The sequence below is a fragment of the Corvus cornix genome, chromosome 9 (genome assembly GCF_000738735.6).
Source record: "Corvus cornix cornix isolate S_Up_H32 chromosome 9, ASM73873v5, whole genome shotgun sequence".
Classification (NCBI taxonomy): Eukaryota; Metazoa; Chordata; class Aves; order Passeriformes; family Corvidae; genus Corvus; species Corvus cornix.
Genome location: NC_046339.1, coordinates 11,920,350 through 12,177,338, shown reverse-complemented (window position 1 = coordinate 12,177,338; position 256,989 = coordinate 11,920,350). Strand labels below are relative to the sequence as shown.

General features: G+C 43.9%; 5 protein-coding genes and 1 long non-coding RNA gene across 7 annotated transcripts; 1 reads left to right on the top strand and 5 right to left on the bottom strand.

Annotated features, from left to right (window-relative positions):
- Positions 1 to 74,702: 74,702 nt before the first annotated feature.
- OPA1 (OPA1 mitochondrial dynamin like GTPase) lies at positions 74,703 to 125,474 on the bottom strand. The gene is given in 32 exon segments (XM_010406175.3): positions 74,703 to 76,642; positions 77,163 to 77,240; positions 93,821 to 93,931; positions 94,250 to 94,343; positions 95,610 to 95,726; positions 97,049 to 97,189; positions 98,322 to 98,401; positions 99,027 to 99,135; positions 99,737 to 99,889; positions 100,415 to 100,580; positions 100,806 to 100,882; positions 101,495 to 101,559; positions 102,160 to 102,275; positions 103,040 to 103,112; positions 103,198 to 103,270; positions 103,798 to 103,928; positions 104,415 to 104,514; positions 104,655 to 104,726; positions 105,052 to 105,126; positions 105,539 to 105,619; positions 105,946 to 106,059; positions 106,909 to 106,995; positions 107,968 to 108,072; positions 109,136 to 109,189; positions 113,313 to 113,411; positions 118,056 to 118,123; positions 118,984 to 119,037; positions 120,263 to 120,370; positions 121,636 to 121,732; positions 122,037 to 122,237; positions 122,239 to 122,356; positions 125,344 to 125,474. Coding segments are annotated over 31 exon segments (3,033 nt in total). The 5' UTR covers positions 125,373 to 125,474; the 3' UTR covers positions 74,703 to 76,642; positions 77,163 to 77,175.
- Positions 125,475 to 125,544: 70 nt separating this feature from the next.
- Positions 125,545 to 170,604, top strand: ATP13A4 (ATPase 13A4). 2 transcript variants are annotated; one of them, XM_039556594.1, is made up of 31 exons: positions 125,545 to 126,697; positions 127,145 to 129,178; positions 136,784 to 136,957; positions 139,428 to 139,562; positions 141,753 to 141,823; positions 141,915 to 141,995; positions 142,847 to 142,916; positions 143,727 to 143,861; positions 144,278 to 144,350; positions 144,982 to 145,113; positions 146,281 to 146,451; positions 146,886 to 147,043; positions 150,031 to 150,219; positions 150,535 to 150,596; positions 151,328 to 151,478; positions 152,077 to 152,163; positions 152,829 to 152,982; positions 153,577 to 153,688; positions 155,266 to 155,390; positions 156,205 to 156,368; positions 157,381 to 157,503; positions 158,138 to 158,217; positions 158,968 to 159,010; positions 159,598 to 159,707; positions 160,509 to 160,605; positions 161,311 to 161,383; positions 162,637 to 162,811; positions 163,238 to 163,446; positions 164,391 to 164,479; positions 166,548 to 166,628; positions 167,123 to 170,604. In XM_039556594.1, the coding sequence occupies exons 2-31, from the start codon at positions 129,116 to 129,118 to the stop codon at positions 167,342 to 167,344; spliced, it is 3,609 nt and encodes a 1,202-aa protein (XP_039412528.1). In that variant the 5' UTR covers positions 125,545 to 126,697; positions 127,145 to 129,115; the 3' UTR covers positions 167,345 to 170,604. The 2 variants fall into 2 exon arrangements, with proteins under 2 accessions (XP_039412528.1, XP_010404481.1); XM_010406179.3 differs by having other exon boundaries at positions 125,566 to 129,178.
- Positions 170,605 to 176,408: 5,804 nt separating this feature from the next.
- On the bottom strand, positions 176,409 to 182,553 carry LOC104693487. Its single transcript, XR_752550.4, has 2 exons — positions 180,043 to 182,553; positions 176,409 to 176,930 (listed from the first exon to the last, which is right to left on the bottom strand). It is a non-coding gene; the product is annotated as an uncharacterized LOC104693487 (long non-coding RNA).
- A 3,052-nt stretch (positions 182,554 to 185,605) lies between these two features.
- Positions 185,606 to 187,519, bottom strand: PLAAT1 (phospholipase A and acyltransferase 1). Its single transcript, XM_039557127.1, has 4 exons — positions 187,417 to 187,519; positions 186,748 to 186,956; positions 186,281 to 186,549; positions 185,606 to 185,892 (listed from the first exon to the last, which is right to left on the bottom strand). Exons 2-4 carry the CDS (start codon positions 186,863 to 186,865, stop codon positions 185,770 to 185,772), a joined length of 510 nt encoding a protein of 169 aa, XP_039413061.1. The 5' UTR covers positions 186,866 to 186,956; positions 187,417 to 187,519; the 3' UTR covers positions 185,606 to 185,769.
- A 2,278-nt stretch (positions 187,520 to 189,797) lies between these two features.
- Positions 189,798 to 191,750, bottom strand: LOC120410478 (phospholipase A and acyltransferase 1-like). The gene is made up of 4 exons (XM_039557126.1): positions 191,609 to 191,750; positions 190,940 to 191,148; positions 190,473 to 190,741; positions 189,798 to 190,084 (listed from the first exon to the last, which is right to left on the bottom strand). The coding sequence occupies exons 2-4, from the start codon at positions 191,055 to 191,057 to the stop codon at positions 189,962 to 189,964; spliced, it is 510 nt and encodes a 169-aa protein (XP_039413060.1). The 5' UTR covers positions 191,058 to 191,148; positions 191,609 to 191,750; the 3' UTR covers positions 189,798 to 189,961.
- Positions 191,751 to 194,696: 2,946 nt separating this feature from the next.
- Positions 194,697 to 253,201, bottom strand: LOC104693490 (IgGFc-binding protein-like). Its single transcript, XM_039557053.1, is given in 84 exon segments — positions 194,697 to 194,927; positions 195,277 to 195,634; positions 195,742 to 195,870; positions 196,170 to 196,308; positions 197,232 to 197,431; positions 198,329 to 198,453; positions 199,957 to 200,133; positions 201,465 to 201,630; positions 202,671 to 202,800; positions 203,402 to 203,652; positions 204,957 to 205,098; positions 205,562 to 205,770; positions 206,931 to 207,199; positions 207,925 to 208,049; positions 208,486 to 208,650; positions 209,288 to 209,532; positions 210,293 to 210,437; positions 210,734 to 210,936; positions 213,048 to 213,224; positions 213,826 to 213,920; positions 214,423 to 214,531; positions 215,036 to 215,213; positions 215,487 to 215,734; positions 217,046 to 217,138; positions 217,563 to 217,647; positions 217,751 to 218,010; positions 218,605 to 218,754; positions 218,942 to 219,025; positions 219,304 to 219,575; positions 219,994 to 220,280; positions 220,640 to 221,020; positions 221,122 to 221,321; positions 221,473 to 222,037; positions 222,387 to 222,985; positions 223,280 to 223,394; positions 223,426 to 223,558; positions 223,669 to 223,952; positions 224,048 to 224,289; positions 224,661 to 224,753; positions 225,546 to 225,630; positions 225,734 to 225,993; positions 226,588 to 226,737; positions 226,925 to 227,008; positions 227,287 to 227,558; positions 227,977 to 228,263; positions 228,623 to 229,003; positions 229,105 to 229,304; positions 229,456 to 230,020; positions 230,370 to 230,647; positions 230,768 to 230,968; positions 231,263 to 231,540; positions 231,651 to 231,934; positions 232,030 to 232,271; positions 232,643 to 232,735; positions 233,528 to 233,612; positions 233,716 to 233,975; positions 234,570 to 234,719; positions 234,907 to 234,990; positions 235,269 to 235,333; positions 235,336 to 235,539; positions 235,950 to 236,236; positions 236,596 to 236,976; positions 237,078 to 237,276; positions 237,391 to 237,992; positions 238,342 to 238,940; positions 239,235 to 239,512; positions 239,623 to 239,906; positions 240,002 to 240,243; positions 240,615 to 240,707; positions 241,500 to 241,584; positions 241,688 to 241,947; positions 242,542 to 242,691; positions 242,879 to 242,962; positions 243,241 to 243,512; positions 243,921 to 244,207; positions 244,567 to 244,651; positions 244,684 to 244,946; positions 245,048 to 245,247; positions 245,399 to 245,963; positions 246,313 to 246,911; positions 248,788 to 249,065; positions 250,884 to 251,167; positions 252,240 to 252,484; positions 253,189 to 253,201. Coding segments are annotated over 84 exon segments (19,128 nt in total). The 3' UTR covers positions 194,697 to 194,770.
- Positions 253,202 to 256,989: the final 3,788 nt, after the last annotated feature.

The following is a 256,989-nucleotide window of genomic DNA, read 5'->3' as shown; positions in this document are numbered from 1 at the left end:
CAAGACTCAAAACCAGGAAAGGGAATCAGGGCACATTTAACAGGAAATCAGGCATTTATCTTTAAGGGATAGGGTCAGAAACCAGTGTAACAAGCCAGGAAAAGGAGAAACACATGCTCACTCCAAGGAGTGATGACTTCCCATCCCTTCCTGGGGTCAGCTTAGGCATTTCTGGGGAAAATGTGACGCCTGTGAAATACAGACCTTCCATACTGAATAAGTCCCACCAGCTCCTGCAGCTGTAGGCAATATACGCTCATAGAACCAGGGAGAAAATCAGGGAAATGACATCCAGGAGCAGAGTGGGTGGGTGACAGGTGCTGCTCCTGAGCCTCTTGAAGCAGCTGAGGATGAAGTAAACCAGCATGAGGGTGTAACTGCAGTGGGCATGTGACCCTGTGGAGGGCAGGCAGTTTTCTTGGTGCCAGGCTCTTACCTCCCACCCCCCTGGAAGTGTCACCCCTTCAGCTGACCAGGCACACACATGGCCCTCGCTTGCCCTGGGATGTGTGGCCTGGCTGCTCCCTGTCCCCTTTGCAAGCACTGTAAAGCAGAGGGGGGATGCTGTTTCTGCAGCTCTGCGTCTGCTCATTAGCTAATGTGAATTAAATCCCTTTTATCTTCACACTCATTTTCTAAGGATAATAATCCTTTTTTTGTGTGCACCCACTTTAACTGTTCCCAAACTGAGCTGTAATTGCTGATAGTAATTAAGTTAATACATATTTATAGCCATGTAGAGTTATAGAAGGTCTCCCGTAGTTTTATTTGAGGCATTTTCTTTAACCTGCTATAAAATCATCAACAAGTTGTTCAGTGTTAATTGCCTCCAATGCCGATCTTGTCCCCTTGCCTCCAGACAAGGCAGGGCAGCAGATGGCTTCCCCGGACAGCCACTTTCTCCCTGCTCCCACCCTGGCTCTACTGCAAGGCAGAAGTGACCACCCCCTGCCTTTCCTACCAGTTTTGATCCAGTTTTGGCAAGTTTATCTCAAGCCATTTGCAAAAAGAGCCTTGCAAGGGTTTACGTGCCCACGTCCACGCATGCCATGAGGATGGGGGCCTGCGACCCTGGGAGAGCAGGAGTCTGGCAGCACGCAGCCTCGGCCCCTGCCTGCAGCTCTGCCAAGCTCCATGGCAGCAACCCCCCATGCCAGATTTTCTCCTGCTTGCATGTGTGCTTTTGTGCTTGCCAAGAGCCCCAAACCACTCGGCAAACAGTGTGTGTGGTGAGCGATCACCTCGTGTAATCTCTGGGCGAATCCCCCCATTATACAGTTGGCTAATTAACTCCGGCTACAGGGTCAGGATGAGCTGTCGGCTCCAGGAATGTCCTCCCCAAAGGGAAGTAAATATCATTGCAAGAGCGGGGAGCTCCTTTCTATGGCAGTGAATCCTGATAAAGAGCTTCACTCCATTCTCCTGCTGTTGGCTCCAGCTTAGCGTTTTTAAAGCTGATTCTCCCTGTGCTAATCTGGAGGGTCCATTCAGCCCAAAGCTCAACATCTGAGTCTATTTGCAAAGTGTGCAGCTGTGTCAATTTGCAAAGACAAAGGAAAGCTCCTCTGTCAACAGGTCGGGGAGCTCAGGTAGCACGAGCGAATTGAGGGCAAGAAGTCAAAGTGGTTTCACAAACCATCAAACCATGTTTAAATCCCATCCAGCCTGAGAGGCCAGGGCAGTGCAAGGGATAAAGGGAGCGCAGAGGAGTGGACTGAAGGGCCAGGGCTATGAGGCCGCCAATTAGTGCTATTAAAGAAAGATAATTAGATCTGCTCCATGGAAACCCCAGAGGAAGCAGAATGCAATTTCCATTTGGGCTTATTTTAATAAAGGTTAGAAGTGCCAGGAGGTGCCAAGATTGCACTGCTGGCAATATGAGCAGGGCCCTCAATGTTGGGTAGAGGAGTTACAGGGCAGCAGGAGAGGACCACAGCCCTCCCAGGACACAGGTGATGGTCTGCTCAGTATTTGTGCCCAAGGGATGGTAGTTGAAAATTTTGGAAGTGAACACTTCTGGATAAAGAAATCCAGCTTCTTTTAGAGGCTTAACTTCTCTGGCACCTTTTCTCTGTAGGAATTACTCTGTGCATGGGCAGAAGCCATGGAGATGCTTAGTGATGATATGCTCTGAGCTGAGGGCAGGGCTGGAAGCAGTCATTCCCAGGGTGCCCAGGATAGAGTTGTGAGGAAGGCAGGAGGCATCCTGATGTCCTCTGAGAGAGCATGAAGAAAGTAATCCTGGGGATGAAATTGAACTTCTCACTTAGACCCTTAATCTCAGTGCCATCAGGTCAGGGAAATTCTTATCCCTAGTTCACACAGGAGAAAGAGAATCTTGGGAAGTCAAGTCTAACATTTCTGAAGTCAGCCTGTGGTTTAGCCCAGCCTGGGCACTCCTTAGCAATTGGCAATTGAGTGGCCATGGCACTGCAGAGCCCCTTAGACTGGTGGCAGGGACCAGCCAGTGTTTGAATGGACCACAGGAATGTCTATGGGATTTGTAGCCTTCAGAGAATTAATGAGAAAAGGGAGCAAGGAGTCATCACACAGTCCGTGTGGGAGAAGGTCCTAAGCCTCTTCATTCGTAATAATCTAAAATACTTTCCTGTGATTCAGAGATCTACAAAATAAACTGTGTTTGAGCAAATCCATTTTGCCACTGAAAGCTTCCCCATCAGAAAAACTTCCACTGGAAATAAAGGCAGCTTCAGTCTTTCTTTGGATTTTTAAGACAAAAAGTAGGACACTGGTTCAGGATTTTGCTGAAACTATAGCTTTGCCTTCAGGTTGACACTACATGTGGGAAGAGGAATTTCAAATATGAACAGCTGGAAGGCTGAAACAGCCGACCATGGTTGATTTTGGTATCAGTCGTGCTGCTCTCACCTCCAGCAGCTGGCCCTCCCTGTGCCTGTGGGGCAAGTTTAACTTCAACAAGTCCCATTGGGAGGAGATTTAGATATTGTCCATTAGATAAATATTCACAGATGTGCAATAATAAACACCATTAAATAGCATTAGTGGATGGACTTAGCAAAATATACATCACATATAGGTGTATCTCCAGTGAGCAGGGAAAACAGGTGAACTCTTGTGTTATTTCATGACACAAGGTCCAAAATGATATTCTGCCCACCTGTTTCTTCCTTCTAACACAAATTGCTAGGGCATGTATACAGAGATGTATAAAATTTTACTAGATACTACATTTTCCTCTTACAGGTGAGCATATTTATTTTGATAATGTCTGGCAATAAAAACCTATAACATTAATAAACACTGTCATCCCTTTCAAATATATTTCATACCTACTGAATTTTTTTTCTTGGAGATAATAAATCACATGAATAAACCTTATTAATCATTTAAGCAGACCCTTAAAACACTGTTGAAAAGATTTTCCAACTCAAACACCTTTTAAGACGCAATGACATCATGTCTGTCGGGACATTGTTATGCAGTGAAGATTGTGAGACATTTTCTCCCCATAAAGTTGCTGTAATAAAGTTTGTTACTGCAGTCATTAAATTCATGTTTTCTTCTCTTACCTTCTTCCTTTCTCTGGTGCTACCCATTGTTAGGGAGAAAGAGAAAACATGCTACAGTGAAAAATTTGTGGATCTAATCATGGAGCCTTCCACAAAGCAAAATACCCATTGATTTCAGCAAGAGTTGTAGTCTGACATTCTGTCTTACATTGACTCCTGGTGTACTTGGATCTTCTTGAGCAGGTAGAACAAGCATGGAGAGAAAGAGGAAGGGAAGACCCCAAATTCTACTTGTAAATGAAGAAAAACTGAGGAAATTATATTGTTTCATGGAACTGAACATCCTGGGAGGAACCAATCCTCACTGGAAGTCTTTACTTGTGCATCTCCTGAACTAGACAAAGGTGCTGCACCAGCTGACAGGTCAGGCAGAGGCTTTGCCTGCTGAACATAATGAAGGTTTGTTTGACTAAGCTAAAAGAGCACAAGATAAGGTGATGCGGCTGCAGATGCTTGGGTGGTAGCAGCTTCTGAGTGAGCTGAAAGCCATGATAAAGATGATATCTGGTGTCTCTTCCTCCTATTCCAGGAGATGCTGAGCTCTGTGCTGCTTTGAACAGACCCTGGAGGGTGCTGCAAGCCCTGTCCCAGCAGCTCCCCACAAGCTCACCCAGCTGTGGTGATGGCCCTTTGGTGGTCTGTGAAACCAAAACCTCAGACGTGCCATCGGTGCCTGTGACTCAGATCTGCTGTGTGCCTCCTCCCTCACCCTGCCCAGAGGAAGAGAAGCATATGTGAAAAAGAGTTTTGGGTTTGGCTGCTTCCAGAAGTGCCTCTCTGGGCAGATGGTCCCTTCTGGGAAGGAAATGCTGTGGAGTGTGTCGTGTCCTGCAAGCAGGGACGTGCGTCTGGCAGCACAATGAGCAATTTCATCCTCAGGGTCTCAGAGGTGAAGGCTGGAAGAGACTCCTGAATGCACACACAAAAATCCAGCTGAATTCAAACCTGTTGGTTGGCAGAAGACAGTTCTGTGTGGCACAGAGCTGTGCCTGCTGCTGGGTGGCCCCAGTGGGGACCAGAGTGGAGCTAAATTTGTCTGATGCCCAGCTTCCTAACTGCCCTCCCAAATTAGTACACACAGAAAAGCCTAATCCAAGCTCTGACCTAGCCCTGCTGCAGTCCCTGCAGCAGGTTTCCTTCCCAAAAGATGCCCTGTCCAACTTTAAGACAATTCCCAGGGGCACACCTGCCTGATGCTGATTAGAAGCTGTCTCAGATGCCCCGTGCCCCTGCTGTGCTCCTACTCCTGTGCCACTGCACTGCCCATGATTCCAGCAGTCTGCCTCTGGGGACAGTGGCACCTCCTGCTTAGGAACCTGCATTCCTGGCTGTCTTCCTTCTTGCCTGAAAACTAGTCAGAGTGCACAACCCTCTCTAACTGAACAATTAAGCTATTAAGTAACTCAGTTAATAAATTCAGATTTTTCCCTAATACATTTCTAATGACCTTGTCTAATAAATTCAAGGCAATCTGGGAAGAATGCTTGTTCCTATATTTTAAAGGCAAAAGTGATTTATATTTGCTGAGAGAACAAAGACAGCCACATGTGATTTATTACTATCAGTCACTGTATCTTTCATCTCTTTAATTATTTTCTCTACAGGCAGCTTCAAAAGTGCTCTTGAAGGCCGAATGGTGAGTGCCTTTCAAATTCAGATACTGCTTCGGTCTGAACTGCTGATTTTCCTTTGTATCTGTAGCTTCAAGTATTAATCATGGAAGCTGCAATTTAGTTTGCTTAGGTTGGACTTAATGCAAGAAATTATTTTGCATGCTTGGTACCCTACTAGAGCCAAATGCCTGAAACCTCTAAGGCTTTTGTCCATCAGTGATATTTTCCAGTGTGAAAGCCAGCAACAACTACCAACATCCATAGGCTGACTGCGTTTATAACAAGGTTTAGGTTTTGTTGTCAGACTATAGGCAGGAGGTTTGGGACCAAGTCTGAAGGCTGCTCTGGTTTTATTGGACAAAAAGACTAACTTTTCCATCCTTCCCAGAGGGGGATCTTGCTTGGCATTTGCTGTGCAGACAAAGGGGAAGATGAACTAAGTGTTGGAAAGCCTGAAGCCAAGACAGGACAAACACAATTACATGAAGAAATCAATCTTGTTTCCAGAGGGAAAAAGGTAGGAATCACCACTTAAAAGCCCCCCTTCTGTCCAGGAATGTGGCGAGATTTCCAGAGGAGCCACATGGAGTTTGGATCCCACATCCCAGAAAGGTAGGGGAGCCAAGTTCATCTGTCACTCATGTCCTTCAGAAAGCTCAGCTTAGAGCAGCAAGGGAAATGATTTATATCCTTGCTCTCTTATATACCCCAGGACTTCCTAAGATTTGAGAACACTGGATTTAGTCTTTGTCCAGCTTCCAGTCCCTGATCAGGGCTCAAACTGTGGGAATTTTTTCCACCAAGCCTGTCTTCCAGCTATTTCCAGGTAGTCCTCAAAACAGGCCTGGCTGGGATTCAGACAGGAAAAACCATTTCTACAAGATTTTCTGTCTGGCTTTACAAGTCCTAAAGGTCTGGAGAATACTGATGAATCATCCAAAACCTCGATAAGTGCCTGCATGACTCACGGACAGAATGGACATTGGGGATGTAAGATGACACATGGCTTGGTCCTTGCAGGGGACCCAAAACTGCCTGTCCTGAACAGCCTGGGCTCCCATTGTAGGCACTGAGGAAGGAGCAGTTCCAGCCCATCCAGGTCTGCGTGGCCTGGAAAAATGTTTGTCTCCCAGAGCTCCCCGTGGGCAGTGTTGCAATCTCAGGCTCGCACACGCTGTTTACGTGACACGGTCCCGGCCGCCGGCGTCTTGCTTGGTTCGAGTGCTCTGTGCTAAACAAAACAGTAAGAAACAAGGAGCTTCCAAGGTTCCTTCTTCTTCAAATCTCTCCAGTCCCCACTCTGCTCAAGCATACATCTTCTCAAATGACATGCCCCGGGTTGAGTCTCTGCAGTCAGAGGAAACTTGTTGCAGCATTTTTTGGGGTCAGTTTTTCATGACTGAGACCTAGTCATGCAAACAAAGATTTATTTTTCCTTCTGACCAAAACAACTTTAAGGAGAAAATTCTTTCCCATGACTAAAGCCAGGCTGGAATTTTTTAACAGAATGTCAAAGCAGAAAGTTTCAGGGAAGGGGTGAATTTGGGGCGATTTTACATGTAATTTTTCTTTTAATTCTTAAAATGTGAAAAAGCCCACATCTGCTATTTAGTGATTGTCATGCAAATAAGTATCATGGTCTTTACCAAGACAAGAGTCCTTGCCCATTCTCACTGCTACCTAGAACCACTCCTAGCACTGGTTGGGATTGTTTCTGGCAGCGCTCACTGCCTTATGTGCTAGTTTTCACCATGAATGAGGTGAGCTGCCCAATCACGACAGCCAGTTGAAACTCAGCCATCCTGTACCAAATGCCTCAAAGCTCTAAAGGTATTTAAAAATTGAATATCATCACCACCCAAGGGCCCAGATGCACTAACACCAGGACCTTGGCTTTATCTTTGATTCAAAAGGCAGTAAGTTACTACCGGGGCACAGCATCGCCTCAAAGGAGTGTGTGAAGGGTTTTGTTCATCAGCCCAGCTTCTGCCCTTGCACGTCCCTCTCCCAAAGCCATGGGAACTCAGATGGAGGGGCTGTTTCTTCTGTGCAGCAGTGAAGGGTGTGGCACCACAGGCAGCAAGGGGCAATACCTTCTCTCAAAACCAGAGACCTCTGCTCTGTTTATTCCCATTATTTCAGGGGATACAGAAAGCAATAATGTGGTATTTAGCCAAGTTACCACCAACAAAGATTTGAACAGCCAAGCTTGGAAGGGTGCAGAACATTGCTCTTACCATTTTCTGCCATGATGTTATAGCCCAGAGGCTGGCAGAGCTACTGCAGGGAAGTGCAACCCTCCCAAAAGCTGCTCCAAAGCCTGGCTATCCATCTGGCTGCCCAAATAAAATGCAGCAAAAATGGAAACAGAATTCATTAGACTAAAAGAGACATGATTTTATCCTTGTTGGCCTAACCTCAGTTCCTTGTACATAGAAACCTTCCATTTGTGAGCCTGGACATTAACAGATGAGTTATTAACTAGCCATGGCTAATTATAGATAGCTGCATCACCTTCTTAAAAGGGAGACATTGTCAAGGCCAGCTAGGGCCAAGGCTGAGGTCTCGTGGAGTTAATCTTATTCTAAAAAACACTCAATAGAAGATATTTTGTTTTACCTTCAGCTTCCACTGAAAATCAATTTTATGGTAATTTGAACAGTTTCCTAAAGTGTTTGCAAAACAACCATCAAAGCAGGGCAGAGGTAAAACAGGTTAGTCTGTCTTCATTGTCTGAGCTGGCGCTGACAGCATGTATCGGTGAGAAGGAAATCATTAAGCCTTTAAACTTCCTTCCATTTAGATGATATACAATATTGTTAATGAACACAGTTACAGGCATTTGCCTTCCCCAGCTGTATGACTTTTTATTTAGTACCACACTTTTAATCTTCCCACAGACTTACAGAATTGTTATCCCTGAAAGGAAGTGAGACCTCCCTCACTGATGAAGATTTACTTTGCTAATGCTTTTTGATGAGGCAGGAACACAGCATGGAGGAATTAAAGGAATAATAAAATAAACATTTCTACCCACAGAAAGAGGAGCCCACCCTCCCAAAGCACCCCTTGTTCATGGGGGGGTGTCCTGCCTCAGGGCCACACCAGAGCCTGGGGTCCTCCTAAAAATATGTAGCAGGGAGGGCAGAGCAGGATTTGAATGGTGTAAATGGAGGGAGGGGGGTAAGTTCTGAGGTGGTGGAAGCCGGTGTTGGTGCCTGGACTCCGAGCCAGTGCTGATTTAGCAGTGAGAATCAGGACCTCTCCTGAAAATCTCCAGATGAAGACATGTGTGACATTAGCTAAGGCTTTCTAATTAATGGAGAAAACAAATCTGCTCCACCCCAGGCAGCTGCAGCTCCAGCCAGCATGTTACTTATTAGCTCAAATTATTATTATTATAAAAAACACTTGACTTTCTTGTTCAAAAAGTAAAAAGGGATTAGTGGGGTCTCTCAGACAGCTCTCCTCAGACTAACCTTCAACATCTCAGACAAAGCCTCAACCAGAACAGAGACTTTCTCAGGGCATGGACAAAACAGATCCCAAACGGCTGCAATAGAAAGTCAAAGGCAATACTTGACATGGCACTCAGCTCTGTTTGCTGACTTTTCCTAATACATACAATAAAATTCAGCCCAAATATATCACTGCTGCCAATTACCCAGGGCAACAGCCGGACCCTGGAGCTAGTAAATCAATGGAGATGCCAGGGAAAGCTGCTTTCCCCAAACGTGAAGTAGGTGGAAGACCATGAATGTGAGAAGCACACCAGGAAGGATTAGGGGCTGCAGAACAAAACGTGCTGGGAAGGCTCCAAGTGAGTGGGTCCACTGTGGCCACCACCCCTCCTGGCTTGGGCTCAACCCAGGGCTGCACAAACCTGTCCCTGGGGAGGCTGCACCCCAGCCCACTCCCACCCTGAGACCAGAGAAAAGGGGGATGACTCACCAACCAAATGAGGATGCCAGGAAACCCCCATAGGAAGTCTGGGCTTCAACAGTGAGGGGATGGGGCTGGGGCTGGCTGGAATGTCAAAGCCAGCTTTCCCCAAGGCAGCAAAGCCCCAGGCTGCGTGGGAGGGGGCAACTAGGGATGGTGTTGGCATTTGATTAAAAATTATTTGATTGGCAAATCCAAGCTGCCTGGGACTTGGTAGATAACAAGCCACAGCTTAGGTGTGAAGAGTGCTCTTTAACCTGAAAGTATTTTCCTGTTAAGCAAACGGCATCATACACATCCCCATCTCTGCCAGCTCTGCTCACAGATTGAAGCTGTTCCCAGTTTTGATGGCTGAAGCACTGAAATAAGTGGAATCCAGTAACTCGTGTGGAAATGCTGAACAGTAGTTGGTGGTTTTCATCAGCCAGGTTTCATCAGGCCCACCACACGTGGCTGGGTGCTGTGCAAATGCACTCCTGGGGGTAGCAACACCTTTTGGGATACAGCCTGAGTTTGGAAAACAGCTGAGCCTTTTCCACAGTGGCTTCCTCACCTGTTCTTCAGTCTTATGGAGAAAAGCTGTGCCTGTCCTATTGTGTGCAAAGGACTGCAGTGTTTGTGTCAGGAGGATTTTGAGGAGCGTGATGTTCCACCACTCCCCTTCTGGGCTTTGCGGCCCTGCGTGGTGTGTAATGGTCCAGAGAAAATCAATTGGACACTGCGTTTGAGAGATAAGGGTTGGGATATTATCCTGAATAACCTGGTGACCCCAATCAATCTCTGTCTCCAAACCTTCTGAAAGTTTGATACTCTAGTCTGCAATTAAGCCTCCACAACCAAGAACTGTAGCAGATGTTCCAGTTAAAACGTCTTTATTAACTATTTATTTTTGATGAATATCATGAGATACCAGCCAGTGCATTTAAAGGCAGACCACAGGTTTTGCCTGACTGGTGCATGGTCCAAATAAGATTTTTAGTTATTTTCACCTGCTTTTTAAGTTTTCAGGGTTTTTGTAAGCTGGTAAAACTAAAATAAACTGTGAAATCCCTCAGACTTCTCTTGTGGTAGTGACTCTGGGAAAAGAACTTAAGCCAAACTGTCACAGTGGAAAGAAGAGAGCTTGAAATGTGAAGGGGTATGAGCCTCACTCTCCTAAGAGGGAGCAGGGCTGGGATGATGCTGGGTGCTGCTCTGGGTGCACGTGTTCCATTTGAATCAAGCAAGAAGTCATACCTGGTGGGAATGGCTGCTGCTCAGGGCAAAGCAGATGCTGGAGACAAAGACAAGTCTGGAGAACAAGTATTGAATACAAAGGTTAATTCCTCAGATAATAACATTTCTGCTGAGCCAAACCTAAGCTTGCTTCCTGCTCTGTGATGCCTCTGGGACAGATGTTCCCTGCAGTATACGCTGCTGCTGCAGATAGTGCATGCCCTCCTTGTGTGCTTTTGGACTTGGTTAGCAAAGGACAAGAGAGGAATAAATCCTGTGCTCATCAGGCAGTGCAAGGGTGCACAAGGAAGATGCTGTCCAGGAGATGCACAGAAAAACCCTTTCCCACAGCCTGTGCCTTCAGATATGGCCGGGCCACTCCCTGGTGCAACAAATTCATGCACATAGGGTCATCCTACCATGCAGCAGAGCACTCGAAAGCCTTTCCCTGTCTGCTGGGCAGTTCAGCCCAGAGTCCCCCCCATAACTCCTGCCACAGGGTTGGCCATGCAGGGCCTGACCCTGAAGTCCCCAGGGCACTTTTTCCTGGTGGATATTAATGTTGGTGAGTGATGCCCATTTATGCACCCTGCACAGCTGGCTCTGCCCACACCAAATCCCCCCGCACTGGCCTGCCCAGGGCAGGGGGAGAAGGGGCCTTTGGCGGGAAGGTGTTTTTCATCACCCCAAGAGCTGTGTCTGATGGCATTGTCAAAAACAGCAGGTAGCAGTGACAGGCAGGGTCATTCCCCTGCCCAGCCCCAGCCCCTATTGTGCTGCCTTTCAGTGCGAGCGAAAGGTCAGCCCGCAGCCCCGGCTCCCAGCCTTCGCTTTTTTGTTACAATTGTCACAAGGTAAATTAATCAGATTTACGGCATTAAGCCTTGCCGTATCTTGAGCCTTTCAGTCCTTTCTGCCCCCAAAACTTCTCTCGTATGAACAGGCTCTTTGTTTATCCTTGCCCATACAATCTTCATTTGGTGATGGGGGAGTGGTAGAGGGACAAAGACTGGAGGAGAGGGCTGCTGCCCGCAGGTACCCCATGTCACAGTGCTCACCACCCGAAACACTGGCAGATCCATTGCTTCAAATATTTCTCCTGGCTAGCCAGCTGGGGAAGATCCAGTTGTCAGAGCTGCAGTGCCACTAACACATCTCTTGGGAAGAGTTGCTGCCCCTCCAATCAATAAAAGGCAAGAGCAATTCTGCAGCAGGGGCAAGACGCCACCACCATGAGCACAAAGCACAATTTATATCCCTCTAATGTACCTACAGCATATGGGACCACTTACACAGTTGTTTGCCATGCTCAATGGGGCTGCTGAGCCATTGGGGAGCTGGGTCTTATTTCACTTTCTGACGGGGATTTGGAAATGACCGGCCCTGCAGCCAGCACAGGGCTCCCCAGCCACGCTCCCAGCGTGAGCCAACAGCGAGGCCGGGTGGAGGTGACAGGTATCTTTATCCCACCACCCGGGAGAGCTCCAACATCCTGCTGGCAGGAATTTGTCTGCAAATTTTCCCCCATTGAAAGGAACAAGGTGGCCAATACGATCACTTGATTAAGGAGCAGGCGAGAGACACTTCAAAGGACTGTGCTCCAAGGAATTCCCTTCCCTTTGGGAGACTGTGATCCACTTCTCCCCTCTATTTCTCACTCATAGGATCTCACATCTCCAACTGCCAGTTTTGTCAGTAAGTCTCATTTCTGCAGAGTATACAGCTTAAAAAGACCTATACCTGATCCATCCATATGGAAAAGCAATCTTTAAAGAAACAGCAATGAAACTCAGAGAGAGTAATAAATGCAACTGCAGTGAAACTCACAGCCAGAGTGGGAATGGGTGGGAAACAGTATCAGTGACCTTATCTTCTGTAGGTGCATTTGATTTTGATTATCCTCGGGGCAGTTCATAACCGTGAAACATAAAATACATTAATGCATTTGTTTTGGGCAATGGCATGCAGATAAGAGGAAGATTATATACCACCTTTGGATGCTGGGTTTGTCTTGACTTTTCTGCTTCAAGTTTTTTTACTTTTGCACAAAAAAATGCAAGATGATGGTACATAGAGTGTACATTCAAATGACCTCTCCATAATCAGAAAACTTCTGGTGTATATTTAAATTTAAAAAGGAGAACCAGATTGATATCCTAAATTCTCATCATCCATCATTCCTTGCAAAAAGACCTCTTCCCAGAGACAGCTGGCAGGCTGAGTGCCTTCCCTCCAAAAATAAGCAGCGTGGGTGAGTTCGTACATACTCTTTTGGCCTGGTGCTGATACACAACCAAAGACGTCTGTAACTTTTGGAGTGTGACTGGTGTCACATTGAGCGAAAAATGAAACCTTGTGGTGAGCTAAGAATCCTCTGTGCCCCAGAGCTGGTCTGTGAATAAAGCCAGCAGCACTGCTTCCTTCCCCTGCATGGGGGCTAGCCCCCCACAACTCCTGGCCATGCTCCTCCTCCTGCAACCCCGAGCCCGTGACTCATTAAAACTGGGAGGACTTCAAATATCTGGGCTGGGTCTTCCCAAAAAATGGGAGGGTGAGCCTGGCATGAAACTGTACCTCTGCTGAGTGTCCTGGGTGTTGGCACCAGCAATTCAACCCTAGATAAAATTCTGTTGAGAGAAATTAATGTATTTTCAATGAAAAACATGGTCCAGCTTTGAAGAGGAAACTGATTTGTTTTATTGTCACTCCCTATTGACACTCTCCCACAGGGAAAGCTGTTGGAACTCTCTACCTCAGCCCATCCAGCACACGAACTCTACCTGCATCACAGGGATGAGGTGTTTGCAACATTTTCAGACGAAGATTTTTTGCATTTTCAGATGAAAAAGCCTTAATCAGTGTAACATATTTCCTAAAAGAAGAAGAAAATAGATGTGAGTCATGCTTTCAGGCACACATCTACTTAAATGTTTTGCCAGCATACATCAGCTACAATCATCATGGTGATTTCCTCAAGACTAAAAAAAAGAAGAGGAGGGGAAAACAGGCACTCCCAACTGTGCCTGAATTTAAAAAATTGTGTCATTTTTTTGGCTTTGTCATTATTTTCATTTCCCTCTTCTCCCTCTCCCCTAGAAATTATTAAATCATTAAAATGATTTTAAAAATAGCGAAGCAGATGTCTGGCCTGTTTGATCTCAAGCCTGAATATGAAAGAAAAAGGAGTCAAGACTCTGATTATGGAAAAAAAAATGTAGAAGAGAGGAAAAAAATTTTAACAGGAAAGCCATGAAGGAGAAGACTTGGCTTTGATCTCCACACTGCACTGGCTTCGCTGGGCGGGGGGCTTTGCTGAGCAAAGCTGGGCTGTTGTGTGGCTGCTTCGTGGGATCATAGGGGCAACACTTCACATCATCTGCTCAAAGGCAAGCAAGTCACTCTGAGTGAGCTTTCCATCCTTTGGCTATGAGAAAGCAAGCAAAATATGTATTTGATGTTTGCAGAATGAAGCTAAACCTCAAATCACGGGTGCTGTTTTGACTCCTACATGACTGGCCTCCTCCAGCTGAAGGAGACTGATTAACAGGCTGCAGCCTTGGTTTGCTTAATCATTTTAGTTCCTTATTTGGATACCCTCCTCTTCCCCTGCTGCAGGGAATCCAGAGGGTAGGAAACAACCATTAGAAATCAGAGCAATGACAGCAAAGAAGGTTAGCAGGCATGCAAAGCTGACCTGCTCACGCTGCTCCTGGTGATTTTCAACAGTAGAAAGTATGCTGGGAACAACAAAGGGTCATTTCTCATGGACTCACTGCTAACAGAGTCTCTAGGTATGTTGGACAGAGACTGAGATTTTAGCCACTTATATTTTCACCAGGTCTCCATTGGTCTTTTACCTTTGAGGACATGTCATTTAAATCAGTCTCTGAAGGCTGCTTGAACTGCTTTCTATCTTGAAGGAAAATTATAAAATTATGAAGATGGCCTGAGAGCATGACATATTACTCAAATCCATCCAGAATTTGGCAGCTCTGATAAAAATGTAAGTGGTGCCATGGTGTTTGAGATTGCAAGTTCCTCCAGCCTCAAAGCCCCACCAACACACTCCAGCCCTTTCCACAGTGAGATGGGAGAAACAGGACCGGAACTGTCTCCTGGACCTGATTTTGTTTGTCTGAGAAGCAGTCATAATCAGAAAAGATTCCAGTGAAAATAGTCCAGTCTTGCTTACCACACCTACTCCTTCCTGAGCTATGGGTTTTACCTGCTGCTTGCACAGCCCCTCTCAGAGAGTCCATCTCAGATGTTTCAGAAGGAGAAAGAAGCCCCACAAGATGTGGAGTTGGGGAAATCTGTGCCACACAGATCCCATCTGGATGACTGGCAGTGATGGACTCATGGTGTAAGGCATCGGTCTCCCTATTTCTTCCAGGCATATTTTAGGATTCAGCATCTTAAAGTCTACGCGGCTGAAAACAATAGATTCCTTCTTTTTGTCAGTGCAGTTCCAGAGGACAGAAGAGGCTGCTGGGATGTCTTGGACACCAACACCCAATGCAGCTTTTTTCTGCCAGCAAATCCTCTGCAGGTGGTGGCTGTAGACTAAAGACCTGCAGGTGCATCCATGTAGGGCCGAGAAGCTCTTCTTCTCAAACATTTGTGTGGAGCCAGTTTCCAGGAGATGATGCTAGGGGAGAGCGATCCTCCTGCAGGATCCATGTTATCCAAACTTTTCTGCCCTTCAGGTGTTGTATGCAAACAGCTTCTCACCAGCCGTGGCTGCCTCTGCCTGTTGGAAAATTTGCCAATAGCAGTTTGAATGAGAGCAGACCAGTCTTGACAATCTGCTGCTTGGAGTATACCAGGCATCTCATTTTCCAACTGGAAAACTCTTAAACTCTTTTACCTTAGCCCCGCTGATGAAAATTAATTGAAGACACATGTTCACAAGACCCAGAGGACATCTGTGTAAGCATTCAGTAAGAAGATCAAGACTAACTCACACCAAGCAGCCATGTGCTTAACCAGCATCACCTGTACTGCTGACTACAGACATGCAGGAGGTGGCTTCGGGGTGCCAGGACACCCAGCTTTCATATTAGCCACATCAGGAACCGCCCTGACTGTCCCTGCATATGTTTTCAGTCATCACCTCCGTGGAGATGCAGCCACCCCAGAGCAGACAGTGGTGTTTGCTGAACAACAGGAGCAGCCTCTGATCAGAGAGGGAGCCCAGATCTACTGGGACAGGCAACAGTGTGAGCAGAGTCCAATAGCAGGCAGCTAACACAGAAGATGAGCAAAGCAGACAGTAACTGCAGCTGCACAGAGCTCTATCAGCTGGGAGGTGTTTCCAGGCTCGGTGTGGGCTGTGGTGAAACTTTCAGAGGGATGACACCTGGCAGCTTGCTCCCTCTCTTTGGACTCTCTGTCCCAGCCACGTGCCCTGAGAAGTTGGCTACAGCTGGGAGGGTGCTATGGCCCTGTGTCAGCTGAGGAGTGCAGACACCCTCTGCGAGGTGCCAGCCACAGAAAGGGCCCTTCCAGAAGGTCAGAGCAGGGACAGATGGAAAATGGTCTTTATTTAGCTTGGAAGGCTTTCCTTTTGGGCGGATCTAGCATAAAGGTGGGGTTCCCCCCGGCACCCTTTCCAAAACAAGGCAGCAAACAGAGCAAAACTAAAATAAGAAAACCTCAATCACACCCGATCAAACAGAACATTTAACTCAGTCTAAGAGAAAAGATTTTGTTTCCTTTTCATGTGTTTCACTTACAGGTTTTTTTTGTTGTTTTTTTTTTAAGTTCTAAGCTCATGTATTCATTCAAAAATAGTAAATTCAACATTTCACAGTGGGACAGCAGATCAGCACAATACACATAACTTTCTCAATTCAAAGTATGTCTGTTATATTCTTTTTTAATGTTTATTCTCCATCTTTTTTTCCTCCCAAATTGTCCATTGAATGTGATCCTAATTCATAAACAGCCCCACCCACTGTGAGCTTGGCCACACTGCCTTTCCACTGGACCAGAGACCAACTCATGATGTCCACCAGTGTTATTGGTGCCCCCACTGAGAAAAGGGATCTTTTGATAATTCACCAGCATTTCTGAGACTGTCTGGGAAGTTTGCTCACTGGCCTGCCTTAAATAAGAGCAAATTTTTAACACCTGAAGGTCACAATTTGGACTTTTCGGCAGCTGAAAAGAATGTCCTAGGCTGTGAGGGTGGATGAACCAGCACTGATATACTGCTGCACTGGTCCTGCCGGTGGATGCTTCCCACAAAGGGACAGAGTAAGTAGAAAATATGGATTTTGCCTCATAAAGGCTCACCAGAGCTCATCTGGAGGCCTCCTTGAGCAGTCCAAGGGAGACCCATCTACTTCGAGCTTGTTTGCACATGAAGTTGAAGCAAGTTAAGTCCAAGTGTCAATTTAAGCACGGTTGATCAAAGCACACAAACACAAGCCAGCATTGCTCCAAGCTAAGAATTCACCCTGCTGTCAAGTGTCTCCTCAGCACCTCTCCCAGGCACTGTGATTTTTCTGTGGCTGTCACCAGCTGAGAGCCAGAGCACAGAGGGGATCTTCCACAATGGTGCCTTCAACACACACCGATGAGCACAAATGAGTCTAAAACTGGGGAAGGCTGGGAGGAAGCACTGGTTCCTTGCCCCTTGGGCAGCAGGAACAGCAATCCCTCCACTTGCTGCTATGGGGAACATGTGCTGCACAGACATGGCTGAAAAATGTGATGAGTACTCATCCAAAAACCCAGTGCAGAATGAACTGCTTTAAAACAGAGATTTTAAGAAAATAGTTTCATTTCTTGAAAAGCTCCTAGTCCCAAAATAAGAATTATTGCTCTTTTTCTGTAAAAAAAAAGCAATAAAAGCATCAAATCCCAAATGTAGGCTTTATTCAACTATGTTTCTATAGAAAATACTTCCCATTTTCCTGTCTGGTTTGATGCTGAAAACACCTGGTCTTGCTCACTGACAAAAGTGCACCTCGTGGACCACCTCTCACTTCCAAGGAAAACAGCATTGGATACTCAGCCAGCAGCATCTTTGCACCTCTGGCTCCTATGGATTTTACCACTGGCTTTAAGGGGAGCAAGGCCCAGCACAGCACCCCCAACACAAGCATTTGGAACCAGTTTGCTCTGCATCCTGCTCCTCACTTGTCAGGGATTAAGAAGGAGAGGCGTTAAAGCTGTGGACTGGTGGGATGAGCTGGGGCTGTCTCTGGGGTGCAGGAGTGGCTGGAAGCAGCCCCAGGGAGAGAACTTAGAGACAGAAGCACTGCCCCTGCCATCAATGTGTCCCACAGCACAACACTGTCACCTTCTCCCAGGGGTTTGTACTCCAGCTTCATCTGGATTGCAGGAGGCACCTCTGCCCTGGGCCATGGGCAGCACAGCCCCTACTTTGGAAAGGAAAATCCTTACACTGCCATCTGGTCTAAGGCACAAGAGCCTGCATATCATGCCACAAAGCTGCTGCTTGAGGCCTGTTTAATACCCTTACATCAGCAGCTTCCTCCTGGTTCTCACAGCATGAGTGATGTCAATGCAGTCCAGCCCACAGCACAGGAGTGTGTTCTTGGCCAGAGCAGCTGCAAGTGGTCTCCCAAAGCATAGATAAAGCCTGAACCACTTGGACCTCATAGATGGATCAAAGCCATGAGCAGCTTTGGGAAGTCCTCAATATTGATGCTTGCAGCTGGGCCAAAAGTATCCTGGCAACATTATGCTCCTGGCCCTGCCCCAAGCAGCACCCTCCCCAGGCAGGTCCAAGGGGCCTGGGATGACATCTCTGCTGAGCTTTGATGGGTGTCTGGAGGCACATCACAGGCTGCACAGGAAGAAGTGCTCAGGCCTGCCAGGGTGACTTCTCCCCTCCACACTGCGGGCCTCCCTTTGGGACTGTAGAGTGAAAACCTGTTCCATCTATCCATCTGCTTCTGCTCCTTCCTCACATGCTAGCAGCCATTCTGCTGCTCAAGGTGGCATCTGAGCCTGCTTCAGAGCTGAAGCAGAGGCATATGAAAGCTGAGTTATGGAGAGACTCCTGACAGGCTGGCAGCAGTCTCAGTGACTCACTAACTTGTGATTTCCTCTGTGGTGGTTTTCCAGCACAGCTGCTCCCGGCCGCAGCACATGGCGAGTGCTGGCAGAGTGAGCACCGTGTCATTTCTCAGAAGGCCGGGCTATGTGGGCAACCTGTGCATTGCTCATGCAGATCCCCACAACAAACTCTAGTAATTGCCTCAGAGGATAACAGGCCATAAATCTGGGCAGCTGCACATGTGAGGCACGCATGGTCTGGCTCCTGGAATCAAGGCGCGTGTGTTTTTGCTGTTTGCAGTGGCTGAATGTGTTTCTCATTCTGGATTCCCCTTTCCAGAGGAAACTCCCTCCATCCCCTCACTTCTCTCATCGTCTTTACAAGAGGACCTCAGGCACTCTGGGAACACGGGAGAGGTTTACGCCACTCCTGTGAGACATCTCACAACTTCTTTGTGCCGTTCGACACACAAGGAAGCTGCACACAGTAATTTTTTACACAGAGCTTGCAGAAGATGCTGAATGAAGTAAATTATAATTTTCTGGCTTCCTGGCCCCATATTTTTTTCTCTAGGTTTGAAATCATAGCATTTTTGTTGTCCACAAATTTGATTACGAAACACCCAGACTGCTTGGGTTACAAGCTTATTTGCAAACCTGAAACTTAGTTCTAGGGTCACAGACCTATTTTGTGCAAACTCAAGGCTAAGGTTTGAGGGAAAGAAGAAAGAAATCTTTTTCCTCACAACTCCATGGAAGAAAAAAAAATGAAATTTAAAGAGGCTTTGTCAAACAAAACCTAACCTGGCCGGTCCAGGAACCCTACACAAAGGGGCATTGTGCTCTGCTTAAGAAACAGCAAGTCCAGTCTGTCAAGACTGTGTCCTGTACTGCCAGTGCTCAAGAAAGTTTGACTCAGGTAGCCAAATAACCTGATGACTTCATGTCTGAGAGCTGGGTAAGAAGTATCTTCTTGCCTCCTTTCCCTTCCCACTTATTTACAGAAGGGACTCTGCAGGACAGATCAGACTCAAACACAGCTGATGGGAGCAAGAGGGGACAGAGTCAGGGGAGCAGGGTCAAGCACAAACCCAGCCAGTGGGACTGATCAGCAGTGGAACTGCAGCAGGGGACCTGCTCACCCACAGGGTGAGCCACACGGGGAGCAAGAGCAAGAGCAAGCAGAAAAACCAGCATGGTTGTTGAGATCAACAGCTGGAAGCACAACTGCACTGGGATGGCTCTGCCCTGTGGCAGAGCAACCCAACACTGCAACACACTGTAAAGCTCCCAGGAGCCTGGGGGTGGCACTTGGAGGTGTCCAGCATCCTGCTGCTCCTGGGGGCATGGGCAGAGGAGAGCTGAGTGCGACTCCCTGGGCTGTGCCCCACAGCTGCTCAGGGAATACCCCCTGTGCTCTCTGAAGAATGCCACCCTTATTTCTCCAGGACAGCTGGAGTTTCCTGGCCTGACATGCTATTGCATGTCCCTCTCTCCTCAACATCTAGCAGTGCACTCTCATATATTTAATTTGCTGCCCAAGAGTAGAGGGCACTAGAGCTCCAACAAAACACTGAGCAGGTATCTTAGCAAGGGTTTGCAAGTCAGTGCCACAGTAAGGAGCCCTAGGAATGGACTCTGCCCCTTGGAACCAAATCAGTGCCTGTTCCCATCTGACAGTGAAACCAACCCCATGCAAACAAAAGCAGCAGCTCAGATCCCTATGCAGCACGTGTGCCTATCACCTGTATGGCATTCATACAGTCTTTTACGAGCACCCTGGGAACCTGCAGCATTCCAAGGGCTTCCAGCATCAAGATTTCTGTCCAGCCCATTGCAAAGACCTTCAGGCTAAACAAGTGACCTCCCAGAGTTGCACGTGGCCTGGCCTCTCCCTAATTTGCTGTTTTCCCGTAATATACCTGAGACTTCAAGCCATGCTTTAAATAAAACAGCTGTTCTGACCACTTACAAGAAGGCAGGGAATGCAGCCACACTTTTCCAGCCATGGAAACCACATGAAAAGTTCTACAGGCAACTTTCCCCAGCATTCCCACTCTCGTTCATACAGGCTAATCCCAAGAAAAGCTTGGCCAGAAAAAGATTTGCAGAGCTGCATGTCATAAATCCAGGGTTTCACTAACATTTGCCAAAGGGTTTTCCCTCTTCTAGGAGGGTGTCTAAATCATCCTTGATGTGAAGTTAGGGAACAAAAACCACCAGGTCTCTATAGTCAACAGTATTTCTTTACTGTTTCTTCCTGATGAAACTGTTAGTTGGATTTCCAAATTCCTCAGAGGAGGATCCTTCCTATCCCTTACTTTTCATTTTTTCTGGTATTCTTCCCTTTTGTTTTCAGCTTTTGGTTTGCATTTTACTGCTGTCAAGCACAGCAGAAATACTGATTCATTTGTAGCTCTAATTACCTCTCTGGTGTTGATACAAGACTGTTGATCCAGTCTAGTTTGTAGTCTGTGAAAAGTCCCCTAGAACACAGCAGGATGAAACCTGCACGTCATACAGGAACAATTTTAACTGTCTAAACAGCCAAGCAGAAAACAAAGCCTTTTCTACCAGGTTTCAGGAAAAAGCTACAGTTTTAACAGGGAATTCCATCTCCATGGGTGAATTTATAGGTCATTTTAAAAATATAGAAAAATAAGCACTTCCTGCCTAGAGATCCCTGAAATTGAAAGCACTCCCACCACAAGCACTGCTTTTTCAACTGAGATAACATTGTGCTATGTAAGTGAAAATAGAGGATGTGGGACATTTAACAGAACTAAGGTTTGGGGCTGCAGCAAAACCTGCTGAGAGGTCCCTGTATCATAGCTCAAGAGTGCTGGCTACATAACATAGACCTGTGGTGCCAAAATAACCTCCAGAAGTTTTGGGGAAAGGACTGGGAGCACATACAGGATAGATACGGACTTTCTGGGCTTGACAGAGTGAGGGCACTAGTCACCCATTCACCTGAGCAGCAGCATGGCTTGAGGAGAGTGGCTTGATCCTGGGGGTTTGTCCCATGGCCTTGGAGGACCCTGGGATTTCCTCCAGAATGGAGCACAGAATGGGGGGTGGCTGTTAAACTTTTGCTGTGCCCTGGCCCACACTCTGGCCATTTCCACCTTTTGTAAAGGACCTGGATGGGCCCACAAAGCCTTGGGGACTTCATTTCCTACTGTGCAAGAGGTGAGAAGGATGGGGTTTGTTCAGCAGCTGGGCTGACTAGGGATGTGGGGCACACTGAGAATGGTGAGCTGCAGGCTGCTGTGCCCTCCCAGGTACCAGTCACCTCTCCCACGTCAGTCTCTTTTCTACCTGTGTAAAAACCCCATAAAATCCACATGGAAAAAACATAATTTTCTACTTTAATAAGGCCATTACCAAATGGTTTGTTTACTTCATTATGCACTACTTGCTTTCTCCCTTGCTTTTGGGCTCCATGAGTCATTTTTCTCTCTCTGGATTAATAAGATTTTTTTTTCTGGTAGATGCAGTAAAATAGCATTTTGTTCCTGCTCTATTATCTGGGCTTCCTACTTGCCATTAAGCCTGTTCATCACTTTTAATGGCTGCTCCTTTCTCTCCTCACAACAGGATGGATGAGGAGTACAGCCATATCCTGAGCGACCAGAGACCTTCCTCTCACAGTTGTTCCAGAACAGGGGCTCATCAGTAGCTGCCACACTGTGATTACTGCTCTGTGTCAGCTCATTTACCCCCTCTTGCCCCTTCCCCACAGCAATGCTCTTGTCATCTCATCTCTAGTAACAGAACCAGGCCTAAAACTCTTCTTTTTTTTTGCCCCAAACTGGTATTATACAAAGCTGATTTCATGTTTGGTGGCAAAACTCAAACTCTTCTCCTTGTATTTAAGCTCAGCTGTGAGAAAAACCCGAAGAAGGTGGGAATGTGTGTGACATGGGAAAGTGTGACAGCAGTCAGAGTTATGTCCCCTGCAGCAAACCTGGCTCCAGTGTGGTCTCAAGCAGCGCTCAGCCCCCTGCAGTGAGCTGCTCTGCCAGGGCTGGCTTAAAGGATAGACCAAGCAGGCGTCTACCCACCCCCAGGAAAAGCCTGGGCTGCTACAAAGCAAGCTTGCTGAAGCAAAAATATTTATTCTCAATTTCCTGTTTAATTTGGCAGGAACAATGAATTTTTTCTTGTAGTATTTTATTAGGAGATAGGGATTTAATGGGAAACCCCAGCAAAACATAATCTGCCTCCCCAGGAAACAGGGTAAGTCCAGGGCGACGTTTCTTTCTCACAGTTTTAACAAGGACATATCCCTCGGCTTTACCCTTGGACACTGTGGAGAAACCTCTGATCTGGTGGCTGGAGACATGACTTCACAGCCAGAGGGACCTTAAAACAAGCCCTCAAAAATACCATGAAGAATGGCATTTAGGGAAATTAACTGCCTCTGGCCAGAGCAGCTGAAGCACTAAGGTCACCATGTAAGCCCACTTGCCTGGCACTACCCTGGTCTTTCCAAGCTAGTCAGACTCGCAGCCAAGCTTTTAGACAGCAGCATAAATGCAATCCTGAAATGGCCCTGGCTTGCAGCAGGCTATGAGGGCAAAACACAGTGGCTTCTTTTCTAGTTGGGAAAAAAAAGCTAACGTGAAATACCTTCATGTTGCTTTGACAAAATTGCTAAGTTATTTCTTTTCCCTACTTTCCATTAAATCACCAGAATCAAGTTAAAATAGGAATGTGCATCAGTGACCTGAATGTGACAAGAGACACTGGGGACCTCCCACTTAGGCTGGTTTTAAACCTAGTGCTTTGTATGAAATATTACAGTGTGATTCATCATAGAGTCAATTAGGCTTTAATCCAGCTTCAGATTTATCCACTCAACGGTTAAACCTGTCCTGGTTGCTAATGACCTCCTAATAAGACAGGTACTGGTGTTTTGTTCTAATTTAGAACATTTAAGTCCTACCTCAAGCTATTAACATGAAGTGAAGGTTGGTTTGTAACACAGGGAAACAATATAAAACTATCAGCATTCATATTGCATTGGGCAGTATGAAAACTGTCACACTTGCCATGCCACCACCCTGCAGGATGGGTCAGATAAGCAGGTACTGCATATACCCCTCAAAATACAGTTCATCTCAGAAACACTTTTGATAGCTCCCTGCCATCTCTTTTCACCCAAGCACTTCACCTTCCCCAAACTTTACTCCTCGGAGCCTAGGATTATTTGCAGTAAGAGAGGGCAGTGAGCTAGAGGCTCCATATCTCCAGAGACACCCATGAGTCAGTCCTGGATCAGATGCCACCCACAGAGGTTTATCACCATTTTCTATTTGGAGCCTCTCATTAAAGTCAATCACTTTTCTGCTGCCCTGAGAATGATCTCAGAGACTCTCCTCTCACCTCCCTTTCTTCTCATCCCTAACACAGAAGCTTCTGGACTGTTGTAGCTCCCATTCCCACAAGACCTCCTTATCTCAGAGCACCCCATCTTTCTCCAGGGCAGCAAGCCAGACTACTTCCCCCCCTGCCCCAGCACCTTTGTAGCCAGTACAGCAGTAACTCACCTTTCTCAGGTGGGACCAACTACTCTTAATGCAACACACCCATGGGCCTTATTCTCTACTTTTGCAGTCCCTCCTCTTCGTTTAAACACAGCTGTTCACACCAGGCACATCTTGGTCCAGCACCAAGTGAACCCAGAGCACTGCGTGTGTCACCATGTAGGAGCTCACCCTGCTCACACCGTGCAAGCACTCTTCCTGCACTAGGAGCAAGCTTGTTACTGCCCTCCTCGAAGATCGATCCCTTTTAGTTCAGCATGCAGAGGATGAATGCACTGACTCAGAGGCCTTCTAGCAAACAGCTGTATGAATACTGTGGATCCTGCAGGAAATTTGGGGAACGTTAGCAAATGCCCAGCATGGGGGGCGAAAAGGGACTTGCAAGGAACCAGGATTCACTTGGGAAATACACACCCATCCGTCTGGCAACTCGAGCTGCCAAATAGCTCACTCTGTTACCAGGAAAGCAGCTGGCTTGTGCACAAGGGGGGAAATCCTGCTGCTACCTGGGAGCTTTCCACTGCCCACTGGGGAGAGCAGTCAGGGCTTTGCGCACAGCAGGTGAGACCGTCAGTGGGCTCTCTCCTGAATTTCCAGCTGGCATGGCCTGAGCCAACATAACCCCACTCCCAAGAGCAACGTGTCTCTGTGGGTAGACTTGCAAGGTCAGGCTGTGCCACCCCTTTCTGGCAGAACTCCTGCCCCTGGGGCCTGGCTCCAGGGAAGCTGTCTGTGCCCCGGGCTGCCACTGCCATGCAGTCAGGGAGGAATTTTTCACCTTTACTTAGTTTGCTGGAAACCAATTGTGAATACAATGGAAAGTTTCATGCTGTGCAAAAAAACTCCTTCCCATAAAGCAAACATCGACAGATGGAAAGTTTTCATCCTGTCTAATGCCAGCACTGGGAAAGCAGGGCTGCACAGCTACACCAGGAAAGAAAACCCTGCAAATTACTGTGCCCAGGACACTAGGGAGAGAAGACAGGGAAGCAAGTGTGGTGGACAGAGACCACCCTGTGAAAGTCCCATTTACACCTGTGGCCCAGTACACCCCCGTGTGCAGTCCAAAGTGCAGGTCTTGGTCTGTGTGACCTGCATTTAAAAGGGTCCCCCCTTTTCAACTTCATTGATTTAGTGTATTTAATGGCTTCAAAGACGCTTGTGCTAAGGGCTGACTCTTACCTGGCGAGCAAGATAACCATCACTGTGCACCAAAGCCTGCAGCAAAGTCAATATTGACCGAGCTGCCCTGGCTGCATCCTGCCTGGCCGGGACTCCCAGGTGTGCAGCAAGGTTCTCCTCCAGGAAGCGCTCAGGTGGGGACCAGCGGAGATTAAAACCAGGAGCCACAGAGCGTGTTAGACAGGAACAGTGAGAGCAGCGTGGGGTTTCACAGTTCTCCAGACACAAGCAGCTCTGCTGTCTACCAACAAATAGGAAAAGCTGTGCATGCAAATCACTGTCAGACCAATGTATGCATTATTGATTTTAATAATCAGACACAAATGGAGACAGCCATCGAGTAATTATTGCCATATTACAAGAAAACACACATAAGCCATGGGACACGACAACTCTGCTGATGGAAATGATCTGTAGCTTTACTTTCTGCCTCATGCTATTTTTCACTTGTTCCTCTATCCCAAACACATGTTCATGTTCTGAGTGCTCTGAGGCTTTCTGTGGAGAACTCTGAGGCAGAAGGGCCGGTCCTAGGGGTGCAGACAGTCCCACTGGACCCAGTATCAGCCCCCAAACCAAACATCACAACTGGCTGTGGTTCACCTCTCCCTAAACATTCACAGCACACTGTTCAGAGGGGTCCTGCAGCACACTGGAAACACTCCCCCAGGGTCAGACAAGAAACAGAGGCAGGAGGTCAGATGAACCCCAGCTCTCTCAGAAGCATATTTTGTGGTGCAGGGATCTCGTGCACAGATGAAAAGGAAAGACAATGTCGGGTAGTTTAAGTGAGGGATCAAGCACTGCAAACAGCAAACTTCCAAAAAAGCAGCTGCTACAAATAGTTTGCAAGCGGCTTCTACACTGGAACGGCACTTGAGCAGTCCTGAATGATAAATGTTGAAAGGAAAAGTCAGTTTAAAGAGAAACACTCCTCCCACAGGAAAAAGCCCTTGGAGGGAAAGAGAGATAAAGATCATAAACAATTAAAGAGCAATGGTTATTGAGTATACTACCCCTGTGATTAGAGCTCCTGAATTTGTTTATCAGGAATGGGATGGGTGCAATGAATAGTGCATAGCCAGAAGCACCCAAATTGTTGATGAATCATGAAGGGCTCTGTCAAAACAGAGCTTGCCTACAAATGGAAATTCTAGTGTCCCTAGCACTACTGGCTGCTCCAAACAGGAAACCTGTACTGTGAATTTCATGGTAAACATCCATCTCCAGCATTTAGCTCTGCCCTTCAGATTTAAGACAGGAGAAGTGAGTTTGTTCAGCCAGAGCCTTTTCAAAGTCCACTACAGAGAACAGGATTCATGATGAGATCTGTTTTTAGGCTGGACTGAATGGTTAACCAGTCTGATTAATAAATACCAGAAGGAGGAAATAACAGGCAAGTTAAACAGAGGAGAAAAATGTCCCCCTACATGGCTAGATAGCAAACATTTACAAGAATTCTGTGCCTTGTGGATAATTCTCCCCAGCTCTTATTTAACATTGTTTTAGAAGACATGATTGCAGCACCTCTAAAGTACAGAGGTAGTGGGATTTTCCATGTCAGTGTGTTCCTGGAGGTTCCCAGCCATTTCCTTCTCTCTTCTCACTTCCTGGAGGAAATGAAAGATGGGACACATGCCAGTTGGCAGGAGTCCTTACTTCAGCAGTATTATCTGATGAAGGATGGTTGGTCATAAAACATTTCTTTTGTTTCCTGGGAAAGTATTATATTTTTATCCATTTACTGTTAAAATTTATGATTTTTAAAAATTAAAAATTATTTCAAAACTTCTCATAGGAAGCACCTGCCATTTTTCCAGCTGTGGCAGAACAGAGACACCCAAGCACTTGTCTGGGTTTGTAAGGAGCTGAAGAGCTGTGTGCTGCAGAAAAGAGAGGTGATTTTAGGTATATGCAAAAAAAAAAATCCCAAGCCAACCAAAATGGTGGAACATCTAGCGGATGGAGGTTTGAGGGAAGATTTTAATGCCTGTGATCCACACTAACCCATCTATGTGAGCATGTTTTTGAGCGTTTAGAAAGTAGAACCTCCGTTCTTCATGCTTGGGAACAGAGTTCCAGAGTGCTACACAGAGCTGACTGCAGGACTATGTGGAGATGCAGGGACAGTCAATAATGCTGTCAAACTCTCTAGCTCAGATACCATCAGGGGCAGAGGAAGGCCCTCCTGGGCCATCTTCCCTGTCATTACCTTGCATTTTGGGAGCTCTGGGCCACAGTGACAAGCACAGAGGAAGCAGTTCCCAATTTCAAGTGACCCAGTGTTTTCACACACACGGCCATCACAGCACTGCCTGCAGCACAGATCTGTGATGCTGTTAATCAGGTTAAAGTCATGTAGGTAAGTGGTGACTTAGTCCTTACACATATATACTGGCTTTCAATTTTGTTGCAAGGATCTCTGTATAAAAAGCTGGAAAAGGAATAGGATAACATGAAACTGAGCCTGTTCCTGCTAGAATTCCTGGTGAGTTTAGACTAATGGGAATGTGAAAATATGCTCCATAAAATGGAAAAACATTCTGCTATTTCTAGAGACTTTTCTCCCCACACTGCCTACTTAAGCCTCCTCTCCCAGGCCAGACTAACAGATGGCTTCTGGCTGATTCTACCCGCTGAGCTACTGAAACTGATGAACCAAAGGAAAGCCAGTGGGAAGTAATTTTGGGACTCTGTGGTCTATTTCTGCTACACAAAAGCCTATTGCTCCAGCTCCATCCTTAACACAAACGCAGCATGCCCCATCCCTGCATCCAGCAGCTGCCACGTGCTCTCCCCACACAGAGGATGATGGCTTGTGCCCGGCGGGCACTGGGGGGGACAGGCTCCTAGCTGGGACAGGCTCAATAAGGCTCTTGTCTTATTCAGGCTTGTGTTCAGTTGCATCCTGGAGCTCTGGAGCCCTCTGCTCATTCTGACACAAACCTGGGAATGAAAAAGATGACAAGGCACAGGAAATTTTTCTGTGTGAGCAGAAAGGATGTGGAGATTTTTACTGTGCTCTTCCAGCTCAGAGAATTCTGCTAGAAAGGAAAGGTTAGACATTGTTTAAGAATAATTGTTTACTGAGGTCCCAAATATCTAACAATAAACTCAACATTAAAGTCAAAAAGGCAAAACTCAAGGTATTTAATTGCACTGCCAACTGCTGCAGCAGATGGAGAGCCAAAGCTGGGTGTCTAACAGGGAGATTGACACTGACCTTTAATGCTGCTGAAAAAAGTTAGTAAGAAAGCTGCTGAATAATATGTTCAGGGATTTTTTTCTTCAGGTATGTGAACAGCTATTAATTTATTTTTGTTTATCTATTTGAAATATTTCTGTAGTTTGGTTGAGCCTTGGTTTGGAAGCAGTTTTTCAAGCTCAATGCAAACATTTGATATTCAAAATTGGAGTAGTGTGGGTATGTTGGATTAGACACATAAACCAGGTGTCATGATTTCTTTGGCCAAATGAATGCAAATCTTGGAAACACTTCAAATGGTCTTTTTCATAGGTTTCAAACTCTAGATAAACATTTGCTAATGACCTCAAATTGACCATGCCAGTAAGCTCATTTGATAAAAAGGCAACAGAAAATGCATACAAAAGGATTGCAAGTACTGCGATCAGTTCAAACACAGATCCAAGCAGAGTATGACACTAAGGAGAGCTCTGTCTGGCAGCACAAAAGTTCAGAGAGTCCTTTCAACAGCACTCATCATTTCCTTAGCCTGCCATGGCTACAACGTGCTGAAATCTGTGGCATGTCTGGGACTCACACGGCCCTGGACACTGTGCAGCTCTATCATCACAGGCTGTTATCACTGTGGATGTACTAAGTAACACTGCAAACGCACAGGGCCTGCCACAGGAAGGTAGTTCTGCATCAGAGTGTGCTCATGAATTCATCTGTTCTTCCAAACAAATTAATCCAAAGTATTATTCACTCTGCCAAAGGATTGATCTGCCCTGCTGCTGGGAACACACACGTGCCTGGGCAGTACCAACTCCAGTCCTGCAGCAGTGCCTGGATGTCTCCTTGCAGGCTGCAGCACTTCCACATCATCCAGAAATTTTGCTGCCTGTAGTTTTAAGCACTTTGCCTGGCTTTCACTTCTGTGCAAAGCACCCACCCCACTAATGCACTCACTGCACGCCTCAGTCCTATGGCTGAACAGGACCTACAACAGAAATGAGCCAGGGGTTACAGAGATACTCATACAGTGAATGAACATTTTACATTTTCAGCCTAAAAATATATTTGTGCCAAAGTCTTTTTGACGCTCTTTTCCATAAGCTCTGTTTGCTCCCCATTGTCTGGCTGCAAGGGAAGGTGGAGAAGCTCATGCAAACATGAGACAACAGGACCTACTACTCTCATACAGTGCCGTAGCTCTTCCACAAACACCAAAAAACACGCAGACAACTATAGGAACTTTCCAATGTCAGAAAATAAAAAAGCAAAGCCTCACGAACAATGAAAGTTTGTAAAATCTCTGAATGAAAAAAGCCTGTCCTCCTCAGAGCCTTCACCCTAAACTGCCCATGCCCTCTGCAACCCCTCAGTCCCCAGCCCTGGCTACTGAGCACAGCACTGCCAGGGAAGACAGTCCCTGTAAGACAGGGGCTGTAGCCTGACTGCAAGCAGTCACCCCTCATCCAAAAGGTGATGCTCAGAGCCCAGATGGCTCTGTTCATACAGCCCCTGGCTGGCCCTTAGTGACACACAGGGCCAGACACACCAGGGAGAGGAGCTGTAGGGGCAGGCCACATTCACAATAAAATCTCCCAAGCGCACATTTTATCTCTCAATCATAACATCAAGCTCCTTTCATTGGACACCTACTTTTTTATTTTCAGTCTATCTGTAAAAACATGAAGTCTTTTTTTTGTGGCATGGTGGAAATGAAAGCACACAGAACCTGATATTTAAAGTGTAAGACATGTTGGTTTAATCCTGTCAGGACTTTAATGTAGATTATATAGGGACAGGCAATGACCAGAGGGAGGGAGAGAGGTGTAAATAATCCAGAGGAGTGTGGACTTGTTGGCAGGGTGGATTTATGTCCTGTCTTAATAAAGTGTCCTTTCATCTCTGGAACCTGGGCTCAGAAGCCAGTCTAGACAGGAATTAATGGGGCTCCTTCTCCACTTACAGATCTCAAGGTTTCCCAACACTGAGAGCTCAATCAGCCATGGATACTGTTTTTTCCAGTGAGCTTTTAAACACAAGTTCTGACCATTCACCGAAAAGGGTCTGCTGCTAGGCCAGGAGATAAATTAAACTCACTTTCTACAGCAATTTTTATGTGATTACCCACCCTAAGATGAAGCCAAGCAATTGTAAGCCTGTTGTAAGGAGATAGAGTAGTGCATGCCAAGAAGATATTAGTGTGCATTGGTATGGACCAGGACTTGGTTCTGCCTGGAAACCATGCCCAGGAACATGAGTTACTCAGGGTGATCCAGCACTAGGGCCTGCAGATGCTGACTTGTGTGAAACCTCCTGCAGTGAAGGAAAATTGTTGACTTCTTTTCTGCTTGCAGTAAACCTTCCCTTCTGTTTATTTGTCTCCCTGAGGGGTCCAAAAGAGTAGGTGGGGATGGAGCATTCAAACGCATTTCCTGGTAAAGGATCTGGGATTTCACTGGAGTGTGCTGTAAGCAAAAATGTACATGACCAGTGGGATTTAAAGCATTTAAAGCAAAATTCTTTGGAGAAAGGTTTGTTAAGGATTATAATTTATTGAACTCTTTAATTGCTTTTCCTGGGAAAAGGTCACATCTTAATCTCTCATCTCCAGCTATACACAAGGACCCCCAGATGCAGAGAAATTCAGCTCCTAATTTTACATCTGTTTAATTTTCAACAATAGGAGACAGGGAGCAGCAGGATGCACTGCCAGCTATTAGGGAGCCCTTTTATTATGCAAAATTTGGATCTTGTCTAAGTACAAGGCCTCCAATGAGTAAAGACAGAGCCAGTTAAAGGACAGGAATAGGAGAACAAAGTGGTCTCCAAAGGCACAGCAAGAGGTAAGAGCCCACTGTATGCGGTGATGGACAATGTGACAGGTTCTCTTCCCAGGGTATTTCTTCTACAGACATTTGGACAGTACAGACAGAAGTGGCCAAAGAACTTCCTTCTGGGAGCTCAGTAGCTGCTGGCTAGGCAGAAGGACTGTAATTTGTAAACTCTTAAATTAAGATATACAAAAGTCACAGGCAATATGTAAGCAGTCCTCTGCATGATATTTTATTCTGTTTATATAGCTTAGCACTCAGAATGAAAAAACAGTGACGTCTCTTAATGATATTTGCCCTGGGCTGCCTGCACCATGCCCAGGGCAGCAGGAGCCCTCTCCTTCCTTCTCCTCTTCCCTGCAGGGTCAGTTTGTTACACAAGCTCACAGCTCTGCTCCATGAGGATCCTGTGCCTAGGGAAGGAAGGGTGGCAGAACCTTTGTGTTTGAGGAATGATGGCTGCAGGAGCATGGGTGATATGCCCAGCTCCATTCATTAAATAGCAATTGCCCTCTTTGCCCCAACCCAGGAATCTCCTGGGACTTCCTCACAAAGCAGGAGCCACTGCCAGAGGATGTGATTTAAATGAGCTCCAGACCAAAATGCAAGATAGCTCCTGGCCTGGTGAAAACCAAGGTTCCCTCTGTGTGCAAGAACCAGCAGTGAGACCCCAGGAGAGGAAGCACCCAGGCTCAGTTAGCTCACTTCAGGATTATACACTTCTTAGCACCTGCTGAGCTGTGCTGCCTGTCCCAAGAGGAACTCCTCAGCTACAGCAGGAAGCCTTACAGGGGTTGGAAGTAAGGGTGTGGAAGAAGATCAAGGGCTGCTTTGTCATGCAGGGTTTTGTGCATTAGTGGAATTCATTAGTGGAGGCTGATAATAAAGAGCAGTAATAAAGTGTGTCAGACCACCCTGCGCCTGCAGAGCTGTGCTGAGCCAGGCTGTGGCAGGGCGCAGCTTCGGGCTCTCCTAGCTCATATCTCAATCTGCAGCCAGAGCACAGCAGCAGTCGTGGAGATCCAAACCAGATGCCACCTCTCAGCCTCAAGCAGAGCTAATATCAACCAGTGCAGCCCTGTGGTCCCAGATGTGTTCTCCCAAGCCACTCCCCTGGGCCAGCCATGACTAGGTTGGAGCACGAAGCAGTGCAGGCAGTGAAGGGATGTGCAGAGTGAACTTTACCCCTCACTGCTTCAGTCCCAAGCATGTGTCATCTCCATGAAGGCAGGCTGTGCTTCCTTCTGCCAGGTCCCACTCCACAGACAATTTATAAGATGGCACAGGCTCTTCTGAGATTGTATTGTGGATGCCCTGGTGTGTTTTGGGCTCTGTGCTAGCCAGCTTTTGGTTCACAGCTTCAGTCTTGCCCAGGGCTGGGTGTTGCAGTGTCAAAAGAGTAGAGCCAGGGTGGCAACAGAGCTCTGTGGAACAGAGGAGAAATCCCCCATTATACACCCCCTCCTAAGAGCTCACATGGCAATCTAAAACTTCCCACTCCCTGTTAGGTAAGAAGACACAGAGAAGTGGATGGGAGGTGGATGGCATTTCATGTGTTGGGACAGCTGGGCCCAGTTCCCTGTGGGTGGCACAACCAACCACGCTGTGTGCAACTGATGAGGGTCTTGCTGCTACCCCTACACCACCTCACTGCCCTGCAGCCCCTTCCGTCCTCTCAGGAAAACTCGATGCTCTCTTAGGGATGTGTCAGTAAAGGACCAGCCTGCAAGGCCTGTATTCACAACCCTTTTAGCATAGCATCTGCATCTGTTGTCTGCCAGGCAGGTGAAGGTGTCAGGGACAAGCCCTGAGACACTTTTTCACAGCGCTATCTTTGCAGTTGTTGAGCCCAGTAGCATGCCAGTAGCATGCACACAAGGCAGCCTTTTCCCCTGTCAATGCCTTGGGAAGCTGTCACCTGGTACTCCAGCATCACTGACACCTGTCCCCTTCTGCCCCTGCTGCCTGCAGCTCTGCCACTGCCTGGGCACAGGGCTGAGGGGGGGCACGAGGGGCGGGGCTGGGCTTTCAAAGGAGTGGTATGGGTTTATGGCCCCCCAGATTGCACGAGCAATTTGCACAACTGAGCAAGAGGCCGTCCATTGAGGACCAAAAGGGACTGGCCTGAGCTCTTCCTCCCACCTGCACCGTCCCCTCCAGTGTCTTGCAGATGCTAATGGGCTGTGGGGGAGGCTGCCTCCAGACTCAGGGATGCCTGTGGTGAATTTTCCTGGCTTCCTTAGCTTTTACAAGCATTCATTAAACAAATCTCAGAGCTATGTGTCCACAGCAGCTGCAGGTGTTTGGACCCCAGGTCCAGTGTTGGACCCAGCACTGCTGGGCTCATGGTGTACTTGTAGGGAGGACAAGGGAAGATAGCGAGTGAGGAAATGTGAAGACATCTCAAAAGTGTGAGCTGGATTGGATGGACTCTACACCGTAATGAGACAAACATGGCCTGTGCCCTGGGAGGAAACTAGCCCAGCAGAGGGCTCTTGTCTAGGTTGGTCAGGATCAGAAATGAGAGGAGCTGTAAAAGCCATGATACTCCATAAACCATGCATACTCACAGACCTCTACCCTATCAAAGTGAAGGACCTGGGAGCAGAGGAGTCCCACGTCCACTTTCTTTAGTCTCCCTTAATACTTGGCACTTCAGTCCCACTGCGAACTACCTGCTCACCTTTGAGGACAGTCGCCACTAACTCTCACTTTCAATCAAATGAGAGGTGTCAGAGTGTGCCAGTGAAGGATGGGTCCTCTCTGGGGGTGTCCTTCAGGCTCCACAGAGTGCCATTCCAGTGCTGGCCTGCTGCCTTGAGCACAACATAATGACAAGGGAGAATCCCAGCTCAGGGGAAGGGGATCTTGGTTATCTTCATAGGGACAGACATGGGAGACCAGTGTGAGAAAAAGGAGTGGGGAGCGATGGATCCACAGTCCATGGGCAGCAGTGAAGTCTCCCCAGATGGACCTGCATTCAGCCAGTGACAATTGAACCTTTGGTCCCAAAGGAACAACTGTTTCGGGAGTTTGAACCAAAGTGAGTTGAAAATTGTCGTTAATCACTGACCCCTGTGATGTTGAAAGAGCTGCATTAGGGAGGAGGTGCGCCCATGAAACAAAAGCCTACAATTCCATTCCAACGGTGATTAAATGGACAGAGGCTGTGTCCTGCAATGCAGCATTATGGAAGACAAGGCAAACAAGATTAACCCACATTGACAAGGCATTTATCCATGGCTAAGAAGAGACCCACGCCACAGCATCTCTGTCCCACAAGTTTACACCAGCCCACAAGAGTCTAATCCCTCATGGCCTGTCAAGCTATTAGGCAAATCTCTGGCTCTCATTTGCCTAATCCAATAGCTCCCAGCTTCATAAGAAAGACCTCCTAGGGGGCCTTAACAACCATGTTTGTTAGGCCTTATATAAGTAAACAAAGCTCTTAAAGCCGAACAGCTTCCTCTTCCATCTGGGATCCCAACACTAGCTTAACCTGGAGATAAAACCAACCACACTCAGGGAAGGAGGATGTGTTTATAACAGGTTGAGTTCTGCCTCCACAATAAGCAGCACCTGAAGGATTTTGCCATCACTAGCTCTACACTTAACACTCACTGCAGAGTTGCCAGGTGCCTTCATATCATCAAGGATTTATTGCATAGTGAGATCACAGTGCTCATTCCCTGTTCTGCCAGCTTCAGTGGAGGAATAAGCAGTGGTAAAGCATCCTTTCAAGACCAAGATGTTTTGTGTCCATGTGTGAACATCACCAGGAGACCAAACACTTTCATGGGTTTGTACACCTGGATCTACAAATGCTTTATTGGAAAACCTCTAAATTTAATTTTTCTGAATCCTACCACTGGAAGAGATACCTCTGACATTACACAGGGTGCGGGTATTAGCTAGTCCTTGAATTTGAGGTCACCACTACCACTGCTCTAGAGATATACCCCTCCCAGGTGCTTTGGCCAAAGATCCAAACTGTCTTCAAGCTCTCTGGATCTCCTGGGGCTGAGAGCTACTCCTATCTCTGACACATCATTAATAATGTCCTTGACAATGTGGTTTGCTCCACAGACAGGTGAATCTTTAGAGAGGGTTCAGGCAGATGAATAGTTACTTAAGGCTTGGCTGCCTAGTCTTAGCCAGGCTTCTGGGGATTTGCAAACTAAACTGGAAATAACACAGAAACAGGTTTCCTAAGGGGCCTTCCCATACAGCTCAGGTGAGGTTGGGGTCAGGAAGCCATAATCTCATTTTCTGCCACTTTCTCCACCAAGTGCATTTGCAAAGGCAGAGCTGAGAGAGCACACTTTAAGGAGAAACACACAGCAAACAACAGGTCCAGTGAACAGGAGCACTAGGACAAACACCTCAATGAAAGAAAACCCATGGGCAGTTCACTGCCTGCCCCGACCTTAGGCAATTTGGAGATGACCAGGTTGTGGAAGTAGCAGAAGAGCTCTGTGGAGAGACCACAGGCAACACCTGAAGATGCAGGATGAGCCTTTGTCATGCTGTCAGGACTATCCATCTCCACCTTCACTCTTCCACCATGTGCACAATAATTTCAAGGGACAGGGCAAGACTGAAAAATGAGCATTTTCACTTTAAAATATAAAAAGGCTTCAAGATGTTTTTGGCCATTTGAACTGCCAGCCTTTGCACTTGCCCAACCTCCAGGGATGCAAGTATGAAATATTACATGTTTTCCATCAGTCTGGAGTGGACTACCCTCAGAGATTGGTGGTGAGCAGGGACCTGATCTGGAACTGTAAATCCTTCACACCCACCAGCTGAACAGCTGTTCAGGTTAGGTCTCATTTATATGCAAAGCAGTTCAGCCATCAGCAAAGATCTCTAATGATGCAAATCAGTCGTGTGTCATCCTAGCAATGAAAGTCAAGGGAGCCCTTACTTGCTTGAATCCAGCACATTTCAGCAAAAGTGCCATTTAATAAAAGAATGGGAATTTTTACTGTGGAGTATGGCCCACCACCCTCAGTCACTTTCCAGCTGAGATCACAGCTAAATCACTTATCTCTACATTTTCATACAAATCTGATTATCCTGGAACAGCTAATTGTTTCGTAAGTGCCACTTGGAAGCTATCCATTTCTAACACAAGTAAAGAAATGGCACTATAAAACTGTCTGCCTTTGCCATGAGTCACTTTAGCACATAGGATGAATATTTGGCACTCTTCACTTTTTCAGATTAACTCGCATATTTATTTTGGAAGATAAAAAATTGACTGCTTTAATTCCTTCCCATCAGAATTCCTCATATTTGCTTAGCTTATTGAAACTTTTTAAATAGACCTTACAGTATGTATGTTATATAGTGACTGCTGATGGAGGAGACATTCACATCTCCTTTCATGTAAAGAAAAAGCTGAAAAATATCTATGAGAGCATTTGATATTTCATTAAGAGAGTCAGTAAACCCTACAGATTATGTCACCTGCCATGAAGAAGAGTTTCATCCCTTTGGCTGAGGCCGCAGAAACATCCAGCAGGGACATAAATTCAGTGTCTTCTGGATGCAGTATGTGTTTCTCTTACAAAGAAAAATTTTAGCATGTTGCAATTAAATTTCTTAAAGACCCATTCTGAGCTAGGTGAGGAAAACCCCTGAGAAAGAAAAGAGGGTTCTGGGCTTCAGAAAGCAAGATTTCCTCAGCTGTTCACTCAGTCTCATGAAAAAGTAGTTATACACCTTTGCAAAAGGATGTTGCTTAGCCTGAGTAAAAGAATTCTATGTATTGTCCCATGTGACCACATACATAAGCTAAAGTCTAAAAGACCAGCCAAATTTAGCTCAGCATCAGTTATAGTTTATTAACATCTTTGGACTACCATCTAAAACAAAAAAGTAATGTTCTAGGTGGGCCTGATCTAAATGTCATATCCAGGAGCTGAAACAAAGAGTCTGACTTCTGAAACAAAAAGTTTTGCATTTTGCCATATAGAATCCTGCAGGGTGGAGAGACTGCAGGAAAAAGAAACTACGAAAGTCCTGGGCATCTCCCAAAGTACCATCAGAGATCTAGGACAAGGGATGTGTCTCTATGCTATGTATTCTGGGTCAAGCCACTTATCCCAGTCTTCAAAATGTGGCATTAATTAATGAATAGCCGGGGAAGAAATTGCAGAGCAATGTAAACAAGTGGTGTATCATTACAAGAAAGGCTTGTATCAAAGCTTAATATTTTTGTAAATGTAGGCTAAATTGCTCTATACAGTGACCTAACAAAAGACTTAAAAGCTATAGGAAATCAGAGGTACTTCATGCAGACAGGAGCCTTCCATTCTAAAAGACTCTGCCTCTGCAAGGATCTACGTGCCCTCCATTCCTATGAACTGCAATGAGAGCTGTGGGTGCTCCTCCCTCCCTAGATCGAAGCCTAAAATTGTCAATTAGGAAAACAAATGTGGGTACTAGACATCTTTTTGTGAGTGTCAGTTCGGCAATCACTTTATTACAAGTAATTTTAGTATTGAATGTAGTGCAATTTAGGTAATTTAGCAAAGTACAATGATGGATTGAAGTGCCTGGTGATAGACATTTATTTCACCTTCTGAAACACAATTATTATGCACTTTACTCAATAATCGTATCTTATTCCAACTCAAATACACGTTGTGTAGTTCTTTAAGCTGTAGAATCATAGAAATTAGAGAGGGAAATGGCTGATTAGGTCACTGATTCCAGGATCTTGCCAGCCCACGAATTTTCCCTGCCCTATATCAGCTAGAGTTTTCCCCAAACTCCTTTCTTTTACATGTTTTAGTGATGATGATATTCATAAAAAAAAAAAAAAAAAAAAGAAGGGAAAAAAAAGGAGACTTTAACCACAGTCAAAAGATTCAGCCTTTTACTGCAGAAAATCCTGAATTTTCACAGTGGGAAGGGTCTGAGGGGTTTTTACTTTCTTCTTATGGCAGATGGCTGAAATGCTTTCAGCCAGAATGCTCCTCAATGACCTTTTTTCATGGAAGCAGCTTTGCTGAAAAAATTGCCCAGTTTCCCATCTAAGTCAAAAGTATAAGTCCTGCTTTTCAGGCTGAAATTCCTCTTATTCCTTTTTGCCTAATCATAGCTTAATATTTAGCATTTGCTAAAACAGAAATAGAAAGAAAAATGAGCCTGACTGAAATTTTACTCAAGAAAAGCCACCATTCCTGACCTATACTGGCAGAGGGGTGGTTGGAATGTGGTTTCCACTGGTCATTTTAGAAAGCTCACCTGCCCAAGCCATCTCACTGCTTGAAGACCAGGGACCATTCTGCTGTCAAATGCTGGGTGTCTCTCACCACATCCCAGCACAGGGGAACTGAGCAGACACCCAGAACCTCTCATTTTATTACATGGACAGACATACCTGCTGGAATGTCCTATGGAAACGGGACTTGTGGTGCTGGCTTTGTGCCCTCTCTGCGTTTATCTGTGGGTAGTATCCTTAAGAGCAGGTGCAACCTATGGAAACAGCACATCTTAAATAAAAAAAAGAATTTCTTGAGAAAGCAGGCTTTCAACATGAACTCACGGAAACAGGTGGGCAGAAAAATCTGTGCTGTGGAGTTGTGCTCTTCCGAACACTGAAGAGACAGACCAGTGGGGAGCTGCACATGCAGCCGACACCCTCATGGGGTGGCCACCCCTGACAAGTGTGGCCCAGCTGTGGATGGGCCAGTGAGGCATTGCCCAGGCTTGGCAGGGCCAGCAGTGCCCTCAGGGTTTGCCATGCAGCCAGCACCAGCAGAGGACACCACGCTCAGACACAGGATATGACAGGCTCTCCTATCACGGATAAGCTCAATTGATGATTAAAAAGGAAAGAAATGTGTGATTTTTCCAGACAACTCAGCCAAGCAAGTAGAGCCACAGCTTCTGTCATCTATCCATAAGCCCAGTTCTCACTCAATTGTCCAGCTCAAGAAGCAGCTTCAGCTACATGCTTTTGGAGTCAACAGACGTCTCCTGGGGTAAAATACTTTCTGTGTATTAAACTCAGCCTCATGATGTCCTTTTCCCCTGCATCTCACCAGCTCCCTGAGCCTTCTTGCCTGGTTATCCTCTGTTAAGGTTATCCTGTGACTGAGCTGCACACAGGGACCTGAGTACAAAGATGCACTGGTACAACTGACCCAAAATTAAGCATCAAACTTCTTCTGTTGAATTTCAGAGTTTTCTGAGGCTTTAGCCACAGAGTGAATGCCTGTGAATCTGGATACTGGGGGGAAAATTCCCCTGGTGCAACTGTCGGGTGCCATTCAACTCCAGCCATGAAATCACAACATTTACTTTGTAGGGCTGTGCCTGTGTCTTGTCAGAGGCACAGCCTCTCACAGCACAGGAACAGGCTCTGTTCCCAGCTCTACCACAGACTTCCCACATCTGTCTGGAAAAAAATCACTGAGAAGCACATCTGAAAAAATGTTACACGCTCAGCTCCAGACATTTGATCTAACACCTGGCCTAGCTCTCAGCAGCACTGGACACTGCAAACACTGTTGGGCTCGACTGGGGCACTTGTAAAATCCAGACCTGATGGATGCAGTGGGGATGGAGGGAACATCTGCTTCTTCACTGCACTACACAGACTTCACACTAAGGTACATTTTCAGTGGAGCTGTGTACAAGTCAAACCAGTTAAACCAGCGAACAGTTGCTCTTTGTTCTGCACACATGCCAGAAATTAAAAACTCTCACAGTTTGGCACCAAGAAGACAGAGACCCAAAGCTAGTGACTGTATTTGGAAACAGGAGACATAAACTCTTTTAGTTCTGTTTAGCCACGTGTAAACAGAGGATGTGAATTCCTGCCTGGTACTTAGGACGCCCAGGCATTTGGAAAGCACTGAGGGCATCCCATAGATGACATAAAAAGCTGCTTGCAATTCTTCTGTTTTAAAAAAGTCAGTGAGGTGCTGGCTGGACACTAGTAATGTTTTCTCTGTCAAGCACAAAATAAGATACTGTTGCTCACGCTATAAAACAAATTACTGTTGAGCATACTGAATACAGGGGCTGCTTTTTGACATTTCATCTGGTGTGCTCTATCCTGTCCTAGACAAAGGAGAAGTATGTGGAAACAGTTGAAAACTGGAGATAGCTTTAAAAGAAGAGAAATACAAAGTTTCAAAAACGTTTTTCTGCCTTGCCGGGTTTATTTGCACATAGCTCTCCCTGTAGAAGTTTTGAGGAGGAATTGTGACAGTGTTTGCATTTGACAGGTGCCTTGTTGGGGCAGCACACCTGTGTCGCACGATCACTGCACACAGCAGAGCTGAGCAGCTCTGCAGTGATGGTCTGTGAGAAAGGAGCACAGGACCTCACGCTTCAGCAGGTATCCATGGTCTGGATGTGGCATCTCAGCCGAGGAGGCAGAAAGATGCTGGTTGTTCACTGTCCATCAGTCCTGATGCTGTAATTTTGCTGGTGTCCCAGGAGCTGTGTCTTCCACTGCAAGAGACCTGGGGATGGGTTTGATGGGTGATGTTTGCTGCCATGGGGAGAAGAGCAACATCAGACCTCCTCCTGCATGAGGGTGATCACAGGTAGCAAGGGTGCTACATGCAAGCAAGGGTGCCTGTTGCTCCCCATCTCTCAGGGGCCAGTCAGGCAGTACATGGCCCTCACTGTCACACTCCACCAAGTCTGCTGGGACATGCCATGACCAAGGATCACTCCTCATCAGCGCTTTTTCAAATAAGCAAAAAAGATTGAAATGTCAAATAAAATAGAGTAAGGAAAGAAAAGAGGCATCTTGTCTTCCTCTTATCTCCTTCATTCCCAGGAGTCTCTGATGCCTTAAAAGAGTGGTAACCTTTCTGAAAGCAAACATTTTTGATAAATGATACAGTTATTTATTTTGCAGAAAGCTGAAATAAGTCATGAGGCCGTTTTCAAAGTAACACAGCATCTAACAAAGAGAATCATTGGCAATTTACTGCACGACACTCCATTTATCTCAGAGGAAGAAAGACCTTGTTAGAACCTCTCAGGATTTGAACATGTAATTCCACCAAACCAAAGGCTTTGAAACCTGAAGTTCAGCAGTTTTCTCCCTGAAGATAAAGCTAGGTTTTCCTGTTCCCCATGAATCAGCACAGCCCTTCAGGCTGCTGTGGAACATGACCTGCCCACTACGCAAGAAACACCAGCATCCATACATCCCATCAGCAAGAGGTGACCAATGCAATTGTGCAGCCATCCATGCCACCAACTGCTCCTGCTGGTGCTCTCCGGTTGGATGGTGAGGATAAGGGAATGATATCTGGCATGTGAGATGCCTGCTGCACACTTCCTAGTTACTCCACTGTTTGTGATCACTTCAGCTTCTCCTAAGGCATCTGACAAGCAATCAGAGTTATTTTCCTTGCCTAAACTCCCAGCTTTGCCTCTTGCTGCCCCTGCTAGGGTATGCTTTAATGATACACCAGAAGAAATACATGTGCACCCAGAAGCAATTGCAGGGGCCACCAGTGCCATCACATTGCAAGATTTTAAGCAGAAGATGATAAACTTGGAGCTGATCTGTTCAACCTACATCCCCTCTGCCCACCCCAGGACCCTGGCATTTGTCCTGCAGCTGAAAATGCAAATGCAAATGCAATCAGACAAATGCAGTCTTTACAGCTTGGATCAGCACTTGCCTCCTCCAGGAAGTGTGACCCCATCGCTCTGACTGTAGGTTCTGATGCAACAGCCAGCCATTGCACCAGCAAGGACCTCAGAGACAGCCCAGGGCTACACTATCATGATGAGATAAACACCCTGAATTGCTCAATAGATCCTATGATGATCTGAGGGTGGAAGGACTGTGCTTTCATATTCTGCTCTGCTGACTATCACACCCATGACCAGCAAACCCACAGTGACCCTAAAGGACTGCAGTCCCTTGGGGCATGGCAGCCATCCTTGAGGGAGTGACCCTGAGCCAGGCTGCGTGCAAACATCCCCATGCTGCCAGGAAGGGCTGGCTGTGGACACGCAGCTGCTCCCCCAGCCACTGGCAGTACTGAATTGTGGCAGCAAGCTGAGCACAGAAAAACACTGGGGTTTCCAAGGAGAGAAGCATGCAGTTGGTGACAGCATTTTCCCCAGTGTTACCCAAATCTGGAACGAGTTGTAAGAGGCTTGTCATAAATCTGCACTGCCAAGCTCTCCCTGAAAGAATCTCTCCTGACACCCAGGAGGGCAGACCTCCCTCGCCAGAAAGGAGGGGAAGGAGGTGGCTGAGATGGGCAACCAGACACTTCTTCACTGTCTTTTCTCTTTGCTATATGCTCAAAGCAGCCTGCCATGGGCACATTTTTGGAGGTCAGACACCTTGGGGGGATGGCTGCTCGCCAGGCAGGCTGTGGGAGCTGGGCTCTCTGCCCAAGACAAGGCCAGGAGGAAGAAGAGGCTGTCTCCTGCCCTGGGTGATAAACCCCCAGCTTTTCTCCAGCTCCCTTGGAGAACAGCTCAGGTGTACCACCCGTGCTGTGGTCCACAGGCCCTCTCTGTAGGCTCAGAAAACCCATGTTTCATCCCCAGGGAGAAGTGCTGCCCTCACACACAATTAGAGAGCAACTCCCTTCATCCTGCATGTAGTTGTTTTGAAGATCACACGTTGACACCAAACGGCCGTGGAAGTGGGGAAGGGGGACCAGGCAGGTTGTACGAGGCTTTCCTGTACAAGAGAAGGAGGGGGTCATGGTCAGAGCACAGGACAGGGAATTAGGACATCCAGGGTAGGATCCATGCTAACAGACTGAGCAGCCCAGCAGGCATGGTGACATCCCACGTCTGTGTGAGCCCAATCATGCTCAGCTCAAAGCCTTTCTGCTGAGGTCTCCTGTGCTGTGCTGGTGCTGTCACACTTGGCATAACATGTCTGTAGGAGATATGGAAAACAGCTCTGAGAAAGACTTATCTTTCCCTCCAATTGCTTCACTTTTTACCACCAAGCTGAAGTAAAACATTTCCTGGCATTCTGTCATGGGGAAATTACATTCTTCTTCCCATTTTAGTGTCAAAAGCACAGGAATAACCAAAGAAACAGTTAACTTCTGGGAGATTTTTGGCTGGAGGAGAAGTGGCAAGGTCTGGGGGCAAGAAGAAGGGATTCAGGCCAAGCAGGGTTGCCCGAACAGCTCCCAGATGCTCCAGAGAAGAGCATCCAAACCAGACCTGAACTGCAGTGTGGAAGCAATTGGTAAAACAAAATCAGTGACCGACTAGCCCATGCACACATCCTGCCAGGCAGGTGCCAGCAGCATCACTCCCCTCTCCCCTCGCTGTTAGCATCATCTGCCAAGCAGGAGATCAAGAATGTGAACACCTGCATCTGCCAGCCCATGAACCTGGAGTCAGAATGAGCTGCTGTGACATACCTGTGACATACCTGTGCCTGCCTGACCCCCTGCCCCCAGCACTGCTGCCCACAGCAGAGCCAAACCAGAGTGCACTGCTTACTGGCAGGGCTTTAGCAGCAGGAAGAATTAGCAGAGAATCTTTTGTGGCCTTAGATCTTAATGAAATTCATTTCCAAAAAAGCCCAGGGTGTCATTGCAGTTTCCAAGCAGAACGAGATCACCTGAGGACTTTGAAAGAGAAAGGAGAGGTACTTCATTAGTGCTACAAGAGCAGAGCTCGGCAGGAAGGGAGAGCAGAGAGTTGAGGCCAGGCCATGCACATGGCAGGGCAGCATTTTGCTCCATCTGTGGCATGGACATCCAAGTATGCTGGATTCCAGGTTAAAAGGATACACACTTGTGCATATTCTTCTATAGGCAAGTGAGATGCCTCTTAAAGGTCACCCTGAAGCTGGCTTCCCTGTGATTCCCTAGGAGTAAAATCAGATTTGAGGCTATAATAATTTAAGAAAAAAATACCAGAATTGCTTTTTCAGCTTCACATAGCCTGGGATCTGGTTTAAGGGCCTTTGCAGAGACAGGCCCTTAAACAAGTAAAGTTTTAACTTTACTTGTTAAAAAATACTTCATACCAGCAGAGTTTGGAGGGATTTTTTTCTTGCTAGTCCTGCAGGCTACCATGGGGAAATTCACTAGCAGGATCTCTGTAGGACTCTGACTCACACAGGAACTTTTATTACTGCTTTAAAATATTTGACTGCCTTTTGGCTGCTGGCAGAAAAGTTATTAAATGTTTTACCAGACAAGGCCAAAAATGCTTTATAAAAGCATCTTGGCCTGGCATAAAGCATATGTCTCTACTTATCTCTGTAGCATGTGCTCAAAGCTTTCACATGCCCCTGGCAGTGGAAGAAACTTGGGACCTTCATGTTTCTAGGCTATGGATAAACAGAGCATCCAATGTCCTGTGCTCGTGTGAGTAAATCTTCTGGTATGGAAATAGTCCTGCTGCAATAGGCAAGATATATAAAATTTGCAGGACTGAAGAGGGTGAGGTCCTGGTACAAACTCTAGATTATGGTTCACATGCAGAACAGCTCTTATTCTTGCAAGTAGTTAATGTCACTCGGTTGGGTGGTATTTTCAGTACTGTGCGACATGTTGCTTCTTTGCTTGAAGCCCTTTCCCCTCCATCGTTGTTTTTATTCCCTTCATCTTCCTCATGTAAGTTAAGATGAATCAAAGAAAGCGTCCCACAAACCAGAGCAGAGATGAACTCTGTCCCAGTGCTGCATGGAAGAAAGCAGGAATAAAATCACTGCCTCCTTCTGTTTTCACAGCAGCAGTAAATCAGGATGTTCTGCGAAACGGGCTGTTCAACAGAAGGACTTGTGCTTGTATTTTGTTGCTCTACTCCCTGAATATTTTGTCGTGTGATACAATGATCAAAAGCAGTGGGGTTATCACTAAAAGTGACTGCTGCTTACCTGCTCAGATAACTGTGCTGCAGGAAAGTAACAAATGCTTCAACTTCTCAGCATCCCTCCGTGGGCATCCTGTAGCTGAACACACGTGCAGCAGGGAAAACACAGTGGGTCAGCAGAAGGAGAGAGGATCTGCACGCCAGGGGCCGAGCAGACTGGGAGCAGCCCCATTCCTACCGCACGGAGCAGGGGTATGCCTCGACTGGCCCCCACTGCGCAGGGGTTACCCCTGAAAGGAGCAGCTCTGGGGCTGCTGGCCACCCAGCCTCAGCAGCTCAGGCTTGCTGGGGAGTTCATGCTCCAGGAGCCAGGCTGCTCCAGGCTCCTTCCCACGCTGGCAGCAGCGCTGGAGTGCAGCAGCTTGGAGCTAGCTCAGGGCTGTCCCTGCGGGCTTCGCTGGAGGCAGAGCTCACGCGTTACGCTGCTGTCAGCGAGGCTGAACTCCGCTGCAGCGCAGGGGAGGCTCGGGCCCAGCCTCTGACCTGCACCATTTCACTGCAGATTAACCTCAAATTCCACGTTTCAGTGACTTCTGTCGGGGTGCAGATGACAGGGTCGGGCCCCGCCAGGCAGGAGGCGCAGAGTGAGGAATGGAAAGGCTGACGGTGTGAGCCCTCCCTGCACCCCGCTTCCCCCCACACCTCCACCGCTCCATCCCTAGCACCGCCGTGCGCGCTGAGCGCTCCCAGCAGCGCCCACGGGCGAGCAGCCAAGCCCCGAACGGGCGGAGCGGGCTGCGTTTGGCTCGCAGGCTCCTTCCTCGCACGGGTCCGCAGCGCCGGGAGCAGCCCCGCGCGTCCCGGGCAGGGCACAGCCGCGGTAGCAAGGGCCGCTGGTGCCCTCTGTTGTCACAAGAACGCATTGGAGCTGCCGGGAGCACGAGTGGGACGCGCCACCCGCGACGGGCGCCCGGCTCCCGCTGCTTTGGGCTGCGGGTGTTGGGACAGGGCTGAGCCTGGCAGCGCCCAGGGCTCACTGCAGGGAGGGCTCGGTGGGTTTGCGCCCGCACAGGGCAAGAACGGCTGCAGCTCACTCAGCTCTTTCACCTTCTGGCTGCATCAGCCAGGGGGGATCTCAGTGCATGCCAGGATGCCTTCCTAAAGAGTTAGAGATGAGTCTGAAACAGTCCTTTGGAAATCACATCCAGGTTTCCCAACTGAACAGTGCATGTGCAATGGAATTTGCTTTTTCTTTAAAAAAAAGGAGTGCAGCTTTGCAGTGGGCGAGGGCTGATGGCTCAACACACGCAGTGGCACCAAGGCATCTCTGCAGAGAGCAGGGTTCAGCCCTTGCTGCCCAGCTCAGGGGAAAGCTGTTCACACATCGCTTTTCTCAACACGACGTGCCAGCGTGTTCCAACACCGACTGCTCTGAGCATTTCCCTGATTTGGGCACAGGATCGCACCAATTACTTGCAGGGCTGCAAGTGCTGCTACAAGTGACACGGTCACCTGTGATTTTCTTACAGTCTTAGCCCAGAGACCCACAGTACAGACCCCTGCAGGCTGTGGCCCCAAAAGACCCATCTGACAATCCAGCCTGTAGCACAACTTTCCTCCCTCCTCCTGAGGGGCAAGCATGCCTCGCACCAGCTTCCAAGCAACAGCAGAGACTCAAGCACAAGGTTTTGTGCTCTGTGAAGCCAGCCTGCAGTCTCCCACCTCATTCCCAGGTATAGCAGGGTGCTTACATTCCCTACTCACCCACTAATAGAAGCCCAGCCCTGCTGAACAGGCATCTGTGTGTCCTGCAGAGTCCTCAGGCTCAGACACATTTCAAGGCTTGCAGATGATATGATCATACAGCCATCACCTTAAAAATTATTATATGAAAACAGGGTCTTAACTGGAGCAGACAGGTTTGACTCTATTCAGAACAGAACAGACATCAGCAAGAAGTGGCCGGGTTCCATGTACACAGAAATGGTCAGCTGTAAATTGGGTGCACATCACAAGGCAGCAGTAGTTACTTATTATTTTAGTACTGTTTTTTTTTTTAGTACCTATCACAAACAAATCCCCCTCCTTATGGTCTGTATGTTTTTGTGTAACTAAGTCTTAGCATTAATTGTTACTGGAGATGAAAGAAAAATTGCTATCTGGTCAAAGTAGAAATTTTACTCTTTGTGAATTGTCTCTGGAAAGATGCAATTTCTCCATGTATTATTAAAAACAGCTGCAACAATTGCAGCCTGTGATTCCTGTTAACTCCTTGCTAATGTAGCAGCTCAGGAGTTTCAGATGTAGCAATTATGTGCTGTATTTCTGCTGTTTGGGAATAGTAGTAACGACATACAGGAAATCTCTCCTAAAACATTGCACTGCTTCCTTCAAATGCCACAAACACACCTGTCTCCAAAGACCTCATTGTGAATATCTGTGGGAATTACAGGCTAAGGAGGGACAGCCACAGCTGGGGCAACTCACACAGCCCTGAGAATGAATATCAATCAAATACTGGGCAGTGCTGTGCCTTCAGCACAGATGACCCTCCCTAGAAGTCAGTCTTCTCTGAGAGGGCAGCAGGACTCTGTTTTTCACCAAAGGAAAGTTTTTCACACAGGCAGTCTTAAACTCCGTGCTGTTGCTGGAGCAATCAGGCACAGAGCAGACATGCAAGGTAATAGAGGGATCTGGCCTGTTCCCTGGGTTGTCACAGGCATGACTCAGAGCAGACCTTACACTTGTCATGCCAGACCGGACCCCAGCCCTGCATGGTGCTCTCTACAGACAGAGCCTCTCTGCATGGGCAGCTCTGCTCGCAGTGGAGGCAAGCACTGCCAGCCTTTGCAGCCTGCCCTTAGGAGCTCCCAGATCAGTGCTGTCTATTTTATTTAACAATCCCATTTCCTTTTCCTGAATTTCTGGGAAGAGTATGGCATAGAACCAGGTTTTTCTCTCTAAAGTGCAGCCTACATATGGAAATAAAAATATTGAGAAAAGTATTGGGCACGCTAATTGACTGAACACCTCCAGCGGCCCTGAGATGCTCAAGGAGCGGAAAGAGGTGTGGAGAGTCACACCTTCTCCTGTAACCACAGAGAGTGTTTCCAGTGCCAGGAATGTTTGTTTGTGCATTGTCTCTCTCAGCTGCCTCTATCACTCTGTATTGATCTGCTGCAGGCAGGGACTGCCAGGCCAGACCTGGCAGGGCTCCTGCATGCAGAGGGATAACGAGCTTTAGGAAGGATTGATTTCATGACAAAACCCATGTAGGAGCACAGCACACACAGTGCTCTGCCTGCTGGAGACCACACAGAGATGCAGAACTCCTTGCAGTGGCCTCAGTATTATTTAGACCAAGTCAATATTAATATAATAAATAACAAGTAGCCTAACTGCATTTTGAAGATGGGTCTGATCTTGTGAAAAAGCCTTTGTGGACACCCCCACGCATCTGTATAAACCAGGTAGGATCAGGCAAACTGCTACAAGGATCCTGTTGTGGTGTTACAATAACATCTTCAGGATGTTTGTGGTTCCATCTGGATCTACATCCCCTGAAAGTGCATTGGAAATGTTCCCTCCAAAGGGCTCACCCATTGTAATAATTTACAGAGGGGAGATGACAGAGGAGAGCAAACCCCTGGCTAGAACAGTGCAAAGAAGCACCCAAGTTGCTCTTTCATGGCCAAGAGCGCTGTCCAGTTCATTAGAACTTATGTGGTCCGAGGGAGTTTGGAAGTGTTCAGCCTGAAAAAGAGATTTATCAGTGTGTATAAATATCTGCAGGGAGGGTGTAAAGACACCAGAGCTGGGCTCTTCTCAGTAATGCTCAGGGGAAGGACAACAGGCAATGGCACAAACTGAAATACAGGTTCTACTTAGACAGAAGAAAATATATATTTACTGTGAGAGTGGTCATAAACCAAATAGTGACCAAAGGGAAGCAAAAAAGAAGGAAGGTGGTAGTCACATCAAGCTGAGTGCTTTCACTACTCAGGCTGCTTTCTTTCTGAATAGGACAGCCAGGCTAAGCTATTGCTAAAAATACAATTTTAGGATTATAATCTTTTAATTTATTTTTTAAAACAGTTTTATTTATTTATTTATTTTTTTAATATAGCCTTTGGTCATTATTCAGTTTGACCCTGTATTTCTTCAGGAAAGTAGGATTTATATCCAAACTCAGCATTTTTCTAGGCTTTTAGATTCACAAGTTAAACATAATAAAACCAGGTATCTTGCCTCATTGCAGGTAGAGAAAAGCACAGTTTTCTTGGCATTTTAATCACCCCATGAAGATCAATGGATGGTTTTATACGTTTTTGTGGAGAAAGACAGGGGGAAAAAATCACATATATTGATTCTCAGGCATCAGTGAAATGAATAATAGGGTGAAACATCCTACGTAAGTTCTTTGCAGGTCTTGTGAAATCTGCCTGCCAAGGAAATGTAGCTGTGCATGTAGGTTGTGATTATGCTAAAGAGGCACTAAATTAGTACATTACATGCCCCATTTAGCACTACTGTGCAAAATCTGAGAGTGCTAATACATTTTGTTTCTAGGGTCAAGAATCATTAAAGAATGGATTCATGGTCATTCATTAGCCAGGAAATTAAAGTTTGACAGCTGCTTTTCAGTTCTGGTTTCTCTTAAATGACAGTGTTATATTAGAAGCCTTTTTTTTTTCTTTTTTTTTCTTTTTATAAACCTTTGAGGCTGTAGAATGGTGGTTATCAACCCTAAAGTACAGTATCCCCAAACCATCCAGCCAGACTTTCTTCATAAAGTGCTGTGTGGCTTTGGGGATTATTTACAGGAGCAGAAAATGCTGCTGTGTGCTACTGAGAGTGGTTTCTTACTTGGCTATATGGTTATGAGTGATCTTTACATTACAAAGGCATCCTACATTGTGCAAGCAGAAACAGGGCCCTGCAGTCCTCTGTGGGCCACCAGTCCCAGGAGGGCAAGTGGCGGGTGTCCATGTGTGTTTGGAGAGAATGAACCTCTTCATTAAAACAAGAGGAGCAAGTAAACAACAGCCCTCTCAACTCCTGGCCTGGCTCAAGGTAGCAGAAACCTTCTTGGCCACTAAAGCAGGCACATAACATGGGGAAAGTCCTCGGTAACCCCAGCAAAATTCCTGGGATTAGGGTCTCCGTTCTGCAAAAGCCTCTGCACGTGAGACGAGTCTGTGAGCCCCGTGGCACAGCTCACGTGAATGCACAGCACAGCACAGCCACAAGTGTTTGCCAAAGCGCCAGCCGGCCCTTGGGACGTGCAGGCCAAGGGACAGCTTAGCTGACACTTGAGATGGCTTTGATCCCTGCTCTGCATCAGCACCCACTGCAAATATATAGGCAGGCATTCCCCTTTACTGTTTTCCAGCTTGCTCCTATGAAATTTGTATCAACAACGGGAAGGATCTTGCTTGCTCCACACAACAGACATCCTAATGAGAGCCCTGCTTTATGCCTGCACAGCCTTGTTCTTCCTGACATCCCTAAAAGCATCTTGTACATTCCAGCCAACATCTAAGCATCTTCACTGTCCCATGGAGTTAACCTGATTTTCTGTGTGAATGCAACTAGTTTTGTGCTCATCTTTCTGAAGAACTAGTACTTCTCTCTGTAAAAAAGCAGCTCTGAAAGGGCAGCTTTGCATGGGAGAAAAGGAGCAAAAAAAAATTATTCTCAGAAAACACACCCCCCCCCGATCAAAAAACAACTGAGCAGCCTGGAGCCTTCTATTGATCAGAGCCCATGGGCTGCCTTTGACTAATAATCTCTGCATCAATACAGCAACTGATGTAATACTCAAATACATTGCATTAAAAATGCCAACATCCAATTGGATTGATCTGGTTATTTATACTACAAGAGACACTCAGTTCCAGTAAGAGCAATAGTGATATGATCAACTGTATGCCTGAAGAGGAAAACTTAGAAAAAACAGTTATTTCACCTTCCACTCACCACAAAACACTGTCCCTTCCAGGCAGGCCATCAAATAATGCCAAAAAAATTACAAAGTACATCTGAAAAACTAGGACTCTTAAACAGCAGAAACAGACTAAATGAAATAATTCATTCATTATAAATGATTTCCTACTTTATAAATTGGTAGACTTGAAAGGCCACTTTTTAATGATAAAGCATTGCTTAGTTCTAAAGATCCTGTGTTCTTTGATAAATTTATGCTGAATGCACTTCCCTTTTACTGAAATGTTGCAATCCCCAGAGAGCAGTTCAGGAGCCATGGAGCACTACCAGCCTGATTCCAGATTTAAGTGCTTTACCCAGTCCTGTCTTGGAGGTCTTCTGCCACTATCCTTGAGGATTATTCCGATGCCCTAATGCCGCTTGCTATTCCCGTGTTTCCTGCCCCAGGGTGACATGATTCTGAAGCTGGGTCTCAAGCTTGGTCTGGTTAGAAGGAGCTCAGTGGAGAGATCCTGTCTCTGCATGATGTGATCCCAGGCTACCTTCAGTGGGCACTTCAGAGCTTTCATGGTGTGCAATGTTTCTTGGACCCATGAAGTTTTTCCACAAAGTGCAGCTGGTGGTCTGCCATAACCAAGTAACTTCAGGAGCTGTAGCTCTCCTGAGCACAAACAAGTACCCAGAAAACACTCAAATACCCAGATCCTCAAACCAAACCACAGACAGCTGCTGACACACAGCTTTGGTGCTGGCAGCCTAGACTGTGCTTTTTCAGTCCCAGCTCAACTCCCTGTTGTGTTTGCTGGTACAATCACAACTGAGCAGAAATGGGGACCCAAACAGCCCTGTTGTGCTGGGACCAGCCTGCACAGGTCCACAATCAGGTACAACCATGTCATGCCCTTTCCTGTTGCTGCTTTCTGTTGCTGGCCCCATCACAGCCATCCCACTCCAGCAGCATCTCTGGGCCATGTCTCACAATGCTGGTAATTATTCTCTTGCCAGGCTGTGAAAAAACAACTCTAATTAGTGTCTTCTGGAGAAGCCCCTTCCCTGCCACCCAGAAAAGATGCTGCAGGAGGCAGATGTGCAAGCACCAGGCAGCGGGACAGAGAGGAGGGTGCTTGAAAATACTCCATGAGACTCCTGGGCCAAGCGTTATCTCCTGTTTCCTTTGAGAGCCCACAAGAGACAGCCTTCCCAAAGCAACCTCTGAGGTGGCCTGTTCAGCTTTTGTCTCTCTCAGCAAAAAAATTTCTGCCCCAGCGGCTCTGAACAAGGCTTCCATTAACTCCGTCCCCGTGAGGGCAGCACGTGGGACAAAAAGCCCAACACTGCGTCCCAGCCCTCAGACAAGCCTGGAAACAAACGTTGCAGGAATTTGTCAGAATAAAATCACCCGCTCGGTGTCACCGCATAAATTTACCTACCTCAGCGCCTATTCAGGGCCCTTCCAAAGGGGCAATATTAACAGAGAGAGATCGGACACCATCTCTATAGCAACACCAACCCAGAAAAGTTATGGTTTCCCCAGCAAAGGGAATCCCTGTTTTAGGCACACCACCAAGTCTAGGGGTTAGTCCTGATTTTAAAAACAATTGCCCTTCAACTTACTTTTGTTCCTTGCAATAAAACTTATTTAAGCAACAAGAGCACAGCAACCTGAGTGGAAGGAGGGCAACCAGAGGATGGCCAGCACAGAAGGGGTGCAGCAGAGGGATGGTGTGAAGTGCTGCAACACACACGTCTGTCAGCAATGTAAATCACCAGTCCACTGCTGTGGGGAGAGCTTTTCTGGTGCTATTAAACTCACAGCAAATCCCAAGATACAAAAGTTATCTGATGTCACGCCTGAAAACTAGGATGAAAAGCATAGGTCAGAGCTCCAGTTTTCATCGAATTAATAATCACCAATTTCCCATTTAAAAAAGTTCTTGAAATTCAATAAAGTGCCTTTAAATTGTGGGTAAAAGAAAGGCAAGAAAGCAAAGAAAGCTGTTAGAGAGCATGAACTGGCAGAGGAAAGTGGGACTCATTGAAATGAGAGCTTGATCCTGCAGAGGATATTAAAGCCAATCTAGCCAAGGATCCTTTAAATCACAGAGGCAGGTCTGCTCTATGTCTGCTCTGCGTGGGGTAGAAATGAATGAGAATTTAGTTATGCCCCAAACTGGATGAGTGCAATGTCCCAGTTTGTGCATATGGGGAAGTGAGCCTGAGAGCACAGACTGGGTGACTGATAGGAACAAGCACGAGAAACAGTGTCATTTGGGGAAAATCAGCCCACGCAGGGTTATCCACTGCACAGCCAGCAGCAGCTCCATCTGCATGCTTTTTATGCTAGTGGCATGATCCAGTCTTTAGCCTCTGATACTGCTTTCCAGGTTGGAAAGCATTCCAAATGCTTGGAAGTTTGGGTCTCAGGCGATGAATTTCTAAATTTGATATGCAACAAGCAGTTTTGGAAGGCAGGTGATCCAGCAGCATTGCAGAGACTCTTACTTCATGATTCTTGACAGTTTACGACATTGATCTGCATTAAAACCGAATGAGAAAGTTTGAAATAGCCCCACAATTATGCTGCAGAGAAGCCTTGGATGACCTTCCATTAACACCTGCTCTGCACTAAATGCTGAGCATCAATTCACACCAAGTGAAAACCGGGCTTGTAGCTGAGTTTAACAAGTGCTCAGCACACCATGGCTACCCTGGCTGCAGATTTGTCCTCCTGCACACTCATATCTTAGTGAAGGTATCCCGAATAATGGGAAATGCTCAACAAGCTCTGCTAGTGGGGGCTTTGGATGGACAGCTGGAGGAAAGACCCTGAAGTGCATAGCTGAGCTGTGGCTTCACACAACTGTTTCCCACTGAAGTAAAGGCTTCTAGATCTGGAACTATCATAACTTACTTGAGGCTAATCTGCCTGTCCAAACTCCAGCTGCAAAGCTGAAATACCACTGGAAAGATTAATGCTTAGCTAATGCATTAAGTGCTGGGAAGGCAGGAGCTGAGGCAGTTGAGATAAATAAGGGGAAATCTACTTCTAAGACACATTTGTGAAGTTACATTTCAAGTATGCTTGCCAATAATATGTACTGTGGAATGACTTCAACACGTAGAAAAGATGAATTGCAGTATATTTGCACATGATGGTTTCACTAATAACATCATGCAGAGATGCCTTCCCTTCTCCATGGCTCCTTCTCTCACAGATACACCAGATTCCTCCCTCTGCTTGCTCCTCCACCCTTCCCAGAGCTCTGGGCTTTCTCAGTTCTATAGCACCAGGCCCAGCATCAGCAAGCCCTTGTGCTCTTCAACATCTTCATAAATGACTTGGACACAGGACAGGTATTGGTAAATATATTCCTTGGACAGGAAGGTATACTGAGCAAGTTCACAGACAATACAAAACTGGGAGGAGCTGTTGACTCTCTCAAAGGCAGGGAGCCCTGCAGAGAGACCTCAAAAAGTCAGAGGGCTATGCAATCACCAACCACAAGAAATTCAACAGGGGAAAGTGACAGGTTCTGCACGGCAGAACCTGGATGCACAGACAGACTGGGGAATGAGAGGCTGGAGAGCAGTGCCACAGAAAGGGACCTGGGGGTCCTGAACAATGGAAAGTTGAATGTGAGTCAGCAGTGCCCTGCAGCCAGGAGGAACAATCCTGTCCTGGGGTGCCTCAGGCACAGCATCGCCAGCTGGGCAAGGGAGGGCATTGTCCCCCTCTGCTCTGCACTGGGGTGGCCTCACCTCGAGTGCTGGGGGCAGCTTTGGGCACCACAATGTAAGAAAGACATGAAACTATTAGAGAGCATCCAAAGGAGGGCAATGAATGGTGAAGGACCTTGAGGGGAAGCTGAATGAGGAGCAGCTGAGGGCACAGGGTCTGTTCAGCCTGGAGGAGACTGAGGAGATTCAGTGCAGTTTCAGCTTCCTCCTGAGGGGAAGAGAAGGGGCAGGCACTGATCTCTTCTCTCTGGTGACCAGTGACAGGACCCAAGGAGTGGCCTGAAGTTGTGTCAGGGGAGGTTTATGTTGGATATTAGAAAACGGTTCTTCCCCCAGAGAGTGGTTGGGCACTGGAACAGGCTCCCCAGGGAAGTGGTCACAGCACCAAACCTGGCAGAGCTCAAGAAGAGTTTGGGCAATACTCTCAGGCACATGGTGTGACTCTTGGGGATGGTGGTGTGCGGGGCCAGGAGTTGAACTTGATGATTCTTGTGGGTCCCTTCCAACTCAGCATATTCTGTGATTCTGTGAAGCTTCTTGCCTGGAGCTCTGAGATTCCCCAAGGAGAGATAGTGAAACAGGTAGGAAAACACAGCAATAGAAAACGCCACTGCTTGGTTCATAAGACCTCATATCCATGGCCAATACACAATCACAGTTTATAACAAGAAACATCCCTCTCCAAATACCTGCTAAAAGCTTTTAGACACCAGTACTGTCATAAGAGAGGCTCCCTTCTTGGTCTCTTGTTTCTGCCCTGCCAGATTTACTGGATAACCTTCTCTGCAAAGTGATTCTCTAAGTCCCAATGGGAAGAAATATTTAGAGGCTGATGCTGCATGTGATAAACAGCACAACCCTTGGCAGCAGTAAGCCAGACCCTTCTCCTCAGCTGTGACCACAGCTTCTCCTTGTTAAGCTCTTTATGTCATTAAGTGGCCCCACTGGGAACAGCAGAAAGCACAACCGGGAACATTAATGAAGATCTACAGCATTACAAGAAAAAGCTCAATGAATCAATGCCTCGTGCCTTATTCCCATGGCTGTGACCTGTCCCCATTAGTAAGAGGAGAGGGTTTGAAATGGGAGAGATCTCCCCTTCTCTTTGTCCCTTGAGAGGTTTGTACTGCTCTGCACTGATAGATGTTTGCAGCCAACAGAGGTGACTCGTTGCACTCATGCATCCCCTGTGTCAGTCCTCACACCCAAATGGTGCAGACACCAGCAGCTGGGACCAGCACTGGCTCTGTCACACAGCTCTTCTGTCAGCTGGTGGCAGCTATGTTCACTGCAAAAGCAAACACCCACCTTCTCTTGTGACAAAAATGTGCACAAGGGCTCAAAAGTGCAACCAGCAGGAAATACGAGGCAGAAAGGGAGGATTAGGAGATTTTTAGGCTGCTTTAGGAAAACCCAAAAAGCATGCCTAAGACAGAGGCTTGCTCAGAGCAGAAGCAGTTCTTATGTCCCGAAATGAAGATCTGAGGCACATGTTCAAAGTGTAGCACAGGAACCCAGGTGCATGGTCAGGGGATTAGGAAAGGGTTTTTACACCTGCCCACATTCACTCACAGCTGAGTTCATGCTCTGATCAAAGGGCTCAAACAGCAGGGGGGGCTTGGGTGAAGGAAGGGGTCAGGGGGATGGAGCTTCGTGACTGTTTCAAAGTGATTAAGACAGACCCAGATCAGACACAGCCACGAGCTGTTGTGTTCTGTGAATGCCACCAGTATCTCTTGTCCAGGTCCCCTCTCTGCTGCGCAACCCTGTGGAATGAGGAGTGCTTTAAGGGTTCCTGCACCCACAAGGACTTTCTGCAGGCAGGAACAGATCTATACTGGGTCACACCATAGGAACATATGGGCATCTACCTGCAGGAATGAAGATCAGTGAAAAACTTGGAAACTTTTATTGGATATTTCTTGCACAATCTTGGCAAATAAACCAGTAACCCAGAATCGCTCAACTATATTAAATTCCATACTTAGAGTAATCCAGTCACAGGATAGGGAGATATATGCACGTACCTATCCATGGCACAAAAGCGGCTCCAAGGCTGTCTGCACGGAGTTATTCTGCTAACAGACCCTGGTTTTCCCTTGTTGCTCTTAGTACCTAGTACCGTATTTTTTGTCAAGAGTAGTAGCAAGGACTATATGAAATGAAATGAATTTTGCATTTCTTTGCAAGGGATTTTTTGGTAGAGGCAGGAGTCCTCTTTCCAGCAATGGTAATAGGAGACCTCGGTGTTCATGCAGAACAGCACTGAGGGCATAAGGCTTATACTGAGGGTAGATCAAAGGGTCTCTGGACATTTAGAGCTTCCTAGCAGTCTTGGCAGGAATCTTCACAGTGCATTCAACATAGGTTCGGGACATTGATCATAATGCTCACACTCAACCCCATCAACCTTTCCCTGAGACACTGCTTTCTTGCAAAAAGGATTAGCAGTAACAGTTTTCTGTGGAAAGGAAGAAACAAAAATTTTGGATTTGTCTGCGATCCCTGTGTATATGTCAGGAAGTCACAGCCATCCCCTCTTAGGTCTGCTTTGCTCCTGATAGAAAAAAAAAAAGAGGTTCTGTGGTGGCCATGTGAACCTGCTTAGCCCTTCCAGTATGGTAACAATTCATCTGTGAAAAGAATTAACACGTCCCCACCTTGCTGTAGCTTCCTTAGGCACAAACCGCAGCGCCTGCTCTCTCCAAACCCTTTTCCACCTCACCAGCCCATCAGTGCCTCTTCTTTCTCTAGGCTGCTCTCCTTGGCCCTCATGGGTAACCAGCACCACAGAGTGAGGCTCGATAAGGGCCGGGTGTGCTCCTGCCACTTGACCCAGTGTTACTGACACGGTGGCCATGTCTGTTCCTTGCAGGACAGCTTTCCCCAGGTCACTGCCCGGTGACTTGCACAGACAGGATCAGGCAGCTGCAGTTAGGGACTGGCTGGTACCACACAGACATTTATCCAAGCCTTTGTGATGGTCTTTTTCTGACCTTGCCACCAGGCAATTTAACCCCAGGGATTTAAAATCTTAGAGAAAGTCAGCCAGACAGTAACTTTCCCTCAGACTGGAAAATCCTGGAACAGGACAGTGCAAAGCAACCCCTTTCAGCAGACAGCAGCTCCCAGTCCAAGAGGGCCACAAATCTCCTTAGAAAGAGAGGACATAGAAAGGACATTATCTGTTTTGGCCTCTCTGCTGAAAAGCACAACGAGAGAGCAGGCTAGCAACAGCTTACACTGAAGCCTGCCTTTCACAGCACAGCAGTGACCAGTGGTGTTAGCTGTGGTTCCTCTGCCCTTCAGTAACACCTTGAGACCAAAGTGCAATGCCAGGTCTGGGAGGCCAGCTCCAGCTCATGCTGCCTCATTATCTTCTCAGCCTTGTTGAGTCTTTGTCTCTAGTGTAGATGGTAAACTCTCAGGGGCAGTGACCATGACTCAGTTCACTGAGTGCCAGACAACTGCTGGAGCTCGGTTAATGACGGGACAACTCCCATGGGTCTATTGTCTTAAGTGGGAGTTTTGGCTAAGTGAAGACTTCGGGGATTTGCCCAATAATAAGTCAGTAATTCAGGATGCACTTAAAGACATATTCAGTGTGCCTTTGCAGCAACATCCTCGGGAAGTGAGCATTTGTACTCCAGAGCACAACTGCAAGGAAGTCTAATATTAATTAGGAAGCAAACTCAAGGGCCCTGAATAAGCCCTTATAACAAAAGATCTTTTATTGAATAACTGTAGAGGAGTGCAATGCCAAAGTTTTCGTGCCAAAGTAACAATAAATGAACTGCAATTAATGCCTTTAAGGCCAGTCTGTAAATCCAATCTTAGCTTAAACAAAACAAGGAGCTTCTAAAAACATCTTTTAAAAACAGTAAGGGGAAAAAAAGAATGAATATAAACTTAAATAAAATACACAGGTTGATTCAACCTGTTTCAGCTGATAAATGGCATGGTACTTGTTCTGTGCCAAAGTGACACTTGACCTCTATATATCTTCTTAATGAAGTCAGCAGAGAAAGACACCCAGTGAGCCTTTGTAACACTGCAAGCAAGTTGCAAGCTGGGCTTCGCTAATGGGAGCTGTCACTTGGTTTTTTCCAGGTCACAAACTAAGAAGAGCAATTAAATCAAATTGGAGGCTGTACAGATTGGAGCAAGCCTCAATAGACCAGGTACCTAAATCATTAAAGACATAGTTCTTTTCCATGATAAATTGTTGAAGAGAGTGAAACATGCTGCTGGTCATTAATCTAGGCTAATCAGCTTGAAAGCTAGGTTGTTTTATTTAGTAATTAACTGGTTATTTGAAAAAAATGATACATGGCCTATAGAGCTGCCATCCAGCAGATAATAATGCAGAGCAGTGGGGAATCTCTTGAGGGCAATTCATGCCTTTTCAATTATAGCCATTGGCAAACTCTGAAAAATGGCTCTGGGTTTGTATTGACACATAGTAAAGAAAAACACACCAAGCAACATAGCAGGCATCTTGTGCATGCTGGTAATTGCTCTGGCCTGCCCCTTACAGACTGCACTAAAGCAAACCAAATATTTTGGAGGAATCATTCTTCCCATCTCTTGGATTTAGTGTTTGTTAGACCCTTCTGCTGGAACTGGGGGAAAAGAGCTGCTGCATGTCGATGGCCAGCTCTGCAATAAAGGGGCCCTTTTACAGGTAGGGGCTGAATCTGCCCACACCAATGCACAGTAACCACTCTGGACTTCTCCAAAACTGCACCATGGGTCCCCACTTGGCTGAGAGCACATACAGGCTAAGCAAAGAAGCTGAAGTTGAATGTCTGGGGAACCTGCTGAGCAGGGGCACCAGCTGATCAATCCTGCTGTCCCACCTGTTCATTGACGGGCAAAACACACAGGACTGGCTGTGCAGCAGTGAGAAAGCATCTTTGCAAGAACACACTGTTCCTCTGAGAGGAACCAGCCAGCCCCTCCTGCTACGGCAGTGAAAGGTCAGTGTCTCCCAGAGCCAGCCACAGCTATGACAAAGTTTTTTCACACTCAGCCCTTCCACTCATTTTGCACAGGGGCATCCAACACCTTTGCTCCAGCTGTGGATGTATAGATAGTTTTCCTTCGGTGACTGTGACAGGTCTTTTTAGCATCATCAGTAATTGCTTCCAGGTGTCCACAAAAAGCCATTCAAATGCAGGGATCATGTAAGTGAACCACATGTCCCCAGAATATTTTTTGTCCTCTGTTAAGTTATATTGAATACATAGACAACAGCTCTGGCTCAAAAAGCTCCTAACCACAAGTTGCTGGGAGACCACAGTGGAGTATCATGCATGCTTGTCCTGTTTTTCACTATACCCTGGGCATGTGCTGCTGGCTAAAGTTGGAGACAGGGTACTGGGCTACCACACCAGTGGTCTGATGCAGCAGGACTGCTCTTTTGTTAGGCAAGTTCTCTCCCTAAGATTCAGAGGAAAAGAAATGTATGGCTGACACAGCAGCAATAAGGGTCTGGGCTGGATGGAAGGGCAATACCCTTAGCAGGTGGGTAACCACTGTGCAGATGGATGGGCTTGTTGCTCAGTCACTGTATCTAACCAACTGTACTTCAAACATATTTCTTCTTTTGAGAGTCTTTGATGGAGATTTCAGAGACAGGAGGAGAAAAGAAAGAGCCTGATCAATGGGGCAGGAAGCAGCATCCACTGTGCAGAAGCAGCATCCACCATACACACAATGCTTGAAAATACAGGCCATGCAGGGTTATTAAATCTGGTTGTGGGGGTCAGGAGAGCCTCCAAGCCAGTAACATCCCACAGAGCAAGCAAAGCAAGTTCCAACCAGCTTAAAAAAGCACCCGCTAATGAAAAACTTTACCAGGAAAGCAGATCACATCAAGGCCACACAGAAGCCTCAGATCCTTTAAGCTGCACTTTGAAGACCAGTGGTGACAGACTGACAGATAAAGGCAAGGTCACAGGCCATCGAGACCCCCTCCAACACACCGTGCAGCTGAGTTGAAAAAAAGAAGAAAAATCATTGTTGCTATTTGACTAAACATTATGAACTAAAAATAGCTGAATATCTCTGATTAGGAGAATTCCAAGAGCTTACAATCCTTGCCACTTGGGGTCCAATTTTACTCTCTTTTATGATGGGCATTAAGTTTTGGACAATACCAGGGCTACAGAGGGCATATGTTAAGTTGGTCTAAGCCAGCACCACGCGAACCTTTGCACCCTGTAGGCTATTTTGCTGAATATTTCTGTCTCCAAATGAGCTGTAAAGGTTGCAGTTTTTCTGGCAACAGCCAGCACAGTTCCCATTAACACGTTTCATGAGTATAATTTTCAACAATATTAATAATTGTCCTCATAAAAGTCCATGAGAGGAGCTTAATAGACTAGACTGTTTTATTTCCATAAAATTCCTGCCTTTTTAAAAGCTCTCCATGCCTGGAATTAATATTTTCTACTTTTAGATCTTGACCAACTCTTTCCAGGCATAAACTTTCCTACTTCAAGTGGGCTAATGCCAAATGAAAAGCAAAGTGATCTAAAGTTCTGCCAGACCCGCAAGCTGGGTTAAAAAAGTCAAGGATGAAAGGGGCTGAACTGCCAGTCAGCCTCAGATGACCAGGGTGGGACTTTGGGGAATCATTAGCTCTAAGAAAGGGTTTTTTGACTGCTCTGAAGACCTCATCAGCCTTTGGGAACGCTCACTGCAAGGCCTATCCCACAAGGGATGGCAACCAGCCAGATATGGCCACACAGATGTAAAACCATGATCCAGTTCCACACCAGGATCTTGGGCCTGGGGTCAGGTAGTGGAGGAGCAGCAGCCTGGATTGCTGAGCTGGTTTTGCATGTTTGGCTCATTCAGCAACCCTTAGTTTCCATCAGCAAAGCAGGGTACCAATCTCTGCAGGGACAGAACACTCTGAGCATTGAAAAGAATTCTGGCTGAAGCTGGGAGAGTCTGCTTAGAAACCCAGTTTGAATACCTTTGCTTAGGCTAGTAGGGAACAGAGTTACTAACCTCCAACTTCAACATCCAGTCATAATTAACACTCTGTGAAAACATGTCCAATTCAAGACAACTCTTAATGCATCAGATGAAAGACAGAATGAGATCTCAGTGCTCGAAACTACAGCATAAACTTAGTCAAAGTAAGGTGGTGTTGGTCACCAATGACTGTAATAAGCTTAGCAAACTTATCTGGTGACAAGATCCATCACAGAGGATTGTTACATCAGCCCTTGATGCTTCTTTATGGCAAGTCTCCTTTAGCCCAGAAGTTTGGTGCAGATGATCACAGCGACCCATTCTGGTCTTACCACCCAGAAATACCAAGGAGTACGAATTGAAACACTGGTGGTAACAAACTGCTTACAAGCAGGTAATTGATTTTTATTCGCTCCCTGACATGTCTACATTCCCCAAGACAATCTGTTATAAGAAAATAAGGAAAAAATCTCAGATTTCTTTATGAAATATTTATCTTGCACTGGAAAATCACCTTGTAAAAACAAAAAATCAACCATGAAAAAGCACAAAAGCTGGGTCTGTCTCAAATATTTCATGGCAAGGATTGCTGAACTCCCTTGGTTTCCAGGGTAAGTGGAAACAAATAGCAGGAAAAACTTCATTTAAGTCGGTGGACCCCCACCCAAGCAATATCAAATGACCTGGAAAATCCAAGATTAATGTAGACAGAAAGAGACCTGATGATCACTGGTGTGCATTATACCTCAGAATCTCCTTTTGGCTGAGCAAACTCACCTTACCTCTGTATCTTAGACCTAACAGGTCTGTTTCCAGCTTTTTATAAATGAAACTGTGTTATCTTGAAAATGTTTTCTTCATATGTTATACCTCTCACTACCTAACCCCGTTGTCTTCATTGTCACCTAAAGCCCTCAGTTTTGCATGGGGGTGTTTGACTGGGACAATCTTTTCTGAGTTAATTCTGCTCTTGTTCCTCATTAGAGTAATTGCAAGCAAAGTTCACAGCACTGTCCCAGTCATGACTGAGCAAAACATAAGTAACAGAAATGACATTCTGGGGGACCTGAAAACTGGAATACTGGCAAAATTACTGAAAAGAAAAGGAAATATACGAACTTTTGGGAATTTATGCCATAGTTCTCCCTAAAGGTTCTGACTCAGACTGTGCACACCCTATCAGTCCTCTATCATCTAACCTGATGTGATTCCAAGGTGATCCTTCTGTCTCTTGGCTACAAATTAAGCCCTACATACATTGGAAATGGGGGATTTCAGACACAGCATGTTTCAACCATGAGGCATTTCCAGAGAAAAAGTATCTAGCAAAGCACTAGTTTTAGAATTCTGACAAGCAGCCACCCTTGTACTTCTCATCAGCCACGTGGGTTTGCACAATTAAAACACAATAGTTTCTTCCAGGGCTTTGTTGAGCCTGGAATAGCCCTATGTGAGTGTGCAGTGTGGCATACCATGCCCATTCTCTTCTCTCTGCAGGTCTGTCTGCCCAAGGTAGCTCCTCTGCTCCATGCAAACCTCTTTCTCCCTAAATGCTGGAAAGGACTTGTAGTTTGCTGAGTGTGAGTAGCATTTCTGATAATGTTTAGGACCAGGTGTTGGTAAACTCCAGGAAATACTCAGTTCAGGTCACACTGAAGCCTTTGTTCAAATGAGTATTTCCTTAAATCAGAATGCAATTTTCACATTAGCATTTATTCAAAAATTATCAGCCCCAATGAACCTGACAAATTCTGGGAAAACTCTCCTACCATACATGAATGAACATTTTGAGAGATTAAATGTCTTATTCAGGGATTTCTAGGTCTTATTCAGGGATTATTTTAATCCTAAAATCAACTGTGCAGGTAAAAACCAGTGCAGCCAACAGTTCCAAGCTGAACTCTTACAATACACTCTGAATATGGCTTAATGCATATTTCCACTTTTTCTGAGGTGGAGTTGATGGAGGCTACTTATAGACTGCTTGGCTCTTTTCCATTATAAATTTTGATTATCAGTGGCTGAAAGAACCATTACTAACATGTAACCGTTCACAATAAAATTTCTTCTGCTGGTTGGTTGGTTCCAGTTGATTTCTATGGTGCTGTTGAATATAGAGTGAAAAGGCTGAGAATCTCTGGAGCTTCTCTACTTCGGAACTGGACTTCAGATTTATTAGAAGTCTAGTTCTCAAATATCTTCTTAACTAAAAATTTGTCTTTTTGGGGTTAAGGCACGGTTTTGGATCATCTTGAAGAATATATTTGAAGACAACAGTTTCTGAAGGAGCAGAGCTAATGAACTGACACCAGTCCATAGGGGTACTCCCAGGTTGTCATACACATATATGCAGTTTTCAAGGCAGCCACAATCAAACCTGTGAAATAAATAGACAAGTGTTTTAAAAGGCAATGTAAAATGTTCTCGTCTTTGTTGAATACAGAACCAGCTGTCCATCTGTACAGAAATGGTAGTTTGTTACCATGTGGTAAATCCTACTCCAAAGCCTCAGCAGGGTGGAGAGCTGCTGCCAGCTGTATGTAGCCTGATGAGCCCCTGCTGGGAGGGAAGCTGGAAGATGCTGCCTCACACAGAATCCAACTTATTCATCAGAAGGCTGCCATTCCCCTTCCCACATGAACTCACTACTGTCTTTACTGAAGTACCAGGCTGTCCCTTTCTCCTCTGGTTCCTTCACCCAAATATCCCACAAGCTCTGGCCGAGCCTTTCTGGGAACTGCTTCCTTCAGAAGGGAAGCCAGGATCTGCAAGTTAGTTGCAAGCCCCATTCCTAACACGGAGTGCATATAGATGTATGTCATCTAAAAGCAAAATTCAAAATGAGCTGAGCTTATTGTATAAAAATGAACTTTAAGCTTGTGAAAAACACAGACATCAGAACTGGGTAGCAGCTGGGAAATCAGCTTCTGCTGTACCCAGCTTTGGCTGGCTCGGCCAGAACAGCAGCAACTTCTGCCATTCACATTTGCAGGTGGCCAAAAAAGTACTGCAGCTTTATGGGATGGTCAGGCTCATCTCTCTCACAGGGCTGATGGCTGCTTTCTTTGTCTACTTCACAGCTATTGCCAGGGGAAAAAAATAGTACTTGTTTTTGCAAAAGCAAGAAACAGGTCTGACTTCTCCCTCCTGGCTGGGATTTCAGTCAAGGCCAGCACAGTGAAGGCCTTGTTCTCCCCTGAAAGTTCAAGACAGTTTTGTTTAAGAGAAATAGAGGCTTCACCAGCTGCTTTTTGGTAAAAGGAGCCTTATAGACAATAGGTGAATCATACCCAAAAGCAGTCACTTGACATCAGCCACAAAAGCTTCCAGCCTCATGATCAATGAACCTCTGAACTAATATAGGAAGAATTACGATGGCATTTTCCTGAAGCGTGCAGCTTTGCCTCTTTCTTTTTTGCTGGGAAGACGATCTCAATCCCATCTCTCATTCCCTTCAGCTCTGAGTGACCCAAGACAAGTCTGAAATGCAAAATGGTCACAGGACTTGTCCCATCTCAGCACTTGCTAGTGAAATCCATGCTGGCCTCTTTCTTTTTTTCTAGGGCCTTAGATTTCTTTTTAGCATGTGGCTGCATTAACCTCAAAGGCAAAGCTGTTGGTTTTCTTCTGAGACACAAAGGAAAAGGAAGCACCAGTAGTTCAACCCAAAAAGGCAACAAACAGCACAGGCTGTTGCTATCTGTGTCTCCATCAAGGATATAAAAAACTGTGGATTCATTTTCTAGTACTTGTGTGGAGGGGACCAATCCTGGAAGCTGGTGGGCACCAGTCTAGAGCAGCAGGATCCAACTGGCTGCAAATGCTCTTCCTTGCAGATTCACCTCCAATCAGTGTCCAGGCTAATGTTTCATATGTAATTTCGTAACTACGTATGTGCAGCTACACACTCTTCAAACAGATTCAGTGTGATACAGGTTATCATTATAGCTTGCAAGCAGGTCTAAATAAAGATTCCATGCACTTCACATCCAAAACAAACTGTAGGTGAAAGTGAAGATGTGAAGCAAAGGAAGGGCAGATCTGTTTTAATCTTCACCCTTGGCCTAAATATGAATCAAATAACAAAGCTGTAGTGAAAAAAGGCCAAAGGTAGCAGGGAACAAAATCACTGTGAATGACACCATTCTTCTGGGGCACGACCCCACTGGATTGCACACAGCTGAATGGCTCCAGTCTGATCCAGAGGGGTTACTCACAGCAGTGAACGAGTGATCCTGAGATGCTGGAAAAGCAGAAGGGTGAGACCATGGATTGAAGCTATGGGCGCTGGGACACAAATGACCCTGGACCTTCACAGTAGTCAGGGAGAGGTTTAATTTTGGAGAGAAGGAAGAGGCAAGGAGCAGTGCTCTGCTCAGGTAACAGGATGCATGTGACAGAATTTTTTCAGCTGCATTTTGGCTTATTACTCTTTTGTCCCTTCTCTTCCATGCTCTCCTGGAAAAGAAAGAATTAACAGTGGACTTGCAGCACAGCATTTCCTTTCCAGTGGGGTTAGTGTTAACTGTACTAATCCAGAGTGATTTCTTTCTGTCAAGTATTATTTTTCAGACTCTTGAAGTCCGGGCTCCTCAACGTAGACCTGCAACAAAATAAAGGAGGGTGGTACCGATAGCTTTCAAAAAGAGAAAGGAGCTCCTTCAACAGCAGTCATGCTGTCACCCTCCAGTGTTTTCAGGAAGAGAGTGGATTGTTTCAATATCAGTTTGAAGTAACCATGGCAGAGACAGATGTTTGGTTTTAGAGAGCACGCAGTAAGTTTATATTGTCAGAGCAAACACTTGGGACTCCAGAGCACAACATCCCTTGTTGTTTACCAAGTGTGTTATGCCAGAATCAGATGTGAAGATGCACTTCATAGTAACAAAAGAGGACAATGCTTTTATCCTGCAATTGTCAACAGTGTTACAGTGCTGAAGACTTTAGTTCAATATTTGCCAAGCAGTAAAATGAGCAATGCCTGTCAGTTTGTTGACCTAGATGCATCAGTTACTAGCAAAACTATATTGAGTAGACAGCAGCTCAGTTTCAATTGTTGGGGACCAAATTCCAGCCACAGAACTAAGTGTTATTAGTTACATTCAGATTAACAGAAAAACTGCTGAAGTATTGTTTGGATGTTGTCACTGGGATACAACAAACACCCTTATGCTGAGACACTTTGAAAGCAAGTTTGTAATAACAGTTTTGTCAGAGCCAGGCACTACAGCTCCTGCAGACTGAAATTCCAAGGGGGATTTAAAACGCTGTAACCATCCTTCCTGGAAAGGCTGAAAACCTTAAAAAAAATGTTACCTTTGCCTTAATGCAGAATAATCACTATGGCTTCATTGACAGATGTCCTACAAGCATTAGGCTACAGCAAATGTTGGCATGAGGGTACATTTTTACCAAACCATAATTCTGCAATCACCTGCCTCAGCACAGCCAGGAAGGCTTGAGCTGGCTATCTGTCCCTGCTGGGAAGGCTGATGGGCCTAGAAAAGTGCCTGCCCTTGTCATATATCAGGGCATGTATAGGGAGGATTAGTATTCCAGTTTCACCAAGTCCTGGGTAAGTGGCACAGGCCTGAGGCTGACAGCAAACTAAATGTCCTGTGCTTGCACTCAGTGTGACACCTCCCACTGCCAAATCACTGATCTATAGCTGCAATCCATGTACAAGAGAGTCACAAACCAGCAGAATGGGCTGACACATTCCTGCAGAGAAAAAGCAAGCAACAACACTGAATTAAAGCAAAGATCTGGCATCCTCTCCTCTGTCTACTGCAGGCACTGTTTCAGGCTTCAAAGGAATGACAACACTTAGACTTCAGCTAAAGAGCTGACAGTCATCACTACCCCACCAGGCCGAACATGCAACTTCATGCCTGCAGGTAAAAGCTGCTAGAATCAGGACAGGATCAGCATTTGTGAGAATCCCTCTTCACCTACATCACAGTGAGACAACTTTACAAAAAACTTAATTGGTGAGATCTGCTAGAGAATATGCCTTTGTGCTGCACTGGAGAAAAACTGGCAAAATACTTTTGCCCATCTTGCCCAAGGAATCTCCCTTTCACAGAGCATCCCCTGCCACTCACTGGCCTGGAACAGTGTCCTGCATCAATCACATACTGCAGCTCCTTCCAACTGCATGGACTCTGCACATGGGGTGTTTACTGACTAGCAAGCACACCAAAACAGGCATGACAAATACCCAGTATATTAAAGGCAGAGGCCCACAGTTGGCTCAAGCCCATGCTTTTCTAAGACAATGCACATATGTCACAGAGATTCCTCTCCAGCTTATCCAAGCTCTCAGAAAGGCTTTTCATTAAGTTTTAAAAGAGGCCTTGGATGCTAAGATACCATTCTGCTTTCTTAAGTAATGTCACAAGACTTCTGCTTTGGCCACACAGTTGCTTTTTAGAAATGAAAAGGAGATTCCGTGCTTCTGCTTGGGACAAGTGGCAAAACCACTACAATCTTTTTTATAAAGAATGGAGGCAAAAAAAAAGAGGGGAAAAAAAAGGATCAGGAACTGAGTTCAGTCACTCTGGGAACCCAGCCTTTATGTACTGTTTACCAAAAGGATGAGCCGGGGAAAGGGGTGAGGGGCAATAGTGTGCATTAGGTCTCACCTGCTGATTCTCAGGAGTCATGAATATTCTCATAATCCCCATCTCTTGGCCCAACAGGCTACAGGCCTTTTCATCACAGAGTTTGATTTCAGTGAGGATCTGGGAGTTGCTCTAAGCTTCAGCAAGTGGTATAATATTCCCTTGTTTCCACATGAAAACAGCCTCTTGCCATGAACCACTCTCCACTGTTTCTTCTCTGTTACTCATCTACTTAGTGGCATTTGTCTTTCAGACTAGATTAGATAAATTCTGCTTTGGGCTATGCAGACATCAGTCAGCAAGTCACGATTTCTGAGGCAGTCAGCATGTTTTTTCTTGCATAGTTACGCATACACAATATAAATGTTGAGACACAGGTATATTTATAAAATGTGATACACGCCTGTAGCTAAAACCAAGACAGCAAAAACAAAACTGAAAAGGGATATAAGCAGTAGCAGACAGAGAAATTTTACCATATATTTTCAAGGCAGATTATTGTAAGCATCTGATCTTTAAGCACCTCACAGGCCAGAGAGTGTCACCTGGTGAGGGTGTAATTTGCATGCTCATAGGGCAGAGGAGGACAGGGAAGGAGGTTGTGCTGGTAGGGAAAGCAAACAGGATGTGCAAAAACATGCAACAAAGCAGTGTCCAGAAATGAACCTTCACCAGATAACCTATAGCTAGCTGTACTTCCATAAACTTTATGGAATTCCAATTTTCAGGCACTAGGCAACGGAAAATTATTTTTTCTGACAAGGGATGTGTTATTTCCTCCAGCTGAAGGGATGGACTTTGCATAAACTGACAGGAGGGAAAAAGGACTTTTTAAAAGGGAAGCTCTCATTCTGCTTACAGCAATACTATCCAATGATAAAGAGTCTTGGGTCATAAAAGAAACATTCAATAGCTTTAAAAATGCTTTCTTGCAAAAAGATCTAATTGATCAGAGATTCCAGATAAAAAAGAATCTTCTGACCACTGGTGAGAGCAGAGGTACTATACAATAAAAACAAAAAGGGTAACACTGCCTTCCTGGTTATTGTTGGAAGATTAAAAAAATTTTTTTAGTTATTCATATGTATTTTTGAAGGGCCTTATACAGATAATATTCCTGCTGGTCTTGCTCGTGAGATAGTAGGCAAGGCCTACACGACTATACATGTGCAGTACTGGAATCTTGTGAAAGCATGAAGTGTTTTAGCAAGTAATCCAGGAAGTGGGGGGGGAGAAGCTATTCCATTTGGATTAAAAATTTAGTCCATAATTAGACCTAAATTACAAAATAGTTTGCATATGCAAATAACTTTCAGTTTAGGTGGGTTTGAGATTACAACTGTTAGATGAATCATCGTCCCCCTGAGGTATATAAACATAGCACAGAGGAATCACAAATGAAGCATGAGCACAGCTTGTTTTGGGGATGTCCTGAACCTGTGCAGGATGTGGAAGTTTGCTTTTCAAGCTTAATACTACTTACTCCATAACATGTCATTATTGTTAGTCTATAAGCGTATGCAGAAAATATGTTAATATGCACAGGCATCAATGTGATAGGTAACATCCCTTATGCTTGCACTTTCAAGCTACAGTCCACCAACAGAAAATCATTAATATCTACGTTTTTTAAGGCAACATGGGGTATGACCATCCTCATTCATCCCCTTTATGCCTGTGTCTTTTGAATCAACTCTTAGGCCTGATGTTCTTACAGATTTGTCCCAATGTCTGTTTTGGCTTGTGGAAGGTTTTAGTAAAGGATACCTGCAACGCAAAATGATGGGCTCAAACAGGCCTCGCAGTGGGTTTGTGCTGGGCTAAGCAGAGGCGGATTGTTGAACTGAACACTTCAGACATGGCAAACTTACTGTGTACAATTAAGACTTGGAGGGAGCAGTACTTTTGCAGGGCCAGGAGCTGTACTTCAGTGATCCTTCTGGGTCCCTTCCAACTCAGGATATTCTATGATTCTATAATTTGTGTGCTGTTTGAGACTTTCAGAATCCGTTACTCAGGAGGTATGAACAGTTTCCCAAATGTCATGGCACTCACAGTGCAGAGGGCAAATTTATGACTCTGCAGGACAGCTACAGTGATACTCCCACCTCATGTTTTGCTGCTGGCCACATTCCTCCAGCCTTCTTTCTATAAAAGTATCTTCAAGGATAAAGAGTTCAGGCAACTCTGGTGTGAAAAGTCTCATTGCTCCCAAGATTCAGTCCAGGCATGCAGGAAAGCTTTGCCTTCCTTACCATCAAACACATGATCCAAGATCAATCCCTAAAACAAACCTGACTCTCTTCAAGAAGTGCTGTACCAATTTCAGACACCAGTCTGAAATACTCCTTTGAAACCCACTGGTGTTTGGTGTATGCAGTACTCAGCTTTTGCCTCAGCCTCACCTCCTTCCCAACTAAAACATGTAACACTGGGGCTGTTCAAAGGTCATTCTTTGTTTGCTTCTTGACTGCTCTTAAGACAGATGTTTCAAGGCATGACAGAGGATATAAGCACGTGCACACTGGGGGAAAAAAAAGGTGTCCAGGTGTTTAAGCAATGCCAAATGTGAAAGAATTCCAATTCACTGCCTTCTCCTTTAATCTGGCAATACCAAGGGACCAAGCATGTCACGACTTGTACCCAGAACACTTTCCGCTCGGGTGAGTTCAGACAAGGTCTGCATTAACTCCCCAACCTGCAAGAAAATTATTTGAAACAAAAGGTTCAGATATGTCCTTTTCCCTCCAACAAGCCTGGAAACAAATGGTACAGGAACAAGGTCAGAAAGGAATCATCCGCCTACCATACCACTGAATTCATTTACCTACCTCAGAGCCCATTCAAGGAAAGGGGTGGGATGGGGAACAAGGAATGATATAAAGCAGAATGAAGCTCTGGCGTCGCTCGCTACATTACAAGATTTGACAGGCCTTTGCCAGCCTTCAGCTTCTTTGTGTCTTTCACATAATAGAGAAACACAAACTGAGCAGCCTGTGATCTGGAGGTTGCACTATTAGATGGAGCAAACCCTTTGCAAATGCTAATAGTATTGTAGCATCCTGTCAGGCAGCAACAGAAAAAAGGATGTTGATTTTCACATGAACCAGAACAGACTCATTGTAAGGAAGACTGCAATGAATGTTCCATCTCTAAACATCAAAAGCTAATGGCAATTGGCTTGTGGACATGAGGCAAAATGCTGCTTCAAATGTTCCTAAATACAGGGGCCATACTGTTACCTTAATACTTATTTCATGGGGCTGGCAAAGACAGGGCAGTTGCTTGAAACAGAAGTGAAAATGGTCTTCAGTTATGATTTCTGTAGTGAAATAATATCTAGATTTAAAGAGGCTTTTGTTGTGCAATTTACTGTTTTCCAGCAGTCTGGAAGAGATGATCCTTTATGAAACATGAATGTGCAGATTCAGTCCAAGGTAGAGTTTATGTCACTTCCAAATCATAAAGTTGGTAGTAACAGAGCACAAACATGCTTGTCCTTTGCTGTTCTAAGGATGTGGCAGCTGTCAGTCCTGTCCAGTAATGCTTACCCAGGTGTTTCCTGAAAAAGTCTCTAAAATGTTATAGAGTACGTAACACTCAAGCTATTTCTGTTCTAAAACTTACTATAAAATACCCTTTTAATTCAAACTTCACATCTCCTCCTGTATTAGGAATGGTATAAGGCAAGGTGTTACTGCATCACGATGACTAACCTTCAAAAAGCTTGTTGTTGTCCTTTGCGTGAAAAACCTGAACAAAGCTCACCTTGCTGATTGTCACTACCAAGGATAGTTCAGAAAGCTGTTTTAAAGTCATACTGGGAAACCATCACCGCTCTGTAAGTCCTCTTGGAGCCTACAGACTCCCAAGAGCAGCAAATAAAGTCTTCTATCAGTGTTCTGCAACACAAACATAGAAGCATTTGCAGCTATGCACAGTAAACAGCTTTTCAGCAGATTGGAGACCGGAAATATTTCTGGAATTGGCACTGGAACAGCACCTAAAGCAAATCCCAAGAAACTTAAGAGTCAATTTCAGAAATGTTTCCAGAACAGTTTGTGAGGTTGCCTCTAGAACTGTTTCACCACTACTTTCAGAACTACTTCCTGAATCACTGCTAGTCAAAACTAAAATAATGTCTCTGACCTTCAGCACTTCTTACAGAACAAGAGCCTGGATAATTTCACCTTTTCATGTGCTGAAGCACTGAGGTGATGGCAGATGCAAGCAAGATCTGTATACACAGAAATATGCATGGGCTTTCCATTCCAGCATCACGGTATAAACAACCATTACAATCTCTGTACCATTTCAGCCTCTTCCCATCCTTTCTATACAGTATTTTATACTGAAAAATTCACAGCCATATGCTGTGAAAGGTCTCTGATTACAGCCATCTAGAACTTATAGCACTGGTGAAACTACAGCTTTAGGAGTTATCTGACTATGTAGGACCGATCTTGCAAGGGTTTTACAATCCATTTCATTTATCTTACTGAACAAAAACTAGCAAGTGATTGATCATGGTCTGTAAAGATTACTGCAAGGGAAGATGGATTACTGAACTAATTAAAAAATAGAACAGGATCCAAGAGCTTTAAACTGACATTTAAAAAAAAAAGATTCCTTGGATATGGTAAGTTTTTTCAGATAGCCTTAAATGCTGAGTTCTTGTGAGGATATTCCCAGTATCTGAGTGAACTTCACCACTGTATATCCCATCTGTGCAATGAAGCATTGCTGGAAGATTTCCCTAAAGCACCTCAGGACTCAGAAACACATTTCAAACAGTCAAAAAACATCTTATGCTGCAACTCTTTAAGAACACAGACAGTTCATATGGCAACACCTTCCCTGACATAAGAACATCACACAGACATCTCCAGTACCAAACCCCACCAAGAACAAAGAGTTCTAGCTGACTCAAGGGGTCCTGGGTCAGGTTTAGAGATCCCAATATTTCAACAGCTCAAGTGATGAAATCTCTTGCATCTTTGTTAATACAATTAAGAATTATTAAGCTACATTTAAGATACATGAAAATTCACTAAAACTTTAGCTTAGGTTCAAAAATATACTCAGATTAATGCGGCCTTGATGGGTGAAATAGAGCAAACCAGTACATTTGAAATAACCAAGAACTTCACTTGATGTATTCACCCTCTATCTTTACACTTGGTTTTTACACTTCTAAACATTTCCAAGATTTTAATTTCTCTCATAGTCTGATAACTTAGGATGAGGTTACTAGTAACAACTGAGAAGGAATAATTCCTGACATTTGAAAAGACACCATTTGTATCTTTTCCATGAAGAAGTGTTGGAATACCTCTTGGCCATTAGTGTTTAAACCTTGGCTCATAAATGGTTCATTTCATAAAAACCAGAAATACCTTAGCATATCTGCATGATAGCAATTAACATACTTTGGAAATGAAGAACATCAATTTATGGAACAACAGTGTTTACATTTGGTGATTCCCCTCCCTAAGCTCAAAACGATACTGAAATTACAGATTAGTCATTGCTCCTTACAATAAACTGCTTTATGCAGAATCTGAAGGTAGCCTACAAAATACAGAAAAATATAATGAACCAGTTTGTGCAAACCAGTTTGGAATAATATATTCTTCAATACCACATGAATTTTAGGCAGTTCAAATAATTGTGTTTTCTATCTCAAAACTGTTGTAATATTCAGCACATCCTTCTTATGCTGCCTCCAGCTACTCATCTAGTAAGATACTCCTTGCAAGGAGCAATTTTAAAGTAGCCAACTAATAGCACTGTAATCCATTTTTAGTAACTTCCTAGTAAGGTAAGCACAACTTGCTGTAACCCTTTTTTCCCCTAACCTTAACATAAAGTCCTATTAAAATCAGCATAAATTTACCTGTTGCTTATTTGTAAAGATGATTTTCGGTTAGTTTAACCATGAAAGCAACTAAATGTAGAGCTGTAATTCTACACTGAACCTAACATGTCCATGTCTGCAATTCAAGCTTTGTGGAGCAAATCGGCTGCACCTTCAATGTCACAGTTTCCAGTGAATAGGGGTTTTTTTCCAATTGATTTTGTAAAACTTTTCTTCATCTAAAAGAAAGAAAGAAAAAAAATATTCCTGAATTCACAGGTCTGTAAGCTGACTGCTCTTGAACTCTCACACCCATTGCCCCAGTCTGCATGTTTATTTTAAATGCAGCTAAAACTAATGCCCTGTAACAGTCTTCATTTATACGCTGGGTATCACTTCATTATCTCAACTTGCAGAGAGAGAAGCTTTCACCATAATGATTTTCCATACAAGATCTTTGTCTAAATGTATTACATAAACGGTACATTAATTTATATAGTAAAGATAACACTTGGTACAGTCACCACTAACCTGGTGCTGACACAGCACTTCTGAATCAGACATCTTGATATCATTAACATATACTGAAATCATTATACTTGTTCACAACTTAACAAATGAGAAAAAGAAGGTCAAAGTGACTTCTTAGATAGGTGCAATAGCACCATGTTCAAAACCCACATTTTATTATTCCTTCAGTTACATTTTTATTCAATAATAAATACCTAGTTTCCATGGATTACATCATGCTGTAAGTCTTAGATGAGCAGCACAGACAAGTTGGAACTAAACCCATAGGAACATCGCATTAAAAGAAATGAACATTGGGCCACTGGACGCGATATTTTGCAACATTTACATTACACAGAAGTTTCAAACAGTGATGTCTAGGTAAATGCAAAAGTTTTTGTTTGTTTCTTCGTTTGGTTTGTTTACAAAGTACAGACTTATTTCACTTGCTATACACAAAGGTGTCTGCTTTCAAAACTGTGCAAACTTACATTTCTGAAGTTATCTTCAGAGAATGGTGATGACACAAGCCATTTTTTCATTTTTCGGTTCTCAAACACACATTTTCAGGAATTTTAATCAGAAAATCTCCAAAACGGAAAAAACTCCATTCAGTTAGATCATCCTGAAATATTTAACCTTTCAACATAATTTTAATCTCTATGTTAGCTTTTTGTCCACATGGCTGAATATTTTACATCCAAACATTTGGGGAACATCTTACCAAACTTTGTATTGTTTCCCCTGAGAGTAACCAAAACAATATCTGTTGGAAAACATTCAGATTCCTCTCTTTTCATTTCTACATATCAAAATCAATTGCCTTTTCAAAAGGGAAAATAAATCTAGGTCAGTTTTAAAATGTACATAATCAGACAACTGCAACTCAAACTGTTTCAGGCCTAACACCTTCTTCCACACAAGTACTCAGAAGTGTATACAGATCCTTTGTGGCAAAGCGTGGGCAGAGAAATGTGGTGGTGATTAACCACCAGGCACCTATGATAGAGAGCTTATATCATGCTTAAATTTATCAGAAGCAACATTTCTATGGCAAAACTGAAAGGCAGGTTTCAGTGCCTTACTAATTTTACTGAATGATAGACATCAAGTGGGTGTGGAAGGATCATGTGCACAACATTCTTATAGAAGTGATTTTGGTCTTAAGAGTAGCTATTAGTAAAAATGAAATTACTGACATTTTCCCTTTTTTTTAAAATTTGGAAGTCGGACAAGTTGGAATTGTATTCTATCTTTTTACATTTCACACATACTCCAACAGGTTACTCTGTACCTATGGAAACAAGGAAATCTGAGTCTGTGCAATCCCAGAAATGAAATGTAATCGGCTGACATTCAAGAGTAACAACACATATCAGGAAAGAACAGGTAAAAGGAGCAGCTGCTGACATTATTTCCTGAGTCTAAACCTTTTAGGGTTTCACTGAATAGCAGTCTGTGCTTTCAGGTGAAAGAACTACAAGAATTGCTTGGCTGACATCTCTCAATAGTTTAAGAGTTTAACAAAATCCACCACTTCCTCTCAGGATCTCAATACTGTGCTTTCAAATCTGTACCACAGTGACCAGCAAATGCTTCAACACAGAGCATAACAAATACAAGTGGCATTACTTAGAAGGGCATTTTAATGTACATACAAAGACTAAAACGTTATGTCAAACTCTCAGGATCATCTGCAGGCAAGAAAATGAGAGCAGATAAAATCATTTTATGAATCTGATCCAGCTCTACCATACAAGACACATACTAAAAATAAAAAGCTTTTTTCCCTTTCAGGAAAAAAAACCTTAAATATACAACTTCAGCAAGCTCCCAAGCTATCTCATTGATACACAAATCAGATTCTTCTGTGCATGTAGCTTCGAAAATTAAATGAGCAGGTGGATTTTAACTGAACTTCTCAATCCCATGAGACATTATTTTCTTTCTCCTTCAACATTTCAGGATGCTCCCCAAAAGATAGGAAAGAGAATGGGACACAAAAGCCATTTCAATTCAGTCTTTGTGCAAGGTATCCTGGAGAAGGCTGCATTCTTGTGTAAAGTTGCTGTTGAAACAGAATGACAATTATTTTAAAATATGTACAAATGCAGCACTTGGGTTTATGGATTTGAGAACTAACAGAAATGAAATTTGGAAAATACCTGCATGCAAACATTTTTGCTAACAATATACAGTGTCTTTAAGAAAAAACAAAATAACCAAAATGCTTCCACAGAAAAGTGTTCTGTTAATTTTTATTCCAGCTAGTAATGCTTTCTTCTCTTAATACAGATAAAAATATTGAACTGAGAGTAATAAATAGCCTACAGTGATTCACAATACTTAAATAACTGGTCAGTAAATATATTTTCTATTAAGTTTAATATCTGCTTGTAGTATAAAAGCAGCAAGTATCGTTCTGCAGATTAGAAGCTAGAAGCAGCAACAGCCAGACAATGGAATAAAACAAAGAAGAATTTTCATGAAGTCTGTATGAAAACATGCATTTAAATGAGATGGATAATAATTTTATACAGAACAATGAGATAACTGCAGCAATATCTTTATGATCTAAACACGATTACCTGCTTGAACAATCTACTTTTCTTGATGGAGGGCTTCTATGAAGGCTTCAAGTTTCTCCTGGATTTCCCGAACTTTTTCTGGTGGAAATAAAAGGATCACTGTTCAAATACCTATTACTATTAAGTACTTGAGGACAGGTACAGAAAGAAAAATAAATCCCACATAAAACCCAAGAACAAAAACATGCAAACACAAACAAAAATTAATGCTGTCATCAATATTACCCTAAGCATTTTGTTTCGCAATTACATAGGTTTATAACATTTTTTACATCAGAAAAAAAGAAACCCAATCCTCTTCGAAGAGCTACTACAGATATATGTTATGATTACCCTGCTAATTTTATAATTTAAAAATTTACTGAAGGAATCCTGGAAACATACTTCAAAAAACTGAATTTTCCACCAGATCATGCACAGCAGAACTATTGTACACTTGTTCCATGCAGGGAGTTGTTAGCTTTTAAATAATGCCCACTAGCCCCTTTCTTCTTTAACCAAATATCCTCATTCTCCAAATTAAGTGTAACAAACACCACTAATCATTCTAAATAGAGTTGAAAGCTCATGCCCTTTCACCCACGAGAATTTCAGGGAACCATATGTCAGTATTCAAGACACCTCCTCCAAAGGGCACCTACAATGTTAAGAATGTTTAAAACTTGCATTTTATTTTCTTGCATTTCAGTAGTAACCAGATGGATGTGGGCAGAATCTAATTTTTTATAAAAACTAAATCTGGGAGTTTACTTCCCTACCAAAACACAACTTGACCACAACTACAAATAGTTACTAAGAATGAAAAGGCAAAATTGATTTCAAGAAATCCAGGGGTTTAAGCATTTTTCCACTCTTTTCTCAATTCCATACAACAGTTGTCATCATATAACCTTTTTGATTTATTAAATTGCTTATGAAGCAAGATTTAGAACATAGTTGGAATCCAAAGCCTGTGAAATTTCCTGCTTCTCTCTCACCACATCCTCATTTGAAGCTCCTTCTGTGTGTGATTATAGGCATGAAAAACACACACTTCAGAAATATGAAGGAACAGGGGAGAGCAATAGGACAGACAAAAATAAGTTAGATGAGCATAAACACAGACAAATATTTTTTTCCAAGCTAAAAATACTATTGGATTAAAGCCACATGTTCCCTTGTATGAGATACAGGGTTTGAGCATTTTTAAAAAACCCTTTTATTAATGGTTTCTTCTCTTTATCAATACCATATGTTATCAACTTGCTTTGCTGAGCTAAGTAACAGCAAAACAAAAAGAAAAACAAAACAACCAGCTTTAAATGGGGTATGTAAGCACAAGTGGAAAAAAAAGACCTCCAAAGAGAACACTAACATAGCTACAGGAACTGAAAGTTTAATCTAACAAAATGACAAGCCCATAAACAAACACAAAATCCATTTTAGAGTAATAGTAATAATAATAACTCAACAAATTCCTGCAGTCCTGTTCTAGCACAAGTAGAGAACTTGAGTTAGCATTTGAAGTATGGAAAATAGCCTGTATGAGTATGAAGGAACCTCAAGCTTCTATCTTTATCTTGCAATTCCTAGGTGATGAAGGGTAAGCCACTGACACTTTCAACACTTCAGCCTGCCCTTCCCCAGTAGTGCTTATCTAGAAACACAGAAGTACAGTGAAGCTGAATCACACTCTAAGTCCTAAAGGAAACACCAAAGAAGCTTCTTGAATTTCAGCTGATTTTTTTCTTTTAAGGTATTTTGATATTAAATGAAGATTGCAGTCAGTGTGAGGGCAAAATCTATACCTTGGAAGTTAAGACACAGCAGTAGCTGATTTTTACCAGGTTAAAAAAAGAGAAATTCTGATTCAGTTCAGCAGAATCTTTGAAAGCTGTCAATGAAAAAAAAAAGGTAGTCCCATGATCACTTTTCCTTCCTGAGCACATGCAAAGTGTTTTCATTACTATCTTTTTAAAAGAAAAAAAAGAATATGTACTGCATCCCAGTATATAAACCTCTAGTGTAAGGAAAATGGTATTTCTGTGGCATTTATTTAGGCAACTACTCCGCTCTGCTTCCAATACTGTTGCTCTATGAATGTTTACAAAATCAGCCTTTGAAATAATGTTCTACTATTTTGGACAGCATTAACATAGTTTTTGACCACACCATGCTGGATGGTGCTTTGACCAACCTGGTCAAGTGGAAGGTGTCCCTGACTGTGGCAGGGGGGTTGGAACGAGATGACCTTTACAGTCTCTTCCAACTCAAAATATTCTATAATGATTCTGGGTTTGGAAATTATTAATCCTGGACCCTGCCCTCCAAAATGAACAGCAGTTGTCAGTGATAACTGGGGATTAGATCTCATGACCCAGAAGATCTCTTTATGTTGTGCTTTCAGTGGCTTTCTGTAGCACTTTTTCTTCCCAATTGCAACATGTTTTCCCAAGTGTGTTCTTTGTATTGATCAAGCCATTAGACCCAGTGAAAGCAGGCAGATAAAACAGTATTAAATGCAAATATTTTCCTTTCTCAACTTCTTGCTAATGAAGTATTCTGGCCCTGAAAACTAATAGCATCAGCAAAACCCTGTAATTATTATTTCATCCTTAAAAAAAGGTTTGTGCCAACAAATATATTCTAATTCTCTGATTAAGGCATATTAAAATAACAAGATAGCAAATATGTATTCCACCAGAATATACTGAATCAGCTGTGTTTGCTCAGAGAACAGGCATACTAAAATTGACTGCATACTATGAGCACTTTATTAGTTTTTATACTTGGACTGAATTGAAATGATTACTTAACTGTAATAATTATGAGGTCTTGAGGTAATTTAATACTTTGAAATAATATGTTGGCTATTCTTAAAAAAGAACAGTTACAATGAGTGCCAAATAGCTGCAATTATTCATGCTATGCCCTGTATTTTTAGCCATAGTAAAGCTTTTTGCAGCAGCAGAGCCCAGGCAACCTGTAACACTCTCCTGCAAGTCCATTCTGTAGCAGAGAAGCAGTCAGCTGAATTGGTTTACTTTTGAAATAGGCTGAGGGCAGAGTTATGCATTTATACAATGCTAATCTTAATAAACTAGTAAATATAAGTGCTTGGATAGAATTCCAATAGAGGAGTCTGCAGTTCTGGGGTAACTGTCTACAGTTTCATGAGCACCATGTGACTTTGTGTGTGGAACAACAATTCATTCTCACAATTCAAGGAGCAGATGTTACCCAGCTTTAGGGAAGTTCTTGCCTCTATGAAATGCACAAGCTCGGTATCCACATTTGTAGGGTTTTGTCTGACACTTAGATCAAACTATTGGTGATTCACACTTGTAAATTACAGTACATTCTGTTTTGAGGAAGTTTATCAACATGCCAAACAGAAAATCATCTGATTTCAGGTCAGACCACTTATTGCAGAAGCAAATTTAGGGGTAGACAAAAAGTGACCTGTTGCTCTATGTCTTCTGATACTGTGTTTTTCCAAGGACAAGTAAACCACAGATTAAAAGCATTCAGTTTGCTAGCAAATTACTTCTGTAGCTGGTTGAATTACCCAAGTTCTTTTATATACTGCTCCCATGTCACAAAAGGGACTTTAGCAAAAGTGCTACGCTCTTATTACAAGGTACTGCTTAAGTTTAAATACACATATTGCTTACACTGGATTCTAGAAAGATGATGTGCTCTTTGGTACCTCTAATGCAGACCTGAAGTTACAAATATGCAATTCTTCCAGCACCTGTTAAACACTGATTAAAAATCAAATTAAATCAATGAAGAATAACTGTAACTAAACCCTTGTTTCCATCTTAGAACAGTAAAATTCACAGGCCTAGGGGCCATGAATGGTTATTCTATTTCCCATTTACCCCATGTTTACCTAAAAGATAAGCTGGTTCATACATCAACTCATTATACCTCTTGATCTGGTCATGAATATTCCCACAATCCTCCCTCCGTATCCCATAAAACTTCACTGACAGAATGAGGAAATTCTTTATTCAGATGTCTTGAGATCCTCATTCATGCTCAGTCTCTCCTTATCTCCATATGAAATGATAGTGCTACCCGCTCATTTTTTTTTCATTAATCCTGTGATCCTAAATCTAAAAGGCTCAAACCCAGACTAATTGAACTGTAATGAGGATTTGGATACACTGTGAATGCAGAAAGACGCAGGCACAGAAAAAGTCTGCTTTTCCTAATATCATAAGCTGGTCAGAAGGGAACCCCCTGAAATATTCAGTCTTACAAGGAGGGTTTGCTTTCTGATTGCTGCCTGACATAACCAAGCTTAGCTACCAATGAACAGTGCTAAAATGAAACAGCTGACCAAGTTATCAAGCAAATCTCCGAAGGTAAGGCCAAATAATCTAAAATAATATTAAACACAAATTACAAAAGCAAAGTACATTACTGATTTATTTCAAACACACTCCTAGAGGCAAGAAAAGGTTTTCTTGTATTTTCCAGCTGCATTAACTGGTTTAATAAGAGACGTGGCCTTTGTCCACAAAACCTGTCTTGCTTATGGTTCTGAAGTTAAATTTATTTTGAGACATTCAAATACATATTTACATCTATAAAACCAATAGTTTTAGCACAGAATTTTAAAGGTGTTCACGTCTATCTGTGCCAGAACAGGAATAAAACCACACGAGTACTTTGAGCAAATCAAAAAGCTTTCCCTTCCCATTTACAAATGTGCACATATGATATCAAATTTCAACTGCAGCCACAAAACAAATTCTAAAATCTTTCTGGACAGAGATCCATTTTATTTTGTACTTTGATGACACTTACAGCATGAAACGACCACGAAAAAAATGTGTTAATAGCTTATTATAAATCCTCCTGTTCTACATTAAAGTGATTTCCATCTCCAACTAATGTTTACATGGCTTTGATATTTGAAAGCTCATGGTTGTTACTCCTTTTGCTCTGGATTGTGTTTAGACTTGAGTTCTCCCCTTCCTATTTTTTTTTTTTCATCTTCCTTCCTTTCTTAATTCCTTCCTTGCCGATAAACATTCTCACTGCTTGCTGTGCTACTTCTATGTTATGGTTAGTTAACCACAGAGGCAGAAATTTGGAATTTAGTGCTGTGAATGCATCATCTTTCCTCTAGTAAAAAGGAAAGCCCTGTCAGTCAGAATCCATCACAATGCCCAGAAACACACAATTAAAAACTAGTGATGTCAATCCGAAGTTTTCTATTGAAAGATGATTTTTACCTTAGGGCTACCTAAGACACAAACTCCATAGTTGTATACAACCCCTGTGAACAGTCAGGTGGAGAAGAGGGGAGGGGGGAATCATCTCTCTGGAGTTCAGCCTTTTGTGCCACATTCCTTGATTTTCTAAGGGCCATGCAAAAGTTTTACTTCTTGTTAAAATGGTGAGAGACAGCACACTCCCAGCCACTCCAAAAAATGCCTCAGAAAGCAGACTTCCCAGCCACAGTTACCTGCAGCAACACGCTTACTCATGCCTCGTGTAAACACTGCCATCATTCCCTGATCATTCCAAGGTCATGTCCTGCTGAATTTTAGAAAATCCTTTGAAACTACCTATCACATTTTTTGCCAGTTTCCTCTTGTTCACGTACCATATTTTCCTCTGGATAAGGCTGAGAGGAAAGCTGAAGTTTTAAGGGGGGGGGGGAAAAAAAAGGCAAAACCACCCAGGCTGCCCTTAAAGAGACAGAACATCATTTGTCAGCTGCAAAGACAGATTTATAAGTAGAGGGCCCCCTCTGTTCCTTTAAGGCTGCAAAACAGATGGGAAGTGAATGGACAGTCAAAGGGTCAAGAAAACACATGGGAGGTGCTGCTTGTATGCTGTATGTATGTTCCCAGCAAAAGAAAGAGGTCAAGATTGTAACTGCATGGCTGGGTGCTGGAAAGGCCTTTTCTTTAAGCTGTTACAAAGACAAACGCTGTTCTTCATCCTGCTGTCAAACTGCTATAAATATTGTTTGTCAAGAGAATTTCAGCAGTTACAAGTTTTTTTAAAAAAAGGCTGAGCAGGAGGATGAATCATGTGAATGATTCTTAAACAATTAGCTCATTAGTGTAATAAAAGCACTGCAGAATCCTGAAAACTTTAAATGGAATTTATAGTAGTTCATATAGTAAATCCATGAATCATTAAGAATATACAGCCTTTAAAATGCAAGCTTGCAGAACATAGCTGGCACGGTCATAAGTTACCAGTAGTTAAGACTGAAAGAAGATGCCAACTGATGCTACATTGTAGTAGCTGTCCTTTAATGTTATGTTTCTTATATGTGTTCCAATCTATCATGAGATTTGAATTTGCATCCAGTTTGATCTCCTTTTGCATGGCTGTAACAGGAGAAAACATCAAGAAACATAGTATCCTATGAAGGTACCGTTTTGTTTTCCATTTTGTAGGCAAATCCACCTCTAAAACAGGAACAGATCACTGCCAAATTGTATATTTAGCCTGATGCAGGAACATAATAAAATTAAGAGGTCATTTTAGACAGAAAAAACCCCCAAGTCATGGCTGCCATCACTGAAGTTACTTTGTTGCAAGTATTAATTATTAAGCCCTTCATTGCACACCTGAGCAAAGCTACCAGCTCCCTGTAGGAAACAATATTACCTTTACTTCACACGAAAGACAACCAGGCAGCAGCAGAAGACAGCTTGTCTGAAAACACTTCAGTCATTTTTGCAAGCTACTGAGCACTGGAACAATATTTTAGCATTACTAACAATCATCTTTAGCACCGGAAATGGGAATTGTGTATTGTGCTGTTGAAATAGTAGATCACTAATCAATGCCTTGATCTACAGCTGCTCCAGATTCACTGGCAAGAGCTCTCAGTTTAACAAAACAGTTTTGGCCACACATTTGCCCCCTCCTTGGTGGAACAGAACAGATGCTGGCTGTGCTTCTTGGGGCAGTCCCTGGGACTCCTCAGGCTGGTAAGCATGAAATCCTTCTGTCTCTGACAGAGCATTTCAGAACTGAGCGGCTGGGCTGAAGCAAAACGGACAATTATGTAGACTACTGACTTTATACAACAGACATTTCCATGAGCTATATTACACATCAGTCCTGCTCGTCTACAGAATGGAAACGAAGTATAACCAAACTGGGATGTGAGTTCACAAACTATTTCTACTCTGTCACTGAGGTTAGCCTAATGTACCAGTGATCATTACCCTGTATTAAGTTGCAAGTTTATGAGAGTCACAAGGTCTGCAATATCAAGGTAGGACTTGGGCATCTTTCAGTCCTCTGTCTCCATCTCAGATTTTTTAATTAAAACTGCTCTAATAACTCAGTCTTTCAACAGAACTTAGGTGTGTTGCTTACTGGACAGCTGGAAGGAGCTTAGTACCAGAACGACAAGGCAACCTTATAAAACAATCTCAGACCTTGAATCAGACTTACAGATACAGGAAGACTGAACTTCTAATCAAAACTGTTAAACTAGAATGAATCAGAATGTGGTGATGCTCATTATTTTGTGTGGAAATAGTGAAAAGCATAGAAGCAAACCAGAAATACTACCCAATGATTCATCCAGTGATGTAACAAAAGATTAGCTTTTCCTTATTCAGAAAGGACATACACAGCTATGAAGATAAACTACTTATGTAAAGGCTACTGTAACCTTAATGCTATAACACTGTAAAGACTTTAATGTAAAAAATAATTGATATATGTTGTTTCTCCACCCAAAAAAAAGCATACTCAGATAATGAAGTAATATGCTGTCAGGACTACTTAAGTTAAAGTCTCTCTAGAACATGGCAGAAAATGAAATGGTGATTAGATGAATTTTTAGATCATAATAATTTTTAATAGTCAGAAACTTAAGTCACCATATCCTGAAGAAAAAACAAATGGTTCTATTATTTTTTCTTTGCTGTCATTCCTATGGGCAAAGTGAAGTCTGCTACAATTGACAATGTGCAACATACATGACAGTGACCTCTCCAGCCTTTGGAAATGGGAATGTTACGTTCCACAGCTCCACACTACTTTAGAACAAAAGCATATATTGGTCCATTTACAAGCCTGTAATTTATACCAATAGTAAACGTCTCCATGATAAGTAAATCTCTCCATGATAAGTACTTAAATTTTGATTAATACATACCCTCATAAGCAACCAGTACTAAAGAGAAAATAGCATCCAATCAGATGTTTTGATCCTTGCACAATTCAGAAAATTTTAGAAAAAAAATAAATTCAGCAGACAACACCACAATGACCCTCAAGTACAAGAGACATGGGTCTAGAGTAAGATTAATAGGCATTAAACATGTCATTATTCATGTAGCAGTTTATCACTATTTTTCAATGTCAACTTTAAGTGATAGGCTTCTTTTAGTCAGTGACAAATGTGGTGAACTTTGTAAGGATCCGTTTTAGGACCTGGACATCAGTGCCTAACTCTTCATCAATAACTAAGAAATCACAGCAGACAGGCTTTGGTCATCTGGGATTCTTAAGTTAAGTAAACCATCACTCCATCACAGGATGTCTACAAGTGATGTATGTTCCCCCTTGAGGATTACTTCCCTCTCTGAGAAGACGCAGCTTTCTAAAGCACTTTCTGCCATGACACTAAGCAGGAACTACATTATCTGCACTTTGACACACAGACCATCCTACACATTCTTCTGGTTTTAATTCATTAGTTTCATGCTGCTGCCCCAAAACTCAAGAGAAAAAAATAAAAAAGAACTTGAACATTTAACTAGTGTCTTTCATATCAAAGCACACTTGCTTGGGTCAATTTCTTAAATTATCTACATGGAATTAAAAACATGATAGTCGTGCAAAAACAATTAATTTGCGTTCTAACAGGAAGTTTGCAAATCTGTTGTGAGATATTGCTTTGGTTCAAAATCAGGGGAAACTGAAGACACAACTGTACAGACTGATTCCAAGCACACTGTCCCCAACTTCCTGCGTCACGGAGCACCAGGACCTCTACAGAGCTCAAAGGGAGCACAGGAGTCATGCTGCCACCAGCACACTGGTGACACCAGCACAAGCTTGAACTCATTAAGAAACAGACAGCCCACATTTTGTAACTGATTGAGACTGGGGCAGAAATAAATGTGCTCTCAATGACAAGCAGCCTCTGATAAGATACAGGCCATATTAATGTCCTCAGGGAAGCTGCTGGCAGGGGACTGTGAAGAGAGCAGCTACCCTGCACATGCTTAGCAGAAGTTGGAGATCTGTTTGGTGATTCCCAGAGGGAAATGGCAGCTCTGCTTCTGTCTGGGTAGAAGGCCACACCATCCCCTGGTGTAATATTCTGCCAGCTAAGGATGAGATGAGTGAGTGCTTCTCACTGCTATGACCAGGTGAAAGGAGAATGAGATGAAAGCAAGACTGCTGACACTTCTGGAATTTTCTTACAACTATGAAGTAACTGTATTTTTACTTAAGTGGCTTCTAAAACTCCAATATTTAGGCACTGTGAAAGAAATAAGAGCACAAAATAACCCCAATTCTTCAGATTCTAATAAAATTACTCTTCCATTTGCATGTCCTAAGATGCTTCCCTCTTTCCTCTGTATCTGTCTTTGGGCGGCAGGGGTGACATTTGGGCATTACCTTCAAATATCTTGAAAATGATACCTTTTTTCTGTATCTTGTAAACACTGAAAACCACACTGGTTCTGATTTAAGGACTTCTAACCACTGCCTTTTGAGCTGTTTCATCCGCCTCTAGTTTCTAGGGGAAAATTACCTATGATCTGCTTATTTGAGAGATCCTTCCCCCTACAGCTGAGCTTTGCCCCTATGAAACACTGTGACCTTTTAAAAAGAAGTTAAAGCTCATAATAGAAGAGCAAAGGGAAGCAAAGGCTTCAGAAAGCCAAGTCAAAGCCTGATTTTAAGGAGCACTTGTAATCAACAATGTCATGAATGATAGAGGTCAAATCAAAACACGATTGGCAGTCATCTCAAGGAACTGAAATTTAATTAGGCCACAGTAATGATCACAGTATAGGATTATTTTTACACAACATTTTTGTTCTGCAGCTAACAGCAATGAAAGAAAAAATGTAACCACGGAGCAAGTAATTACATGCAAAGTACTCTTCACAGACTTTATCCCCAACTTTGCATAAATGCATAACAAAAAAGGGGACTCACTTGGATTAAAACCAGTTTGTTACATAGAACAGACACAACAGAATCCACTCAGCTTAGCCAAATCACAGGAACTTCAGGTCCTGAGTCAGCAACTTACATATGAAGTGCCAACCTTAGCATTCTAACTCCATTAAACTGGCAAGTTTATTATATGCCTATATGATATTAAATCATTCATGCTCCCAGTTGGCAAATGGTTTACATTCAACAAGAGAAAAAGTAAATTAAAAATTTAATGCTGTGACTTCAAAGCAATGACTTTAGATATAAAACTTGAAAGTACTTTACTGTAACTCTGGTTTGTTTAGTTTTTATATGTTTTAGTCTTTACAAGAAAATAATTAAGTTCTGCAAACTATTACATTTCATAGCTTACAAACGTATGACAGAATTGAAACAAATGGCCCTAAGCTGTCTTTTCTTCATGTGAGGGCTTACTCCTCAAATGTTTCAAAAAGCTTTTGTGCAGAATAAAGCCTCAGCTAGCCCACGACACCTGTACAGGTGTCAACATTACTGACAAATGAACTTGGAGGCTGATCTATTCACATCCATAGCTAGCAGTTTCAGGATCAAGTTTCCACAGGCATTCCCACCTCCTGCCAATGACTCTCCCATGCACATGGTTTTACTTATAATTTGGTGAAGAACTGGGTTTTCTTCTCCAACTTGTGAGGACACAGGATATTGGATGAATAGTATGCTGACCTAGGAAAGATGCTTTGTATGTACCATATTTTGTTTATCCAGTGGCTTTGCAACATTCATAGTTTTGCTGTACAAAAAGAGTAGAAGAAGAAGAAATAGGACATGTGTATTTCTTTGGGTCTGCGAGATTTCCGTTCTAGTGAAGTGAATGGCAAAGCTCCAGCTGCCTGCCTGAAGCTTGGATTCACCTGAAGCATTCATCATCTATGTGCACCACCTAGCATGCTTTAGATGCTACTGCAATAGGGAGAGATGACACAGCTTTAGGATAAGACACTGGAATATCCACTTCCTTTCTGAAATGATTAAAGGATTCAGTTCCTAACAGTTTTTTCTTAATAAAGTGTACTAAACTAGTATTTTCCATGCAGTTGCTAACCAGAAATGTGCAGCTGAGAAAAAAAAAAAAAAGACCATCCTTTACGATCTTCATAAATTACACACCATACAAAAAACCAAAACAATCCCCGAGAGGGAATCGAAAACAAGAGGGACAAGGACAGTCAAGTGCATATTCCCCCGAGAGGCGGAGGGGAGCCCCGGTACACGCGGTGCCGCCGCTCCGCCCCGCGCCCCCTCCGCGGCCGCTCAGCGCCACCGCGCGCTCGGCACCGGCGCCGCAGCTGCTGAGCTCCCCACCGCCGCGGCCGCGTGGAGGAAACTCAGCGCGGCGGCACATAAATGCTGGAAACACGGAGCTAGTTCTAGGACGCGTTTTACTGGGAACTCAACGTTTTAAACAACTACCATGTTACAAAGTAGTCTACAGAAAGGTAAGATTTATCCACGTGCTATCAGTTTTGCACTGAGTATTTCTGCTGAAATTACTAGTCTGGCATTTGTGTTAAAAATAAAACAGCAGAAAACACATTATTTATATTGAAATTGAATTCTTTCGCCTATGTATTATTTTTTTCCCAGAAAAAAAAATATTACCAAATACTGAAAAACATAATTAAAAAGACAGTTCTAGGGAAGCTGTGACTAATTGTATTTCATAAATAACCACCCAAGCCCCCATTTTAAAATACATTTAACATTTAAAACCTTCAGCAACTTCAGAGGCAGCCTGCATGAATGTTTAGTATCATTCACTTTGGAAAGTTAAACGCAAATACAGGACAAAACAGTATAAACTTGCAAATACTGCAAAAGATCACTGATAAAATTAAAGGATATATATTGACTCATCCATTTTCAAAGGTACTGTACAAATAAAGGGTAATAAAAAAGAGCAAGTGAAAAAGATTTGGGTAGAGCTGCACACACTTGTGTCTAACAAGGCTGCAGGAATTTGAAGGCACTGACTTGCCACCATTAGATTTTCCCTCCAGCCCGAAGCAGTGCCTTAAAGCCTGCAATACAAACAGGGCAGTCCTGCCAAGAGGCTTTTCTGTGAAATTTTCCTTTTAAAATATTGATGTTTACCATTGTACTGTTAGCTCCCTCTACCCCATTTCACTTCTTACAGAACACAGCGTATTTAAGACACTGATGTAGATAAGCAAATACTAAGTTGCGTGGAATATAAATTTCAAATCAAAGTATTTTGTCCTTCAGCAATGAGCACAATCGAGATGCAGGTGCCAAGTGGAAAGTAAATGTAATTCTTCCTGGTTTTGGGGAAGCTATCCAAGTAAAGGCTATGTTCCTCAAATGGCAGACAACTTTGGTGAAGAACTTCAATAAAAATAATGCCCCAGAGTTGTGAGGGAGGTTGTGAACAACTGCATTAAAACAGGTTCCTACCAATTGCTGAATAAGCCTGCAGTACCCAGTTAGACATGAGAGAGACAAGAGACAGATAGCAAATTACTCTTGTTTCTGAATCCTCATAATAAGAAACCAATAAACACATCTCAACTGTACCTACAGTTTAAAAACATGACAAGAAAATGAAAATATCACAGCTGTTACTTTTCACACAAGAACTTGGAGTTGTTGCAGATAGACCACTGCAGCATCAGCTCACTGTTCAGTAACAGGCAAAGAAGGAAACAGACTACAAGAAATTACTGTAAAAAGACCAGAATAAAACTCGGAAAGCATCATAACACAAGTGTATAAATCCATAATATAGACAGTTTCCAAATAATTTGTGCAAAGTCTGCTCTTTTACCTCAAAAAGGGTTTAGTGGAACTAAGAAAGAGGAAAAGAGTGGCAAGGCTGATTGAAACTAGGAAACAATGTCCACGCAAAGAACAACTAGACCATGAGAACTTTTCAAGTCAGAAAAAAGAACATCAAGTGCAGGTAGCATACACATCTATGAAGTCATGAATGGCAAAAAAAATGAATAGAAAAAGATTACTGAATGTTTTTCACAGTGCAAGAACTAAGGAGAACCAAATGAAACTGGCAGGTGGCTCAGAAACAAACAAAAGGAAGTACTTTTTCTCACAATGTGTAGTTGAACCCTGGAACTAATTGCCACAGGATGTTGCAGATGCCAAAGTTTACATGAGTTCAAAAAGCAATTAGAGAAATTCACAGGAGGAAAAAAAAGTCCATGAATGCCTATTAATCACAAAGATATTACCTCAGGATTAGGAAATCTTGGAACTACAAACCACGGCTCTGAGAGCATAACAGGCAAGCCCTACTGTATTCTTATGTTGTTCCCACGCCTGCTCACTGCCAGGGTCAGGACACTGGGATACATCAACCACAGGTGTATCTCTCAGTAGAAGTATTCTTACAGATTGATTGCATTTTAGAACATTTTTAAAGTCAATTTTGCCAATTCAGCTGTTCATATTCTCCTCTATCCCTTTTTGTACCTTACAATCCTTTCTTCCAAAAGGACTCTAATCCTAGGGCTTCTTTATTTCCATAAATTTAGTAACCATTCACTGGTACTAGTATCATGATAATACTTACGTTAAGGAGTACATTTACATTACATTTAAAGCACATTTTTGAAGAAAAAGGAACCTTCAGTACATTAAAAAAATTAGTAATTTGTTTAAAAGATCTGTTTACAGTCTTTACCTAGAAGAAAACTTGAGATATGAACACTGAGAAGCAGCAAGATTCAGGGCATAAATGTCAAGGAATATTCTTATATAGGATTAAAATACTATTCAAGGCTATAGAACACAGACAACAAAACCTGCTCAAGTGAGTTTTACTTTCTCATTGTGTGAGCTCTCATAATGAGACTGGGTCACCCATGTTACCAACAGCCATTAACCAGTATCCTGAATAAACAATAAAACACTTTCAGTGCTTCAGCACTTGAAGACTGATGTAACAGTAGTGAGACAGTGTTCCCATATCATCAGCATCAAGAGGAGGCATCCCAACCTCAGGTCTATAAATAGTTTACATTTGCAAATAGAGTTTCTAATCAGGAAGTGAATCCCAGCCCCCTATTTACAAATTTAGACTGGAAATTAGAAGACTATTTGTAACCACCAGAAGAATGACATCCTGGAACACATTTTCAGTGTCAATAGTGAGCCCCAACAAGTAACTGATTTGAAGAGGGAGCTCAAGATATTCGAATCAGCTGGGTTATATAAACACAGCTGCATGGAATAGAGATACTGGACTTCGTGTTTCAGGAAATCGCTTCCCTTCCTAATTAAAATACCAATAGGTTATGAACAAGGAGTCACAGGAGTGTCGCAGGAGTCAGGATTTTTTCCTTTAGTAGAGTCCTGAATTTTACTAAGTGCTACAAGAAGGAAATTATAGCCATCTGAGAGTTCAATGCTCTATGCTATCAAAATCTGTCTCAGAAGTATAAAAAAAACCTTCTGCACCATAGAAAAGCATTCTATTCACCAAGGGAAAGGCAAAGAAACCCCCTTTTCCTGTCATATTCCCATAAAAATCACTGCCACTTAGCAAAAAAAGCATGCAGAAAGAACTCAGCTGATCTGAGTACGGAGCTAAGCAGTGGTAGTTTTAAAACCTTCCCACAGGTACAATAAAGCAGAACATGTCATCATACATTGTTTTGTACTGAGTAACAATTATTTCCTTAGAATAATGCATGTGGGATCTGTGACCTCCTGAATTTAAAGAAATACAGTGCAGTGACATGTTTTTGCTATATAGTAATTTATGAAATGCAAACTACATACTTGAAGCATTTATACCAATGCACTGACACCTCAGGTTATGAACACACACAGGCTGCTCCTACAGGTCTAGTCTTAGTTCACAAAATAACAACCTCAGTTGTCACTGCTTTGAAATGGGAGCCTATTACTGAGGCTGGGGAGAAGCAAAGTTGACAATGCAAAAATTCTAAGTCAATTTCAGTGCAAAATAAAGACACGCTAATTTAAACATCATGGGCATTAAGGGTTCTTTTATTTTGTTTTGAAACATGGAATACTTGAGGATAAATCAAAATTGCCGAGGTTCCCTATATACCAGTGTTTGCTCAGGAAAAAAGCCCAAAAAATCATCATCCAGCATCAAAGCAATAAAGCAAGCAGCACTGCTTGAAAAGGAGAATTTTCTCAATAAAAGTCTGCATCCTACTATGCAGCTACCACTTATTTGACCTCAACATATACAGAGAAGAGGAGAACCCCTTACGTTGTAAAACATGTTCTACCTACTCCGAAAGAATGTTTACATGAAGGTTGATACAGGGTTTGAAAAGCAACACAAGATGTTTAGAGAGAATTACGTACCTATCATGAAAATTATACAGTCATAGCACCTGTTTCAGAGACCAGTCAAGAAAACCCAGGCAATTTGCCCTAGATCACTAGAACTCCTACTCACAATTCCAAAATATTACATTTTCTAAAGGACAACAAATACAATACTGGGATTTTGATAACAAGACTCCAATAAGACAGTATTTTCAGTGTAACCAAACCAGCACTATTAAAAAAAAAATCCTTAGATTTTGAGTTTATTATAAGCAAAACATTTATGTTACGTTTTGGATGTAAAAAATGGAAAATATGATTCACAGTTCGGAAACTAACAGCTACTGCAGGCTTCTCTGTCCCACTGAACCCTGAATATCAGAACTTTGCTAATTAAAAGAAGAAACACTGATCACAATATTAATTTATTCTGAATTAAATATCCTAAGTCATATTTAAGACAAAAATTAGTTTCTACATCAAACACAAAATAGAGGTCTAAGAAGAATGGTCACCTGTGATGTGAACATGCAGTATTAATATAACTACAGGAACTTCATCTACCACTAGCTTTTTTTCTTTTCCCTTTTGCACAACATTGTTTTTTCCCCTCCCAGACCAGGTGCACAGCTGGGGTTTAAGTGGAAGTCTCACAGAACAGCAGAATGCTGCCAAAAAGACAACTGTACGTGTACAAGACAAGGCCATCAGCTAAAAGTCAGTCTAAACCCTACTCGATGTGCAGGTAGACAACAGGAGACAGCCTCATCCTGGACTGTCACCTTAAAAACTTTCACTGCTTAAAATCTTATTATATTAATTATAAAACCCTTCAGCACTTTTTGAGTGACCCAAAGCATTAAACTACTGTAAACCCTCTGGAAGGAGGATCTCCCTTTAAAATCTTACTCTGTTTTAACCACGCTTTTTCAATATACTGGTGCCATATATTTATATCAGTGAAATTACATCCAGTGTAAATGATATCATTTACACTATACTACCCATGTCCACCTTTGAATCCGTAAGATCTGACCGTATTTAAGAAAACTTCTATAGGATATTAAATAAATGCCAACACATGAACAACCCACATCACACTGAATATTCTCAAGGACAGTAGTCAGAATTTGCTTCATTTCAAGCTCATTCCAAAACACTGTAGAGTGGGTACTTACTGAGATCCTCTGCAAGCTGGACTCTCTTGCCAGTTAGGAGCATCACCTTTTTTTCATTGTCCTCAGCAAAATCTTCAAGCACTTCCTTTACATTCTTCTCCAAACGCCTTACTGTAAAAAACCAAAACAACAAAGCAACCAAAAAAAAGTGAGGGGCAACACTTTTGCAGCTCCAATGACCTAAGGACAAAATTTTGGGAAGGCCTGTTAGAGATGCAGTATGTTGCCATACTTACTAATCTGATAGGAGAAAAGGCAAACTTCTGAACACAGAAGCCCCTTCTTTGGGCCATTAAGAAAGGACATCCTTTGACAAAGATTTTTAAATTTCCAAGAGTATTTTCTCTCTCAGCAAAATTATTATTGGATGAGTTTTCTAGAAGGAGACAATTTTTTGTTTCAAACCCTTCCACTGACTGTGAGCCTTACCTTCAGTGTTAGCGAGCTGCTGCCTCAGTGTATTTGCTGTAATCGCCAGCATTCGCTGTATTCGCCAGAAGAGGACAATGTCATTACATTCGAGCTGGAATGACAGAACTTGTGGTGTCAGACCTCTGATGTCCAGTGAACATCCTACACACACAAGAATCTCTTGACACTTTTAGCTGCAACTGTAACATCATGTATATATATCCAGATCTTGCACAAAAATCCCATAGAATTACTGGTGTAGGTAACAAGGAAACACATCAAAAATACTTCACAAGAACCACATCACCCTTATTTAATGAACTGCAACACCTTCACATCTTGCTATTTTCAACAGAAAGAGCTGTATCATGGGAAACCATGGAAAAACAATTTGCACACACTTTATGCAGGCTAGGGAGTGTAACCTGATGCTCACTGTTCGAAGCAAATACACTGAGAGACAACAGCTGAGCTCCAGGCTGTGCCTCCCTGCATGACAAATGCTTCTGAAGACAGGGCTGGGCCAAGGGCTGTATTCGATAACAACAGAAGAGACAGTTTCTACACCTGCAAGAGGGAGGCATTGCAGGAGGGAGCATTAAGTTCACATTAGGACACCCTAAAAAAGACAGTAACGTGAATAGGAGTTTAAGTGTCATGAAGAGGCAGCTCTCCATGCTGTGATCTCATTCTCTCTTATCTCTTACAGGCAAAGGTATTTCTAAAGTAACAAAAGATTTCTGGCTTCATGGCTCAACAAAAGACAAACAAAGTGAAGAGGTCTACCTTTCCAGTAATTTCTCTTTGATTTACAATATAATGGTAATAAAATGGTGTATTCTTTCTGTGACCTGATGCATACTGTCATTTGTTGCACAAGCTTGGGTTTACAAAACTGGGAAGCCATTTATAAAGACTTGTTTGGAAACTCCATAGCTGTTCATTTTTTTCCCCATTGATCACACATGGTTCCAAGCATTAACTCTAAACACTTACTGACCATACTTTTCCTATAAATCCATAAGGATGTTTGCTGAATATTTTGTATCAGTAAAACAAATAACTATTAATGGAAAAGCAGGAGAAATGGATATCAACAACATATCAACAGCTGTACACTACTGCTTTTAACCGTGCATTTTCATTACACATCAATTAGAAACAGACGTTTAGGTCATGGCTGATACCTAGTGGCCATTTTACATAATTGCCACCAGGATGGCATTTTATCCATTACAAGCCTGATGTAAAATGTAACTGAGATCACCAGCTATCTGGTCAGGCTACTTTGAAGTATTTTTAGATTTTTTTTCAACTGAAATACAAATATTAAGGCAAAGCACCAGTGTAGATGAAAAACATCTGTTCTTCAGTTTACCTCTGAGTCCACAAAATGCCTCTGATAATAATAGAAACCTCTTCGACATAGATTGCAATGGTTCAAAGCAGACTTCAGGAAGTATCTTCTATAAATTTGGTGCCATGTGTCTTTAATCTAGGAAAAGAGTATTTAAATTTGACTAAATAAATAAATACATCCACTCACTATCGTGCTTAGATTAATGACTGCATTTAATTTTAAAATGTAACTCCAAATTCCACTATTGATATCACGTACCATGTGTTTAAATATTTCTCAGAAATTTGTCTGCAACTGGGATATGATTAATGTTAGTTACACTTGGCAAACACTACAGATGACTGTCAATTTAAAAACCTACTCTTCTATGCACATAACTGAATGCTTAAAAATACTGTCTGCAGCCAAAACACGTTTAAATTATATACTACAAAACAATCTTTACATTAACACTGAGAACACATTTTTGAGTTGTACACATTAATTTACCAATTAAACCAGATTAAAGCTTAGAGAAATATTTAATAGGTCTTACGCAAACAAACATTTATAACTTTTCTTGATTAGGCTTATTATGTTTCAATTCTTCAAAATTAAATATATGCATTGAGATGCCTCTCTGGAAAACCCATAAAACATAATTAAGAAAATCAGTTGCTTAGCTAGAAAAAAAACCTCAATTTGCACTCAGCCTCCTCATGCAGAGGATGTGGATCACTAATATGAACTTTATAAAATATGCTAAGTGCTGTATAGGAAAGGAGTAGCAGATATTTAAATAACTCTTCTACCTAGAAGAAGTGCATGTATTAATGTTGAAAAGGTAGCCAAAGTTACTGCAGAAAATAAATCACTGCTAAAGGAAATCTACATCTATTACTTACTAATGTCTGAATTCTCATTTATTTAAAATCTTACATTTGATTAGATAAGGGGTCTAATTACCCTTAAGAGTCTTTCACTGCAATGAGATATGTCATTTTCCAGAACATTTCAAAAGTACAATACACTTGGGACACTAAAAAAATCCTGCCTTTTTCCAAGTATTTAAAAAAAAATTCCTCTCTCTTCATTGTACTAATGAACTTCAAACTTCACATACAACTACACTGAAAGCTTTAGGATGTACAATATGTTTTTACTGTTTCTTGCTCACAAAGGCCTTGATTACATCTGAACAATAATTTCTAACAAGCTTTGTTATAATGTAGGCAAGAAAATCTGCTCAGCAGATTCTGATTCCAGTCAAAACTGACAGATTCCAAAGTGCTGTACAGCCTTTGTCTGCCAGCCAACAGAAGTGCGTGAATTGCGTGCAAGCAGTCATTTAGTGATTCGTTTGGAAACATCTGCATTACAAACTCAGTATGCAGATGGAGTCTCTTGTTTGCTATCTAGAAAACATTCAAGTGTTCACAGGGAGCCTCCATGTGTCTTGTTACAATTCTGCATCTCACCAGACATGGATCCACTGCTACTCCTCTTGCTTCCAGGTTCTTTCTGACAGTCGTCACCTCATCATTTGCCAGATAAGCTGGATGATCTTCATTGCACTTGATTAATTTCTCAAGTTCATTTTTTGTTTCATTACGAATATTCTAGGACAGGAATGATTAGTTGGTATTTATTATTAGAGACTCAGATCATCAGCACCTCCTCAATAAACACTTCATTTGCTTAATAAGCCAGGGCAGAAAAAGCCTCTGACACTATTACCTATCACTTTTAAGTTACTTCAAAAGGAATTTGTGCAAAGACACATCAACAAATACAGCATGTTTAATGGATAATTCACTGTTAATTTAATTTTTTTCCTGCTTCATTATATACAGCAATGTAGAACAAGAATAAAAGGGTGGGAAAAAAAATCATAGCTTTCCCCTCCATGAATATCTGCTAGATGGGTTCACATTCACATATCACCTGTGACACTGATGAAAATTGTAATTTTTGCCTGTTAGCTAGCAGGAACTCTCCACGGATTCATACCTTTAAGCTGCTGTTCATAGAAGTTAATTAATATAGGTTGAAATCACTATCTTGCTCCCACACCTGGCTGCAAACAGCTGCCTGTAAAACTCCCTTCCCTGAAACAATTATTTCCTACTCTACCCTTTTAAACTCTGCTTACTTCTTTAAAGTATGAATCAGTTTGACAAGTATCTAGAAAAAGTAATATAAAAAGCCCATCATCTCTGGGCATTGAATGAAAGGTGCTATTAAAATTCAAAAAGAAACTTCCAAAAGCTATGAGCAACTGAGAGGAGATGTTATGGTGAATATGGACAATCAGAAGATATAACTATGATTACAATGCTAGTGATAATGCTATCACACGCTAATTAAATCCAAACAGAGCATGACAGGAAACTGAATGTGACTTCTGTTTAGAAGGCAGGCATGAAACGTATAGAAGAGAATAGCCCAGTTTCCACCTGCTTTCACTGAATTCTTTCTACTGCAAGAACTTTAATACACAGATCAACGGCATAATAGCAAAGATGTAATTCAGCTGAAAAATGGAAAACAGTTTACAAGTCACTTTGTAGATGCAGCAGGGAAGAAGTATATGAAATTCTCTGTAGTATTTAAAACAATGATGAGATTTTTTTTTTTGTAGTCATCTAAATAGTGTGAAGAGAATTGGTAGTTTTGAAAAGGTACTGAGTAATAATCAAAGTTTTCTAAAGGTAGTGGACTATAAATTCTTTATAATTTTCTTCCTTTTACCTGTTCTTTGGTGCGGCCTACCCAGTACAACCATCTTTTTTTCCAGTCTGGACCCACCATATCTTCAATAACAGATTCAGCTGAAAAAGGAGGTATGATATTAACTATCAAACAAAATATATGCCACCAGCCAAATTTATACTTTCAAAATTAAGTACATGAACAAGAATGAACATTTTATGTTGGAGAACATAAAATACGCCACACTGAGTCAAGTCAGGTGTCTTACTTAAAGCAATGGCTGATGTATTTTACTAAAATTTAAGAATTACTTCCAACCAGTAGATACTTCAAGAAGTATATAAAAAACACAACATCCCTCTAACGAGACCACCCTCCTGGTTTCAAATCATGCATTTAAAAAACCCCAAATCTTACCTTGCTGCAACTTGCATCAAAACTGATTATGCTAGAAACCATAAAAAGACCAACTATTTTCCCTGAATTTACCCTGTTCTCCTACACATGGATTTATACAATTTTTTGCCTCTATAGATCTCTATTGTCTATCTTTCAGTTGCCTCATTGCAAGAGCACAAGAGCTTTTGAGGCTGTATTCTGATGAGTATTTCTATCAGTATCAGTACTACTTCAAACACCACTGTGTCAGTTGGGCTGATACTAAGGCTACACTTCAGTGAAGTCAACTAGGTCCACACTGGCCTAGACTAAAAAGGGAAGAGTGGAATACATGACACCACTCACTGTCTTTGAGCCGACTTTGGAGCGTCTCTTCCATAAAATGAATGGCTGCATCCCACTGCTGTTTATCAGATATTGACCGGTCTTCTAAAGCATTGTGCTGGATCACCCGCTGCAATACAGAATGCCACTTTAGCACGCAGTAAAAGAATTTATCCAGGATTTAGTAAAAAACCCATTTCTAGTATTCTTTTCATTTTTCAATGTCTGCTGGAACAGATTATATTGGGCACACACAACATATTCAAGAGGCACCTCTCAAAGCACTGCCAAAATTATTTTCGTGTGCCTCTAACTCTTTTTCTACAGTCTAGCATAAATAATGTAAAACTAAAGAAAAAGATATGAAATCCCTCTGGATTACAGAATCTATAAAGATGGTAATGAAATGATGTTATTTTATGTGGCTAGACTGAACAGAACAAATAAGCTGATGCTAAACAATTCTCACCAGGCTGCCCTTGTGCAGCCAGTGGGTTATGGAGGACTTTCCTGAACCAACCAAAAAAGTTTTATTAGATACTATTTAGGGCAGTAACTAATAAAAGATAATAATGAAATGAATTGAGAAACACTGAATTAAAACATTATATAGAAAAGGTGAGATGGATACAAAAATAATCATCTTAGGATTACAGCGAAAGAATGCAAGAATACTGATTATTCAACTGTAATAAAAACATTTCAAGGCAAAAAAACCCACTACATTATACCAGGCTATCCTCTGCTCTCTCATTCCATCTATGTCGTTTAATAGTTTCTTCTCTGACAGCTTGTTTCAGCTTATCAAAGATATCATCATGCTCTTTTCCTTTTTTTTCTGTCATGAAACGGGAAAATTCTTCTTGTAAAGTCTCCCATGCCACCTGGAAAGTTAGCAAACAATTCCTCCTGAAATGGACCATTACACCATGTACCAGCTGATAAATGCACATTTTTAACAATTCTTGCCAGTATGAAAATTTGGAGACTTTCCAAAAAAACCATGCAAGCATAAGAGTAAGTCACTGACTTTTCTTTTGCTGTATCCATTACTAATAAAAGCAACACTAAACTCTGCTTCACTGTATTGTAGCAAGCGGAATTCTGTTAAACTTGCATAAATCTATTAAATGTGAATATACCTACTTGAGGGGTTTGTTAACCTTGCAAAAGTAGGTTTGGGTTTTTTCTTTAATAGGCAAAATTCACCAGAAGAGAAAAATACAGTGTTTCTGCTTTGTCTGCTTCTGAACATCAAGATCTTGCCAGCTTTTTCTGACATGTAAGCTGTTAAAGAACTGCAGTCAGCCATTCAAACATCACCTTACCTCTCTGGAGTTATGCTTTCATTTTGAATTTTAACTAAGTTTTTAATTTTTTTTTTTTAATTTAAATAACTAAATTCTCACCTCTACTGCTTTATTAGGCAGTTGCTTGTCAGTCCACTGCTTCAGCTTGATGTCCACAGTGGTGTTAAACGTCCCTGAGTTTGCAGTCTGTGCTGCTGGCAGGTATATGTTCTCAATCACATGAGTAGATACCCTTTCCCATAAAGTTTTCTCAAGCATCTCCTCCCTAAAATGAGAGTTGTAACATGTGATGGTTTCCAGTACACAAGTTACTAATAGGTGTGCATTCAACTTGTTAGGAACACAGAAAACAAGACTACAGATCGCAGGAATACAATACATTGTGCAAGAAAAACAGTTTACGTGTATTTGAGAATTTTGTTTACTAGAACTCTACTTTAAAGGCAGACTTCTCCTAGTAAATTATGAAAAAAATAGAAAATTACCATACCAGTGCTTTGGTGTGACCTGAGTCAAACTTATGACTTCATCAAGAATCTCATTCTTTGCTTTCTCAAACAGTTCATTCTGTGCAAAAGGAAGTAATAAGATTAAGTATAGTTTGATCATGTTTCCATACAAAAGGTAAAAAAATCCCAAACTGTTTTTTTAAGGCCTTTAAGCCTCAAATGATTCCTCCTGGTCATGCTCTGAACAATGGGTGTGCATATCATCAGCTACCCTAGTTTACCATACATCTTCCCCTCCATCTCTCGCATGCCTCTGTCCAGGCATGGCATTTCAATATTCAGAATCTCTACAAAAGAATTAGAAAATGAGATCCTCATTGTTTTGTTACTCTCTGTGTCTGAAAGACCAGCGAATGTAACTTCTCTTTGCCAGTTTTATCACGATTAAAGAAGAAACACTGACCTATCCCTGGGGGCAAGTTAGGTCAGGTAACTGTATACTAGAAGAGCAAAGGACTTAAGTGTTGAAGTATCACAACTTTGAAGAACAGTATTTCATGAAACAGAACTCAGGATTTCCTTCCCCTACAATAATCTACAGTCCTAACATTTTGAAATGTCACTACTTTATGTTAACTTTAAGAAACCTTTACAAATGAAATCAAAAGGCATAAATTTTAATTCATAACCTTCAGCCCTTTGAAGCACACCAAAGAAAGCAGTAATTTACCCTGTCAAGCTCTCGCAACCGGGGGTAATTGTTCTTCCATTCTGTCTCAAGATTGAAACGTGTGGCTGCAAAAATCAAAAACAGGGACTTATTTTTTTTAATTGTCCATATGCACCTCATGACTACCTTAAAAGTTGAGCATGTCTTAAAATTGCCACAAATCTTGCTTATGACAAACTCTCCAAGCACTTTAAGCGTGTCTGCAAATGAGCAGAATTTTTTTTCTGTCTATGTCAAGATACTCTGTCTACAAATTGCAGAATTCATGCATTAAAAAAGCACAGTGGAGGCATTCAACTTCCAGCTCTGCACACACCAGCCATGTCCTGGCTGACCAGATGGTACCTTTACATAGGAAGCCATTTCATAATCTTAAGTGGAAGAACTGCGTTTTGCCCACAGAAAAACTTCAACTTGATTTTTTTCTTCATATTTATTTATTCCTTTCATTTTTAGAGAAAGTGGTACTTCACAACATAAATAACTTTTTTAGATTTTTTTCTAGAAATTACCTGGGGAAATTATCAATTAATGGGAAATGCTGCTCATATAAAATGTATGAAACAATTGCCCAAGCATGCTGGCAAAACAGTATTACAAGCACATGGAAGAAATAACTGTTTAACAGTAAGTTGCTATTTCCCTTGCTCTTTGAAAACATTTACCTTTAAAAGCATCTGCTTGCTGCTCCACAGACTCTCTCACCATTTTCCAAAAGCAGTCTGACACAGCAAGACTTAAGTTCTTTGTTGTTACCTGATGTGCTTTCAGCATACTTGTTCTGTAAAGAAAGACAGCTAGAAGAATTTCTCTGTATACCCACGCTTTTGGGCCCCCATTTTCTCCTTTCTAGAATACAGGTTTGCTTCTTAGAGCAGAAAACAACATGTAACTGTGTACCTAACACAAATTCTAGTCTCTTCCTCTAAAATACTCAGTGTAGATCATCACCAAAGCAAGGGGGGAAAACTCCAAAACAACACACAGGAACAAAAAACCCCACCCCAAATAAGTTATTCTAGAGGTTGCAGTGCTACAGGTACTACAGTCCCAAAGATCATGTACCGTACTTTCCTGAGAAATACCAGCCTGTGAAATCAAAACTCTGCTCAGTGAGCTTTCCTCAGAACACACAAACTACCCCTTTGAATACAACACTGTCACACCAAGACAACCGATGTTTAGAGGCACTACAACTCATTTTTGGCCTGGATTCACTCCTCTCAGGTGCATTAAGTGCTTAGACAAAGGCTGAAACTTAGTTCTTGTAGAGCCAGTGGAGAGACACACAAACCTTGGAAGAGTGGCCCAGAACTGCAGTGGAATCAATTGCTGCCTGAAGATGCCTGCCTGTCTCCACTGACTTACAGCAAACAGTAGGAAACCAGGATAACTTGGTCACCTCAACATGATACTTAATTTAAGCATAATAAATCTCAATTACTATTTCCACATTGCAATCCTTTTAAATTCAACAAGAAAAGCTGATGCTAGCATTTACCAACACAGGCTCATTTTAATAGAAAGAATAAAATAGCAACATACTTTAACAGCCTTGAATTTTGAAAAAATTCCTCTTCATATTCTTTAATAGATTCAATGCTTTCACTGCTGTTTCCTGCAGAAAGAAAAGAGTGCTGCAACAGTTCCATTTAGACAGCTTCCTGGGCTACCAAGGACAAAATAAGCAGAGCTCCCTTTACCTTTTCCAGTAACAACTGCAAAATAACCCAAAGCTTTCATTGGGAAGAGTTTGCCTTCAATGATTTGCTGGATCTATGAAAATAAAGGATTAAAAAAACATCATTAACTTTGCACAGAGACATTCTTTCCTCCAGCACAGTTTTAAAGCCAGATCTACTTATATCTATGCATAGACTACTGCAGTTTGGTCATGGGACTATGTGTTCTTTTGAGATTGAAAACAAAACAAACAAACAAACAAGAAATGGCATAAATCAAATAAGACATAACACAGCAGAACACAAAACACAACAAGAATGCCTATCACAGAACATCCGTAAGCCTTTTTGGGAAATGGAACTTGCTCAGGTCACCTTCACGAAAGGAATCAGTATTATAGCAAACTGAGACTGAAGTCACAGAGCTCATCACTAAAAGCAAGGCCTGAGAGAGATTAAAACAACAACCACCAAAAAAAAAAAATCATACTGAATACAGAAATAAGCACTCCAAACCATCTAGAACAGGCAGGTGAGGTCCAGTATCTCTGACAGCGTCTCAAGTATTTTACCATGTGTGACTTCAGCCAGCACAACATGAGAAAAAGAGTTTCAACTCACCCTGTTTGGACTAGCCACATTTTTCTCTGCAAGATCAACCTTGGTCAACACAAAAATTGTCCTTTTTCCTTGGGGATCCATTTGGCTGACTAAGTCTGTGACAATACTGCGTTCTGCATCCACTGACCCATCTGAAATAAATACAAAGTTTATTTTAGGGACTGTAGCCACCAAGTAAGTTTCATGTTACAAGTTTAACCCAGTAAAATTAGACTTATGTTCCATTTTTGGATACACACAGTGGAAAAACTGCTTTGTTCCCAGAATCGTAACAAACCAGTTTGTTGTAGTTCTGTAAGTTTTGAACAAGTACCAGCTTGCTCAAAATATTCAACATTGTATTATATTCAGTATTATTGAATGCTACCTCCAAAAACACTGGCAGAAAACTTGAATTTTTTTATCACCACCATTTTTCTTTGATGCTAAAAAACCCTTATCAAAAAGTCGCTTTTTGCCACAGATTGTCTTAATTTATAAAAAGACATTCCACAGCATGCTGTTTTTTACACTACACAAAATATCAGAAAAGGAAAAATACCATCAGAACAGACTCCAGAGTAACATAAGAACCATGATTAAAAATATAAATGGATAATCATTTAGACTCTTAGTACCTTGAATACAGAGGATGATGGCATTAGGATTCTGCATGTAGGCCTTGCTGATGCTAAAGATAGTTTCCTTTGTATCTGGAGCCATACCTGACGTCACAGTCTTTAATATGAATATGGAGATAAACAGTTAAAGAAAAACAAAGAAAACAAACATGTTAAAAAAACCCCAACAGCTAATGTTCTCCCCAATAACACTACCTCATTTACATGTCTTCATTTTTTAAATGATTGCATACTTACGCTAATGACTCCAGGTAAATCAACCAATACCATTCTCTGCAAACCAGGACCTTTCACACTTAAGGAGATGGTCTGTGAAGTAAAATTGAAATTAGAGGTTTATACATTACCCACTTTGAATGTAGTTACATAGACAAACACACATATAAAAAACTAAATGAACACATATTCACACACATCTACTTTAATCAGCAACAACCTGTAATTTTAAATAGGAAGTACAAATTTTAATGGAAGTAATTGTTGCATAAAACTGATTTTAACACCCCAAATACATTGTATAGTGCAAAATATGAAGTATGTGCAGACTGGATTCACCACAGTCTCCCAGTTGAAGAATACTTGCAAAACATATACACGTACAGATATTTGCCATTAAATGTTTGACAAGTCTTACCTCAGTGCTAACAGTGCACCCTTCTTTCACACTATTTCTCATTCTGATTTCTATTTCATTTCTCAAAGCTGCAAGCTGTTATAAGAAAAGCAAAATATCAAACACAAAACTCTTTACAACTGATAGAAGAAAAATTACCTACACAGAAAACCACATTTACTTAGGGATGAAGATCTCAGTTTATAGGTATTATTTCAAATGCATGTGTAGTCAGTCTGGTAAATGTGGACGGCACTAAATGACAGATTACCTGCAGATCCCTTCATGCTTCAAAAACTGCCTTGGCACAAGAAGCACTCTACATTTTATCCACTTCAGTGCCAGCCAAAAACCACATGAAGAGATAATTTAATAACTAATACAATGTCTTGCCCCACTAAACATCTTTCACTCTAATTAAACAGGGGCTTAGAGATCACACACACACAAAATTGTTCAGAGAATTAATAGAAGTCTCGTTAACTTCCAGTCACTTTATTATACTTACATCCTCCTCTTTGGTCAGATCAAACTCCCGAGAGCTGTCTTTGAATAAAGCCACATGGTGGGGACCTTCGCTAAGGGTTACCTAAATGTTAAAAGCTTTAATGAGAAAGCATAGCAAATCTAACCCAGAGAAACATGAGAAATATATGGCATATGTGCACCTTCCTCTGTAGAAACACAATTATATGTAAAGCTTATTCAGCACAAAATTACTTAATGGTACTGCTACTACTCAGACAGCACACGTGGATCATATACAGACCTGCAGAGGTATTGTCATTGGCTGAAACAACTCCCTTGCTTAGAAGCCATTTTATAAACCTATGTACATGTATGCTTCAATTAATGTCATGATCAGAGGGAGAACAATACAGCAAATGCGGATTCAGAGATGATGGTGTTTCTTACCTTGACAGGGGAACGTGTCATCATCTCCCCAGACCCCCGAGGGAATATGCGGGCTTGGGCGATCATTTCTAACACGCTGGTTTTTCCCGCACTTTGATCTCCAACCACCACCACCTTTAGTGAAAGTTTAAACAGCCACTGGCTTTTGGAAGAACATTTTGGAAGTGTAGACAAAAGCTGACTAGGAAGACATAAATCAACACTAACTGTATTCTGCTTGATAATAAATGCATTGATTTACAGATGGAATCTTTAAGGAAACACTAACTTGTGGTCAAGCAAAAGAATTGACTTGGGCTTAAGACAGCACAGTCCACAAAGCACCCTGCCAGGGCACCTTATGAAGAGATGGAGGGCTTGTTGCTCTCATGGCAGGCAGCTCTTCTCTTCTTGTACAAAATCCTTTCAGCATGCAAAACACTACTCATCTGGCAGATGCTGTCTCTGCCTGGAAAGTGCTGAATTCTGAATTTCTCCATCTTAGCAGTTTCCTATATGCTACAGGTGGTTGCGCAAGCAGGAAGCATTCCTGGCTCTCTCCTACACCAGCAGTCAGGCTAACCCCTTCCCAAATTCCCCTCCAACAGCAGCACTGCTGTGGGGAGATCAACAGGGCACCTTATTCGTTCAGCTCCATTCACACACGGGGAAGCAACAACAAAGCTGAGGAGGAAGGGGTGCACGAACTGTAACCATTTAAAATGAAAAGCTGAGCACAGCAGCAGTAACTGAATCCAGACAGGGTTTATCTAAGAGCCAAAACAGGCGTAACCTGGTTAAATCCGTTATTTTCAAAATTATCTTACTGCTTTTAAAATGAAAGACATGTCTTAAGCAAAAAGGTGGAGTTACAAGAAAATACCCTAGCACTAACTCTGGATTATACTGGAATATAATTAAATGCTCTATTTAATTATAAAACTGGTGTTTCAATAAAAAACACTGAATTTGTTATCTACTTACTCGAGGTAGGTGATCTTGAGTGTTATAACTGGCATCATAATCAGACAGGATGTCAAGTACTTCAGAATACATATCAATCAAGGACTTCTAAAAAAAAAAAAGAACAGAGAGAAAACACAGCCAAGTAAGAGAACAAAGACTGGGTTTCACACTACTTCTTCTGTAAACTTGTGTAAAAATGTTTTTACTTTCTCCTGATGGTTTGAAACCACATCTGTCCATACCGCAGCACAGATCTTTGTTCTATGAAATACAATACCAAGTAAAGTCACTCCTTGACTCCTCTGGAATAAAATATTATGGCATCTTGCTGAAGGAGGAAAATGAGACCTCCTATGTACATCATAAGAGAACAACTCAGTGCAAACTTTGCAGCTTTCAAGTTAAGCTAAAGTGAGTTTTTTACGTTAAACATCTATTTAGTTTGATTTGTTAATGGATATAGAGTATATGTACTATAGCCACTAACATGGATACAGAGTTATCAATCTTATTCTGTACAAGTAAGACTCATCTTTCAGTTCCCAGAGGAAAGAGCAAGATCCATATTGGTTAACAAATTATGCAGAGAAGCAGAAAACATCCATGTTTAGAATGTTCAGGATGCTGGCAGACAAAAACAAAAGCCAGTCTCACTGGATTTATACAGTCATTAAATGATGTTCCCTGACCCTGTAACTTACTCCTACCAAACTAAGTAAGACTCATTATAAAGCACAAAGGTATCAGACTGTGTGTGCAAGAAGAGTTGGAAGCAAGATTATTCGAAAATACAGTGAAACTACATTGAAAAACCAAGCCACATTTCCCAGTCACTTAGGTAAGTTATTTAGTTAGACATGGTAACCCCTTCGTGTTTTTCAATTGAAGCCACTTCCAAAAGTCACATAGTTAAAAAATAACAGATGTATAAAAGTCGTGATGACTCAAAAAATTAACAGAGGTATCTTAAAACAACTGTTAAAAGTTTATATATGAATTGACAAATGCGATTTAGAATAGCACCATGGAAAATATGGCGTAATTATATTTCTACGTGGTTTTGTAACACATAAATACCTTCAACTTCCTCTGATGAATTCCCTTGTCATCTCTTTGCAGTACCAATTTTCTTAATTCTTTGTTCTCCTTCTCTAATCGCTCGAGCATTCTTTGGTATTTGAGCTATAAAAAGAAGTACAAATATATTTGTGCAATTATGGACATAGTAGATTCACATGAGCAAAGTTTTACCTAGGGAAAACCTAAAGTCCTTCAGGCAGGTCTTTCAAAAATACAGAAATCTTTGTGATCACTAATTATTAAGAATACAAGGTCACCAAGAGAAGAGTGTTAGAATTACTTCTTTTTTGCAATGCAACTCCTTTGCTTCAAAGGTTTTTATAAGACCACACTATTCAAACCTCGCGACACACACAGACCAATCTTCAAGCATCTTAAGTATCATTTTCAAAGAAGCTACACATACGGAATCAGACAGAAATCAGTGTCAGTGGACTGGTAATTCAATCAAAATGGAGCTTAAATGTAAATTTGCAAGCCTAGTTTAGACCCTTTCTTCAGCATAAAACCTCAGATCGAGACACAACTCTAACAGCTTAGTCCTGTTTAGGAGATTGTAATAGCACTGAAGATGAGAGATGTATGTAGTTTTGATATCTACTCTGAAAACCTTTTTCTACAATGTGGAAATATATTTGGCCTGAGTGTACTTTTAAGAACAAATCAAATTTCAATGTTATTAAAAAAAAGGTAAGTAATAAATGCACTCAAAACTAGCAAATATATAATGAGGTTAGGAAAACCCCTATAAAACAATGTAGCTGAGCCAAAGCTACAAAGAGCCAACCAATTTAGAAGCCTGCAGATAAAAGATTAATTGTACCTTAACATGAGCAAGAAAACCAAAACACTGACAAATATGAGTAATGTGCATCATCCCTGAAAAAATCTAGCTTACGAGTAACTAGTTCTCCCTCACTAGTCAACGAGGGATTAAAACTTGGTTGGAATGAGGTCTTGCATTCTGTAAGTCAGTGTCAGAGAAGAACAGACTACACTGACCTTTGGTCTGTGCCAACACAGGGGACTCTACATTGATACACTCAGAGACTGAAAAAAGCACTGCACTTTTACCAAATATACTTCAGGTGTGATTTTATCTAGTAAATCTGGGTCTGCTGCACATAAATCACTACTTAAGGCATCAATAATTCAGAAAAGTCACCTGAGTGCGTAGAAGTTCTTCTTGAAGTTGATCAATCTTCTCTTTGTCAGAAACCTACAAACAAAATAATCATGGCTACAGTTACTTGTTTAGTTTAAGCACTTTAAGTAACCAAATCACAAACTGAAAGCTTCATTCCACATAAGAAAAGTGACTTTACATGCATTTTAGAGCAAGTAAAATTCTTCAATTAGCATTTTAAATTTAAAGCTGATGGAAAGCTCCAGCTGCAACACGAGGTTCACCTCAGAGAATTGTCTGAATTTCAGTACATGCAAATGTAAAAATTAACCCTTCAAGACTTAACACTGGGAAAGTGGACTTAAGGAAAAGCAGCTTCACATGGTGCTGAGTTTTCTGGCCACTGAACTAAATGTAGTTTTAGTGGTCAAACTCTCAAGAATCTTATTATGTTCATTTTCTAAATTAGCACCATCTTAATGTGATGAAATCACTAAACACCTGCTTGCTACAGAAACTACTTTCAGGTGAGTATTCACTACTTATGAATATTCATAAGGATCCTTATTTCATATTTGTCAGATTTCTAAATGTGCTGGACAACTTCATACATTTTAAATAGGCAGGACAGTCTTGAAGGGTTATTTCAAAATTATTTAAATTACATTAAAAACTGGAAAAATTAGGATATTATAGTACAAGAGATTTTGAAGTTCAAGGCATTAATGCAGTAAGATCAAGCACTAAGAACCATTATTAGCCAAATGTTCCTAAAATGTGTTCATCAAGATGTAATAAACAGTTGTTTAAAACAATCCCCTTTTAATATCACAAAGACGAAAAGCATAAATGGTGCTATACAAATTCCTGGGATGTAAATATTTACAAACAACAAAATCTAATGGCTGACTGCTGAAGTATTCTATTTAGAAAATATGATAACCTAAACAATTACTGAAAGTGTCAATATTTAAATTAAGTTTAACATGTGACATTTACAACTCAAGTTAGCTTCAGATCAGAAAGAGCATATTATCTAATATGCAGAGGACAGCTGTTATTTAGATACAAATTAATTCCATTGCTAAAACTTCACAACAGTTGTTACAGACTAAACAAGAAAAATCCACAATTATTCATCGTGATCAATATGATTTAGCTGTTAAGCCTCAAGAATTGTGTCTGCACTTTATAGAAAGAAATTCAAGCTGACGCTTCCATCTTTATCCAAGTATTTTCTTCCAAAAAGAGCAAAGAAAAATGCTGTAAATTAACTTTTCATTGCTATTAGTTAGTTCAGTGGTAGCAAAAGTACATCAGAAACGGGGTTAGTTGAACACAGAGGACTTGATGCGTGCAGCCACAAGGTGGTATATGTAAATAAACATTTACATATACACACACCTTCAACACCTCAGAGATATAAGGGGAACATAAAAATAGGAAGGCAAAGAGAATGATGTGCAGAGCCAAAAGAAGCAAGAAAATTTAGGAAAGAAAAGGAAAACAAAGTGTTTCCACGTGCTGCAGACTTTCAAAGGAGATAGCATTTTCCTGCTCTCTGCCATTCTCAAAGGACTTGTGGGGCCATGATGCACCTCTGAAGTGCTTCCCTATAGACACCTCCAACCACAGGCACTGTCTGTGTGGGCTGATGCTTCTGTCAACACAGAAAGCCAAAATACTGCACAGTCTCAAGTTGCAAGATCTGAAGCAAAGAATTATCTACCACTAGATGATTAATTCTAACAAGGAAGTTAGGTAAGTTATGTCAAAAACAACAAACAGCTCTAGAATGATGTCTTTGCCTCAGTGCTTGGTGCAGGTGTGACTTCAATGTTAGTACATGCAGTATTTTGAATATGTGGTCCACAATATTGCCAGAAATTTTTAAGTTGCCAATAAAAGCTAAAGCTAATATAACAATTTGAAGTACTAACAGTCACGTAAGACTGATCTCTGATTTCTATCCCCCTTCCCAAAAAAAATCAACTATTAAAGCATTTTTATATAGGCATATGAGTATTTGTTTAATCCAGTTCAATATGTTTTGTGCATCAAGATTCCTCCTTCCTTCCCCATTGCCACCAGAAATAATTATGAGAAAAGAATACTGAAGACTTATTTTTAATCAAGGGTCCTTGCACACAGATATCTGTTCACTAAGACACCAAAAGCTCCTTATAGAGTTACACACTTTTCACAGCAGTTGCTTTTCAACAGCCTTAGTCATATATTGTATAAAATAATTATGCGCATCTGAAAATTCAGTACCTTTGAAATCAGTTATTGGTCTTGAATATTCTCTAACTAGACTACAAGTTTAAATTGATTATTTGCAGAACTATAATGATTTCCAATAATTTAAATGAAAATAGCAAGGCCCAGACAAAATGCATTCAAGCAGCCATGAGCAGTGCAGCAGTACCAGACTAAACAATTTTACTGCTAAATATTTATCAACAGGAGGCAATTACATTTTTGTTTTTAATACCCTCTCCTGATTGTGAGATGGTTTTTACTGTTACTCAATTTACAACTGCAGGAGATTTAATACTGAGTAAATAAATTAAAATGGAAAAAGATGTAAGAAAATACAATTATCATGTTCTCTTATAGACAGGCAAGTAAGCCAATGCAGTTAAAAAACAAAAAAAGGTTAGTTTATGCCCTGTCAAAATGGCCTACAATGACTTATTTCAATGACAGTAACAATTTGTTCTTCCAAAGGAGAAAGTGGATCAATGATCGGAATCTTCGAGCCATATCCTCATATCAAGGTATTAAATAAAATAGTTTGCCATCTCTTTCAATTTGATTCAAGCACAAAGGTTAGTGTGACAGACAAGACTTATTCCTTGTCATAAGGCACATATGCCAAATGGCACATTGAATGCTAAATTAAAACTTTCTATATGCAAATGAAAGTAGACTTTCAATACTCTGAAAACACAGAGTACCTGCCATGGAGGGCAAGATAACATTTACAAAGACAGTCCTTGCAGTTTCTGCACAGCTTGGGAATTGTGGAATTAGCTGAAACAAAGTACTAACAAAGTAGAATCTCCACCAGAAACAAATTTAATATCAAGCCCGTTTTTCTTCCTGATTGTGTTTATTAGGCCGATAAATTCTTTACAAGTTCATACATTTTATTATAAACTTCAATCTACTATTCCATACTCCAGCTCTCTCAATAAACTGGATACAATCTGACAAGGGAGCATGTAACTCTAAACCATATAAAATAATATGGCAAGAAAGCAAAACATTAAAATTCTACTATACTTTCAGAGAACACTGATTTTCCTCTGTTGATGGACTAAAAAGCATGACAATTACAGCTATGCAAATGTGTCTAAAAGCTTAATTCACATTTAGTGCATTCCTCTTTCTGTGGGATTTATCTTCAGATGTACAGAAGATCAAATTCTGTATTCAGTGTTCAATTCCAAAGCTGTTGAAAACTACGAGTAATCAGAAAGCTTTCAAGGAGGCATAAAAGTGGCTAACAAAGCAATGTGGCTAAGAATTACAGATTGCAACAGATCAGACAACTAAAATATCCCAATTTGAGAAGAATTTCCAATCAATCTCAGCCATATAATTAATAAAATGATCAGACCTTAAATTAAATAACTAAAGAGAAGTGCAAATGTTCAACAAGCACAACAAATCAGTAAAAATTCCGCTTTAAGATGGAAAACAGACAAGGGACTACCTTTGATGAAGATACAGTAGATGCCGTTACTATCAGCAGTATTTAATTGTCTGTGCAAAATTATTACTAAGGAGCTGCTGTCATTTTCAGACTGGCAACAGTATAAAGCAGGGGAGAAAGTTCCCAGAGATATATTCTCCGTAAATAGCTACACTCTTACAAGACAGAGCTACAATAAACAAGGAACAGTAAACAGATTTGACATTAATTCATGTACTTTCCTTAAATGTATTTTTAATGTATGAACTTTAAATAACAATTTTTATAGAGGCAGAGATAATACAATTTCAAAGTGACACAAAGTACCTGTTTTGCTTTTAACATCATGCTTTAAATGCAACTTGGTTAAACTGAAACAGGACTACACATCTGTAGTGATGTTGGCCAATTATTTGCATCCACGATTTAATTAGTTAGATTTTTCTAGCTCAAATGCAGGGGGCTGAAGTATTTGATTAGAGTGAATGCAGAACATACTGTCCCTTAAGCCATCACCTTTCGCTTCTGCTGGGAAGAGAAGCCAGCGGCTCTGCGCGCTTCCTCTTCGTGCTGCTGGATTTGTTGTTGTAACAGAATGAGCTCCCCAAGCAGGCCCTGCCGTGAGTTTATAAAAGGAGAGGAAAAATTTGGGGTGTAAGGAGAACAAAGTTAAACCAAAAGGCATGACAAAGACAGATGAAAAACAGGTATGAACAGGTCAGTTCAAACAAAAGTGAAATTTCATTAGCAAGATCTCTTGCTAGCTGGAGTGGATAGAGCCAGCAAAATCATGCATTTTGCAAATCCAGGTAGAACAAAACAACCAACATTTAGCTACATATTACAATTATATTCAACTTTAACTAAGCATCTAAATCTTTTAAAAATTCAACTATCCCAGCTCTAAAATATTATGAAAATGTTCAGTTCAGCTTTGTCAGCAGTTCTTAGCATTTTTCTTGTTCTCTTTGTTTTTATTCCCAGCAAAATACAGAAAGTTTATAGCAAGACGATTTTTGCCTGCTACTTAACTTTCTCAAACTAGCAGAAGATAAATAGTTTCTCAAGCATAAAAAAAGAAGAAAAATCTCCCTCTCCCCTTTTGTAACACACTGCAGTTTAACTTCATGCTGTCATAACCCTTTCTGAACACTCCAAAAATCCCTGAAACTTGATGGCTACTCCTTTACTCATTCAGCATTTCCATAAAGCTTAGTTCTCTTCTCCCTCCACACCAAAGAATCCTATAATGGTGAGCTGTCTTTCAAAATTGGTTGAGAAATACTATGCCAGCATCTATTGGAACTTTATGAACTGTTTATTTCAGAGAATGTAGAGAAAAGTATTAATGAACTATTTAAATAATGCTCTTTTAAAAAAACTACATCTTCTAAGAAACCATTCAGCGAAATGAAATCTTTCAAAAATGTACTTCAGGAATCAAAACAAACTCTGAAACAGACCTTTGGTGCAAGAATTCAAGACATCCATCGTCAAGTTACATTTGTTGCATGAAATACACACACAGGCATGTACACTTAAGGATAAACAACACAGAAGAGAATGGATAAAAGGAGAGACACAATCAAATGACCAAATATAAACATTTGTTAACCAGTTATTTGTATAATTTGAAGCACAGGAAAATCATCTCACTTGCATTTTACTGAACCACTTTCAGATTTAATAAACGCCTCTAATGCTGGACTAGCAAATGCACTAGAACTGTGCCAGGAACTTAGGCAAAAGATTTCATTACTATACAGCAGCAAGGAAAGGAAGCCTCATTTAGTATTAGATGAACAATAATAATATTTTACCATTTTGCAGACAAGGAAACTCTCAGTATGACCCAACACATTCCCTTTAAACATTATACTATGGGTCAAAAAATACAAGAGAAAACAATGAACAAAATCTGCCATGAAGGCCTTTCAGCATTTTGTAACAGAAGTTTGAAGTCACCGAATCTAACGATTTAACGAGCAATTACGTTCAAAGACATCTGGTACATGTGACTCTCATTCCACAATAAAGTATGAAAAATTCCTTTTCACACAGCTTAATAAAATATTCAGATAAAAAAATTATGTCATTTAAAAGGCTTCGCTATAACATTTTCTTCTTTGTATACATAAATCAATAATCTTAATAATATTATTTAATTTATATTTTAGTTCTTCATTATTGTTTTAAATTAAAAAATAAATTAATAGAAAAAAATTAAGAACCTTAAATAGCACAGAACTATACACACAGCACCCCAGCTGGCATAAACCAAGACACAAACAAAAATATTTACATCTCTCTGTCATTGGACATTATCACTCGGTGGTGTCCCCTCTACCAAAATCAATCTGTCCAGTGTAAAACTAGGTTTATTTTAAAGAATGTTTTCTAGAAAAGCCAACATTGATCAATTAATGCAATTTCAAAAATCAAGTTCTTTACAATCGTTACATTATTCTTTTCATTGTCAAAGAAACAATATAAAGGGTAGGGAATAACAGGAGTTAACAAACTACAGTAGTTGACATATAGAGACAAACTCTGACATTGTTACTGTGCATTCTTTAAACTTCTCCCACCCCCTATTATCTTATATTAGAAGTTAATATACTGTACTTCAGCTGAGTATGACTCTTTCTATAATTTACAAGGAATAAAAAGGAGTGAAAATGATAAAGTAGGTAAAGAGATCAATTTCTAAGAATTCGAATAAATGTAACAATTTTATCCAGAGTACCTATAACATGAAACTGGGAATTAAGTTGGGAATATAATAGCACTCTTAATAAAACAGATAGAATTATGGCAACTTCACTGTGTAACTTCCAATGAAGAACTAAAGAAACAAGAATGTTTAAAAAATAAAATCCGAGTAAGTGACAGTCCTTACTCAAGTCTCTTTTTCACTCTCCAGCAGTAGCTGTAGTCAAGGGCTGTGGGATATTGTGCTGCTCCTTACACCACCTGAAGGTGACCCTGTGCAGGCTGAGCAAGACAACCACACACTGCAACTGCTCCACGGAGCAGCAGGGTCTTCAAGGCATGAGATGGTACCAAAGAACCAGAGCAGAGAAAGGACTACCTAAGCCCCACATCAAGATCTGAGTCACAGTTTTCAATCCAACTCCATCACACCTATAACCAATACACATTTTCTTTAATGTTAAAGGCTAAGATTTGGAATTTGTTTGCTTTAAGAGGAAACTATTTCTTAAAGAATGTTTTCTTGGATACGACAACAGTGCAAGATAATTTTCTAAGAAGGTAACCCAGCTGTTTCAAGTACAAGCCTAAACTAGTGCCTCACTTATAATACAGTATTTTTACTTCACTATATTTTTATAACTATCTTCACTCTTCTTTCTCTCACAACAAAATTTCTTATTTAATCCAGGTAAAGAGAGATTTAAACGCCACATACTTAAATTACTTATCTGAACACTCCAGTAATTCTAATTTAATTATCTTTGAAAAATATTGTACTTTTTGGATTAAATGAGAGATTATGAAATAAACACATTAGGTGAGAAGAAGCAGTACAGCCTCATTTGATGTTCGGGACATCCTTCACTCTGTCAAAGTTACTTTACAAAACAACTGGTTTCTCACTCATTCTACTGAAAGTTTTTAGAGACCTGTCTGAGAATCACATCCAATAACAATTCTTCAGAAAATTCCTCCAAACAAATAATTTCTAGATTTATTAGAAATCTCTTCACAACAAAACAAAGAAAACCAGCTCATCAGGCACATTTAATACCATACTACAGCATTTTATGTACCCATACAATCACAATTCTTATACTAGCATTGGTTGGCAGTGGTAAGCATTGAATGCAAAAAGGCCATCTTATCCATTGTCTTGAAAATAGTAATTTTGCCTGCCAATAACTTGGTGATTATGCTCTGTTAGGTATTCATATGTGCCTAGTTTGAAATACTCTGACCAAACTGATCATATTAATTAGCAAATTAAGAGTTTCATATCAGATATAATTATTAAGCAAGACAAAATCATATTGATTTAATCTGGTGGTATTTTCCATACCACAGCCAAAGTTACAATGCAGATGTCACTGCATCCCAAACAACCACAGGACAGTAACAAGTTTTAATGATATTACTGGTATTCAATAAAAGTGACAGTTATTTCAATTTTCAGAGACAATAAACTAAGATGGCCGCTTCTTCACAAATCAATAGTAAGGTATTTTTTATGTTTGACACAGTGAAACCTGTGCTAAGCAATCACTCTAGAGAAAAATATAGACAGTTTACAGACAAAGGGGAAATAAAAGCTAGGTTAATTCTCATGTAGAAATCCATCACTGTTCTACATGGAGAGAAATAATTGTAAGATGTGAGCTTTGTATAGGTTTCACTATATATTGCCATGCAGAATTAATGTAGGATAAATGTATACATGCCTGCATATACAGAAAAGTTGTTTATGGAAAAGCCCCAGTTATAGTTCAGAAACTGTCAGGTGTAAAAATAATTATATGATAACTTACAAATTCCCTGATATATATCGTTTTCCTTCCATTTTTGTAAAAGAATTTTGAAAAATAAAAAGTCTTTAAAGAATGAGCAACATCACAATTAAAGAATTTAACAGAAAAGTTCAAGAAAACAAAAAATTTAAACTTCACCTTCTTGACTTCAAGAAAAAAAAAGCTAAAACTTTAAGTACCAAAATAGAGTAAAATTATTTTCCAGAGAATAGTAACAAAAATACGATGTATGCTTTATCTAGATAAAGAAAGTAAAAACCAGACTGCTTTAAGAAATGGAAATTCTTTACTAAGGCAGAAATTCTTAAGTAAGAATTACTACTGTGAAAATGTCAAGAGAAATGAAGTTGCAAGCAGAAATGCTTAAAAATAAATATAAACGCCTAAACCAATTTCAGTAATAAGTTATAAACTCAAGTGCCATGGAGACCATGCTCTGAACAACGGCAAATGCACATACAATTCCTAAAATCACATTCTTATTACAAACCAATTTTCTTAATAATGCAATTCCTAAACATTTTTATGTCTGCCTTGTATTTCCTTACACCAAAATGTTTATTATCACTGCACTATTTTTATATACAAAAAGCAGTAATGCATACTGAACTAATTTTCAACGATAAATTCTTTTCAAGCTGCTTCAAATGAACTTCTGCAATGGGCTACTGATGCACTTTCAAAAAATAAATACCTGTTTATAAAGACATTTTCAGTTTTGCAAGTGAGTAATTACCTTCTTGAACTGTTTGTCATTGTCGTATCCCTGGTCAGTAGCCCGGAATGCTGTTTCTCCTGGAGAACCTAGGACATAATTGCAGAAACTCACAATAAGACACAAAAAGCACTTAAAAAATCTCAAACTACACTTACTAGAAAATTAAAGCTTCAACCCCTATGAATTAGTAATTCAATAATCTTTGAAGTTCCTATTAAAATAATTCATTTTAAGAAACTGAAGAAGAAAATCAGTTTAAAACTCATCTGAAAATTTTATATCTAGTTTATGACTCAGATTAGTTATACCTCAACGGAGCAGGCAGCTTCAGTTAGACTATTAGAAGTTCTTAAAATATTGTAAAATGAAGTAATTTTTGAGAAAGACAGAAGGATAATACAAAATCCACTGATGCTACTGTAACAAGAAAAGAAGAATCTTTCCTATTGTAATGGCAGGTTTTTGAAAGAAGCTTCTGGAACAAGCCTGAAATAAACAGCATCTGCTAAGGACTGTGGCGAAGATCCATCAACCATTCATCTATTCATTCTCACAAGGGAGGACCTAAGTCAGGAAAAGGTTCTTCACTCACAGGGTGGCTGGGCACTGAGCAGGCTCCCCAGGGAAGCGGTCACAGCACCAAGCCTGACAGAGCTCAAGAAGCTTTTGGACAATGCTCTCATGCACATGGTGGGATTTTTGTGGTATCCCTGAACAGGGGATCCACAGAGTTGGACTCTATGATCCTGATGGGTCCCTTCCAACTCAGCATATTCTGTGATTCTATGAAGTATTTCTAAAGTATTTGGAAAGTATTTGTAAATCCATATTAAGTTGCTGTAAATAATTGCATTTATGTTGATATTCACTCCTCTTAGTATAGTAGTGCTTTAACAGTTTGCTTTAAAAAGGCAGGTTAAGGGCAGGAAAAAGGGCTTTTACACACCTAACAACAGAAGTAGATCAGAAGCTCCTATGACTTCACTAACCAAATTGTAACCTGTGAAAAATCAGCAGAAGAGGGGAAATAAAAATTATAAACACAAAACAAAATGCAAAATAAAGATGAGGGATCTTTGTCTCATTTGGAGGACCACACAATCATAAATGGCCACTATGCCAGTGGGAGTATGATAACAAGTAATAGGTGACATCTCACTACCAATCAGTAACAACACAATTTTAAAGTGTTAACATTTTAAACAGCCAAAATACATAGGAGATTGTAATCTACTTGTCACTCTGCTGAATTTGGGCCTTACTTAGACTCTTGCTCAGTTTGTAAGATTAATAAATTAGTTCTGCCATTGACAGTATTTTAAAGAAACAAAACCACACTTCTTATGCAGATATGAAAATATTTTCAAACACACTTAGAACAATGATATAACCCCTCACAGACAAAATCTTTCACGAATACAAATTTATGTGGTTTGGTAATTACTAAGGCATAATACATATAATCATGCAGTTTATTATCAGAATGAGCGAAGTTTTGAGCTGTGTTCATTAACAAGTCAGATATTATGATCAAATTTAATTGTTCTCAGTTTTAAAAAGCCCAGAGATAGAAATGTCTCCTTTAAATCTGCCAAAACCTGAAAACCATTAAGCCTGCTACTGCCTGGATACACTGAATAGACAAACCAACAAACCATCCCTGTGTCTTTTCTGAAGGATTTAAAACTCTCACCTGCTCCTTTGAAACAGCCCCAACTAACCTAAATCTCCAAGCAAGTTTTTTCTGGGGCCATGACCAGATGGAAAATATCATTCAACACAAAAGAATACCTTTGTTACAAATCTCCTATTTCACATGCTTGCAACATTAAGAATCTTCGCTCTTAATAATCCAACTCTTTTCTCCTGTAACAGCTCTGATATTGCTACTGCCCAGTGACAATCTCACCAAGTTCTAGCTGGATACATTCACCTTCTCTGACTCACTGAAGACTTGAGCTTTCAATCTGTTAAGAGTTATACAAGAACTCTAGTTTTCTATTCAATTTCACATTTTAGTTCTTTGCACTGGCTACTAGAATTCTTGTTTGTAAAAATGCGTAACACTTACCTGTGTCCAGAACACTTTCAGTAAGAGATATTCAATGCAAACACAAAGGTTTTCAGGATCTGCTTTGTTCTAGTGTCTAAGGACATACCTGTACCCTCATCATGAAATAGGTTCAGCTTTTGAAATAAAAACTTAGCTGAAAATTTGCTCTCACCAGGAGAAAGAAATCCTTTCAGTGAAGCGAGGCTATCTCCGATCTTGTCAAAGTCAGGCAGAAGTCTGGCAAGGTCATCTGCATCAGGGAGGGCTTTGAGAAGTTTTTCTAGGAAAACAGTATAACAGTTAGTGAGTACAGCTTTTTTGTATTATTTTTGTGAACAAAAACGGCTTAGGCTATAAATCCTAGCAACTGTTTCAGAATATGGCTTTAAAGACATTTTTTAAAAAGTACGAAGAAGTTTCTTTCCACATGCACCTCCCCCCACTAGTGTTGGGAAAGACCATCAGATCTGAAAAACCAACTGCTTTTTTAGACTTTGAACTTCCTGATAAGTTGGCTGTCTCAGTACTTTATAATTGCTGAAAACTTATTGCTGCATTTTACCACACTTCATACATTATTCTTTCACATACTTCATAGAGGATGTTTTAAAATTACACAAAACTGTAACTACGCTCATGTCTTGAACCTTTTTAAGAAAAGCTTAGTTTTCAATTTCATAAACAAGCCAATTTTGTAATCCTTAAAGTAAAATTAGTAGCTTTAAAGTACTATAAAAATGTAGTGTCCACTTGCAGCAAGAACAAGAAAACACTTGTAGCAGTTTTCAATCTCTGCATTTATCTATGAAATAGTCATACATGGCATGGAGGTTGAAACTAAATATCTGTAAGGTCCCTCTCAATCCAAACTTTTCTATGATTCTATGCAGTAAAATCTTCATGGAGATGATTTTAAAAAAAAAAAAAAAGAACACCACGTTTCTACCCTGCATATAAAATATAAGTCAATGCTTGATTTTCAGATTTCTGTCTTTCACCTGAAAATATACAGAAGCCTCTACTGCAACCTGAAGGCTCAGGAAAGCAAGAGTTTCTATTTTTCATTTTCTTTTCTTCTGTATCTTCAAGATAATTTTGTAGATAGGCAGGTTCACTATTCTGCATTTTCAACTGGTCTTTTACTCACACGTATTTTTTACTGATTTGTTTATATCTTCACTTGTAAGTCATTCATATAGAAAGAAAGAACTTTCTGCACAATACTCCCAAAACCTGTGTGAGTCCCCTTGATCATGCTACAACTCTCACTAATGGGAATATACAGCTTTATGAAAGGACAAAGAACATTCTCAAATGAAGGGATGCATTATGGAATATCCATGCTAAACAGTGCCCAATTTCTTCTTACACACACACTGATACAAATGCCTTGGTAAAACACACATCAAACTCCAAAAATAAAAGTTCACTCAAATTCCAGCTAAAAAGCTACTCCTGGAGTGAGGCCCTGAGGACCTACACTCTTATGTTTAAGTTTTACACATGCCAGTCTTTAGACAGAGTAACATCATGATTTTGTGGTACCGAAGTCGATAAGTTCATCAAGCTCCCAGACAAAGTCAGGAATAATCCACTTATATTCCTCGAGATCTGGCATCATGTCCTTCCACTGCTCATACGTCTAACAAAGAAAGGAAAAAAATAATGGTAGAAATAGGGAAAGAAATGTACATAGAGAAGCATATGAGCAACTACTACCTACACATAAAACATACTAAGCCACCATCTTTAGATATGAGTAGTACTTTGATCTTTTAAAATCTATAGTAGTTTTTAAACAATGTTTCCCATATTCACTCACCTTTATTATCATCAGTTAACCAAGCAATGACATCTTGTATTTTTGTGGCTATAACAAAAACTACTCTTTTGAAGTATGTAATAATAAAGACAAACTGCATAAAATAGCTTCCAGAGATAAATACCTTCTTAGCTGTATAGCCACCTCCAACTGCAGATCCTAAGATGAGATAGCGAACTTTGAGAAGCCTGGAGGCTAATCTGGCCAGCCAAAAGTTCCTGTGGGACTGGTATCCATGTTTTACATTTAAAAGTTTTGTTTTGTGAGGGGGAAGACGATTCAGAGAAGAGAACAGCTGAAGGGATATCCTTAATGGAGGTCTCTGAAACTTTGAGACTTGGATAGTAGGGATGATGTGTACTTCGGGAAACAAGATGCAGGTTTTGAAGCGGTGATTTTCTCTTTATTCCATAGCTGCTATTTGCTAGACTCCGGCAGATGACACTAAAAAGAAAGAAATAAAAACTTTAACTGATTTCTTCAACACACCATTAACTCAAACACCTCTTTAGAAGCAATTCACATTACATTTTAGCTGGTTACAGATAATCTTATTACATCACCCTGAATGCACAATTTCCAGCTACTACTGCTATGCTTATGAGGAAAATAAAAAGCTGCAAACATCGTTAATGGGTATAATACTTTTAGTGATTACAGACACAAAACCTTAACTACAAATTCTGAAGTCTGTTACAAATTACATTTAACTTTCACACTGTAATAATGCAAGTAACATGCGTGTGGTAAAGCACTGTTTGGGCTGAGTCCACAGAAGACTTGCAACATACAAGAAAACTTAACAGTTTGGCCTGTCTTATTCTCTAAATGAACTTTTAGAGAACATTAAGCTTGTAGAGGATTTTCAATCTTTAAAAAAACCCAACACACAGAAAAAAATCCTTTGTAGAATACATTTGTCCTATTTCATCAAAGCACATTCTCCTTTGGAGTTGAAGCATGTGCTTAATGAGATCTTTCAGGTGCTTTCACTTGCTGTGAATTCTAGGATTACAAGACGATGGTTCTGTCTCGGGTCATGCAGAGACAAGATTAGTTCTGGAGGCGGCTGCACCATGTGTGGTGATGCTTTCATGAAGGAATTCAGACTTAAGAGTGAAAAGTCTGGAAGACTTCACTCTGAAAGCAGAGCTCAGCCATGAAAAGCACATGTTAAAACACAAGAGCCTTATCAATCCTGCCTCCAAACACATGACCTAGAATAAAATTTGTGTGCTTTCAATTACACTATCTGCACACTGCAAGGGTTTGAGGCAATTTTGTTAGTTTAGGGAAAAGACAACTGCTCGGAAAAAAGTAATTTCTTCTGTAACTTTTTGGATGTACCATCATATCAGAATAGTTAATATTAAATCATTTATTAATGCAAAATATGTGTGAAGTTACAGGCTTGAAATTTTAAAGTTGGAAATGAAAGCTTGTCCTTTGATGCTTTCTTTGGGGTTTTCAATATTATCAAGTGCATTTACTCACAAAAAAAAAGAAACTGCTTCACACCACTGACATGGCAAATTATTAATCCCATAATCCTAGAACATTTAAAATTAACAGATTTTAAAGAGAACAAGTGAATCATACTTAGTGGCAAATACTACAGCATTTTCTAATAACGTGCTCTCCATGATCTATACAGTTCTTTGCCTCAAGATTTTCAATGTACTAGAGATGACAGGCACGTTCTTAATGTCCAAAGAAGTAAAAGACTTTGTTATAAAAAAGACTTTTAATCCAGAAATTGAGCTTTTGGAAGATAAGATAAAAATCAGAATTCAGACATTTTTCTCTCTTAAAGACCAATTTTGCTGACGATCTACATTTAGAAATTTCCTTTAGTGCAATGGAAAGCTCAATAAAGGAACTCCAGAGACTGCTCTGCAAGCCCTCGTTCCTAAATCACTATGGTTGTGAAGGACACCCTTTGCTGCTATACTACACTATCTCTGTAAGGCTGGGCCTTGGCAATAAGAAACTTAGAAACTAGAAATAGATTAATAAGCAGGAGCAAAACAATCCTTAAACGAGTAAAAAGTTTCTTCTCTTGGACATGGAATTACAAGAGGCTCAGAAATTAACTATGAACAGAACCAATACAAAAGTGCCTCCACATTTGAAATGTTTTATTTCCCACTTTTGAAGCCAGGTTTTTAAATCAGGGTGTGATAAGCCTGTATGAAGCATGCTGATGACTGGGCTGTTCTTTATTTTGTTTTGCAGCCATTACCATTTCACAGATATTTATTATTTTCAGCAGAGACCATGTGGTAGCACATACTATGGCAGTCACTCCTAATTATTAGTCTTCACCTGGGCTAAAGGCATTTTGTGTCGTATTATGTAACTTTCTTATCTCGTTTTTTTTCTTTTAGAACACATCATTGTGTTTTATAGCACTCACTCTGTGTGTTTAAACTGAATGAAAAATTGAATTCCACCAGTCTTCTGGCAAAACCTCCACTCACAATTTCTTTTTGAGTGCTATTTCATATTTCAAAGTCAACTGCTTTACTTGTACATCCAAAATCTTATAATTCTTTAAAACCCCCACTACACCAAAACTTTCATTTTCTATTTCTTCTCTCCTCCTGCCGCTAAACCTCCTGACGAATACTGCCCAAAAAAATCACCTTGAGATTTTCACTGAAACTACAGTCAGATTGAAAAGGATGGCAGAACAATACTATTAATTGAAGTACTTAATGAGTTGCAAATTTCAAGCCTCTGCAACGTTTAACAATAACAAAAACTATCCTTCCAGACATGAGTAGCTCTGCCTGCTTACAGGCCTGCAACCTGCAACACGGCACGGAGATTATAAATGTCCTGTAAAGCACAAAAAAGTGGCCTGCTGTGCCTGTGACTACAAGGCAGCCGTAACCCAGCAAAATGCACTGTGGTATTTTCTTTCTCATTCAGCACTAGACAACGCTTATTTTCCTACTGCTGCTCCCAAATAGGAGCTGGAACTAGATGATCTTCACCTTCCTCTTCCAACCCAAACCATTCCATGACTATGAAATTTGCCAAGGAACATCGTGCTGCTATCCGCCATTCACTTTCACTGCTCCAGCCTGGAATGGTGTAGTAGAACGGTGGAAAACAAGCGGGACGCAAGCACAGCAAGGCAACTGCTGGGAGAGACAACGCCTGGACACGAAAGCGGCCCGAGCTCCCCAGGGCGAGAATGCGGGAGACGCAGCTCCCTTCTGCATGCACCACCTCCCCCAGGTCCCAGGGGAGCTGGAGGATGGGAAACTGCCTAGCTTGGGGGTACCAGGCTGCCGCCTGCAGCAGCCTCAGGCCCAGCCCTGCGGCATTCGCATCCGCACCACGCACCCTAACCCACTGTGCTTTTCCGCCTCCCCCGCGGTTGCCAGGCCCGCTTGCAGCCTGCCGGGGCCCGTCCCGCTTACCAAGCCGCCGCTGCCCGCGTCCGCCACATCCTAGGGGCCGGGAGGGACGGGGAGCGGCCCGGGAGCCGCAGGAACGCGGCCGGCCTGAGGGCAAGGGCAGGGGCAGCCGCTTCCGGGCACCGCGGTCCGCGCGGCCCGACCCGCCGGAAACCGCACCTCCCCGCGCAAAGGTTCCGGGCTCGGCGACGGAGAAGGAGGGACGGTTTAGAGGGAGCACCGCGGGGCTGGTCAGTCAGGAGCGGAGAATCGGGGAGGCCTGGATCCGTCACTCTTGGATCATGGATCCCTGCACCGGGGTCATGGTTCCCTCATACCGTCGTCCTGGATTCGTCACACCCGGGCCATCGATCTGTCACTCCGGGGTCTGGGATCCGTCATACTTGGATTATGTTTCCCCCGCACCGGGATCATGGATCCCTCCCACCGGCGCCATGAATCCCTTGCGCCGGGGTCCAGGATCCCCCGCACCGGGCTCTGTGCCCCCCTCACACTCCAGCGATCGCCTCGGGGCCTCGTTCCTGGCTGTTCTCGGGCACCCCAGGGCGGCCCGGCCCGGCGGGGCAGGGCTGGAGAGGGCGGTGAGGTGAAGCCCATCCCGGATGGCGCTACCAGGATCTTCCATGCTGTTAAAGATAAGATTCTGATGAGTTCCCAGCTGTTGTTGTGCTTGGGGAGTGCATGACATGGGTGGCAGCGCTGCCTTGAAAGCTGGAAAACACAAGGTGTTCCCCAGTGGGCTTTCCCAGTTGTTGGGAGTTTTTTCCAGCCACATTGAAGCGGGAGGCAGAGGAGGCACCAGGAGAGTTCATCAGCTCCGTCCGTGTGCCCTCACACAGGATCACCTCTGGCTGGGTCATTTCTGAGCAGCGCATGCCACACCTGTCCCTAAGGACCACAGACATTGGCGGGTTCACCTGGCAATGCCAGCGCGTGCTGACTTTAATAGAAAGTATTCCCTTGTGCCTGATCTGGATCTTTCTTGTCACATGTCCGCAGTGGACACGGATAATATTACGTTCTCCAGTTATGTGTTTGAAAACTGTTGCCATGATCCTTCTCAGTCTCCTTTTCTTTAGCTAAAACAACCCTAAGTTTCTCTTCCATATTTTACGACTCCTTTGTCATTCTTCTGGGTGGTCTCCTGTAAATTGTCACCAGTTGATTCAGAGCTTCCTTTCTGTAATGTGGCCAGAACTGGGTGTCCCATGCTGAGAAACAGAAAACGAGATTGGGGTACTTTAGAGGTCAGGCTTCTGTTTATACTGTGGGATTTTTCAAAGCAAAATATATTGCACAAGGTTGACATAATACATACGTGTATTTTCAGGACTGAGATAAAAGTTGTTGGGATGAGGTGAGGCTCGTGTTTTTATCTCTTGCTTGCCTACTTTGTGACTTATTTATTTATACGTTTAAGGGACTATATTTTAAATCTTACTTTGCTTTATATTTTAGCTTGACCAGTTGTTTTTGTGATTTATGTATGATTTTTTTTAAGGCAAGTTTCAATTTAAGAGTGATGATACTCCATAGGACATGCTAACAAATAACTTTTTAAGAATAAATACTATGTAATTCTTACTCTGAGCAGTAGAGAGCATCATATAACTAAAAGTTTCAATTCAGGCTGCTTTAGAGGTGTTTTCTCCAGGAGATAGTGAGCATACTTAAGAAAATGAACAAATGTCATCATCTTCTTTGGTTCTGGATTAATAGACTTTGATTAAATATTATCACAGATTGTCAAATGATGGAAATTATGAACGTTTTGCACCTTTAATCTTTTTTTTTTTGTTTTCAGTTGTGAGCGTATAAATACCCCTATAAGGGCGTTCTCTGGGACTGCAGAACACCTTGGAGCTGGAATAAATCTACAAATAGTGAAAAGATTGTATGAGCCTTTATTCTCCCCTGGAGACACCCTGCTTTGGTGGGACAGAGCAATCAAGGACCCCTGCTGCACCCTAGTTTGCTACAGACACTAGAAAGAGCAAGGCTGATGTTTGGGAAAGCAGCAAAAGCTGACCAGACAGAAAAAGCATGTGTGACAGTCCTGTTTTTCACCCCTGGCACCTTGCAAAATAATGGGTCATTTCCCAAAATCATCAGCCTGCCTTAGAAAAGGTGCCTTGACAGTTGTTTCCTGTCTGTTACAGCTTCTAGATAGCAATGCTTATTTTTTCACATGCAATCAGGTTTATCAGAAATGGAAATAATTAGGTTCTTTCTTTTGAAAGTTTAAAACTGTGACTCTCGTGTAATAACTGGAGTTCCCTTTGCTCAGTCTCAGAAGAATAAAATGGTAAGTTGAGATGCTCAGAGCCAGTTGCAGTGGGAGGAAGGAGAGGGTAGCAATGAAGCTGGGTATGGAGAGTACCTTGCTCCTCCTTGATCTTTTGCAATGTATCACCTTTACACAGCTTAGTACAGATACATCCTTGTCAGTCCAGCCTCTGGGCTCCTTTTGGAAGTGGTGTAGGTGCCAAGGCTGAACAACTTGGCCCCAGTGCTTATCACCAGCATTTTCAAACACATCTGTCCCTGTGCTGTGCATGGGTGCACATCTTTTTGCATTAACTGACCTAATTCCTTAATTTTCTCTTCTCTCTTTCCTGCATTTCTCCCTTTTCACTTTCTCTGAGCCTGTCCACTGGGGGTAGGCAGTGGTCTTTCCTGTTGCTTGAGATACGGATTTGTACAAATCCATGCCTCATGGCAGCAAAATGCTGAGGAATGGGAACTAACTTGATACCTCTTGTTCCGTTTCAGTCACCCTAGAAGTAATATTTTAGTTTTCTTAATATACTTGCTGGAAGAACAGGTTTGCCTTTCCTGACCTCATTCCTAAAATACTTCTTGTGTAACTTCTTAAAAAGTATCGAAGTACAAGGAAATAGTAGTGAAATGGGAATGAATCACAAGACTAATCAGCAAATGCCACCCAAAAAAAAAAAGGAGGTGGTAAAACTCTCAGTGTTGTTTTTCTGCCAGCTTCCTTTTGGCTCTGATTTAAAGGTCAGAGACATCTTATCCAGCTTACTGACATTGGTGGGAAACTCCAGTTTTCCCCAGGAGTGAGTAAATAACCTCAGTGGTGTCTCCCAAAGCTATATAGTGAGGTCAGAAAACATTCTGTGAGGATATTCTCAATAATGAATAAAGGACCTGGTTACAGATCCTACCTGGCTGAATCCTGACACACAGTCAGTCCATAAATCCACCTGCACAAACTGGGGCCCCTTTTTATAGTGCCAGAACTTGATTTATTTTCCATGGCATATGTGGGGATCACTGCTGGACATTTAGTTCAGACTGGTTGCTAAGAGTGTTAACAACAGCAATGCCTATTTTGTTTCTTATTTGGACACACTCCTGGTCTCCAGTGATTCCATAATCTCTTGAAGGATAATACTCCCCTCTTGCCCTCCCCTAAAAGTTTCGTGCCAACAGCGCTTGCTTGCACTTACCAGAGTTATTTCCTTGAGTCATCTTGTGGCAAACACTTGTAAGATTAAACTTTTTCTTTCTTGCATTGTTTCTGAGTGAATTCTACATGAACCCTCACAATTGCAAAACTCCAACAACAGAATAGAGGGAGGAGGGATAAAGTGTTACCTGCTAACCCCAGAGAGGGAGGAGCTCCTACTTCAAACATTACCAGAATTATAAGGAAGGTGTGTACTTAGAGCACTTCCTCAATGTAGAATTTCAAGCACACTATGCTGAAGACCTGTCCTGAGGGAGCTCTAGAAAGTCTCCAGAGGGTCATTTCATGGGGGAAAATCCTGCCAAGAACCATTATGCACAGCTTAACCAGGGAGAAGAGAATGAGATGGTGAGTTGTATCTCTGTCTAGGTCTTTCTCAGCTTGAAGCAGAGGCTGGCATGTGTTCTGCAATAAAGTACTACAGACTGTAATTGAGTTATTGCTAGTTGGGGTGTTTCCTTGGCAGAAACAGTCAGTTAGAAAGGGATATAATTTTTTTTTAGCAGAAAGAAAATAAGGTTGGTTGTGTCCATTGAATTGAACCGGTTATCCCCTCCAACAGGGGATGGCTTAATAGATTATTCATGTGGTGTTACAAATATAGATGGAGGTGGTTTAATAGGAGCTTGAGGGATGGGCCAGACCAGTGTCCCCAACCATTTGACAGCTGAATCTTCAGGATCAGCTCCAGTTAGAAAACTGGAAACCTTGGCTTTCTCCAGAACATAAAAACACATGTTATGTTTGCATAAATTAATGGCAAATGCAGTCTACTGAATTGGCAATCTCAGTCTCAATTGGCAGTCGCTATCTCAGACTGAAGCTGGGATTCCTAAATACAGAACTACTATATTTCTTTCCAAAGTTTCCCAGGGAGAAATGCATTTTGTAACAGCTGGAAGTCCTATGTTTACACAATTATCTGGTCTCCTGCATGGCACTGCTCTTAAATAGTAATGCCAGTGCACTACTGCACTGAATTCAGTGCTTCTGAGCTGCTTTGGCATTACAGTGTGTCATGAGTCAGCTATTCACATGGATTCTGTCCCTCTAATAGATTCGGCTGGAGATGTCAGATCCACGATGCAGCTGTACAACAACAATTCTTAGGCCTATCTGGCAAATGCAGTGCTTCTCAAAATTCCTGTGCTGCAGAGCCACTGGAGCTCTGCTGTGAGTGCCTGCAGGATTTCTGGGTGTACAACAGCAAAACTATTGAAACACAGTCACTTACAAGTTGACACAACTGTTCACTTTCAGAAATCCTGGAGAAGTCTTCAAAATCTCCTCACTGAGAGTCCTGTTCTAGTGAAAGAGACTGTGTCATGTGCAAACATGGATATCTGTTATCTCTAAAGACAAATGTAGATTTTCAGGCATCTCTCCTAGCCATCCAGGCGAGGGGAGATGCCACATTTTGCGTAATGCAAACCTGGGTAATCTGGGATGTGCTGGAGAATGCATACAGAGTCACCCAGCAGCAGGAACAGAGCAGTGCAGGAAGCACAAGGCACTGGCTCTGAGGGTGGGGACTAACTATCTCCGTGTAATGCAGAACCCGACTGGCTCTGCCACCCAGTTACTAAACCTGTTGGAAGCACCCTGCTCCTGGCTCTAGCCCTGGTGCTGATGTGCCACTGCTCCCCAGCTCCAAACAGCTGCTGTGTTTGTGTCTCTGCTCCACCCTGCTGTGTCCTTCTAGGACTATAAACAGCTTGTTGTGCTCTCACCACTATTGGTGCTGTCACTAGCAATACCAGAATTGAGCTGGAACTAATTAGGTTTAAGTGGATTGTCTGGTGCTGTGTACTATCACACTATTGTACCCTGAATGTTCACTTCCAGCTGTGCACTACTGGGACACCCAAGCTGTGCTTGTATGGAGCCAGTTATCCCAATGATGTTCTTGTTTCTCAGCAGTATCATACTGAGTCCATGTGTCCTTAATCCGGTGCTCAGGGATCTGCACTATGAATCTGAGGTTTTCCATGCACAGCTGGTGTGTGTGCCCAGTGTTGAGTCAGTCTCCACGATGAATCCCGAGTGTCTGGCAGTTGCCATGTTCTCCATGCCTGCAGTGAGCATGATCAGTGCTCATTCACCTGGGGTTCCCAAATGGAAGTCAAAGAAATAGACGTGTGAAGTACTTGAGTAGTAAATGCAATTAAAACAATAGCTCAATTATGCTAAATTAGGCAGGAATGCATGTATGTTTGTTACATTTATGTAAGGGAGGAGAAGAGTATGAGACAGAGAAAGATACTCATGAGGATGTATGAGATACTGTAAGAGGATGAGAAAAAAGCAATGTGTATATAGAAATAGAGAACAGCTAATGTGTGTATTTATGTGAAAGAAAAAAAGAAAGTAATATGTAAATGAGAGTAGTTGTGAAGAAAGAGACAAAGAAGGCTCTATTTAAGTAGAGGAGTGAAGAAGAATACATGAGGTAAAGAGAATTATATGCAGAGGTTCTTTCTTTGTTAAAATAGCGTATTTAAATTACTGGCAACCACAATGACTGGCAGCAGCACATAATATCTCTTTGACCCTGCAGCATCTTTTTTTAAATTCAAAGCCATGAAAAGTATTTTTGATGTTGTTTTCAATAGTCAGTTTAATCTACCTGAACCAAATTATTAACAAGCAGTTCTTGATTTCTCAAACAAGATCAGATCTTGGTCCAATAATTAACAGCTGACATTGTGCAAGTGCCAGTTCTTCCAGAGTGGAATAGTTCAAATAATCTGAAAGCATGCAAATAATTCATTTGAACTCTGGATGTGCAATGCTTCCTTGTGTTGAACCAGCTGTCCAATTTGCTGAGAAAAGTTGGAGAGCTCTAATGAGAAGAAATGCTTTGAAGTTTTCTTCTGTATTTCCATTTCTTGGTATAGTTGAGGTGCTAGATAGTCCTGGATTTAAGAGTAATCACTCTGATTTCGGAAATCTAACCTGTATACCTGTATATCCTTGTGTATGTCTTTGGGTTTACTTTACACTGCTGCGGAACATTTGCTTGAATGAAAGTTCACTCTTCTGCTACACAGCTAAAACTTAGCAAAGGATATTCAGAGCATGAGATAAACTCTCTCTCCATGACCATTCATAGTACCAGAAAGATCTTAGTAGTGTGAGAGAGCTCTGGACACAGCAGCTTGCCTCAGAGAGGTCTGATAGTATGCTTCCCTTCAGAAAAATCTGCTTGAAGACATTTTTGAGGAGTACATTTACTGTGGAATAGGAAGAAAAAACCACAGCTTTATGCCCTCTGCCAATTTGATGCTCTTCTCTGCACAGCTTGGGAATAGTCATTACCTTTGCACAAAACCTAAAGTGTGAAGCTTAAGTCTTGCAGTGCAAAAGATTGTGATAGACTTTGACAGGCTACTGCTTTGGGGAGGATTTGCCACAAGCCTGACTTCAGCATGTGTTCCCCCACTGCTTGTGGCTGAAGGAATGGGAGAACTGCAGTCAGTCAGCTGGTGAACCCCAGTTTACTGCTGCATCTTGGCAGCTCTCTGCCTCCTTTGAGATGCCACAGTTCTGAAGGGAATCTGATACAGGAATTTTATATACTTTGAATTTGAAAAATGTAACTTTTAAAATGGAAATAAAATCTGAAAGTTACAATCCTTTTGCTAATGGAATGATAGTGAATGTTGCTACTGGTTTCAGAGAGAACAGGAACAAACCTCTGATGAAACAGGTTCTGGTTGGTAAGAATGAGATTCAGTTATTAGCTTCCTTGTGAATCTTAGCCAGTCTTTCAAGTCTAATCCTATTATCTGTTGTTATAGCAACAGGTTGTTCATAATAGTGAACCTGGTGTTGAGGTTGCCAGAAATATGATCATTCACAGCCCGGCTTTGTTTTCACCAAAGAAAAAGGTGCCTGAATTTGTTTGACTTTTGCATTTAAATTCTGCTGTGCAGATGACCTGGCAGTTAGAGGCAATTTTTCTTTTAAACATAAGTAACAAAGACTTGCTGGACTCTAGAGGGATATGCCCTTGAATGCTGGCTTTGTGTGATTGTAAAAGCAGCTAAGAACCTTTCTTGCCAACTGAGCAGGTCTGGCAGCTTTTTCTGTCCAATAATCCAGGCCCCCTCTTAGACCCTTCACTCACAAGTCAAACCATTTTGTTACAGTCACTTCTCTGAGTGATGTGAGTCTCAAGAGAAAAAGGATGTTAACAGATGAGGAAACAAATTTTACAATACATTACAATTTATTAAAAATTATTCTACAGAGATGAGATGAACTCTGTATACCAGCCTATTTTGTAGATGGTGTTACCTTCTATGAGATAACGAGAAGCCCTTTGGAGTCTTACAGATGGCTAAACTTTGCTTTATTTTCCACCATCTCCTAGTCTGGTGCACTCAAGAACCCAGATTATTTGACTATGAAATGTTTTATATGCCAAATGCATCATTGAACTCTAAAAACCTGTTCATGCATTAGAAAAATTGTCAAGGTGCAAATCTATATTCATCAGACCCCTCTTCAAAAGAAGCATGTCTGCACCAGCACAACAAAATGAAACACAGCAAAAGTTATTTCCTTAACAACATAAAACTAACCTGTCAGACATGCTCTTACTGGTGACATCAACACGAGGACTTCTGCCAGCCTTGAAAGTATTGTTTGCCATAGTGGACATGCATTTGCTTGGAGGTTTTTGTAGCAGAAGCTGAGTGAGTCCTGAATAAGCTTCAAGAATTTCTAAACCCTAATTATTATAAGTTGTTCATGTGGCTAAATAAACCTGCATCATGTACGTGCCTGTTCCTCCCTTCTTCATGTGCATTGTGGATACCTCTTTTATGGATCTAATATTCGCCTTTTTTATGGAAGATAATAGTTTTGAGAATTCTTCTAAAGAATTTCATTTTGACTTATCTGACAAGTGAGAAGTTTCTGCTTCAACAAGGAGTTATTCATGTATTAATTTTTTTTATGAATGCAGCATTCATTGCTATAATCCTTCCAGCTGAAAGCATAGGGTGAGAAAAAACTCCTCAACCTAACAGAACATTCTGTACTGAAGTTAAGCATTGAAAGGTTCCAGCTCAGCGAACTTTGGCACAAGTCAAGTTTGGAGCTCAGTCTGTTTCCTTGCCTAGCTTTACTTCTCAGTGATGTGGCCCAGGTAACCTGGTCCAGACATTTCCAAATGATGGGAAATGATTTGCTTTGACAATAGAATCCTTCATGGACATCCAGATGCATCAGTTAACATCTGATGTTTATTCTTTCCCAGCTTACTCCTTGTAGAACTCCTGAGCAGCTGTATTCAGAAATGTCACACTCATCAAGACACGAACCAGCAAACCTGAACCAACATCTCTGTTCATGTGGCAAATCATGCCCTTGAAGGGTCAGAACAGCTCAGTGGTATCCTTCTGTCTGTCTCTCTGTCTGTCTCAGGCAAGTCCCTTGTGAGAAGCTGCAAGACCCAGCACACAGCACAATGGATATCTTAAAGAGCATGGTGTATTTTTCCAAGATGAGCTATTTTCCTTGTTTGCCTCTCTTCTGTTTTTCAAGATGAGGAATACTGATGCATGCTTGGTTTTGGGGAGAGTCTTGGAATCTATGGATTCAAATCACTTTTTGAGTTGAAACTACTCTGGAAAAAAAGGCCTTAAAACATATGCTGGCATAGGGGGACTCAAGATATTTATTTTCATATATTGGTGCATGGTTTCCTAGGCAAAAATACAGAGAAATACAGAGTTTGCTCTAGTTCTCTGGTTATGCTGTTGTATCAGGCTTGGGAAATCATTGAACATTTCAGTGGAGAAGAACACTGCCAGCAGAAGATGTTCCCAAATGACTGCCAATCACATTCAGAGCACCCACCCTCTCCCTTCTTAATTCCATTAGCTACAGCCTTCCTGACTTCTCAGACATTGGGTGTAAGACATAAAAACTGAAAATTAAAGGAGTGATTCATGGGCAGAAGCAAGATGCACATGGCAGCAATCCTGTTCTTCCCCACCCTGATATTCATGCCAATCCCTATTTGAAAATACTATTCCAGTTATTCCAGGTCTAGCCATATACTGGAGGAGGTCTGAAGGTGTGTTCTTTTAACAGTTCTTCCCTTAGGCATCTCTGTCTCCTTGGGAGATCCTTTGCCTTGCTGACAGGCTGTGAAGTCTGGGTCTAAGCATCTGGCTTTTGCTAGTAAGCAATTGCTGTGAAGAGTAAGTTCACATTGGCCTATGTACTATTCTGTGTGCTGGTGCTGACAGTATTTCTTTAACCTTTTTGGTAAGGTTACAACTAGAGAGAGTTGAATGGAGACCCTGTACCTGTTTATAGGAGCATGTGAATATTAATTGCACATGACTGCCACACCAACTGCCTCCTAGCAACCTTGCCTGTCTGCTGCCCTCCATGGGCTTCCTTTTATCTGCTGCAGAGTTGCCTTATTCTCTTGGTCCGCTCAGAGATTATAGAAGCCTTTGAAAATGTTGTGTGTGCATCTCAGAGGTGGTATAACCAGGTCCTGTGTAGTGCAGGCCACTTCCCTGTGTCGTTTACCTTACTTTTTCCTTACAGTTGCCAATTTCTTCGCCTTAGAAACCTCTTGGAGATTGCTTAGGATGACAGAGTCTGTCTTTTGGAGAATGCCACAGAGCAGGTGTGCTGAGGCAGCATGTGGAACCACTGGGCAGGGCCTGCATTTCACATAACAAGCAAAGACACCAGCACAGAACCAGGAATTATGCATTAGTCATCCTTACAATTACATTGCCTTTTCTTCTCACCTTATAAATGGATCTTGCAATATCTGTGGCTGCAGATATCTGATCCTCAGAAGCAGATTGCACAGTTGCTGCAGATATACTTGGAAGAAGGAATTGAGGAACCTTAACTCTTATGTTAGCAAATTCTCCTGGTCACCTGATGTGGTTGCAGCCATGGAATCTCCCATCTCCTCTATAAATTCACTGTATACATTTCATTTCACATTTACTAAGTCCCTGCTAGCAGTACTGAGAGGAAATTTGGCCACAGTACCAAAACCTGCAGCTCTTAAAATGTAATGCTGACAGACATCTCTTTGATGTTTGGGCAAGTCACCTTGCCTCACTGTAACAATTTCCCCAGCTTTAAAAATGGAATAATAATACTTATTCATCCAACTAAAATGAGTAGCTTCCTTTGGCCCTCTGAACATGTAAAGCATTCTGCAAGTGTTCATTAGATGTTCTTACTAACAGTTATTATTATTATTATTGTTATTATTATTATGATGTTAGGCCAATGGCACATTAGTAAGCTCCAAAATCCCCATACTGGAGCTGTCATGGAAGATGGTTACAGCTACAAAAGCTGTGTCTGTGCCAAGTTGTGCACAGCAGCTCCAGCTGGTGCAGGCACACAGCGTCTCTTGCAGCACCACGCAGAGACACTGGCCAAGTCTCTGAAGTGTAGGGGCATTAGTGCAGATCACTGCTAGGGCAGGGAGCAGCTCTTCTAATGCAGCAGCTCTGCACTGATCACCCACCATTTCCTGGTGCAGATGTACTTAAGCTCTTCAGCTGTCTGACCCTGGGACATTAAAAAAACTGACCGTCAAATCTGCATTCCTGACTTGGAATAAAGGTTTGAACCTCTATATTTTGTTATCATTTCTGCTCATGCACACACAAAACAATGTCTCATGCCAAGTTTCACAACTACATAAAAATAGTGGTCAGGCTACAGCAACCTGGATTTTGTGAAGGTGGATGAAAAGTTCTGTTGAAGATGCAAATTTTTGGTCATCATATTTAAGACTTGTAAAGCAGCCAAATACAAGTTCTATGGCTTGTTTTTCACAGTACCGTACCTAACAGTACCTATGGGATAGCAGTGAATGACAGGAAGGTATAGTATTCCAGGCATTTCTTTAGGAGAAAGAGTAATGATTTTCCCCTTCTCTTTGCTGTACAGGATATATTTGGCTACAAAACTCAAGACTGCCGAAAGGCCTTTTGCATTGCTGGATACATCTTGTCCTGTGGGGCTCTGAGGCTGCTGTTTTACTGGAAGCCAGAGTGGCATGTGTGGGTAAACTGCATCCGATGCAGCCTGGAAGAAGCGGATATTGTTCTGCTTAGAACAACAGTAGGTGCCTACTTTAATCTTTAAATTAGTCCCTAGTATGTAGCTATTTGGAAGGTGAGTTAACTGTAAGGTATCCAGTTAGCTAAAATCTCTTACACTGCTGGTTTCCTGCAATAATATCTTATGTGTACCATTGTTGATCTAACGAACTTCCAAGTATTCCACAAATTACGTGTATGATGAAGATGGGAATGGAGGGTAGCAGCTGATTAGACAAGATGAAAGACATTGGGGTGATAAAACCTGTAATATCTGTGGTTTCAAGACTATCATTTGTTCCCAGTCCTTCCTCCTCCCTTCTACCATCCCTGTGCTTTCTACATTGTAGCCTTGTGCACAGATTCTAAAGCATCTGTTTGTTTGGCAGGATCCAGCAGATTCTTTTTCCCTCGCTGGGCTCTTCTGGCGAAGAAGTCCCTCTCTGCCCAAATTTATCTAATGGGCCAAATTAAAGATTTGTCTAGCTCTGTCCCCAGCAGTGTCCAAGTGTGTCATGAGGGATCAGTACACAGAAGAGGGCAAGCTTACACTGCTTGTTTTCTTGGCTCTATGTTTCCATTTTCTATCACCCCTTCCCCATGTCCAATAAGCTTGCAATCCTGCAGTTAATGCTTTCAGAGCTGGTACATTTTGCTAGTAGTTTCCTAATACAGGTCTCCATCTGTTGAGGACTGAACTGAAGCACTGCAACATATGCAAATGCTGGTTTTATTTCATGGAAGCTACTGCAACAGTAAAAGAAGCAAACTGAAACTTGGTTCTGAATCCCAGCTGAGCCTGAATACTCTAGGAGCTGGCAGGGTTGGTTTACTTGGTTTATTTGACTTGTTATGCTTCAAACAATGAACAATGAACAATGGCATTTTCAACATTTGAAATTGCAAAATGGATCACTGTGTTTGAACTGCCTTCTTAAATGAGCAGAGGAGCATGCAGTTAAAATCCCAGGTTTTGAAAATCATAGATCTGCCTGTAGAATACTTTATAATGAAACAGTCTGCATTCTAATAGTCTTGGGGTTATGTTTTTTCTTTTTTAAAAACATCATATTAGGGTTAATATCCCTGTTTAATCTTCAATTCAGTTTGAATTTTTAATTACCTATTCTTGTGTGTAATTTTAAAAAGATGTGCCATGCCAAGCACTTTTCAAATAAATTAGTTTTAAAATGATCCTTTGTGTAATTAAACAGGAATTGAATCATATTGTATGTTCTTGTTATCAAAAAGCTTTCTCACAGTATGCTCTGGGTGTTTGAAAATTTCAGATTTCCTTCATGATTCTTTGTGTTAAAATGACAGTTTTGTTTTGTTTTGCTACATTCTGATTGTATCAGTTCTCAAATGTGATGGCTACTGCTAATGAGGATACAAGTAATCTCATCAGCTTGATCCTTGGAATTATCTTTTGCTTCAATAAAACCTTAATTCTTAAGTCATCATCATCTCTGCAATTGCAATAAAAGAGCCTATTAACTCACTTTTGTTATTGAATTTTGATTCGCTTTAGTTCGAATAATGAACACCTGTGTTATTCACTGTTTCCCATCTCAATCTGCATCGCAATGTCTACTCATTCTGAAATCTAAATTAAAGATAAATATCAGAAAATAGATGTTATTCTACTCAAAAGACCAGTTTAAGAAGAAAAGTGGGCAAATAAATAAGATATATAAATATTATTAAAGTTCTTTTTCTTAATGCTTAAATTATTCCAAAGGACTCATATTTGGTACAGAAATAATTTTTACTGTTCCCTTTTCCAACTGAAGTTTCATAACTGCAAAACTGCTCACACACAGAATGTAACTCAGTCTCATAGTTGGCTTTAATGCATATAGTTCAGTGTTTGGGACTGAAACTTAATCATGAGGGCACTTACTACGGTAGTTGCTCTAATCTCTCAGACTGTACTACCAACACTTGTTACCAGGCAGTTCTAATGTTCAATTTACTTTACAAAAAAATAGGAAGGCCATGAACTCAGTTTGTGGTAAAAGCTTGTGTAAGGTGCCATAAGGAAGGCACGGTGCTGGCACACTTCTTCCAAAGACGTGTTAACTCAGGAGTGACTGTGTAAAGGTACTGGCACTAAACATCCATTTTGCAGCAGAGCGCTGTGCTCCTTTTGATCTTCCCTTTACGGTACGGTCACTGCATCTCAGATTGTCCTGTGCTGTTTGCCTGTTCTGGATCTTGACCTGGGTGCACATTCCATCCTTATCAGCCAAACACCAGACCTGTATCACTGAAGTATTTGCACTACTCCCATTTTTACAGGATGGTGGTTCTATACCTGTTCTAATGATTTTCTCTGAGTCACAAGTGTTGGGAGGCTTCTGTTGGTTAATCCTTAAAAAAAGCCAGAGCAGTGCTCTAGAAAGGCTACTGTAATCACTGACTCCAAGGTGAAAGTGAGTTTAGTCTGGGTTTGGGGCAAATTGTGACACTTCTCTTCTATACTCACTTAGGATGATTTTCGGATTTACTCTCGTAAGACTGTGACATGGATCTCTGTATCTGCATTTATCAAAAGTAGATCAGATTATCCAGCCACTGAGGAAGACTCAATCTTCAGCAAAGCCATAATGAAGCCAAGTTTGCAAGTAAGTAAAGTATTCCCTGCAGCATCTGATGGCAAATCTCAGCCATGCTTCATGGAGTGAAAGTGAGCTGTGAAACATATCCAGCTAAGAATCTTGCAGCTTGAGGAACACAGTGAGCTGTGGAAAAGGAAGAGAACTGTATTCAACTGTACTTGCCTCTGTAAAAATCCTCTCATATTCTGAGAGGGGTTATGAAAAGAGAATTCTCACTATTTCTGAGAGAAAACCTATGTTTTAAGTAGAAGAGCTTTAGGAGACTGGGGTTGGCAGTGAAGAATCAGGCATAGTAATCAGGGAATTTAGGGGTGACTATGTGTCTGAAAGGAGACTGTGGAGAACCGAACGCAGCTGCCCCAGTAACATGAGAACAGGGATGAATGCAGCTCATGGAGAATAGAATAGAAAAGTGCCTGAGCTACGTCAGTATTTCCAGAAATGTTTCACCAACACATTTTGCTTTCTTGCCTTTGTATGCACCAATTTATGCTTCAAAGTGCATTTGCTAGAGTCAGGTTAACAGGAATCACTGTCAACTGTTCTTGCAAAAATGTATCCTGGTCTCTGCCAGTTCCATAGATTTGAGATCCTAGTGAGACCCTGGGGAAAAGGTAGACGATTGATCCGAGCAGACCTCAATGTCCCTCATGAGCTGAGTAAATGTAGTTATCCAGTGTCTAGAACAAGTACCAGACAGTTCAGTTATATGCCTTGCTTAGCATTGTTAAGTTTATGTGAGCAATAGGAATGCAAAATGATACATTTGCTAATATCTGGCTCTTGATTATAGATACTAGAGCACTGCACTGAGGAATCCAGAAAAGAGCTACTTTCCCTTTTGGGAAATAAATTTCTAACTTACTAGCATTTCTTTTTATATCTACAACAACTTTTAGTGAATATTTTCATTATAAACCTAACTTTAGCTGAGCAAAGCTGTTGCTAATACTGCTGTGGACATATATTAATGTACATAGGAAAGTTTAGTGCCAACTAGTTTAATCAGCTGGCACATTATGAAGAAAGTGGAGACTGGTCTGTGACATTCTTTAGAGGATCAAATTAGTAACATAAAAAAGCCAAATATGGCCTCAAATAAGAGGCCCTTTGAACACCACTTTTATATCAATCAGCACATCTAGCTAGAAATGACCAGATTTCAAAGCAGCAAAGAGAAAACAGTTAAATCCTTCCCTAGCAATTCAAAAGCTTCTACTTATAAAACAATTATAAAGCGTTTTTGCCATTTAAGCTACCTAAGTCCACAGAGTTTTGTGTGGTGCCCAAGAGCTGTCCAAGGACTTCTGATGGGGAGCTGGGTCCCTTGCTTCCCACTCCAGTTTTTAGCATTGCAGATGTTGCAGCTCCTATTGCATGAAATCCTAACTCCAGACCTCTTGTTAAGTTAATGACTGTGGTTATAGCTCCACTTTGAGTCAGTGGATGAGTTGAGTCTAGATTTCATTGGCCTATAATAATGCTTATTGTGCTCGGTAGGGAGAGTTCCCTGGAGCTGATTTCTTTGTCACTCATGTGTACAGGTGCATAGCCCTGCCTTCTGCCAGCTGATAGGAAGTGCCATTATCTCTAATAGGCTTCGTTATTTTTGTGCAGGACAGGACAGACTCCTCTTGCAAGTTATAAATGACAGCGTGTGTTCCTAATGGATAACTGCTCTGCAAGGGCTTAGCATTAGCAGTGACTCAGTATCCTGGGATGGCCTTTCTTATCTGTTGGCACATCTGTTCAGCTGAAGGACTCAGCACCATGCTTGGAAATGGCCCAAAGCCCTCTGCTTTCCCCAAAGCCAGACAGAAGACAAGGGAGCTGTTGGCTGAAGACAGGCTTTTCCAGCTGTCTGTGTAGTCACCATGGCATCAGTGATCTCTTACCTTCATTCTGTGAAATCAGAGTGAAGATTATTCTTTTCTTCACAAAGAACATTGCTTTGTACTTGCTTGACCTAAAGATCTGTAGTTTACTGGAACCTGCACTGAGGTGGGGATCCCAATCTATAATTCAACTAGGGAGTCACTGTATGCAATCCTGTCTTCTCTCCCTCATTGCCCCCATATAATTTCCTTTCTTTATACTTGACCCCAGTGAGGATGCCTAGCTGAGCTCTGTGAGAAAGCCTGGGAGTATTTTTGTTTGCTGTGTTGCATGTATTGTTGTCCCGGCTTTGTTTTGCAGGTGAAAACTATCGAAGTGCAAAAAATCCGCTATGTCTGGAATATCTATGCAAAACAGTTCCAGAAAGTTGGGTGAGTTCACTGTGCTGGTTGCACAAGTCTCTGAGGAAGTCAAGCTTCTTTGTGAATAATGTCCTAAGGAAAACGTCCCTTTCTATTTTAGAGTCCTAGAAGACCACCACACTTGCTCAGCTATACATGATAAATTTGGTTCTGGTCTCACCTGCAATGAACAGAATGTCAGGTACACATTTTAAAACTTGAGTACTCAACATACAGATTTCAAAGAGATGTAAATTCACTGTTGTTGGTGCACTTCTCAGGAGTTTCTTCTGTATTTATTAATATGCACATAATTTTAGATGAAACAGCTGTACATGGAAATATTGAATGAAAAGGGCTAGACAATGTTGTGTATTCCTTGTCAAAGTTTTTGAAATGTCTCAGTATTCGTCACTGTTATTGTTCTCAATCAGGAAATAACTATGTCTTGTAACTAACTTAAGCAGTTCTTATTTGGAGTAAGAGGAAGTCTCTGTGAAGGAGTGCACATAAGTTCTGTGTTTGCTTCTTCACTGGGGCTCCAAATCGACTAGTTCTGGTCATTGAACTTATTCTCATAAACTACTGTATCATTCAGCAAGTTACAGAATATGTATTCATGAAACTGCTAAATAGAGAAATAATTTTCAGTTGATTGAATACTGAGAATCCAGCTCCTGACCTTAGCTCGTGTCAAATCTTACATTCCAATCACCCTTAACTTTGCAAAATTATTTGGGTTTGGATCATTTAGTTTTAGATGCAGAATTCCTTTGTTTATGGTGTTTCAAAGTAATTTTTGCATGATGGAAACATTTGCCTAAAAGGTTGTGTTACACCTCTTGTCTGCGTACGTAAATGTAACTGGAACAGTCATCTTTTCTGACATAAGCACTGTAGGGACATTTAATTTTTTGTTCTTGAAGGAAAGTCCTCCCAGCCTTTAAACTGGGATCAATAGAAGCTCTCATGACTAGTGAAATCTGCAGTTTCTTGAGTGAGTGGCATTTGTCACTATTTTATCTGTGAGTGATGTATCTTTATCCCGTACAGGAGAGTTATATGTGGGCCAAACACTATTGATGTTCCAGTGATCCCTGTTTGGAAACTACTCATCAAAGAGGTTAAGCATTTCTGTTGCTTTTATTCTGAGCTGCTTGGGGAGGCCAAGTGTGCATATAATTGATTCTATATCTGATTTAACTTCCCACTACTCACTCTTCAAGCACACTTCTTCAAATCCTGTTGAAACCTGTTCCATGAAATCATCATAAATTCATTCATTCTCCATCATTCCCTATCCTCCATCCCCATGCCTGTGTGTCTGCTTGGTATTTCTATGTATCTGTGTCCTGGGAGCTAATTCCATTTGCCTTCTGAGGGCCATTGAAGGTTTCCAAGCTGCACTGGAAATCAAACCTTCCAGACAAGGGCTGTCTCTTAATCAGCAGAGATTAAGTGAACAGCAGTACCTGGTACACACCTGCAGCTGCAGAGAGATCCAATGAGCTCATGGCTCTGGGCACAGCACCACACACAGCACCAATATCTTTTTTCAGAGAGGAACAGCCTATATGTGGCCTGAACAGGGTGTTTGTGGAGGTGTTCCTATGGTATGTGAGCTCCATGCTCACAGCACAATCTGCTCTTCTCTCACCTTTGTTACATTTCTTGTAAGAAGTGAACAAAACAAGGATTGGGCTGAGTCATTCACATCCCGAATAACATCCTATTGGTCCAGATTATTTGGCCCTTCTGTCAGGTGAAGATGGTCCAATCTGATTGGACTAAAGTAACGGCTAAAAAATTTACAAAGGGGATCAGGAGTCACAATACTTAATGTCTCTTATTCCAGACCTTTTCTGCAGTGTCTAGATATATTGGGCCCATTTAAGTGTGGCCAGCTCTTTACTATTGCTGTCTCTCCTAACAGGTCCTAAATCCATTTTACGTGTTCCAGCTGTTCAGTGTGTGTCTGTGGTTTGCTGAAGATTACATGGAGTATGCCGCTGCCATCATAATCATGTCTCTCCTCTCAATATTTTTGACTGTATACGATCTTAGACAGGTGAGACACCTCACCTTTTTCCACAAGGAAGATGTACTTCTAATGTCTGGGAAAGGCCAGCATGTTACAACATGCACACAGTGCTGTGAGACTTACTCAGAGGTTTAGTCTTGTGACGTTGTGTAGTAGCAGGTGCAATGGCCTGGCCTCCTAGTCATCAATATCTCTGTGTGGTACCTTACCCACATCCTCCCTTCCCCATTCCAGTGCTTCACTTTGTAATATTTTGTTATGCTCTCCATAATTAGGGTAGGGAATTTCTTTCTCTCTGTGGTTTTATAGTTTCTGGTCTAGCTGGAACCCAGTTTCTTTAGGCTCTCATAACCACAAATAACAAAAGGAAATACTTCTTAGTGGAAAAATTGCATCATGTAAGTAAGATGTAACACTTCTGTGTGTTCTTTTTTAATTTATAGCAATCCATTAAACTGCACAGACTGGTTGAGGCTCATAACAACACCATGGTCACTGTCTGCAGAAATAAGGAAGGTGACTCCTCTATGCCTCTTTTTTCAATGTGTTTTGTTTCTATAGCAATTTATATCAAACCCAAGCATGTATAGCAACAAATTTATTCTAAAGCAGTTTTCCTCTTCTGTTTCTCAGCTCAGTTAACTCACTTCTGCGCATAGAGTTATTTTGACTTAGGAATATGTTGTGGCACATCAAACATATTAATAATTGAGTGCAGCCTTAGCAGAAAATTGTCAGGAAAACTAAGCAATTTTTCTTAAAGTGGTGCTGACATAGCCAACAACATATCCACTGAATGGCTGTGAGTCCACCTAATTGCTCCATGCAAAGTCTGTTCATTGTCAAGGTATCTAGAGCACAATCCAAAGAGATTAAGTCAATTTAAGAAATGTAGATCCAGGGTTCTTTGGTTAGGTCAGTGCATTGGAACAGTAACCGCTGGTTGGGCTCCTGGGTAAATAAGGAGGAATTCTACAGCTGAAACTGATGCCTAGGCTTTTCTTAAATATTATAGGTTGCAAACTTAGGTCCTTTGTTTATCAGCCATTATAAAGAATTCTATTCAGGAAGTAGTTCCTTGTATTCTTTTCCCCTTGCTACAGAGAAATATCTGAAGCACAAAGTTTGCATTACTTGTCACTTTCAGGTTTCCAAGAGCTGGAATCACACCATCTTGTTCCTGGAGATATGATGATTTTGAAAGAGGGCAAAACCCTTTTGCCTTGTGATGCCATTCTGGTCAGTGGGCAGTGCACTGTAAATGAAAGCATGCTGACAGGTACAGCTCATCCCTCCCAGGTTTGCCATCTGAACACCCATCATTGCCCCATGGCTTCAGCCAGTGACAGAGGACAGACGGTGTTATCATGTACATCCCTTGCTGTGAGACAGTCCATAACTGGCTGAGAAGGGGATTCTTCTGGGTGTTTGCTATAATAGTGACTGAATTGTTGTTAATTGTCTAAATAGACAATATGGACTTTAGGAAGTCTCCTTTTCTACCTTCCTGGCATGCAGCGTTTAGGAAGAGGTGATTTCATTAGAAGGGAAAGAGTGGACAGTGAAGAGGAGGGAGCAGGACAGGAGAAGAAGCAATAGGTATGAAGCAAAGTTGTTCCTACACAGGGCCCACAGTCTACTCTGGATGTTGTGGTTTCTGTCACTGACTGAATGTGTCATTGCTGCAACATCTCCAACCTGTGGAGTGTCTGTCTAGCCCTCCAGACACTTGGCCCCACATTCCTGTGATAGCAGTGGAGGACACACCAGGTGGGAGAGGTCACTGAAAGCAGGATTTTTGGTGCAGGAGGAGGTCTATTTCTTGTTTTTAAATTTGGTCTTGGTCTGAATCAAACTGAAACTGATAGTTCTGAAATTTCATATAAATGAGAAATTCCAGAAACACCTTTCATTTAGAAAACTTCAGGTGCCACAATATTTCTTCCTCACCTTAGTATCTGCTTTGACATAAAAAGGGTATCTGTCACCTGCCAAGCATTGAGCTAAAGGCCCTGCTTTTTACTAGGGAGGGAAAATAGGGAATATCATATTCTCACCTGCTTGAGGGAATAGTTTAGTGACCTGCACATGAGGTTGAAATTAGGTAAACAACTTGTGGCCATCAATGGTAGTCATGCAACACCAGTTCGGGCCTCCTTTCAAGTCTCTATATCTACAGCCAGAGTTTGGACTGCTTTCAGTCCTCAGATTTGCATGAAGCTGCTGCACTGATGAAAAGGAAAACTCTTCTCTGGCAGTCTGTTTGCTAGGCTTTAAGCTCTATTCATTCTGAAGATGTCAAAATATAAAAGTAAAATTTCTGTAAATTGGTTTCTCTAGTAAACACCTTTAACTTATCACCTAGATGTCTAGGTACTTATTTGAAAGTCAGCAGGCTGTTATTAAGTGTACTGCAGTTTTTCTCATCTGAGCTAATCTTCCCTAGGAGAAAGTATTCCAGTAACAAAGACCCATCTACCTCAAACTGATAACTCCAAGCCCTGGAGAGTGTACTGTGCAGAGGATTACAAAAAACATGTCCTCTTCTGTGGAACAGAGGTCATCCAGACCAAGGCAGATGACAGAGGAGTAGTTAAAGCTGTGGTGCTGCGGACTGGTCAGTCAACACTTGAGTTCACTTTTCCTTCCATGATTTTTCTCACTGGAACAGTCTGACAATGTATCCAATCACATTAAGTTAAAGGTACTAATCTATATTCACAACACTCAGACAGAGAATCATCATCCTGGGCTGGATTAAGTTGTTATGCATTGTTTCTGTTTGCTTGGCATAACTTCTGTAAAAACTGTCAGCATATAATTATGAAGAAGAATTTTGCTTTGCTTCTGAGACATTGAAAAATCCTCCCCCCTAAGACAAGAATACCTCTTTTCTATATTCTGCAGATAAGGCCACATACACTAAAATGAAACACCTGGGCCTTCTTTCATAACTTGCAGGAATTATGAATAATTTTGAAGCCCTCCATTCTTTGCAGAGAATTTTTTGAAATATTTTCCCCTTGAAATGATTTAAATTTGTCTTTCCAGGTTTCAACACAGCCAAGGGTGATCTGGTGAGGTCCATTCTCTACCCTAAACCCATGAACTTCAAGCTGTACAGAGATGCCCTCCGGTTCCTGATGTGCCTCATAGCATTTGCAGCCATTGGAATGATCTACACAGTGTGTGTATTTGCACTTACTGGGGTGAGTTACTAAATGCAGGAGAAATGGTCACATCTAAGAGATTTGAAACTGGAGTGACTTCATAAAAATTTATATATAAAAACATAGTCCTTGTCACTTTCCTTTTTACCTTAGTACATGAGTCCATTTTACAGTGCAGTTGAATTGGTAACAGTACACAAACTGTCATACATTCAATTCCAAGATGCCAAACCTACTGCTGCCCAATAACAATTTTTTCTGAGGTCTTGGAAAATCCTGTGCAAGCCCTGCATAGGTTATCTGCAGCTCAGCACCCTGTAAGAACCTTTTACAGGGTTTTTGTGGCACTTTTTTGTACATTCCTAGAAAAAGCACAAGTGAGTCATGAGTTAAGTGGGACAGAGGCAGATGTGTTATTGTGAAAGGCAGCTTTCCAAAAACTTCAGCTTAGATCAAAGAACCATCTCTCCCTGTCTGCTCTCTGAGAGTAACTGGTGTCAAATGCTTATGTTAAATGGTAGAAAGTAGGTATAGAACCATTTGTCCCTGGTATAGTCTTCTAACTTCCTGAAGAGAAAAGTTTAAGAGTTCAGAAAGCTGTCTTTTGTATTTGGATCCTCTACTGTAACAGTCACTGAAAATCTCCTAGAGTGTGGTTTAATCTATTTATTAATTCATCTAAGTCTTGGACTGGACAGCACCTGTGGCAATGATTCCCATAGTTTCATTATGTACTGTGCAAAAATGTTTTTAGAGTTGCTGTTTGAATCACTGAAGGCACTGTAGGTTTTGTTTTAGAGAAGTAGCAAACAGCTGCTTTCTGTTTGCTGCTTCCTGTACTAGTTTTGACTTAAGAGATCATTTGCCACTCCTTTGGCCACCTTTCTCCCGTGTTACAGAGCCCTGAGCAGTACAAGTGTAAACAGAGATCATTGAAAATGACTGGTATTACAAAGAACTCCCTGTTGTCTTCTGTCTTCTTCTCTCATATCTTTGTATAGTCATCTGGGTGGGGCAGGGTGGTGGATGGGAGATAACCTACACTTAGTTATCACTCAGCTTAATATCCTTGAGAATTTTGGGGAAATAATTTTGCAAAGGTAACTGTCCTGTATCAGGACAGTTGAATCTCCCACATCTCAATGTGGAACTAAGACTTACTGTATCAGGAAGCAGCAGAAGACAGCTATTCCCTAGGGGAGACAAGCCAGGAGGCGAGGATGACCAGAGCACGGATAATTGAGCACAATCACAGAGTGTCTGAACATGGTGAGGAGAGCTGGGTGCAGGTAACAGCCCATCAACAGTCCCAGGCAAGGTAAAGTGGTAAATAATCCAGGGAGATCAGTCAGAAGCAGAAGGAGATGAGGACAAGAGACAAGGCTGTGACACACATCTTAAGGTGTCCATCCAAGTGACAGAAGTGGGTATACCCACAGCATGGCTCAGACAGGCACTGAAGGCCCAGGCCTGAGCTTAAATGGAGCTCCTGAACCCATGAGCAGAGGATGTGGATAGAGGTGAGGCTAGTGAGGGTAATTAAGGGCTATTAGTACACCTAGGGCCCTGCCATATTGGTCTCTAAATCTCTGGAGGGTTCACCTGAAACCCTTTTAAAATAGTTCACTCATTCTTATGCATCAAGGTCAATGTGAGAAGAGTTATACACTGTAAACAGTAGTTCTGCAAATTTTAAAGCCTAATTGATTTAGAACTTCTTTAGAAACTTTCAAGAAATCATTTCATGCCATGATAATTATCTGCCAATGTAAAGTCCAATTCATGAGTTGCAAGGTTGATTCTGTAATTCAGTTTTTGAATAATTTTTCTCTTGGGGAATAATGTACAATCAGTGGGCTCAGAAGATTATTTTCCCTGAAGATATCAAAGAAAGTGTGTTTAAGAACATATTCTTGTGTCTGCTTTGCAGTTTTTTCCTTTTTTTCTTAATTTAACTTCCCCATTGTAATATGTAAAATACATGCTGGTGTTACCTCAATTGCTGAAGCTGTCAATCTTGTAAGATTGAATCACAGGATGTACTAAATGCTTTCTCTTCTCTTTCTGTGAGTGTTTATCTAAAGATGGATGGTAAGTACTTCCTTCTAACATAAAATAGATACAAAATATTATCAAAATGGTGTGTTCTGTGGTCTGAGACAGTATCAATGAAGGGAGAACCAGAACATGATGGAAATTCAGCACATCAAATGCAACATGATTTATAGTCAAAGTCCCAAGCTCAGAAGTAGTAATAGTAGATCTCAGTGATGGTTTGCAAGTCCTTCTGAACTGAAAATTTGCTTTAGTTTGCAGTGTCTCAGTTCTGGGACTCCAATTTGAAAAGCATTCAATTCTTTAGCATTCATATCAACTGCCCAGAATAGTGGTGCCCACACTCAGCATCCTGGCAGTCGGTTTTACACTGACCACTAAGCTCCCAAATTATAGATTGCTTTTACAAATGTAACTGTTATTTCCATGTCTTTTCCTGCAGGTAAAAGCTATTTTCTTTCACAACTCCTAGAACATAAGGTCAGAAGAAATCATTAGCTCATACAGTCTGCCCTCCTTTTCAGCACCATCCCATATGTCTCACCTGCCACCTTAACATGAGGTCCAGAGCTGTGCCTGTAGGCATTTGGATGAATGCCCATATAAATAGCAGATTCCTGTGTGCTGTGTCATGGGAAAATGGGTTTGACTGAGGGTGCAGTGATCTAGCTGGCATGTTTGAATGCACGTGTTTTGGAGGAGGCTGTGAACTCTGCCTGGAGGTTTGTTTGCATGGAGAATGAATGAAGGCCTGGGGGCTGCTCTTTAGCAGTGATGAGGCTTTAAAGCCTCTGGTTAAATCAAGCCTATCAATTTCTTATGGATATGAATACATGATGGACCATGGGCAGAAAACAGTACAGCCTGGAGCACCTGCAGTGGAGGGGAGGCGGGATGAAGAGGGCTACACCCAGTGCAAGCACCACTCCTTGCCACTCTCTTCCTGATAACTGTCCTTGTTATTATGTCAGGAGGAGACAGGAGAAATAGTGAAGAAGGCTCTGGATGTTATCACTATTGCTGTCCCACCAGCTCTTCCAGCTGCCTTGACAACAGGAATCATCTATACGCAGCAGAGGTTGAAGAAAAAAGGCATCTTTTGCATCAGCCCACAGAGGATCAACATATGTGGACAGCTGAACCTTGTCTGCTTTGACAAAGTAATGGCTGTGTGGTGGTTATGCCCTCACTGGTAATGAGAGCCATGGTGGGGGTGGGAGGCTGGGGTTTGATTGAGCATTTCCATTGTATTTTAGAAACACAATGACCAATGCTGTGTACTTAAGTTCTTGTTGTCTGAACAGAATCTGTGGCAAATTCTTGTTTTTCTTGGAATCTAGGAATTGTCTTGTAGCCCTTTTGCTCTGCCCCATGCTGGCATTTTCTGGAGAGTAACCTCTTAAAATAAGTCTTGCTTTTCATTCCTCTCGGAGCTCTCATGTGGGAAGTTAATTTAAACGTACATTTTAACTTAGACTGGCACCTTAACAGAAGATGGCCTGGATCTCTGGGGCTTGCTGCCCTCTGAAAGAAACTGGTAAGGCTCCCTGACACATCAATGGCATCTAAATTTGGTGGGGTAGTGACTGGATTCTTCTACTAGACATAGGACCAAATCTGAAAGACAGTTAATGTTAAACACTTAAGCAGTTTGAAGTTCCCCATGTTTAGATTTTTAATTTTATTTCCATATCCTCTGGAAAATGAATTGTTTGCCTTATCCCAAGGGTCTTGCTCCACGTGAAAAGATGCAGCCACTGTCACCAGCATTTGGCACAGCATGTCCAGGCAGACAGTCTGCAGTAGGCAGGCTGGGTTCGATCTCAAAGCTGCAGTGTAACCCAAATCCTTTATGACAGGAAATCACTGTTATCCACAAGATTGATGCTCTGTTCTTTCAATGGCCTTGATTTTGCCCATTTACATTTCCAGAAATGTGCATGCACAGAGTTGCTCAAACTTATATCAGTATTAGAACTCAAGAGTCTTTGCACAAGCCTCAAAGAAGATATTTTATAATAATCTGTTCCTCTCTCCATCCCATTGGACTCCCTAACTAGGCATAACACACTTGTTTTGAGCATGTGTATCCCAGCCTTAATAGGTGCATGAAAAGCAGTTCATGGGGGAGGACAAGTCCCCAGAACATGTGTGTGGTCTCGCCTCAGGATGGGACTTTAACTGCCCCCAATTTAGGATTTTTTTTCTTTTAGTCTTATGTTGTTTGGTGTTCTCTGACAGTAACTTTTGTGTTCTCTTTTGATTTAGCTTTCAGGACATTCACAGTTTCCCTGCAGACCACAGCCTGCCTTGGGGCCCAGTGTTCAAAGCACTGGCAGTTTGTCATTCATTAATTGTTTGGGAGGGCAAGATCCAAGGAGACCCACTGGATGTGAAAATGTTCGAGGCCACTAACTGGGTAAAGCTGTGCTTTGTTGTTATGCAAACAGTGGGGAGATCACCTTGCCATCTCAGGTTTAGCCAGACACCCATCGAAGTTACAAAAAAATCAGGAATTCAGTTAAATAATTCCTGTGAAACAGGAATAATTGAGTTTCCTTTGACACCAAAAAATATTTTTGTTCCTCACAATCATGTTGTGATGATAAAAAATCCAGATGATTTGTGGAATACTTCAAGAGCAGAGCTTTCTACATTAATACAAATTCTTGTATATTATTTTCTCGTTGAGTCTATGTTATATCTAAAGTTTTTTGTTTATTTAAGTGTGTTGTAATGAATAAAGGATTTATTGTCAGTGAGAGGACATAACCTATTTGCTGTGCAAGAGTACAGCAATGTCTTACTGAACCTGGTGAGGCTTTCTATTTGGTTGCCAAGAGAAGCAGTGGATTTTCCGTTATTGGAAGTTTTTAGTTTTACATCTGACAGATTGCTCCCAGCAATGAACAATATACCTCATTTAGAGGCAAGAAAAAGCTTTAAATGAATCCTTGAGGTTCCTTTTAGCTTTACTGGTGTTGCAGTCTGAAATATTTTTGTATTTCAATACACAGGTGATAGATGATTCCAGTGGACACCAGACTGAAGGTCAAGGATCCACAGATGCCACAGTTGTTAGACCTGGTCCTAAAGCTACCACTGTAAGATATTTGCAAGATTCACATCCATGATCAAGTTAGACTGTCAGTGTAAGGGTTACCTTTCAGTATAGGAATGTGTGGGTGTCCCTGTCCAAGAGAGCTCTTCCCCACTTTGTCTTTCCTGTACTGCCTGCAGAGAGAGAGATTGCTTTGCTGTCTCGAATTACAGATGCCTGGGGGAGCTTGCAGCTCACACAGTGAGCAGGGGGATGCTGGATTAGAGATTGTCCAGCCTGTCCTCGTGGCTTGAGACTCAACCCAAACTCAGCTGAGTGGGGAATGCAGTGGAGTCTGGTGGCTGATGTCAGATCCTTGGTGGTGACACACACTGGTGGGACACTTTCTGACAACCATTTTTCCTTTGCAAGACCAGTGTAAGACCTAACAGAGTCTTAGCAGAGAAACAAGACTAGTAAATTCCTTTCAGTGATTTACATTTAGTAGTCTGCTAAAATTGTCAGTGAACTTTTCCTACTGCTTAAGCTAAATATTTCTCCACAAATTTAATCTCGTCTTTATGTACCAGTCATTTCTGTCTAAGTGTAACAAATTAGCCCATTATACATGGTTAGCTTCTTTCCATAGCCCAAAGGACAGACCTAAAATCTTCTGGTCTGAGTTTAAAATCCTTGCTAGACTGTGTAATCCACTTGCTTTCCTCCTAGGCCCCAGTGGAAGGAATTACCATTTTACATCAGTTTCCATTTTCCTCAGCCTTGCAAAGAATGTCTGTCATTGCCCAGGAAATCGGTGGGGATCCACAGGCCTTCATAAAAGGGGCTCCAGAAATAGTAGCCATGCTGTGTAGAGCGGAAACAGGTAACAAACATTTATAAATGCTTCCTAGAAACACACATGTGTAAGTGACTTTCGATGGTGCAATGAAATGGAAGGTCCAAATGAGATTTCTGTGTCTAAGATTTTATAGTAAAGCCTGAAAAGTGTCTCTGTTGTACTCCAAGTCTAAGGCTAAGCTCTCACACAGCCCTTCTCAACAAGGAAGGATTGCTAAGAGATAAAAGTAGCTATCAACTCCTGTACAAGGTGTACAGTCTCTGGCAGAATAATATTTGGAAAAGTTGTCTACAGGTCTGGCTCCCCCCCCCAAAAAAAGTAGACTTTTTTTTTCTCCAAACCTTGGGAGGGCAACTAGAGAAGCACAGATCCTTCATGACACCCTGGAAGAAGATAAGTCTTTGCAGTGTATGTTTTGAACTTTTAAGTTCAAAATGATAAAGGAGAGGCAAAGATTTTCTTATGGAACAAAATTAAGTTCAGCTCCTTTCTTTGATGTGCTTGGCCTATCAGTATACTCTGGGCACTCTGGGACATAAACCTTCCCTGCTCCAAGGCTTCCTTTTATTAGAGAGCAGTTAAATGCTGTGATAAAATGTCTTTTCCTGTTTTGCACAGTCCCATCGAACTTTGAAAGCAAGCTCCTGCTCTACACAGCCCAGGGCTTTAGGGTCATTGGACTGGCCTGTAAATCTCTCCAGGCAGGGAAACTGCCTGCTGCTCTAACAAGGTAAGCCATAAAAAGCACTGCTTCTGGCCATGTTCAGCCATGGGCCAGTGGTGCCTCACAAAGCACCATCACCACATCACCCCTGCCAAGAGCAGGGTCATAGTACAGAGTTTTGTTAGATTCAGGCCAGAGGGAATCTGATTTAAATCTGGATATAGGTCTGGGAATAGACAGAGGGCACTCCTATAGCACATGCCCACAATTCCTGCACATTTCCTAACTTTCTTAACTCTGGATTAACATAGGAAGCATAATTCTGTTACACTTGAAGACTAGTACACGCCCCCCTCATTCCATCATTTCCACTAGTCTTGCAGATTTACCCAGGCTTGCAGTTGAAGAGAAGTCTTTTAAAGATTTTTTTATTATCCACAGTCTGATTAAGCAAAGGCAGCAGATGACCCCCATTACTGTTCTCTAGCCCAGTCAAAGTCAGTAAACTATCTTCTGCTGTTGTGTTGGTCCAATCATTTAGCTTTCTAGCTTTAGCCCTCTTTAGTTTCTAAAGAAGTCAGCAAACTCTTCTACTATGCTTATGGTATTAGTTTTTCACAAGCCTCAGAAAAGAACACTTACACATGAATCCATACAGTTTTTCCCAAATCCCTTTCGCTTTTTCCTGTGATACTCCAGAAACACCCTTTCTGAAATATCTGCAGTTACTGAGCTTCTGCTATCCTCTCTCTTTACTAGCTGCAGGTCCTAATCCAGGTGAGGCTCACTTGCTTTTTCACAGGGTTTTTTGCTTTGCTGAAAGGGCCAATGGACACCGACACAGAGTGAAAGTTGTTATGTAACTCTTGTGACAAACCTATCCAACCCAATGAGCAAATGTGTGTGAAATGGCCCAGATTTTGCAGTTGTGTGTGCAGTTACAACATGTGTGATGTTTATGCTGCCAGGAGAATGGAGAAAGCTGCTGGTCAAACACAAGATCTGCAGTGAAAGCAGTGACTGTCCAGGCATCACCTGACTCAGCTACTCTGACTGCCATGCAAGCGTTTGAGTTTGGCATTGCCTTCTCCTTGGTGGCTAAAATAAGTGCTTGAAAGCTTTTCTTCTTTTCAGATTCTTCAGAGTCAACCTGTATCCCTGAGAGACCTCTAGTTCATGACTCAGGGATGGGGTGTTTACCAAATTCTGTTCTCAACTGAATGTGTTCAACTGTAAAAAAGCAATAGCACAGGTGAAAACAAAAATGTAGGGGAAAACAGAATTTGAGTTGCCACAGGCTGTTTGCTCAGGTCCAACTGTCAAGAGGAGCAGACATGTTAATTAAGGTGTGTTTCTTTGTTGTACAGTTCTCAAATGAGAAAGTCTAGTGTGCAGGAACTTTCCAAATCAGTCCACCACAGTTTGGGAGTCCTGCACGAAATTTGGGGTTCTGGTACTGAATTAGCACTGCTGGTATTGAAAGCACCACAAAAGAGAGACATCCTAGAACTGCAGAAAATAGACAAATTATTTTAATTCTTTTGAGTTAAGCAGGATGGTTGAGAGTTATAACTGGCTATCACCAAATCCAATGCTGATAAAGGCAAAATTAATAATTAAATCTGTTTCTTTTTGACTGTTAGGGAGGAGGTAGAATCTGATCTGACATTCCTGGGTCTGCTGATAATGGAGAATCGATTAAAGAGGGAGACAAAGCCTGCCCTGGAAGAGCTCAGTGCTGCCTGCATCAGGAGTGTTATGGTCACAGGTATTTAAAAAAGGTGGATTATTTATGTGGTCACTGGTCCAGACAGGGAGTCCAACAATATTTAAGTGAAAAGTCTGCTGTTTTCACTACCGCTGGTAGGAAGGCACAGATATTTAATCCAAGAAGTGTCTGTGTTTTAATAATGACATAAGGTGAGCCATGTTGTCCCTGGCAACTTCACCAGGCTGTATCTGATTCTAATAAAGGCATGTCATGCAAGATCCCTTTTTTATAGGGCCTCCTGAAATGAGCAGAGATGGAGCATGCATGCTCAGGACACATCTCCAAACTTTTTAACAGCTGTAACTCATGCCTACCAGAGCATGTTTATCCTTTTTTTTTTTTTTTGTCTTGAAGGGTTATTCTACCCACATCTAAACCAGGGTTTGGATAGAGTAACCCCAAGTCTTTCCATTGTCCAAAGACTTGGGCCTCACTCCTTTCAGCCCACATACACCAAAGCCAATCAATGAGAATCAGGGATACCAGCAGCAACTTAGCACTGAACCCCTTATTGGTTTTTGTCTAAAACAAATAATCTAGGACCACGTTCCCCATCTGGATTTCTTCAAGCTGAATATGAAAATATTTCATCTCCAGATCAAAATATTTATTTTCCAAATGAAAATATGTTTCAGTGATTGAGACAAACCTTATCTGGAAAGTTTCAGTCTTTATCAAAACTTTCTTATGCACAGCTACTGAAATCTCACTGATTCTTCTGGATATATTTGAAAATTCAGAATTCAGGCTAATGAATAAACAATTCCTCACTGCAAAAATTTTTAGGTAACACTCCCTTTGTTTTTTGTAGGAGACAACATTCAGACAGCTATAACAGTTGCCAAAAATGCTGGCATGATTGCTCCAACACAGAGAGTGATTCTTGTGGAAGCAAACAAAGTGCCTGGATCTTTTTCAGCATCTATAACCTGGAAATCCCTAGAAAAAAACAAAGCTGAAGATTACAGAAGCCTGGTGAGCATATCAGAAGCAGGTTTTGTGCAGCAGGAAAACAAACTTTAAATAAGGAGTGCGATTATGCTAGTATAACAGAGAACTGCCATTCACCATCAGAATATGTGCTAGAAGAGTTTAGGAAGAGGAGATCTTTATAAAAATGTACTCCCCTAGAGCTTACTTCCTAGCATATTATCCTGTGAGCACATTTTTGCTAACTGCCTAGCTGGGTTTGAGAACAGCTTCGCAGAAATCCCAGAAAGATTTGTCTCTAGCCCTCATGCTTAGCTGATGCCAGTTTAAATGCTTCCTTTCCCTGCAAGATAAAATTCATGGTATAAATGTGAACTTAAAATCTGTGGAGCTGCATTGAATGAACCAGCCCTGTTCAAGCAGGTAGAGTGTTAGCACTTCCCCTTACCTGCAGAATTAAAGCACGGATCCACTGTTGAGAAATTGCATGTACACAGTGAAACATAGGCAAGCCAGGCTAAGAAATTTATTCCATCAAGGATCTCCACAGAGAAGCTGGGATGAAGACCAGTTACTTTCTCCCTGAAGAGTTAGTCTGAAGGTGCTGACCCTTCCCTGGGAAGTATAGAGTCAGGCAGATGGTACAGGATATCTGCAGGGGCTGTTGAGTGGCTCCTCAGCCTGAGCAACTTCTGCCCTGTGTTTCACTGCAGAAAGGCTTGCTTAGATGTGGTGCCCATCTTCTGTCTCTAGTCCCTCTCATTTCCAGTGCAGCCCACCAGATTGGCACTGCTGCATGAATCCTATCAAATGCAAGAGTCCATTTGATAGAACTCATGCAACAAACACCCAGTTAACACTGGTATTATTGGCATTATATGCCTCAATCCCTTTACAAATCCAGGGAAAGGCAATGGGCCTTGAACCCAAGTCTCCCAGAGTCTTCAAAAGCACCCTCCCACGGTATGTCCTTTACTTTGCCTGTAGTAGTGTCTGTGTAAACGCAGAGTAGCTTTTCAGGCCCTGGGCACAGCACTCATTCTGTCTTATTTTATAGGAGGATGATAGTCAGACTGAGCCAGGAATCAGGCTGGCATTGGGATCAGGCCAGTATCATTTTGCCATGAGTGGAAAATCTTACCAAATAATAGCACAGCATTTCAGGCACTTACTTCCAAAGGTAAGATCTGGATTATTTAACTGGAGTAGCCTTGCCATTCAGGAGATATGGATTGTCCCAGTATAATCAGCTGAAGAGACCTGTATCAGGACATCTTCTGGGAACAATTATAACCCTGAAATACTCACAGGCTAGATGAATCTAAGATATTATTATATGGGGAAGGATCTGAAAATCCCTGTATTTTTCTCTGCACATGAGAGGAGCAGGCATGCCTTATGGTGTGAGGACAAGATTTAAAACATTTGTGCCCGTATTCCTACCCCATGCACAACACTGACCTGTTTCAGAGAACAGGAGAAAGCATGGTATTACACATGGTGCAATTCAGCATAGCTTGTCTGTTTCATGGACAGGATAGTCTCATGAATTCTCTTCTTATAACTCCCCGCCTGGCAATCTGTGTTCATCAGGTAACTCAAATGGCATACCAGGCCTTGTGTCCTTATTGTCATTGTTACTTTTTCAAAATATTGATTAAGACCCCCTTTATCTTCTATCATCAGCCTTTCCTGCTTCAGAGTCTAGAATCAGCCGTTTGTTTATAAATGTGATATTTGGTGATTTTTATTCAGATTATTACTGAAATCACTTCAAGTGTTTTAAAAATAATTTCCCTTTTTTCTCCTTATAGCTCTTGCTGAATGGAACAGTTTTTGCTAGAATGTCTCCTAGTCAGAAATCCAGCCTTGTAGAAGAGTTTCAAAAGCTGGAGTAAGTTCCTAATGAATTTGAAAGTGTTTGTTGAATTTTCAGGCTAGAAAAGAGTCTAGAAAGAGCTAGCTTTTGTCTAGCATAGAGTTACATGGAACTGCACAAAACTGAAACCTCCACAGATCTACACCTTGGCAATTCAATTCCAAAAGTCTGTTAAAAAAGAGACACTGAACTCCATGCTGATTTGGCAACCTGTCGAAGGTCAAACGCTCCTGTGGTCCTGGCTTTTTTTTGTTCACATCATTCTTCATTTTTACTTCTCTCTGGGCCTGAAGGATTGGGACTTGTCTCCCCAAGACTTTTAAGAATCTCTCCCAGCACTGCAGCTTCTCTGATGCTTGCTGTCTTTTTACTGTGCTACTGCTGGCTCAGTGTGATGGGTTAGAAAATGTGGTGGGGCAGTCTGGATTGCTCACAGTCACAGTGGTACATATACATATACATATACATATACATATACATATTCCTCAGTCTCAGGCATCTTGTTGCCTGTTGTTCAGCTGTTTCCCAAGTCTTTTGAAGACCTCACCCTTACTTCACCTAGCTAGCCTCAGGCCTTGTCTTAGAGCAAGGTGAGCTTTAGGCCATTTCAGATTGTGTGCAGTTGTGAGCACCTCAACTGCTGTCTGGCCAGACAGGCTTTAACTTTCCAGAAGGCTTTTAACAAAAAAGCTTGCACGACGTGCATAAATGACTTGCATGGAGCAGGCTATGATTCCTCACTTGCCTTATGACTGTATTTTTTAGTTACTTTGTGGGCATGTGTGGAGATGGAGCCAATGACTGTGGGGTAAGTGACATTTTTTACCATATATTTTAAAAATGAGAGATTAATACAATGCCAGTAGAGTATTCCAAACTGAGCACATGCTGGAGATGGGAGTATACCACTTATTCACAGAGCAGCTGTACTATCACCAGTATTGATTTAGACCTGATCCCACTGTGTGGTCCTTACCATGCAAGAGCTGTCCTAGGCAAAGATTTTTGCAGTTTGTGATCTCAAAGACTGATTCATCTGCCTTGCAAAAACCACCAGAAGATTCTCCTGGGGGAAGCAAGCAGAGAACCTAGACTAGCTGCATAAAGTCTGGGAGCAAATAAGTGCTAAAAAACAAGGCAGAGCCAAACCTGTCTTCTGCAACTGGTAGTGGATGGCTGTTGGGTCTGTGGAAAATGACCTTTCCCATGCTCTCATCCCCATTCTTTCCCTGAACTCGACATCTCACTGAAGGACCCCTCAGGGTGGAGCACACCCAGGGAGTGAAGGGGGACTGCTGTGCACAGAACACATCCTGTAATAAGGGGTCACTGCTTGGCTGACATGTAAGTTGCTGTGTCTTCCTGGTGAGCACTGAGGAGGATTGTGACTTTCAGGCTTTGAAAGTGGCACATGCAGGGATATCACTGTCGGAGCAGGAGGCGTCTGTGGCTTCACCTTTCACATCCCAAACCCCCAGCATAGCCTGTGTTCCAGAGCTAATCAGGTAAGCATGGGGTTTTGTTTCCTATTTCATAAAAAAGGAAGTTCCCACTCCTCTCAAACATAAGTCTTGGCTGTTCCCATCAAGTCACAATATGCATGTCTAGAGAAAAATAATTGTGTTTGGCCTTGAAATTGCCATTTGCCTAGTCCCTATCTGAAATTCCTTTAAGATACATTAATTATCACAAGAGGAGGACATTTACAGTTGAGCTTTATGTCATCAAAAGTATTTTAAATGCAAAAGAAATAACAAAATGAACAGTGCTCCATAAAGCTGAATCAAATGTCCACCAGCCAACCTGTACACAAATGTTAGGTCCTACCTCTGGTACCCTATGCAGGCAAAATTTGACATATATTATGCCAGGATCCTGATTTTGCTTACTGGGGCATTTGAGCAGCCAGGGAGAGAGCATAATCCTCATTGGATACTGTATGTTCACTCTTAGAGGAGAGGACTTGCTCAAACTCACTGAGTAGCTGCTTGGCTTTGTAAGTTTTCCCTCATACAGAGTTGTTACCTACACTACTAATGTTAGCAGTAAAAGTTGCTGGGGTAAATTGTAGTCTACAGAACACAGGTGACTGGAACCAAGCCCATTTAATTGAACAAGATATCTGCAAGTGAAGATTTTACTTTCATTTAGGTCAGATTTTATTTATTTCACCTCCCAGCAAGATAGTGGTAGAGGCTTCTCTGCTTGTGACACATGCCTTGTTTTTCAACAGCCTTTTGAGAGACCTGGTACCAGGAGCAGACCCCATCACCTAATTGCTGTCCTTTATTTATGCCTTCACACAGGGAAGGCCGTGCTGCTCTTGTCACGTCCTTTTGCATGTTCAAGTACATGGCACTGTACAGCACAATTCAGTACCTTGGTGTTCTCCTGCTTTACTGGGTATGTGTTGGGGACATGCTGGCAGGAACTGGATGAGCTACTAGTGCCTTGTAGGAGAAACGGGGCATAAAAGCCACCTGAAATAGGAGATGGAGCAAACTTCTGTGGTGTGATCATATGGTCCTCCTGTACCTCAGTGGAAAACTGGAAAGATTCTTCCCATTAACTTCAGCCAGAGGGCTCAAGATCCAAGCTGGGCAAAAAGAAAACTGAGATACTGAATGGTGTTTTGGATGAGGGCATGTGTCTGTGAAAAGGAAGAATCTGGTGTAAGCATCTGCTGTTACAATTTATTCAGCATTTAAAGCATGAATTAACTTGACAGTAAGAAAATCCCCTGGAGTGCCTTAAACCACTTTTGCATAGCTTTTTCCCAGATGGAGAGGAGGGCTTTATATTCAGAAGTAACCCAGCAGTGAGAAAGCAGTCTCTTCAAATATTCTTCTCCTTTATTGCCTGGAGTGAACTGGAAGTGTAGTTAGTCCGAACAATGTGCAAAATGAGAATATTCACCACAGGCCCAATGGTGAGGAACCTATTGGCAGGGCAGTGAAATGTGTGATCTCCTTACCTGCAGAGAAGAATTTCAGAACAAACAGCAGAGCAGTAGCTCCATAGATATAGTACAGCTTTCTGAAGATGATATAAACATGCTCATGGCAGATCTCTGATTTGTGATTTTTTTCTTTGTTTTTCTCTTTTCAGCAACTAAACTCCTTTGGGAACTACCAATTCTTGTTCCAAGATCTGGCTATTACCACTGTAATTGGTGTGACAAGTAAGCCCCTTAGTCATCCTATGTATTAATGAGAGAACGATCTCAAATATTTTTCTTCTCCTTGGAAATGCATAATTCTATGTACAGAAAGGAAGAAAATGGCTTCCTGCAGACTAAACATCCTTTAAGTAGAATACAGGATGTTTAGATTAGTAGAAGAGGGCTCTTGCTTGAGAAAAGCCCTGAAGATGGGTAATATTTAGTGGTGCATTTGCTGAGCATGTAGGTTGTTGCTAACTGGAGTGCTATCTTTAGAAGGAATAAACCCACACCTACTGCAGTGGAAAGTCCACTCAGGCATTTTCCTGTTGACTCAGGAAGGCAGATTAAGAAGATACCTGACTCTGTGCCCAAATGAAAAAGTAGGGATTAACTTTTTTGAGTCCAACCCATATTTGAAGCTGTGTAGGCCAGAGCCCCAAAAGGAAGGAGAGGTGAAAATGGAGAAGAAATGACAGATGTCAGACACTACAGAGCAGAGACTTGTAAGCCAAGAATAAGAGGGGAACCCAGTGCTGAGGCATAAAGAGAAAGACAATGTTATTGGGATAGAGTAAGTCCAGGGAGAGGTTTAGAAGCAGGAGCAGCAAGGACAGGGCCATGAAAAGCATATAGCAAAACCACATCCTGGTATGTTCCATCCTTGCTGGAACACAGACAACAGGCAAAGACTTTGATGAAATCAAGCCTGAAAAGGTCAGCCACAGCAACACTGGGTGCCAAAAGCTACATTGCTGTAAGTAGCCCATCTGGAATTGCATCAAAGCTTTGTGCACAGCTCTTTTACTCAAAGTCTGGGTAACTTTGTTAAACCTAAGAACAGAGGAAAACCTGTTGTGTCAGGTAATGCTGCCCTCCTCCAGCTCAAATAACCAGCCACTAGGTGTTTAGTGCAGGAGGATGCACAGAATGTGGGCAGCAAAAAATCTCAAGCCACAGCTGACAAGTGACAGAAAGAGAAAAGAAGAGCATAAGTATATGTTCATATTCTTGGGCCTGACAGTAGTCAAATAAAATAAAAAGCCAACATTTTATTTTTCAAAAATGCCTCATGATAGATGCCATTAATTAACCTCTTCTGTGTCAATACAATTTTGTAAGAAAACAACTCTGTATTTTGTACTTGATACAATCTTTGTATGTTTTATAAAGAATATTACAGACTGTAAAAGTGCCATTGATACAGTCAGTATTATACAGGAGCACTGCTTGTATTTTGGACACACTAGTAAACACATCTGTGCATGTTTCAGTGAGTTTCACAGGTGCCTATCCAAAGCTGGTCCCCTACAGGCCTCCAAGCCAGCTCATCTCGCCCCCATTGCTGCTCTCTGTTGTACTTAACATCCTCTTCAGCCTCAGCATGCAGATCTTTGGGTTTGTGGTGGTCCAGAAGCAGCCTTGGTATTCCAAGACCGATATACACAGGTAGGTCCCCTTTCTGGGACTCTGGATACCACAGGGTTGACCTAGTGGGGCAGGTCTGCATGAAACTATTGATCAGCTTAACTGCAGGCCTGATGAGCAGCTGCAGCAGACCCTGTGCTGCCCACAGGGTGCAAACACTTCAACCAGTGTTGTCTGAGGTCCCTAAACCCTCCAGCAACCTGCCATGCACAGTTCATGTGGTGAGAATGCTTCTGCTGAGCACAGAGAGGATTTGATTGCAGGAGAGACCAGGTTTGAGCTCAAGCTCTGACAAGTTCAGCAAGCTCAACCAGTGGTGAGATTGAGGGCACTGCCAATAACCTATATCATGGCTGAGAGGGAGGATTCCTGATAGTTAATGGTGGAAGCTGGGGGAAAGAACCAGGACAATGTTCATTTCCTGACCAGTGTGACACTCTTTTTCAGTGCCTGCCTGTCAGTGAACAACCATGAGAGGAATTCATCCTCCAGCCTGGGGCTCCATGGGGCAAGAGATGGAGCCCATGAGCAAACAGACAATGGCTTCAAGAGCTATGAAAACACCACAGTGTGGTTGCTGAGTACCATCAATTGCCTCATTGTAGCAGTAGTGTTTTCCAAGGGAAAGCCTTTCAGGCAACCCATCTACACCAACTGTAAGTATGGGGAGAGAAGAAGAGATATATAAGTCAACTCAGGAGGTCAGCTTAATAGGGAAAAATTAAACTTGACCCAAATTATGTCAGCCAAAAAATCAGGAGAAAGACTGTCCTGTGAAGGGAAGATGAGCACGTATGTTTGTGACAGGTCCAGAAGCTGCAGTGAGTCATGGAAGAGCTGTTCTTTTTCTCTGTGGGACAAATCCTGCAGCATGCTCTTAGACAAAATTCTCTTCAGCTTTTTTTTTTCTTTTTCTTTTCTTTTTTTTTTTTCTGAAGAGTTAAAATAATGCTGCAGGTTTCATGGCTTTGATGTTTTGGTATAGTAATAGTGAGGAGGGGACATTCCTCCTAGAAAGCAGAAAAGTGGGTCATCAGTGTCCTAGAACAAGGTAAAACAAAAATGAGTGGGTGAAGGATGAAGTTCGGTGCACGCCAGCTGAAGAGAAAATTAATTTACTCATCATTGGAACATTTGCCTACAGATGGGGAAGGAATAGGTTCTCCATTACTTAGACTCTTTAGATCCTGATCAAGAGCAAAGTCTTGACATAACTGAAGTTGGAGGCAGCATTCCTAATCATATTAACAAGATCGAGATTACATCCTGGACATTTTTCTGAATCACAGGATTTACTGTGATCAGAGAGAGACTCACTGGAAGGCTGCAAAGCTTCTCAGATGTGAAAGGTCAAATCGAATGTTCAAAATACCCATTTGGTGTTTTAAATCAGTGGCTACAATGCTCATCCCACACTTGACTGAGTAAAGCTGGGGTTTTACTCTGTTGATTTTTCTTTTGCTGAAAATTTGTTTCTATCTCATGCATTCTTTTGATGGCTGTGTAACACAGAAAATTATTACAATCTTCTACAGTAAAGGCAAGCAGTTGAGATTGCTCATAAACCTGTGGGTTTCTTTCTTTGGTCTTATCCCTTCAGATGTGTTCATACTGGTGCTCATAGGGCAGCTGGGCATTTGCCTTTTCTTGATGTTTGCTGACATTGATGATCTCTACTCCAAGATGGATGTGAGTATTGTTCCAGAGGGGATTTTTTTCCTACTGCCAGTCCACTTTAAGCACACTGGGATTGTTTTAGCAAAAGGCACAGACTTTTGCAGGGAGACATGGCACCACTAAAGACAAAATTTAAAGAGGTGGATTTTAGATGATGGGATTGTAGAAACTTCTGGAAAATGGTGACTCCAAACTAGTATCTGTGCCTTCAGCAGAACAGCTACACATGTAATTTTGATTGTTTCAGCACATTGTTCAAGCAACAGAGGATGACATCACTAAGCTTATGATGTGTGGTATGTTGGTGGCTTGTGAAGCCAGGAGCAGAACAGGGCTGGGCTCTGCCAGTTTAAAATAAAGCACCATGTTCTTGTGTTTCCCAAGCAGTGCTACTCTGAACAAAGGTCCTCTTGCCAGGATCTGCCAGCTGGCACTGAGAGCAGTAGTTCCAGTCCCCAATCTTTTCAGGCTCCCCGTTTAAATCTCAGAGAGCCTGCAGTTTCCCAAAGCAGAATTTGGGTTTAAAACAGTTGTAGAGAGAGACTAGTGGGGCTGTCTTGGCAAGAGAGGGTCTATCTTGGTCCTTGATCAGTAAATACCAATAAGGCTTGACTTATGTAATCTGGCAGAATGCAAGCTGGGAGTTACCTTGTGCCAATCCATCCCAAGGGAAAGATGAGGGAAGGATAAGATCTACATCAGCTGAAGGATGGGGTTGTCAGTGGGCCTGACAATTAGTGTGTTGAGGCTGTGACACTCTCACAGTCTTGCTGTAGGAGTCACAGGAACAAAACAACAAAAGCACCATACAAAGCTATTTTTTCTGTACATTTGCAGAGCAATGAAATGCAGTGGCTTTGAGTCACAAGTGCTGAACACGATGCAGCTTCCAGTCCTGTATGTTTGTATGCCAGTTAGCAAGTCGGTTTAGAAATGGAATTAATGAAACATGGAAAGAGAAAGAGAGTCAAAGGGTCTGGATCTCGACTGTAAATGCCCGCCTAAAGTTGCCTCACTGTGTAACTATTTGCAGAGCCCGGCTCGGCGGGCAGACCCCGTTAGAGAACCTGCCACGAGATGGCACTTTAAAGCAAGTCATCGTCCTGTTGTGGACCCTAGTGGCCCAGGACATTTTTCAGCGCGGCAGCTGCAACGGGATAAAATGCTTTTGGGGAGAACTGCAAAACTCCCAGCTCAAGCAGTCTGGAGGGAATACACTGGAGTTGCTGAGAAGAGAAAAGGAGGTAGTAGCAATAAAAACCTCTGCAATAGCCTAGCCCTGGAGAAACTGCTGATCCAAATTTTGGATCTGAGCTGCATCTCCAAAAGCAGTTGAGCTACAGCCAGAAAACCAGTCCCATCTATGGGAAGCTGGAACTGGGTTTGGAGCTGAAATACGAAGTTTGAATATTTTTTAATATTAGAAAGTAAAAAGGCAGTTAGAATTCCTCTTGCAGCACTAAAGAATGGCATTCTCTCTTTTCTCTACTTCATCATAGATTTAAAAGCATCTTTATCAGTAATTCCTCAAGACAAGTAGCAATATTAGCTCATCAGTAGGGTAAGCCAGTTTGGGAGTCTGGCTTTTCACGACACAAAGCTGCTGAAGGGTCTGGAGCAAAAGTCATATAAGGAGTGGCTGAGGGAACTGTGTTTGTTTAGTCTGGGGAAAAGGAGGTTCGGGGGAGACCTTAATTCTTTCTACAATTACCTGATGGGAGCTGTAGCAAGGTGGGTGTCACTTTTTTTCTCCCATGTAACAAGTGATAGAGAGGAAATGGCCTCAGGTTGTGCCAAGGGAAGTTTAGACTGAAGAGTAGGAAAAATTTCTTAACTGAAAGGGTTACAGATGGGAACAGACTGCTCAGGGAGGTGGTTGAGCCATCATCCCTGGAAGTATTTAGAAGTGTAGTTGTGGCACTTAGGGACATGGTGGACTTGGCAGTGCCAGGCTTATGGTTGGGCTCAATGGTCTTTAGGGTTTTTTTCAACCTAAATGATTCTGTGTTCTATTACACAAGTACCCACCAGTGTTTACTGTGGACATGTTGCTGAATAGCTTCTCCTGCTTTTTTCCCAGCTTGTGTGCACCCCTACCACGTGGCGAATCTTCATGGTGATAATGCTTGCAGTCACATTTGCTGTGTCCTTCCTTGTCGAGGTGAGTGTGCTTCATGGGATGTGCTAGTCAGCACTAATTGGAGAGGCAAAATGGTCAAGTCTTGCTCTTTCTCCCTCCTCCTCAGCCCAGTTTGTGAATGTCTAGTAAAACAGAAATAATTGCTGCTACCTCACCCTTTTTTTAAAGCCCTCCATCTGAATGATCAGGGAATGCAAGGCTTGGCCACCTTTTCTTTCCTCTGATGAGGGGGATCTATCAGGCCCTGCCCCAGACTAGAAAAATATGGGCAGTCTGTAGTGCTTTCTACCCAGATCCTGAGGACTCTCAGGGGGAGCTGGTCACAGTTCTCTGGTGGAGAACTCTGGTGGAGCTGATATGAAATGTGGTCAATGAAAGGCTGTTTAAGGGATGTGGATGAGCAGGGCAGGTGGGAGACCTGGGTCTCCACTATTTGTCCCATGTGTGTACTCTGGATGAAGAGTAAACTGCTGTCCAGGTCCTCTTAAAGCTTCTTTTTGCTTTTACCTTTACAGGAAGCTGTCATTGAGAACAGACCCCTGTGGCTGCTTCTGAAAAAGACCTTCCGGTACCACTCAAAGAGCCACTACAAGAGGCTGCAGCACATGTTAGAGCAGGACTCAGCCTGGCCACCTTTGAACGAAACCTTCTTCTCAGCTTCTGTGGCAGTAACAGTAGAGGGAAATATAGGAGGCCATAGCAATCCAACATTTGACAGCAGTGAGGACTCACTCTGAAGGAAACTGCAGTGGACCCATGTCCAGGACAGTTGCATTTGACCTTAAAAGGACTCAGTGACTTAAAAAGAAGAAGGACTCACTCATTACTGTTCTCCCATTCTAGGAGTAACCAGCTTTTGCTTACACCTAAATTAACCGGAAGCACAAAAGCTGCTGCAGTAACATAAAGCCACGATGGTGTTTCTCTGTCCCCTTGCTCATGCACACGTCTGTCAGCTGTAAATCAAACACCTTGCTGAATATCGTTCAAGTATTTGTGGTTGAAACAAATATCCCTGCATCCCTCTGTTGAACTGCATTATGTAATCCCTAAGGGTGGGGGATCCTCCGCATGAAAAGCAGCTAACTGCAATAGCAGCACTCCTCTGGGCAGATCCCCTTTGAGAAAATGAGAAGAACTTATTCCTGATAGAGGCTGCTGAGCATAGGCATTCCTGGGATTCCTCATGGGGTTTCAGATACTGCTACTTGGTGTCTTGCATTTTTGGAGGTTTTAACCCTTCTGGCAATACTTGGCTTCCAGAGCTGGAAGGAGCTGCAAACAGCCAAAGCTTTCTAGAAGTGTCCACTCCCAGCACCATTGTGCTCTTCCCATGACTGGAACAAAAAGAGCTCTCTTGCTAGCTCACTGCTACCAGGAAACCTGTTTGCCCTCTTAGTTTTTGGCAAGTGATACTTGCATTTTATGGGAAAAAAATTTTTTGACCTGCAAAGCAGGATGATTTCATTATTTAACAGTTTTTTGGTGGGAGTATTTTTTCAGGATATCCATTTAAAAACTGTAGAATGGAACATGCATTAATTGCAAATTGTGATCTCATCCTGTGGGTCTTCAAGGACCCACTGTCCCTTGTGGTGTGAGTTTGCTTTACTAGGACAGCTGCTGCACAGCTGGGCTGCCTCCTGACATCAGCTTTACCAGTGCCAAAAGAAGCAAACATTGAAGGGGTTATTACCCTCAAGGACCTAAGGCCTGAAAGAAAAGATGTGGAGCCAAATAAGTCTCAAAATAATTTATTTTAAATTCTGTGGCATGCTCTTAAGTTGAACCATCTGAGGTTTTGTCTCTGGTTTCTCCATAGTTGCAGATGCAATCCATCCATCAGCTCATATCCCTCATCTGTTAACCTTTGATGGTGACTTTTACTCACTTTGCTGTGCTGTGTTTGCCATACATAAATGCAACAACACTGCACATTCCCGCAAGTGTTACCTGCTTAGAAAAATGCAGCTTCTGCCTGCACATATTCTCTTAGCCCACTGATGTTAATCTGCCTTTCTCCTCACTACATTTTGCAATCTTCATCCTCAGCTGGGTAAAACAACAAGACAGTCAACCAGAAGGGCTTTGGACCAAGAGGAACACTTCCTTCTGTGGATGAAGTGTGCAGGGGAGCTGTGCCTTCTGAGTTGACTGCACAGTTTGTTTTCCACAGTTGGAGCTTACCCCTGCTTTTACTGGGTGGGGTTGAGAAGCACTTTATTATTGGAAGCTGTATTTTCCCACTGTTGTGTGCTAAAGCACTCTTGTGCTGCTACAGAAAGCCAGGAATTGGCCAAGTTTGGAATAATGAGAAAGACTTCCTTTGATTTTTTAGACTTAAAAAGTAGCTTGGGAAACAAAGAGCAAATCAGAAGAAATTATTAATTGTTTTGAGTCAACATATCTGCACCAGAGTAGAGTCTGAAAATAATCTAGCTTGAATCTAAAAATAACTAAGAAAATAAATAAATAATAGCTAAGAAGAAAAAAAAAACCGAACAAACTCAACCAAACAATACTTCAACTTGAACAAAACATTTATTTGACTCAAAGCAATTTTTTTATCTGTTTTTGACAAGTTTGGCATAAGCAAATGGAGTAAGTACCTTCCTACTTAAGTAGTTTACCTAATAGTAAATGCCTGTCACAAAGCCACACAACTTGCTACAAACTAGAAATGTTTCATATTAATCCCTAAAAGTGTTTCCAAAGTTTTCATGGGTTCTCAGTTCACAGCAAAATCCACTGGAAGGGGAAGGCTAGATGATCTCTGCATTCCTTACAGCTTGAGGCACCAAAGAGCAGGTTAATGGAGTTATTCCTGAGAGCCTGTCTTTCAGATACAGTAACATTTTTATTGAGGTCAAAATTCACTGTCCTATTTATGAACTCCCTCACAAAACTAATATGTTGCTAAATGCGATACAGTGACAGCTGCAGTAGCATTGCTGACCGGGCATGTGATTTATATTTAGATACCCCTGACACTATAAAAGTATCAAGTCTTGGCAAACCTGTGGTAATTGTTGGGTTGACAGGATAAAAAACTGCTTGCCTGATGCTGAAATACAGCCTTACATGCAAGAGAACAGAGTTCAGATGCTAGGTAATGTTTAACCCCTGCCACTCTAAGCACTCTAATCCCCTCTGCCACTTTTACCTCTGCTCCTTTTCAGAGGTTGGTAAGTCAGGGTAGCCCTTTGTGGGACACTTATGAAGTTTTCACCTGGGTGCTTTGGGATGGGGGGACTGGTACTTCATAGACATGATCCTGGGGGGAAAGCTGGTGAACCTCTTTTTTGGCTATTAGCCCACATTCCTGGCAGAAGGTTGCAGGGAAGAAGAGGAAGCTAAGGAGACGCTGCATACTTGTAACAGCTAAATATTTCCCTTATGATGACTGTGTCCCTTCTTGGAGAGTCAAAGACTGATGTCCTCCTCCTCTGCTGTTGGCCCTTATTCCTGGCAGAACTTTTCCTGTGGACAGGGATATCTTGCCTCCTGACTGAGCAGCGGCAAAGACCTGGAGTGCTCGTGCTTTGTGCAGCTGCTAGGATCTCAGCCAAATCCTAACTACCCTTTCATGGAGGCTCTTGATAATGATCTTGAGTGGAATTTTTCGGTACAGCTAAGGCATACTCGTTCCTCTTCAACAGCCTTGGTTTAGCTTTTAACAGCCAAGGCACCAGAGAAATGCTGCTGCTGCTGCTGGGCTTGCTTGTGGCCTCAACAGTAAAGCACAAGTGTGTTTTAGAACAGAGGGAAATATCTGCAAAGTTGCTAATTTCAATTGCTTTATTTGCCACATAACTTCCTTTTCTCCTATGACATAGACACAAGATGTTTTTTTTCCTGCATAGATAGGGACACACTGCAGGACTGATCTTCCTCTACAGAGGACAAAACAAATGCGTCTTGTGGATAAGAGGGGAAGTGATTATGGATGGTTGTTTGCTAAGCTTGCATATGGAAATGCCAGGCATGTGTTTCTGCACACAGGATATTGTCGTGTCTTCTGTGTTCACTTTACTGGGCTATGGATGCTACAAGAGTGTCCTTAAAAGGAGAGAGACCTCTGAAGGCTGGGACTCTAAATTAATGTGTGCCTGAACTTTTAGTGGAGTATGTTTGAAACCCTAAAAAATACATGAAAAGTCCCAGGGCTCCTGAAATTGGTTAGATTTGATGTTACCAACCTTTCAATGCCCTCTGGAGAGGGGTTTTGAAGAGAACTCCAGTGTGGCAGTCTGAAAAGTTTATTTAATTTGAACTTTGCACTTCCATCCAAGGCTGAAACTTCATGTTTGAAATATTAATGGTCATGCCTGGAGGCAGACTGGTCCTCATAAGCTTGTGGTATTTCAGTCCAGATACAGCTTCACTGTCCAAAGGCTGGCACCCTGATTTAGTGTCTGTCTCTTTGTCCTAGTGAATGTCGAAGAATGTATTAAATTTTCAACGAGGGACCAAATTTGTCAGATGAATAATTCATTTCAGTTCCAATCTTTACGCAGAAAGCACTTTCACTGGCTATTTTAGTTCCACTAGCTCTACAGAATAGTCTGCCACTACTTCAGAGAAGCCAAGGGGTGGGTAAATCTCAAAAAAGCTTAATCCTTTGGTGTTAGTTAGGTATCACAATAACCAGTATTATGCTCTCAGATATCTGTGGGGCTTGTAGCCTGTTTGAACATAACATACAAAAGTGAGTGATGACTGTTGTTATAAGTCTGACACAATGTAGAGTAGCAAAAAGTATGGAAGTACAAGGAAATCAAACCATCATTTCAGCAGTAGTCTAAGGTAATTACTGCTGGCCTCACAGACCATTACTTTCTCTTTACAATTTTCCTTTCTCCAAATAGTTATCATATTCACAGTGACTTTCCTAAATCGCAAAATATTAAAGACTTCTATGCTAATTTATTCTTCCCTCCCTCCCCCCCTCCCCCCCACTCCCACACACATTTGGGTATTGTCTCCTGAGCAATTACATAACATCAGAAATGTTATAGTCACCTCTGCTAGATGGCTGTGCTGGGAAATCACATGACTTACAGTCCCTCAAGTCTGACTTTCCGTTCCCAGCATAGTTGCTGCCAAAGACGAATTGGTTATTAACAGTTTCTAGTTACAGACAGGTGTAAGCTGATAAGCTCTTCCCCAGCAGCCAGGAGGAATGTGTCCTGGGGTGTCTCAGGCATGGCATTGTCAGCCAAGCGAGGGAGGGATTGTCTCCTCTGCTCTGCACTGGGGCGGCCTCACCTCGAGTGCTGGGGGCAGCTTTGGGCACCACAATGTAAGAAAGACATGAAACTATTAGAGAGCATCCAAAGGAGGGCAATGAATGGTGAAGGACCTTGAGGAGAAGCTGAATGAGGAGCAGCTGAAGGCACAGGGTCTGTTCAGCCTGGAGGAGACTGAGGAGACTCAGTGCAGTTTCAGCTTCCTCCTGAGGGGAAGAGAAGGGGCAGGCACTGATCTCTTCTCTCTGGTGACCAGTTACAGGACCCAAGGGAGTGGCCTGAAATTGTGTCAGGCTAGTTTTAAGCTGGATATTAGAAAAAGGTTCTTCCCCCAGATGGTGGTTGGGCACTGGAACAGCCTCCTCAGGGAAGTGGTCACAGCACAAAACCTGGCAGAGCTCAAGAAGAGTTTGGGCAATACTCTCAGGCACATGGTGTGACTCTTGGGGATGGTGGTGTGCAGGGTCAGGAGTTGGACTCAGTGATCCTTGTGGGTCCCTTCCAACTCAGCATATTGTGTTTCTGTGAAGTTCAGATATGGAGGCTAATAATGCCCTAAAACAGCCATGGAAGCCTTCGAATAGCAAACAAACCCTTTAAATGGGTGTTTAAGACTCCTGGATGTTGTAATGAGATGTTCTCACCTCCTCCCACACTCAGTCTCTCCTGACTTGTGTTATGTCCATCCCCTGACTTGTGTTCCATTCACATTTGCAGACTTTAAACCACTTCTATGTGTTCTAAGTCTTTACCCTCATGCTGTTGCTGAGCAACGTTGAATATTCAGTGACCATCATAATCCTGTCAATCATTTCTGTTGGCTTAACAGTATGCCCTGAGACAGGTGGATCTGCTGCACAGCCTGCCAGCTCCCCATCCTGCAGTCTGCTAGCAATTCCCTCTATCATACACACAAGTAGCTATTGATATGTTCTTTCTGGTTATAGTTTAATTCCTGTGAATTTTGCAAAATGATGGACAGCAGATAGCATTGATACAGCATTGATACAGATACAGATGCATTGATAGATTTTTTAGATTTTTAGTAATCTGCTATTACTGCAGATGCAACTCCCAACTGGGGGTCTTGAAATTTCAAGAGTTTAAGAAGACCTGATACCTGCGGCTTGTAAGACTCACTCACAGTGCAGTGATTTTGCTTCCTATGGTAATTTCCCGAGGACTGACTCCTCTTAAGGTTGGCTAAATAACAGGTCTTGACAGCAAAAAGAAACATGGTCCCCATGCAGCCAGATGAAATTTCCTGGTGCTTCCAGTAGACGTTGCTGAATGCTCTTGCTGAGAATTTGGAAAACATTCTCTTGATTTCTGACCCCACTTCAAAAATACCCAGCAAAGGTAAAAATCACATGGAGAAAGGATATAACAGAGAAAAAAAAAGGTGAAACTCTGTGAATGGAAATACAGATGGGAAGGAGTGATAGGAGTCTGGCAGGGAACAGTTAGTCTCTCAGGTCTGGAGATTAGACGTGCTGCTCCCCTCTATTCTCAAAATTTAAAAGCAAAATTGAACTGGGGATTCCTGACTCCTGATAAATGTCTTATTAATCTTAAGGAAGACATAAGGGTTAGAGGTTCAACACTGAGAATTGCAGTTCCCTCAGATGGCATGATGTGATTAGAGGTGGTGGAAGGGGTGAAGGGATGGCAGCTCTGCACTGACCTGTTTGTCATGATCACATGCTGCTTTCAGACCCAGGCACAGCCGCAAGTTCATTGCTAAAATCATTGTTCCTGCACTGAGTTACTGGGCAAGACTCAGCCTTTTGAAAAGTTCCTTGAGAAAGTGAAGTGCTATCTGTGGAGTGCTGCCCAGGAGCACTTTTATTGCTGCCTCTCACTGATCTTGGCAAAGTCCATGTGAAGAGCTGGGGCTTTTGCCAGCACAGGTGTGTTGGCTGCACATCACATTTTTGTATCTCCAATATCTGTAGGATGAGTAGCACTCCCACGCTGAACAAGTGCTCAGAGATGCCAGTGTACCTTTGTACTTAAAGTATTCCATCGTTTTGCAATTGCAACTTTTAAATCAAGATAAGGCATTCTCTCTAATGGCCTTGCAATGACAATTAACTTCATCATTATCTCAGGAGATTTAATTGTGTGAATTAGATTGCAATAACTGGCAAAGCACAGATATTTAACTAAATTAGAATTTCTGTGTTTCTTCTTGCAATGGCAGTTTTGTAATGATAGTCTTTACAACTTGGTGGTTCTGTTGATGTCCTGTAATTGTTGAGCACAAATAAACCTTCTACTAAAGGACTGCAGATAGCAATGCTACAGTTAAGGGGCATGACTCTGGCGTGAAGCAGGAATTGCTCCTTGAAGGCCAAGGGAGATATAGGGGCATGAATTGGAATCAAACAGAAAATTAGATCCATGTTCCCACCACATCTTGTTCTAGGTTAACTTGACAAACTCACATCCTAACTTTTAATGAGTGATATGAAACCTCCCGGGATAACCTCGTGTCCAGTTTCCGTGCTGTTAGCATGGCCCCTGAATTGTAACCTCCTGTTTCATGTTGAGTACTGGTGTTTCAACTCTGCAGTTGCTTTCCCATCCACAGCAGCCTCCCAGGCTGCACCACCTAACTGAGGAGCATAAAAAAGTTCAGGTCACCATCTTTCCTCACCAGCCTGTATAATGAGCTAACATGTTGAAATGTATCTGGAATTGCACAGCAAAGAAGGAATTGGGCAGAGGGAGGCGAGGTGGGCAGGGCAGCAAGAAGTGTGGACACAGCTTGTATGATGCAGTAATGATGCATCTGTATCTGCAGCATCTGTCATGATACAGATGAATCCAGTAATTTGTGTCAAGAGTCAAGAACAGCTTGGAAATTTAATTTCACAAACAAGCAACTAGATAACAATTCTGGACTTCCAAGACCTGCTTCCTGGCTCTGCTATAGGCTGCTTACACAATCTTGTCAAGCAGCGTGAGAGTGGTTTTTATGGAGTCTAGACACATGGCTCCCATCAAGGTATGTGCTTTATCTCCCAGCCTCAATTCCTCATCCATAAAATAGGGGTTATAGCTATTTTTGCCTCCCAAAGACATTGAGATGAGCAATAGTTAGGGTGATGGGAGATGTAAAGGCCTTGGGTAGGTTTTCCTGGTCAGGGTGTTTTATGCACACTAGGCAAATGAAGCTGAAGATGTTCACTTGGAGAGAGAGGTTTAAAGGGCTGATCTTTAGGCTGTTGTTTTTCAGCCAGTATTATTTCTAAGAAGCACTGGTTTAAAATAATATAGTGTAGAAGACTACTGATACTGTGTGTGTCTTGAGACTTAATTTACCTGCCCAAAACTTGTGCACAAGAAAGTTCATTTTTGTATTGTTCTACAGGAATCTTGTTACTTAGTCCCTGAAGACACATTTCTTTTAGGTGGAAAAAAGTTCTGTCTCCCCTGTGATGCTGTCCTGATTGATGGAAGCTGCATTGTGAATGAAAGGATGTTCTCAGGTGCAGCACTGGAGATAGAAATGCTAAGGTTCTTTGGAAGGAAGATGTCTCTGTCTGTTTTGACAGCAAATTATTTACTATTTATTAGTGTAGCTTGCAGCAGGAGGAAGAAAAATTGTGGCTTGAATAATTCACAGTTGTCTTAAGCTTTTGGACACTGCCATTGTGTAATATTCATTTCTTATACACATTAAAAACAAGTAGCATTAATGTACTGTTAGGAGTAGAAAGTGAAAACACTCAAATACATTGAATATGTATTTTTTTAGTTTTTGAATTCTGATGTTGCAGCAGTTCAGCTCAAGCACACAAAGCAGAAAGGCCAGTGTTAGCCCTAAATATCAAGACACTGCAAGACATAAACTTGGTTCAGGGACAAAATGTGACCAAGCTCCTCATACATCATATTCAGTAAAACCTATCATAGCATGGGCGGGAGGTGGCATGAGAAGGAAAGGCGCTGCTCTTCTCCCTGCCATGTTCTGGCCTGGAGGGGTTCAGGATCTCTACAGGTCACTATCTTGTCATTTTTTCTCCTTCTTTGTCACCCTTCTTCTCGAGAGAGATACCCAGGTGTGTTTGGGGAGGCAGAGTGCAATGGGTGTCCCTGCTTCCTGCGCAGCTCCTTCCCTCTGAGGAAGGCACCTCCCACCGCAGTGCCCAGGTGTAGCCACAAAGGTCGCTGCTAATTCAAGGCAAACAGAACTCAGCAGCAGCCTGAGTGCTTTTAATTACCCTGAGGGCGTTAGGAGAATATGCACAGGGCTGTTCAATTATGTCATTCTCAGCACAGTTAACAAATATTCTTAATCTAGTCAATAGACCTTTTATCTTGTAAATGTTAGGATAATGCTCCTTCTGTTGAAATTAAGTGTTGCTGATGTTGGTGCTTGTCAAATCTCACCTACCTTCTGCAAAATCCATGAGACCACAGATCAGAGTTGCAAAGCTCACATGTCTTTAAGGACCTCCTTAAACCCTGGCAGGCTACATCTTAATTCCAAGCCTAAAGACCATTGAAATCCTAAAGGAATAATCATATAAACATTAAAGTCGACTACATTCAAAATTGTACTGTTTAATTCATATTGCAAAATACAAAAACTGACTTCAGCACTTCAGTGCATGTGATGCTGAACTCAAAATGTTGATCAAATCATACACCCCATATCAACTCCCGGGATCATTAGTAGTTATTAGTACACCAGATACTTCAACACCACAGAGATAATTATGCCATAATGAATGAAAGAAGAAATTCATTGCAAGAGGAGAATAATCACATTCCCAATACTTCTTAAGAAAGCAGAGAGGAAATTACTATCTGATGCAAATTAATGAGATGAAATTAATAAGTGTCAACCAATAAAATACTCCTCCAGTGGGACCAGATTGCAGGCACGTAGTACAATCTCTCCTTGGCCCCCCTCCAGTGCTGCAGGGAGGCCCCACTGAGGAGGTGCACGTTGAACAGGCTCAAAGCCCACCAAAAGGCACGCAGCTCAAGCAGAGCCAGAGTGACTTCCACCAAGGTACTCTTGCAGGCAGTGTCTCACATAAGCAGCAGTACAAAACTGGATCTGTGTGTCAGAATAAATTCATGTAATTAAAACCATCCTCTGTAAGGTATCACAATGTAAAGCTCTTTTTGCTTTTTTGTCCAATGTGCATCCGGCTCAGAACATGCTGGTGACTTGCCAAGAACACGAGGAGGAGCTACTGCTGTGTGCATGGATCTCATTAGCCTATTTGCATAATTACTCTTTCTTAAATGTTCACATTTTTAAATGTATTGTAAGACTAGCTGTCAGCTAAGCTCAAAACTGTGAGGCAGTAAAGGAATTAAATTCTACTTACAAAATATCCTATTGTATGTTTAAAAAGATAGAAATATTTGTTGGTTTTATGTGATACTTAGCAGCTTCACGGTGTCTCTCAAGTATTAATTAATTAATAAGCCCATTATGATCAGGCTGAGAACAAGGTATAATGTGCTGGAAACAGAAAAGGCTTTGATGGCCCAGAGGGACAACAGGTCCTGGATTCATTGTGCTTTTTAATAGAGCTGCTTGTTTCCAGCTTCATTTCACTGTGCCTGCACTAGTAACAGGGGAAGCTAGTGGTGATCAAAGATAAATATATCTATTTAAAGTTCTCCTTAATAGGCCAGACTAAATGGTAATGGGCCATGTTGTGGTCTGTCAGACACACACTGTCAGCCAGCAGCATCTTATGGGGGTAATGTGCATGTATGAAAAGAGAGGACTCTGATAAATAACTTCTGTGATGAAATTACTGTGTCTTCACCCAGCCCAGCCTTGCACGTCTTCAGTCTGAACTGCGTGCCCAGGAGGGAATAAACCTCAAGGCTGGGCTGAAAGAGAAAAGAAAGAACAGAAAGAAGTTTCTTTCATAGAAAGAAACTGGGGCATGAATCTGTGAGTTATGCTGAGGCATGGTGTCAATAGGAGTAACCAATTTACCCATTTTTAACACCAGGATGGGAGGGACAAGGAGCTGGTGCCTGTGGCTATGCTGATGTAAAATCTACAGCCGGAAGTGAAGCTGGGGCTCCTTATGGCTCTTTCAAATTGCTCCCAGGGTCATTGGAAGCAGGCTAACAGTGCTTATCCACCCCTGTGAGTGAGCAGCATCAGCCTTAGCAGATGCACTCCCTTTCCATACTGCAGCCTCACAACCCTTCTGCAAGGGCACACTGCCAGGATTTTTGAGATCCCTGCTGTGAGTTGTTTCTTTTCCAATAGGGCTGTTTCTGATCAAACAGCACTTGTTAAATAGGACTCCTGTCCCAGCCCATCAGAGTGTTTTACCATCTCAGTTACTTCACACCAGGCTGAACTCATGAGAATTAATCACTGGGTACTTTTTGGCCCTCTTAAAAGTGGTCCCACTAACAATATGCTTTTAATCAAGTTTCAGGAAATCCCTAGGTTTCCATCCTCTGCCTGGGGAACTGTGTGTGTGGAGGCATAGAGAGCTGTCACCCACTGGTTGTTTTGGATAAGGAAATTCAGGGAAATCCCCTGCATCTGAAAAGGTTTTGAGTGACTCAGCGCTGCCTGCATTTGCTCTCTCAATTTTACTTGGAAACACTGGAGTGTAAAGAAGGGGAGGCAGAGTCTGGTCACTGCTTGCTGAAAGCAGATGATCAGACCATGCTATGGACTTCATCTTCAAAGACCCTTGGGAAGCTCTGTGTTCTGACAGCTGAAAACATAGACCCAACCAGCTTTTTCCAAGCAGAAGGAACAGGATTTCTTGTAACAATACCAGGGAGACAGTGCTATGGCAACGAGGAAATTAATCTTGTTACCAAGGTTCCTCTGTTCACATCACAATGTCACTGTAACTCATCCAATTTCAGTTTCCAGTTTTCCAGGACTGTAGATTCAGAATATTGCATTAAAATTTGTTTATTAAGAGAAAAGCTGGGGCAAAGACTGGAAAACAAGTGAAATATAAAGAAAAACACCAAGATTCCTGGGAAGTATGCTGAGATGACAACTGTGGAGACGATGGTTCATAAACTTGAAATCAGTGGTCTGATTCCATAGCCAGAAGGCAGAGAATATGAAATTGTCAAAAGCAAAACAGTCACCTGTTATTAATAAATCACTTTATCTAGAAAGACACAAAGTTCAGGATGGAATTGGTTTGGTTAATAAAAGACCCAGATAAGATCTCACTTTCCTGACCTCTTCTGGGCTCCTGTGGAAGGAATAGCAATCCTACCTCAATTCCCATTTTGTCCTGGGCTGTGGAGAATAGTCATTGTTTCACAGAAGACTGGGGAGGAACAGTACAACATGTACAGGAAAGAATCACCAGAAATATTGTCCAGCTTTTGCAGACAAGACACTCATGTGGAGTTTCTATACTCATACAGAAATAGCAACTTTATAGTGCTTTTGACCTTAATCAAAACTTTAATCAGAGCTTATGCTGGGGCTGAAATCCTAAAAGGATTTCCACTGGCCCCACTGCAAATGCATGCATATGATTCCTCCCACAAATAAGCCTTGGGCTCATTAAACATTATTAGCTAATGCTGCAAACAAGTTTTCATTGCTTGTAATTTAAAGATGCACAGAGCTCAACAACTAGAGTGATGCAGCAATATGGGATACACATCATAAAGTCACCCCAAGACAACAGCTCTGTGCAGCCTGAAGTTCAGCTGCTGTGTATCTCTTAGCTGACTCGCATCTGCTGAAGATTTAGTGCATAAATAATACTGATATATCAAAATATCCGGACCAGATGTAGGATCACGGTAATTGCATGTGTCACATTGAGTGTGTTGTGCTGTACAAGTTCTTAAATTTCCTCCTAATTTATTGCCCTGTAAATTCAGCATTGAGTTGCTGACTCAGCTTGTAAAGGCTTTAAATCTTAGCAGTGCAAAGCTCACTGTGGACATGCAAATTAATGTTATTAAGGATAACTGATATTAATACTTGAGCCAAGACTCCTGTCCTGTTGTTGCAAATAAACACAGGCTTTTCTTTTTTGTGTGTGAAAAATATTACAGGCTTGCACTCAAATTTGCAAGTCTGCAAGTTTGAAACTCAGGTCACTCCTATGATTCACTGAATACCTCAAAACAATCCCAAGCAAACACAGAACCAATGATCTGTGGCTCTGTGGTTTGTTATTTTAGGTGTTACTTACCTGCAAACAGGTGAAGGGGCTCCTCAGTGCAAGAAAGACAAGGAGCTAACTGAGAGGGTCCAGCAGAGGCCACAAAGATGATTTGGGTCTGGAGCATCTCTCTTATGAGGAGAGACTGTGGGAGCTGGGCCTGTTTAGTCTTGAGAAAAGTGAGAGGAAATCTCATAAATGCATATAAATATATCAAAGGTGGCTGGCAGAGGATGGTGCCAGGCTCTTTTCAGTGGTGCCCAGTGACAGGATGAGTAACAATGGCCATAAACTAAAACACAGACAGTTCCACCTCAATATGAGGGAGAACTTCTTTCTGTCGAGGGCAGCAGAGCACTGGAATAGCTGCCCAGGGAGGTCATGGAGTTCTCCCTCTCTGGAGATGTTCAGAACCCACATGGATGGTTCCTGTGTCACCTGCTCCAGGTGACCCTGCCTGGGCAGGGGGGTTGGACTGGATGATCTCCAGAGTCCCTTCCAACCCTAACAATTCTGTGACTCCATGAAAACAGTTTTAAGGGACAATAGATTTAGTTTAGAACCACATAAGATCTAATGACACAAGCCTCCAAACAAGCCAAGAGCAGCAAGAAACATGTCTTCAAAATTTTGTTCTGCTTTCTCAGGTTTCTCAATAGCTCCTCTTATTCTATCTAGATTGTTTCTCTATTGATTGCAGCTTAGTGAATCATTAGGTGCTGCACTGTAAAGCTGTGATTGCAGTATGTAACAGAAAGTATATGCAGAAAAACACTGCAGAGTTAAAAGGAATTCTTTGCTTTTAGAATCACAGGAGTGATCAGAAAATTGAAAATTTAGTATTTAGAAGAATTCTTACATTAATACATAAGCATAAAAGCAATTTCCTCAGTCATGTGATTTACTACTAACAGGCAGCAAAGTCAGGCTCATTGAAACAGACAAACTGGAGGGTTCCATTCCAGCTTCCATTGCCTGGTGAATGGCAGAAAACTGTAAGGCAAACACAGCTGCTCCCTGTGTAAGCACAGCCAGGGATGGCTGCTTTTGAGTGCCAGGGGGAATTGAATGCTTTTAATGCCTAATAACTGTCTTCTTGTTGGGGATTCGGAAGTAGCTCTGAGGAACAGAGGAAACCTGGGGGCTAGTTCCTATCTACCCCAGGGTATATGGAAGTGTGGTAAGGCTTACGCATCCATTGGGGAGAAATAATGAATGAAGTGATTCTTTCCTCAGGACTTGTGACATAACTACATGAATAACTGGCAAGGCTTTGCAGATGCAGTGGCCACCTCAGTCATGCTTGAAGTGTGCAGAATTAATGCAATTATACACACTTGTTTGTGACAATTTGCTGGGCCAAATTTCAGTGTCTGAACTAGCAGCCTGTGGCTAAAAGCAGGCTGGTATGTGTGAAAATGTGTAAAGAATCAAGTATTGCCACATGAAAATATTCCAAAGGGATGCTGCAGAAGGGTGTGTCCCTGGTTTCCTGGAGGGAAGCTGATGAGGTGGAAGTGAAATGGCACGTTATGACCTCAGTCTGAAACTAAATGTTGTCTTCTTTTTAGTAGGTATATGCTAATACTGAGGTAAAGATCACCTTGGAAGAAGAAGCCTGAAACCATTTTGCAACGGAAAGTCCTCTCATTATTGTCAAGCACTTCTACAGCTTGCTGCCAAAAGTAAGTTGAGAGAAAACAATGCACTTACTTGTCCCCCTATTTTATTTCATGTCAGTGGTGTTCCGTTGGGAGAAAGTGTTTTTCTGCCAGCAGCTGTAATGTTCACATTTTGACAACTCCAGGCAACCTCCCACCATGCCTCAGGTTTAACCTGAACAGCTTGCTTTCTGCATAACTTGTAACACTCAGATGACAGGGGTGGCTGTGGTGCTGTGAGCAGCTGAGCAGTGGAGTTACTCCACGGTCACCTTCTCAATTCCAGTTTAATTAAAAACATCAACCCCATGCCCATGTGCCACTTCCACAGCCAGCAATGGCCTTGCTCAGCAGGGCCATCGGGAATGTGAAATAACCACCTCTAGCAGCAGAGATCTTCAACTCCTGTCACTCAGTCCATAAAATAGCTGGTGCTGGGACAGATTCTCAGATTTTATACTCTCTAGCCAGATTTTCAGGTCGAAGAAACCTTAGGCTGAGCAGTGTTATTGCTGCTGTCATCAACCATCTGTTCTGCACTTGGGAAGCACTTACTGCTGCCTGGCTGCTCTAAAGGCTGCTGCAGAGCATGTGGTGATCACTGGCTTCTCAGAACCTCTGAGGCAGAAAACAGCAGGATAAATATGAAGTTAGAGGAGACCTAAACCCTAAGGGGGGGAAAACCATGTCAAGGTTTTAGAATTGGGATGAGGGCATTTTACAAGTGTCAGGCACCCACCAGGGAGGTCTGATACTGCCTCAGTGGAGCAGTGGAGGCACAACTACTGCCAAGGCAGCCCATTGTTCTTTCTTGCAGCTACTGGTGAATGTGACTATCTTTGACAGGATGTCTCCTGGCCAGAAGTTCAGCCTTGTTGAAGGGTTTCAGAATTGTTCATATATATATATATATATATATATATATATATATATATATACATATATATATTACACACACATATGTGTGTATAAATAAATAAATAAACAAACACAAAAATGAGTAGCATATCATCATCACACAGAAATGAAACAGTAGGGCAGGAGGCCCAGTGAGGCATTTCAATGGGGATATTCCCAGATGCCAGGGCTCAGCCAGGACTGCTTCCCTGCCTCTACATGGATGCATCACAGGGCAAGTGTGCCAGTGCAGAGAGCTGCCACACACATCTTCATAGCTGTGTCTCTCAAGCACTGCTGCCATTGCCCACCTGAGAGCCAAGATTTTGGCACTGACCAGAAAACAAAGCAAATATTTTTTGGTTTTGTATTGTCTGTTTGATGGGGTTTTTTTTTCTTTAATGTATGTCTTTCACCCCTGAAACCTGGTTATTATAGCAGGTGGGGTTGGAAAGAAGAAGGAATTGCCATTTGCACTTCCCTTTTCCTGGAGAGAGCAGGAGCAAATTGTTGGGTGTTACCTTTCAGACATTGCTCTCCAGGAAACCAATATGTGTCCCCCAGCAGCCCAGTGGGAAATGGTACCAGTAGTGAAGACACTGCAGCCGTGACTATTATCTTCTATTAACTGCATCATTTTGGCCTGTGTTTTTTCCAAGGCAATGCTCTTCTGGAAGCCCATCTACACCTGTTCCTCTCTGCAGAGATGATTTAGCCTGCCTAGCCCTCAGTTGACTGAGACCTCTCTTGCAACTGCAGCTTTTTGCTCATGGATGAGAGGGCAGGACTTTGCTTAATCTTAGCAGAGTTGACTTTGCTTAATCTTAGCAGAGTTGACTTTTTTAGGAATTTTGTAAAAAGGCAGGTCCCAAGCCCCTTTCACAGAGCATTGACCCTCTACAGAAGACAGGCAAGACCAGAAAGAAGATGCAAGCAGCCAGGCTGAGATGGGACAGAGGATTTAGCAGCTGTGAAATCTGCACATGCCTGTGTTTATCCCTGTTCAGCAACCACCCCTAGGAGAAAGCAAAGGGCAATTCCCTTGGTTTAACCATCCCTTTACCAGCCCTTTACCATCCCTTTACCATCCCCTAGCTCTGTCCCCTCTTCTCCCAGGCAGTGAGGAAGTTGACAGGAGGCCCTTGGCAGCTGTTGACCCATCCTGCCAGCAAGGTTTAAGATGCTCAGCTCCTCTCTTTCCTGCCTCACACCCTAGCAGGAGCCCAAGTTTTCATCCTCTGATGTGCACCAGATTCAGATGGCTGAAACCACTAGAAAAGCCCTTCCATTTAGGGACAGGCTGCGCCCTTGCTGGCTGTGCCCCAGAGCACAGGCAACGAGTGTTCTCTCGGCTTTTGAGAAAAGAACAGCCTTGACTCTACTCCATGGCAACTTGAGCATGTCTTGGGCCGTGCCAACATCTCCTAGAAAGGCTCAGAAGTCGTGAATACAGCAAGTGATGGATTCTGCTGCTCCTCCTCACACTCTCACCTCATGCTTCAGGCAGTGTTCCACCAAATCCTGTCACTGCACCCACCAGGATCAGTGGAAAGGCAGCCCATAATGAGCCAACGTCCTCCTGACTGCAAAGAGAAGCACGATACAATTGCAAACTGCCACATGTAGTGAAATGTTTGAAATGTTACAGCTTTCATGAACAACAAGACAATTCCTCAGATGAATTAATTCCAGTATTCTTCCCTTACAGGGCTAATTAGAGATGTGAGAGGTCCATACACTGCCCTCACACAGTGCTCCCTTATCAGGGGCTGCAGACAGAATGCAGTGAGTAGAGAAAAGCTGAAGCCTACAAGTTGTTGTATAACCACATCCTTAGCTTAGCTGTGAAATAAGCTTCAAATCCATTTCCAGGAATCCAAAAAGGAGTTTCAGTTTCAGTTTGACTATGATATGTTTTCCTGCATTAAAGATAAGAACTTTATTTAGATGTAATAAAAAAGGGAGTAGAAAAACAACAGAAAGTCTTGGCTTGGATATTTCAAACATTGTAAACCTGACTTTGAAAAAGCAATGAATTAATTCCTTGTTTGCTTTGCTTGCATGCACACCTTTTGGCTTACCTACTAAAACAACTTTTTCTCAGGCCACAGGTTTTTCACTTCTGCTCCTCCGATTGCCTCCCTGATGGGGCTGGCAAGGGAGTGAGTGAGCAAGAAGCTGCCTGGTGCTTTGTTGCTGGCTGGGGTTAAACCTGGACAACCTGTTCAGAGCAGACAAAACCAGCCAGCCTCTGCCAGACAGCTGTTCTGCTCTCACCTCTCCCTGCAGTCCAGGCAGGTGCCTGTAACAAAAGCAACACAGGATTCCGTGTCTCACATGTGGTAACCTGGTTCCAAACTCTAAAGGCAGATACTCCAGGCAAAGGACAATGAAGCAAACTTCCCCTAAACAGTTTTCTTCCAAGACAATCCACACACCAGCTTTGTGACAAGGGAATGGAGTGGCTCAGTACATTGGGAGGCACTTTGTAGGCAGGGAAAAACCAAGCAAAACATCATCATGCCAAAATCAGAGCACTCCTATGAAACTCTGAAGGATACAGCTTACAAGACCTGCCCTTCCCTCTGACCTCCCAGCATCCGGGGAGCTTCTTCATTTAGGCACCACAGGCACAGGCTCCAAGACGCTGCACGTGCCCTGCCTGCTCTTTGCAGACATTGCAGCCAGGGCTTTCCCACCTACACAGAGCCTCAGCTGGAAACCCCCAGCAGTAGTTTCATTTTACTTGTTCACAAAGTTAAGGTTAAAATCATGGATACACAGAAAAAGCCTACAGGAAGCAACCAATAAAAATGGATGAAAAGCCTGCACCAGTGTAAGCGCTCCCAGACTACCACAAAAATCATCACAGGCAATGAAATAAAAGCAGATGTGACAACCAGGTTAGTGCTGCTGGGAGTCACCTTGAATGGTGACAATCTTGACTTCTTAATGGGATAGCAGGGAAAAACAAGGCTGCTCCTCCAAGTAGAGCACACAAAGCTCTACTCAGATAAAAAAGGATTTTGGGGCAATTAAAGTTTGGATATCTGACATTTTATTAAGGCTTATTTAATGTTTACAGCAAGGGTGGCACAGGTGCTAGTGAGCCTTGGTGGCAGGTGTATCAAAAGCTGATCAGTGGTTGCTGTGGCCAGGGGCTCCCCCTGCCTTGCTCTGAGCTCTTCCTGACAGCCCATTATTCGTACTTTCTCTCTCTCCTGGATGTGTTGTCAGACAAGCCCTTCACAAAAACGGTGGCAAGACCAGCAAGAAGGATACCTCCTACTGCTGCTGTAGTACCAATAACTGCTTTTCTGACCTATGAAAGGAAAAGTAAAACACAGGCTGGAAACATGACAAGCACTTATATTTACTCCCCCAGCATGATAATATAGAAAAGACAGGGCTAGTCAGGGTAAATAAATGAGTCAGAGACATGTGCCCCATAAGCAGAAGGCGTAACAGCCAGGTTTTTACCCCTAGGAAGTGGCATTCAGTCAAGGGCACTGTCAGGGTGCAGACAGAGCACAGTGACCCTCCAGGTCCAGGGCCTCTGGGGAGGCCAGAGGCAGCGCTGCTTTGGAGCCCACGCCTGGGACTTGGCTCTCCCCATGCAGGCTGCAGGCTGTGTCCCAGTCCCGCGGCTCACAGCGAGCAGCCAGGAGGTGCTCTGGGAGGCACCCAGGGGCTCACCCCGTGTCACTCACCTGGTCAGAGACTCCCTCTCCATAGCGGAGCTCTGTCACAAAGTGCTCACAGTTGCTGCCAAGCAAATCATATGTCACCTCCCTGTCAATCCAGCGCTCAGCACGCCGGATGATCTCCTCCACTGGGAGAGGAGTGCGGGAGCGGTCATACTTGTTGTTGACACGCCATTCATCATCTCCCACCACCTCCTTCAGGAGCTGCTTCTTCACCTTGGCCTTTCTGGTGAATATTGATGTGGTGCTGACAAACAGGGATGGGGCTCCTTCATCTGGGGAAGGCAGGGAGGAGATAAGGCAGGTAGGCACATCCCCTCTGGCCTCTCCAGCATCTCAGATGGGTTTCCGACTGCTAGTGGAAAGATCATCTACACAAACGAGGTCCACATGGAGCAGCACATGGAAGGAGACAGGGCTCCTGGGACATCCCAGCATCTACTGTGCACCCTGCCAGGCTGAACCAGCCTTACCTACAGGTGTCACGTTGATGACATATCCATCCCCCACGTAGAGGGCCCAGTGCTGGTAAAGTGGCCGGCCGATCTCGATCAGGTCCCCAGGCTTGGGGTTGCGATTGCCATGTGCCATCTCAGGAGCGTGCAGTCAGGACACGCACCTGTAGCTGGGCTGGCTCAGCGCAGGGCAGAGCAGGGCAGAGGCGTGGGCTGTGCACAGGCACCTGCCGGGACCGCGGGCACGGAGCGTGTCAGTGCCGGGCCCCGAGGGCAGCGGCTGCCGGAGCGGCGGCCCCGCTCGGCCGGACCCGCCTCGGGGCCGCTGCCGCTGCCGGCGCAGGGCAGACGACGGGACGGCCCCGCTCCCACCCAGCGCATCCTCCCAAGGCCGAGGCCGGGCCGGCTGCGCGTCCAGCTGCTGCCGCCGTCCCCGGCTGCCCCCGCCCGCCCACGGCGCCCGCGCTCCCCTCCCGGCCGCGCTCCGATCGGGGCTCCGCTGCTGCCGGGGCCCGGCCCGCTCCGCTGCCGGGACGCGGCTGCCCGGGGGTGCCCGCGGTGCCGAGCCCGTGCCCCGGCTCTGGGGCGCCTCCGGCCGCTCGGCAGAGCCGCGCCCGCCGCCGGCAGCCTGGAGGGGGCCGCATCCCGCGGGCAAACGCCCGCTCGCATCCCCCGAGCTCCGCTCACCCCAGCGCCTGTCCCGCTGTTGTCGTGGCCTCTCCCGGCCCGCTACTCCCGTTATAAAGTCCTTCGAAGTGGCGATTGCGTGCATCCTGCCGGGCTCACTGCCAGCGCCGCCCCGGAGCCAGGCTGTCCGGCTCCACCCTCTCCCCGGATCCAAGGAAAGCTCCACTCACGAGGTTGTTGCCAAAACCATGTGTTGAGTGGAAAATCTTATCTTGTACCTGACGAAGTCCGCCCACCGTCTCGTTGTGGGGAGACCCTCCCCCGAGTGGTCCTCTTGTTCAAGTGATGGACAACAGCCGTGACCCTACACCCTATCACTCCACAGCACTTTATCTTGAAGAGCAACCACGTCTGGATCATGATTAAAGCGTGGCTTGAGGACCACTCAAAGAATCGGTGCCACAAATGGCAGAGGATGCTGCAGAGGGATCCCAAATGGCCTCGTGTAAATGCAAAAAACTGCAGCAAAAAGCATAGATTAAATTTATGTTGACCCACCTGCGAACACAGTAAAGAAGGTGAGGTGAGAGTCTGCAGCCAGGCTCGGGGCTGCACAATGCTGGGGCTTCAGCCCAAGTTTTCATCGTCTGATGTGCACCAGATTCAGATGGCTGAAACCACTAGAAAAGCCCTTCCATTTAGGGACAGGCTGCGCCCTTGCTGGCTGTGCCCCAGAGCACAGGCAACAAGTGTTCTCTCGGCTTTTGAGAAAAGAACAGCCTTGACTCTACTCCATGGCAATTTGCGCAGGTCTTGGGCCTTGCCAACATCTAGAAAGGCTCAGAAGTCGTGAATACAGCAAGTGATGGATTCTGCTGCTCCTCCTCACACTCTCACCTCATGCTTCAGGCAGTGTTCCACCAAATCCTGTCACTGCACCCACCAGGATCAGTGGAAAGGCAGCCCATAATGAGCCAACGTCCTCCTGACTGCAAAGAGAAGCACGATACAATTGCAAACTGCCACATGTAGTGAAATGTTTGAAATATTACAGCTTTCATGAACAACAAGACAATTCCTCAGATGAATTAATTCCAGTATTCTTCCCTTACAGGGCTAATTAGAGATGTGAGAGGTCCATACACTGCCCTCACACAGTGCTCCCTTATCAGGGGCTGCAGACAGAATGCAGTGAGTAGAGAAAAGCTGAAGCCTACAAGTTGTTGTATAACCACATCCTTAGCTTAGCTGTGAAATAAGCTTCAAATCCATTTCCAGGAATCCAAAAAGGAGTTTCAGTTTCAGTTTGACTATGATATGTTTTCCTGCATTAAAGATAAGAACTTTATTTAGATGTAATAAAAAAGGGAGTAGAAAAACAACAGAAAGTCTTGGCTTGGATATTTCAAACATTGTAAACCTGACTTTGAAAAAGCAATGAATTAATTCCTTGTTTGCTTTGCTTGCATGCACACCTTTTGGCTTACCTACTAAAACAACTTTTTCTCAGGCCACAGGTTTTTCACTTCTGCTCCTCCGATTGCCTCCCTGATGGGGCTGGCAAGGGAGTGAGTGAGCAAGAAGCTGCCTGGTGCTTTGTTGCTGGCTGGGGTTAAACCTGGACAACCTGTTCAGAGCAGACAAAACCAGCCAGCCTCTGCCAGACAGCTGTTCTGCTCTCACCTCTCCCTGCAGTCCAGGCAGGTGCCTGTAACAAAAGCAACACAAGATTCTGTGTCTCACATGTGGTAACCTGGTTCCAAACTCTAAAGGCAGATACTCCAGGCAAAGGACAATGAAGCAAACTTCCCCTAAACAGTTTTCTTCCAAGACAATCCACACACCAGCTTTGTGACAAGGGAATGGAGTGGCTCAGTACATTGGGAGGCACTTTGTAGGCAGGGAAAAACCAAGCAAAACATCATCATGCCAAAATCAGAGCACTCCTATGAAACTCTGAAGGATACAGCTTACAAGACCTGCCCTTCCCTCTGACCTCCCAGCATCCGGGGAGCTTCTTCATTTAGGCACCACAGGCACAGGCTCCAAGACACTGCACGTGCCCTGCCTGCTCTTTGCAGACATTGCAGCCAGGGCTTTCCCACCTACACAGAGCCTCAGCTGGAAACCCCCAGCAGTAGTTTCATTTTACTTGTTCACAAAGTTAAGGTTAAAATCATGGATACACAGAAAAAGCCTACAGGAAGCAACCAATAAAAATGGATGAAAAGCCTGCACCAGTGCAAGCGCTCCCAGACTACCACAAAAATCATCACAGGCAATGAAATAAAAGCAGATGTGACAACCAGGTTAGTGCTGCTGGGAGTCACCTTGAATGGTGACAATCTTGACTTCTTAATGGGATAGCAGGGAAAAACAAGGCTGCTCCTCCAAGTAGAGCACACAAAGCTCTACTCAGATAAAAAAGGATTTTGGGGCAATTAAAGTTTGGATATCTGACATTTTATTAAGGCTTATTTAATGTTTACAGCAAGGGTGGCACAGGTGCTAGTGAGCCTTGGTGGCAGGTGTATCAAAAGCTGATCAGTGGTTGCTGTGGCCAGGGGCTCCCCCTGCCTTGCTCTGAGCTCTTCCTGACAGCCCATTATTCGTACTTTCTCTCTCTCCTGGATGTGTTGTCAGACAAGCCCTTCACAAAAACGGTGGCAAGACCAGCAAGAAGGATACCTCCTACTGCTGCTGTAGTACCAATAACTGCTTTTCTGACCTATGAAAGGAAAAGTAAAACACAGGCTGGAAACATGACAAGCACTTATATTTACTCCCCCAGCATGATAATATAGAAAAGACAGGGCTAGTCAGGGTAAATAAATGAGTCAGAGACATGTGCCCCATAAGCAGAAGGCGTAACAGCCAGGTTTTTACCCCTAGGAAGTGGCATTCAGTCAAGGGCACTGTCAGGGTGCAGACAGAGCACAGTGACCCTCCAGGTCCAGGGCCTCTGGGGAGGCCAGAGGCAGCGCTGCTTTGGAGCCCACGCCTGGGACTTGGCTCTCCCCATGCAGGCTGCAGGCTGTGTCCCAGTCCCGCGGCTCACAGCGAGCAGCCAGGAGGTGCTCTGGGAGGCACCCAGGGGCTCACCCCGTGTCACTCACCTGGTCAGAGACTCCCTCTCCATAGCGGAGCTCTGTCACAAAGTGCTCACAGTTGCTGCCAAGCAAATCATATGTCACCTCCCTGTCAATCCAGCGCTCAGCACGCCGGATGATCTCCTCCACTGGGAGAGGAGTGCGGGAGCGGTCATACTTGTTGTTGACACGCCATTCATCATCTCCCACCACCTCCTTCAGGAGCTGCTTCTTCACCTTGGCCTTTCTGGTGAATATTGATGTGGTGCTGACAAACAGGGATGGGGCTCCTTCATCTGGGGAAGGCAGGGAGGAGATAAGGCAGGTAGGCACATCCCCTCTGGCCTCTCCAGCATCTCAGATGGGTTTCCGACTGCTAGTGGAAAGATCATCTACACACACGAGGTCCACATGGAGCAGCACATGGAAGGAGACAGGGCTCCTGGGACATCCCAGCATCTACTGTGCACCCTGCCAGGCTGAACCAGCCTTACCTACAGGTGTCACGTTGATGACATATCCATCCCCCACGTAGAGGGCCCAGTGCTGGTAAAGTGGCCGGCCGATCTCGATCAGGTCCCCAGGCTTGGGGTTGCGATTGCCATGTGCCATCTCAGGAGCGTGCAGTCAGGACACGCACCTGTAGCTGGGCTGGCTCAGCGCAGGGCAGAGCAGGGCAGAGGCGTGGGCTGTGCACAGGCACCTGCCGGGACCGCGGGCACGGAGCGTGTCAGTGCCGGGCCCCGAGGGCAGCGGCTGCCGGAGCGGCGGCCCCGCTCGGCCGGACCCGCCTCGGGGCCGCTGCCGCTGCCGGCGCAGGGCAGACGACGGGACGGCCCCGCTCCCACCCAGCGCATCCTCCCAAGGCCGAGGCCGGGCCGGCTGCGCGTCCAGCTGCTGCCGCCGTCCCCGGCTGCCCCCGCCCGCCCACGGCGCCCGCGCTCCCCTCCCGGCCGCGCTCCGATCGGGGCTCCGCTGCTGCCGGGGCCCGGCCCGCTCCGCTGCCGGGACGCGGCTGCCCGGGGGTGCCCGCGGTGCCGAGCCCGTGCCCCGGCTCTGGGGCGCCTCCGGCCGCTCGGCAGAGCCGCGCCCGCCGCCGGCAGCCTGGAGGGGGCCGCATCCCGCGGGCAAACGCCCGCTCGCATCCCCCGAGCTCCGCTCACCCCAGCGCCTGTCCCGCTGTTGTCGTGGCCTCTCCCGGCCCGCTGCTCCCGCTATGAATAACAAGAAGACGGCGCTTGCGCGGATTCTGCCGGGCTCACTGGCGACGCTGACCGAGCGCTGTCCCGAGCCGTCCGCATCCCTTCCATCCCATCCCGTGCCACCGCCCTCCGCCTTCTCCCTCCCACCTCCCCTCCCATGCGGAGGCTGTCCTCCCGAGATTGTTTCCAAATCCACTCGTTTAGTGAGAAATCCGATCCTGCCCCCGAGGAAGACAGAGCACTGCCACTTTCCTGGAGACTCTGGTGCCGCTCCTCGAGCCCCTCCAGGTGCGGAGGGACTCCTGTCCTGCTCGACCGAGCGGTGAGCGAGCATCCCTCACTAGGAAACCTTTCGAGAGAAAAATGAGGTTGTGCCGTTCTAATTCTTCACTGTGATGAAAAACAAAGGAGCTGGAGCTCGGAGTGAAATAATTTTAGGGTGAAGAGATTTCTAGGATATATTTTTATGACGTGGCCTGGCCATTTCCTTCAGGACATCAGAGAAATATCATGATTGTGCCCAGCAAGGGTCCTGGTCCAAGAGATGAGCACAGCTGAGCCCATATAGCCATTTCCTTGACTGGTGCTGGAGAGTGTGATAAAACTAACAACAAAACTGTCCTCTGGGGGAGTTGCACTAAGCAGTGTATTTAAAGCCTTACATTTCAAAAGTCAGGTGAGCAAGCTGGTTGATTTAAAAGATGAGAGCAGTGGAAGATTTATCATCTTTCTGTCTTCCAGTGACATGAAATTGTTCAGTCAGTGGAGCATTGAATGGCAGTTCTGCTTTCTGTATCATCCCCTTCTTTAAGTCTGAGCTACTTGCAAAGCTTTGCACTGGAAATTGAATCACCAAGGCAATTCTTGTAGTATTGGGGGGAAAAAAAAAAAAAAGCATATACACGGAAACCCAGAAATCTGCTTCACCTGGGTGCAGCAGGGTCCTGTTTCTTGGGGGAGCCTGAGTTGGGATCTTGCGGGGCAGGGACTGGCCTCTTCTCCCACCGATTGCAAAGGGAGGTGAGTGTGATCAGCACTGCTCGGCAGTCACTGAATCACGCTGTAACAGGCACAAGAGTGCAATAGGAACTGCCACTGAACAGGCAGCAAAGATGGTATTATAAACACAGTGAAATTCCAGCATAAAGTTGACAGTTCATTTGTGGACGAGTAGGTCTCTCTCGCTGATTCATTTTCATTGTGTAATGAGGTTGAAAGGCCCTTTTTGTTCATACCCTTTCCAAAATAGCTGTGGCCTGTGTGTAGGGACAGCTGGTGTGTTCTTGAATGGAACAGAATAACCTAACTCACAGTGGAGACTGCAAATACTTCTCTGGCTAACATGAGTTTATGGATACAAAGGAAAGGAGAAAGGGTAAGTAAATAATAACCAGCATTACAGTAGAAACAACAGCAAGCCCTCTTAAGGAAACCCTCCTGTCCAACCATCCAGGACCCACTCTGGCAGTCACACTTGCTCCGCTTGAGGCCCCATCAGAGCCCCCCGAGGTGCCCCCCTGTACACCTCACACTCACACAATCACACAAAGTCTTCTTAACCTACTCAGCCCCAGGTTTCCCATAGCACAGTCTAAACATCTGGATCCTTAAAATAAATTAATCGTGGTGCAACAACAAAACAATAGCTTGAGCTGGGTGCCTCCCCGGAGGGACCCAAAACAAAAGAAACCCTGTGGATTTTATACCCTCGCAGTCTGGGGTCCTCAGCTCCTGCTGTGTCTCTGAGTGTCTGTTCATGTGGCTGTGTCACAGGTCCCCGTGCCCTTTGTTATGTAAAGACACCAGTTCAGTCAGGCTTTGCCACCCAGAGGTCAATCTGCATCTCACACTGCAGTTGCACACTGAGATACTTGTACTATACATCTTCCTCAACAATCAGAAAGTAACCTGCAATGAACTGGAAAAGCACCAGAAAAATTTTTCATGGTGCTTTACATCTCAAAGCTTCACTCATAGCCCTGGTGATCCATTCTGGGCTTGGACAAGGCTCAGGCAATGCTTCAGTTCCTGAGCTTTGTGAGTGGTCTGTCATGGGGTGGGTCTCACACACAGCATGTTACTAGGCATTGCTGCAAACGCCTTTAGTCTCCTGATGTAGAGGACTCCTTAGTATGGTTTGAGGCTGAGTTGATGCAGAGCTCCTCTCACACTCATCAGTGTGGCAGCTTCTGAGTTTGTGAAGACCCCAAGGAGACTTTATGACAGGATCTTATTCTTCAGAAAGTTTTTGTTAAGTTATGTTCTTGCTTAGCCCCCACAGGCTGGGGACTGATGACAAGCCTACTTCTTGTTCCCTCCACTCTAAGGGCATAATGGGGGTTATCCTTTTCAGTACAGCTGTCCGCGGGTCAGCTCAGTGTCTTGTTTCTTTCTCTTCCCAGCTGGACATGCCTTGCCAGAAAAGGAGTAAAGAACTGTGTCCATATCAGTCAACTAATCCCCTCCCCATGGAAGGATTTGGGTAAGATCTCATGAAGACCTGCCTGGGATGCTATAATTAGTTCATAGAATCATGGAATGGTTTGGGTTGGAAGGGACCTAAAGGTCATCCAGTTCCAACCCCCTGCCATGGGCAGGGACACCTTTCATTAGACCAGATTGCTCAAAGCTCCATCCAACCTGGCCCTGAACATTTCCAGGGACAGGGTATCCACAACTTCTCTGGACAACCCATTCAAGTACCTCACTGCCCTCACAGTAAGGAATTTCTTTCTAAAATCTAACCTAAACCTACTTTCTGATGTCTAACCTAAACCTACTCTCTTTCAGTTTGAATTCTAACCACATCAGTCTATGGTTTGTACATCTCTCAGAGTTGTGTATGTGATGTTGTGCAGCACACTTGTGCCGTCAAGGTCTGTCTGGACTTTGTGTTTCTCAAACAGCCTTTGAAGACAACTGACAGAGCCTCTTCTGTCAGTTAGAACAATTTGGGCCTACAATGTGAGATCTGGGAGATATTTTAAATGAACAATTTCAAAGGTTTTCAACAAACACAATGATAAATTTATTATGATTTCTTCTCAAAGTATTAGAAATAATTAAAATACAAGACTAAAAAGACTAAAAAGTATGACAAATGAATAGGAATAATATTGTTAACTATAGGTATGTATTTGGGGATTCATTTTGATCAAATGCACTGTTCACAATGCAGCCATAATCTTGCTCACGTACTCTGGCATCCAATTTTTCCGTGGGCCATTCGTTCAAAGAAGAATCCCTTGTTACTGTAACTGTATCCGCCTTTCTCTTCCTTCTGTACAATGGAAAAAAAAAAAAGAACAGCAACCTATTTATATTTCTAGTCTTATTTATAGTGAGAGATCAAACAATGCTGTGAGCATGAATGGAACTGGGTTTTGGAGAAGCTAGAGTTTTATGATAAGTGATGCATATGCCCTGTGTATAAGAAATGACATATGTTCATTCCTGACAAAAAACCAAAAAAAGGTAAGTTTACCCTCACATTCCTCAGAAGAGATACGGAATGCTGTGGCTCCTTTCTGCTCTTGCAAGTATGTAACTGATGGGAGTTTTGAGGTTCACAGGTGCTAAAAGAGGTGTCTTTACTTTGCTGGATGTAACAAAGCTGGGAAAAGCCTTACCTGAACAGGTACACTGTAGAGGAGATGAGAATGACAATAACAGCTACACCTGCCACAGCTCCAATGACGATGGCAATTGTGTGGTCTGAATCCTCTGTGTCAGGGTCTTCAGCTGAAGAACAAACAAGAGCCCTGTCACTGAAAGCTAACAATGCTGTGAAGAGAAGTGGTTTTTCTCCACTCTTGCCTGTCTGTTTGGTTTGTACTGTGTTCTCTGTGGCTTTCTGGAGTGATGTCAGATCCAGGTCCTGTGTGCTGTACCAAGCCCTGCTGTCCTGTTTTCTGGTATCTCTCCACTGGACTTCTGGCCCTCCTTTCTGCTTGGATGACCACAGGCTCTCACCCACTGGGGTACTAACTTATATAATGAAAATGAAGAGCAAGCTCAGTCTTCTCCATAATTACACCCATTTTTGAAAGTGGTGGGTGTAACCCAGACAGGGAAATACAAAATAGTTTTATTACCTATTTTTTCAGCCTCGCAGTTTGGTCCGGTGTAGAGTTCAGAACATTCACAGAAGTGGAGGGAGGTGCTGTTGGTAGTTTCAGAGCAAATGCCATCATTCTTACAAGGATTTGGCATACATGGGCCACCTGGGAAAAAAGGAGAAACACTTGACTCTCAGATAATCCAACCCTGAAGAGAACTGTTCTTGTTTAGATTACACTGACTCCTAATGCTGCACATCCCCTGTATTTTAGCATATTACTTGTATCTGACAACATGGATAAGGGAAAGAAATACTCTTTCTCCAGTGAAACATCGGAGCAAGATCCCTTGCATGGTTTTCTTCTGTACACTCTCTCTTGTAACTATCCCTAATCCAGTGATGTCCTTTAAAGTAGGTCAAGACTTCATAGCAACAAAGACAATGTGATAGTGGTTGACTCACTCCTGTAGCATCCACGACTGTAGTTTGAAATGCCACAGATTTCACCAGACCCACACACTTCGTCAGAGCAGAAAACAGTGGAGCTTTCTGTGCACTGGCATTTCTGAGAACAGTCATCAGTGGTGAATATTTCTCCAATCTGGAAGAACAGGAGTTAGATGTTAAAAAACATCAAATAAAATCAGCCAGAAAAATCATGAATGTAGCACTGGGGCCCTCACTGTACTCTTTCCAATACTTTCCTGATGAATGACAATAGGGCAGATTGGTTTTTCATTAAGTGGTTTGTGAAAAAAAAAGAAAGAAAGCAGCTTACTAATGCAGCTCTTTGAAACTTGAGGATAGCCCAAGAAAGAAAGGAAAAGAAGAGTTTGGGGCATGAGATCCTAGCCCCAGGCAGGGTACATGTGCAACCAAAAATGGTCAACTGTTGCTGAAGATGAGTGGCAGATGAATCACATCATACCTCCAAGGCAATATGGAAATGCTAGCTGCCATTTTTCTTAAAAGTGCCACCTATCAATGGTAAATCTGTACCGGCTTAGGCCTTTTTTTGTACCAAATCTCTAGTGGTAAACCAGAAATCTAATGAAATAATGAAGATGTTGTATCCTGCAGTGACAGTGGAGGGTTCTCCTCAGAATCCAGCTTTGCTCAAAGCTTTCTTCATGTCCTACCCAACTCTACGGACTCTCAACCCTGCCTATACCACTCTTCACTGAGAGGAGCAGGGCCACAGTGACGCACGGAATTTTGCTGTAACTGGTGTGTTGTAAACTTTAGAGCCTGTGAGTGTAATAAAGGTCAAGAACTAACATGAGTTTATCACATACTTTCTCCAAGTGTTTCCCTTAGATTGGCAGGCAGAGTTTCTGAGGGAGACCAAGAGATCTTGACCTCTCTTGCCTTTCTCCAGAAACCAGAATTTTATCAAACAGTTGCTCTTTGTTTCTAATGTTTCTAATGCAAAATTACATGCTGAGAATTATGAGGAGATGGTCAAAATAACTAACGGGAGAAAATAGTGCTGTGGGAGCTGTCTGACCCACAGAGAGACTGTACCTCATAGTATTTGTTAAGGTATGTGCAGCCACACTCTTTGTAAGGCACACAGTCAAAGCCACTAAGAACATAACCAGGGAGGCATTCACAGCCTTCAACACAGGGTGATTCACACTCAGAGGGGCTGGTCAGGTCGTTGCAGGATGCTGGGCATGCAGACATGCATGAGCTGTACTTGCTGTTGGCAGGACATGATATACCTGTGAAAATAAGGAGTCCAGTTATACCGGGCTGCAGTATATTAGTGAGTTACAGAATTGCCTTTCTGATCCATTTTGTAGGAGGCAATATGATGAACACACACACACTCACAGATGTGCATACATCTGTAGTAGTACTGAACTGTAAGTGAAGCACTCCAAAGTCAGGAAATGCATCATCAAAGCTGTTTGTATACTGTGCTGTCATTCCTGGTGTACACTGATCTCAAAACCACTTCTCACACATTCAGGGCTGCCATCCCTTCAAGTGCCAGAGCTGTTCCACAACTTTGGGAAATGTTTTCTGTGTTTCACCAGAAATACAAAGTCATCTAAGCATAGCAGACACAGGGAAAGTATGGTTTGATTAATCTCCAAAATTAAAAAAAAAAAAAAAAAAAGAGGATAAATATGTTTGAAATGATTGTAAGTTTTATTTCATAATTTTTTAGTCTGAAAAGTTTTGAGTTTTCAGTTGAATCTTTTTTTTAATCTTGAAATTTCACAGGCAAAAAAGATAACTAGTATGTTTTGTAGATTTAAAGAGAGTTTGAAATGAAATGTTTTGCCTTCCGATTTGTAGCTTGTGATGGTCTCCAAAATTTAAACTTTTTGTCCTATTGGGAATGGGGACACCTTTCACTCATGAAACTTCTGATGGGAGCTGACAGCTCTGATTTCCTAAGTATCTTTCTAAGGTGAGGTTTAAATGCAAAGGTCAGCATAGGACACAGAAGAGAGGCCAGCAAAGCAAACGTTCTTAATGGTGAAGAGTGAGTGAAGTGTGAATCAATATGTTTTTTACTTCCTGAGAAGATGTGATATAGGAAAAGATTTAAACTTCAGATTTTAAGAGTCCTGTAGGTAGAATCCCTGCTTTCTGTTTCCTGTGCTTACCACAGTCTGTCTGTTGCCTCCAGCCATCCATGCTGACTCCTTGCTGCTGACAAGCCAGCACATATTCCTCCAGACTGCGACACAAGACCTCATCTCCTTCCACACACATATCGAACAGGCAGCTCCTATGTGCAACATGAGAAAACGGTAATTCCCAGCACATTTGTTAGTGGTTGTTTTCATTTGCTTTTCTGCCTCACTCTGAGTTAGTTTTGTTTTCCAGTATCTGGGTGATAGGAAACAGGATTAAAAGACACCCCAAGCACATGATTGGGAAGATCAGGTCATTTGTTGTGCAGCTGCTGCTGCTATGTGAGGTGTCCATATAGAGTCATAGCATCATTAAAGCTGTAAAAGGCCTCTAAGATCATTGAGCCCAACCTTTAACCTAACACTGCCAGGTCCACCACTAGACCATGGCCTAAATTGAAAATTTTCCTCATATGCAATCTAAGCCTCCCTTGGACCAAGCAATAAACAGTTACCTGACTTAAGACAGTAAGTTCTTCTTTGCTCTCTGCTTTTGTTTTGGGCTACTTCTTGCTTATAGAGCACTTTTTAGTGCTGCTAAGTCTTACATCTGAACTACACACTTCTTTCAATACATGGATAACCTCCCCTGTCCATGTGCCTTGAATGTTGACACTGAATTCTGTTTTATCCAGTGTCTGTTTGCCAGTGCTACCTTCTCAGTTTTGCTCATCATTTGAATATTCACGGCCTGATTTTCAGAGGCATTGAGAGCCATGATGAATGGAATCTGCAAATATGCAGCATCTCAGAAAAATCAGGGCACCACCAAGCAGGTAGAACAGGCTGTCCTACTAGTATATTATATATATATTGAAGCCAGTGGTCCACTTTATCTGGCTTGAGATACTGTAACATTCTTCTCACAGATAAGAGGGACTTTGGGGTGGGCATTACCTGTCTTAAAACATTAGGCACAACTACATAACTAAAGAAAACTGGCAGCTACTTGGCAAATTTGTGTCTGATGATGGATGAATGATGAGTGATGAATATGGGGACAAATACAGCTCAGAATTAGGTATGTAGGAATTGTATATGTAGGAGGCAGAGCAACCTTGAAACACAGCAGAGGGAACTTTCTTGAAGATACCAGGTTAGTTGCTCTTAACTAATCTGTTTTTTGTACTTCTCCATGAAAAATTCAAAAAGTGTCACTGACAGCTTCAGCCTTTGGCTATGGCATGACACAGGTTTGATGAAGCTAGAACTGCTACCCAATAGACCCAGGTGCTAAATTCTCACTGAATGTGGATGAGAACTGTAAGCACATTGGAAATTCCAGGCTACAGGGATAATGCCTAACACTGCTGCTTTATCTGTGTAGGAAAAGAGGAAAGCTGCTTTGTAGAGATAACAGAGAAGGGAAACTCTCAATAGAGGAAAGAAAGAGAATCACAACTATTTTAAAATAAATAAGGGTATGTAAATATATAGATAGTGGAATCACTTGGTCCAGTTCTACAAAGACACTTACTATCCGCAGCTCCTGTTAATACCCTGGAGACTGCAGATGACTGAAGATAGTTCTTGTCAGAAACTATTTGCCAAAATGATTTTGCAAATGGAGAGAACAACCGTCTGCAGTAGACACTTACGTGAAATAGAAATCTGGTTGGACTGCAGAATGACATTTGGTAAAAGGGCCATTTAAGTCAGTCAGGATCCGACATCTTGAAGTTGTGTTTTGCTGCTCCAGCTGATTTTCATTGCAGCCTTGGAAAAGTCCTGGATCTGGTTCCTCCTCAGATTCATTTTCTGAGTTGATATCTCGTCTGTAAATGAAGTCATTATGAAATCAGTGTTCTGTGTACATCTAGCATTCATGGTACTACTCTCTGAGTAACACTGCAAGAATACTTCTGCCTTGTGTAACTGTAAGCTTATTTCTCTTTCACGTTTTCTCCTGAGTAGGAAGGAGATATAGCAAGTCAAAGATGTACTGGAACACTTCCTACCATCTCAGAGATTCATGGATATTTAAAGTAAACAGGATATCTGTAGTTATCTCTTTGGAAATTCTGCGTGATACATGTTTCATCCATTGCCTCCTCCATCCAATCTATTCAACAAAATTTGAATGTTAGTCAGAAGGGTGCAGCTGGAATAAAGCCCTGTTTCTTGGACATATGTTCACTTTCACTGAACAACGGGCTGCATGCCTGCAATGCCAGAATTCTCCTACGGGCCAGCCTCCATATCCCCTTTATGCTCAACACTGCCCCATATACTGTTTTCTGCTATTCTGGCAGGCAAATTTTGCAGCCAAAATATATCCTGACTGCTAATATAGTTCCATTTACTTTCTGAAAAAGCAATGTGTTAGTGGCTAAGCAATTTCCAAAGGGCTTTCAAAGCAATAGGAAGGAAAGGAAAGGGAAAAGGGAAAAGGGAAAAGGGAAAAGGGAAAAGGGAAAAGGGAAAAGGGAAAAGGGAAAAGGGAAAAGGGAAAAGGAAAGGAAAGGAAAGGAAAGGAAAGGAAAGGAAAGGAAAGGAAAGGAAAGGAAAGGAAAGCCTTTTTCGAAGTTGTGTAATTAGCACAGAATGTTCCTGACCCCAAATATCATGCTCATGTACAGTCAAAAGAATGTCCTTACTTTTTGTGTACTGGTAGAAAAAAAATAGATAGCTATGAAAGCAAGAAAACCAGACTCTTCAAGAACCTTTTCTGGAAGGAACTGTGAATTTATGTTGATGGATTTCAAAGCTACCTTCATATTCCAGAGGAAAGACTAACATTGAATCAGGATTTGCACTCACTCAGACCCATTCAGCACAACATGTATTTATCTTTGCAAGGAACCATGAGCTTGCCAAAAATGTTATTCATCCCTGTGCTCTAACAGTTGTAATGGCTGTGACTCCAAAGAGGGAAACTGAACTGGACTGATGCACTGACAGTTCAGGCCTCTTTTGGCCAGATAGAAGGGCACTGATGGTTCACCTTAGTGATTAACAGGAAAAGTCACTACACAAAAAAAAAAGGGAAGAAGAAAGATGAGACAGAAAAAGGACAGTGTAGTTATTCCTAGAGATTAACTATGGCTTAATTCACTCACTTCTAGTGGCAGTGCTTGCTGTGGATATTAAATAGCAAATCAAGTACCTGAGACGAGAGCTTCTTTTCAGAGGAACTTTCCAGCTTTCACCAAATACATTCACATTCCTCACCCAAACACCATCTGGATTTGTGAAGTCATTTCTGTATCTCCCATCAAAGTCTCCACACAAGCCTTCCACTCTGCTTCTGTAGGTGGTAGCCAGCTTTATGTCTAGGGAAAGTCAGAAGGCAAAAAAGCTGTGACACAGAAATTTTTGTCACCGAGTGTATGGAAGAGGTGGAAATCAATGCCAAGTGCCACATGTCATGATTCAGATTGAAGCTGGTAATGTTACATGGGCTTAAGACGTAGCATATGAGCACAGACCTGAACATAGCTGTTCATACATGTATTCACAGTTTCTGTGCTCTGCAACATGAATCATGATAAAAAGCAATTTCTTGCAAGTTTTTATATAACATGACATCACTGCCTGGGTGCTTTTAGTGCACGCTGTTTACTGCTTTGCAACAAACTGAATGCATCACCCACTTTTTGCCCTTCACTTACAATCCACTTGATCATTGAGAAACAGAATTTCTATAGACAGACATTTGCTTTCTGCAGTTGGAATTTCAGGGTTTGGAATGATGGCCATGTAAATAAATAGCCTGGCACTTTCACCATACACTCAGAAATACTATAGCTATATAGCTATAGTTGTAAATCAGGACTAACTCTGCTTTGAACAGAGGAGGTAATGTGTGTCCAGCTTACATGAGTGACTTGTGTATATGCCTTGCAAAAGTCCTGACAAACACTAAAGAATGGGATTATCTGGAGTAGCCTTGAGAGGAAGTATGCAAAATTATATACTCACAGTGTATAGCTTCAGGATCGCAGTCCTATGACTCTTGTGACTGGGTTAAGACTTCACCCCATCATCCCAATTAGCAATTTAAAGTGATTCGCTTTTGTTTTTATCACTCAGACCTTACTTAACATGAAAAAAATATATGACAGTCTGACTCTACATCTCATTTCTCCTAAGTTCAGTGGGATCCAGAGGGAGAAATGCCAGTTTTATGGCTTTTTCTGGTTCATGAGAAACACTTTTTATTGTTGTTTTCTGGTATTTCATATCCCATAGGACCATAAGCTCAAAGGGTGAAGATTTCAAGTTTCGCCATGGGTTTAAACCTCCTCTGGAATGCAAACATTTTTGGGGTCAGTGCATAAATATTTCTGCACAGTCTTTTAGTATCACTTACCTGCATTTTGATTGCCATCAAAGCTCAGGTATAAGCCAAAATCTGTCTCCAGGTAAATTCTTGTTGTCCTCTGATATATACGAATACCTTCATGAGGCCGAACAGGGGGCCTCACCCTCACACCATCCAACTAACAAGGAAAGAAAAAATTAAAGTTCAATATATATAGGCCAAATTAAAATCTGGTTTCAGTACAGGTCAATGCTACAATTGAATACTCTGGTTTTATGATAAATATATCAGATAATTTAAGAGCATTTATTTTTTTAAGTTAACAAAATCATGAATTGTGGAAAGTGATCTGAACACAGTACTTCATATCATCCTAAGAAATTTCTAGTATTGAGCTAAAAATGTAATAGCAGCTATATATACTTTTACACTCCAATAAGGAGAAAGAAAATTAAATTATCCTATCATAAAACAAACCTTTCCTTACCACTGATAAAAATTTGTGTGGCTTTATTGTAAGCCTTGGGATATTTGGGGTTTCATTGATAAAAATATATTTATTAATTTATTTGTTTGAAGTAGAATTGTATCTTTCATAGCTATGGAGAAAAAAGACTCCACACAACTGAAAATCTCATTTGCAGTTGCCTCATAGCACTGATGTAATAATACAGTTCTCTGTCATACTCTAATTCTTCAAAAAAGAAGTCCATTACTCAAAGGTGTTTTACTCTAAGGGAGGGCCTTTCTTTGTGCTCTGCAGTCAGGGAGAGACTTACCAGAACCTGCTTGTTCTGTCTGAATCGCACTGTGTGGTTGTAAACATTGATGAGCATCTCTTTCAGGTAAGTAATGTGTCGACTTCCACGTAAAGGATAGTTCATGCCTTCAATGCTGAACTGTGTCAGAGTGTCAGGTAAGTCAGGGATGGTCTGAGCCAGAATATATGTGTATTTCCCTTGAAAGTGGTGCACCAGTCCATCGAAGGTGACGTAGTGTGGGTCGCCCATGACCTGGCATCTCCCAAAACCTGAAAGGGAAGAGCTTCATTACTCTCCAGTCTAAATATGCATGTGCCAGACCCCATGCATGGATTGGTTTAAAATGTTAGATAAAAATGGTTGCTGCTAGCATGCAGGTCTGAAAGTAAAGATGGGTGCTCAGGCTTCACTCTAGTGAATGGACACTCAGATGGAGAGGTGGGCAGAGAAACTCATTCCTCTGCTGAGAACCACTGTGAGCCAGCTGAGCTGAAGCAGAACATTAGGGTTTATAGAATTTATTGAGACTAAGTTGTGCACATTAGCCCTCTGCAGAGGAATAACTGCCACAAGCACAGCTTGAAGTGGCCTCACGAGAGATGTTGTTTTCATAACCTCTGCCATGTGTTGTTACAAATTTGAAAAGCAATGTTTAGTTTTGCTGTCATTGATTTCTGGTGAAGTTACTAAACTGATCATTGGGTTTACCAGACCTAACAATCAGATACAGTGACTATCATCTCTGTATTCTCCTTAATCACTGAACACAGAGTAAACGTTTATGCCAGGAGCAAGGCATAGCAAGGCTATCCTTAAAATTGCTGGGGCACCTCTTCTAAGATATATTGCCAAAATGTAGCAGGGGAACACTGGATTTGCCTTATGCTTTTGTGTTGATCCTCAATACAGTAGGACTGATGCCATGCTATTCTTCAAAACTGAAGTGTAGGGACGCTATGCAACAAGCTCTCTCCTAATCAACCCAGCCTCCCTAGAGAATATGAGATTAACTTTGCCTAGCCAACACAAATGTTGAATGAAAAGCACCCAAGTCCTCTGAGTGACCTATGACCTATCTGTCCAGATCTGCTCTGTCCTGGTTTTGCTTATTGGTTTTTGGTTTTTTTTTTTTTTGGCTTTTTTTTTTTTTTTTGGTTTTTTTTTTTTGTTTTTTGGTTTTTTTTTTTCTGTTTTCAAATCAATATGAAATGGAAAAATCAGGGTAATTGTGATAGGATTCCCAAACTGAGTTGTGGGTTCAGTAGACGCAGTGTGAATTTTTAAAAAAAAATTTATTCAAACTAGTCAGAATGAACTGTCAAATTTCTAGATATAAGTAAATTATATCCAGGTATCCATTTCCCTCTACAAATTCTCTGTATGGAATAGGAACCTTCTGTTATGAGAACTGAGGCCTTTTTGTATTCAGTAACATGTTGTCAACAACACAGTCAGAGTTGCCTTCTTTCCCCATGAAAGAGTGGAATAGCCATGAAAGAAAGAATGGACACCCACATCCTCCTCCTTCTGAAGCCCTCAAGTGAACCCCATGTGAAGACCTGCTTGCACATACCTGTTGGATTGCACTTGTGTTTTCCATCTTTGATCACGCAGGTTTCTCTAGAATCACAGCTATAGCTCTTACAGCTGATGACACCATTCTTCTGGCACTGGCATCTTTTGGTGCAGTGTGGAGTTATCCATGTCTCCCCAGCCTGGACACAAGTTGTGTTAATAATACGTTATCAAGGTGCTCAGCTTTGCAGTGCAATGGAAGTTCAATAGCCAAGGGTGTAGACAATAGCTAGGCGCAACCTTGTCCAGTTGGCAATTCCACAACTGCTTAAGTGTAGTTTTGCCGAGAGCCTGGGAGAGGGGATCTCAGCCCATTTATCTTACTGTCCTCAACATGAGAATTTGAACACAAAACCGGACTAGGACAGACTGCCTGAATAACTGATCAATTGACTGGTTTCAAATAGGCCTCAGTTTTGGCCTCAGGTGCAAGCTTCTATATCTCCAAATACCCAAGCCTGCAGCTTTCACTAATCAGATGAAAAGTGTTTAGGAGGTAGACCCTGAAGTCTTTGATCTCTCTCTCTCTTTCATATTAAGATGGATAGGAAACCAATTTTCTACAGGTTTTGAAGTCAGAGATTTGCTCCACAAACTACTTACGCTGTAGTAATTGTTGTCATCATCCCTGCAGCCACAACTGCTGAGAGGCACACAGTTGCCATTACTGAGCACATAATTATCATCACATTCACAGCCCTCTGTGCAGTCTTCTGTCTTCTCACAAAGGGAAGAGGCAAAAATGTCACTGCATGTTGACGGGCAGGGAGAGACACAGTCTTTGTAGTGGCTGTGGGACGGGCAGGGCAATGCTGCGTGGAAGAACAGAGCCGGCGTTATTAAATACGTTTAAAAGTGCCCTGCAAACACTGAAAGCTACACTTTGGCCTATGAAATGGTAGTACAGAACTGCCTTTTGATAGCTGATTTTGATCATCAGCTGGTTTTTATTTAAAAAAAAAACCAACAAAAAACAAACCAAAGAATGCTATCTGGAACTGCTTATTCAGTTTTATTACAGGTATGACTGAACCACCTGGCACAAGATTATCTGGATTCAGTATTCCAGTTCAGCTGCAAATGCCTCTTTGGGCACTGCTAGAAATGACACCCTGAAAGGCAAATTCCTTAAAATATTCAGCTCTCCATTGATGCAAATCAGGTGCAAATTTAGCTTAACTACAGATGTGCAAGAGCAGCAGATATGCATTGTCAGACTGCAGGTTCATCTAGCTCTAAACCCTATTTCTGCCAGTGCCTAGACATGCATAATGTACAGTTCAAGAAACAGTGTAACATGATGAAAGGTTTGTTAGTCCAGTATTTTCCTTCACTCACGGCAAGGAGGAAACTAGGTATTTCAGATCTATTAAACATTGATCTGACTTGGTTTTTAACCAGTTAACTATTTTGTCCTCCACAACATTATGTGATAATCCCACAATATAATACTAAATTGTAAAAAAACTGCCACAGATAAAACCCCACTACATGAGCTGTACTAATTTTTACATAATTTGGTTGTAGCTTTGTTGAACAGGTGGTGTGAGGCACACACCGTGGAAATTAATCTGAGAACAGAGTCTGTAATAAACAACTGGGCAAATTGACAGTTTTCGTTCAAATCACAGTGAGTAGCATTGAGCCCAGTCCCCTAACACAGTATCCCTCTTTCTTTCAGTCTTCTGGTTATACTATTTCTTCATTTTAGGCTCACTACAATATCTCATTTGGTTACTGATACCATTCTCACTCCAAGCTCATATCCATAACTTGTCTAGTTCTGGGTTATCTCTGGGTTTATCTGAACCTGAACACAGTTCAGTGCAGCAATGGAATCATGATAGTAGAATTGCATTTTGGAGAATTTAGATTTAATTTTCTTTTACATAACTTTTTCACCTAATTCTGCTAAGTTTCTCCTGCTATCATTCATTCAGGTTTCAGTTTTTTCACTTGCTTGTGTACTTACGACAGAATGTACTATTTCTCCATTTAATGGTGATTCCATGATTCTTGCAGGTGTCAACATAGACTTGAACTATGTCACAGAGAGCAGACTTCATACCATCATACTGGCACATATCATAGATGCAGATCTCTATGAAGTCGTCAGGGTTGACTAGACTATGGCATACTTTGAATTTGTCTGATTTTAGAACGTTGCACTGTCCTTCAATGACTTGTTTATTCTCAGCAGTGCAAGGAGGATTATCATCTTCTCTTAAGTCTGGCAAACAACTGCAAGAAAGCAATGGACACAGGCTGCTATAAGACAGACTGAAATTGAAAAGTTTGTTTCCACTGAAAAGTAGAAAAGACTGGAGACTATGACTTCCTTCTGTCAATGAATGAAAGACTCGGCAGAAGTAGACTTGCTTGACAACCACCACACTGTGTCTGACACTTGCTACTCTCATTGAAATTGAACCTGATTAGAGGATTGACTTCACAGCTTGACCTTGGGTCTGTCTCATCACAGCAAATTTCTGTGGTGAACTTGACTGAGCCTGGCTGACCTTGGCTTCCATCCATGGGGCTTCCCTGCTTGCCTCGCTCATGTAGAGTGGGATGGACCTCGGATGGTGAGGCCATTGTTTTCTCAGCCATGTTGTCACATATGGCTCCCTGTCTGCCAGGGAGCAGCTGGCCCTCACCATTCCCCAGCACCATCATCCTGCTCTGGGTGTTACCAGTGTAAAATAAACAGAGTCCACACTGGACTGCCCCAAAGACTCATTCCCCAAGTGTGTACGTAGGTCCATAGAACATAGGTAGGTCCATAGCTGTGGTTTCCCTCTGGCCTGTGCAGTGTTTTCCTGTGGGGAATAGCTTCAAATTCAAGAAGAAAAAGGTCTCATGTATGTTGGTTATAGGTTACGAAGTAGCAAAGAGTCAAAACAATTTAAAACAATTCACTGTTTCCTGAAGTAAGATGGGAGGTATGAAAATTATTTAACATTTACCCCTTATCACTGTCTTTCTCCACTTCCCAGCTATTTCCAAACTGTGGGGCAGTGACAACTGTACCATTGGTCAAGGACAGATCATCTTCACGATTACCATTGAAATTACCACACATGCCATGCACCTGCAGATGGAAAAGAACCGTATTTTAAGCATGACCTCTTTGCATCAACTTCCCCAATAACTTCTTATTTGTTGCCTGTGAAATAATGTGACCAAATCACCAACAATAACCAATCCCATACCAGACATTTCAGACATTCTGACTGCACCCATGGAGAAACAAAACAGAGTTTGCAGTAAATCTGTGATTCCCTAAGGTTTCAAGCTGCTATTTCTCTAAGTTAGAAGTATTCCCCATGACAGGTAATTTTCTTTAACTTTCCCCTTGGAACACAAAGAAATTGTTGTAAAGAGAAAAAAAATAGAAAGGAAAACAATTATGTTTTACAATACAGCAAAAGATGCAATAGCAAAACACAGGAATAAAAGGAACTAGAAGTAAATGCACAAAGCAGCGCTTTTGAAACAACTCCAGATATTTGTATACTAAACCTTACCTGTGAGAAATAAGAGCGTGGGAGGGTGATCTCCAGATGGTGATTGCCGTCATATTTCACTATCACACCAAAGTCGGTTTCCACTACTATAAATCTGCCAACATTTCCAATGGATACCCCTTGCAGTCGGTTCTGCACTGGAGTGTAGACTCTCTCATTGTCCAGCTGGAGAGATGTGTCATTTGTCAGTATGGACATTCTTCCATGAAAGCTCACAATCTATATTCCTAGCAGTGCTGAAGATTTCTCTGTGACAATTTTAGCTGTTTACATTTCCACCATTGCATATTCCAGCTATGGGTGGCAGGAATCAGCCTTTTAGCTGAGGAGGGCTGGGCAGGATTCATATCCTCTGCTTTTAACAGGGAGCTAGAAAGATCCCTGGTAGTGAGCAAGGCCTTTCTCACCTATGGGGTAGATTACCTGCCTCCAGTATTGCCATGGCTCCCCATGTTATTTTAGACTGATGCATTATGCCTTGCTCACTGTAGGTGACTGGGTTGATAAAAGCCGTTGAAGTAGGGAGTCCCACAGTCTAATTCAGGGAACAATTCCCCAGTATGGAGGCCCTGGGTTTAATCTCCAAGATATGGACAATAAAACAGTAAGCCCAAACCAGAAGCCTTGGGAACTAGTGAGAAATTTTATTTCCTCATGACATCCATTTAATGGAGGTGCCCACAAGTATTAAGCATATGTATACATATTCTTTAGGAAATGTGAAGATCCTTTTTCCTACAGCTACTCTAAGTGAGCGAATTTTAAGATACTTCTTGCCACAATAAAGAGCACCACCACCTACCAGGATTCCTTTGTTTTTCTGAAGGGTGATTCGTACACCATGCACATCTATGTAGACTTCTTTCAGGTATGTGGCCCCTCTTAGTCCTCTGTCTTCATTCTTGCCAAGTATGGTTATAGGAATGACATTGGTGGCAGTGTTGACAACCTCAACCAAAGTGTAGGTGCAGGTTCCCACGAAAGTGTACTTCATTCCATCAAAAGTGAAATAATGGGGATCTCCTACCACTTGACATGTGGCTTGACCTGAAGGTGAAAAAACTATTTAAGAATTTTGTACTGGATTTCACCATGGACTCAGCTGACCAAAGCAATTTGCTTTAGTGTAGCAACCTCATCCTGATCATTATTATGTGGCCAAACTTCCACAGAGGCATCTCACCTTCATGCCAGTAACATTTATTTGGAAATAAGAAGTTTCCAGAAAGCATCTCCTAAATTTAATTTGCAAATTATATACAGAATGACAACTTGGCAGCAAATTTCTATATTACTTGGCAGCAACAATTTCTATATGCTGTTGAAGCTATGATTTATAGTATAGTTGAGAGTAATACAGAGTTTTTCTACTTATCTATATAAAAATACATTATTAACTGTATAAATATAGATGTAAATATAAAAGTAAATAAAATTACATATATATACATCAATACATAATGCACTTATCATTACGCAGGCCCACAGAAATACAATTCTCACAGAAATGCAACCAAATTTAAAGCTTGCAGCACTTGTGATGTGGGACTTGAATTTTCATTATCAGGACAAATAGAATCCAAGCAGCCTTGCAGACTTTTGGGCAGCATCAGTTTTTGCTGATATTCACTACAACAGGAGGCATCTGTGCTTGCAAGACAGAACATCATGCATTTTCATCTCAGCACTGGCAGCAGTCAGTTGGGACTTCTTTACTATCACATATGAAAAGATATTTATAATAAAGCTAGAAGAAGAGGGTCTAATTATGGAATTGACATTGGGGTGATTTTCAGGCAGGACTTACCATTGGAATGACAGCCCAGCACACCATCCTGAATACTGCACTCCTCTTGGACTCCACATTCCCAGGATTTGCACTCAATGGTGTTATTTGCCTTGCACGTGCAGCGCTCAGTGCAGGGATAACGGGTGAACCAGCTTTCGTTCAGCTATGTGGAAAAATAGAATGTAGCAGCATATATTATAAGATAAATGGGAAGGTAAAACCATAAGGGAAAATCATATTACTACTGTTAGAATGCGCAAGATATATGGTCATTTGGGCAATTGCAGCCACACATGGATCAAGAAAGCTGACAAAGTAAGTCTATTTTGAAATTATTAATGGTGTAAATATGAATTGTGTCATGTTATTAACATGTTTTTTTCCCTCACTGTGATAACGAATGAGATCCCTTGGTTTTGGTTTTTTCCTTTTTTTCTTTAAATGTCTGAGGTGACTTGCCTGGTGATACTGGTTTTTTTCATCAATACAACCACAGTTGCTTTCTGGCACACATTTGTCTCCACTCAAAACGTAGCCTTCCTTACAGAAGCAACCTTCCACTGGCAAAGAACTGCAGGAATCAGTTGCTGAGATGTTCAAACAGGTAGAGGGACACCTAGTACCACAGCTCTTGTAGATGCTGCCTCCAGGACAGGACATTGCTAAATGAAGAGAAAAAATAAGATCACTCAAAAGGGCAATCCTAATAAAAGTTTTCCTGGTTTTTTCACTGTTTTCTCTTGAAAATATACAAAATGGCCGTTAGAAAGTCTGACAGGAGAGTGCTGAGTACAAAGAAATTTCTTGCTGAGGGAGATGGATGGCTTCTGATAGAGGTGGGCAAGACACGTGGGCACCCCTTGTGCTTCCCCTCACAAGTCAAATGTTGCAGGCTCTGTTGAGGGTAGGTCTGATGTGATCACACATGACTAATTGTGCTTGGTTCAGCAAACTTTTTTCTGCTGATTTAAAGGTGTAAAGTGACCCAGTTAAGGAAATAGAAGAATCTTTTGCCATACCAGCTGGTATATCCCCATTACTGTAGTTACTATTTGAACACCTGCCATGTATTCCAAAATAGAACTAAAAATCACACTCTGTCTTTCACTGAGTCTCCTTGAGAACAATATACTTTCACACCCCTCAGCTTATGGTAGAATTGGGCTTCTATCACTCAAAACATGGTCCCCAGGGATAACATTACATTTTACAGAAATCCCAAAGTATTTGTCCATTTCTGTCATCTAAAAAAACACAGGAAAACATGGGTTTGGCTGGATTTTCTTATAAATCACTACATATGACTCTCATTTATTTCTGTCCCTACAACACGGTCTCTTAGTCCTGTGTGACAATTACAGCCAACATCTCCAGTCATCTATCCAGACTTCCATCCCTCGGTCAGGATCTTAATTGAGTTTTTATTTGAATCACTGATGAAAAGAGCACTCAAGAGTCAATCTTTCTAATGTCACTGAGTTTTCTCTATTACTAAAATCAAGCCATAGATATTTAGGTCCTGGCCTATGGCCTCAGACTATGGAGTCTGGATGTCCACAGCCTTAATCTGATTTGGAGGGTTAGAAGCTTATTTCTTCCTCTGTCTTCTTTTTATATATGAATTCTCTGTGCTCTGTCCTTTCAGAGCTGACTTACTGGGTGCTTTATCACAATGATTCTTTTTCCAAACTGACCAGCTCCTAGAACCTGTCCATTTTTTTATGGTTTATTTTAAATGCAGAGCTAATTGTTGATCATATCAAAAAAAAAAAAAAAAAAAAAAAAAAAAGAAAAGAAAAAGAAAAAAGGTGCAGAGCTGCAGAAGGTAGTCCAGTGGTAACTGGTATAATAAAAATTAGTATAAGACAAAAAAAGCATAGAAAACAATTGTGGTTTATTTAAGTATGGTTGACCTTTAGAGGACTTATTTTTTTCTCTCCAGGTGTGTAGTTTGTGGACTTAAATGTCCTTTGGAAGATGCTGCTCAGAGAAGTTGTGGATGTCCCATTCCTGGAATTATTCAAGACGAGGTTGGATGGGACTTTGAGCAAGTTTTAATGTTTTAATGGAATGTGTCTATGCCCATGGCAGGGGCATTGGAACTAGATGATATTTAAGGTCCCTTCCAACCCAAACCATTCTACGATCCTATGATTGTATGTCTGGCAAGCAGGAAGGTGTCCAGTGTTGCTTAAAATCAGCACCAGCGGAACCCCTGGAAAGCTTTATTCTAAGAAATATTTCATTATATTAAATTTACCATAAGGTCATTCTGAAGAGAATTAATTGAGAGATAAGTGATAATACTCAATTTCTTTGCTTTAGAGAGAAATAGAGCACTTCCTAGAAACAGCTGCTTTTCAAGGTCACTTTTTTTTTTTAACCAAAAGCCATTGATAAGCATGTTTTATGGAGGACTACCAGCTCCACTTACTTTGAGGATGGTAGATTTTCACTGAAGCAAAGGGACTGATTTCTCCAATGCAGAAGCTCACATAAGACACAGTTGAATGTAATCAGACTTTTCCAAGAAACTAATAGCAAATTATAAACATTATAGAACTTCAAGGATTTAATCTGCATGTATCCTAATGTTCTCAAAAATTAGTGGTCTATACAAATCTTGGAATAGTTCTGAATCTGAAGCAGACTCAAGACATTATAAAAGACAAACTATACTCAGAACATTACGTAAAATGAAATAACATGCATGGAAAAGATAGAGAACAATGAAGTTAAAATTCAGAATAGGTATTTATATCACAACACTCACGGCAAAGAGTAGCATTCCTCCACTCTATACATATCCCAGCATTGACACACGATTCAGCATAGGCCTGCAGTCCATAGCATAAGGATGTTGCCTGTCCCCCAGTGAAACATACGTCATAAACACAGTTTTCAAAGAAATTCTGTGGAGGCACCTTGGTGTGACAGTCCTTGAAGATTCCTGTGTAAAACAAGAAGGATATATAGAAGGATAGAAAAACCCACTGCAATGTTAAGACTGTGACCACCATGTATTTTCTTTCACAGCAAACACATTGTGAGTGTTCCAGGCTGTGTTAAATAAGTTAATCCAGTATTTGAAATGGATACAAGATGCACAATATGAGAATGGGCTCTCTGGATCAGGTTTTCTTCTTTTTGCATGATTGATACAACATAGCTTAAATAAATCAAGCTTTGCTGCCCAGGCAAATCACTAATTCTACAACTATAGGGACCATATACAGAATTTCAGATAAACTATCTATAATACACACACTGACAGTGCCCTCTGAACTATTTCTTTTAGCAAGCAAACTGATGCTGCCCAGACCAGCTATGGTTCCCTGCACATGTTGTCAGATAAAATTCATGGACACATTGGCACTGTCTGAACAGATGACATATCCTGACCAGGCACCTATGGGTTTTACGTTGGCCATTCACACTGGAGGTTTTATATGCTTCCAATATGAGCTCAGAAAAAGAGACTATACAGAAGGGACAGAACAAGCTAGACCATGCTCCATCACATGGCTCACAGAGATCTACCAACACACTACCTGTTGGGTCTGTGATCATGCCACATGCTGTGTTTTTCTCCGCTTCACTCTCCAACACAGGATCACATTGCTCTTCTGTCCCACCACTGGAGCATCTGGGGAAAGCAAGCAAATCAAACGTGTGTCACAACTCTTACTATCAGATTTTCAGTGGAAAATTAATATATGTCAACCCTGCACAAAAGAGTGCATTTTATTTCAGTCACAAGACTTTATCCAGCTTCTTTGTAAAGCTGATGTCAGCCCTCTCACTGAATGGACTCCTTTTTTGATCCCTTCTGGGTGATTCAAAGGCTTATTCTTAGCTGAAAAAAGAAGAGCTATGGGATCCAAACAGTTATGGTTTCCAATTAGGGAACTGGACTGATGTACCATCCCCCCTCACACTCAACAGACAGTTCCTGCTTTGGAAAATGAGACTTAAAGGAGAGAAGCCCTAATATCATTCTCTGGTTTATGTAAAAGTGCAGCTCCCTACTTCTAATGGGCAGCTGGAAGATGTAGAATGGTACTGGATGAAAAAGCGAGTGAGTAGAAGAACATTTGATTTTAAGAGTTTGCTCAGCAAATGCCATGTGAATAAATTATTATACATACATGGTGTTATTCTGAGGCACAAGCCAGCTTTCTCCAAGATCAGTGGAACCGCTTGCAGTGTCGCCATTGGGCTTTATATTGTCATCATTTGGATCACCATTATAATTACCTGTGAGGGTAAAAAGAGATTTATGGGACACATGAAGTTCAGACCTGTAGGAAAAACCTAGGTTTCTGGCTGTAAAATAAATTAAAATGAGATGGGGAGAATATATATGTAACATCAGTCTGTACTGGGCAAAATTAGAGCAGAATTGTGTTCTGATGACTGACAAGAGCTGCTCTCAGGCACTCGAAGCAGGAAGTCTGTAAGTTCCTATGTAACTAGATTACATGGCATCCAAGAAAAAACTTATCTAAAAGAAACCCTACTCATTTTCTGGCATCCTACATGTAGAATGTTGGACTAAAAATTAAACAGTGCTATTTGCACAGTTATATTCCTAGGTAGATTTACTGCTTTGAAAGTGTGAAAAACCCATGAAGGGGTAATTGAACTAGGAAGCTTCAGATGATCCAAACCAAAGAATAATCAGAAACTCACAAGACAAACTACTCTTGTAATTTCTACATGCTAAGAAAAAAAGTTTAAGTAATTACCAGCACCACTTACCACAGAGGCCACAGAGCAAACCACTGTAATTAGAGGGCACAGAGACTTCTGCGTAATGATTTCCATCATATCTCACCCACAGCCCAAAGTCAGTTTCCAGTAGAACATATCCACCACTGCTTTGAATACTGATCTTCTTTTCCATAAATACAGGCAGGTTCATTCTGCGACCATTCACCTGTACAGCAAGTTGTAAAAGTTAGTGTATGGCTGCTGGGACTCCTACAACTTCCAGCAGCTAGTACAGATTACTGAAAGATAGGATCTTGTGCATAAGGAAACTGGAATTCATTAGAGAATATCTGAGCAAGTTTGTTGGAGATCTCATTAAAAGAGGTAGATACTATTAATAAAAAGACAAAGTTTCGTTATAAACTCTACAGAGGTAATGTTTAATTATCTGCATGTCAGTTAAAAATTATATATATCTTTTAAATAGGTATTTTCTTACATTCACTTTCTTGTTTTTCAGAAGAGAAATCTGATTGTCATAGACTTCCACATGCACTGACTTCACGTAAGAGACTTTGGTGTTGGCTCCTCTGTGCTCATTTGTTGTGGACACATCAAAGTATGGAAGACTCTCAGAGACAGTGCATACTTTGGAGAGGGTATAAGTGCAATTTCCCATGAAATTATGGACTTTGTGGTCAAAAGTGTTATAATGTGGATCCCCAGAGGCGCTGCAGGAAGCACGACCTGTGAAGAAAGGGAAAGTCCCTCTGAGTCTCCACCTCTTGCAGCTGCTTGGTTCCCAGTTTGCTTGTTTTACTTTGTATTTGTTGCTCAGATGTAATAGTGATGAGATCAGTCAATAGCCCTCCAAAGGCCAACCCAGCCTTCTATCTTTGGACCCACAAAGAATCTGTACTCTTGTGTATCAGAAATCTGTGCTAGAGGTTGATGAAGAAAGTTGGGTAAAAGGCATTATTAAGACATCATTATACAAAGTGAAGCAGTGAGTTTTTAGTGTCCAGATCAGAAAGGCTATTTCTGACTAAATAGGAAGAATTTATTCAAAAACTTTACAGGGCTGGTTAGCCAGAATAGACTGCTGCACTATCAACTGTCTGGGTTTCAGTACTCACATCACTTATGGGACTTAAATTGAGTATTGCATTCACAAGATGTTCTTTACACACTCAAAAAAAATAGTAAATAGCCAGTGCTAATATGTACAAATGGAAGTACACTGTGTATGCATTTACATGTGAGGCCTGGGTAATATTTTGAATGCTGATAATTTTGAAGGAAAAAACTTCCCATCACCTCTTAGCAGAGTTGAGCCTGAAAGTTCCTCATGGTATTTACTAACAACAACAAAAAATAAGGAAAAGAGGTCCTTAATCTTTGCTTTTCAATGCCATGTTAAGGTATAGTTACGTTTAGGGATGTATCTACATGTCAACCTTAACTCCTTACAAAGAAAGACATACTTAAAAATTACCAAGAAAAGCAGAAGAAATCTAAACTGAGTAGGTGAGCCAGGACCCTCTTGTACTTAAGCAGATACATATAGACATCAGTGATTAAAACTGGAGTAAGCCAGCTATTAAAAGTTACCTAAACTGACAGTTTAGTACATATCCTATATAATAAACTAGTCTTTCCCAGGAAAATATAATTGGATTATATCCCAAATAAAAAAAAAATTGGAAATTAAATTAAATTTTAAAATATACAGACAATAACATCTGTATAACAGGTGAAAATTTGCCACACAAAAGAATAATTTTAATATATATGGACATGGCAATAAATAGTATGTGAGATAACTATCATATGTCTGGTCTACTCTTAAAAAAACAGCACTGTGGCAGAAGAGACCCATTGGAAGATGTATATAGTTAGAAGTGAGAAAAACTCCCAGAAGAGATGTTCCAAAAGTGTGATAAGCAAGGAAAAGCTCTGACCCTCCAGTATAAAAACTATGTCACTTGGCTATGGGACCTGGATTCAGAAGACAGGGAAGTTCTAAAAGGCAATAAGAGAGATGGGAAACAATGGTACCTGAGCTGGGAGTGGGTCTGGTTGGTGAGGTGGTGAGTACAGGCTGTGTTGTGGTGCCTGGCACAGGCCTCGTGGGTGTTGGTGTTGGCAGACCTAGCACAAGAGAGAGTTAGAGGAGATGTGCACCAACAGGGGAGTTTTGTTGCAGGCAGCTGATTCCCTCACCCTTCTGAGGTCCCCAGCATCATGCCCAGGCATGCCCAGGACAGGGATTGAAGAGTGCCATCTCAGGCAGAGCCATCCCACTCAAGGGCTCTGCCACCAGCTTAGCTGGGTAACAGTAGCAGGTAAGGCACTTCAGTACCTGTGGCCAATGTCTTGCCTGTGGGCCTTGTAACACATGAACTAAAACAGTGATTGCAGGCATTGCCATAGTTCCAGCCGCCCAGAGGAAAGCTGACTCGGGCACAGTCTGCCGCTGTGCCCAGAAACAAGCTGTGCTCCTGCCTCTAGCACAGCCTGCCACCTCAGTCGGTGACATGTCTCAAGCTGCCCTTCCCCAAGCCAAGCCTTGTACCTGCACAGGATCCCTTTTCAACGGAGAGATCATCCAATGCTACGTTGCTCCGCTCATCTTCACCCCATTCTCCCTCCAGCAAAATCTGAGGGAAGGAATGGTTCCCAGCATTAGCTCCTGCTGCATGTGTGAAGAGCCATTAGAAAGCATGGTTCCTCTGAGGTGGCAGTGAGAGCCTGTGGCCTTACCTGCATGTTTCCTGTGGTCTGCACCGTGACCTGTCCCAAGTGCCACCTGTCTCCATGGTTCCCAACTTCTTGCCAGACGAGCACTAGCTCATCACCCTTCTGCACATACACCCGCAGGGCCATTGTTTCAGCAGTTCCGTACATGTGGTACCAGAAGCGGAAGCAGAGTGTTCCTTCCCAGCTACATGCCGGACTGACCAGGTGAGCCACAAAGCCGGGGAGAGCATCAGCAGTCCCTTGCAGGAAGATGTAGTAGCCCTCTGAAACAAAGCACGAGCCACACTGTCACAGATGCATCGGAGCTACTCAAAGCAGCCAGGGACAACCCAAGCACAGTTCTGGGAGCACCGCAGCTGCAGTTTCAGGCAGGCTAAAGGAGGGGGGAGCAAGCACAGCTCCTTCACAACCCTCCCCAGACCCAAATGCCTCTATGAATGTGCTCTCAGGGCCATGGCAGCTGTAGGCCTTGGACTGGGCAATGGCAACACCCCCAAAGCATTGCCACAGTCTTCACATGACTCTGCAGATTTGGAGGACCCTCATCTCTGGCTTCTGGAAAAGCCAGTATCTCGTAACAGAGACACAGACCCATTCCTCTTCCTGAGAGATAGACAGGTCATCCAGCTGTGCATTACATTCTCCCCTGCATGGCAGGTCCTCGCCTGCTCTGCGGGTAGCACGGCCTGATTGCCAGGGCCGGAAATCCTCCCAAAGGGAGCCTCTGGCCCTTGGCAACACTGGGTGAGCTGCTCTGGAGGAAGGCCAGGAAAGATGTGGCCTGTGTTCGCTTGTACAAGTTTGTTGCCATCTTCCCTGGGACACCCCTCTGCCAGTGTCCTGATTGCTGTTCCTACCTCCTGTTGTGTGGTCAGACGAGGGGCCGGTATTGGGCGTGGGCGTTGGGCCTTTGTTCCTTATCCAGTCAATGCTGCTGGAATCTGCCTGGACCCACCCACAGAGGTCCTTGTCAAATGTGCAGGCAAAATTGCAGTCAGTTGGTGGAGCTGAACATGGTGCAGAAAGGAAAGCAGAAATTGTAGAGTGAGGGTGTGGCCACCTTTTCCCCTTGTCCAGCAGGGCTCAGGTACATCCACGTACATCTGTGGCATGCCTGTGGACAGGCAAGGGTGGCCAGCCAAGGGGAAGTGCTTAGCACAGCCACTAAGAAACATGGATGGGAGACAACAGTACCTGTGCTTGTCCCAGGTGACTGTGATGTTGTTGTATGTGGAGGCCGCGTTGTAGTGCCTGGCAAGGGGGGCGAGGTTGTAGGAGCTGGTGGATGAAACAGAGTGAAAGAGAAGTGGATAAGGTATGATTAATAAGGGGGATTTATTCCCAAATGGGGATGTTGCACGCTTCCCAAACACCCCCACACCATTGCAAAGGAAGCGCGGGACAGGGATTCCACCTGTCCGGAAGAGTCTCTTTACACAAGGGCTAGCCCAGCAAAGTGGTTAGTTATGTGATACGTGGGGAAGCCTGCACCAGAACTGCCCCATTCCTTGACTCTGAGATTCAAGGAAATCAAAGGAGGTTGACAGAAGACTTACCACAAACAGTGCCAGCACTCCAGTCTCCCAGAGCAATGCCTGCCTCAGCACAGGCTGCAGCATAGGCCCCCAGGTCATTGCAGAGCTGCTCCGTGCTGCCACCCGTGGCACACTGGTCATAGACACAGCTCTCAAAGTACGTCTTGGGTGGCAGAACTGCATGGCAAGGCTGGAAGGGGCCACCGAGGTGTGTGAGGATTGAACACTGCTTGTTAGCTGCCTCCTCTTCATCAGGGGAGCAGGAGGCAGGTGGACTGATGGATGGGTCGCACCTACAAAGCAGACAGATGGCCCTGAGTTCCCTGCAGCCTGTTGACAGCAGCCACTGCATTTCCTGACCTTCTCCCCAGCCAAAACCTCAGCTTCTGCAGTCCAGCTCCCTCACTAAGACAGGCACCCATAGCTGTCACTTGGAAGGGCGGAACACACGGCCCACAGGTACCATTGCCATCCCTGGTTTCATGTGGACAGAAACAAGTGACTGAGGCAGTTGTGATCCAAGCAGCTTAGGAAAAGCATCCTGCTCAGGCTTGGCCCACTCTCCCTGGGGTCAGGAACCTGCCTCTTCTCCCTTGCCCCATGCTTGCCATCACCAACCCTCCGCGTCTTGATGCCCTTCATAGCTCCCCTCTCCCACACTCCCTTCTGCTCCCTTCTGTCCTTCATCTGCATGATGGAACAAGGACTCACAGCCACTCCTCATCCGGCACCATCCAGCTGGCTCCAAAGTCATTGAAGTCAGGCACAACCACCCCATCGGGTCGCATGAAGTCGTCCTGCTGGCTCCCAGTGTATGTCCCACACAGCCCACAGAGTTTGCCCTTGTACTTCTCAGACACCTTCACTAGGAGCTCATGGTCCCCATTGAACTGCAGCTGCAGGCCCAGCTTGGTAGAAACCCGTACGTAGGAGCCGCTCAGGGAAATGGTCACACCGGGGGCAGGAGAAGCAGGCAGGGAGACCAGAGCACCGTTGATCTGGAGAAGGGGGACAGAGGGAGACAGAAGCATAAAGAGGTGCCCTCTGCTGAGAGGTCACGGCTCCTCACTGGGGTAGTGCCAGTGCCAGTGAGCCAGAAGCACTGCTGGCATGAGAAACCCTGCCCAGGCCTATGAGGGCAGCAGCAACTGTACAGATGGGACACCAGAAGCTCAAGAAAGTAACCAAGAATCTGTGTCTGAACGAGCAGCCATTTCTGCCCCTTTCAGAGCCCTGCCATGCTCTTCTATGGTCATGCAGCAGGCTCAGGGAATAGCAAGCTCTCCCTGGGGACAGAGGGGGATTTAAGGGTGTCCAGGGCATCTGGTGTTCCCAGATGTAGAAATGAGGGGCTTACGTAGACTGCCTTGTGCTCGCGCAGTGCAATGTGGAGGCCTTCGAGGGACAGTGCCACAGAGTTCAGAGCTGTCCAGCTCTGGCTGCCGCGATGTTCGTTGCGGGTGGTGACACTGAACCCGATGGAGGAGTTGTCACAGCCCGTCACCACCGTGTAGTTGCAGGAGCCCTGGAAGTGGTGGAGCTTCCCATCAAAGGTGCTGTAATGTGGGTCACCGTAGATGTGGCAGAGGGCAGTGCTGGCTGGGTAACAGCCCCTCTGGCCATCCTGGATCTTGCAGACCTCATCCTCGCCACAGGACAAGGCAGAGCAAACCATCTGGCCTTTGGCTTCACACCGGCACCGGCGAGTGCAGTTCTCATTCACTGAGTATTCGCCTTCCTGCAGGCGGGGAAACACCAAACCTCAGCATATGAGGCAGGAAGGTACAGGCAGGGGAGTGCTCTGGCAGGGGTGCAAACCAGGGCAGGGTTTTCACTCACAGTGTAGTAGTTGCCCTCAAAGAGGCAGCCACAGTTGGCCTCGGGCACACAGGTGTCTCCACTCAGGAGGAAACCAGAGCTACATGCACAGCCCTCCACACAAGGCTTGGAGCAGTTCTGTGGGGCTTGTTGGTCAGCACAGGTGGCAGGACAGCCGGTCATGCAGGGGTCATAGTAGCTGTTGGGGGGACACTGAAGGGCTGCAATGGGAAGGGGAAAATTAGGACCAGCAAGGCTTCAACCACGGACAGCCTTGTGGGAAGGGGAAGACCAAAGACTCTCTTTGGCCAGATGTTCAGAGGACAGGGTGTGGCCCATTTTCCTTTTGGCAATGGCAAAGCAGGTACTCACGGCAGAAGGTAGCATTCCTCCAGGGAAGCAAAGTCACACCAGCTGCCTGGCACGCGTCAGCATAGGCCTCCAGAGCAGCACACAGGAACTCCTGGCCACCATTCAGGGCACACAGGTCATACAAGCAGGTGTCAAAGTAGTCCTGGGGGTTGATCACGCCGTGGCAACTCTCAAAAGAGCTAGGCCTGGTTGTCAGTATGCCACAGAACTGGTCGGACCTGTAGAGCTTCTCCTCTTCTGCACTGCAGGGTGGGGAGGGGACGGGGACACCGCAGGAGGGGTCACTGTCTGGGACCTGCCAGCTCTCCCCCAGCGCATTGGAGTCTGCGGCTTGCTGCCCGTTGGGCATCATGTATTCGTCGTCTCTGCGGTTGTTGAAGTTCCCACACATGCCACAGGTCAGGTTGAAGTAGGTGGTGGGCACCTTCACCTCCACCGAGTGGTCAGTGTCGTAGGACACTCTGAGGTTGAAGTCTGTCTCCAGGACGATGTAGCGACCACTCTTGCTCACCGTGATGGCCCCTCCCGCTGCACTCACCGGCAACGTCTGGCGCACGTCGTTCACCTACGGGACACACACCCCAGTGGGCCCCGAGCCTGTCCCCGGCCTTCCTGGCTGCTCCTGCCCAGGGAAAGCAGCTGCCGGCCCTGGCACGGCAAACAGCTGCCTGGGATGTCCTCACACCCCCACACCCCTGGGACTCGCAGAGCTGTGTGCTGTGTTCTGCACTCTGCTCAACATGGCCCGTGATTCCCATTTGCCTCTTCCTCCCCCAGCCTCTCCTGAAGGGGAAAACAAAGCGACCCAGTGCCTTCAGGGGAGCCCACTCCCACCTGGTACGTGCCAGGCCCCTCCAGGAGAAGCCAGCCCTGCCTTGTAGCCGCATCATGCTCATGCCAGCCCCACTGCCTACCAGCACGTGGCTCTTCTGCTGCTTGAGGATGACAATGCGCTGTCCGTACACCTCAACCACCACTTCGCGCACGTAGGACACTCGGGTGTTGCCACGGTGCTCGTTCTTGGCCTCCACGTTGAAGTAGGGCAGGGAGGTGATGTTGGAGCACACTTTGGCCAGCGTGTAGGTGCAGTTGCCCATGAAGTTGTGCGTCACCTTGTCAAAGGTTTTGTAGTGGGGGTCTCCGTGGACGTGGCAGATGCCGTAGGAGTGTTCGAGGCACACAGGTTTCCCGTTCTGCACCCCACAGTACAGGCCCTCAGGGCAGGAGGCATTGAAGCACTGGACTTTGCTTCCCCGTGCGGGACACGTGCACTTGGAGGAGCAGGTGTCGTCCGTCCAGAACTCGGAGCCCACGGGGTAGTGCTGCCCATTGTGCCAGCACCCACACTGCTGGCTGGGCACACAGCGGTCATTGTAGAGCAGGTACCCACTGTCACACACGCAGCCCTCCACGCACGGCAGGCTGCAGGTAACAGGAGCCATTGGGTCCACACAGGTGGCAGGGCAGGCTGCAGCACAGGGCTCGTAGTGACTGTTGGATGGACAAGTGATCGCTGCCGAGACAGAAGACCAGGCAATTACTTGGAGAACAGAATACTGCTTTCTGCTGAATATTTCCCTTTGAGAAAGTACCTCTCTCTATTTTCTCTATGATCCCTTTGGCTCCACTTGTGTTGTCAGTCCTACCCGATCAAAATGAAACAGAAAATGGTGCCTCTAATACTGATAACTACCTGTAAATCCCTACAGCCTATAGGGAGAATAGATCTTATTCCCCAGCTCACTCTTCCAATCCTGTCCTGTGTTTTCCTGAGTGTACTGATCCGTGGTACCATGTCTGGACTTACGGCAGAAGGTTGCGTTCCTCCACACAGGTATCTGGACACCAAGTGACTGGCAGGCATCTGCATAGGACTGCAAGCTCTTGCACAGGGCCTCACGGTCCAGCCCCAGCTCACACAGGTCGTAGAAGCATGTGTCAAAAGTAGTTGCTGGGGTTCAGCACAGCGTGGCACACCTGAAACGGGCCACTGGTGTCAGTGAGGAGCCCACAGAATTGGCTGCTGCCGATGAGTTGCTTGTCGGTCTCATTGCAGGCTGGGGTGGGCAGAGGTCCGGCTGAGCAGCTGTGGAAAGACAGGCAGAAGGGCCCTGAGTCATTTGTGGACTTCTCCTGGTGCCTCCTCCTCCTTCCCTTGCCCAGTGTGTCCCCAGCGCTGCTGGGGGCCATACCCACCTGCTGTTGTTGGACACCTCCCAGCTGTTGCCCAGGCTGGTGGAGTCTGGCTCCATTGCCCCTTCTGGGTTCTGGAAGTCATCTGCTGCCAGCCCGTTGTAGTTCCCACACATGCCACAAACCTTCTGCCCAAAGGTGCTCGGAAGTGTCACCTCCACCCGATGCTTCCCATCAAACTTGACTCTCAAGCCAAAGTCTGTCATGACCATGGTGTAGAACCCGCTGGACAAGACCTGCACACCCGCGGATGGGCTGCAAGGCAGGATCTCTGCCACTCCGTTGACCTGGAAGAACAAGAATCGAGACAGGATTGGAGCAGCCCATTTGGCACAGTTCTCTCCTCTTGCACAGTCCCACAGTGTCTCCCCCTCAAGCTTACCGTCACCACTCCACCCTGCCCCAGCCTTATCCGCTGGTCAGCCACATCAACGTCCACGTATCGGACATAGGACACGCGAGTGTTGCCTCCCCTGTGCTCATTGGCCGCTTCCACGTTGAAGGAGGGCAGGGAGCTGTTGCTCTCGCACAGCTTGGAGAGGGTGTAGGTGCAGGTGCCCATGAAATGGTGTAACTGCTTGTCGAACGTGTGGTAGTGAGGATCTCCTTCCACCACACAGGTGCCTGACAGTGGAAAGACCAGAGGAAACTTTCAGTTTAGCACCTCCTACTGCCTCTTCTCCCCAGCTCACTTTGCTCAAAGAGCATCTGGTTCATGAGTGGTCTATTGGCTTTATGGACAAGCAGAGTTATTATAGATCTGTATCATCATAGTATTAATTTTAACAGACATACAGTTCAAAGCTATTCAAACACCTTCATGCTAGAAGCACAGCTGTGCCACACAAACCCTTAGAAAGGGAAGAGGATTCTATGTGTGTCTTAATATCGAGGGAGACTGAAATCAATCAAATAACAGCCCTTAAATGCAAATGCACCATATACCCAGCATGGGTTTTGAAGAGGACTCAGAACTCTACCAATAATAGCAGTACCTGAGGTCATCCCAGGTGTTGTTGGTGGTGGTCTTGGTGTTGTCTGTGTTGTAATGTTAGGAAGTGGGGTAGAGGGTGTTGTAGGAAGTGGACCTATGGAGAGATAGAGGAATGTGTCAACATGGGCCTTTGTTGCAAGCAGCTAGCCCACCCTTCCTGAAAAACCCCAACACGCTGACCTAAGAGACACAGGGCAGGGATGGCACTGTTATGCCTCTGCAAAAATGCTACCACCAGCAGAGCTGGGATATAGGAGGAGACACACCCCCCCTTCAGTACAGACACTCCATCCTGAATCGTGGGCACTGGAGGAAGCAAAATGAGAAGTTTCAAGAAGCAGAATCTGATGGGGATGGGAGGTGGCAGTCCCTGATGTGGGAGTGGGTCTGGTTGGTGAGGTGGTGAGTACAGGCTGTGTTGTGGTGCCTGGCACAGGCCTCGTGGGTGTTGGTGTTGGCAGACTAGCACAAGAGAGAGTTAGAGGAGATGTGCACCAACAGGGGAGTTTTGTTGCAGGCAGCTGATTCCCTCACCCTTCTGAGGTCCCCAGCATCATGCCCAGGCATGCCCAGGACAGGGATTGAAGAGTGCCATCTCAGGCAGAGCCATCCCACTCAAGGGCTCTGCCACCAGCTTAGCTGGGTAACAGTAGCAGGTAAGGCACTTCAGTACCTGTGGCCAATGTCTTGCCTGTGGGCCTTGTAACACATGAACTAAAACAGTGATTGCAGGCATTGCCATAGTTCCAGCCGCCCAGAGGAAAGCTGACTCGGGCACAGTCTGCCGCTGTGCCCAGAAACAAGCTGTGCTCCTGCCTCTAGCACAGCCTGCCACCTCAGTCGGTGACATGTCTCAAGCTGCCCTTCCCCAAGCCAAGCCTTGTACCTGCACAGGATCCCTTTTCAACGGAGAGATCATCCAATGCTACGTTGCTCCGCTCATCTTCACCCCATTCTCCCTCCAGCAAAATCTGAGGGAAGGAATGGTTCCCAGCATTAGCTCCTGCTGCATGTGTGAAGAGCCATTAGAAAGCATGGTTCCTCTGAGGTGGCAGTGAGAGCCTGTGGCCTTACCTGCATGTTTCCTGTGGTCTGCACCGTGACCTGTCCCAAGTGCCACCTGTCTCCATGGTTCCCAACTTCTTGCCAGACGAGCACTAGCTCATCACCCTTCTGCACATACACCCGCAGGGCCATTGTTTCAGCAGTTCCGTACATGTGGTACCAGAAGCGGAAGCAGAGTGTTCCTTCCCAGCTACATGCCGGACTGACCAGGTGAGCCACAAAGCCGGGGAGAGCATCAGCAGTCCCTTGCAGGAAGATGTAGTAGCCCTCTGAAACAAAGCACGAGCCACACTGTCACAGATGCATCGGAGCTACTCAAAGCAGCCAGGGACAACCCAAGCACAGTTCTGGGAGCACCGCAGCTGCAGTTTCAGGCAGGCTAAAGGAGGGGGGAGCAAGCACAGCTCCTTCACAACCCTCCCCAGACCCAAATGCCTCTATGAATGTGCTCTCAGGGCCATGGCAGCTGTAGGCCTTGGACTGGGCAATGGCAACACCCCCAAAGCATTGCCACAGTCTTCACATGACTCTGCAGATTTGGAGGACCCTCATCTCTGGCTTCTGGAAAAGCCAGTATCTCGTAACAGAGACACAGACCCATTCCTCTTCCTGAGAGATAGACAGGTCATCCAGCTGTGCATTACATTCTCCCCTGCATGGCAGGTCCTCGCCTGCTCTGCGGGTAGCACGGCCTGATTGCCAGGGCCGGAAATCCTCCCAAAGGGAGCCTCTGGCCCTTGGCAACACTGGGTGAGCTGCTCTGGAGGAAGGCCAGGAAAGATGTGGCCTGTGTTCGCTTGTACAAGTTTGTTGCCATCTTCCCTGGGACACCCCTCTGCCAGTGTCCTGATTGCTGTTCCTACCTCCTGTTGTGTGGTCAGACGAGGGGCCGGTATTGGGCGTGGGCGTTGGGCCTTTGTTCCTTATCCAGTCAATGCTGCTGGAATCTGCCTGGACCCACCCACAGAGGTCCTTGTCAAATGTGCAGGCAAAATTGCAGTCAGTTGGTGGAGCTGAACATGGTGCAGAAAGGAAAGCAGAAATTGTAGAGTGAGGGTGTGGCCACCTTTTCCCCTTGTCCAGCAGGGCTCAGGTACATCCACGTACATCTGTGGCATGCCTGTGGACAGGCAAGGGTGGCCAGCCAAGGGGAAGTGCTTAGCACAGCCACTAAGAAACATGGATGGGAGACAACAGTACCTGTGCTTGTCCCAGGTGACTGTGATGTTGTTGTATGTGGAGGCCGCGTTGTAGTGCCTGGCAAGGGGGGCGAGGTTGTAGGAGCTGGTGGATGAAACAGAGTGAAAGAGAAGTGGATAAGGTATGATTAATAAGGGGGATTTATTCCCAAATGGGGATGTTGCACGCTTCCCAAACACCCCCACACCATTGCAAAGGAAGCGCGGGACAGGGATTCCACCTGTCCGGAAGAGTCTCTTTACACAAGGGCTAGCCCAGCAAAGTGGTTAGTTATGTGATACGTGGGGAAGCCTGCACCAGAACTGCCCCATTCCTTGACTCTGAGATTCAAGGAAATCAAAGGAGGTTGACAGAAGACTTACCACAAACAGTGCCAGCACTCCAGTCTCCCAGAGCAATGCCTGCCTCAGCACAGGCTGCAGCATAGGCCCCCAGGTCATTGCAGAGCTGCTCCGTGCTGCCACCCGTGGCACACTGGTCATAGACACAGCTCTCAAAGTACGTCTTGGGTGGCAGAACTGCATGGCAAGGCTGGAAGGGGCCACCGAGGTGTGTGAGGATTGAACACTGCTTGTTAGCTGCCTCCTCTTCATCAGGGGAGCAGGAGGCAGGTGGACTGATGGATGGGTCGCACCTACAAAGCAGACAGATGGCCCTGAGTTCCCTGCAGCCTGTTGACAGCAGCCACTGCATTTCCTGGCCTTCTCCCCAGCCAAAACCTCAGCTTCTGCAGTCCAGCTCCCTCACTAAGACAGGCACCCATAGCTGTCACTTGGAAGGGCGGAACACACGGCCCACAGGTACCATTGCCATCCCTGGTTTCATGTGGACAGAAACAAGTGACTGAGGCAGTTGTGATCCAAGCAGCTTAGGAAAAGCATCCTGCTCAGGCTTGGCCCACTCTCCCTGGGGTCAGGAACCTGCCTCTTCTCCCTTGCCCCATGCTTGCCATCACCAACCCTCCGCGTCTTGATGCCCTTCATAGCTCCCCTCTCCCACACTCCCTTCTGCTCCCTTCTGTCCTTCATCTGCATGATGGAACAAGGACTCACAGCCACTCCTCATCCGGCACCATCCAGCTGGCTCCAAAGTCATTGAAGTCAGGCACAACCACCCCATCGGGTCGCATGAAGTCGTCCTGCTGGCTCCCAGTGTATGTCCCACACAGCCCACAGAGTTTGCCCTTGTACTTCTCAGACACCTTCACTAGGAGCTCATGGTCCCCATTGAACTGCAGCTGCAGGCCCAGCTTGGTAGAAACCCGTACGTAGGAGCCGCTCAGGGAAATGGTCACACCGGGGGCAGGAGAAGCAGGCAGGGAGACCAGAGCACCGTTGATCTGGAGAAGGGGGACAGAGGGAGACAGAAGCATAAAGAGGTGCCCTCTGCTGAGAGGTCACGGCTCCTCACTGGGGTAGTGCCAGTGCCAGTGAGCCAGAAGCACTGCTGGCATGAGAAACCCTGCCCAGGCCTATGAGGGCAGCAGCAACTGTACAGATGGGACACCAGAAGCTCAAGAAAGTAACCAAGAATCTGTGTCTGAACGAGCAGCCATTTCTGCCCCTTTCAGAGCCCTGCCATGCTCTTCTATGGTCATGCAGCAGGCTCAGGGAATAGCAAGCTCTCCCTGGGGACAGAGGGGGATTTAAGGGTGTCCAGGGCATCTGGTGTTCCCAGATGTAGAAATGAGGGGCTTACGTAGACTGCCTTGTGCTCGCGCAGTGCAATGTGGAGGCCTTCGAGGGACAGTGCCACAGAGTTCAGAGCTGTCCAGCTCTGGCTGCCGCGATGTTCGTTGCGGGTGGTGACACTGAACCCGATGGAGGAGTTGTCACAGCCCGTCACCACCGTGTAGTTGCAGGAGCCCTGGAAGTGGTGGAGCTTCCCATCAAAGGTGCTGTAATGTGGGTCACCGTAGATGTGGCAGAGGGCAGTGCTGGCTGGGTAACAGCCCCTCTGGCCATCCTGGATCTTGCAGACCTCATCCTCGCCACAGGACAAGGCAGAGCAAACCATCTGGCCTTTGGCTTCACACCGGCACCGGCGAGTGCAGTTCTCATTCACTGAGTATTCGCCTTCCTGCAGGCGGGGAAACACCAAACCTCAGCATATGAGGCAGGAAGGTACAGGCAGGGGAGTGCTCTGGCAGGGGTGCAAACCAGGGCAGGGTTTTCACTCACAGTGTAGTAGTTGCCCTCAAAGAGGCAGCCACAGTTGGCCTCGGGCACACAGGTGTCTCCACTCAGGAGGAAACCAGAGCTACATGCACAGCCCTCCACACAAGGCTTGGAGCAGTTCTGTGGGGCTTGTTGGTCAGCACAGGTGGCAGGACAGCCGGTCATGCAGGGGTCATAGTAGCTGTTGGGGGGACACTGAAGGGCTGCAATGGGAAGGGGAAAATTAGGACCAGCAAGGCTTCAACCACGGACAGCCTTGTGGGAAGGGGAAGACCAAAGACTCTCTTTGGCCAGATGTTCAGAGGACAGGGTGTGGCCCATTTTCCTTTTGGCAATGGCAAAGCAGGTACTCACGGCAGAAGGTAGCATTCCTCCAGGGAAGCAAAGTCACACCAGCTGCCTGGCACGCGTCAGCATAGGCCTCCAGAGCAGCACACAGGAACTCCTGGCCACCATTCAGGGCACACAGGTCATACAAGCAGGTGTCAAAGTAGTCCTGGGGGTTGATCACGCCGTGGCAACTCTCAAAAGAGCTAGGCCTGGTTGTCAGTATGCCACAGAACTGGTCGGACCTGTAGAGCTTCTCCTCTTCTGCACTGCAGGGTGGGGAGGGGACGGGGACACCGCAGGAGGGGTCACTGTCTGGGACCTGCCAGCTCTCCCCCAGCGCATTGGAGTCTGCGGCTTGCTGCCCGTTGGGCATCATGTATTCGTCGTCTCTGCGGTTGTTGAAGTTCCCACACATGCCACAGGTCAGGTTGAAGTAGGTGGTGGGCACCTTCACCTCCACCGAGTGGTCAGTGTCGTAGGACACTCTGAGGTTGAAGTCTGTCTCCAGGACGATGTAGCGACCACTCTTGCTCACCGTGATGGCCCCTCCCGCTGCACTCACCGGCAACGTCTGGCGCACGTCGTTCACCTACGGGACACACACCCCAGTGGGCCCCGAGCCTGTCCCCGGCCTTCCTGGCTGCTCCTGCCCAGGGAAAGCAGCTGCCGGCCCTGGCACGGCAAACAGCTGCCTGGGATGTCCTCACACCCCCACACCCCTGGGACTCGCAGAGCTGTGTGCTGTGTTCTGCACTCTGCTCAACATGGCCCGTGATTCCCATTTGCCTCTTCCTCCCCCAGCCTCTCCTGAAGGGGAAAACAAAGCGACCCAGTGCCTTCAGGGGAGCCCACTCCCACCTGGTACGTGCCAGGCCCCTCCAGGAGAAGCCAGCCCTGCCTTGTAGCCGCATCATGCTCATGCCAGCCCCACTGCCTACCAGCACGTGGCTCTTCTGCTGCTTGAGGATGACAATGCGCTGTCCGTACACCTCAACCACCACTTCGCGCACGTAGGACACTCGGGTGTTGCCACGGTGCTCGTTCTTGGCCTCCACGTTGAAGTAGGGCAGGGAGGTGATGTTGGAGCACACTTTGGCCAGCGTGTAGGTGCAGTTGCCCATGAAGTTGTGCGTCACCTTGTCAAAGGTTTGTAGTGGGGGTCTCCGTGGACGTGGCAGATGCCGTAGGAGTGTTCGAGGCACACAGGTTTCCCGTTCTGCACCCCACAGTACAGGCCCTCAGGGCAGGAGGCATTGAAGCACTGGACTTTGCTTCCCCGTGCGGGACACGTGCACTTGGAGGAGCAGGTGTCGTCCGTCCAGAACTCGGAGCCCACGGGGGTAGTGCTGCCCATTGTGCCAGCACCCACACTGCTGGCTGGGCACACAGCGGTCATTGTAGAGCAGGTACCCACTGTCACACACGCAGCCCTCCACGCACGGCAGGCTGCAGGTAACAGGAGCCATTGGGTCCACACAGGTGGCAGGGCAGGCTGCAGCACAGGGCTCGTAGTGACTGTTGGATGGACAAGTGATCGCTGCCGAGACAGAAGACCAGGCAATTACTTGGAGAACAGAATACTGCTTTCTGCTGAATATTTCCCTTTGAGAAAGTACCTCTCTCTATTTTCTCTATGATCCCTTTGGCTCCACTTGTGTTGTCAGTCCTACCCGATCAAAATGAAACAGAAAATGGTGCCTCTAATACTGATAACTACCTGTAAATCCCTACAGCCTATAGGGAGAATAGATCTTATTCCCCAGCTCACTCTTCCAATCCTGTCCTGTGTTTTCCTGAGTGTACTGATCCGTGGTACCATGTCTGGACTTACGGCAGAAGGTTGCGTTCCTCCACACAGGTATCTGGACACCAAGTGACTGGCAGGCATCTGCATAGGACTGCAAGCTCTTGCACAGGGCCTCACGGTCCAGCCCCAGCTCACACAGGTCGTAGAAGCATGTGTCAAAGTAGTTGCTGGGGTTCAGCACAGCGTGGCACACCTGAAACGGGCCACTGGTGTCAGTGAGGAGCCCACAGAATTGGCTGCTGCCGATGAGTTGCTTGTCGGTCTCATTGCAGGCTGGGGTGGGCAGAGGTCCGGCTGAGCAGCTGTGGAAAGACAGGCAGAAGGGCCCTGAGTCATTTGTGGACTTCTCCTGGTGCCTCCTCCTCCTTCCCTTGCCCAGTGTGTCCCCAGCGCTGCTGGGGGCCATACCCACCTGCTGTTGTTGGACACCTCCCAGCTGTTGCCCAGGCTGGTGGAGTCTGGCTCCATTGCCCCTTCTGGGTTCTGGAAGTCATCTGCTGCCAGCCCGTTGTAGTTCCCACACATGCCACAAACCTTCTGCCCAAAGGTGCTCGGAAGTGTCACCTCCACCCGATGCTTCCCATCAAACTTGACTCTCAAGCCAAAGTCTGTCATGACCATGGTGTAGAACCCGCTGGACAAGACCTGCACACCCGCGGATGGGCTGCAAGGCAGGATCTCTGCCACTCCGTTGACCTGGAAGAACAAGAATCGAGACAGGATTGGAGCAGCCCATTTGGCACAGTTCTCTCCTCTTGCACAGTCCCACAGTGTCTCCCCCTCAAGCTTACCGTCACCACTCCACCCTGCCCCAGCCTTATCCGCTGGTCAGCCACATCAACGTCCACGTATCGGACATAGGACACGCGAGTGTTGCCTCCCCTGTGCTCATTGGCCGCTTCCACGTTGAAGGAGGGCAGGGAGCTGTTGCTCTCGCACAGCTTGGAGAGGGTGTAGGTGCAGGTGCCCATGAAATGGTGTAACTGCTTGTCGAACGTGTGGTAGTGAGGATCTCCTTCCACCACACAGGTGCCTGACAGTGGAAAGACCAGAGGAAACTTTCAGTTTAGCACCTCCTACTGCCTCTTCTCCCCAGCTCACTTTGCTCAAAGAGCATCTGGTTCATGAGTGGTCTATTGGCTTTATGGACAAGCAGAGTTATTATAGATCTGTATCATCATAGTATTAATTTTAACAGACATACAGTTCAAAGCTATTCAAACACCTTCATGCTAGAAGCACAGCTGTGCCACACAAACCCTTAGAAAGGGAAGAGGATTCTATGTGTGTCTTAATATCGAGGGAGACTGAAATCAATCAAATAACAGCCCTTAAATGCAAATGCACCATATACCCAGCATGGGTTTTGAAGAGGACTCAGAACTCTACCAATAATAGCAGTACCTGAGGTCATCCCAGGTGTTGTTGGTGGTGGTCTTGGTGTTGTCTGTGTTGTAATGTTAGGAAGTGGGGTAGAGGGTGTTGTAGGAAGTGGACCTATGGAGAGATAGAGGAATGTGTCAACATGGGCCTTTGTTGCAAGCAGCTAGCCCACCCTTCCTGAAAAACCCAACACGCTGACCTAAGAGACACAGGGCAGGGATGGCACTGTTATGCCTCTGCAAAAATGCTACCACCAGCAGAGCTGGGATATAGGAGGAGACACACCCCCCCTTCAGTACAGACACTCCATCCTGAATCGTGGGCACTGGAGGAAGCAAAATGAGAAGTTTCAAGAAGCAGAATCTGATGGGGATGGGAGGTGGCAGTCCCTGATGTGGGAGTGGGTCTGGTTGGTGAGGTGGTGAGTACAGGCTGTGTTGTGGTGCCTGGCACAGGCCTCGTGGGTGTTGGTGTTGGCAGACCTAGCACAAGAGAGAGTTAGAGGAGATGTGCACCAACAGGGGAGTTTTGTTGCAGGCAGCTGATTCCCTCACCCTTCTGAGGTCCCCAGCATCATGCCCAGGCATGCCCAGGACAGGGATTGAAGAGTGCCATCTCAGGCAGAGCCATCCCACTCAAGGGCTCTGCCACCAGCTTAGCTGGGTAACAGTAGCAGGTAAGGCACTTCAGTACCTGTGGCCAATGTCTTGCCTGTGGGCCTTGTAACACATGAACTAAAACAGTGATTGCAGGCATTGCCATAGTTCCAGCCGCCCAGAGGAAAGCTGACTCGGGCACAGTCTGCCGCTGTGCCCAGAAACAAGCTGTGCTCCTGCCTCTAGCACAGCCTGCCACCTCAGTCGGTGACATGTCTCAAGCTGCCCTTCCCCAAGCCAAGCCTTGTACCTGCACAGGATCCCTTTTCAACGGAGAGATCATCCAATGCTACGTTGCTCCGCTCATCTTCACCCCATTCTCCCTCCAGCAAAATCTGAGGGAAGGAATGGTTCCCAGCATTAGCTCCTGCTGCATGTGTGAAGAGCCATTAGAAAGCATGGTTCCTCTGAGGTGGCAGTGAGAGCCTGTGGCCTTACCTGCATGTTTCCTGTGGTCTGCACCGTGACCTGTCCCAAGTGCCACCTGTCTCCATGGTTCCCAACTTCTTGCCAGACGAGCACTAGCTCATCACCCTTCTGCACATACACCCGCAGGGCCATTGTTTCAGCAGTTCCGTACATGTGGTACCAGAAGCGGAAGCAGAGTGTTCCTTCCCAGCTACATGCCGGACTGACCAGGTGAGCCACAAAGCCGGGGAGAGCATCAGCAGTCCCTTGCAGGAAGATGTAGTAGCCCTCTGAAACAAAGCACGAGCCACACTGTCACAGATGCATCGGAGCTACTCAAAGCAGCCAGGGACAACCCAAGCACAGTTCTGGGAGCACCGCAGCTGCAGTTTCAGGCAGGCTAAAGGAGGGGGGAGCAAGCACAGCTCCTTCACAACCCTCCCCAGACCCAAATGCCTCTATGAATGTGCTCTCAGGGCCATGGCAGCTGTAGGCCTTGGACTGGGCAATGGCAACACCCCCAAAGCATTGCCACAGTCTTCACATGACTCTGCAGATTTGGAGGACCCTCATCTCTGGCTTCTGGAAAAGCCAGTATCTCGTAACAGAGACACAGACCCATTCCTCTTCCTGAGAGATAGACAGGTCATCCAGCTGTGCATTACATTCTCCCCTGCATGGCAGGTCCTCGCCTGCTCTGCGGGTAGCACGGCCTGATTGCCAGGGCCGGAAATCCTCCCAAAGGGAGCCTCTGGCCCTTGGCAACACTGGGTGAGCTGCTCTGGAGGAAGGCCAGGAAAGATGTGGCCTGTGTTCGCTTGTACAAGTTTGTTGCCATCTTCCCTGGGACACCCCTCTGCCAGTGTCCTGATTGCTGTTCCTACCTCCTGTTGTGTGGTCAGACGAGGGGCCGGTATTGGGCGTGGGCGTTGGGCCTTTGTTCCTTATCCAGTCAATGCTGCTGGAATCTGCCTGGACCCACCCACAGAGGTCCTTGTCAAATGTGCAGGCAAAATTGCAGTCAGTTGGTGGAGCTGAACATGGTGCAGAAAGGAAAGCAGAAATTGTAGAGTGAGGGTGTGGCCACCTTTTCCCCTTGTCCAGCAGGGCTCAGGTACATCCACGTACATCTGTGGCATGCCTGTGGACAGGCAAGGGTGGCCAGCCAAGGGGAAGTGCTTAGCACAGCCACTAAGAAACATGGATGGGAGACAACAGTACCTGTGCTTGTCCCAGGTGACTGTGATGTTGTTGTATGTGGAGGCCGCGTTGTAGTGCCTGGCAAGGGGGGCGAGGTTGTAGGAGCTGGTGGATGAAACAGAGTGAAAGAGAAGTGGATAAGGTATGATTAATAAGGGGGATTTATTCCCAAATGGGGATGTTGCACGCTTCCCAAACACCCCCACACCATTGCAAAGGAAGCGCGGGACAGGGATTCCACCTGTCCGGAAGAGTCTCTTTACACAAGGGCTAGCCCAGCAAAGTGGTTAGTTATGTGATACGTGGGGAAGCCTGCACCAGAACTGCCCCATTCCTTGACTCTGAGATTCAAGGAAATCAAAGGAGGTTGACAGAAGACTTACCACAAACAGTGCCAGCACTCCAGTCTCCCAGAGCAATGCCTGCCTCAGCACAGGCTGCAGCATAGGCCCCAGGTCATTGCAGAGCTGCTCCGTGCTGCCACCCGTGGCACACTGGTCATAGACACAGCTCTCAAAGTACGTCTTGGGTGGCAGAACTGCATGGCAAGGCTGGAAGGGGCCACCGAGGTGTGTGAGGATTGAACACTGCTTGTTAGCTGCCTCCTCTTCATCAGGGGAGCAGGAGGCAGGTGGACTGATGGATGGGTCGCACCTACAAAGCAGACAGATGGCCCTGAGTTCCCTGCAGCCTGTTGACAGCAGCCACTGCATTTCCTGGCCTTCTCCCCAGCCAAAACCTCAGCTTCTGCAGTCCAGCTCCCTCACTAAGACAGGCACCCATAGCTGTCACTTGGAAGGGCGGAACACACGGCCCACAGGTACCATTGCCATCCCTGGTTTCATGTGGACAGAAACAAGTGACTGAGGCAGTTGTGATCCAAGCAGCTTAGGAAAAGCATCCTGCTCAGGCTTGGCCCACTCTCCCTGGGGTCAGGAACCTGCCTCTTCTCCCTTGCCCCATGCTTGCCATCACCAACCCTCCGCGTCTTGATGCCCTTCATAGCTCCCCTCTCCCACACTCCCTTCTGTCTTCTTCATCTGCATGATGGAACAAGGACTCACAGCCACTCCTCATCCGGCACCATCCAGCTGGCTCCAAAGTCATTGAAGTCAGGCACAACCACCCCATCGGGTCGCATGAAGTCGTCCTGCTGGCTCCCAGTGTATGTCCCACACAGCCCACAGAGTTTGCCCTTGTACTTCTCAGACACCTTCACTAGGAGCTCATGGTCCCCATTGAACTGCAGCTGCAGGCCCAGCTTGGTAGAAACCCGTACGTAGGAGCCGCTCAGGGAAATGGTCACACCGGGGGCAGGAGAAGCAGGCAGGGAGACCAGAGCACCGTTGATCTGGAGAAGGGGGACAGAGGGAGACAGAAGCATAAAGAGGTGCCCTCTGCTGAGAGGTCACGGCTCCTCACTGGGGTAGTGCCAGTGCCAGTGAGCCAGAAGCACTGCTGGCATGAGAAACCCTGCCCAGGCCTATGAGGGCAGCAGCAACTGTACAGATGGGACACCAGAAGCTCAAGAAAGTAACCAAGAATCTGTGTCTGAACGAGCAGCCATTTCTGCCCCTTTCAGAGCCCTGCCATGCTCTTCTATGGTCATGCAGCAGGCTCAGGGAATAGCAAGCTCTCCCTGGGGACAGAGGGGGATTTAAGGGTGTCCAGGGCATCTGGTGTTCCCAGATGTAGAAATGAGGGGCTTACGTAGACTGCCTTGTGCTCGCGCAGTGCAATGTGGAGGCCTTCGAGGGACAGTGCCACAGAGTTCAGAGCTGTCCAGCTCTGGCTGCCGCGATGTTCGTTGCGGGTGGTGACACTGAACCCGATGGAGGAGTTGTCACAGCCCGTCACCACCGTGTAGTTGCAGGAGCCCTGGAAGTGGTGGAGCTTCCCATCAAAGGTGCTGTAATGTGGGTCACCGTAGATGTGGCAGAGGGCAGTGCTGGCTGGGTAACAGCCCCTCTGGCCATCCTGGATCTTGCAGACCTCATCCTCGCCACAGGACAAGGCAGAGCAAACCATCTGGCCTTTGGCTTCACACCGGCACCGGCGAGTGCAGTTCTCATTCACTGAGTATTCGCCTTCCTGCAGGCGGGGAAACACCAAACCTCAGCATATGAGGCAGGAAGGTACAGGCAGGGGAGTGCTCTGGCAGGGGTGCAAACCAGGGCAGGGTTTTCACTCACAGTGTAGTAGTTGCCCTCAAAGAGGCAGCCACAGTTGGCCTCGGGCACACAGGTGTCTCCACTCAGGAGGAAACCAGAGCTACATGCACAGCCCTCCACACAAGGCTTGGAGCAGTTCTGTGGGGCTTGTTGGTCAGCACAGGTGGCAGGACAGCCGGTCATGCAGGGGTCATAGTAGCTGTTGGGGGACACTGAAGGGCTGCAATGGGAAGGGGAAAATTAGGACCAGCAAGGCTTCAACCACGGACAGCCTTGTGGGAAGGGGAAGACCAAAGACTCTCTTTGGCCAGATGTTCAGAGGACAGGGTGTGGCCCATTTTCCTTTTGGCAATGGCAAAGCAGGTACTCACGGCAGAAGGTAGCATTCCTCCAGGGAAGCAAAGTCACACCAGCTGCCTGGCACGCGTCAGCATAGGCCTCCAGAGCAGCACACAGGAACTCCTGGCCACCATTCAGGGCACACAGGTCATACAAGCAGGTGTCAAAGTAGTCCTGGGGGTTGATCACGCCGTGGCAACTCTCAAAAGAGCTAGGCCTGGTTGTCAGTATGCCACAGAACTGGTCGGACCTGTAGAGCTTCTCCTCTTCTGCACTGCAGGGTGGGGAGGGGACGGGGACACCGCAGGAGGGGTCACTGTCTGGGACCTGCCAGCTCTCCCCCAGCGCATTGGAGTCTGCGGCTTGCTGCCCGTTGGGCATCATGTATTCGTCGTCTCTGCGGTTGTTGAAGTTCCCACACATGCCACAGGTCAGGTTGAAGTAGGTGGTGGGCACCTTCACCTCCACCGAGTGGTCAGTGTCGTAGGACACTCTGAGGTTGAAGTCTGTCTCCAGGACGATGTAGCGACCACTCTTGCTCACCGTGATGGCCCCTCCCGCTGCACTCACCGGCAACGTCTGGCGCACGTCGTTCACCTACGGGACACACACCCCAGTGGGCCCCGAGCCTGTCCCCGGCCTTCCTGGCTGCTCCTGCCCAGGGAAAGCAGCTGCCGGCCCTGGCACGGCAAACAGCTGCCTGGGATGTCCTCACACCCCCACACCCCTGGGACTCGCAGAGCTGTGTGCTGTGTTCTGCACTCTGCTCAACATGGCCCGTGATTCCCATTTGCCTCTTCCTCCCCCAGCCTCTCCTGAAGGGGAAAACAAAGCGACCCAGTGCCTTCAGGGGAGCCCACTCCCACCTGGTACGTGCCAGGCCCCTCCAGGAGAAGCCAGCCCTGCCTTGTAGCCGCATCATGCTCATGCCAGCCCCACTGCCTACCAGCACGTGGCTCTTCTGCTGCTTGAGGATGACAATGCGCTGTCCGTACACCTCAACCACCACTTCGCGCACGTAGGACACTCGGGTGTTGCCACGGTGCTCGTTCTTGGCCTCCACGTTGAAGTAGGGCAGGGAGGTGATGTTGGAGCACACTTTGGCCAGCGTGTAGGTGCAGTTGCCCATGAAGTTGTGCGTCACCTTGTCAAAGGTTTTGTAGTGGGGGTCTCCGTGGACGTGGCAGATGCCGTAGGAGTGTTCGAGGCACACAGGTTTCCCGTTCTGCACCCCACAGTACAGGCCCTCAGGGCAGGAGGCATTGAAGCACTGGACTTTGCTTCCCCGTGCGGGACACGTGCACTTGGAGGAGCAGGTGTCGTCCGTCCAGAACTCGGAGCCCACGGGGTAGTGCTGCCCATTGTGCCAGCACCCACACTGCTGGCTGGGCACACAGCGGTCATTGTAGAGCAGGTACCCACTGTCACACACGCAGCCCTCCACGCACGGCAGGCTGCAGGTAACAGGAGCCATTGGGTCCACACAGGTGGCAGGGCAGGCTGCAGCACAGGGCTCGTAGTGACTGTTGGATGGACAAGTGATCGCTGCCGAGACAGAAGACCAGGCAATTACTTGGAGAACAGAATACTGCTTTCTGCTGAATATTTCCCTTTGAGAAAGTACCTCTCTCTATTTTCTCTATGATCCCTTTGGCTCCACTTGTGTTGTCAGTCCTACCCGATCAAAATGAAACAGAAAATGGTGCCTCTAATACTGATAACTACCTGTAAATCCCTACAGCCTATAGGGAGAATAGATCTTATTCCCCAGCTCACTCTTCCAATCCTGTCCTGTGTTTTCCTGAGTGTACTGATCCGTGGTACCATGTCTGGACTTACGGCAGAAGGTTGCGTTCCTCCACACAGGTATCTGGACACCAAGTGACTGGCAGGCATCTGCATAGGACTGCAAGCTCTTGCACAGGGCCTCACGGTCCAGCCCCAGCTCACACAGGTCGTAGAAGCATGTGTCAAAGTAGTTGCTGGGGTTCAGCACAGCGTGGCACACCTGAAACGGGCCACTGGTGTCAGTGAGGAGCCCACAGAATTGGCTGCTGCCGATGAGTTGCTTGTCGGTCTCATTGCAGGCTGGGGTGGGCAGAGGTCCGGCTGAGCAGCTGTGGAAAGACAGGCAGAAGGGCCCTGAGTCATTTGTGGACTTCTCCTGGTGCCTCCTCCTCCTTCCCTTGCCCAGTGTGTCCCCAGCGCTGCTGGGGGCCATACCCACCTGCTGTTGTTGGACACCTCCCAGCTGTTGCCCAGGCTGGTGGAGTCTGGCTCCATTGCCCCTTCTGGGTTCTGGAAGTCATCTGCTGCCAGCCCGTTGTAGTTCCCACACATGCCACAAACCTTCTGCCCAAAGGTGCTCGGAAGTGTCACCTCCACCCGATGCTTCCCATCAAACTTGACTCTCAAGCCAAAGTCTGTCATGACCATGGTGTAGAACCCGCTGGACAAGACCTGCACACCCGCGGATGGGCTGCAAGGCAGGATCTCTGCCACTCCGTTGACCTGGAAGAACAAGAATCGAGACAGGATTGGAGCAGCCCATTTGGCACAGTTCTCTCCTCTTGCACAGTCCCACAGTGTCTCCCCCTCAAGCTTACCGTCACCACTCCACCCTGCCCCAGCCTTATCCGCTGGTCAGCCACATCAACGTCCACGTATCGGACATAGGACACGCGAGTGTTGCCTCCCCTGTGCTCATTGGCCGCTTCCACGTTGAAGGAGGGCAGGGAGCTGTTGCTCTCGCACAGCTTGGAGAGGGTGTAGGTGCAGGTGCCCATGAAATGGTGTAACTGCTTGTCGAACGTGTGGTAGTGAGGATCTCCTTCCACCACACAGGTGCCTGACAGTGGAAAGACCAGAGGAAACTTTCAGTTTAGCACCTCCTACTGCCTCTTCTCCCCAGCTCACTTTGCTCAAAGAGCATCTGGTTCATGAGTGGTCTATTGGCTTTATGGACAAGCAGAGTTATTATAGATCTGTATCATCATAGTATTAATTTTAACAGACATACAGTTCAAAGCTATTCAAACACCTTCATGCTAGAAGCACAGCTGTGCCACACAAACCCTTAGAAAGGGAAGAGGATTCTATGTGTGTCTTAATATCGAGGGAGACTGAAATCAATCAAATAACAGCCCTTAAATGCAAATGCACCATATACCCAGCATGGGTTTTGAAGAGGACTCAGAACTCTACCAATAATAGCAGTACCTGAGGTCATCCCAGGTGTTGTTGGTGGTGGTCTTGGTGTTGTCTGTGTTGTAATGTTAGGAAGTGGGGTAGAGGGTGTTGTAGGAAGTGGACCTATGGAGAGATAGAGGAATGTGTCAACATGGGCCTTTGTTGCAAGCAGCTAGCCCACCCTTCCTGAAAAACCCAACACGCTGACCTAAGAGACACAGGGCAGGGATGGCACTGTTATGCCTCTGCAAAAATGCTACCACCAGCAGAGCTGGGATATAGGAGGAGACACACCCCCCCTTCAGTACAGACACTCCATCCTGAATCGTGGGCACTGGAGGAAGCAAAATGAGAAGTTTCAAGAAGCAGAATCTGATGGGGATGGGAGGTGGCAGTCCCTGATGTGGGAGTGGGTCTGGTTGGTGAGGTGGTGAGTACAGGCTGTGTTGTGGTGCCTGGCACAGGCCTCGTGGGTGTTGGTGTTGGCAGACCTAGCACAAGAGAGAGTTAGAGGAGATGTGCACCAACAGGGGAGTTTTGTTGCAGGCAGCTGATTCCCTCACCCTTCTGAGGTCCCCAGCATCATGCCCAGGCATGCCCAGGACAGGGATTGAAGAGTGCCATCTCAGGCAGAGCCATCCCACTCAAGGGCTCTGCCACCAGCTTAGCTGGGTAACAGTAGCAGGTAAGGCACTTCAGTACCTGTGGCCAATGTCTTGCCTGTGGGCCTTGTAACACATGAACTAAAACAGTGATTGCAGGCATTGCCATAGTTCCAGCCGCCCAGAGGAAAGCTGACTCGGGCACAGTCTGCCGCTGTGCCCAGAAACAAGCTGTGCTCCTGCCTCTAGCACAGCCTGCCACCTCAGTCGGTGACATGTCTCAAGCTGCCCTTCCCCAAGCCAAGCCTTGTACCTGCACAGGATCCCTTTTCAACGGAGAGATCATCCAATGCTACGTTGCTCCGCTCATCTTCACCCCATTCTCCCTCCAGCAAAATCTGAGGGAAGGAATGGTTCCCAGCATTAGCTCCTGCTGCATGTGTGAAGAGCCATTAGAAAGCATGGTTCCTCTGAGGTGGCAGTGAGAGCCTGTGGCCTTACCTGCATGTTTCCTGTGGTCTGCACCGTGACCTGTCCCAAGTGCCACCTGTCTCCATGGTTCCCAACTTCTTGCCAGACGAGCACTAGCTCATCACCCTTCTGCACATACACCCGCAGGGCCATTGTTTCAGCAGTTCCGTACATGTGGTACCAGAAGCGGAAGCAGAGTGTTCCTTCCCAGCTACATGCCGGACTGACCAGGTGAGCCACAAAGCCGGGGAGAGCATCAGCAGTCCCTTGCAGGAAGATGTAGTAGCCCTCTGAAACAAAGCACGAGCCACACTGTCACAGATGCATCGGAGCTACTCAAAGCAGCCAGGGACAACCCAAGCACAGTTCTGGGAGCACCGCAGCTGCAGTTTCAGGCAGGCTAAAGGAGGGGGGAGCAAGCACAGCTCCTTCACAACCCTCCCCAGACCCAAATGCCTCTATGAATGTGCTCTCAGGGCCATGGCAGCTGTAGGCCTTGGACTGGGCAATGGCAACACCCCCAAAGCATTGCCACAGTCTTCACATGACTCTGCAGATTTGGAGGACCCTCATCTCTGGCTTCTGGAAAAGCCAGTATCTCGTAACAGAGACACAGACCCATTCCTCTTCCTGAGAGATAGACAGGTCATCCAGCTGTGCATTACATTCTCCCCTGCATGGCAGGTCCTCGCCTGCTCTGCGGGTAGCACGGCCTGATTGCCAGGGCCGGAAATCCTCCCAAAGGGAGCCTCTGGCCCTTGGCAACACTGGGTGAGCTGCTCTGGAGGAAGGCCAGGAAAGATGTGGCCTGTGTTCGCTTGTACAAGTTTGTTGCCATCTTCCCTGGGACACCCCTCTGCCAGTGTCCTGATTGCTGTTCCTACCTCCTGTTGTGTGGTCAGACGAGGGGCCGGTATTTGGCGTGGGCGTTGGGCCTTTGTTCCTTATCCAGTCAATGCTGCTGGAATCTGCCTGGACCCACCCACAGAGGTCCTTGTCAAATGTGCAGGCAAAATTGCAGTCAGTTGGTGGAGCTGAACATGGTGCAGAAAGGAAAGCAGAAATTGTAGAGTGAGGGTGTGGCCACCTTTTCCCCTTGTCCAGCAGGGCTCAGGTACATCCACGTACATCTGTGGCATGCCTGTGGACAGGCAAGGGTGGCCAGCCAAGGGGAAGTGCTTAGCACAGCCACTAAGAAACATGGATGGGAGACAACAGTACCTGTGCTTGTCCCAGGTGACTGTGATGTTGTTGTATGTGGAGGCCGCGTTGTAGTGCCTGGCAAGGGGGGCGAGGTTGTAGGAGCTGGTGGATGAAACAGAGTGAAAGAGAAGTGGATAAGGTATGATTAATAAGGGGGATTTATTCCCAAATGGGGATGTTGCACGCTTCCCAAACACCCCCACACCATTGCAAAGGAAGCGCGGGACAGGGATTCCACCTGTCCGGAAGAGTCTCTTTACACAAGGGCTAGCCCAGCAAAGTGGTTAGTTATGTGATACGTGGGGAAGCCTGCACCAGAACTGCCCCATTCCTTGACTCTGAGATTCAAGGAAATCAAAGGAGGTTGACAGAAGACTTACCACAAACAGTGCCAGCACTCCAGTCTCCCAGAGCAATGCCTGCCTCAGCACAGGCTGCAGCATAGGCCCCCAGGTCATTGCAGAGCTGCTCCGTGCTGCCACCCGTGGCACACTGGTCATAGACACAGCTCTCAAAGTACGTCTTGGGTGGCAGAACTGCATGGCAAGGCTGGAAGGGGCCACCGAGGTGTGTGAGGATTGAACACTGCTTGTTAGCTGCCTCCTCTTCATCAGGGGAGCAGGAGGCAGGTGGACTGATGGATGGGTCGCACCTACAAAGCAGACAGATGGCCCTGAGTTCCCTGCAGCCTGTTGACAGCAGCCACTGCATTTCCTGGCCTTCTCCCCAGCCAAAACCTCAGCTTCTGCAGTCCAGCTCCCTCACTAAGACAGGCACCCATAGCTGTCACTTGGAAGGGCGGAACACACGGCCCACAGGTACCATTGCCATCCCTGGTTTCATGTGGACAGAAACAAGTGACTGAGGCAGTTGTGATCCAAGCAGCTTAGGAAAAGCATCCTGCTCAGGCTTGGCCCACTCTCCCTGGGGTCAGGAACCTGCCTCTTCTCCCTTGCCCCATGCTTGCCATCACCAACCCTCCGCGTCTTGATGCCCTTCATAGCTCCCCTCTCCCACACTCCCTTCTGTCCTTCATCTGCATGATGGAACAAGGACTCACAGCCACTCCTCATCCGGCACCATCCAGCTGGCTCCAAAGTCATTGAAGTCAGGCACAACCACCCCATCGGGTCGCATGAAGTCGTCCTGCTGGCTCCCAGTGTATGTCCCACACAGCCCACAGAGTTTGCCCTTGTACTTCTCAGACACCTTCACTAGGAGCTCATGGTCCCCATTGAACTGCAGCTGCAGGCCCAGCTTGGTAGAAACCCGTACGTAGGAGCCGCTCAGGGAAATGGTCACACCGGGGGCAGGAGAAGCAGGCAGGGAGACCAGAGCACCGTTGATCTGGAGAAGGGGGACAGAGGGAGACAGAAGCATAAAGAGGTGCCCTCTGCTGAGAGGTCACGGCTCCTCACTGGGGTAGTGCCAGTGCCAGTGAGCCAGAAGCACTGCTGGCATGAGAAACCCTGCCCAGGCCTATGAGGGCAGCAGCAACTGTACAGATGGGACACCAGAAGCTCAAGAAAGTAACCAAGAATCTGTGTCTGAACGAGCAGCCATTTCTGCCCCTTTCAGAGCCCTGCCATGCTCTTCTATGGTCATGCAGCAGGCTCAGGGAATAGCAAGCTCTCCCTGGGGACAGAGGGGGATTTAAGGGTGTCCAGGGCATCTGGTGTTCCCAGATGTAGAAATGAGGGGCTTACGTAGACTGCCTTGTGCTCGCGCAGTGCAATGTGGAGGCCTTCGAGGGACAGTGCCACAGAGTTCAGAGCTGTCCAGCTCTGGCTGCCGCGATGTTGTTGCGGGTGGTGACACTGAACCCGATGGAGGAGTTGTCACAGCCCGTCACCACCGTGTAGTTGCAGGAGCCCTGGAAGTGGTGGAGCTTCCCATCAAAGGTGCTGTAATGTGGGTCACCGTAGATGTGGCAGAGGGCAGTGCTGGCTGGGTAACAGCCCCTCTGGCCATCCTGGATCTTGCAGACCTCATCCTCGCCACAGGACAAGGCAGAGCAAACCATCTGGCCTTTGGCTTCACACCGGCACCGGCGAGTGCAGTTCTCATTCACTGAGTATTCGCCTTCCTGCAGGCGGGGAAACACCAAACCTCAGCATATGAGGCAGGAAGGTACAGGCAGGGGAGTGCTCTGGCAGGGGTGCAAACCAGGGCAGGGTTTTCACTCACAGTGTAGTAGTTGCCCTCAAAGAGGCAGCCACAGTTGGCCTCGGGCACACAGGTGTCTCCACTCAGGAGGAAACCAGAGCTACATGCACAGCCCTCCACACAAGGCTTGGAGCAGTTCTGTGGGGCTTGTTGGTCAGCACAGGTGGCAGGACAGCCGGTCATGCAGGGGTCATAGTAGCTGTTGGGGGGACACTGAAGGGCTGCAATGGGAAGGGGAAAATTAGGACCAGCAAGGCTTCAACCACGGACAGCCTTGTGGGAAGGGGAAGACCAAAGACTCTCTTTGGCCAGATGTTCAGAGGACAGGGTGTGGCCCATTTTCCTTTTGGCAATGGCAAAGCAGGTACTCACGGCAGAAGGTAGCATTCCTCCAGGGAAGCAAAGTCACACCAGCTGCCTGGCACGCGTCAGCATAGGCCTCCAGAGCAGCACACAGGAACTCCTGGCCACCATTCAGGGCACACAGGTCATACAAGCAGGTGTCAAAGTAGTCCTGGGGGTTGATCACGCCGTGGCAACTCTCAAAAGAGCTAGGCCTGGTTGTCAGTATGCCACAGAACTGGTCGGACCTGTAGAGCTTCTCCTCTTCTGCACTGCAGGGTGGGGAGGGGACGGGGACACCGCAGGAGGGGTCACTGTCTGGGACCTGCCAGCTCTCCCCCAGCGCATTGGAGTCTGCGGCTTGCTGCCCGTTGGGCATCATGTATTCGTCGTCTCTGCGGTTGTTGAAGTTCCCACACATGCCACAGGTCAGGTTGAAGTAGGTGGTGGGCACCTTCACCTCCACCGAGTGGTCAGTGTCGTAGGACACTCTGAGGTTGAAGTCTGTCTCCAGGACGATGTAGCGACCACTCTTGCTCACCGTGATGGCCCCTCCCGCTGCACTCACCGGCAACGTCTGGCGCACGTCGTTCACCTACGGGACACACACCCCAGTGGGCCCCGAGCCTGTCCCCGGCCTTCCTGGCTGCTCCTGCCCAGGGAAAGCAGCTGCCGGCCCTGGCACGGCAAACAGCTGCCTGGGATGTCCTCACACCCCCACACCCCTGGGACTCGCAGAGCTGTGTGCTGTGTTCTGCACTCTGCTCAACATGGCCCGTGATTCCCATTTGCCTCTTCCTCCCCCAGCCTCTCCTGAAGGGGAAAACAAAGCGACCCAGTGCCTTCAGGGGAGCCCACTCCCACCTGGTACGTGCCAGGCCCCTCCAGGAGAAGCCAGCCCTGCCTTGTAGCCGCATCATGCTCATGCCAGCCCCACTGCCTACCAGCACGTGGCTCTTCTGCTGCTTGAGGATGACAATGCGCTGTCCGTACACCTCAACCACCACTTCGCGCACGTAGGACACTCGAGTGTTGCCACGGTGCTCGTTCTTGGCCTCCACGTTGAAGTAGGGCAGGGAGGTGATGTTGGAGCACACTTTGGCCAGCGTGTAGGTGCAGTTGCCCATGAAGTTGTGCGTCACCTTGTCAAAGGTTTTGTAGTGGGGGTCTCCGTGGACGTGGCAGATGCCGTAGGAGTGTTCGAGGCACACAGGTTTCCCGTTCTGCACCCCACAGTACAGGCCCTCAGGGCAGGAGGCATTGAAGCACTGGACTTTGCTTCCCCGTGCGGGACACGTGCACTTGGAGGAGCAGGTGTCGTCCGTCCAGAACTCGGAGCCCACGGGGTAGTGCTGCCCATTGTGCCAGCACCCACACTGCTGGCTGGGCACACAGCGGTCATTGTAGAGCAGGTACCCACTGTCACACACGCAGCCCTCCACGCACGGCAGGCTGCAGGTAACAGGAGCCATTGGGTCCACACAGGTGGCAGGGCAGGCTGCAGCACAGGGCTCATAGTGACTGTTGGATGGACAGGCCAATGCTGTGTAACAAAAGATATATATATTAATATTTTTTAATTACTCAGTATTTGGGTTTGTTTAATATCATATTCTGATTTCTTTTGAAATGTTTGTGAATCTTGGGATTAGCAGCATTCTCAGGCATGTCTTTGTTGTCTTACCACACCTGAATGTCTTTTGAGATTTGGCTATCTATACTTTTACTCAGAGAGAGCATTTCCTAGGACATGAAGATGATTTCTTGAATTCTTGCATTGGACATAGGATATCAGTGTCATGTTAGCTATTTTTCCTAGATGTGCTATTTTTAGTTTATAGTTCTGATATTTAATTCCAGTCATGTTGTAATGTCTTAACTCTTATTTTCTCACTTCGCTGAGGTCTTTAAGGTTTGTTCAATAATCAGGATGTAGAAGTGCTCTATTCTATTTTTATATTTTGCGACATGCATGACATTCTCCTTTGTAATTAGATGCTTTAAACACTGCAATATTCTGACGAGAAGGTCTGAGAACTGAAGCTTCCTAAGCACTGTTTTTTCAGCTTCTAGATGTTTATGTGAAGTGGAACAATTTTTAATGACATATTTTCTCACTCTGTCTTTAGCTTGCTTTTCTAAGGAGACAGAGATAATACAATGACATTGTACATTTCTTTGCCCATCCTCTCACTTAATTTGAACCAGGTGATCTACAGGAAATAAGTTGGTGAGGTTGGCAGAAGATAAAAATATATACGGGTTCATTAAATGAAATCGGCACAAGGCAAGGAGAAGAGATCCTGCAAACTCTTTCAGCAGAAAGAAGAGATGCAGAGACAGCTCACTCCTGCTTAGAAACCATGGAACCTCTAGAAGGGAAAGCCTTAGTAGCATCCCCAGCCAAGAAATCACTCCAGATAGAGACTGAAGTCAAATGTGAAACAAAAGTCAGAAAAGAAATTAGGCTTCAGTAATTCCAGTGTTTTCAGACCAGCTTTTTAGTTTCCCCATCTCTTTCAACACAGAAGGCACATGGGTCACTGAAATACTATTTCCTGTTACTTTTATTTGTTTCTGGTGGGAACAGATCTGTTCAGGTATTTCAGACTGTATTTAAATTTTGTTCCAAAAATAATATGGATGTTTTTTCTTATATGCCTGAATTCTTGAGAAATGTTCTTTATTTACTCTTTACTAATACTAAAAAAAGAAGAGTCATTATTCCTATTTACTCCCTAGCACAGACATCTATCTATTACTTCAATACTTAACACCTTTTGTCTTATGCCTCTGTGCATTTCTGTCTCTTCCATCTCGTCCCTATTCTCCCTGCCTTCTCCACCCTCAGTAGCATTGTTACAATCTCCATTGCACAGACTTTTGACTTCTGTCCTGGCCTTTAATTCCAGGCTGCCTATCCATGTTGCCTCCTCTCCCATCTGAAACCATGAACGACTACGCTTATACAGGACACTCTGATGCTTTCCTCCACATCCAATAGGGAAGAATGGTCAGCACTCCCTACTCTCTTATACATGTGGGAGTCTGTGCCACTGATAGTGATAACAACACTCTCCTCCCTTTTTCCCAGATCTGCTGCTCAGCTTGTCAGATGTGTTCCTCCTTCGTCCTGCTCTCTTTGCAGAGAGAAATTCAACGGCAAGGTCTCCCTTCTATTTTAAGATGGATTAGGTGGTATTTTTTCCTTTCATTCAAAGCAGCTGAACTACATTCACTAGCATCTTCCCAAAGAAATCAAACTGAGGAACTACATATAACCCTGAAATCTTTGGCCTGATCAGTCAAGATTCTCAGTGTTAGATGAATTCAAAACAGTGTTGTAATGCTCTGCCTTCAGGAAATCCTCATTATACCCTCCTGACAAGTGGCAATTTTTAGCAATCTTTGATACATACGGCAGAAGGTTGCATTTCTCCATGGTGCCAGCTGGACTCCTGCAGCTTGGCACACGTCTGCATAAGCCTGTAGGCTTTCACAGAGGGCTTCATTGTTCAAATGAAGTTCACAGAGATCATACTGGCAATCTTCAAAATAACTCTGTGGATCAACTAATGAGTGGCAGTTCTGGAATGGACCATTTGGATCTGTGATCAGACCACAGTAGGCATTGCTTTGAATCATGTGTTTTTCATCATCAGTGCAGTTTGGAGTATGGCCATCATCTGGTGAGCACCTAATGTGGAAAAAAAGAAAAAAGATGTGGAAAACTTAACAGATCAACTTGGGATTCACTAGCACCTGAGATGCTTTTGAAATCACATCTACCAAAATCACAGGTCTCTTCCCAGACTAAACATGACATATTTCTAATCCCTCTGGTTCAAACTCTTGGGATAAAGATTCAGATTTTAAAATTATCTCAACCTGATAGTATTTGAGAGGCCTGGACAAAACCCAGGTATTTATTTTTGGCTTTCCGATAAGTCAGGCTGTTTACATGGAAGGGGAATTAGAAAGTGAAAGCAAAGTTCAACTCCTATCGTTATTTAATAACATATTGGGAAATAATTATGAACAAGTCAAGTATCTTAGAAGAGTTGAAACAATATCTTCAAGTATTAGCACTCATATACTAAAACAATAACTGAATTCTTAGTGGGCACCTTCAGTGTTTTATTCAAATACTAATATTTAAATTTAAATGTAAAACAGGAATTTAGCCAAGTCAATGCTAAAACTCACAGATCATTCTCTCTGTCTGGCCTGTGTCTGTAATTAACATACTCTTTCTTTCTGTTTGTTCAAACAGCAGTAGGGGACAAAAGCAGCCCCCAAGACCTTTCTCTCCTATCAGCAAGGCAAAGCAAATGAGAAAGGCAGTATTTCTTGCATGGGAACGTTATTTGCTTGCAGCTGTGTGCCCTGGCTTGCATTAAGGTGCCTAAAGAGACCACTTACGGAGACATGAACAAAACCATATTTTTTTCTGATTTAATTGGCTGCTGTTCCTGAAAACCCCAATGTGTAAGTAACCCTAAAACTCAGGCCCAGAGGAGTATGTGATGTGAAGATATGGGTGCTGTGTGTGCAGTGCCCAGCACCTGGCAGGATGCAGTCCTGAGCAACAGGGACAAAGCCCTCCCCATGGTGAGGCCACAGGGATGGTACTGGCTGCCTGAGCCCAGCAGAAGCCTGAGCTTTTCTTGAGAAAACATTATGATGTGAGGGAACAAAAACAACCTCCTCACCCCAGCTGGACTCTCTTTGGGCACAAAGCATATGTGCAGTAAGATTTGAAGGGGGAAGAAGGAAGGGATTGCTCCCCTGTCCTTGGCACTCTTCAGGCCACACCTTGATTCCTATGTTCAGTTTTGGGCCTCTCACTACCAGAAAGACATTGAGGTGCTGGGCTGTATCCACATAAGGGCAACGGAGCTGGTGAAGGGTCTGGAGCACAAGCCTTATGAGGAGTGGCTGAGGAAATTGAGGTTGTTAAGCCTGAGGAGGGGAAGGCTCAGGGGACATCTCCTTGCTCTCTGCAGCTCCCTGAAAGGAGGTTGTAGTGAGATGGGGGACAGTCTTTTTTCCAGGTGACAGGGTAAGAGGAAATGGCCTCAAGTTGCACCAGGGGAGGTTTAGATTAGATATTAAGAAAAATTTCTTCTCCAAAAAGATTTTTGGGCATTGGAACAGGCTGCCCAGGGAAGTGGTGGGGTCACCATCCCTGGAGGTATTGAAAAGATGCCTAAATGTGGCATTTGGGGACATGGCTTGTCGGTGGATATGACAGTGCTGGGTTAGCTGTTGAACTCGATGACATTAAGGGTCTTTTCCAGCCTAAACAATTCTAGGATTCTAACAAATTTTCTCTTTTTAAGCACAGTTAAATTTTCTGTGAAACTTTACCCAGATGGATAAAGTAAGTACACTGACAAGAATAGATTTTATCCCATGTGTGTCTGACATTTTTGACCCCCATGCAACAGTTGCATAAAACACTGGTCATTGCATAGCCAACAGGTAAGACCTGACATCCTGGCTGGAGTCCTACCTGGAGTCATTGTAAACCTGCCAACTGTTGCCAAGGCTGGTTGAGTTTGGTTCCATCTCTCCATCTGGGTTAAGAAAGTCATCTGCTTTGTGCCCGTTGTAATTTCCACATATTCCACAGACTTTAGACATATAGGTACTGGGAAGAGTGATTTCTGCTCTGTGATTTCCATCAAACTTGACTTTCAGGCCAAAGTCAGTAGTAACCACAACATACTGTCCACTGAAGGAAATACTGACACCCGGGGCCAAGGTCACAGGGACCACCTGGCTGACTCCATTGACCTGAAGGCACAGAGAAGGACTTGTAAGCACTTGAAAAGAAATATTTTTAAAGGTGACCCTCTTAGATTCCTGTATTGACACAGTGAGAAGTAAGAACTCACTCGGGGCTAGTATTACTTACCAAGAATAGTGTATATGGCCACACAATCTAGGGCTTGAGGCCGTAACAATGTGTCTACAACATAGCTTACAAGTGTGGTCTTGGTGAGCCAGACACAGCTGGCAAAAGCTCAAGACTTAGCATGGTCTGTCTACATCAACTGCCTACAGACCTATTCTTTTTTATAATAAAATCCGTAAATGGAGGGGAAAGGTATAAGAGAGAGGCTGTTGGACAAATGAGGACATATGAGTTCTCTGTGTCTCTAAGACCAGATGGGAAAGGTTTCAGTGTACCTTTAAACCTTTGCCTGTTTTAAATCACTGTAGTATTTTCTTATAAGAAGGGTGGTAATGAAGCAAGGTGACCTGTTCATTTCCTGTGGGTTTGGCTCAACCATTTCTACCGTCTTGACCCTTTATGGCAAGGATCCATAAAGGAGTCCTAGGATGCAATAACTTGCCAAGTGTACAATCAGTGTAAGGAGAGTCATCAGATTGTCACTCCAGGACTCCCACCTGGCCCTGCTTTATGGCAAAGGCCAGGTGTTAAATGAAGTTAACAGTGAGGTGGAATAAGTAGAAATCAATGAGAAGTGTTCAGTGTTACAGGCCACTACACAGGATTGGGAAATAACTACCAGGATGAACTCAGCTAATTCAGAACCTCTTTTCTCCCTGTTACATGCCTGACTTGAGCATGGGGAGCAGGTTAGAAATGTAGTCTAGCCCACCAACCCCATCTGGAGTGTCAGCTCTAAGCCCACCTTTCAACAACAGAGCACAGAATTTTAGCCTATGCTTTCAGTTTTGAAATTCCCATGTTTAAGAACTACACATTACTCCTGCTCCTAAGTATTTGACTGCCCTCTAAATATTACTCCACAGAAGCTGGAAATTTGTAGTCACTGTACAACAGTTTCTTCATTGATGCTATGAGTTACAAATGATAGACAGCAGGCTCCAACCTTACCTTAACAGCTCTTTTTTGACCGAGGTTGATCCTGTAGCCATAGACATCGATATCCACGTACTGGACATAGGACACGTGGGTGTTGCCTCCCCTGTGCTCATTGGCCGCTTCCACGTTGAAGTAAGGCAGGGAGCTGTTGCTCTCACACAGCTTGGAGAGGGTATAGGTGCAGGTGCCCATGAAGTCATGACGCTGCTTGTCAAAGGTGTTGTAGTGAGGATCCCCATGTATACTGCAAATAGCTTCTGGAGACAGGAAAAAGTTCTTATTAACATACAGACACATCCCAAAAGCCCACCTCATTGTGTTTTCCCACCACACAATCACTCTCATTTTGTAGATTATATATGGAAGAATTGAAACAGAAAAGGCTGATTTGTATGCCATAAAGCAATGTCATAGACAAACACCCATAGAAATTAACTGAAGTGAAGAAGTAGTACTGCTAGTAAAAAACGTAAGTGTCCTACAACCCGTTGAGTAGTATATGTGATTGGCTAAAATTACCTGTCACTGGAGGTGGTGTAGGTTCTGTTGGTGTAGGTGTTGGTGGTACAGGTGTAGGGACAGCTTCTGTTAGAGGAAAAGACAAAGCAATACAATGAGCTTTAACATTACAGGGTGAACACTATTTACTCACCAATATACAGGAATTTTCACTTACTCTTCACCAGCATAAAGTTAGAAGTTCTTCAGTGAAGCAAGTAGAACTGCCTGTGTTTAAAATCGGGGATGTAGGGGTCTTTTTAGCTCCTAGGAAAGCTCATCTGATTGTTACTTTGATCACAGTGACTGAGCTAGGGCTCTTTTCGGGAGCTGGAAGTGCAGTTACAATTGGGTATGTGACTCCCTCTGGTGTATGTTAAGACACATGAAGGTCCTGCTGTCAGTGAGTGTTGGCAGGTATGAGAGTGAGATGAGCACAGAAGCTCTTGTCTCTCAGAGTTACCTTTGTGCACCATCCTGTGGCTGAATCATGTGCTAATGCAACTGGGAAAATGAAGAACTGGCTCTCCCTAGCCCTCAAACAAAATAAGGCCCCAAGTCTTTTTCACAGAATTTTAAGTAAAATCATATGATCAGAGGATGAGGACCTGAAAGGAAAGCTTTGTCGCAGGTAGTGTAAATTTGAAACGTGTCATGTCATTATATGAGTAGTATTTCACAGAGAACAACACCTATTAAGACCTAATGAAACTTTCCGTAAGTTTTTCAGCAAATTTCTTTCAATTCACATTTTGTAGGTATTGCATGCTTGTCAGTAAAAATGGATTCCAGCCGTGCACAGCTTGTGCCAGTCTTGGCTGATCTCTTACAGGGTCAGAGATCAAGCTCAAATTGCTGATTTGTAGTCAAAGCTGGCAGTGCCACTCAGTGTTATTGACTTGTTGTTATTTCATTTTGTGACATATGGTTGTACCGTGTATTTAATGAGCTTGCATGAACTGATATTTGCTGTCAAATGCCAATTAGACCATTTAATCTGGAATCCAAGGTCAATGTGCATAGCCTTGTCTAGGTTTAGAGATGCACTTCAGACTTAGAAGTGAAGCTAAATTTTGCTGGACCTGGTGAAAAAGGTCACATTTACAGAGAAAGGGATAGCTTGTCTTGGATGTTTGAGGTGATGAGGAAAGATTTAGGAAGAAATTACAGCAAAACACATAACATTTAAATGAAGTGAGGTGAAAAGTTTTTGCCATTTCTCTTTTGTGGTTCGAAGTTCTGAGGTGTTGCTACACTATATATGGAATAGAGTAATGGTCAACAGCTTAAACAGAGATGAGGAAGTAGCATTGACTCAGGTGCAAACACAGACTTACCACAGGGTCCATCCCTTACTCTCACATCGTCCAGTGCTGTATCCCCATACTCTGTCAGTCCTCGGACAGCCTCAAAAATCACCTAGGCAGGACACAAAGTGATTCTTGCATCAGAGATGTTTAGGCAAACACAAGACCATTTCTCTAAGCATGTTTTCAAACTAATCTCTCTGTTTTATTGCTAAAAATAGAAATCAACAAGATGAGGTTATAACAGTTTTCTTAGCTCCCCTCAGCTAAAGGAACATATATTCTGTAATAAGGTGAGGACTGCAAAAAACATCATCCTCTATTTCTCTGACTTATAAATGATTTATGAGAATTAGTGGTCTGGAGTCTACAGAGGAGTCCAATGCAGGCACCATCCCAAAGTTCAAACCTTGAAACTCACCTGCATTTAATTAAGTCCTTGACTTCATGATAAAATTAAGGAGGAAAGGAAGGAAAAAGACAGAAAACTGAACTGAATTTTATCCCTTAACTAACAACTAGGAGGTTGTTTATTTCTTCTCATTGACAGAAATCATGAGACCATTCTATTTACAAAATATAAACCAAGCAAAAAATATTGCCAAGGAAATCTTGGTTATATTTTCTAGCTTACATGCACAATATTTTGCAGCCTGCAAGGAGAGAAGTGCTGACACTGTACAAACAAATATATTCTGCAAATATATTACCTTTATCTTTCTCTGTGTTGAAAAAGTGTGAGTGATGGCACCATAGGTCCACAAGGAACTCTGGTTTCCCTTACGATACCACAGAACAGACTCCCTTGTGCCATCTTGGATAAGCACTCTCAGCTCATTCATCTCTTCTGATCCAAACATGTAGTACCAGAAGTCTATGCATATCTGTCCAGAAACTACAGTATCTGGGCTCTCCAGCCTATTAGTGTCAAAGGGGATCAGATTACTTGCTTCTTGGTAGATAAAATAACCTTCTGCAGAGTGAAAAAAAAAAAAAAAAAAAGTTGAATCTTCTGATAACTTATTAGGTATCATCTAAAACTGAAGTGCAACCCAACTCTGGAAGAAATTAAGGGCATCATTATCAGTGTAAAGAAGCAAAACAAAAGATGCTTGAACTTCACATTGCAATGGTTAATCCATGTAATTATCCAAAGTAGAATGTGAGCCTGAGAGCAAAGCAAATCTATTTCATCTCACAAGAAGAGTTATTTTGGGATCACAATTAAAGACATAGGACTCTTTCAAGAGACAGCACCTCCAGACACTGCCACACTGATCCATGTTCGGTTTCCACTTTCCTCAAAGGAAAAGAATGCAATCTGCTATACACTCTCTTTTGTGGGATATATATTTTTCATAAATATTTTGGTCTCAAGATGAATAAATCCCTGACATAAGGAAAATTCTAAACTGTCAGCATTTGGGTTTGTCTCAAAATGGAAGAAATAGAAAGCAATGCTGATATTTTCCTTCAAAATATATTTGACATTATGAAAAGGAAGGAAGTTTTTAAAAATTCAGAGACTTGCAGTGTTTCTTTAGGATTTGTAATGCTTCACTTTGATTGGTTCGATATGAAATCAGATTTTGCTTTACTAGGGCTGAAGTTTTTTCTTCAAGTGGGCTAAGATCAAAATTACATTTCCCCAGTGTAGCTAAAGTCAAGCCTCTCCCATCTGACTATGGAAAAGAATCAAAAATAAATGAATGGCTGTTTCTGTATGGTAAAGTATGGCTCCACACATAGCATCTAACATTCAGTCATTGATTTAGGTTGGCAAGAAAATCTAAGTCACATTTAAAGTGATATGGCCTGTGTCAGTTCAAAAAGCAAAACATTATAATTTATATTCTATGAAAAAAAATTATAAATTATATTATAATTTGTGTTAATACAAATAAAAATATTTCATTTCTTCTTCCAACAAGCAATTTTAATTATTATTATCAAAATAGTATGAATGCAGAAAATTATTTAGCAACAATCCCAACTAATACTGTTCTAATCTGCTTACTGACTCTGACAGTAGCTGACCTTTCGGTCTTGGGGTAATTACAGGAAGCTGTATGACTGCAGACTGATATCCCTAAATGGATCGGTTGGGGTAAGGATAGTGGTTCAAACACACAGAGATGGAACCATGGAGTATTTGTTTGATACTGTGACAATGTTAGACTCCAGTTTGTAAATCACAGGTATCAGAGAACAAGCCTTTAAAAAATATTCTTCAATTTCAAACTTGATTTTATAACTAGCTAGTGTGAACTTTATCTTGAGCCAGGGCAGTAATCATTACGTTTGTTGCCATAAACTGGTGTCAGTGTAATTTGGCCAGAAGCCCTCTCCTGAAAAATTATCTGTTCCATGTCACTACATTCTCTATAAGGCCTTTAGCATGATATAATTAGTTTTCTTTTACTTCCATGCACTGATAAAGATATCCAATTTATGATGGGCAAGCCAGTTTAATTCACTCCGCTCTGATATGGTGAAAGGTCAAAGACAGGTGTCAGCATGAAACAAACCCAATACATTTCAAGGGGCTTCATGAATCTCTTTTCTCTTTCAAAGAAAGAAGAATAAAGGTAGTCAAGCTGTCTTCAAAAAAAGAAAATCAGCAAAGCCACAACCAAGCACTTACTTCCATCAGGATAGTCTCCATCAGGACCTGTTCCATCAGTTGGAGTGTCATGCTTGGTTCGTATCCACAATCCCTGGTTGACATTGCAAGGCTGGGTCCAGTCACAGAATGGCCTTGAGTTATTGTTAAAATCACATCTGGTGAGGTAAGCTGAAATACAACACATTAAAGTGAGGAAGAGGATCCAGCATGTCCAAAATCTGCCTTGGATGGTTATCAGCACTAATGACATGCAGTTACCTGTTTCAGGATCCCATGTCCTCAAGCCACCTCTTGGTCTTTGCTTGATCCTATCAAGAAAAAAAAAGGAGTG

Excerpts from the sequence above, each read along its gene's own strand:
- ATP13A4 (XM_039556594.1), top strand. The coding sequence starts at position 129,116 with ATGGGGGAAAATCCTGCCAAGAACCATTATGCACAGCTTAACCAGGGA. Across the intron at positions 153,689-155,265 it reads CTGCCTGCTGCTCTAACAAG|GGAGGAGGTAGAATCTGATC; the intron begins GTAAGCCATAAA and ends TTTGACTGTTAG. Across the intron at positions 166,629-167,122 it reads CTGTGTCCTTCCTTGTCGAG|GAAGCTGTCATTGAGAACAG; the intron begins GTGAGTGTGCTT and ends TTACCTTTACAG.
- PLAAT1 (XM_039557127.1), bottom strand. The coding sequence starts at position 186,865 with ATGGCACATGGCAATCGCAACCCCAAGCCTGGGGACCTGATCGAGATC. Across the intron at positions 186,550-186,747 it reads CATCAACGTGACACCTGTAG|ATGAAGGAGCCCCATCCCTG; the intron begins GTAAGGCTGGTT and ends TGCCTTCCCCAG. Across the intron at positions 185,893-186,280 it reads GAGAGGGAGTCTCTGACCAG|GTCAGAAAAGCAGTTATTGG; the intron begins GTGAGTGACACG and ends TTCCTTTCATAG.
- LOC120410478 (XM_039557126.1), bottom strand. The coding sequence starts at position 191,057 with ATGGCACATGGCAATCGCAACCCCAAGCCTGGGGACCTGATCGAGATC. Across the intron at positions 190,742-190,939 it reads CATCAACGTGACACCTGTAG|ATGAAGGAGCCCCATCCCTG; the intron begins GTAAGGCTGGTT and ends TGCCTTCCCCAG. Across the intron at positions 190,085-190,472 it reads GAGAGGGAGTCTCTGACCAG|GTCAGAAAAGCAGTTATTGG; the intron begins GTGAGTGACACG and ends TTCCTTTCATAG.